The sequence below is a fragment of the Lepisma saccharinum genome, chromosome 14, assembly GCF_977018435.1.
Source record: "Lepisma saccharinum chromosome 14, izLepSacc3.1, whole genome shotgun sequence".
In the NCBI taxonomy this organism is placed as follows: domain Eukaryota; kingdom Metazoa; phylum Arthropoda; class Insecta; order Zygentoma; family Lepismatidae; genus Lepisma; species Lepisma saccharinum.
Genome location: NC_139242.1, coordinates 71,966,244 through 72,188,956, shown reverse-complemented (window position 1 = coordinate 72,188,956; position 222,713 = coordinate 71,966,244). Strand labels below are relative to the sequence as shown.

General features: G+C 38.8%; 3 protein-coding genes across 4 annotated transcripts; 1 reads left to right on the top strand and 2 right to left on the bottom strand.

The window, feature by feature from the left end:
* Nucleotides 1–19,671: 19,671 nt before the first annotated feature.
* Nucleotides 19,672–38,486, bottom strand: DCTN5-p25 (Dynactin 5, p25 subunit). The gene is made up of 4 exons (XM_083135066.1): nt 38,260–38,486; nt 28,296–28,483; nt 21,369–21,480; nt 19,672–20,021 (listed from the first exon to the last, which is right to left on the bottom strand). The coding sequence occupies exons 1-4, from the start codon at nt 38,305–38,307 to the stop codon at nt 19,815–19,817; spliced, it is 555 nt and encodes a 184-aa protein (XP_082991192.1). The 5' UTR covers nt 38,308–38,486; the 3' UTR covers nt 19,672–19,814.
* Nucleotides 38,487–57,819: 19,333 nt separating this feature from the next.
* On the top strand, nt 57,820–125,543 carry LOC145998612 (putative inorganic phosphate cotransporter). Its single transcript, XM_083135065.1, has 10 exons — nt 57,820–58,248; nt 100,625–100,731; nt 105,598–105,843; nt 107,584–107,671; nt 110,746–110,966; nt 112,433–112,582; nt 113,155–113,287; nt 119,923–120,164; nt 122,475–122,618; nt 124,917–125,543. Exons 1-10 carry the CDS (start codon nt 58,137–58,139, stop codon nt 124,929–124,931), a joined length of 1,458 nt encoding a protein of 485 aa, XP_082991191.1. The 5' UTR covers nt 57,820–58,136; the 3' UTR covers nt 124,932–125,543.
* Nucleotides 125,544–127,475: 1,932 nt separating this feature from the next.
* LOC145998611 (putative inorganic phosphate cotransporter) lies at nt 127,476–209,973 on the bottom strand. Of its 2 annotated transcripts, none has more exons than XM_083135064.1 (10): nt 209,943–209,973; nt 158,924–159,057; nt 153,154–153,393; nt 149,275–149,362; nt 144,042–144,262; nt 142,614–142,763; nt 140,938–141,070; nt 138,988–139,232; nt 132,591–132,732; nt 127,476–127,597 (listed from the first exon to the last, which is right to left on the bottom strand). In XM_083135064.1, exons 2-10 carry the CDS (start codon nt 159,005–159,007, stop codon nt 127,554–127,556), a joined length of 1,347 nt encoding a protein of 448 aa, XP_082991190.1. In that variant the 5' UTR covers nt 159,008–159,057; nt 209,943–209,973; the 3' UTR covers nt 127,476–127,553. The 2 variants fall into 2 exon arrangements, with proteins under 2 accessions (XP_082991190.1, XP_082991188.1); XM_083135062.1 differs by lacking the exon at nt 209,943–209,973 and adding an exon at nt 170,219–170,373.
* Nucleotides 209,974–222,713: the final 12,740 nt, after the last annotated feature.

The following is a 222,713-nucleotide window of genomic DNA, read 5'->3' as shown; positions in this document are numbered from 1 at the left end:
TGTAAACTTCATGACTTAATATCCCATAAAGTTCAAGGATTTTTATTGAACGAGGTGTGTAAATGTTAATAACGAAATGGAATAACTATACACTTCAATGTATTACCTATGCAGCGTGTCTCAAAAAGTAATTGCGCAAACTGACACAGGTGAAAGTACACGATAATAGAAGCAAAAAAGTCTCGGTGAAGATGGGTCTGCAAACGAGCCGTTTTCGAGATAATAGCGAATGTGTGATTACAAGCCGCCACTGACTTCCTTGCTTGTAAACGTCGTCCTAGTTGGTAAAATGCTAATAATGTATGCGAATGTGTGGGTACAAGCCGTACCACCTCTCGGAAACGTTCTGTTTGATTACAACGCCACCTCTCGGAAATGTTTCGTAAAGAAAGAGCAAACCTCTGATCGCGCAAGGAGTAAAGCACTCGGTGTTCACAAAATGAAATCAATGATGGCTTGTAACCACACATTCGCGCACATTATTAGCATTTTATCAACTAGGATGACGTTTACAAACAATGAAGTCAGTGGCGGCTTGTAATCACACATTCGCGATTATCTCGAAAACGGCTCGTTTGCAGACCCATGTTTACTGAGACTTTTTTGCTTCTATTATCGTGCACTTTCACCTGTGTCAGTTTGCGCTGTTACTTATGAGACACCCTGTATAGAGTTCGTAAAAAAATAAGAAAAGCAGTATTGCTTGATAATTGTTCATCTGGTGGATGACTTTCCCCAAGCATATGATAACATTAATAATAATAATAATGATGATGAAATTGAGTTTGGGTTTTAAGTCCACTTTGTGCACAGGAAGGTTAATTGGGACTGGGCCTACAGTTAAAAGTGGGATGTGAACCACGTCATCGGGGAGGCGCAATAATAATATTGTTGAAGTGTAAGGGATGACCTGTCAAGGAACTCAAGTGTCAACTTCTATTTATACGATCTTGGTTATTTTGCGTCGCTTTTCTACCTCTTGGTTCAATCGCAACGATGAGGATGAAATAGGTGATGCAACAAACACAATGATACATCCATGCCTTGACCAGGGATCAAACCTGAGACCTCTGGCTTTGTAGCACCATTCCGCGAACGAGACCGACGATACACTTTCGTTTATTCACACATCAAACGTTTGACTGACTCTCTAGACTTCTTAAACCCGAAGGTTCATGGCTGCTGCAACACAGGCCTTCCATCTGTCCCTATCCTGAACAAGATCTATCTACTCTTTTTCATCCCTACCGATTTCCTTTAGGTCCATCTCAACGTTGTCCCTCCATCTTCGTCTTGGCCTTCCTACGGGTCTCTTATCACCAGGTTTCCCAACAAGAATCCTGTAAACTCTTCTTTCCTCTTCCATTCGTGCAACATGGCCGGCCCACCTAAGTCATTTTGATTTAATCATTCTAATAATATGTGGACATGAATACAAATTATGTACTTCTAAATTATGTAACCTTTTCCACTCACCTGTCTCCTCATCCCTTTTTAGGTCCAAAAAACAAAACACATCAAACGCTTACAGAATAAATTATTTTGAAGTTCATATACAGGGCTCGAATCAATATTCTAAGGACTTTAAATATTACTTCCATAAAAAAGGGCTAATGTTATCGTGTAACGAGACTTCCTGAGTAAAAAAGATTTTTTTTCTTCAAAATTCTACAAAAATGAATGAAAAATAACAATTCAATAGAAGCAGTGAATGCAGATGATACAGTGAATGCTGCGAAGAAAGAAAGCCATGGCAAAGGGGTTAACACAGCATGCTACGACACCAGGGATTCCGGGTTCGAATCCCGGCCTGGGCATGGCTGTTCTTTGTGAGTGTCCCCTCATCAATTTCCATGATAACATCCATCATCCTCGTCGTCGCGATTAGGCAACAGTGGCAGAAAAGCGACGCTAAACAACATTTTTGAAAAAAAAAAAAAAAAAAAAAAAAGAATTAGTGTGAAATAGGAATGTGTGGGACAGAAATTTTTGGATCGGGACGGGAAATGTTTTAAATCCAGACATTCGGGACGTGAAAAATTCGCAATTTCCCGACGGGAAATGTTCAAAATTTCTCGAAGCTCTGAAAATTTCGAATTCTACACGTTATTTTGAATTTAAGTTACTCTTTTTGCATTTCTCGAATAATAACTAACAATTTCCGATAAGTTTCAGAAACTTACAATGCAAAAAACTTCGAGAATTGACGACTCTTTAAAATGACCATTCGGTATTTCCCGACTTTTCGGGATCCCGCACACCCCTAGTGTAAAATATAAATGGCCTATGTAGTTAATAATTATTTTTGTTTCCCTCTAATCATCGCAATCATAATAATAATGTTAATTTATCTGCTCCAAAATGAGAGCTGATTTTGCTAGCTAATTCGCGCATTTATTTCATGTACTCCCCCACCTCCTACTTCGTCACTTCTGAAAACACTAAGTGTCGACGTTAGCCATTGCATATTTATAAACTCTTTTCATTATATTTTCGTGTTTACATTATAAATTTAACTAACTAACTCTCTAGCCTTCTTAAACCCAAAGGTTCATGGCTGCAGCAACACAGGCCTTCCATCTGTCCCTATCCTGAGCAAGATCTATATACTCTTTTCCATCCCTACCGATTTCCCTTAGGTCCATCTCAACGTTGTCCCTCCATCTTCGTGTTGGCCTTCCTACAGGTCTCTTACCATCAGGTTTCCCAACAAGAATCCTGTAAACTCCTCTTTCCTCTCCCATTCGTGCCACATGGCCTGCCCACCTAAGTCTTCTTGATTTAATTATTCTAATAATATCTGGACATGAATACAAATTATGTAGTTCTAAATTATGTAACCTTCTCCACTCACCTGTCTTCTCATCCCTTTTAGATCCAAATATTTTCCTAAGGATCTTATTTTCAAATACTCTCAATTTATGTTCCTCTTTCAATGTAAGGGGCCAAGTTTCACATCCATATAATACTACAGGCAAAATTACTGTTTTGTATATTTTAACTTTTAGTTTCTTAGATATTAAACGAGAAGATAAAAGTTTGTGAAGAGAGAAGTACATTATAAATATACGTTGCTCTTTACTTTATATTAATGACGTAGATGAGAATTAAAGATAATTGTACGAAATAGTTGAAAGTTGATTTGTTTTTGTTTTAAACACAGACAGAATAATCGAACATGCGGGTTAAAGTGGAATCGGAACCACTCTGTGTCTCCACCAGGCGTCAAACCCAGGAGGTGGAGACATATGATGGTTTGGATCCCAATTTAAATTCAGATTGAGTCCCGATTAGTCTTTCTGGGCATAAAGTTGACTTAAAATTAAACTCAAAGAAGTAATACCGGCTTTAATAGCATCCCTGTAGACAGACCTCTTCAAAGCTGTTGTGATTACGTATTTTCATTTTGTAACATATAGATTGGGATTTTGGTCTAATTCGCTACAGTGTACAAGAATTCTGACGTAACTCAACAGATCCACAACTTTACGATTTGCTGCACACGGGAATTTAGGCGAAAAAGTCGTTGGGATATACCCTTAGGGTTACCAGACGTCCGGTTTTTCCCGGACATGTCCTACATTTCAGTCTTATGTCCGGCGTCCGGGAGGAATTTGAAAAATATCATAAATGTCCTACATATTGAGCATTACATAATATTTATTAGGACAATACGTGTTTCAGTTTTAAAAAAAGATAGAAATCATGCAAGTTACAAGTCTATAGACTGCACTCCCAAACTCAATAGTGAAATTTATTTTGATTCTGTATTGCCCAAAAATAAAATAAAAGTTTATCTTTTCGGGACCACATACTGATGATGTAACTATTCAGTGCCTGAGCGGAATATCTTGCCTTGGGGTTTATACCGATGGAACAAGGTGTTTACCATTCTTATTCAATATTTTGATTGTAAAGCAGGGGTGTATAGAGAACAAAGTAATTGAACTAAAAACTACCCTAGCAGTAACTTCTAGAACCATTTCAAGTTATGGTAATTGCTGGATATTTGTTTGCCATTCTAGGTCATAATGAGAGAGTACTTTCATTACCATCAGCAAATGGAGTCATGAGAGAAATGAAGTATTCCACACTGTATGGCACATTTCAGTGAATGCGAGAACAACGGATAAAACCTGTTGTATGTTACTGGACAGGCACAGAAGTGCGATAATTTTCATGAGTTACTTAAATATGTAAAAAGAAAGGGAGAGGACTATGTCATGGAGAGTGCTTCAATGTCTCTCCAGCCCGCTTCTTTACTTGCTAGTGGCGTGACGTTTTCAAAAGTGTTGTTACCGGCCATCAGTACGATAATTATGTCTTAGACGTTCTCCTCCCGCCCACCAGATGTCATCGATCTAGATTTTTGCTCATTTCGTTTTTTTAAAATTTGTTTGTATTTATTCAACCCTTGATTTATGCACACACCTCCAGAAAGAACTACCAATCATGGGACATCGCGAAAATCCAACGAATAGTGCTCGAGCCCTGTTGTTAATTCTTCGTCACTTTTTTTCTAAATTTACTTATTTATTTTGCAATTGAGATGAAAGGGCTAGAACAACCCCATAATTTTCGGGTGTCTGTTTGTGCCGTGAGCAGTGAGCACTTTCAGCGACTGTCAGTTTGGTGCGTTCTACTGCTGCAAGCTTAGTTTTTTTAGCAAGACTTCCTCGCACCGAGGAAAACACCATTGTTATCTGTTGTCTAACTAAAGGAATGGTTGTAGTTAATTCCAGTCTTGGCTTTCTAGATGAATGAATTTCTGACACCTGTATGTGCAAGTAAACATAATTTAAATTTTGAATATTTTCGTCTCATTTGTTCTGCTGTATGCTAATCGTGACGATGATCAGGAAACATTGACATGACCACAATTAGGTCACCTGGCTTCGTAACGTGTTAGGATGACCACTACGGGGCTTTCAAGAAAAAACATAAGTAAAGGTGACCCCTTGTGTTATTATAGTAGACACCTTTACGTGATAATAGAACATAGGATCCTTGTTTGGGACCCGGCAACACGACAGGTTACTATGTAACATATAAACAGGTTATAATAAATGTAGTTGCTTGAGAGAATAGAATCCCATTTTTTAGGCGCAATTCAGCTCTTTTCTGTCAATCCAATGTGACAACACTGGCCTGTTCCACCAGACCTGAAACAGACATGGCCCGCGCAATAACCGCATAATACTCTTTGTCCTAAACCCAAAAAAGTCTTCCCTTGCATTGTACTCTCATTGACCGCCCTCTTCTTTTGTTATCCCTTCAGGGTAAACGAAACTGCATACCTCTTCGCTTGTGTCGGCTGAAAAAATGTCTGCTTGTAATATCTATTCGACGACAGTGTTAACGCATTAAATAGCGTTTCAACAACTTCTGATTTTTTTTTAAATATTTTGCTGTCACTTGCAAAGGAAAATATAGTTGAAATCATTTTAGAAATGATTGTTATAAGAAGGAAACATGAAATACCAAAAGTGGGTCCTACCTGACCGATGATTGCATCTTCACTCAATTAAGAACTCGATTGTTCTTGCACTTCAGTCCAGCACTTATTGCATAAATCTGATCGTTGCACACGACACGAATCACAAACAAAGCTCTACCGTCAGGAACATTGGGCTCCGAGCCACGATCCCTTGTAGCGTCCTGAACAGGAGGCAAGTTTTCACAGACAGGGAACAAACGAGGGAATCCCCATTCACGATAAAAATAAATTATTCTATTTCCAGTAAAAGTAAAACTACTTTGTAAATATAAGGCGTAGCTAGCATTTTAATTTACATAATTTGGTATGAAGACTTACTTTACAAATATAAGTTTTTTAGAATTTCTGTTTACGCTACGGTGTTGGGTGAATCGACAAGACCATCAGCACTCTGACCAGAAAACTACTCCGTAATTTTCAATTTCACTTACACTTGTCGATGAAAGGAAGGAAAACCTAAGTTTCGTACAAAATATGGAGAATGTACAATGAAATAGAAATATCTCTGCACGAACACAGGCTAATGTTTACAAAAAATGCCGGTACACCACAAATTTCCAACCCTGGTGGAAATGCAGTGTTGCTGATATTCTGCTCGTCCTAGTGGCTAACACCGCGAAGCCGGCCTCACGAGCACGTTATAAGCATGCGTACAGTACTCGTAAGATTAGGCTTCCCGCATATACGACCTAAGACAGAATGTGAAGAGAAGAGGCCCCAGCAAATGTGCCTCACTCCGTGGAAAGTTCGTATACTGGACAGGGTTAGAATTTTCTTGTATTTATCATAAATGAAAATTCCAAACTTTTCCATTGCATTACATGTGTTTTGACGAAATAAGTAAATACACCTTTAAAAGAGTAATGGCGTGGGTAGGCCCGGCCTCCTGGCCTCATAGGACGCTTCGCCACTGAGTACAGCTGGCAGCCGACGAGAAGAGCGCTGGCAGAAGAGGTGTGACGTACTGCCAGGCGACTCCACTCTTTCGCGTGGGGGAGGTGCTCTTCCACCAGAACTCTTGTCGTCAGCTTGACAATGACCCGCCAAGAAGAAAACAAGACTTCCTTCTCCCCGACCACCCCCAACCACCCCCAAATTCTGCAAATGAACCTGACCCTCCCTTTCCCTCTGTGCCCCGTCTCCCTTCATTCAGCGATCTTCTCGTCGGCTGCCGGCTGTACACACAACATCAAACCTTATGAAACACAGAAGCAATCTTTGGGCAACATCCGACCTTATGACTGGTCAGCTTCTAGCCTGAGAAGCAGGGCCACAGGATGATTTCACTGGTAACTCAGCACATTCCCAAAAGTGACATACAGCGTTATTCGGTGGAATGTTTCAAATATATTTTTTTTCAGAAAGTCTGTAAAAAGAGTTTGGCACTGGGGTTCAGTATAGCTAATTTCATAGAGTTTGACTGTTCAGTATCTCATAAATATATTTTGACTAAACCTGAAATTTTGTTAAAAATTGGCTCCTCCGAGAAGTGTGGGTTAAAACGTGTGTAGTGAGAAGTGTATCGTTTAGAATTGATTACAAGTTTGGAAATTTTGCATATAAGAATTCATTAAAAAATCACATTTTTTTTTTTAATATTCGTGCTTCTCGATTATTTTAACATGTCACCCCTTCCCACCCTGCCCCTAAGGGTGCCAGGGGTGTCTTACCCCCACAGTATTTCTTTCCCAATTGCATGTGATACGTGTACCAAGTTTGGTTGAAATTGCTCCAGGCGTTCGAGAGTTATGACGGAACAAACAAATATACACACACACACACACACATACATCTATTTTTATATATATAAAATATAAAGGAGACGAAACGACCTTACTAAACTGAGACGAGAATGAGACTGGCTGTCCGAGAGACAGTCTCTTTTGAGACATTGTTACTATTTGATATAAACCAACATCAGTGGCGGCAATTAGGGGGGGGTGAGGGAGAGGCAGTTGCTCCCCTGACTTTTTGCTACTTTTGCCCCCGCACTATGCTAAACCGTATCAATCAAGGTAAAGTAACTGTCTTGGCACCTTGCCCCTCCCAGTTTTGGAATCCAATCGTCGCCACTGACCAACATTGCTTTATTATGCTGTTACTTACACATGCAATACTATGCTTGCATAGGGTTGTATATTTGGTCTATCATAGTTCCCAAGTGAATCTATTAGCAGCAGCTTCAAACTTGTTCAGGGTTCATATATTCAGTATAAAATTATATTTTTCGAGGATTCATATCGTCGGAAGGGAGTGCAAACAGGATTACGTGTTGCGAGCGCACACGGAAGAGAAGCCGTTCATCAAGCGCACGTGAAGGTCACATAACTGAGTCACAACATATCCAAGGTGCAGGCGCAACTTTTTGAAGCGTTAAAACGTCGGGGTTGGTCTCCGAAAACCGTTAAATTGGACTTTGAGGTAGAGGTGATATTGGCGATCAGAGATGTGTTCCCACTGATTTTCGTGTCTGGTTGTAATTATCATTTTAACCAGTGTCTGTGGAGTCAGATACAGCAAATAGACTTAGCAAAGGAGTACAAAGAAAACGAGGAGATTAGGAAATCATGTGGGATGTGTGCTGCTTTGGTGTCGATACCGACAGAAAAGTCGACGAAGCCTGGCTCGGGATTAAGGAGAGAGCGCCACAGGATCTAAATTTTTTTAAAAATATTCTTGGACTGTTTTGTGGAGCAGTGGTTTAACAACGAGAATATACCAATCAATGTATGGAATGTTTCCGGCCAAAGACATTGGACAAATAATCCGGTTGAAGGATGGAACAACAAGTTCAACAGGATCGTTGGAGCACCGAATCTGAACGCTTACCTACTTCTCCAGAAAATGAAAGAAGAAGCGGAAGAGATAAGCGACAGGATAATGGCTCAAGACTTTGGAATCCAAAGCTGGAAGAGGAAACACAATTACATTGAAACGGGCAAACGCATACAAGCCATTCTAGAAAAATATGCTGAAACTGAAGACTTGCTTCACTGCCCGAGAGTATCGTATGTGTCCAAGTTTGGTTGAAAGCCATTAACCGTATGTGACGAGGCTATTGCCAACTGAAAACATTATTGTGAACGGTTTTGGCGAAGCTGAGTGCTGAATTAAAAAATATTAATCCTAAAAAATCTGACGAAGCCGTTGCCAATAGACAACCACCTTTAAACCATCATTGTGTATTAGATTACACATTGTCCAGTCCCAAGTCTGGAAAAAAAGTGTGAGGGAATGTTGACATTTAATCATAAAGTTAGAAAAATATGTGTGCGCTCATTGTACGGTCGTTTAAAGGTCATTCAGGAAGTGTGCGCTCTATGTACGAAATTTCCTTTTGCGCTCGATGTATGTGCGCTAGTGGCACGACACCATAAAACAGAAAGAACGTTATTAAAACTGGTTGTTTGCATTAATGACTTCTATACGCCATGAAACTTTGTGTAGCACGTTTATACTTTATATTTCGAATCTCGAGAAAAGGCTGGCACATGCCCTTCCAGATTGAGACAAGAAAAGACCGAGAATGGAACGGACCTCCTCGCACACAAATTCTGCATTTCATGATGTAGAACCTCTGTTAGGACACGTCAGGTCTTGTGCTTACTATATCTGCGATGAAAAGTGAAAAGATTAGACAAGTCTGATTTCTCGTAATATTCTAAACTAATACCAGGCTATTTATAAATTACCAGAGGAGGTCCTAGGGAGGGACAACTCGGACACTCGCACGAAGGCCCACACCAGGTAAAAATTATTGTTGTGTATAATTTGTTATTGTTACGAGTTTATAGGATACTGGTGCTTCCAATTAAGTAACTAATCTGATTTTTCCTGACTTTATGGATGGTTTTGACATAGCCTACTTAAAATTAACTAAAATTACTTAAATCTTATTCTGAACAAAGTTTTACCTACATAAAAATTTTGTTCAAATATTTCAACTAAAGATAGTTAATATGCACTATTCGTTTAATTATAGAATGAAATCAAAAGTGAAGATTTTATATGAAACAATGAAAATTTACTACAGGCTCAAAATTAATGAAAAGTAAACAAAAGACAATTATGATAATGTTATTGCATATGATTAAAAATTGCTGTGTGGTGCTGATCACATCACCTCCAAAATGGCCGAGATCGAGAATGTGGGTGGCCCTACTCACACATTTTTTATAAATGTCCGTTCATGACACGCACAGCAAACTTGACCTTTTTTACGTCGCACCAGTGGCACTTCGGAAATGAAAAGAAACACTACTTCAGAAACTTTTTACTTAGATGATAATGCAAAATATATAAATTAATTGTCAACAAGTTTATATTCTGATTATACAGGGTGATTCAGAATTTCTATTACACACTTCAGTCACCTGATATCATGTGTGCTGCTTCCAACGTCCTCTGTTTACAATCTGTTTACACAGTACATGTGGTTCCAGCATGATGGCGCACCAGCACACTTTTCCCATGACGTCTGACATCATCTCAATCAAACATACAGGGATAGGTCGCGATGGACTAACTCCTTGACCACCACGATCGCCGGATCTAACTCCTCTTGACTTTTTCGTATGGGGCCACATGAAGATTCTTGTTTAAGAGAGTCCTGTAGTGTCGGAGGAAGACCTGGTTGCATGAGTTCTGGCTGCAGCAGACACGATTCAGCACACACCAGGTATTTTTGAGTGTGTGTATGTAACCATCCTTCGGAGGTACAGGTGCGCTATTTGCAACGAACTTCAGGGTCACCACATATAGCAGCTCTTGTAGTGACGCAGGTAAAGCAGGAGATGTGAAATTGTGATCTTGTCATCTGTGTAGTACCAAAACGATACGTTTCCAGACATGGGTTCCTTATCAAAACTTCATCTACTAAGTCCCCTGTACAACCCCTAGAAGTGTGTAATAGGAATTCTGAATCACCCTGTATAGAACAGCTGTACTTCAGGCTAAGGAACAAAAATCTGATTTTTTCATATGTCTGAAAAATTTTATTACATGCCCCGCAAATACATATTGCATACTCTAGGCTCCGCCCTGTAAATAACACAGGATATTACTGTGAACAATACACAAAATCTGACATGGTGTAGAGAACATTATGATAACTTCTCATGTCAACGATTTTGCTGGTTGAGAACTTCTTTCCATCGTACGGGCTCTCTATAAACTTATTTTATCCTGCTTGTATGCAGCTATGCACAACAGACTCATTATTGCCACTGATACATTTTTTTCTGAGATAACATGGCGTCATTAGTACTCTACGGAAGCAGAATCATTTTGATGGTTGGGAATCCAACAGGATGAAACCCCTTTTGCTCAGTATATTGGCCCACATCACACCCACAACAGCGGAGCTAGCAGGAGGTCATTAGATGCTTTAGGAGTGCTACATTTTTTTTTCTATTCTGTGAATGTACTCTCTGATGGTCTACGTAAGCTATGTAAATATTCCATTGCTTATTTTGTGCCTGCTTGAGAATTACAGAGTCTGTGACAAGCTGTTCTTTACATCCTTGTGAATTTTCATGTAGTTTTTTTGCGCTCCTGCTAATATTAAATGCACTGCTAGATAGACAATGGCTTCCAAGGCAAGATATGAAGTTTCTTTTGCACTGTAAGCAGTGGTGGGCATGCCCAAGTGGGGGCGGAGGGGTTGGTGGGGTCAGAACACTCCCCTTTTGGCCAAGCTGGTATCCCTACAAAAGAACGTTGAAGGTACGAAAAGATGGCAAAATGGGGACTGACTACCAAAAGAAAGTGAACATAACCCCTCCATTTCGAAAACCCTGGCCATGTTATTGGTCTATATTTGGGTGTGCCATTTCTCTATTTACACGAGAAGTGGAAATCCTTAGCTTGGCCGACTTTTGAGATGGGAATGGAGGAGGGGGGAGGTGACTATGCAGTAGATGGGTGATGATTTACGAAAATTTTCTTACATGGGGAAATAGTATCCTAGCCCCCTTCCCCCCCACACACACTCACTCACTCACTCTCACTATCTCTCTCTCAGGTGAGAAAAGACAGAAGATTGCTGTAATATACATGAATGAGTGTAAATAAGTGCCAAAGTAAACTAGGAACATGAACAATAATAGAATATGATAAAAAATAATAAAGAAAAGATATAAAGATAATAAATTAATAAAAATACTTGTGAAATGAAATGTACTCATATGTAAATAGATAAGAAATTTAAAGAAGTGAAAGTACCGATATAAATTTGGGTCTCCCGATATCTTGGATTTGTTGGGTTACTATGATCCCCTTTGTGGAAATTTTGATTACATTAGTGGCGGTGCGTTCCAGTCGTGACCCACAGCACCTTTTAGCTGCATGTCACAATCATTTGGCACCAAGTCTACACTTTGTCATATTAATTAGTGGTGGCACGTTCCAATCGAAGCCCCAAGGTGGGTTACTAGTTTGGACTTGATATTAGTATTGGGAAAATAAAAAGCAAAACTTTCTGGGATTTAGTGAAAGTCGACACGAATAGGACAATTAATAAAGCGAAAGATTCATGACATATGAAGATTAGTCCGAGAAGGAAGTCCAAGCCCAGATCCAGAGGGAATTCCAGATCCAGAGGGAAGTCCGAGTCCAGAGGTAAGTCCGAGTCCAGAAGAAAGTCCAAGCCCAGATTCAGAAGGAAGTCCAATCCAGATCTAGAAGGTAGTCCAGAAGGAAGTCTGCACAAGTGAATAAAGGAAGAATAAACAATCAATTGTGAATGTGAACGTGACAGCAAACAAATAAGATCTGGAATTAAGAAGAGAGCAATTGAAATTTATGTAAAAATTCGATTACTTCTATGTGAATATATTCTCATGTAGTCTCAACTATAAGTTTCATGTAAAGAGAAAAGATATAATATAATCTTATTAACTGTCTGCATTGGAAGGCTCCCGGTCTGGTTTCCTTTCTAAAAAGAACCCTACCTGCTGAAGATAATTAGCCGTCGTATAATATAAAGATTTGAACCGAAAATACAGGTGGCATAAAATTAAGTGGTGCCCAAGCTCACAGATAGAAAATTATGAATCAGACAGCGGAGCGAAAGAAAATAGAAAAATGGAGGAAAAGGATAAAGTTGAGAATGAGAATGCAGAAGCTGCAATGAAGGAAATCGGAAAGGAAAAGGAAATATATTCAGTTGTTGTTGAGAGGAAGGAAACAAGGAAGAAAGTATTCTGTGTAGCAAATGTAAGAAAATGAAACATTGGATGTGTGAAGGAATGCAAAAAGAAAAATACATAGGGTTAAGTGAAGAGGTGAAGGTTATACATGTAAGAGTTGTAAGAAAGATAGATTAAAGGAAAAGGAAGAGAAAATGAAGGAAAAACAAAAGAGGACAGAAGAAATGAACTTGACGGAAATGTTCCAAAAGCTGTCAATGCAGATAAATGAAAATAACAAGAGAATTAAAGAAGTTTGATGAGAGTAATAAAAAAATCAAGGAGAATAATAGGAGATTAGAAGGAAAATTCGAAGAAAGTAATAGAAACTAAAATATATAATAGAAGAAGGAAGAAGAGAAAGTAAAGAAATGTACATAAGAATGGCTAATGCCTGTGAAGAAATCAAAAAAGTTTTGGGGGAGAGAATTAATGAAACAAACCTGATGATCGAAGACAAAGTGGCAAAACTCAGAAAGGAAAGTAAACAACATCTCGAAGAAGTCCATATAAATTGGATGTGACCAATAAGAAAAGAATCAGTTTGGAAAGGAAAACTATGGAAAATAAATGTTTATTTATAAATCAATAATTCTGTTATTTGCGCCATACTATGTTGCTTGATTTTTAAGCTGGTGAGACAGCATTGCCAAATTTCAGGATTCCATCCTTAATAAAGCTGGCCATGGGTACACCAATGTTAATAGTCTTTGCTCTGAAGACCTATAAGAACCAAGCTTACATATTGCACTTAACAAATATAAGGTATTTATATTCCTGATTTTCTAAATCTAAATCTAAAATTATTAAGTGTGAGAACTCAAATCAGTGTTTGAAAAGTGGAAACATACCAATTCCTCAACTAGAATAATTTGCATAAGCATCTCCTCAACTGCTTCATTACACTATACTGAATTATACAGTGCCTTTTATGGTCGAGGTGTCCATGGAGCGGAGGCTAGCGTGGCGGGAAGTGGGATCTCATCTGCCAGCAAACTGGACGCAACATCCGCGTAACTGGAACCGCTAGCTATGTAATGAAATAATCTTGTACAATTACATTGACAGTTACAATTAAAATGAGCATGTACCTCGCTACAAGAGGTGTTGGAAATTATGTCCTCCTGCATCCACACGATTACAGCATATTTATAGGAAATTTTCACTAATACGTATCAGTTCCTCTCCCAAAATTACTTCAATTTCCCTACTCATATTTTCTTTAAATTCTTCTAATGTATGGCTTCAGGTTTAAAAGCTTGGTAGTTCACCCTGTAGCTCCCTACACTCACAGTCCTACCTTGAAGGACCAAATCTGCTCAACCAGTAGCAATCACTAATTTTGAAGGAGGGGTTGCGGACGAGCTTAAAAACACTCACGCACCACTTCCGATTTCAACCATATATGTATGCATGACACTTTACGTTTCATTTCACACTCACAATTTTGACAAAAATGTTCAATACCAGGTAGGCTTGCCATACGTCCGGGATTAGCCCAGACAGTCCTGGTTTTTTAGTGCTGTCCGGGATTGCAAAATGTTCGGGTTTTGAGAATCTGAACATGAAAATAGCTACCGGTATTGAATATTCACGGCCAGAATTTATGATCGGCAAGGATCAATCGAATTTATACCATCTTCTGCCAAAGAATTGCTATGCACTCTAAAAGAAAATAATGATGTTCAGGAACAAAAAAAATATTTTCAAGCATAGACAATTTTCATAATTCTAGTATCCAATACTTAGAGTTGAGGAGAAACAGTTTTGATAAAGTTAGTAAGTTTCAGTGGATAAATTACAAACTGAAATTGCCTGGTCTGATTTACAAGAGTATGCACAAGTTATTAATACAATTGTAAAAGATGCCATAAATATTGATGACCTATTTGATGAACGTACATTGTTGATTCAAAACCAAAAGGTAGGTTGTGGTTCAAGTTCTGAAAAAGTACCAGATACTATTAAAGAGAAGTGGCAAGCAATGTTTAAGGTGTTTCAAAAGACTGATATTTCATGTACCAACATTACTAAAATGGTTGAGTTTGCTATGTCTTTGCCTGAAACATCGGCTCCAGTTGAGAGAGTATTTTCAATTATGGGGAATATTTGGTCTGCAGAAAGAGGTAGACTTCCTGTATCCACTGCTAAACATCTGCTGAATACTAAAATTAATTCAGAACTTTCATGTTGTGAATTTTATGATGTTATTAAAACAAACAAGCAATTTCTGAAAAAAGTCATGTCTAGTGAAAAGTGCAACTGAGTCAACTACCTAGAACAGAGAGGTTTCCTAAACATCAGAAAATGTATTATTCAATTAAACATTTGAAAATTAATTAATTGAAAATAATGTTAATATTTTTCTTGTACAATTTATAGTTTAATGTTCCAATAAAATGTTAAGGCTTTAAGTCATTTCAATTTATTTTTGTAAAAAAAAACAACTGAAATTTGGCAGTAAAGAATTGATTGCCATTGTGTCCTGGGTTGGACCCAAGAAAATATGGTAATCCTAATACCAGACAACCACACACCCCATCAACGCAGATAAACTGCGCTCAACTGAGGAATTCAAGCACTTTTCAAAATTGAGTTATTTTGTCAGAAGTGTGTCATGGTGGTATCATTCATTCATAATTGATTTTATTTATTTTTGCTTTTCTGCCACATTGGACTAACCACGAAGATCAGGATGAATGGCGATAAGATGAATTGATGAAAGGAACAATCACCAACACAATTTACGCAGAGGATTATACTAGTCGAGAGTCAAGATGTTAGAGTCTTGTTGGCCTGCAACATTGCAGTACTATGTGAAAGTGTCGTTGATTTTTGAGTGCCTTCTCACGTTACCCCTTACACCCCAAAATCAATATTGCGTAGGCTATATTTTTTTCGTCTTGGGAAAGAAACTTGTATTATCGCTTGCATTACAATCTGGCAATAAAACATTTGAAATATAGTTCAGGTTTAGGAGGGTTGAATCACCAATGCAAAATCTACCAACACATTTCAACATGGTGGACAGAAAACCTATATTACTGGCTCTATAATAGATGCCCCACCCTCAAAATAACTAACAACAGTTAATTTTCAGAGCAAATGTAACTTCAATTTCAATAAGTTTAGAACATTACATGGCCTAAATTCTGAAATAAATCTAAAATATAGTGCATAGTTTAAGAGAGGAGTGGGCCCATGTGGACTTATGTGCCTACGATAAGTGTAAATTTGGCGATTTTGACCTGAAATACGCTAGAAGCATGTTGGCACCTTAGAGAATCAGTCTGGAATTGAGTCAGTCAACAAGCTATAACATGGTGGTCAGGAAGAACAAATTTTCTTACATTGTGAGAACTTCAAATTCTGGGAATATTTTCAAATCTCATATTTTCGGAAATTAAATGCAAATGCAGTAATTTGACGACATCATTTGAGTTACAATATTTTAAGTAAAACTTTGTAATACTAGTGCACTGTTTAGGAGGGGTAGAAAGCAAATTGGCAGGTATTAATGTAAAAAACTTGACTTGGATAAAAGTTGTATTTAAAACATTTGCAATAATTATTTACATCACACTTCAATAGAAATGTTGATGGTCAATGTATCGTCCTAAAATTGCTAATTTATAAGTTGTGTTCTTTTTTATTGAGGGAATATGTTTAAGTTATATGCATATAGAGAGCAAAATAAAATCAATGATCATTCACATTCCATGCCTTATTTGTTGTAATCATATAAATATATGAAGACATATTACATCCCAGAAACAAAAACCCTCTCCATTTACAATTTCAGTTAAACTTTCTAAGCCAAGTTATGTTAAATGGTTAGTTATATTTTCATATTTTTTACTGATTTATTGAGTTGGTTTATTAAGTCCACTTTATGCACAGTAAGGCTAATCGGGACTGGACCTACAGTTTAAAGTAGAATCCAAACTACTATATGCCTCCACCAGGTTTCGAACCCAGGACCCTTTGATTACAAGGCCATAATGCTACCACTGCACCATCGGAGAAGCCCTTTTCATATTTTTTTTTTTTTTTTTTCCCAACATTTCAATATACGAGGGGGTGCTGAAAAGTTCGTAGCCCAACCCAGAAGGAGTGCACGTGGAATGATGAAACTTTACAGTTTTAAAGAATATATCTTGGTATGTGCACATGTACATTTTCATATTAATGACGGAATTGTTATTGTGCTTTTCAAGCCCCTGAAGTGATCATGTGTGTCCAGCCAGCTAATTTTACAAACATCGAGATCAGAGCTGTCATCAAATTTTTGTTCCACCAAGGAAAGTCGCCGAAGCAAATTCATGAGGAAATCCGTGGAACACTACGGGACTCTCCTCCATCATATGCAGTGGTGAAGAAGTGGGTGGCACAGTTTAAACGTGGCGATTTTTCAACAGATGATGCTCCACATGCAGGATTAAAGTGCAACGCCGCAGAAAAATGAAAAAAAGGAATTCTGATCCTGCAGGACAATGCCCCTGTCCATCGAGCACTGCAAACACAACTGACGTTGCATGATCTAGGGTTCCAATGTCTAGATCATCCCCCTTATTCCCCAGATCTAGCTACGTCAGACTATTCCTATTCCCCAAACGCAAACAACACTTGAAAGGACGCCATTTTGGATCTGATAAGGAGGTGATTAGTGCTACGGAACAGTGGTGTGTGGAACAGCCTTCAGAATTATTTTTCACTGGTCTGCAAAAATTGGAGCACCGTGCAAGGAAGTGTATTGAACTTTGGTGGGAGTATGTAGAATAACTGTAGAATTTCATCATTCCCCGTGCACTCCTTCTGGGTTGGGCTATGAACTTTTCAGCACCCCCTCGTATCTTATTTTTTCAAGCACATTTTCCTCAGTAGAGACCCCTTCGAAGCTCAAGATGCAGAGCTGCAACCCCCCCCCCCCACTCTTCAAATTCAAGCTTCATGTGTAAATGATGCTGCTCATATAAACACTAAACATCCACCAGCTCAATGTAAACTTGCAATGCAATACCACTTGAATTCAAAACATTCAACTGCAGACATGGACACAGTGGACCCCTGAAATTCAAAACTTTTTAAAAACAAATGAGGCAAGAAGCCCTCTTCCATCAGGTAACATCTCCTTACAGAATGATACAACAAATTAGAAAAAACTAAGCTGATCGGTCAAAAAATTAGTCACCCCATGAGAAATCATATTAATACTGTGTACCTCCGCCTCTGGCCTTGAAAACCACCTGGATTCGGTTAGGAAGGGAGTCCACAAGGTTCTGCAGATATGTTGCATCCAGTTTAAGCCACTCGCTGAGGATTAGATCACGCAAATCCACGAAATTTCGAGGATGCTGATTTCTCCGTTTAACCCACTGTTCCAAAAGGTCCCACAGATTTTCAATGGGGTTGAGGTCAGGTGATTTTGCAGGCCAGTCGAGATGTGATAAGAGTGTGGGAGTGTTCATCAAACCAGTCACATATACTTCCAGCCCTGTGAACTTTGCTGTTGTCATCTTGAAAAAATGGGGCGGTCAAGAGCATACTCATTATGAATATGTTGGCTAAAGGGCAACACCTGATCATCGAGAATGTTCAAATAAACATGTTGGTTCATGTTAGTGGACACCTCAATGAGGGGGCCCAATCCATGGTATGAAAAACACCCCCAAAACATCACAGACCCACCTCCGGCTTGAACCTGACCTTCCACACATTGAGGTTGAAATGCTTCATGTGGCCTTCGGTGCACTTGATGCTGTGCGTCATTTGAATAAAGGCAAACACGTGATTCGTCGGACCAGATCACACGCTGCCAGTCAGCTACTGTCCACGTTCGGTGATTTCTGGCCCATTGAAGATGTGCAACTTTATGTGCCTGTGAGGGCAATGGCCTCTTGCGGGGTACCCGACTCCAAATTTGCATTGCATGCAGTTCCCTTCTCAATGTTCTCTCGCAAACAGATTGAGATGGACATTAACGGACTGCAGCAATTCCTGTTGGGTTTGGAAGCAATTTTGATTTGCAAGCCTTGAAACTCTTCCCCGGCCCCTCTCAGTTAGGATCTTTTTCCGATCACAATTCTGGTGTCGTGATTCATGGCCACACGTGTTACACCACTGCTTGTAGACACGTTGAACAGTCCACTGCGAAACATCAACAAATCGGGCAACTTCTCTCACCATATGGCCATGGGCATGGCCAAACACGATTGCCCCTTTTTGCAACTCTGTCACATCCTTGCATTTCCCCATCTTGACGCACAAATACTGCTTGTAGCACTAATGTCTCACTCAACGTTACTGCTTTATGATTCCATAGAGGCAGTGCATGCACAGTTGTCCACGTAACTCGACCGCTGCGCATTCTGTATCTGTTTAATGACTCCTACATGGTTCCGCGCTAGGGTGACTAATGTTTTGTCCGGTGAGCTTATATTTAATAAACAAATCCATGTTACCACGCCACTAACCCTTACAGTATCACGTACTAAAAACTAGAAAAACATTCACTCTTAATAAATTTATGGTTTATTTTTGCATGCAGTTTTTGTTTGCGATCAACTTTGCCAACTGTCTAGTAGTGTCGCCAGGCATATACTGATTTGGTGTGAGTAGCCCGGTTCTTCTTTCTTCTGCTTGTATGCATGGTGGCATGAATCAACTAAGTCCACCACACATACAAACGGGAGAAATGCCATCTGCAACAAGCCAGTACATGCCTGACGAAGATACCACACGTTTGATGAAAAAAAACTGAAAGCAGGGCCTATCGATCTTTCCCGCACAGAGGATCTCCGGCAGGAGGTGACAGAAAAGTTACTAAAGGGATAACTGACTCATGGCCATCAAGTGTTCATAGCGACGCGGCTTTTTGATCGTTTGCACGGAAAAATGAACCATAAGTTTGTTAAGAGTAAATTACCTCTCTCTCTGCGTAACCACCAAACGGGTATCTTTAGATGCAACACAGAAAAATGGCACTAACTGAGAAAGAAATATAAATATTTTAATAGCATGAAAATAACAATACATCACATAAGAAGCTTTGGTTAGTCCACACGGTGCAAATTGTGTGGCTACATGATTTCCACATCGTGTGCGAACGTACCACCAAGAAAACTTGTTGTTCACATTGCATGTTCTCTTGCAGGGATGAAATGCTGGTAGTAGCTCTTTGTAAAATCTATCATCAAGTCCTGGGTACACTCGGGCAGTTCACCCGTACAAAGTCCAGGAGAATCTTTGTATTCCGTGAATGTTGGAACCACTGTTTCCGGAGGCAGCACCGTGTTGTCTGCTATCATGCAGCAGTCCTTCAGGACACATCTCCGGCCCTGAAATGAAAGATAACATGAATTCATTATCTTAAAATGATACCTATTGGTACCTGGCACGAACTAACTAAAGAGGAACCTGCTGATTTATTAGGCTTCACTAGGAAAAGTGCACTAACATGCATGATAAAATACCTTAGTAGACCCATAATCTCTACTGTACGATTAATTTAACAATGTAACATTAATTATTTGTTAATTAGAAACAATGTCCATAGAAAAATTACTAATGAAACTTATTGATCTGTAGAAAATCTAATGAAAAATATAACATTTAAAAAAAAATAATCATAATTTGGGAAAAATGGGTTTAATCATCTGATACATGCCACCAACAATGCAACATTAATAATTAAAAAAAGTTTGCATGTGTTGGAGGAACAATAGCATCTCACATTCACTACCTATCTATTAGAGGTTTGCAACTGGCGAGTTTGATCCCCTCCAACTATGCAGACCTGTTTAACCTGTGATTCGTTCCCCAGGAACCAGCACACACTTACACAGGAGGGCAGCGTCATCCGTAGGGCTCAGGACTTTATGTCATAAAATATATTTTATTTTGCATCGGATTGAATAATGGGATGAGATCTTTATGTATGTGATGAAAATCAGCCAAAATAGATGAACTTGATAAGGCATGCTTTGACATATTTTATCAATTTCACATTTTTACAACATATTTCTACAATTTTCTCATAATAAGATTTCGTAATTGTCTTGCATATAATTGGTTATTTTATAACTTATTCTTCTTAACTTTAGCACAATGGATAGTTTATATTATCGATGGCAGGATAAGGAAATTACGGACGAAGAAATTAAAAGCAGATGCCATCTAGAACAATAACAAACCCCTCCCCCACATTTTCTTATCCCACCAACAATTAATAGCCATGTGAACATTATTGAGGAAAAACTTTCTTCGTCATTGTTGTGGGGGCACGAGTTTGGTTTGAGTGGGTGTTTTAAGTTCACTTCATGCACAGTAAGGCTAATCGAGACTGGACCTACAGTTTAAAGTGGAATCTGAACCACTAGGTGTCTCCACCAGGTACTGAACCCGTCTTTTTAGATTGATAGCATTCTACTTTGGTATTGTGTTATACCAGTTATACCTAAAAGATTTTTCCATGCTTAACCTTTAGTGAATGGTAGCTTCTTGGAATAGGATGTTGTCCTATGAAACTGTAAAATATGTGCGTAATTATATCGTAAAAAAATTGAAAAATATGTCATAAGAAATTGAAAATATGTAGGAAAAATGCAAAGAAACTTAATATGCTAGCTTTTATCACCCTGTAATACAATCGGGTCAAGTTGACCCCAGTTTAAAAAAGTACTTACTATTACACAGTTTTTACCAATATATACGTAGGAACCCACGACAGCTGCATTTATGACTGAACCTTCTCCAATGAACACATGGTCACCAATGTGCAGTGGGAAGAATGCCACTCTGGAAAACAAAAGTTACTTGTTTAACACTCACAACATTATGATTATCTTTATTTTATAAGACAATAAGAGATACACTTTAATATCACACAAACACTCACAAAATTGTTCTCAGTTATATGTAAACAGAGACAGGTTTACTTACGCGAAATTTAGAAATTTCGTATTTCCGTGTTGCACAATTTAATGGTACGCTCCAGATGCCATATGCTTAGTGAATGAAGACAGAGGATCTTCAAAATTAATAGGATTTAACCATTAAATTGTGCAAGGCGGAAATAGAAAATTTCTAAATTTCACGTAAGTAATCGTTGACCGCATTCATCATGAAGAGAGACAGGTATACTGTAAAAATCTCAATTATAAGAATTTGAAGGGATCGTGGCAGAATATAAAGGGTGAATCTGTAGAATGGGCATTTTAAAATGCAACAAAATGCATTATGACAAACATTACAAATGGCAACATTACACATTGCCACTTTGGAATCAACCACAGTCATGTTCATGTCTTCAGTATTATGTCTGGCAGGTGACCAAACATCTTCATGACCTTCACACTTAACCCAGGAGAACGTGCAGGCTGGGGACTTGACCACAAATTTCTATCTTTCCTTGCCTTCTTGCGCATGCATGTTGATTTGGCTCCTTCCACCCACCTTATCCATGCTGGGTATGTGGCAGATGAGCTGGCCAGCCAACAATTTTGCCCTTCTACCATTTTGATTGATTGAGTTGGTGTTTTAAGTCCACTTTATGCACAGTAAGGCTAATCGGGGACTGGACCTACAGTTTAAAGTGAGATCCGAACCACTATGTGCCTCCAGCAGGTATCGAATCTGGGATCCCTTGAATACAAGGCAACGACGCTACCACTGTACCATCGGGGAGGCCCACCTTCTACCATTTAAAAGGCACAATTCATTTCTTCTGTGGTGTTTCTCACCGCATGTGCTTTCTCGTGTTATAGATTTAACAATAGATGTTTATTGGATTTTTCTGTATCATTATGAACCCTGAAAGTGTCTAGAAGGAGGAGCAACATGATAAAGAGCTTGGAAGGCAATTCGAAAGAGTAAGACGATACATTTTCGGTGATGAATCAAGAGTAAGAAAGGATCTGCATACACTGTTCAATCTAGATCTGCCGTAAACACATAGTTTTTTTAATGTATGGGATGTGCAAATGAAAATCTTGATGGCAATGAAGAGGATGTGGAACAAAGAGGTGAGATAAATAACAAAACTGGAGAAGTAAACACAGAAAACTTACTACAAATGTAAATACCTTTTATTATCATAATTTTGTTCTCTCTAACACATTGAATCAATCTGATGTAAAATTATGTTTGTTTTATAATTATAATTATAAAAGAAAAAACAATTGTTTTTGTAAAATCATGTTTCTTTTGGCTATTATATTCTTACAAAAATAAAGAAAAATCATTTTTTTAAAAAAAAAAGTATATTAAACTTTTGAAAAGTCATACCAACTTTATACTGTATATTGTATTAAGAAATAAAAATACATAAAAGAAAGAAGAAAACAAAACATTCTGAAAAACTAATTAAAAATATAATGCAACGAGCCCAATAGACCTAAATATTTGAGCATGCTCATTTTGACCGCTCTTGCTTCCTCACGTAAGACGTCGCCATGCACGTTCTCCCAGGTTAAAGAGGCTGAGAAGGAGCCCACACATGACATCCAACATCTCAGTTGCAATGATGTTGATTTCCACATAGATATTATTTTCGAGCTTCTCGATGGCCCGTGGCTGACTTGCAAACACTTTGCTATTCAAGAACCCCGACACGAAGTAATCATCAGAAATTATAAAATTGTGTAATTGCACAATCAGTATTCTTATAAAATACCATAACAGCAACTCATAGTTGCAATCCAAGTTTCGAATATGGCATAGTTTTGTTAAATAAATGAAGTCATGAGGAAAAATTTCTCCAAGCAAACAAAAATGTCTGTTTTATTCAAACACACTTTATATATAAGAGAATGAATGGGGAAGTGTAACTCAAATCAAGAAAACGTAAAATGTATATACGTGGCCTGTCCATAAGAAGTTACACTTTTAATATATGATGCGAAACACCCTACTAAGATAACACACGGTGGCTGAGCAAGTCTCTTGGGCATTTAACAATTTTTAGAGTCAAAATCTGAACAACCTTAAAGTTTAGAGAAAATCTGTTTCAAATTGTGGAAAAGCTCAGTTGAAACTAGTCTCCGAGGAGGATTGTTTAAGCCTTACATAGTGTCATGAGTAGTATCAATGTTTCTGATATTAGGTAGAATGTAAGTTCAAGAGAATTTCAAATTTGGAAGACACTAGAATATATGATGATCAGTTGTGGAAGTACATGATCAAATTTCTGGAAACGGTCAACTAAGTATTTCATACTGCACAATTTTAACAAAAATACTGAAGAAAGAAGGTTTCTATTTGTGAAATTTTATCACCTGTGAGATAACTATTGTCTGACATTGTACTCTTCATATTTAGCTTCAGGTGCATAGCGAGAATACCACTACTTTTGAACTTAATATTAATACAGTCAGATGATCTTATTAATTGTAGTTTTTAGTTTTTCAAAATTATGTTTCTTACAGTTTTATATGCTTTCTTGAAAATGCATTTCATCTGTAAGTACTAGCCCATTTAAAAAAAAAAGTGTTCTTAATCACAGGTACTTCTTAAATGTGTCCTTTATTGATGAAGGATGGAAACCATATCTCTATTGTAGCAGTGGTGGCAGGAAGGGTTGAAAGAAGTTCCAGACATCAAGTTAAAGATTGTCTTCTGCATTGAACAAGTGGTACACTGACTGGTCCCTACCAATGTTATTTTTGTACTGCTCCAAACTGAGATGCTATCATTTTCAAAAGCAGCACTGTATATTACCTTATAAGTTAGCACAAGCAGTACATATACTACAGTGCGTCCATTTCGATCTTCAGCCGAGAGATTAGGAGAAGCGTGGCGGGTGGCGCTGACGGAGATGCCGACATTTGCGGCCTGTAATGCTCGCTTATTTTTATGGACATATGCAGACACTTATATAAATATTGCAAAACGAGCACTAACCTGTGTTATAATTTATCATCTGTAATTCATCCAAGTTCTGCCCTTATATACACAAAAAAAATACGCTTTAGAAACGATGTTAAGAGCCACAGATAATAAAACATTTTAATCATAGTTTTGACCAGTAACGTCCTGCTTAAGTTTATATCCTTGAAAGAGTTTTGTGCCGATGGGGATCGTATGGAGGTTTCGAATGTGCAACACTGTATCAAGATTACGCTGCAGACGAAACCGTTAAAAGTCAATGGTGTTCGTGAGCTTCCTTGCAATCCGAAATCTCCGAGCTCGAGTTTTTTGTTCCTTCGCGACAGAGCTGTGAATATAGTGGCGAGAAGTTGTAAACCAAGAGCGTGTTAATTTCGTACTGTGCGCAAGAGTGTTATTATTGGTTACTTGCCGTTACTTGTTTGTGTTATTGCAGTGTGTATGTGTGTTGTGTCAGTGAGAGGATTGGAATGCCCGCCGCAAGGTTCACGTTACAAGGGGGCTGATAAGTTCTCGGCCTGACCCAGAAGGACTTTAGCTACAGGCACGAAAGTTTCAGGCTATTCAACGTATTCTCCCTGAAAGTCTACACACTTGGCACTTGGTGGATATCAGTTTGAACAACTCTTATAACACAGGTTAGTGCTCGTTTTGCAATATTTATATAAATGTCTGCATATGTCCATAAAAATAAGTGGGCATTACAGGCCGCAAATGTCGGCATCTCTGTCAGCGTCGCCCGCCACGCTTCTCCCAATCTCTCGGCTGAAGATCGAAATGGACGCACGGTATATAGAAATTTTTGGTTCTGCCAGGATACTTACCTGAGTGTCTGGTTTAACACACCACTGCTCTATGAACTGAGCTACCGAGCCAGAAGAGAAAAATCAGGTGAAGCTAGGGCTGGATCAGTTGATACAACAATGGCTTGGTGTGCCAGAGACTCAGGTTCGAGTCCTTGTCAAGCTTGCATTTTTTTTTTTTTGTTTAAATTTCTGCATAGAGACTTTTGCAAATACCTTAATTGCATTGATCAAAATTTCTGGATAATTTGACAAAAATTCAGAAGCGATCCAGGTTTACATTCTGTGTACACTCTTACTGCTGCCTCTGCACCCAATTTGATTTGATTTATTTTATGAAAAACTAAATATGCTGACCAAGGCAGTAATTTATTTTATTAAAAACATAAACTAACGTAACGTTTCAACCTTCTAGCAAGGTCTTCTTCAGACTCTGTATCAAGTACAAAAGTTGATACAGAGTCTGAAGAAGACCTTGCTAGAAGGTTGAAACGTTACGTTAGTTTATGTTTTTAATAAAATAAATTACTGCCTTGGTCAGCATATTTAGTTTTTCATAATCATGGAAACAAGGCTTAATGGTGTTATGATTTATTTTACTTCGCTTCTTGTGCCACTTTTGGCTAATTTGCGAAGATGGGAATGATATGATGAAATTGATGAATGGACATTCACATCCATGCCCAGGCCAGGATTCGTACCCGGGACCCCTAGCGTCTAAGCGCGATATGCTAACCACTCCGCCACAGGGACCGGTGCCTCTGTACCAGAGTTTGTTGAGTTGTTTACCCATGTTCTAGCCACCAAAGGTTCCAGGTTCAAGTTCGAGCAAAGGGATGGGTGTTCCTTTATCAATTTAACCTGATCATCTTTATTTTTATCTCCATCCTCAGAATTAGCCTACAAAGTCAGAAAAAATATGTGAATTAAGGAAACTAGAACACTTACAGTGCTTTATTTGCATCTGTGATACACGTAAATTCATTTGAATTTGAATTTCAAGTTAAAATTTTGGGTACGTCAGCACTTAGGCTATTTTGCACCCATCACACTATATGGGGTCCACCCGCCTTACCATAACTAAAATAACATAACTGTAATGTCGTGTAACTAAAATATTAAAACATTCTGACTTCGGTTAAAAGCTGAGGCTGTAAATGGGTACTCAGCACACAAAGGACAAAAAACAGGACAACACAGAATTATACTGGCCATAGGGCCAGTCGCCAGAGCCTCGTTAGTCTGCAAAATGCAGTCCAGGGTGTACTGCATGGAAGGTCACCCCTTACCCCCCTTGTAAATTCTGTTCAAAACAATATTTTGACAGATACCAAACAGTCATTTTTAGAAAATTAAAACAAACATGAGCAATTCTTTTGCTCCAAGAGTTGAAATTCACCCTAAAAGGTCATACACCACACAATACTGGGTTAAATCTGCCCATGTGTCTCTGTAGGGAGGGAAGTATATTACACAGGTCACACTATGGCTGAACAACACACAAATGTCCTTCACTAAACACAACATAAATTTAATTTTATCACCAATTTTGCATATTTTTCAGATTTTTAAGAAAAGATGATTTAAAACCTTAATACAATTTTGGGACAAAAAAAGGTGGAGACTTCATTCTGGGTTCAACTGTAAATTGGTTGAAGAAATTAGAAAAGTGTGATATTAAATTGACAAGCATATATAATTACACACAGATATTGATTTTAATATCTAAAAACATCCTGCTCATGATTAAATATGTCCAAACATCTTTTGACAACATTTTGAAAAAAAAATTTGGGGAAAACAAAGAAAAACTGGATTTTTACAAATGCAATATATTGTTGAGTTGGTTCTCTCTGTCAGCTCATTATCTTCTGTATCAAGAAAACTGAACAGGTTTGTTTGAATGATTTTATAGATGCACTTCCCGTATGCTGGCAACCTAACACAACATAAGATCGCAACTGTGACTTTTCTTCTTGTCATGAAATAGCATGTGCCAGCATTGCAAGAAACACACACTCATTCTACGGAATAATGGTAAACTACCAACATCATCATATGTTGCATATCATAGCAAGGAATGTGTTCAGTGACCAAACAGGATGTAATTCAGCGTGTGTAAAGAGGATGCCAGAAGACAGGTTGCCAAAGAAAGTACATATTTATGGATGGAGACTTGAGTACAATTTTTATTGAATGGAGTATTGTTAATTTGAACAGTTTTAATATTAGTATAACAATATTTTTTCATTGAATATCTTTAATTTTTATAAGGTCAGTTATATATATATATCTTCAATAGTTATTAATTATAGTGGCTCTTATATGGAGGGAGATTATAACATAAATCTGTTTATTATTTTTTTGTACGACTAGCAGCAAACATAATAGTTTGTTTAATATTATCAATAATTGGAAATACAGGAACAATATTAGAAATTATTAGACTTTTAATATTAATTTCAGCACAAATTCTATTAATTATTATAGAAACCACCGTGGGTTTAATGTTGAATATAGTGCTGAGGGATTTGCTTTAATTTTTATGTCCAAGTGACAGACAAGCAAGTAGAATGACAACTGTTGTGTAAATAGGTGTAAGTAAGATGCAGTAAGCATTGTACAACTGCTAAATAAATAAATATGCCTGGAAGGCAGTGATGGCGATTGGGTTCCAAAATTGAAGTTGCCAAAACTAGGTGTGCAAAGACAGTATGTATATTTCCCTTTGTTGATAAGGTTTAGCATAGTGTGTGTGCTAAAGTGGTAAAAAGGGTGGAGGCAACTGCATTCCTTGCCCCCCCCCCCCCCATTCGCCACCACTGCTGGAAGGGAATATAAAACACATTAAACTAGTTAAAGTCTCCAAATACAAATAAAAATATTATATTATACTTTAATATAAATTTATCAATCTAAACTTACCCTTTGCTAAATTTTTTGAACGGTGGTCGAATCACAGCTTGCCTACTGATGATGCAGTATCTGCCTACTCGGACATTTGCCAAATCTCCTCGAATAATAGCATCAGATTGGACAATTGTCTTCCCATTTAAGACAATGTTTTGAGACCCACAGAGAACCGTCTGACGACTAACTTTATTTCCTGATGCCTGAAAGAAAGTATATTCTAAATAAGCCTACACTCATGTCTCATACAAGCTTTTAGTTCTAAACATGTTCCAATACCATTACACACATACTTTTACTAATGATTCCAATGCAATATAAATGTTGTCTGTATGGTTGTAAAATTACTGTACATAACAAGTGACATGTTCTTAATCTCTGTAATGCATGGATCCATGTGTTAAAATGCTTCTTGCCACTCCAGAGCTTTTTTTTGAAGAATGAGTAAGGTGTGTGTACCAGTAAATGACCAGTTCAGAACATTTTACAACTTTTATTTCTAGGTCAAACAAAAAACAAAGTCAATCCAAGCAAATTGCATGAATGAATTCGTCATAATGTTGGGTTTCATTTAATATGACTTTAAAGTATGAAAGAAACAGTTAAAGATTGGTGCATTCTAACCAAAACACTAGTGAATGACCAGCAAATTCAGTGAATGACTACCTCAGTACCAGTGAATGACCAAAACCATTTTTAATAATAATAATAGATAATGTTTGTAATGACCTGGACATTACACTGTGGTTCTTTGTGGTTTAGTTGAAATGTTGTGTTCGTTCACTTTTTAATTTGGCAAATATTAATGACATCATAGACAACTAGTGTCAGATGGCCAGATAAACTACTCTTGATGTACCAGGACCTGGCAACATTTGACAAACGGGGAGATTTATCAACAAGAAAAAATGATGATAGCAACGGTTTAACAGTGGCAGAAAAATGTCGAAATAATTGTAATATGTGTTTTGAAGTTTGATTGCTGTAAGTGTGTTTTAAAAAATATACCTTACATAGATGAATAATAGTTTTTCTTGTATGTACGCATTGCTTGCATTATAGAATTATTTTCCTGTAGTTTACGGTTATTACAAGCATAAGAAAACAGTTTTTCTTTGTGACGTTTCAGGAGAACACACGCTCCTTTCATCAGACATTTATTTTCATTTTGACTAAAGATACAGTTATAACAATGGTTAGTAATTTTTTAAACAAAAAGAATCCCTTATATAATGGATGTTGTCAATGTTACATTGTTGTAATATAGCAACTTAACTGTGAAAAAAGCAGTATGTTTTATTTTTATATCAGATTTTTTTAAAATTATGAATAACAAATATCATCAGGTAATTCAAATTCATCATTGTTTTCACAAAGTCTCTTGATGTTTTCTGTTACATTAAATTTTAAAGATGGTGGCTTACCCCATTTGTGAAAAAGAAAACTCCATACTGGATCTATGTTACCATTTTCATTATTTAATTTATTCCAGTGTTCTTCTGCAATGAAGGAAGCTTCCCAGACATTCAACTCTGTGTTTCCCGTTAATCTTTTTAAAACCCTTCTCTTTTTAATCAAATGTTTCTCTTCGATGATATGAGTTGACAAACCTGTTCTTGGGTTTAGATTTATAATGTCCAAATCGTGTTCGTGCCATCTTATTGCCATTTTCCTTGCTGTTTGTCCCACATAATCCTTTGAACATGAACAACTTATATTATATATTCCTGTGGTTTCCACATCTGGTAGAGAATTTCTCATTTTGAATTCATTAAATGTACATTCCAAACTTCTTGGTGATTTAAAAACAATTTTGAAATTAAAACTTCTAAAAATTTTTGCAATTTTATGTGAGAATCCCTTGTGGAATGGAATGCACACAAATTTCTTTTCAACAGATTTTTCATCTTTGTCTGTATTTCTCTTTTCCTTTAGTTTTCTTGCGACTTGTATCTTGATTTGGTTTATTCTGTTAGTATGAAAACCATTTTCTTTTGCTATATTAAAAAGCCTTTCTTCTTCATTTTTGATATCCTCATTATTAGAACATAGTCTTTGTGCTCTCAGGAAAAAAATTAAAAATATGTTATCCATTGTTATACGCGAATGTTCTGAATTGGCATGGATGTATTTTTCCCCCGCTAATTGTTTCCTATGGACTGATGTTTGAATTGTTGAGTCAGTTGTCTTAATTTGCAGATCAAGGAAAGAAATTACATTGTTATTCATGGGTTTGCAAGTGAATTTTATGCGATGATGTGATTCATTGAACAATTTAAATACGTCCATGATGGTGTTCTCATTTTTAGCAATAATTAGCACATCATCTACATATCTGAGGTAGAGTTTGATATCCGCACCTATCGCATTAACAATTGAAGATTCTATGTAATGAAGGAAAATTCTGGAGATGATTCCGGATACTGGGTTTCCCATTGATAGACCATTACTTTGCTGATAGATTTTCATTTTCACACCTTGTGATCGCAGGAGTCTTTTGTCACGACATGAGGAGCAAAGGAAAAGATTCCACATTAGACTGAAAGGTTCATAACATGTTTCTTGAACAAACAAATTTGATAAAAAACGTTTCAGACAGAATATCTGTGGAGCTTGCATATGCTTCTTGATGTCACAATGACTGATCAGCTTTGTTAGGCCATTTCCACTTGTCAGTTTCACAGTTATGCATAACTTTTATTTCAGATTCATCCTCAAGTTTACAAATGACTATTCCTGGAAAATATTTACCATCATAACACACTATAACGTAATCACAAACATTCTGCATAATGCAATTTTCACTGCTTTCACTCTTGTTTTGCACAACAGCTAACGACAACTTATGTAAATCTCCTTCAGATTCCGAATGCCAAGGACATCTAATCTGAATCTGTATTGGTCTCACTATCTTCTTCTTCCTCTCACGGATAGATTTTCATTTCTTCTTAACATCCACTTTCACTTGTTGCTGCTTTCTCCCTCATTGTTTTAGTTCATGATATTCTTTCCATTTCTTTGATGTTATTGCAAAATGCTAATCTTAGTTCATCATATGTCAGTGTTGCAAATGACTGGAAGACCTTAATAATTTCAGGTGAAACTTCATTTTTTTTCTGCCTGCAGTGGTCTTTTACTAGAGATCATGTCAAACTGGTATCTAGTGTGTGACCTCCCCCCCCCCCCCTTGCTCTCTTTGCAATGTCATGCACAACAGAGAATGTGTGGTGATTTCTGAAAAGCCTATTATTCTGATTTGATGATGTAACCATTACATAAGCACAAATTTTACATAACTTGAATGTTTCTTGGGTAAATATGCGATATCGTCCGGACGGATTTCTTCAAATTTCCAGGAGAAAGTACTTACTGAAATGAGTTTCTTTAGCATTCTGGACGTTCTTGGAGGTATTTTCTTTCACGGAAAGTAAAAACTTCGTAGTTTAATGCTGCCGAACAAGAATTAATCACTTTTTACGTAAGAAATTGGCATTGCCTGCCACATTATGCCGTTGTTTCCATTGTGTGCATGCAGATGGCGAGAGCATTGAAAGTCACGCGATCTCTGCAGTGTTTCCAAACGTGCCTTGTTTTTACAAAAATTTCTATTTTTAACTATGTTCACCGCGCTTTCATTTTTCGATGAATTTAGGGGTGAAATGAGTGCTAATGGAACTTAACCTAACAGGCCTAACCTAACCTTGTGTGAATGGTTTGTGGGGCTACCCATGGATGGATTTTGGGGCTAACGTCAATGGTTTGTGGGGCTACCCGTGGATGGTTTTTGGGTCTAACGTGCATGGTTTGTGGAGGTAAACATGAAAAAAAAATCGAAATAGTACGTAATTTTCCGTCATGAAGGTTTGAAACACTGCTTGCGCACTGAAAATCGACAAAACACAAGCTGGCGCGTCATGATGTGCGATGATCCATTACGAGTGCATGCCATATTGTCTATTACAGGAGCGGAACAAGTAAGACAAATAATCAATCGTAATATGAAAGGTTGACAGTATTTTATGGAAAAAGGCATAACTTCACCTTAAAGAATGTTCCGCAAGGCAAAATAGGTAAGTACCAGTGGTGAAATTAAGGAAATAAATGAGTGAAAGGTGTCCGGGCGTTATCGCATATTTACCGTTTCTTGTACACATGATTACGATGTATTAATCCTTAGCTTATTAGCAATAGCAGGTTCTTGTCTCGTCTGCTGAACTCACACAAGTATGCTCATATCCAATATCTTGAACTCCCTACCTTCTGGCCTAGACAAAACAATAACAACCTACATAAGAGAATATGGATTGTAGATGAATGCAGGCTCAGTTTGTTCCAAGCCTTATTTTGCTTTGTAGTATTTGGGAATGGTCCTTCATTGGAGATGGTCATTTACTGGTGCACTCACCCTATCTTGAAGTAGTTTACAGAACTTTTGGAAGAAAACAATTATCGGAGTGACTAGCTTCACCAGGTTGTTAACCTAGCTTTTGAGCTATTTTCACTAGGTTTTAAACTGTATCATGATCTACAACCTGGCCTCCTACACAGACGAGCACATTCTTCTCTTGTTGGCAGATATCAAGCTTATGTCAGTGGTCATTTATTTTCGTGTGGGTGACAAGTACATTTTTTTCTGCACAGCATGGAGTTGTAAAAAAAAACCCTGCAAGGTGCTCTGATACGGACGGCCTGCTTCTTCTAATATGTAACAAGACGTTGATATGTTGTGTTAGTCCTAAATGTTTTCATTGTTAGGTTAGGCAGGCTTCATAAATACTTCCAACACATACATGTTACTTCTGGTCTTCAATACTTTGTGCTATTCTCAGCACTTGGTGAAAGTAGTCACAGGCAAACATTATTTACTGAGTTGTGTCAGAGTGGGAAATGTCTAAGCGTGCAATGCATGAAAAATCTTAGTCTTCTTCCACTTTACACACGTGTCTCTACATGTGTGTGTGTACAAATTTCGTTATGAATAATCAGTCTTCAAAACTACAATTTTCCTTGTGCCACATTACAAGGAAAAATATTTTTTGTCACGTACTTACTATTATCGCTGTAGCGTAGTCCATAGCCGTAATGAAACAAATACACAGGTTATTATATTATGTGCTGTTATTGCAGCTGTGTAAAAAGCAGCTGATAACATAGTTTTCATAGTGAAGAACTATAGCTCAAATCACAAACCCTGACACCTTCTGTAAACAAAACCACCTGCATGCAGAAAGCATTGCAAACTCATAGAAGTAAAATAATCCACACGAAAATCCAGCGTTGTTACAGGATTCATTACGTAAGGTAAAACAATGGCAAATTTGTAGTATGGGATACGCTGCCGCAAATGACATCTCACTTTAAACCCAATGCTCTTTCTTTTGTACTTATTGCTTCACCTTTATGATTAACTCTTTGCACCAGTAATCAGTTCCCATAAATTTGGCTTCTTTCTTTGCATGCGAATTGAATATATTTTACTTGCATTTCTTTAGACAAAATGATATAACATGGTAATGTACACTATGTGGTCAGAAGTATCCGGACACCCACCTGAAAATAAAGTACAAGTTTGGGCAACCCTCCATCGGGAACACTGGCAAACAATACGGTGTTGGCCCACCCTCAGCCTTGATGACAGCGTTCACTCTCACAGGCATACTTTCAATCAGGTGCCGGAAGGTTTCCTGAGGAATGGCAGCCCATTCCTCGCAGAGTGTCAAAATGAGAAGAGGTATTGATGTGGATCGGTGTAGTCTAGCACGAAGTCGGCATTCCAAAACATCAGAGAGATGTTCTATGGGATTCAAATCAGGACTCTGCGCAGGCTAGTCCATTAGTGGGATGTTGTTGTCGTCAAACCACTCCCCCACAAGCCCTGCAGTATGGACGGGTGCTCGGTGGTGTTGAAAGACACAATGGTCACCCCCGAACTGGTCTTCGACGGTAGGCAGCATGAAAGCTGTTAAAATGTCAACGTAAGCTTGTGCCGTGACATTGCCATGTAAAGCAACAAGGGGGCCAAGCCCCCTCCAGGAGAAACATGACCACACTGTAACCCTACCACCTTCGAATTTCACTGTCGGCACTATAAAGGCTGATAGATGTCGTTCACTAGGCATTCGCCACACCCACACCCTACCATCGGATCGCCACATTGTGTACTGCGATTCATCACTCCACATAACGGTTTTCCACTGTTCTATGGTCCAGTTTCGATGCTCCTTGCACCACACGAGGCGGCGTTTGGCATTTGTCTGTGTGATGTTTGACTTATGGGCAGCTGCTCGGCCATGGAAACCAAGTTGCCGCACCTTGCGCCAAACAGTAATGGTGCTTGGAGTAGATCCTGATGCAGTTCGGAATTCTTGTGTGATGGTGGCGATGGATGATTGACGATAATGCTGTACGACCCTCTTCAACACTCGATGGTCTCTGGAGGTGAACATGGGAGGTTGGCCTGCACGCTTTTGGGTTGTACATATCCCTTCACTATAACATTGGAAACAGTGGACAGAGGGATGTTTAGAAGGGTGGAAATCTCACACACAGACTTCCTACACAAGTGGCACATCTCCAACTGACCACGTTGAAAGTCTGTGAGTTCCTCAGACCACCCCATACTGCTGTCTCACACTGTCTGCAGACTACTGAGTTCGCTGACTATGTGTTCCATGCGGTAGATGGCAGTACTGTGTCGCCCTCTATGATCAACACACGTTTCGAGGTGTGTCCGGATACTTTTGATCACATAGTGTATATTTCTAAGGATGATATAGATAGGAGTGTATTTGAAATTTGTTTGTAGATTTTATGTAAATTGTATCTTATGTAAATAAAATATATAATGGGCATAAACAGCCATATGCATTGCTGTAAGTCCAATAAATATATTTATGATGATGATCAAAACAAGACAAAGAAATTTCGTAAATTTATTGCGGTTGGAAACTTTGACAAGCATCCTAATAACGATTTTTGTTCTGCTAAATATAGTGCACTTCGTAAAATAACTTGGTGACATGGCAAGGCAAGATAAGTGTGAACATTTTGTAGTAATATGCATTGTAACTTTCAATGAGCTTAGAGATTTGTGTACATAATGATATTTTATAACATTGGTTATTTTCTAAAAATAATCATGTGAACAGCAAGGAAGTAGTGCAACTTAGTAATATTGCCTGACTTAGCCTTAGAAAAATAACATGCCGAGTTCTGTGCGTGCGGGAAGGTCTCAGTGTTCTCCGAGCTTGTTTTCAAAACACCAGCAAGGACAGCCTTTGAAAAGGGGTGAGAAACAGATTCTACTCAATATTTATGTAACGTTCTGTCAGTGGTATCCTGAGAAAACAGTAAATGAAGTGGTTAAGTTCGTGTCCCAGTGCAGTGGTGTGTCAGTGTCTGCAGTTTTAAGGGTTATGAAGAGAGAATGACCGGGAGAGTAACAATATATGCAGCTGCATATTCGTCTGATGTTTTGAGAGCGGGTTCTCACATTCAGAGGTTCTTATATAAAATGAATAGGTCCGGCGAACTATGAGTGTAACAGCAGATGATTGCGGTCATGGATCAGCTGACGTGGAGTGATACATCGAATAGGTGAGACCGTTTGTTTACAGAAGGTCTCAGGGTTGGTGATTTAGACCTTAGATCAATCTTTGATCCTCGTTTTATGATTGATGACCCAGTTACTTCATAAGCAAGATTTATTAATCTCTTTTGACTTGGGAATCAAATATCTCCATTATTTGTGTTTTTCGCTAAAACATTGAAATCTGTAAATTAAAAAAAATGATTCTTGAGGGGATACAGTGGGTGAATGGCCCCTACGTTGCTTTTCTTCCACTTTTGGCTAATCACAACAACATTGATAAGTGAGAAGGGTGAATGAACAATCACACATACAAGGACAAAACAATTTCTATAGAGGATTATCCTGGCAGCAGGTCCAGGCACCAGAGCATCATTAGACTGCAAGGGCAGTCCACGGTGTACTATGTGGAAGTGAAGCTGACCTTTGGGTGCCCTCCAAATGGGTCACACAGTCCCTTACTAGTTCTAGCTATTAAGTAATGTAAAATTACTTCCTTTCTTGCACAATATATCAGCTTGTCTTTACCATAAAGGGGCCAAACTGGGACAAAATTACCTGCAATTACTTCACCATAAAATCTTGCTAGTTTTTGTGGTAACTGTTTCATACATCGGAGAAACATTTCTTCAATTTTACACAAGAAACTACGGTAACAGTTAGATAGCTATAGTGAAAACACATTTCTTCAAATTTACAGGAGAAATGACGGGAAAGTACATACGGAATTGAGTTCCTGTGGACTTTTGGAAGCTGGGAATAGTGTTTTTTCCATTCGTGCAACTTATTCAGCCGGTAAATAATGTCATTTTCGACATTAATGTATCTCCGTTGCATGATAGCTCGTGCCACCATTATCGTCGACTACGTGAATCAAATGTTACGTGCGTTCAAATATGTAACCCCCTGTGAGTGTAGCAACCATGCGGTAGTTTTACCAGATGACATGTGAGCGAGTTTTTTTTTTTCAATTTAATTTTCTATGTTTGCCTAACCTAACTGAACCTCACATAACCTTCCGTGAATGGTTTGTGGATCAATTTTCGCTTAAAAACCTTTTGTGAATAGTTTGTGTGACAGTTTTCACTTCATAAGTTTGGAAACACTGCATATCAGCTGACGATAGACAACGTGAGTCAAGATTTGCCCGCCATATTGTGTGTAACGAAAGCAAATTAGCAACGACCAATAAATACTTGTAATGTGAAAAATTACGCTTTTTTAAGTGAAAAAAACATAATCCCAAGTTGAAAAATGTTCCGATATGCATATAAGGTAAGTACAAATGTAAATAATTGGTAAAAAAAACGAGTTAAATGTGTTTTCACTATATCTAACTGGTACCGAAACTACTTACTGAAATGAGTTTTTCCAAGGTTTACAACGTTCGTCAAGGTATTTTCTTTTATCGTGGAATATATTTGACCGGGAAATCATGTATTTTTCAAGAGTAAAAAAAAAAAAATCACAGACGCACAAATGCCATTGCTTTCATTTGCTTGCCCTACGACAACGGGATGCTGTGTACGATTGATGACGTAAGCTCCTGTCAGGGTAAATGTTTACTATCCTTCGGACACCTGTGGGGCTATGCGTCAATGGTTCGTGGGGCTATGCATACTTTTTTCGAAACCAATTTTTAACTATTGTAACCTATACGTGACCCTACCTAACCTAACCTTACCGGAAATGGTTAGTGGGGCTATGTACGAAATCTGTCCGAAGGATAGTAAACAAGTACCAAAGTAATATTTGATCAATTCCAGTCTTATGACTAGGTACATACATGGGCGTCCGCAGGATTTTTTCCAGGGAGGGGCAAGGAAGGTATTTTTTTCCAGGGGGGGCCAACATGGCACATTTTCCCCAATAGTAGTGTTCATCCTTCAAAAAACATTGCTTAAATTTGAATTTATCATGTTCGTGCAATAAGTAACACACAAAATTGTGGCTGAAATTAAATTATATGTGTGAAATATGTAATTTTTGTTTGACTTTCGTTTTCCAGGGGTGGGCCACGGCCCCCCTTGCCCCCCCTTCCGGACGCCCATGGGTACATAACAATCTTGTCTTTTGCACACAATTCAGAGGATTTTTGTCAGCGCTAAAGTTATGTATTCACCGCGTGCGTGCGTGCGAGCGAGAGAGAGAGAGATATTGAGTGTGAGTGTGTGTGTGTGTGTGTGTGTGTGTGTGTGTGTGTGTGTGAGAGAGAGAGAGAGAGAGAGAGAGAGAGAGAGAGAGAGAGAGAGAGAAAATCATAAATCAAACAATTACAAACTCATCGTCAAACATTATTTGTGACAAAGACGCACATTCTTATAAATCAAAGCAGGAAATAAATGAACATAAATTATCAATAACGATCAAGATGAAATATTAAATCATTACCGTTTCGACATATTCAGCTTTGTTGTAAAACACATCTTGTAACTCCATTGGTAGTTTTTTAAAATGATGGTAACTCACATTCACAATCTAGGCTTCTTGAGCTTTATAAAATGATTTTTTATATACAAATTATTGCATTTCGTATTGAAAAACCTCAAAATCCGAAGACGTTATACTCCAAAATGTTGTCAATCTAAAAAAACAGGCGTGGGTTGCTACTATTGATCCCGCACCGTAATGAAATACAAATATCAATGAAAGCAATATTAGTATTAGCAGTTTGGGCTTTCTCTGTAATATTATGGTGCTTACGTTATTTATGAAGTTTCGTTGCGTCACACGAAACTAATATTTTCATTTTTCTATCACCCATTTTCCTGCACGATGTGGGACAATTGGTAATACACACCAGGTGGCTGTTTTGTAGTAATAGAGACAATGTTTCATCCTCCTTCTTCACTGATTATATGGTACAGTGGGATCCATGAGTATTACCGGGCAAATTGTCCATCGCCATGTTCGTTCACTTTCTTTGACCCAATTAGAGCTTCAAGAATTAAAAGAAAAGTCAAAACAAGCTGTTGACAACTTCTGCACCAGCATATATAAAAATTCATCGATTAAAAACACACAGAATGTAAGATAAAAAATAATAAAAATAGTCATGGAAAATTTGGACGGTAAGACTAGTGGATCCCACTGTACCACAACATCCCTCAATGTTTTCATTTTCATCATATCTTGCAGTGGAAATCAATGTTTTTGTATTTTCACGTCGTACTAATTTACTATTCCACAAACAGATTTCTTCATTTTTACACAAGAAACTACTTACGGTAAAAAGTTCCTGTAGCATTGTCTAACATCTGGAAGGTGTTTTCTGTCATGTGGGAATGCATCATAGCGGAAATTCATTATTTTTGTTAAAAATTAATTCTCCGACGCACAATAGCCTTTGGCGCGTACTACACCTCCGTACATTATCGCCCGTCGTGCTTGCGTTTTGTCGATTGCAGGGTTTCCAACCACGCCATTGTTTTCCGAAAAGATGACGTGTCGTGGGTGCGTGGTGAAATTCATACCGGGTGTGGAAGATCCACTGGATTTTGTAATTGGGTACTTGAAAAACGGGGAGCCCCACAAACCATTTACTTGACGGCAGTGATGTGCGTCTACACGTAAACAACGATAGTCTTCATTCTACACGTAGACTATGTGATACACGTAGATTACGTAATCTATGTAAACAACATGGCGAAAGGTGGTAACCAGTGATGTGCCGTAGACTATAAGTTTACGTCTACATGCGTTGTCTACACGTAATCTACGCGTAGATTACATTGGGTTGTAGTTTACATAGACTACGTAGACAATCTAAAGTGCATTAAAATTAATTTTCTAGGCTTTCATGAAAGAATAGTGACATTTTCAACTATATTGGTTCCTAACGAACTGAAAAGAATAATTGTTACAACAAAATTCCTCTTCTCTTCCATTATCAACTATGCAAGAAAATAAATAGTATGCAAAGAAAACAACAGATGGCAGTCGTGAGGCAAAATTAGTCTTTTTTTCCATAAAACACTAGAATATTTCCTATCTTAGGTTTTTTCCTAGGTGAGAAATTGTTCGAATTTGGAAGAAAGAGTATGAAAAGTTCTCCTCACACATCAGCAACTGATACGCAGCATAACTTTCTTTTAATTCCACGGCGCCCTTTGCTAAGTTATAACCTTTCGCCATGTTGTTTACATAGATTACGGCTTCTACGTGTATGAAATTGTCTACGTGTAGAATGTAGAGTATCGTTGTTTACGCGTAGACGCACATCACTGGTGGTAACTTAGCAAAGAGCGCAGTGGAATTAAAAGAAAATTATACTGCGTATCAATTGCTGATGTGTGTGGAGAACTTTCCATACTCTTTCTTTCAAATTCGAACAATTTCTCACCTAGGAAGAAACCTAATATAGGAAATATTCTAGTACTTTATGGGGAATAGACCACTCTTGCCTCACGACTGCCATCTGTTGTTGCTTTCTGCATACTATTTATCTTCTTCCATAGTTCATAATAGAAGAGAAGAGAAATTTTGTTGTAAATAGGGTTCTTTACATTTCGTTACGAACCAATATAGTTGAAAATGTCACTTTAATTTCATGAAACGCTTGAAAATTAATTTTAATACACTTTAAATTGTCTACATAGTTTATGTAAACTACAACCCAATGTAAGCTACGCGTAGATTACGTGTAGACAACGCATGTACTATATGTACTATATGTATATAGTCTACGGCACATCACTGCTTGACGGATAGCCCCAAAAACCAGTCACGCATAGTCCCACGAACCATTTCCAGCAAGGTTAGGTTAGGTTAGGGAAACATAGTTAAAATTTTGTTCGTAAAATAATGGGAAGAAGCTTAAAAAAATCCACTTGAGTATTTTTTTGGTTACGAAGGTTGGAAACACTGCATCGACAAAACACAAGCACGACGCGCGATAATCTCGGAAGGTGTACGCGCCATACTGTTTCTTACGCAAACGAAACAACGCAAATAAAGAAGAACTCGTAATGTGAAAAACTGAATTTATTTTCATCGAAAAAACGTGAATACACCATCAAGAATGTTCCGCGAAGCAGATAGGTAAGCACGAATGTTAAAAGTGACGAAACGAAGAAGTTACATGTGTTTGTGGAATAGTATTTTTTTACCTTTCACGTTTATAACTTGTAAAAAATATTGGCCGAGTCTGCTGCCACGCACTTGTCAGCAGTAAGAATAAGCGTCAAATTTCCTCCTGCCACGTAATTCGCCTGCTAAAAGGATGTTAGAAATCTTAAGAACAGATGAAGACGAGAAAAATGCAAGTTAATGATTAGTGGGAATGAATGTACAGGTAATTTAGAACCTTTTTCCTTTAGAAAGCATTTAGCGATATTATTATAATGCTAACGGAACCTAACCTAACTACGAGAGCATTTAGATTTATTATTAGAAGAATGCTAAGGGACCTAATCTTAAAATATTTATATGAAAGTAATCGCTACACCTTCATAGTATGTGTTACAGACGTAATTGCATACATAGCATGATGAAATCACGATAAAACAAAGACCGAGTTTGCTGCCACGCGCATCTCTTTTGAGGTTCCAGCAGAAAAAGAACGTGGCAGCAGACACTACCAAAAATTTTCAATGGATATAACTAAGTGACAGAGTCGAGTGCCAAGATATCAAGCAAACTGTCAATCACTATATTCACTTTATTTTACTCCGACGTCAGGTAACGGGGAACTTGGGAGAAAAGTCATGGGCGCCCACAAACTCAAAACACAAAAAAGCTCAAAACTTTATTATTGTTGATTATGTAAGCGTGTATATTTGTTTGAGCTTATTTTAAGCTCACTTTATGCACAGAGAGGCTAATCGGAACTGGACTTACAGTTTAAAGTGGAACCTCCGCTGGGTGCGTGGCTATTTGTTTCAAAAATAGCTGGATTTATTGTTAACAAGAATTAATTGAAGTTATTGCTACATAACATAATAAGTATATTACAAAATCAAGGAGCAATTTAAGCTAGAAGATTGCTGTTATTTTGCTATCATTATACAGGTATTTAATAAACACATTCATACAATAAACGTGCTCTTTAACAGTAACACTAAAGTTATTATTTTCGTTATTATAACAGACCCGTAGCCAGGCAGGGCCCAGGAGGGGCTCAGCCCCCCCTAACAGGGTCGCCAACCCCCTACGTAAAACTATTTTGTATTGTAATTTGAGGTGAAGAGCGAAAATGTAGACAGAATATATTAATTTGTTCCCAACTTTGTTCGTTCATCTTGTTTATGAGCAGAAGTCTAAGCAGCGGAAAGTGTTTAGAAGACTCTCTAGACTTTAGAAAGTTCTTTCATAGAGAGCCTTCTTTATCTGTACCTTCCCTGCCCCTATTACAGCCTCTCGTATGACAGAAATCTGTGACTTTGATCATCATCCACATTCCTTCCACATCTGCGTCAAATGTCAACAGATCCCAAGTTTTATTGCTTTGGCCGGGGGTGGAATGTACGGTAGGCACTATGATTGAAGTGAGTATTGTACAGTCTCGGACACTTCTGCGTTGTAGCGATTCCATTGAAAGTAAATTAGGTCATTAGAACCCAGAAGTGTCCGTGACTGTACATTTTAACATGTATGATATAAATATCTGTATCATCAAAAATAGTATGGACGGTGTCACTTCAAGAGATGTTTTAGAAGATGTAGAAAAAAACTGTAGTATTTGTATATTTCTAAATTTTATATTTTAATTTAACTTAATGACCCCCGACACACATAATTGAAGACAACAATTGTTAAACGCTGTAAGTAACACAAGAATTCAAACACCGTTTTCCACGTTAAACTGTGTTGTTGTTGTTGTTGTTGATTTGGCGTTTTAAGTCCACTTTATGCACAGTAAGGCTAATCGGGACTCGACCTACAGTTTAAAGTGGGATCCGAACCACTATGTACCTCCACCGGGTATCGAACCCGGGACCCCTTGATTACAAGGCGACGACGCTACCACTGCGCCATCGAGGAGGCCCGTTAAACTGTGAAATGTGCCATGCCTTATAATGTGGTAAACGTGAAAAGTGACTGGTAACCCTCTAAGTAGTTCAAAGGGCGTGTAAAGAGGTCGCTAGTGTGCACGTTCTTACGGGCTGATGTGCGGAACGATGCGATTTCCCAATACTTTCGCTTTTGGCACTTACAACGTTTACCACTTTTAGTCCTCAATTTACCATCATTTAATATGATTAAACTTTTGAAAAATGAACTTGGTTCACAACCCCCCCCCCCCCCTGATAACCCGTGAGCTCCCCTGGAGGTCAGTTCTAGCTACGGGTCATGTTTTTATAGAGGAAGGTGGAAAGTACGGGAACAGGTTTTCCACCTCACCCGGTTGAAAATTTCATATTGAGCCGCCTCTGACGGCAGAGGGTTCTTCGTGAACGTCCTCTCATCAATTTCATCATATCATCACTCATTGTCATCTTCGCGATTAGCCAAAAGAGGCAGAATAAAAGTTAATAAAATAAGGCACATCAATCAATCAATCATTTATTTTACATTATACGAAATTTCAAATTGATAGAAAAACGCAACTGAGAAGCATAATCTCTGAAGTCAAGGGCGGACTTTGGAGCAGGCTCGTGGACTGCAACCTATCTCAAATAAGGTAAAGTTCCCCGTGCATATAGCACCGTGCCATGAGGCCACATTTAGGGCTCGGCCACTTTGGAGGTGATGTGATCAGCACCACGCTCCGACAGCTTTTACCCCCACAGGTGCCCATTGATTTGAGGGTGGGTGAGCCCCAGGGCCGCTTTATGCGGGCACAAAGTCACCCACCCGGGAATCGAACCTGGAACGAAAAATATATTATGTGGGGTACATTACAGGTAGATTCTTGATATTTGTTCTGGGATGGGGTGAATTAAATTTGTTTTCTTTTCTAGAGGAGCAATATTTAGGTCTAGATCCTGAACCCCTAAGAACAGTGGTAGTTACCAATAATTTTTGGGAAGAGAGGTAATTTGGAAAGCAAATTAAGACGGAAAGATACTGCAATACTCATGTTCTTCATCTAATGGAAGAGATAAGTTTTCAGTAGCCTATGTTTCGGTAGAGATTAAGAAACTCGGAGGAGAGTGACAAGTCCACATGTATATCTAATAAAATGTTCTTGAGGGGAGGTAAATTTGCTCTTTGTCGTTTCAAGTAGAAGAATCACACTCTATAATGGGACCACAAGCAAAAGAGCCTTCGCAGAACCACGTGCATTGTCACAGATAACTAAGTGACATCGTACTCGCACGTGGAGAGGAGCGGTACTGATAATGAATCTAATGTCCTCAAATTTCTCTGAAATCTTGGTATTTTGCATCGAATCTCCCTTTTCCCTCAAAATTTGGTCCCTGCAGAAAGGAATTTCTCTTCATGTGCCAACGAAGGATCTATACTGGATGCAGACTATCGTTATTTACTTGCAGATATGAATCACAGCATAACCCATATTCGGAATATATCTTGTATCTTCGCGTCATATGTGAAGAGGAGGCTACGAGCAATGTAAACAATGCATCACTTCACATTTTCAAAAGCCAATAGTCATGCATTCGACAAGGAAGCGCCGTCCTGTACGTACAAGGAATTTCCATTCCAGGTTCTCTATCTCCATGGAAACGTTATCTTACGATGGCATAACGAGTAAGTTGTTTTGAAAACAAACCTTTCCAGCGGTTTTGGAGTTGCGAGCTTTCCCTTTACTTTCACGCATGTCATGGTTTCACGGTTTTCTTGCAACATAAAAGGTAAAAATAAATTAAACAAAATCTTCCAGTGTTTGTCTGGTTATTTGGACCCTTTATTTATTTATTTGCTGAACAGAATACAACAGGCAGGAACTCATTTGCAGCATCCCGTTAGAAAAAGAATATATAAAATAACCATGAAATCGACATGCAACATATACTCATCTTGAATAGTTAAAGTACAAACATTTTAAAGAATGGATTATATTCAACTTAACTTCATCACGCAGTGCACTTTGGGAAGAAACAGTAAACAGATTACCACGTGTTAAGAAAAGCGGGTGAGAGGCCTTCTTACAGCGATAAACTTGCAATATTTTGTATGTACACAAATAACCGGAATGTTTTTAACGCAGCTGTTAACCAGTAACGTGCTGTGACGTCGACACTTGGGGTAGCAATCAGTGGCGTGCCCAACGGAGGTTGATGGAGGGCAACACCCCCCCCCCCCTTTTAGGGCCCAGTATTCCTATAAAAAAAGATCATCAAAGGCGGAAGAAGATAGCAAATTGAGGAATGACTACTAAAAAGGTACATGTAACTCCTGCTCTTCCGAAAATCAAGATAGATTTGATTTGACAACTAAGCCAGAAATCCCGCGATCCAATCCCGGCCTGTCCACAGGTGTTCTACAATCAATCAATGATTTGATTTGATTTTTGTTGCTTAGCGTCGGTTTTTGCCACATTTGATTAATCGCGATGATGATACGATAAAATTGATGAAGGGACACACACAAAGAATACATACGCCCAGGTCGGGGTTCGAACACAGGACCCGTACTGTCATAGCGCGCTGTGATAACCTCACGGAAGTCTGCCGACAAAAAAAAAAACAAGAGAAAAGCGCTAACCTTTCGGATACGCGAGTATCGGTACAGCAACCTGCATTTTTCCTCTGGTATTTTTCAATTGAATTTTTGAAACAGCATTTTTGTACATTATTAATGTTCTTTGAAAAAAAATCCATTGCTTCATTTCCCTAATTCCTCCATCTCACGTTGTCGTTGCTGAAGGATCCGGGTTCGAGCCCTGGCCTGAGTGTTTCTCTTCTATCCACCCTTCACCCGTTTAATTTAATCAATGTTCAACGTCAGGGCAGAAATTAGATAAAGTGATGGAAGAGCAACGTTAAAAACATACAAATAATTTCTTCCCAGTGCATCTGCTGAGCACTGCAAAATCAGGAGTCCAGAGTTCTCTGTTCACGGTTGTCTCTCATGACTTCCGTAAGCTCATAAGCTACTTATCGCGATTTAATCTATATAGATTATATAGATTATATAGCTAGAAAAATGTGATGGTGGGTCCCAAAAATTCAATATATTTAAGGGGGATAAACTGGTAACAAAATACAACGTATTGTAGATTCTTTAATATGATTAATTTAGTTTCTTAAGTTCTGGGACACATTTCTCATTCCAAATTATTGCATTATTCACTGCAGAGTACAAGACATATGAACAAGAATTCGCGCTCGTCATGAGTTCGAATCCCAACTTGGACATGGATGTTCTTTGTGAGGTCCTTTCATCCATTTCATCATATCATCAATCATACTCATTTCCGTGATAACCAAATGTGGCAGAAAAGCGAAGTAAAATAAATCAAACCAACAACAACAATAAGAACGCGTGTTCTCTTGCACAAATAAATACGTACATCCCTGTATTACTGTTTAGCCAACCTGCTTTCTTTGTTTTTTTTATTGGAGGCCAAGAGATTAGTATATTTAAATGAAAATCCACTAAGACGAGAGCGAGAGAGAGCGTGAGCAAATATTTGTAATATCTTCCGTATTAAAAATAAAAAAAGCATAACATTTCCAAGTGTTTTTGTTTTCACGTAATACGTTCCCATTTCATAAACAATACAACTATATTTTTACATTCCACATTATACATACATGTTATACAACGTATATTATAGTTGTGGAGTAAATACAGAGAACACAAGTAATGCAGAAATTTTCCCCCTAAGTTCTTTAGAGGATTTACAAAGGAATCGAAGGGAAACCAATCCCATATCTGTTCCTATAGGAGATAGACCGGGGTACCATAAACCACGACCTTTTAACCATTGCAGCGGGGGGCGAGGGGGCAAGGGAGGTAGAGGCAGAAATCTTCCCTTTCCCTTCTGGCGGCCGTTTCCACCTGAAACTGGTGAGGCGGAGGAAAACTCAGCTGTCTTCCCGCTGATCTCACCGAGGGACGAGAAGCGCGTGAAAAAAGAAGTGTTGTATGTGAACTGTGGCTTCAACAAGACAATAAATATTATGATTTGAAAATAATTAGACTTGTGAGATTGATTTATCTATCTCTGCTAGACTAGCTACTCTTCAGTGCACGTCACTGCTGTTTGCCCGAAATATGGCGGCGGAGTGTGGTTTTCCGCAATGAATTCTTGGGGAAGTTGTTCGAATACCATCCATTCCAGTTTACATTCACGATTTCACGGTTATTCCTACACGTATTCCTACACATATGCTGTACCTTAATACCAAGAGTTGTAGCAATATGTGTTAGAAGACACACCAATAAACTGAAAAGCTTTCCTGTCCTGGAAACTAGAACATAAAAGGTATTCTAACAAGAAATGTATATCCCGAAATATAAAGGGCAACAAAAAAGCGCGATGGAGGCGGGATCTTTCAAGGGGTTTCACCCATTTTTTTCTTTTTTATTCCTACACGCATTGTAAGCTTTTTAAGGGCTTCTATCCACAATGAATATGATTAACACTGATTTACAAATAACGATCAACTGCCCTGAAAAAATAAACCCTGACAAATTGGCTTTCAGAAGGAAGCAACAACAAAAAGTATTTCTTCCATCCTATTAATGATGTTAATTGTTTGCTTATGATAGAAAATGAAGTGTACCACATTGAAAGACTTCTAGTTGCCTCAATTGTAAGCCTGAATTGTTCCCCAATATGTACCAGCTCAATATTTCTCTACGTGCAACATATGAAGAGTGAAATCCAAGCAATTTCTCCAATATACGTATATCTGTTACAAAAATGTTAAAAGATCTAAATTGGCAGCAGCAGTTATCGGGGTCATAAAATTGGCAACTTGCTATTACTTCGCCCCCCCCCCTTCACTTGCCTCTCCTAAACTATGCACTATCAGTTAAAGGGTTTGCTCCCTAATATAGATCTCGCGTACCCTAAAGCTCCTGTATGCTTCGTTTCCTAGGCTCGAAAAATGCAGCCAAATTTCTGAACATGTCAAAAATGGTCAGATATTGGAATATCCTACATTTCGAATATTCGTGTTATAGTTTAACTTTAAAGGTAAGGAACAGCGAATGCATATGCTAGATCTGCAAATTATGTTTAGCAAAATTGTATGCTCCCCCCTCCCCCGCATGGGTTATAGTGAAGTGGAAGTGGGCGAAATTCTTTCATCCAATTGGCGTGGGGTTGCGGGTGAAAGCGGCGGAATGTTTTAACCTCTGCACTCTTCGTCACTTTCCGTGTGTCTTCGGGAGGTCTCGCCAGTAAGATCATGTGTATTGTCGAAGTGAGTTGCAGTGTTGCCACATGAAGGGAAATTCGGACCGAAATATTAGCCAAAAGGGAAAAGGGAATTTTGATGAAAAATATCACAGTTTCAGGGAAATTTTAAGACTTCTGACTCTACATTATTGCAGTTTATGTTAAGTATCAGTTTCATATTCACATTTTTATTTTTTTCTGTTCCTTTTTATTTCTGCTCTCTTGAATATAAGCCTGTATCTATTTATATTTATTTTAAGTTTATTGTACGTCGCTTTTCTGTATCTTCGAATAATTGTAACGATGATAATTAACGATTTAATGGATTCATTATCATGATTCAAACCTGGGACATCTGACCAGAAAGCAATGAAGATGACATGTATGTGAAAAATTTGTGTAACACTTTTTATTCATACGAACATGGACCAAGGGAAATTTTACTACTACTACTGCTGCTGCTACTACTACTACCTCTGCTAATAATAATAATAATTATTATTATTGTTATATTTGTTTAGGTGAAGGGAAAAAATGGTCCAAAAAGGGAAATTTTGCTCCTTGGAAAGGGAAATTGTGTCCTCAGATTGTGGCAACACTGGTGAGTTGCAACCAGGATTTCAAAGAAACAAACCCCAACAACGAGCTGAAAAGATAAGTTGATCTATCTGGTACAGGTAGATGTTGGTGGAAAGCCTCACAACTGCGTCAACGTCTCTACCATCTGTGAGGGCCTCTTTTTTTCAGTTGGAAGAGGGACGCAAGGACATTTGTACCTTACAGCCTTGCGCCGGAGAACCAACTGCAACCCACACAACATGTCGATTGCAACTGTGTATAACAAGATATCGCTTTCATGTGCACAGCAACCTCTTGTAATACAATTTGAAATAATTATTCCTTTTGAGTCTGCAAATACTGACATACTTATATACAGCTAAAGTAATATAACTGCGAAAAGCATCTGCAATACCTATCACAAATCTAACCTATATTCCTTTCCCGGATTCTCTGGAGTAAGAGAACGCGAACGCGTTCTGTGAGCATGTTGAAGGGTGTGCGCCTCGTCCAATGAACGCGCGAAGGGGAGGGGCATCCACAGGAGGGAGCGACTCGACTGCTCATTCGCGGTCCAGTAGTTCTGTAGTAAACATGTCAGCTCGCAAGCCTAGGGAAACTGCATTCAGGAGAGTGCCCCATAGTGTTGAATGTGTTTAGTGTTGTCCACGGGACGAGACGGGACAGGCTTTTAAAAATTCGAGACGAGACGAGATTGACCATGTGTCATGAGACAAACGAATATTTTCGAGACGAGAGATAATTTCCACGAGACTTCCACGAGACGAGACAGGCCAAAGTCTCGTCTCGTAGGCAACACTAAATGTGTTCGAGAACAACTTATTTGAAACACATGGCTTTGTTTTTTTTTACAAATGTTTAAAACGTTTAAAACAAAGTGTTTTAAACATGTTCTTCAGACTTGTTTAAAACACATTTTGATACATGATGTTTCATAGTTTGTGGTTATTTGCATGTTTTTTGAAAATGTATGTTTAAATTCGTTTTATTTTTTTTCTGTTCTTCGTAGCATCAAAAGACAAATAAACGTGCAATATTATTTGTTATTTGTGTAAAACAATACACTGGCCATTGTTAAGAATAAAAGAAGAAATTGGCAGCAGGAAGCGTTTTGCTTGACGGCCGTTACACCGCGCAGCACTTCGTTGCTTTCATCCTTCACCCTTCCCCACCTACTCTGGTCCCCCCACAAGCTTTCCCCTCTGCGCGTCGCTACTCCAGAGAATCCGGAAAAGCAGTTATACAACCTTAAGGTCAGTCGGTAACGCGTCTGACTACCATGCTCAAGGTCCCGGGTTCGATCCCCGGCCGGTTCAAATCCGGGAACTTTTCTAACGGTGGAAGCTGCCCCGGCGCCCACCCAGCGTCGAATAACATGGGTACCTGGGGGAAACCCTGGGGGGTAAAGGCGGTCAGGGGCGTGATGCTGATCACATCACCCCCACTCACGACTGGATCAAGAAAGTGTGGGGCGTTACCCCCACACCCCCTATACGCCTTCATGGCGTGGTACTATGCACAAGGGAGGACTTTACCTTTACCTTTACCTTTAAGGAATTACTTGGCAGACCCAGAAGGAAGAATTGTGATTTATCTTACATTATATAGCAGCAACATTTGTCTCAAGTGACATGGGAAAATCTCAGGGTGGTCAATTGTGGAGATTGGTCTCAACATCAATAGTTCAATACGTGTCAGCAACTGACCATTATCAGATGAGTATTGTTACTAACACACAATTTCAGTTTTACCCTAGCATAACAACAGTAGATGACAAGTAAATGTAGGACCTTCCCCATGGGACAGTATTCCAGAGCTGACGAACTCGTACTAGCTCGGACAACCGTCGCGTACTATCACACCTAGTATAGAGCCAACGCAAAGGCCCATTGTCCTAGGTGGAACTTCCAACGAGGTGTCTCTGCCAAAACAGGAAGGGTAGAATGCTCGAGTCCCTCACCTCGCCTGAATGAGGAACAGCAGCTCCCCCGTCCCTTCGCGCTGGGAAGAGTTCCATGGCTCTGGATACTGACAGATGGCGGTCAAAGCCACGGGAAGTGGCAGCTGTACGCGGTGAAAGTTTCTGGTCAAGTTTAGCGAGCCACTTTCACGCACGTCGCTTTTCGGGAAAGATCCTACAGGTTTTCTTGCCATCCGAATAACGGGATTCTCCCCTTTGATGCTATAAATGTTACGGAATTATAGTTAGATTGATTCGTAAATATTAGTGGTCGATAAATGCCAAAATATGTTAAGTACGAAACGTCCGGTTTTCTCAAGTTACTTCAGGCAAACCATGCGTGCTATCTTTTGTATACTATGCTATACCTATACTCCGAGCACACGCTACTGTCAACAATGCAGATGATGGATCCTTCATCCCGTAATGCAATTTACTATAATATACAAAGTTCATCCTGTCTGTAAAGTCGAACAACAGTGGCAAAGGTACTCGATGACTAGGCGTCATCCAACTGAAATCTGATTGGAAGGCATTCGCGCTCAGTCAAAAAGCTGTTGATCATAGGGTTTATCTATTTCACGGACATCTTACACTTTCGCCTTATATAATTAATAATGTAAGCGCGATTGAATCTAATATATATGTATGTTGTTAAAATTCGCATCAATGAATTTCATCACTAGCTTATGACGAAACACAAAGGATTAAACAATACACAATCACTCGAATCGACTCGGACTCAGTGGGCATTCCTGATGGCGTAGTGGTAACGTCGTCGCCTTGAAATCAAGGGGTTCCTGGAGGCACAAGTGGTTCGGATCCCACTTTAAACTGTAGGTCCAGTCCCAATTAGCCTTACTGTGCATATAGTGGACTTAAACACCAACTCAATCAAAAAACCGGACTTAGACAATGGTTGATAATTGTATCTTAACACGAATGGAAGAAAAATAGTCACAATTTTTCCAAAAATATTTTCACGGCATTAGTGAACTTTTGAGTTAATTCAGGCGTAAAAACAACCTTTTGTGCAAGAGAAAAATTAGTTATAAAAAGAATCGAGACAAATATGAACTCTTATGATAAACATGAAATACTTAAGTACTATCCCGCACCTAGCAGAGTCTCTCCACTTTGGAATACAAATCAGTTGTTGTACTGGAACTAGAATTAAAACTTAATATTTGCCTTAATTACAACTAAAAGTTAATCCTTTAAGTCACAACATGTCGAGCAGTCAGTTTTGCATGTCGTTCCATAGCTACTGTAACAAGTTTCAACAATGCAGAATTATTGTTGAATGCATGAACATTGTCGTGTTCCAAATATAAAAATCTTAGGTCACGTCCACGCTGATAAACACTGCATACCCACAATGTTTCTACACAATTGCCCGCATTTAATTGTACGACGCGTATTGCACAACGTGCACGCTGTTGTAAATAAATATATAAACAAGTAAAGAAAATAAAATCAGAAAAAAAGAAAAGTCGTTGACAGATTTTGGAATAGGAGATTGTTTCTCGAATGTTTTTTTTTTCAGTGACTATCTCCTCTAGTGTTGCCCACGAGACGAGACTTTGGCCTGTCTCGTCTCGTGGAGTCTCGTGGAAATGCTGTCTCGTCTCGAAAATATTAGTTTGTCTTATGACACATGGTCAATCTCGTCTCGTCTCGAATTTTTAAAAGCCTGTCCCGTCTCGTCCCGTGGACAACACTAATCTCCTCTGGTGGGATGCAGATGAACATTTCCTAGCTGCAGTGTTGCCAGGATCTAAGAGCAAAACTTCTCTTTTCTGGGTCCAAAATTTCCCTTTTTCGTCCATAAAAGACTAAGACTAAATTTGCAAGATAGGATATTTTCGAAATACTGCAGTAGGTGGACCAACAGTGGTTAGTGTTTCAAATGCTGTCCAATATTTGTAAATATATGTACATTTAGTTAGCAATAGGTAAGTTTTAAAAAGAGCTGTATATTTTGTTTTGATTCGGCTTTCTTTTACTTGGAGTAAACATGACTTTCATTGCCGCATCAGAGGTGTAGTGGTAACGTCGTCGCCTGGTAATCAAGGGGTCCCGGCTTCGATACCCGGAGTTACAATATGGGACAGTGGTTCGGATTAGTGTTGCCCACGGGACGAGACGGGACAGGCTTTTAAAAATTCGAGACGGGACGAGATTGATCATGTGTCCCTTTGACAAACGAATATTTTCGAGACGAGACAGCATTTCACAGCATTTCCACGAGACGAGACAGGCCAAAGTCTCGTCTCGTGGGCAACACTAGTTCGGATCACACCTTAAACTGTAGGTCCAGTCAGTGGTGTGCCCAGGATTTTCTAAAGGGAAGGGTTATGTACACTTTTCCTGGTAGTCAGCCCTCATTTCGTCATCTTTTCCTACCTTTGATGTTCTTCTTTAGGAATACTGGGCAAAATGGGAGGAAACCCCCAACCCTCCCCCCTTGGGCACGCCACTGGGTCAAGTCTCGATTAACCTTTCTGTGCATAAGGTGGACTTAAAACAACAAATTAATCAATCAAAGACTATAAAATTACACGACATGTACACAGGAAGGGATTTTCGGGGGCCCAGATACGAATAAACACAGTTTCTAAAACAGTTATTTTCCCAATTGAACCAACCGAACTTGCATCAATGCCTTTTCATCACCCCTCTCCTCCCAATAAGAGGGTGTGCGCAAAGCCGCAAACCTATGTAAATGGGGTTACATCTTCATCAGGAAAGAGGAGTGTGGAGATCCATTATGATTAAGTACACACATATATAATACGTGGTCGTTCAATATATAAGTTTCCGTATGCTGTAAAAAAATAGTTTTAAGATACATTAGAAAACTATACATACATGTGTAGGAGGATCCTTCCTCACTTTTCCACACAATCCCCATAGAGATTCAGGCATTTGTCCCACCGTTGTACCAATTTGTCCATACCCTTTGCAAGAAAATCAGGGCTCTGGCTATTGAGCACTATTCTCACATTCCACTTCACTTCTTCATCTGTTTCGAAACGGTAACCTTGCAATTCAGACTTTAACACCGGAAAAAGATGGAAATCACTCGGCGCTAAATTGGAGCTGTATGGAGGGTGGGGCAGCCGTTCCCACCCCAATTCTTCAATTTTGTGTTGTGTTTGCACTGCTGAGTGGGGGTGAGCGTTATCGTCAAGAATGACACCAGCTGACAGGAGACCTGGTCGCTTATGTCGAATTGCGTTTTTCAGTTAATACAATGTTTGACAATAACGGTCAGCATTAATTGTTCTTCCTCGTTCCAAAAAGTCCATAAGCAGAACGCCCTTAGCATCCATGCTTCTGAACTCCTTATGACGCGAGCCCGCGTTTTCCGAACAAGCCTTTACTTTTCGCCCTTGAGCGCATGCGCCTTCACGTCTGATAACGAATCGATTGTTGTTCCTTGTAGACGAAGGATGGCGATTGTCAACCATGTGCTTCTTTTTAAAGGCATTGCTTTATACAATATTTTATAGCACAGGGAAACTTATATATTGAACGTCCCTAGTATACATGAATTTCGGTGCAGCTTTTGATGAGAGTCATGAAAACATTATCATTTGTACGTAACCAACCGATATGAACAACTATTTTTATCTATCTTCATAGGTATGACAATGATAAGATATGTTCTGGAACATGAGTCTTCTCTTGTTAAAGAAAGCAGAGAAAAAAACAACTAAAAAATTAGAGCCAGGTCAAGTAAAAACCTGTACTCATTATTCAGCTGATGATCTCACTCATACACACGTAATACAAGTAACTTTACCAATATTCAGACAGTAACATTATTAATGACCGACTTAAAATTAATATTAATGTTATTGCTCTTATCATCCAATGCAACAATAAATGTACCCATATGCTACTAAATATAACAATATAGCCTATAACATGTTGTAACATATACAGGACAGCTTGACCAAAATCACATTTTGTCACACTATAAAAAGTGAACAACATTCTATTTTGGCAATGGAAAAAACACATGCAGAATAGAAACGAATTAAATAATATCGTACCTTAAGAAATTGCGTAAAATTGCTCTAAACCTGATCACCACTGCGTCTAAAGTTACATTTTATGATAATTTGTAGTCCCACTCATTGACTACAACTATATGTTAATTTAGTACTGTTCTTATTTTGACAACTAAATACGTCCAGGAAGAATATATTCAGTTTACTACGATATATCGGTGAATGAAAACTATTATCTTTATTTTTCACGTTCGTTTTCATTATGGGGTATAAATGAAGTGTTAAATATAACATAACATAATAACATAAATATATTTGTTTATTTTCTTTCTACGGTATTGATGGCAAAACTTATTATTCAAATATTATTTATTGTACTCGGCTTATTTTACGTCGTTTGGGTTATGGCAGCGATGTAGATGAGATTAGGAGTAACCACAGATAAACGTGCTTTATCTGTGGAGAAACTTTTGAAGGGACATTGTCAAAAAAATCTATGCTTAAGCCAGGACTCGAACCTTTAAACTTCGGCACGGAGATTGTGAGTCGATTTCTCAACACACTACTTTAAGACTTTTTTCATGATATTTTCAATTTTATAGCTTTTTTATTACTCGTTTTTTACTCTCCAATTTTCAACAGGAAAGACAAACACAAATATCCATTTCTCACCTAGGATTCCAATCAGAAACCCCTGGCTGCCTAGTGTGCTGTTATAACCAGGGTTGTTAAAAGTCCAGGAATTTTAAATAAATTCAATTCCGGTCCAGGAGAGAAAATCGGCAAGCGTAAATGGGTTCTAGACAGTGTATAACCTCTTCATATTTAAAGCATTTCAATTAGGTCCAGGAACCTTTTTCCGGATCAATTTAAATACGGTCCGGGAACCTTTTTTCAGGATGAATTTCAATTCGGTCCAGGAACCTATTTTCCAGAATAAATTTCAATTCGGTCCAAGAACCTCTTTTCCGGAAGAATTTCAATTCGGTCCAGGAACCGTTATTCCCACATCAATTTAAATACGGTCCAGGAACCTTTTTTAGGAACAATTATAATACGGTCCAGGAACATTTTTTTCAATGTAACAATACGCAACTTGGACCGAATTTAAATTGTGCGAGAAAAAAGCTTCCGGTCCTGCAGCGGAAGGTCCCTGGACCTTTAACAACCCTGGTTATAACCACTCAACCACGGATATCTACTCACACTCGGTGAGGTGACTACAAAAACCTTATATACTCATAGCATAACTACAAAATCCCCTAGCTACTGCTGGACTGTCACAATCTACATGTGTTGGTGTATTATTATTTGGAGGATATAGGAATGTGACTCTGATCTAGAGTAAAGTATTAGATCTATGTTTTTTTCTTATTTCCTACCACTTCGACTATTCGCGACGACGAGGGTGAATGATAAATGGATGATGAGATGAACACAATGACACATCCATGTCTGGGTTCAAACATAGGGCCTCTGATTTCCCAGAGTATCGCTCTGACCAGTCTGTACGGTGCCTATCGTTTATATTGTGTTTTGATATGTCCATATTTGATACCCTCAGCTCAGAAGCAAAATTTGTACCTCAGGTCCGTGTGGTTTAGTCGGCAAGTACGACGTGGTATTACCAGGGATCGTAGGTAAGAATTTTCCCGTCAGCATAGCTGCGAAAGTGGCTTTGGGGTTCACTCCCGTCAAAGAGTTCCTGGGGACAATGTAGGTGGCAGGAGGGTGGTGCTGATCACATCACCTCCAGTGTATCTTGTGCGGTTTCGTGCCTTTTGGGCCTGATCAGGGGCGGTGCCAAGGAGGGAGCACCGTGGGCCATGACCCACTCAAAATCAGTGTGGCTTACCGTGTCAAAATGTAACAGTCAAAGTTCGCGACAAAAATAAAAAATAAGGTTGTATAAGTAATGTATGGAAGTATGAATGTAAATGTAAAATTTAACAATTATAATTATCAGTTCAACATTGAATTTGTAAATTTGTAAATTTGCTTATACTCCAATATGTAAACTTTTAATTATTTGATAATTGTTTAAATCACGTGATGACAACGTGAATAGCAAAATACATTTTTCTTTAATGTGGCCGCGGCGGCTCAGTCGATGTCAACCTCCGAGGCGAAGTGCTTTCCAGCAGAGCGCGCTACAACGCCAGGGGTTCCGGTTTCGAGTCCCGGGTAACGCATGGGTATTTGTGATTGTCTGTCCTGAAAAGTCCTGAAATAGAAATGTGAATGAAATGATGTGAGTGAATGAAGTGTGATGGAGGCAGCTTCCGCTCAGTGGCTTTCCTTTTAATAATAATAAAAAAAAAGTAGGTAACACGTCTGACTACCATGCTAAAGGTCCCGGGTTCGATCCCCGGCCGGTTCAAATTCGGGAACTTTTCTAACGTTGGAAGCGGCCCCGGCGCCCACCCAGCGTCGAATGACATGGGTACCTGGGGGAAACCCTGGGGGGTAAAGGCGGTCAGGGGCGTGGTGCTGATCACATCACCCTCACTCACGACCGGATCAAGAAAGTGCGGGGCGTTACTCCCACACACCCTATACGCCTTCATGGCGTGGTGCTAAGCACAGGGGAGCACTTTACCTTTTTACCTTTATAAGTAATGAATAACCATGGAATATTCGAACCTAAGATATCTGGTTCTGCTAAAACTTGGATCATGTAAAATTTAGCAATTATCAGTTCAACATTGAATTTGTAAATTTGCTTATACTCAAATATGTCAAGTTTCAATTATTTGATAATTGTTTGGATCACCTGATGACAACGTGAATAGCAAAATTCATTTTTCTTTAAGATGTGACGCACCCATATCTTTGACAATGATCCACTACCACACACCACACATCCACGGGGTCTGATTGTTTCAATTCGGTTCTTTGCCTTCTCAATCTAATTGGTGGACAATGAGGATACATATTCACTCCAGGCTAAAAACTACATAACAATAACTTTCCCGATAAGAGTGGGGGAGGATATGAAACGATACGCCCATCTTATCAATACCAGTTCAGCAGGTTGTAAAACAATTACCTCCCCCCCCCCTCTACCCTACCTTCGAGCGTAATCTCTCACGTGCAAGACTCAGCAAGGCCTCCTTCACTTGTCTTCCAATCGGATTTAAAAGCGTTGGAAAAAGAGTGGCTCTGCGCTTTTGCTTTCGAGGTCGCTGCAAGGGTTCACCTTCTGCAATTCCTTTCGTCGTAATGAAGAGCGATTTCTAAGTTCTGCACTGTTCTTCACGTTCGCACGATAAGCGAAGAACAAAGCGATATTCGTTGCTTTTGGATAGATGGACAAAGTTAGGTACGGGTCTTCCCAGCAAACGGCTCTGGAATCTCATTTCTGCACATGTGCAAAACTCCTGTGACAAGTGAAAGACTTTATTTTGATACCTGACAGTTCATTCTTTCTTCGGTATTTTGTGCAAGGGAAAAAATGGCGGTTGGAAGTGGAGATCAAACAGAAGCAGACCACAAGCAGCCACCGTCGTTATCGCCGACGAAAGTGATGGAAGTTGCAGCTGATGAACCGAAAATACCTCCTCCAGGTAGAGTTACATTTTACAGTTTTCTTGCACTTTTGTTGACAAGATCTCACTGTCTTTTCACGTTGTATAATCTACTCAATTTTTTGGAACAATCTTCCTCTTCGAACCTTTTCTCTCTTCCTTCTTTCTCCCTCTCTCTCTCTCCTATTTCCTCGCTCTCTTTCTCTCTTCCTACTTCTTTTGTCTTCGACTTCACTTGTTTTCTCTCTCTCTCTATTTGTCTCTTATTTCTCGTTTTCTCTCTGCTTCTTCACCCAATATCGTCTCCTTTTCCCACGTAACAGTGAAATCTAAGTTCCCATTTGTCTATTTCTCTCTCTCTCTCTTTTTTTTCGTAAGCAACAACACATTTTTCTCTCTTTCCTTCTCGTACTGCACATTGCTACATTTATTTTCCTTGACACTATATTTTTCTTTGTGTGCCGTAGAATTTAATCTAATTTTTTACATAATATATATTTTCCACTGTCTCCCTCTTATGTAACTTGGTTATTTCTTTTAATTGTACAATCCGCAACATCTTATTTGACCGCCTCGAAAGAATTCCAAGTCCCGAAATCGTAAAGTTAGCAACATTGCACTTCAGCTCCAGGTGAGAGTAGCCAACTTTGAGTAGGTCCTTCCACTAGACGATAAACGCTGCGGTGATAGGTTTTCAATTTAACACTTTCCATGAACTTAGAAACCATAAACCGCTATTATAATACACAATCAAACAGATATAATAAATTGGAAAAAGAACCTTGAAGGATGTTTACGATTCTGCTTTCTCGACTTGAAATTTGGGGGGTTGAAACACTGAATAGAGTTTTTCTCCACCTGAAGGAAATTGCCATCAAGTTTGTGCAGAAAGAAACAAATTTGTGAGGATTTTATGCGACATTTTATTTACAATACATTGCATAATTTCGAACAGTTCTCAAAAACATATATTTTACACGACTTGTCGAGAAAATGTGCTTGAAACACAGGAAGGTGGAAGTCTTCATAAACGTCAACCTGTTTTTAAGAGTATAACGTCATTAAGTTAACGTAGAGCAGTTGGTTAGGCTCTGCTATCCTTATTTTTCATCAAGCGTGAAAGGTCGCAGGTTCAAATCCCACCCTCTCCTCTATCTTTTTTTTCTTTTTTTTTGTTTGCTTAACAGATACCGTTGATATTAGAATATTTAAAAAATGAATCCGATGCACACTTGAGGGACGTCCCTTCTGCGCATATTTCGCCTTAGAAGTTGGAGATTTAAAGTTAAAACTTTTCTTTTTAGTTATTGTTCATATGTTGTGTTAACACACAAATCATGATTAATTCACAAATCACATATATGTATTCAGGATGCAAAATGTAATGTTATTTAAGTTATGTATTTTTGTTCTTCACTGACACCTAAAATATTGATTATTTGATTTCGATATAATAAAAAAAGATATACAGTTATGTTAAGTAGTGATGTAGTGCAGTACTGTAACGAAGGAGAGCGTTTAATGAGTTCAAATTGCTAAGATTGGTAATTTTATGTCCGTTCCTTCGTAATGACTGTTGTCAATCCCCTCACCACCATCTTACCAAGAGTCTAAAACTAATAGTAAATCGCTTATTAACATAAATAAATTGTTATTGCGACGAAGGCCGATTCGATAAGAAACTACTAATAAGTATTTATATAGTGAGTGACAAACAAAACATTCAAAACCTCATAATGATCGTTAATTCCTCACTGCTTTATATCTAAAATGTTTGTCTTCTTTGAACAGAAAGTACGAGTATCAGATATAACAAACTTTCCGCACTAACTTTGCAATATTCGAAACCACCATTACAGACTTAACTCTATGTAACTTCATTCTGCGCATTCCACGTGGCATGTGACTTCCTCCTATCCTCGAAATAACTTTCTCTTACAGAGACCAATGTTAACTTCTTAGCACGGTGGATAAACTTTACACCCAACGATATACTCCTGAAAAAAATTCTGCCTAGATGGAGAATCGAACCTACGACCTCCTTCGTAAGAATCAAGCACGCTACCTCTTCTCCAGGTAGCTCATGTTAATATTTGCTACCAGTTTGAAGAAACCAATTCACACATAGTGTCATATCTATAATTTCATCATGGCAATTTTCATGAGTAAACGAATTCAGATAAAATCGAGAAACGCTGAAAGGGAAAAATGATGAACATGTCTATTGGCGTTTTGTCATATTTTGTAAATTGTGTAAAAATTCCGTGTTTTGAACAAGCAATCGTTTAGTTACGAAGTATTTTGTTGTTTGTTTAAAGTAGGAACAGGAGAGCGAAAAGGAGTCATTTGAACCAGACCCCGTTTGACAAGAAACTTCAGCTTTTTTCCAAAGACTGCATGAAAAGATAGAGGAACGTATGAAATATAAAATATGTGTGAAATTAAAACAATGGAAACCTTGAAAGATATTACTAACAAACTTCAAACTATGAAAAACATATTTTCGTGGTGGAAAACTCCAAGTCATTTTCGAAATATGAACTTGATGTTTTTCTTTATTATGAAGTAGAGATATGGGACGATACGATCCCTCAGCAAGAAAATTTTAAGTAAGCTACCTCCAACTTTTCCAATGGTCATAATTACTAATTAGGGTCCGGAAGTTGATGAAAAATCAACTTTTTTTCTGACCCTTAAAAACAATGCTAAACCTGATATCATGTCCGTTTCCCTTCAGTTAGAGCCGGAAAACACTTTCTCTTTTACATTTTCTTTTTGTTGAATTTTTACTTATTTTTGAGGTTTATTTTTTTCTCCTTCCCTGTTGTTTCGTGCATTTTAAATGAATTTACTAGTAAAACTTACATATTTAGATTTCTTGACATGATCCATTTAGCAAATTCACCATGAATCGAAAATACGGTCAATGGAAAAGCATAATATTATTCTTAACTGAAATGTTTGGCAATGGATTAAAATACTTTGTGTGAAGCTCTACTTTGAGGTTCTTTTTCTGGACACTATTATCGCTTTAATCTGTAGTAATTAGTCACAATATTAAATGCAATTTCACTCTGGTATACGCGAAGCAGAACTGTATTTTCGGATGCTGGCCGACTACAGTATCATAGAAGGCCCACTCTGAAAGGAGATGAATTGGTTGATTTGGTGTTTTAAGTCAACTTTATGCATAGTAAGGCTAATCGGGACTGGACCTACAGTTTAAAGTGGAATCCGAACCGAGTGCATAAAATAACGTTAACCGTGTGGTGTAAAGGGATCGTTTACTTATGGAATGGAAGGTCATGGGTTCAAACCTACTTCTTTGCGAAACCTTTTTCGGGAAGTAAACGGCTTTGGACGAGAATGCTTATCTACGTTTCTTGGATATTTCCATTGATATTTATGCGATTTATGTCCAGCATTTCCGGATGCAGAAAGTTGACATGTAAGCTCTTAATATGTGTTAACTTATTACAGCTGAATGAAAGGAAAAGTATTTCCCAAAATCCTGCCAATCACTGAAAGATTAAAAACATTAGTAGAAGCATTACTTGAGGCATGCACAGTGGCGACGATTATGGAGTGTGGAGGGGCAGATGACCCAGCACTATGCTAAACATTATCTACCAAGGGACAGAAACTGTCCTTGCCCTCCCCCCTCCCCCCAGCTTGCCCCATTAGTTTTGAAACCCAATCGCCGCCACTGAGTATGCATCGCATAAATATTTACAGTAATATCATATAATATTATTTTACGTTATTAGAACACTTCGTACTCGGTAAATAAAAAGGAAAAAATAATAAGGAAAGGGTGGGATTTGAACCTACGATGTTTCGATCTTGACGAAAACAGTAAAAAAACGAAGGTGCTGTCATCTAACCAACTACTCCAGGAGATTGCTAACAGTTAGCTCAGTAAAACACGTTAATCTCAGTTGAAGCGACATTGTGCCGGAGTTTCGAACCATTTTTCGCCAAGAACCAAGGAAAAGACACATTTTGCAGAATCGTTTGGTGTTGTGCAAGGTATCTTTACTAAACATTTCGCATAAAATCATCATAAATTTGCCTTCTTGCATTCAAATATGACCGCAATTGTTTCCAGGTGGATAAGAACCTGTTCAGTGTTTCACAATGCACATACATTTTCCTATTTTCAAATTCAGAACGAAGAATCTTGAAATATTTTCAACATTCGTATTTCTACTTAACATTTTTTTGTCTACTCATATATTTTATTACTGCTTAATGTATCTTTACTTTATGGAATGTGAAGGAATGAAAAAAAAAATCGCGAGCGTTTTCATTCAGGAAGAAGAAATGTTGCAAAGTTGGCTACTCTTAGTTGGCTCTGAAGCGCTATGCTGCCAGATTTACGAATTCCGGACTTTCTCAGGGCGGTCAAATTAGATGTTGCGAAGTGTACGGATTTTTAACCCCAAAACAATCTACATTTACTCATATATTGGCAAACTAAGTTTTCCTTTTTAATATTTGGTAGCGTAGTTTTTCCTCTAGTTTCCTTAACCAATAAAAGTGAAATAAAGGAACATAAAACTATATCTGTACAAATCTGAGATGATACCAGGTTTAAAGAAAGGAAAAAAGAGACAACACAATCATGAAGCTCTGGCAATATTTAGTAAAATATTATGTGTTATGGAGTTGTTACTCCTGTGTTTGTAAGAGTGTACAGGAACACTGAAACTCATAGGTGTGAAGCAGTTACGTCATTCATTTCAACTGAAGTTTACAAGGGAACAGACTGGCAAAGTTGACAAAGAACTATTGTTGCATGTACAAGGACACACGATAACAATAAATCAATCATGTATGACGTAACTCAAGAACCGGACGAGAACGACATAATCGATGTTAATTGTTTCGATGCAACAAACTAGATGACACTTCAAGGGTGTTGCAGAGTCAAGACAGTTGTCAGCAGCGCTGTTGAAGGGGAGGGAGACGAACTTCCTAGAGTAGTTTTCACGTTCAGAAGACACAATGGGCTCTTATGGGCAATGCTTTTCTTATGGGAAATACGAGCGCGCTCTTGTGAAATTTCTGGATTTACAAATTTAAGTAAAATCGGTACCTGCAGTTTTGCAGGAAATTTTGTAGAGAATACGATGGTGAACACAAAAAACTGGTAACTTGCTTACATAATTTTAGATAAATTAAAAACGCATATTTTCTGTGAATACACAATTTTTACATTGTTTTCATTCCTAACGTTGGAACATGCCGTAAAATTGAAGCATTCATTATTAAAAAAAAATGACACTGTTTTTTAATTGTCATAGGTGATGGTGGTACTCAGAATTTATCAATACTTTAAAGCATATTTGCATTAAAAAATATTCAAATAAAGTATGTGGAGATTTTTTATATTCGTGCAGTAGAAAATGTCGTCGCTGGCCATTTCTTGTTCTGTAATTCCAAGTAAAAACTTCCAGCGACAAAGTTGTGGAGAAAATAATGAAATTATTTTTTATAACCACTCAAAGGTTCCCAGAAATATGACTTCCATGCATTTGGAGTTTCTTTTTAACCCGAACCGCGCGAGAAGTAAGGAGACGTTGTCTGGCCATCTTGAGCTGGCTCACCGCAGCATTCCGGCTAATCACCACCAAGTTTTCGAGTTGTTATTTTATTTCCATTCAGTAAAAATATGAACTTCATGCAGTTTGTTGTAATAGAATTGAAATTACTTAAATTTAATAATAGACAATTTTTTTCCAATGCTGCTGTTGTGAGCAACATTAGTGCTGTCGCAAATACACGTTGTTTTCGTTTACATTACTGTCGACATTAATACTGAAATGAAGATCACCTTTCAGTTTCCAACGTACACATAAATTCATAGACACCATATTAACTTCTGAAAGGCTTTCCAACACGTGACAAAATATAGGGCTTCAAGATGACATGCCTTGCTTGAGTCATTCACGTCTTATCAGTTCACGTGGGCCATAACTCATTTGTTTGTTTGGGTTGCAACGTGAATCTAACCCATGTGCCAGGTTCCCCTTACTTGAGTGATAGATCTGCTTTGGTCTGTTTAGACTTTTTCCCTCTCTCGAAAAAGTGTTTTCAGTTGTGTGAGCGCTCAGTTTATTTTTACTTTTTTAAGTTATTTCTGAAGTGTCATATTCGTGCATTACACTCGCGTGTGTAGTGATCGCAATGGATCATAGTAAAAAGGATAACTGTAACGTTCACAGTATAATATTAATATTAATAATTACATATAATTATCATTATATATACAAAATATGTAACACCTTCATTGTGATGGAAGGTCATCATTTCCCGGCGACATGAGCTAGCGCTGTATTGGCAACACTGTGCGGTTTCTCCATAAGCGCCGTTGTGTCTTCTGAACGTGAAAACGACTTTAGAAAACACACAAATGGACACTGGATAAGTGAAAATACCGTAGAACTGTGTAATGAAAAATTTTCTTAAATGTTAAACAAACTCAAGTAATTCGAACATAGGTCAAACAGTATCTAACTCTCATGCAAAATAAATGAAAGTTGATTGGGCTGTGCAAGTTAGGGGAAAATGTCAACAGACATTTCAAGTTTTTGCAAATCACTAAGCCCCGCGACAGGTTAAGTTTGCAGCAACTTTTCACATATACAGGGTGCTCGGAAATTCCCCTTACAAACTCCTAGGGCAAGTAGAGGGGACTCAGTAGACAATATTTGGAATAGGAACCCATGTCCGGAAACGTACCGTTTCCGTGCTACAACCATGACAATGTTTGGAATGTGCCTGTGTTGATATGCATCCGGGTAGGCAGTACATGACGTCAGAAGATCAACTGATGGCACGTGACGTCTACAAATTGTTGCGTAACACTGTCGACACAGGTGTTGATCAATGAATAGTACGTTTCTTTTTTGTTCCCTTGGCATTGTTACCAAATAAATTTGTTTGTATTATGGACTGAGTTACACGTCATTCACTTCTGTACCTTACGTAACACCTAATTTGACATGGTTGTAATAAATGATTACACTTTAGGTCAGCAGGTGATCTTCTGACGTCATGTTCTTCCTACCCGGATGCATACCAACACAGGCACATCCGACACATTGTCATGGTTGTAGCACGGAAACGGTGCGTATCTGGACATGAGTTCCTATTCCAAATATTGTCTACTCAGTCCCCACTACTTGCCCTAGGAGTTTGTAAGGGGAATTTCCGAGCATCCGTATAGACCCAAACGTACGAGCAGAATATAGTTCCGCTGCAATACTGTCGATTTTCTCACTGTCTGTGATGTGAATAGCTCGGTGGTTGAGGAAAGACTGGCACGGGAGATGCTGAGCGCCTTTTTCGCGCGTATTAATACATAAAACCTGCTGCAAACTTAACCTGTCGTAGGGCTTAGGAATATGCGAAATTCCGAATTTTTGGTACTGGGATAGGGAAGAAAATCTTCCATCACGATTTCGATTTCGAGAAATCTATTTTTCTGATTTTCAGGATTCTAAATATTCGGATTTTTTTAATAATATTTGAATTTAAAATTTTCGGTGCGTCAGCACTTATAGACTATTTTGCACCCGTCACGTTCTAAGGGGGTCCAGCCCCTTACCATAACTAAAATAACTGTAATGTCGTTATCTAAAATATTAAAACATTCTGACTTCGGTTAAAAGCTGAGGCTAGAAAGGGGCACTTAGCACGCATAAGGACAAAACACAGGACAACACAAACAGTCCTACGAAGATTATACTGCCTGTAGGTCCAGTCGCCAGAGCCTCGTTAGTCTGCAAAATGCAGTCCAGGGTGCATTACGTGGAAGTGAGGTTGACAATTGGGTGTACTGCGTGGAAGTATCACCCCTTACACCCCGGAATTTTTTGATAATAATAGGCACGCACATACACTTTGCGAAAATTATGACTTTATAAAAATTTCTCCCGATTTTTTTCTTCACGGCACGCCCCTGTGTAAAACTAATTCTAATTTCATGTGAACAGGAAATGTCTCTAAACGTGATTGTCACGCGAGTCAACAATAGATGTCACTGCAAGTAACGGCATGCTGAAGCTAATCGCTACTCAATTGTTTCTTTGCTACCATGTGTTATCTAATCTCAACAAGTGCTACTGAAATTAAGCCTCTATTTTTTTACAGTTTAGTTTTATAACCACGTGACTACTTGATCAGCAAAACGTGAGGAAGGTGGAGCTATCAATTAGCAATTAATTACTCACTCTTATCACATTGGCAAAAAATATGGTGTAGATCTTAATCGCGTAATAACATCAATATATAACTGATATCGTATGGAATGCGATAAGAGAAATCGCCACTCATTCCCTCAACATGAAACAGTAGCGTGTTAATTAATGACAGATTTCAAAATTGGGAAAAACCTTAGATAAATGATCATTAACCTTTTGAATGTTTTGTAAGAAAGGGCCACTTTATCAAAAGGTACATAAGTATATAAGTTTCTATACTCAAATATTCATTTACATATTTTTAGGATCTAATAAAGTAAATAACTCAATAACGCCGACTAATGTTTACCTTTGCTAAACTAGAGTGTGACGACAATATTTACAATATTTGTTTTTCATCAAAGAAAGCCTGTTTCTTTGTCGATCTCGTTTCGTCTCTCCAAACAAGAAGCATAAAATGTTTTTAAAATATTTATAACTATTAGAAGAAACGAAAAGTATAAGTTCTTGCACATTAAACAACACATATAACTGGAGCCTGGAGTTAATGATTTTAAAAATATATACATGAAATGTAAAAATATATGGTGGAATATGTAGTCTAACATGGTGCTAAAGTGCAACATATACAAAAAAAAGTACATATTTATTGCAGAATCCCATTCACGTTCTAAATTTTTGATAAAACTAAATGTATTTAGCACAAACGTCAAGGAAAACAAGTAAGTATCGATTAAAATCTCTTACATTTTACAAAAATTTACATATTTTTAACGTAACGCTCATTTCTATTAAAACCATAACAACGGAATGTTGGACAATCTTTGAGACATAGTGGTTGCCAAGTTGCTATTGGTCCTAGGTTCGAAACATGAACGTTTGGTTCTGTTTCTTCCCCAAATTATGCATTTTTATTTCCATTACAGACCCTGCTGGCAGTGCACTAGTTTCTACGTCATATTCCACATACGTCACACTCGTGAATCTTAACGCATGTCTGACACGTTATGGTAGAAATACACAATTTTTCACACTCTGTTACACTAAGGCTTAGATCAGGGATCGTCAAACTGTCGCTATGAATGACTGTTCAAGTTGACGTCAACTCAACTCAACAAAGTTTTATACTCAAGCTCACGTATAATTGATCTCACCGCCAAGATATGAAAATTACGGGTGCGATGTGTGTAAAAACTGATTCTTGTCATAACATTTATTATGTTGCATTTACCAGCCAGTAAAAGGATAACCACGGATTGTTTCTTTACTGTTTCTGAGAACATTACAATCTCCCTGGAATACTTCCTATGTTTAAAAAAACCAGACAGTTGGTAGGAAAACAATAAACAACACTTAGTGCCAGTGAGTCGAAAGAAAAGAGAAGGTAACACATTACTGTTAATGATACACCTTTGTTGCATCAAAATACACACGAAAATGCATAAAAGGCTACATTTATCAGTTGCTGTTCCAATGTTGCACTAAAATGCCTGCATTGACAAGATCATTTCAAAGAAAACAATTGATAGTGAATGTACAGGGTCCGTTCTGAAAGTATCCAAACTCTCCGCAGCGCGGCGCGAGAATCGGTCGAAGGTTCGGGTAAGCTGCGCCAGGTGGCAGTGGGGACCTTAACCTTCAAAACAAGGCCTCGCTCAGTTGCCTGCGAGCAGTGGTTGAGGTGCAATCGCTCGTGTTGTGTACACGGAAAAAACGTCGCGTCGAGAATTTGCAGTTGGTGGATTTGGTGAAAATGGAGCGCACTTTGGAACAGCGCTACGCTGTGAAATTTTGTGTTAAATTGAAAAAAAAAAAACTTTACGGAGACTTTAACCATGCTATGGGAGGCTTACGACCCAGAAAGCAAGAGAGCCCGGATCTCAAAATCAAAGGTGAAGACAATACTTCTTGTCTTTTTCGACGCGAAGGGGGTCGTTCACAAAGAGTTTGTACCTGCTGGGACCACCGTGAATGCAGCTTACTTATAAACCAGTGCTTCAGCGTCTCCGACAGAGGGTCCAGCACGTCCGGTCTGACATCGCCGACAAGTGTGTGCTTCACCACGACAACGCGCCGTCTCACACAGCGCTGTTGGTAGGTGAGTTTTTGGCCAACGTACGCGTGGCAACGCTGCCTCATCCCCCTTACAGCCCGGACTTGGCACCGGCCGACTTCTTTTTGTTTCCCAAGGTCAAAAGGGAGCTCAAGGGGAAGCGTTTTGCGTCAATTGAAGAGGTTCAAGCTGCCACGACCGCAGGATTAAAGATGGTGTCAGTCAAGGACTTCCAGAACTGCTGTGAACAGTGGAAAAGTCGCTATACTCGCTGTATTGAGGCTGAAGGTGCCTACATTGAAGAATATTGACAGCAGTTGCAATTGTCATCAATAAATTGTTTGCAAATAAATCAGTTCGGATACTTTCAGAACGGACCTTGTATTTATTAAGAACCCGTACGTCTTGCATGCTTTGAATTTCTGGTATGGAGAATTTGGTAGCACGTAAGACAATAACAAATTATTGCAAATTATCAAGTCGGTTATTGAACGTTGTGGCCTAATTTCATAACTAACCAACTCCTTACGTCGGACTCTATAATAAAAGGAGCACAGTTAAGATATTGTTGTAGCTAATGTTGGTTGAAACAAATCGAAATTGTGGGATTGCGTTTGAGTTTTTTGGTTTTAAGTCTACTTTATGCACAGTAAGGCTATTCGGGATTTAAGCTACAGTTTAAAATGCGATTCGAACCACTATGTGCCTCCATCTGGTATCGAACACGGGACCACTTGATTACAAGGCGACGACGTTGGTGGGATTGCTAAATTGTTTTCTTACGATTTTGTAAAGAAAGAAGAAAACAAATGACGCAGTAGCGTCAACTTTATGTAAATTTTGGAAACATTTGGCAACATTGACACATAATATTTTACACGGCGGCGATTGGGTTCCAAAACCGGGGGGGGGGGGGGGGACAAAGACAGTATATTTCCCTTTGTATATAAGGTTCAGCATAGTGCGGGGGCAATAGTGGCGAAAAGTTGCCGCCACTCACATATATCTGCTCCTCTTGGGTAATTTGGGGGAAGTGGCAAGAGGGCCTTGTCCTTCAAAGGCGGCGACTCTCTGCGTGAAGGGTTTCCATATTAATCCGCAATAATCTCTGAATGACCTGAATGCATTTTTATGTTTCATATCGCATATCTTATCTCGAACAACTCGTGCTTTGGCACCAAGCATTTATGACGCCTGAAATTTGAAATGTCCAGATATCATATCTTCCGAATCGACGTGACCAAATCAAAGAATAAAAAAACAAACAATACATTATATCATGCGATTGTAATGTGACTAAAAATGTAATCTTATAACATAAAGGGGGAGGATGATGTAGTATTTTCCTTGAAAAACAATATCACTTGCAGCATGATAGTTCCAGTGAATTGTAGGGGAAAGTGCGAAAATATGTCAGTTTTTGTTATGAGTGTTTCGCTGGTCACGTGATTTTCCTTGAAGGCTCGACGTCAAGATTAAGACGTGAAATTTTCCACAGATAAGTAGAGATATCTAAACCTGTTTTATGCAGGTAAACAAAAAAAGGTGAGGTGACAAGCATGTGCAGTATGCACACTATTGATATGGTGGATAACATGGAGTGTACATTGTCGAAAAGAGGAAAAAATTCTGGGCGGGGGTGCTTCTTTCACGATCATCATTTGGGAGTTTGAAGTGGTATGACATTGTGATAAAAAATACATACCTCACAAATAATTTTGACAATTAAAATAACATTAAGGTGGAGGATTTCAAGTATGTCATGCTTACTTTCACAAGATATTGGACAATTGTGAAATATTTATGTAGGCCTACATGCGATTTAAAAATATAATATATAGGGTGTTCCATATAGGACGCCGAATTAGAAAATTAAATACAAATATGGAAAATATCATCAAAATAGTTATATTTCACATACAGGGTGGGAAATAACCTTTTGCTAGGGGTCCACAGTAAAAAGTAACAACAATTAAGAAATTATGGTAATACCAAGTGTTAACTACGACAATTGTGGTTACAAAAACAAAATTAAAAGTTAGTATGTCCGCAGTTTGCTTCTCTCACAGCACGAAGACGATCAGGGTAGGAGCTCAGAAGATTCGCAAACAAGTCCGTACTCCATACCATGTCACGGAGGACTTGTTTCAGATGTGCAAGGAGTGTTGGCCGGGAATAGCGGTCCGGTCCGCGTTCCACTATCATCAAGGACTCAACTGCTTCCTTCAGAATAGCCCCAAAGTACTTCTCTGCATTCAGGTCCGATGATGCACCCGGCCATTCAGAACTGCTGAAGAAGTCAATGCCACTTCGCCGAAGAAGGTCCTGGTTTTAGCATTTGCCTTGAAACAAGGTGCTTTGTCGTGAACTAACTTTTAATTTTGTTTTTGTAACCACAATTGTCGTAGTAAACATTTGGTATTACCATGATTTCTTAATTGTTACTTTTTCCTGCAGACCCCTAGCAAAAGGTTATTTCCCACCCTGTATATGTAAGCGGTAACATCTCCCATTTACGTATGAAAGACAATGTCAGGTATATGTCCACCCCTACTGAGTCTGCATGCATTTATACGCTCCACAAAATTATTGATAACCCCCCTCGCAGATGTCTGTCCCGATGCCTCCAATCATATGATTTCCGCCTTCAGTTCCAAAAGGGTTCGTGGTTTGTTGGCGTACACCTGTGATTTCACAAACCCCCATAAGAAGAAATCACAGGGTGTAAGATCACACACTGTCTGTGTTGCACTTTCACCACTTTGGTAAAATGTCTTGACAATGAGAACACATTGCTCAATCGTAAACTGTTCCATATCGTAACCACAACAAACGAGTCAAAACAATTGAGGCTACATTAATCGGCATGACAACAGATACCAACACTGGTAAGAACAGGTCTGTCAACTTCGAAACAAAACAATAGCACTCGATTCAAATTCGGCGTCCTATACGGAACACCCTTTATAATAAACTTATCACCTTGAAAACTTCATTAGAACAGGAACTCCATTCTTCTCTCCTCGCGTATTAGACTGGGATAATTTTCGAAAATTCTGACTGTAGGAAGCATTTTTGAGGAAAAGCGGGCAAACAACATTTTCTGAATGTATTTGATGTGCTGATTACGAATATTTTGTTTGCCACTCTCGATTTTGGTGTTATATGCTTCAAATCGCTAAAAAACAAAATGGCGGCCATACGAAATGGGTTCCAATTAACTTTTAAAGGAGCAGAAAGAAAATAGTGATATTGGTGTCAAACATTATGTTTTTGGGTATGCTGAATCCTAATATTATGTTTTATAATCTGAAATTTTAAGCTGTTTGTTCCAAATCGCTAAAAAACAAAATGGCGGCTACGTGCATCCATGCAATGTTTCGTATCCATACCTTTGAACTAGGAATAAAACAGTGTAACAGTAGGTTTTTAATGCAGAAAAAAGTATAGAACATTTCTGAAGTAAAGATGCAAAATAATAATATTATTCAAAGCATAAGACCATATTGAAATATTAACAGTACCAGTGTATGATAAATCCGCACGTTATCCTTATTCAACCTTATTTTGCATTCAAAAATTGTGTAACATTTTTCTAGTCACGGATATTCATGCACTCCTTAGTGCCAGTATCTGCACATTTGCAAGCTGCAGTACATACAAGCTGGCCTTTCCTGCAGGAACATGTAGCGGATATTCAACCAACCAAACATCCATAGGTGACAATGTCATATCAGGGTTGTGGAATTGGTGGCAGCGATTGAAGTTTTGGAACGAGCTGTCCATCAACCATTTTTCATCCCAAGATAGTAGGTGGTGGTAACACAGGTTTTGGTATGACCGACTGCCTCCACACCATGGCTTGATAGTGGACCCGTTGTACACGTAACCGTAGAGCATCGTTAGTCGGGGGGGGGGGGGGCAGTGCTTGCTTGTGGTGTTTTTCCTTTGCTGAACAGCTTTACTCTGGCTTCATCACAGCTGCTTGCATCCGGTACACCATATAACTGGCATATGAACTTCTCTGCCTTGTGTGCTGTTTCTTGTTTCAATTCGTCAACACCAAGATTTAGTAGTGTTAAATATTTTCCATGCTGTCTTCTTACTGATCCCAGCCATGTAGGATACTCTGTCGCATCCTGTTATGGCGTGGAATGGGATGAGAGTTTCGAAGACAGGATCCGTAAATGAAAGCTTCTGCCTGACTTCATGTACTGGAATGTATGTTCCTGCTCGCAACCACAATTTCGTACATCTAATCTACCTATTGCACTAATACATCTGCATCACGTGCTGAGACAACAATGTTATCAGCACCAGAATTAAGACAGTGAACTACTACAATGCGCGTGTCCGCCTCTTCGTGGTTTGCCTGCAATCCTTCAATAGACAAATCACGATTGTTTGTTCGTACGTCATCCTCCTTGTGAAATCCACCGGAAACCACAAATATTTTGTCTTCAGGAGCATTGTTGATCAAATGATTAGAGAGAAAACAGGCCAAATCTTTTTTATTCTCCGAGTTAGCAAGAAAGTCACCGAATTTGTTGGAGATTGGCACGGATCCATTTTCTATTACTCTCCTTACTAAATAAGCATGTTTCAAGCGCCTATCCCTTGTTCCAGCCTTGGTTGAAGTTGCGTTATACCGATCAAAGGTGACATCAATCCTCTTAAAGCTTCTTCCCATAGAAACAACAAGGTTAAGAAATGCATATGCCAGTTGACCAAAGTTTAAAAACTCCTGCAGGCTTTCCAAGGGCAACAACTAATGCTTGACCATCTATTATAAGGCATGACGCAGACGGAATTGATATATCAGGTGGACAAATTACATCCTTGGTCATCACATCAGCTAGAATGGCTTTGTTTCCTGTTCTCAGACTTCCGTTTGTGTTGCCAAGGGAGATTGGAATTGGCATTAGTTCATGACACAAAATGCGATTTAGATCCACATTACGACCTGCCTCATAGGCTGTTACGAGGCGCTGTAGAGGATCACTTAACTTGACTTGTGTGACTTTTACCAGGGGCCATCATCCTTTCCTTCACGAAGGTGTCTAGCTTTACCTGGCCCAGTGTTTCAGCTTTGAGGAGAGTATCTTGAATATCTGAAGTAGCTAAATCCTTTGTTTGTGGCAATGTTCTCGAGGAACTGATTAGAAACATCTGAAGATGATGGCTCACAGGTGCAGGTCTTTTCAAATTTATAAGTGGATCCATGGTTCTATGTTTCTATCATTCTGAAATAAAGTAAAAAAAAAAATAAAAAAGATATTATAGGTTTAGTCATTTTTGTGGTTCTTTTGTTTAAAAAAGAGGAAAAAAAACAACAACAATTTTCAAAAATGTCAGATTAGAAAACAAGATATTCGGATTCAGCATACCCAAAAACATAATGTTTGACTCCAAGATCACTATTTTCTTTCTGCTCCTTCAAAAGTTATTTGGAGCTCATTTCGTATGGCCGCCATTTTGTATTTTAGCGATTTGGAGCACATAGCTTAAAATTTCAGATTATAAAACATAATATTTGGGTTCAGCATACCCAAAAACATAATGTTTGACACCAATATCACTATTTTCTTTCTGCTCTTTCAAAAGTTATTTGGAGCTCATTTCGTATGGCCGCCATTTTGTTTTTTTAGCGATTTGGAGCACGTAGATTAAAATTTGAGATTATAAAACATAATATTTGGATTCAGCATACCCAAAAACATAATGTTTGACACCAAGATCACTATTTTCTTTCTGCTCCTTCAAAAGTTATTTGGAGCTCATTTCGTATGGCCGCCATTTTGTTTTTTTAGCGATTTGGAGCACGTAGATTAAAATTTGAGATTATAAAACATAATATTTGGATTCAGCATACCAAAAAACATAATGTTTGACACCAAGATCACTATTTTCTTTCTGCTCCTTCAAAAGTTATTTGGAGCTCATTTCGTATGGCCGCCCTTTTTTGTAGCGATTTGGAGCACATAGCTTAAAATTTCAGATTGGAAAACATAATATTTGGATTCAGCATGCCCAAAAACATAATGTTTGACACCAATATCACTATTTTCTTTCTGCTCCTTCAAAAGTTATTTGGAGCTCATTTCGTATGGCCGCCATTTTGTTTTTTAGCGATTTGGAGCACGTAGATTAACATTTCAGATTATAAAACATAATATTTGGATTCAGCATACCCAAAAACATAATGTTTGACACCAAGATCACTATTTTCTTTCTGCTTCTTCGAAAGTTATTAGGACCTCATTTCGTATTGCCGCCATTTTGTTTTTTTAGCGATTTTGAGCAAATAGCTTAAAATTTCAGATTACAAAACATAATATTGGGATTCAGCATACCCAAAAACACAATGTTTGACACCAAGATCACTATTTTCTTTCTGCTCCTTCAAAAGTTATTTGGAGCTCGTTTAGCATTGCCGCCATCTTGTTTTTTTAGCGATTTGAAGCACATAACATCAAAATCGAGAGTGGCAAACAAAATATTCGTAATCAGCACATCAATTACATTCCGAAAATGTTGTTTGCCCACTGTTCCTCAAAAATGCTTCCTACACTTTTTACAGCCACATTTCTGAGAATTTGCACCAGGCTATATTCATAAAACGTTTCTTCTAAGTGATCACTCTTTCATTTTCAGAAGAATGCTTTTCTCAATAGATAGAACAGCCAAATTGCTCTTGTGAGGCTCTGAGATATGATGTAATCTTCTCACACCTTCTCTCAACACGACCTGCCTTCAAAAAATCTGCACACCAAGGAAACGAATTCTCTTAGAATTATTATAACCCGACGCGATTTCGGCCACAACTAGAGAGAGAGAGAGAGAGAGAGAGAGAGAGAGAGAGAGAGAGAAGACCTGGATTTTGTCACTTTTATTTTTAGCAGACGTCATAAACCATAGGCGGTCTGCCATCTCCCCCAATCCTCAAAACAATAATTTCTCCTCACCAAGGTTATTTGAAAAAGATCAACGGCTTCTTTCTCTACTCGCCATTGGATAATGTTCTTGGTTCAGAGGGGAATTTCCTGTCCCTTTACTATAATTACTAACACATTTGAAAACATGGCGAGCTACCAGGAGTCCATTGGAGTCTGTTCATGGTAATTTCTTGGTTCTTTTTAATAGTCACGACAATGAAGAATTATGCTGCAAGATCTTTAAATTTGGAACTATTGATTGTTGTCTCTCGCGGTCAGGTTGGTAAATCGTTATTTTATGATGTATGATCCGTATGTTCGGTGTTTCTTTCAGAACATTTGCTCCAGCGGGGCATTCCTGAGAACCGGGTGGGCCTTGTGAATCTCATCTGCGAAATACAACATATGTGCGTTTAACATTGAGAATTACCAGTGGTCGTTCGTGGTTCGAATGAACTTGAGGAATGCAATGCGGTGGCTAGATTGTAACAATCGCATAAAGATTTTTTTTTAACTCAACACTTTTCAGTCAGTGCACCTTTGACTCAACAATGGATTTTCTTATCGTTTACAAATATACTGTTGTGTATTAATCACAAAGAAAATACCGCGTCGGCTTTGATGACAACGAGTCGGCGCTTTTGGTGTGGAAAGCACTACTGCACATTCGAGATGAGATAGAGGAGATAAGAATAGTGCGGTTGCCAATTTTTTTTCCGGCTTCTTCTGTAAGATTGGACAAGTGTGGGCGTTGTTATTTACAGAGGAAAATATAACGGCAAGAATATTCGCCAAAGTAATGTCGTCCGATGCGAAGAAACAACGGTAGCAGAAAAGGTTTATACTTTGGTTTTGTCGTACAATTTTGTCCGAGGGGGCGGGGGGGGGGGCGATAGATTCCCTCCGGGGGCGTGCCTGAAAGAAACACTGCGTATGTTACCTTGAGCTATAGCTCTTTTCAGTTGCTACGGCGTGCGCTCTAGAAGCTGGCAGGGGAAGTGGAGAGCGGGAAAACAACCTATCCAGCGTAACGAGACAGGCCGGTTAGAGAGAGAGACTGCAGCGTTGCCAGAGTAGCTGGAAAGGCGAGTTGAAATCGAAAGAACCATGAAATAAAGACGTCCCATTGTTCGCGTATGGCCTGAGAATGCGTATTATCCCCATCTTGTGGTCAGTAGAATACCAATAAGTGTACGATATCAAGTGTATACGTTGTAGGAATTCTTTCCAACTGTACCGAATGGTATCTATAGCATTATCCATTACAATCACTGCGTCTTTGATGTTCCTTTCGTCAAGCGGATCTAAAAACTGCAAAAGCCACTGAAAACTAATTTACATTCCTGTAGAAAACCAGTGTGACTGGAACCTACGTGACAAACAATAATGCGCCCACCTTAACCCAAGGGCACTTTTAAACCCCATGTACCCTCTTTATTTTGCCAGTTTTTCGTTGGAGCGTAATTCTGATGTATGTACTGCTACGCCCCTTGTGGGTACGTACGTAAATGTTATTTACCACGGCTACAGATATCTTAATCTCAGGGGATAGGTTCTTTGTTTGAGAATTCCAAATAAGAAAGCGTTTTATAGCCAAGATTATATAGTTAAATGCGGATCTATATTCTGAGAACTATACAAAATACAGAGAAAAATATATATCGACATTGAAATATATCGAAAGTTTACATCGGTTACATTCTTCTTGAAAGTAAATCTTCTTCTTTCTCTTCGTAATAATGGAAAGGCTTCTTCTTCTTCTCTCTCTTGATTATAGAATAGGCTTCTTCTCCTTTGATTATGGAAAAGGCTTCTTCTTCTTTGATTATGGAAAAGGCTTCTTCTTCTTTTCTTCTTTTGATTATGGAAAAGGCTTCTTCTTCCTTTCTTCTTTGATTATGGAAAAAGCTTCTTCTTCTTTTCCTTTTGATTATCGAATAGGCTTCTTCTTTTGATTATGGAAAAGACTTCTTTTATTATTTCTTCTATATATAAGAAATCTAGTTGCGTCGTCTCGCTTCCTTTTCTTTATGCCCTATATATGTTTTCTTTCCCTTTCCCGGTTTCTTTGGCAAACGATACAAACTATACTTATATAAAGGAGTAGGGTCGACTAAACTAACACTAGCGCCACCTCCTATGTAACGATCAAAGGGGAATAACCAGGATCGCTAATAACAAGCGCTGCCAATGGCCCAGTGCGACTAAAAAAGAAGCGCAACCGTAAAGTGCTTCGGGGCGTCTAATTGACCACAGCGCCACCGCGGAACGGACAAATGCAAAAGCTGACGATGTTCTCCTCGTCAGAGAATCAAAAAGAAATTGAGATACATTTCTGAATTCATTTGCTCGCTTAATAAGTTTCCTAAACGTTTCGTATGCGGCTATATTCTTAATTCTTTTAAATTACTATATACATCATTCTATTTACTTCTATTATAGTATTTGAACTCTTCTTTTATATATTTCTCAATTTACTATAATATATATAATCCCTCTTCTTCGCTCCTAGTTTGTACAATGAGCTCTGCTCTTCTTTATATGGCGTGCTGCCATCTATCGTCGATTCCGAGAAACCATTCCTCCTTGCAACCTTCATTGTGTCATCGAAACTGGCACGTGACAGTACGTTTCATCTAAATGAAATACCTATATAGGGCAAAGGTTCCTTATTTTTTAGAAGATCCATTTTTCGCAAAAACGTTACTCTGGCTGTAACTATATCGTCTCTTTCCATCAGAAATCGTCTACCGTCGTTGTTCTTTTTGTACTTTAACCCCATATACTTCAGTATCCTCCACAACGACGAAACTCCCCACTGAAAGCTTATTTGTGTATGCAAATCAACGAAAACTTGTTCAGTGTTGGATATTCGCCCTTTACATAATACCCGAGGATAATTCTTCTTGTTATATCTTTATCGCAACCGTCGATTGTCTTTGTGATACTGTTCCTTTTGATTCGTTTGCGCGGTGATTCAAATGACGTGGAACCTGACGCCTCAAGACTGTCTTTGCCTTCCCTAACAATACGCTGCACAGTTCGCGTACTCACTCCAAAAGCTTCCAACACACTCTGTTGCACTTTTTGCACACTTACCAAGGGACCAGTGTTTTCTGCTTCCTTTTGATAATATCCATGAACCCTACTGATTATTTTCCTGCCTTGGCTATAAACTACCCTCTTTCCTGTTCGCCATCGTACGATACTTACTGCCAGGGGCGCCGACTTGTCAAAATTATTAGGGGGGGCTCTGATCACTGAAATAAATTAATCAATGACTCACTCTCTCCCTTTTTTAAGTTTTGGCCTCAGTGTTCGGAATCTCATAAAAGCCCATGAATTCCTCAAAAATATCAACATTTTTATTCACAGTTCGAATGCAGAATATTGATTGTCAACGGATGGATATGTCACAAGTTTCGTCAAACATAATAGCAAAATATTCTCGACTTTTAATATCTGCTACCAAGGAGCGCAAAACAGATCTTCATAATATATCAATGATCTCGTTCTGAATGTCATGTAGCCCGAACGTCCCATCCACTACCCTAGTTCATGCACATCGTCTTTTGAAACTCTTTTTTTTTAGTAAAAATTTTAACAATACTCATAATTATATACTTAGTATATAGTAATAAGTCATGTGTTTTGTTTTCTCTGGTCACAGGCCGCCCTAAGTTGATGGTTTAGGGGTCTCAGCCCCCTAAAGTTGATAGTCTAGAACATTTCAAATGTGTATGTAAAGTTAAGTTCATGTGGCACAATTCAGAGTAAACTTGACAAGAGAAGCAAAATAATACATTAGAACTCTTAAGCAAAATTATTAACATTGGGGGGATCTCGAGCCCCCCAAGCCCCATGGAGTCGGCGCCTATGCTTACTGCGTTAATAAGCACAAAGTTCCCTATGGAACAACGAGAGTACAAATAAACGTCACATCACATGCCACATACACGTTTATCGAAGAAACAATGCAGTTAGGTAATACACGACGCGACAACAATTACTCCCACGTATGTTATTCTTACATCCCGCTCATAACAAACAGGAATCAACACTGGGGCAAAATACCATCAGCAACGCGGTGAATTGGCAACACAGCAACGTGCAGAACGAAGTTAGCGCTGCAGCTTCCTCCCGCAACTGCGTAACTCTCGGCTCCACCGCTAGGTGGTCTGTTCTCTGGTTGGTCAGCGGCACGTTCCCCGCTCCCCACTTCGCCTGCCAGCTTCTACAGCGGACGACGTAAGAACTGAAAAGAGCTATAGTATCAGAAAATTCTTTGCGGGTACTTGACGATTGTTGGCACTGACGGACGGGCTGGGTTGGCACATACTGTCGTTCCTCTCTTCATCTTTCCTGCTAAATACAGTAAAATTCTTTAAATTCATCGATATGGGGGGGGGGGCGCATGGAATTTTATAGCGTCCATTAGAATTTAGTATTGCATATTCCAATGTACAGGGTGACTCACAAGTCCCGCACCATTAGGGTGACTAGATATTTGTTGACCAAAAAGTATAGGATGAAGGTGCGCATGCACAAAACATAAAAAGAAAACGAAAATAAGGGTGGCTATTTGTTATTGCTTATTTATTGCCCCTATAAAATAGGCCTACAGGCCCAAGTTCCTTTTGTTTTATTGTGATTTCATCATGCTACGAATGCAATTTTACATGGTTCGATATCGATTTATGTCTGTTAACACACACTGCAGAGTTTTAGCGATCACTTACAATTTTGTTAAATATATGCTATCGTGGTTAGGATAGGCAGGTTAGGGTTGGTTCCCTTAGCATTAAAATAAAGTCCCTAAATGCATTTTACTAAGGTTCCGATTTACTTCTGCATTCATTCCCACGTTTCTGCGATATTTACTGTCGCTTGTCGACGGAGAATATCTTGTCCATGAGAAGTGCATAAGGTAATTTTCAAGTTGTTTTTTTCAACATAAATAACTTTTTTTCGAGTTCAAACAGTGCTCATTACTTTAAGGAAGGTTCAAATTTTGTGTGACAATGATTTCCAAAATTCTACGACAATTAGTCTTTGTGCCTACACTCTACAGATTCAAATTACTTATGGGTATAATGTAATTAGCTAATTACAAATGGGCACCATCATTCATACTTCTGGGATGATTTTGCTTTCTTGAGTATGTTTAATTCCTCCTTTATTGCCAGTCTAAACTCTTCACAGGTCATGTCCACATTGAATTTCACTTTCATTACTTATTCGAGTGTTGACACCGAGTGTACTTTTTCCCTCTCGCCAATAAGTTTTAATAACACTGAAGAGTCTTTCACAATCAACATTTGTACCAAGCAGAGTAAACAAGAATTTTATAAGAGGCCCAATCACTTTTAAATTTGACCCAGCCTGTACTGACCTCCACTTACCCATCATTGTTTCTTTTCTTTCCCCCAATCTTCAAGATGTTTTTCAACGGCTTTCGAAATTGCACAGTAAGTGTCAAAAATATCATTATCATTAAATTCCAATGAATTTGAAATATGTTTTGCTTGTTGATGGAATATGAAAATGACTTGAAATTGTTCATAGGGAATTCTTGAGTCAAGGAGCAAATACCTGTTTGTTGACATCTTGACGTTTTCCGTTCTGTGGATTTTAACGCATTTTTACGCGTAAAATAATGAATTAAATTAAATAGGAAGGAAAAAGACTATATTTGGGAATTTCTGCAAATTGAAAAGAGAATAGAGTATATGAACCTCCAAAAGAGTTTAATACTCTTAAAAAGAGTATGTCTGGTCACCCTACGCACCGCGATAAATGTGAAATTTTGCTATTTCTTCTTGCATGTGAAGCATGTTGAGTACTGAAGAGCGGGTAGAAGTCATTCTGCTATGTGGATGCGAAGGCTACTCCCACAGGGACGTCACAGTGCCGCCGATTTTGTAGTGTGGGGCTAACTATAAGCGAAGGAGTACAGTGTAAAAATCAAGGACAAACCGTATCTACGTGAGCGAATTGCTCCTGAGTGCCGTGCTATTTCGCCGGACTTGGTGACCCATATCCTGGGGGCGACCAACCGCCTACAGTTGTGTTTTGACAATGGTCGCTATTGCTGCTACAACTATTTCTCGTCGTTTTCTTCTAAGAGAACCAAACCCAACCAGCCTAACCTAACAACGAACGCATTCCACAGACTCCACAAAGCTACCAGCTAACGACAATGCTTAAAACAGTTGTAGCAGCAATCACTACCACATAAGGTGGCCAACACATTGAACAAATATTGTAATCCAGCCTATGGTGCAGGACTTTTGGGCCTCCTGTATAATTTAAATTACTCATTTGATTGTGTACATATAATTAGGAAGAGCACGCACAGAAGGATCTGGCGAGAATCACTACTATGCTACTGCAGCCAGGCCTTTGTGTTTGGAGTAGAAGTAGAAATAAGGGAGAGAATTGATTCAGAGCTTGACCTTGAACCGTCCCTACATGGTATCCGTTTAAAAACTGTTCTCATTCACGAGGCGATACGAGAGTCACTATTTATATTTTGAGCCTAACAATGAAAAAACAGGAATTTGGCATTGAAAACTGCTTTATTGTTTTTCGAAGTATTCTCCTTTATGGTCAATACACTTTTGCATTCGTTCGAACCATTTGTCAAAGCAGTTTTTCCAATCTTCTTGAGTAGTGTTGCCCACGAGACGAGACGAGACGAGACTTTGGTCTGTCCCGTCCCGTCTCGTGAAAATGCTGTCTCGTCTCGTGTCTCGTCTCGAAAATATTCGTTTGTCCCGTCTCGTGTCCCGTCTCGAAGGGTTCTGTCTCGTCTCGTCTCGTCCCGTCTCGTTTTGTCTCGTCTCGTCTCGTAAAAGTGATCCGGGATATCATGCCAACAAAAGTCAAAAGTAGCAGAAACACATAATATTTTTCCAGAAAGTGGGATAAAGCTCCAAATATTTTACCCATTGCCTGGTGAGAATAAATAAGGTTCGTTAATAATGAGGACATTAATATTAAGAATGCAGTTTGTTGGTTACTGATTGCTAGGTATCTTATGAAATCTACCTTGTGGTTTTTCTGGCTTCCATACAAGAGTGTTCTTTTCATTACTGCTATACCTTTTGGAAGTTTTGAAATGTTTTCCACTAGACCTTCTTTCTTTCTAAATGTCGAACTTCCGTGCATTATGAAAATGTACCTTTCTTCTTTAAATTCTAAGCTTGGCGCTCGGGAGCAACAAAAAAGTTTTTAAATGTGTAGTACGAACACAAAAGACTATTTAAAATTTCAATACTTAGTAAATTACAAATAGAAAGCATTTATTGTTCTTAATATTGTTAAACATCTTCTATGACATAAGTTTCAACAAGTGTTTCTTTGTGATATTGTGCTGTTTCTTATGCTCAGTTTATGACGCACATACTTCTTTGTTTTCCATTTAGCCTCTAAGTCCGGTACCACCACCGCTTGATCTAATTTATCCTTCGGCAGGCACGCATCTAGAAATATATGTCGGGGGAGGGTGTCTGAGCCAAGTGTTTCAGAAAAAATGATAATTATAACATTAACGACAACAATTAAGCAAATGTTTAAATTAATGCATTAATATAATTCATAGGTCTATTCACTTGAATATGTAAATTAATCAATTCTATTATTGTTATTGCATGACATGTTACAAAGATGGTAGAAGAATAGTAATATAACAGCACAAATATTAGCTAATATCTAGCTTACGTGTAGTTAAGATCGTCAAAATCTGCATAAAAACAGCTGTCCTGGCAAGAAAATTAATGTCAAAAAAGGTGATGAATTGAATATTTGCTGAATAACAAAAAAAGATGTTACATCCAGTTGACGAAAAATAAAGTTTCTGATTAATATTTTATGCTCATTATTATAAGTAGTAGCGTACATAAAACTTCATTGATACTGTTATTCAAAGCAGTATGATCCCAATACGTATGGAAGGCAAACCTGCATTAATTTTATATCGCACGTTTACAGAGCCGTGCCTCCTGAAGTTATAAAAATCCCAACTTCAATGATGCTTTTAGACATGCTATAGTTGAAAAAAAATATGTTTAGATGCACCCAAAGTGCATCATTATCAGATTATGCATATAACGTGCTATTGAAATCAACATATTTGTGTAAATTGGGTGCTTCCCCGATGGCGTAGTAATAACGTCGAGGTCTTGTAATGAAGGGTCCTCGCGTCGATACTCAATGGAGGCACAAAGTGGATCGATCGCACTTTAAACTGTAGGTCGGTTCGCGATTTAGCCTATTTGCGAATCAAGTGGACAATATCAACCTTAAGAATATTAGAATAAACTAATTCACCCGCAGGTAAGTCAAATTTCACATATCCTTCTTCATCCTCGTTCATAGACTGCCTGCAATACTCTTGTGTTGCATCCCACCAGGTGCGAAAAATGTGAAGTTATTATTTCCCCGTAATGCGTTATTTCTTTTCATAACAGTAAGGCTAAATTCTCGTTTTATCTGAACTTTTAAAAAATGTGCAAAATACGTCTCTATCTTTAAACAACCACCCTTTCCCATGTATGTGTAAAATAATCCCACTCTGTCTCAGAAAACCTCTTCCTAAGATCAAATGAAGGAAACAACTCTCAAGTCTAAACAATTATAAATTTTTGCTTAAATTTCCTATAATTTATACAAACAGTAGCACATATCACGTCCTTTGGTGCAACACTGTCAACAGCTAATGTTACTTTCCTCGTCCTAATAAATTTACTTCCAACCAGTGACGGCGCCAGGGAAATTTGACTGGGGGGGAAGGCTGGCAACAAAATATTGTAAGGGGGCAGTCACATTAAAACGCCCAGAAACACTACACATATATATACTTATATAATAATAATTATAATAATTATAATAATAATAATTATTATTATTATAACTATTATTATATTCATGTATGGTGTTTTGTGTGTGTCTTTTATTTAGAGTGGACGTTTACTGCCTAAATTTACTTCTTGATTACGAGTTTATCTCCACATGATTCGTTTTAATAAAAACATTAATTCTTTTTTATTGGTAAGTTGCGTTGTCTCTAGTGACCTATTTCAGTATTGAAAGACATTCATAATTTTATTTCTTTCTTGAGATGAAACTACTGATATAAATATTTAAGTTATAAGATAATAATATAAATGATGAAAATTAATGCTTCTAAGAGTTTAATTTTCTTGCAAAATAAACGTTACGTTGGAAGAAATGAATCTTCTTAAGTATTAGAAACAATGTGAGGCACTTAGTGAAGTGCAATTCTCCTGTAGGAAAATTCTGCTCTATGTGCTTTGGAGAACACATTGCGCACCTTTGGTACGTCCAGGACTTGACATTTCTTCTCAATGGCAAGAACAGCCAAATGAGGCAGTTTGCATCCAGCATCCTGTTTCGAGCAATCCTTTTCAAAGATTTTAAGGACAATCATCTTCGTAACGCAGAAGAGTTTTGGGCAAAATTTGTGTTTCACCTTTCAGGGAAATGTTATCACAGGATAAAAAATCAGACAAAGGTTACAGTTATCTCATAATTCAAGAAATATTCGGACCCTGGCAATACTTACTCTTACTCTACCACTCCAACGTATGTCTGTGCTACCCAATTACAGGCACCTATGGAGTTCGTGGGAAGAAGTTCTTCGATTTTGATATGTACGAGAAAGAGCGAACCTGCATCTAATGATTGAAGAGTGGCAAATCCTAATAAGCTTTCTTTTACCTGCCCGCGATATGTTTTGAATCGAACTTTAAGTGTAATTTGCATTTTAAGGTTCACGTTCAATACATTTCCAAATAATATCCCCTCATTAGCTTCAAGAGTATCGAAAAAATCCCATTTGTTAAGGTTTTCTCAGACTCATCATCTCGAAATTCAAGTCCCTGAATAGTAAGAAACCGCGATGAATCCACAACAACTGACATGTAGTGACGGGTTTTCTCCGATCACCTTTGGTCCTGGGTTCGATACCCAGTGGATGCACTTTAAACTGTAGGTCCAGTCCCGATTAGCCTTACTGTGCATAAAGTGGACTTCAAACGCCAAATCAACCAACCAACCAAATCTTGAATCAACTTTGAATGTCTTTTAATAATTAGCATTGTCACTAACGACCACGATTAGAATAATTTGCCCGTACTACAGATTATGTCTTGTGGTCCTGAAAATATTCGTGATGTTTTAGAACCATCCACATTCAACACTTTTACCCAGTTCTTAAGACTGGTTAAAACTTAGGTTAATCTCGGCTATTACAGGACATAAATGAATGAGAAATCACCTATGCCCAGGTCGGTGCTCGAATCTCGGACGAAGCAAATTAACATTTGTTAATCAAGTTGGTATTATAAGTAGGAAAGTGATATAATGCAGAATACACCACTTTGAAAAGGTGAAAATCGTCATACTCTTATAAATGAACTCTCTTATTATTCTATATTTAATTAACTACAGTTGGGGGGCCCGGGTGGGGAACGAAGTGTCTGACATGGGGCGTCCCCCTGGCCCCTCTGGCGTCGTCACTGCTTCCAACCCTCTAATAACTTCACTGCTGATAGCCTCACCTTCGAAATGGAAGCTTAAGTGTCGGCGAATAATACGTACAAAGAACTTGTGTTCACTGTCCCTCTTTCATTCAAAGTCTGCCGTTTTCCTTTTCAGCTTTTCCTGCAAAACTTCCTGTCAGCCAGCAAACCAAATTACAGAATTTTTATTTCCCCTCCCTTGAATCAACTTTCATTCCTACTTTAGGCCTGGATTTATGGCACGTACCCACTACTGCAGGTCAACCTCGCCCTATGTTTGGTGTTTGCCCTCTGAAGCAACGGTGTCCATTGTTCAAAGCGAAACCTTTGTCAGTGGGGAACGGCGAAAAATAGTCTCGGAATACACCCTGATCGTAAACAAGCTCCCGCCACCCTGACATTGCTGTCAGCTTCCCTCTGAAGTTCGATAAAACTACTTTGTGAAATGTGTTTAATAACGAGTGAAAATGTAGACAGTAGATACTACATGTATTTTGCTCATAAACTTGAAGGCTAAATTTACGGAATAAAAAGAACAGCTACAACATTCCTTCATCTGATTTACAGAAAGGCTAATCGAGACTGGACCCACAGTTTAAAGTGGGGTTCAAATCACAATGTGCCTTCACCGGGTATCGAACCCGGGACCCCTTGATTACAAGGCGACGATGCTACCACTGTACCATCTGGGAATCCCCTCATAGAACAAAGTTTCCTTCTACGGCGATTATACAGAACTTAGTGCACTTCCTTCATTTGAAATCTATTCTATATCAGCCTCAGTATTTCGTTATTACAATCCAAGGAATAGTATTCTCCTTAAATAAGAAATAAAGAAATTTAAAAAAAAACATTGGAAATAATCTTCAAACGGACGTAAAAAAATCGAATCCAACAACCTGCAGAATGCCTGAGGGAAATAACAAGAATTTTCTCAACAAAGACATATCCGAAATTTCCATAACATTCTAATAATTTCGCAACCCGTGCAAATAATCATGTGGTAAAATCTTGTCGTGGTTCCCTGTAAACACTAAAATCACCAAATTACTTCTTTCCATATTTCCCGTATTTTCTCCTCCTCTTTAGCTCTCAGCTGTTCGGAGTGGGATAATGCAAGATTATTTGTCCCTAATTATCTCCTTCTCTTAGTCTTGCTTATATCTTGGACTCCTTAATAACTTTCCCAACAACTCCTTATCAATTTGTACTGCCATGTTTCCTACAATGCTTTTTCCTACTTCCTAATAACAATCACTTCTGTACACCCTTTCATGTAAAAATTAAATACTAAAAATAATCCATATCCGTCGGTCCGTTTATCTTTCCAACCTATAGAGCTGAGACTATTTTTACAAGATAAACCTCGGACGCAGACATTCCACGATCTTTTGGCCCCTCCTTCCACCTTCTCTACCTGCCCTTTTACTTGATGTTATTCAGAATTGTATTAGTATCTGGAGTAGTATCGTAACATAAAGTTATTAACCTGGAATATTTTTTTAAAAAAAATGGGGAGTAACGCTGTGTTTCGAAAGAGTATAGGAAATAAGTTTAGGTATTCATTCATGCCTCTCTCTAGAATAGTCTTCTTATTTTGACTTAATACACGCTTATCAACGTTTCTAATTGAAATACTTTATTCCAAGCAAACAAGTATTTGCAACTGATTAAAAATTTTGCTTTTATTTTTTCGAGACATTCGAGACGAGACGAGACTTTTCAAAAGCCGTCCCGTCCCGTCTCGAAAACGAGACGAGAAAAGCATTCCGTCTCGTCCCGTCTCGAATTTCAAAAGGCTTGTCCCGTCTCGTGTCTCGTCTCGTTTTCGACATGTCCCGTCCCGTGAGCAACACTATTCTTGAGACACCTCCATAATATGGTTTTTGAACGCATCAACGGCGTCTTCCGCCGACGAAAATCGTTGTCCACGCAATTTATTCTTGACATTCGAGAACAGGAAGAAGACATTGGGTGCCCAATCAGGACTGTACGGCGGATGATCCATCAATTCGATTTTTTGACTGTTCATAAAGTCGGTTGTTAGACGAGATGTGTGACAGCTGGCATTGTCTTGATGAAGAATGATCCGACGGCGTTTGTTTGTTTTCCGTATTTGACCGAAGACCTCTGGCAAACAAATTGTTGTGTACCATTCAGAGTTGACCGTTCTACGTTCCTCTAAAGGCACAGTTGCCACATCACCAGTTTTCCAGAAAAATCAGGCAACCATTTGTTTCGATGTGCTTAGAGCGCGAACAAGTTTTGTTGGATTGGGTTCATCTTGAAACACCCATACAGTCGACTGCTGTTTACGTTCCGGCTCATATGCATATATCCATGATTCGTCACCTGTTACAGTCTTATATACGTCTTTTGAAGCACCACGATTGTATTTATTGAGCATTTGTTTGCACCAATTGACGCGAGCGTCTTTTTGAGTTTTTGTCAAATTGTGTGGGATCCAACGAGAACATACCTTTCTCACAGCTAAATGATCATGTAATATTTTATATATGCTGGTGGAACTAATGCCTATGGTTGCCTCAATCTCACAGTATGTCACATGGCGATCTTGCAGTATAGGTTTTGCACAGCATCAATGTTTTCTTGAACAACAACTGATTTTGGACGACCTTCGCGAATCTCGTCGGTGAGCGAATGGCGGCCACGATTAAATTCGTTATACCAGCGTTTCACAGTGGCAAAGGATGGGGCTTCATCGCCAAATGTGGAAGTAAGTTGATCGATGCACTCTTTCTTGTCTTGATAATCCACGTCGAAAATCGTAAAAAATCATCGCACGAAAATGTTCAAGAGTTAATTCCATTTTTTTGTTGTCGCGCAATCTCCAAGGCAACATAAACAACACAAATGAAGCTATTGACAAAACATTTGAAGTACGTTATGGTCAATAATGCCAGACGATTCCGTGCAAACGTCAAATAGCGCCTAACTTCAATCAGTGTTGCCAAGGCTCAAAATATAAAAAGTGACCCTCGTACTGCGCCAGTTTCTTCTCGTCTCGGAAGCTGTGTAATTTTTGTTATGTCTACCCTAACGATTTTGGCACACTTGAAGCATGACCAAGGAAGCGAGAAAAAATAATAATGCAGTTTCAAACATCTCTTCCTGAAAGAAGAACGACCTTCGCACAATTGCACGAGTGAACTGTATGTATCTCAAGGAGAACGCTTGTGGGGAATGGAAGGTGCTTTTACGATGGGAATGTACTTCCACGTCTCATATTACTATTGCACGACGACTTTTCGGCCTAAATACAACGATCCATCATGTCAAAAGCATGTTTCATGAATATTATAGCTTCCATATCTGTACTCGTTGGTCTATACCAACCGTTCTCAACCGTCGTGAGACCGTGCCCTGGTAAATTCATTTTTGAAAAGTCTATTCTCCGATCTCAACAATTATACTCGTGTCTACCTTATACATTAACTAATATGTGTCAATGAAATTAGATATTAATAAATGAATTATAATCACAAAAAGCAGTAGCTCGATTATGTCCAATATTGTTGACATGACAATATATACGGGGAGAGTTCAACGGGACCGAAACCCTTCATATTCGTAATCAAATAAACAACATTTCAAAATTAGTCTAGACACTCCATTGATTGTAAAGATTTTGAAATATATGCTAAGTACATGTTTCAAAAAATTAAAGCTTAAGTGTAACATAAATGCACTAAAAATAATATTATTAAGGGTAATACAATTAACGTGCATTAAGGCAATACCTACATCCAAATTATTTAGATAATATGTTATTCTTTATAATTTGAATGTGACTATTAATAATTAAATTACAGTTATTAAAATGGAACCCCACCCGTTACTTCTGTGCGCATACGGTCATGCTTGTTGAAAAATATATACATTCCTTGCCTTTCTTCCTTCTACGCAAGGAAAATGTCATATATCAGGAGAACCTATCGTGGTTCGGTATAACAGCTTCTATAGAGCGTCTCAACCTTAAAAGTCAGTATGGGTTAAATGGATCGCGGCGTTGCCAGATCAACAAACGAATGAGCATCGAGTCGCTGTTAATCGCTAATGATTGCGACAAATTTACTTCCTTAATATGGTATAGGAAATCTTCAAAATCTATGTATTTGATGCATTTTGAAAAAAAAAGCGATAGTTACCTCAAGATTTGCATGTAAATCTTTATATTTCGAGTTAACTATTTACCATTTTACATTTGCATTATATGTGTAATACTCGCAACTATTGTTACTTCTTTCGTTGAATGTTGTATCTTTTACATAAACAGAATTAAATAAATACAAAAACAAACATTAAGATATATTTTTTTCCGGAAAATAAAACACACTGCACTTCCTACGAACCGGGGCAAATGCCAGCAACTGAATTGTAACCTCGGTGGCACGCAATGAATTTGATACGCGAGACAGCCCGCATAAACAAACTACGATTGCGGAATGAATAACGGTGCTGTGGAGTAACAATGCATTCTAAAAATAACTTCAAACAATGGTCAACACTTTTCTCGCTTGGTCTGCACGTGTATCGCGACAAACCGGAAAGTTTCTCGCCAACCAACTTTTTCGTGTTACGGTCTGATGATTTATACAAAATATCCAATGTAATATATATATATAACTCTCCTCGTAAGCAAATTAATTTACTCTGGCGAAGAATATCATATCTACTACAAACACCATAGATCCCATAGAAGAAAAGAACTGGCGAAGTTGTTGAAGCGGTTTGATATTTATGGTTTTTGAAGTATTTACTAGAAAAAATTAAGCGTTTTACAAAATTGCATAATTATGGAAATTTCAGATCACATGAATTTATGACAGGTTATATAATGCCGTCATTAAATAGAGCATATAAAACTCTACAGGATAATGATTTCACTGTTTGAAATTTATGACTTTTGCATTTTGTAAATTTTGTAACATCTGGCAACGCAGCGGTGGTAGAGAAGGACAGAGCTATTGGCAAAACTCATGTATTAGAGAGAGAGAGAGAGAGAGAGGGAAGACTCCATTTACTTCCAAACTGACTTTTAAGGTTGAGACACTCTATAGGGCCCAGTATACAGACACTGGTCTTGTGACCAACCCATTGTAAAAAATCTCTAACAGTGCTGTAAATAATTAGTGGATAGGTATCGGGGGAACGCTAATTATTTCTGGCGAAGGGGGACAGTCAAATTTAATATACCACCAAATAACATACAAAAATGCAAATTTTGGCCACAAGAGCATTTATATATCTAGTTGTCGCCGCTTGCTGCGAGTTGTCACTGGTAAAAAACAAATATCGAAAAGCAGAAATGCTGCTTTAGGTTTCAGATTTGAAACTGCGTTTATGCTTGTAACTGATTCATGAGAATGTACTTCAGCGAGTGCACAGCTATTTGACCCCCCCCCCCCCCGGCCCCGAAAACCAAAATAGTATCTAATATGTTTCATAGTATTTTCTAGCGTTCACATTGTTTGCTTACAGAAACGAGATTCAAATTTTACGACTTTAGTTCGCTTAGACGAACTTCGCGGTTGTCAGTCAACAATGAACTATCTAAACAATAGATAATTCCATCAGTACGGAACATGTTTTTTGATGCAGCGGACCTGTATTCTCAAGTTAAATCGGTTCTGAACCGGAAACAAAAAATGAAGTTCATTTCATTTCCGCTTTCGCAACCAGAAAGGCAGTGTTGTTATTTTAGCAGTATGGCTATGCGATATCATAAACTGCAATAACTTTGCGTACCGAGGAGAGTGTTGATAAGGGTTACAGCCCTTCTTTTAATAAAACGCTAGATAAGCGAAAAGATGGGAAAATATAGAAACGACTTCTCAATTTCCTTCTTTACGGTTATACATATGTGGGTGGGCCTGCAGGAAGGGTCAAGAGGAAACTCCACTCCCTTATGGGATAAGGAAAAATGGCCTACTTACCCTTCCCTGTAGCTATTTTCTGCTCATCTTTCCTTGTTTTCTTGCATTTATTTTCTTTCTGGTTTTCCGTCGTATTTTCTTAAGACTAGTTTAGACTGGTCGAGTAAGTGGAGTGAGAACAGTGAAAGAAAAATTCAAGCTGGGTATTTCTATAGCGTATTGCCCAATGCAAAGTTGAGGGAAGGAGGTTTACAACTTCATATGTATCGTTGGAAATCTAACTCGTATATAAAAATGGATGTATGTGTGTATACAGGGTGTCCTGTAATTAGATGTATTCCCTGAAAAGGGTTAAAGTGGAGGCAATTTGCAATAAATTTGACCATATGATACCCCGTCCAAAAATTAGTAGTTTTCGAGATAATCGAATTTCTATTTTATTTTTTTAAATGACAATTTTCCACATAAAAATACGAATTGAGAAAACACAGCTCATTGTATGGCACATATTTCAGCGTTTTCTGATAGCTAAGAAATAAGTGGTTCGTTGGAAAAAAAAGTTTGTCCCAAGTAACAATCACATGTAAGTAACGGGTGGGTCTAAACTTAAAAGTGATGATAAAAAAATCCAATCTTAGTTTACTTGGCAACGTATTAATAACAAAATGGTATGACACGAAGCACATAAATTACTTAAATTACTTTCTTGTGTCATCTGCTATCCAACAAGGCACAAATGTTGCTAACATTCACATTCTTGTACAAGCAATAATACTTCATTCATCTTCATGTGAATGGAATCAATGAACAATACAATGAAAGAACATTACACGTCTTGCTCAAAGTGGGCACCTCCGTTACGAATACAGGCACGCAGGTTTTTACGGACATTTGTTCTCGTAACTCGTGATGTGATGGTGTCCTTGTTAAGATCTTCTCCTTGAGCTCTTCTTGCGAGTTTACCGGTGTCTTGTAAACTAAGTCTTTCATGTGGTTCCAAATGTCGCAAGGCGTCAAATCGATCGGGGGATCGAGCTGGGCAGCCATCATGCTGGTAAATCATGTCACGTCTTGTAGCTAGAGGCACATCCTCCTACAACATTGTCATCCCGTTCCTCAAAAAATGTTCATAAGTGATGCCATTTAAGATTTGGGGCAGGAAAAATGGCTCAATCAAATGATTGTTGATGACGCCCATCCATACTTCTGCCTGGGCGTGCGACAGTGGCTGGATGAAAATTACCCAAAGATATGGATTGGCCGAGGCGGCCCGATTCCCTGGCCGGCTCGATCCCCCGATTTGAGGCTATGTGACTTCTACATTTGGAGCCACATGAATGACTTAGTTTACAAGACACCGGTAAACTCGCAAGAAGAGACACCGTCACATCACGAGTGAAGAGAAAAAATGTCCGCAAAAACCTGCGTGCCTGCATTCGTAACGGAGGTGCCCACTTTGAGCAAGACGTGCAATGTTCATTCATTGTATTGTTCATTGATTCCATTCACATGAAGATGAATGAAGTATTATTCCTTGTACACAAATGTGAATGTTAGCAACATTTGTACCTTGTTGTATAGCAGATGCCACAAAGAAGTAATTTTAGTAATTTGTACGTTTCGTGTCATACCATTTTGTTATTAATATGTTGCCAAGTAAACTAAGAGTGCATTTTTTTTATCACCACTTGTAAGTTTAGATCCACCCGTTACTTACATATGATTGTTATTTGGGACAAACTTTTTTTTTTCAACGAACCACTTATTTCTTAGCTATCAGAAAACGCTGAAATATGTGCCATACAATGAGCTGTGTTTTCTCAATTGGTATTTATTTGTAGAAAATTGTCATTTAAAAAAACAAAACAGTAATTCGATTATCTGGAAAGCTACTAATTTTCGGACGGGGTATCATATGGTCAAATTTATTGCAAATTGTCTCTACTTTAACCCCTTTCAGGGAATACATCTGATTACAGGTCATCCTGTATATGTATGTATGTTTGTTCCGGCATAACTCTCGAACGCCTGGAGCAATTTCAACCGAACTTGGTACACGTATGACTTGCAATCTGGAAATAAATACTGTGGGGGTAATACACCCCTGGCACGCCTAAGGGTGGGGGTGGGAAGGGGATGACATGTAAAAATAATCGAAAACGACCGATATTAGTGTGGAATCCATAGTTTTCGGGGTCGCTAAGATGAATAGTGACACTACGAATGCTGTTGAACTCCAGGTTCATCACCTGTCGGCATGGGCGGGCGGGGGGGGGGGGTGAGAGGGGATGAGAAATAAAATGTAAAAAATGACCTACATTAGTGTGGAATCCATAGTTTTCGGAATCGCTAAGCTAATTGTTGACATTCACGATGGGCAGTCTATTAAGTACTGCGGAGTTGATTTAAGATCGCCATGTTTCTCCCACGGGCACCTTTATGTTGCTTGCTCAAGGGTGGGTTCACCAAAGAATTTATTTATTCTTTCTCCTGGAGGTTAAACTAAAAATGTTGTTTATAATCAGGTTTTGAGTAAATGAAATTAGTTACATTTTACACTATAGTTAGAATTCATTATTTTCCTGTTTAATAGAAGATTGGGATAAATAAATACCCGGGCAACGCCAGGAAATCAGCTATAAATTAGACTATTCTGATGACAAAGCGACATAGTACATAGATATTTTTGGCGCCCCAACAAATGCAGGGGTCGAAGGGCGTACGGGATGTTGGTACTACTGAGTACCCGCATAAACAACAGAAGCGTTTTCTTGGAGAAATTTTGGACACGGATCAACATGAACCGATAACAAGACCGTGTGAAACCGGTCTCCCGTAACCGCCTTGCTACTGGAATGCTGTCTCCATAATCATTAAGTCACCACAGACTGAGAAAGTTGAATTCTTTTCATGTGTCAACTCCTTTAGCCTTGACCTCCTTATGCGCACCTGTTTTTTCAGTCTCGTAGACGCTTGTGCTGAAATTTGCGATAGTTTCATAGGAAGGCCATTTCCCTCAGTCCTGACCATATTATTAATTTATCTTGTATTGTTTTGGTTTGAGTTCGTGTTTTAAGTCCACTTTATGCACAGTAAGGCTAATCGGGACTGAACCTACGGTTTAAAGTGGGATCCGAACCACTGTGCCATGTGCACCTTGAGTTGTTGTCTTATCCAAAGCTTATCCGTGCTGTACGTGAAACCTACTAAGGCTCTGTCCGAAGGGTACAAAGTACATACTTGAAGTACGGTCTTCACGGAAGTGACTTCACTTAGTACAGTTGGAAAGCGTCAAGTTCACGAGGAATCGAGACCACAGTGCAGAGCACACGAGGTTGGAGGCTCGGTCACGTGACAAGTGGACTTGTTGTTCATTTGTTTAAAATCGCGGAGGTAGAAAGCCAGCAAGTTGTTGGTTGCAGTTCTTCGAATGTGTGGAAATGTATATATTAGAGCATGTACAAATGCTATGTGATTTATGCGGTGAGAAACAAGTGTTTAAAACGTGGAAAACCAACGTGTCCTCGGTTATATCTACTGATCGTGTTTGGCGCTGCAGTCGAAGTGCAGTTTGAAAGATCTTCACTTCCAGTCAGTGATGTGCGTCTACGCGTAAACAACGATAGTCTACATTCTACACGTAGACTATGTTATACACGTACATTACGTAATCTATGTAAACAACATGGCGAAAGGTGATAACTTAGGAAAGAGCGCCGTGGAATTAAAAGAAAATTATACTGCGTATCAATTGCTGATGAGAACTTTTCATACTCTTTCTTTCAAATTCGAACAATTTCTCACCTAGGAAGAAACCTAATATAGGAAATATTCTAGTGCTTTATGGGGAAAAGACCACTCTTGCCTCACGACTGCCATCTGTTGTTGTTTTTTGCATACTATTTATCTTCTTCCATAGTTGATAATAGAAGAGAAGAGAAATTTTGTTGTAAATAGGGTTCTTTTCATTTCGTTAGGAACCAATATAGTTGAAAATGTCACTTTCATTTCATGAAACCCTTGAAAATTAATTTTAATGCACTTTAGATTGTCTACGTAGTTTATGTACACTACAACCCAATGTAATCTACGCGTAGATTACGTGTAGACAATGCATGTAGACGTAAACTTATAGTCTACGGCACATCACTGCTTCCAGTCCACGACTTCAAGGCCGCACTGCGAGAACCATTCTCGAAGTATGCTCGCTTCAAGTACCGTCTTGCACCTTTCGGACACGGCCTTACCTGGGACGCGTCAAGTATCTGAGCGCTCAGCGAGCAACGTGGCGACCAATGAGGAAATATTTATGATGAACTGAACGGCTTGCGATATAGCGTTATTAGGAAGTTCAAGTAACAGAAAGTGATGTAATATTCCAGTTTTTGTAATTGTATTAAAATGTAAGTGTTGTTTATTCCAAATAATAAATATAAATATACACCGTAGTTTTGGAAAGTTGTGCAAGTGTGTGAAAATGAAAATTTCGATAGTTTTGTTCACATCAACTATCCTATTTCCATAATTAACAGCTTTTCAAACACCGAAATCTTGTCCACTGATATTTTGATCAATGAGCGAACTGCGTCAAGTAAATGATCTGTCTGCTCAACGAGCGAAAATCTTGCTCAGCGAGTGTCGCTCAGATACTTGACTGGCCCCTGAGAGGAGAGGGGGGGCTGACAGACCCACACTTTATCTTATTACTAAAAATCAAGAAACAATTTTGTTATTGATTCACTGCTTCCTTTGTTGATTATACATGCGCAGTTGTTTATTAAATTAAATTACCATAATTACCAGCTAGTTGTACACTATCATTGGCATGAGTGTCTCGAATAATACACGTTCAAAGATGGCGCCTGATAGGCCCACCAAGAGCATTTTGCCTCCATTTACATTATGTTTTTATGAACATAGGCAATACAGAAATATTGGAAAAACCGTAGGGAACAATGTAATTTATTTTGAATTTTTCATAAAAATTTTCGCAGTTGAAAAATCGAAAGAAAATAGAGGTGGTGTTCCTCACGTCCACCTCTCGCCCTTGGGTAAACTAGGGTTAAATACTGGCATCATACATCCACTGGATGTACGTAAATTCTCAGTTAGATTTCCAGAGCTTCTGGGATTCAATCTTGAACCTAGTCCGAGAATCTATAAAGCTTACAGGCAGTTTCTTGTAGACGTGAGGGTATCTCTATAGCTCTAGGCCATGTTGGTGATGTGATCAGCACCATGCTCCGGCCACCTTTATCCCCCCAGGGTTGTCCCTAGGTTTTAGTTAAGGCTGGGTGAGCCACAGAGCCACTTTATGCGGGGACAAGGCCGGAAATCGACCCCGGGTCACCCACATAGCAGTCAGACGCCCTACCCAATGGACCACCGCGGCTCCAAATAGCACATGAGTGCACCATAAATACCATACTATACCATTAAAATTACATTAACTACGATAACTCTGGAACGGGTGCTAATACTGTAAAAACGGTCAAGGTTATGTTTTATAACATTTGGTTATGTTAGATCGTCATTTTTCCACTAAATTTGTTACAGGATATTAGATCCTACAAATGTTAAAACATATAATAAATACTGGATCCTATAAAGCAGTGGTATTCAAACCGTGCGGCGCGCCTCCCTGGGGAGGTGCGAGAACTTCCGAATAAATATTTCTTTTTTCTGAAAGTTTAAAGTGTGTCAATACATAATAAATACATTTCTTCTTGTATATTATTGCAACTCGCGTTGATTGACCCTCTGCAATGTCATCTCCCGTATTTTTGAACTGAGCTACACTCGTACCTTGTAAAAAAGAACTATAATCATGCTGAAAATTTCATCGATAGTTTAGTGCAGTCAAAATAGGAAAAATAAAGGAACTAATTCGTTACAAGCTGAAATTTGGTATGTAGCGTCTTTATAGCATTAATAACAACATACGAAAAGTCCCCGACGATCACCCGTACGTTAAGTCCGCCATATTGAAAAATGGCGGATAAATTCAAGTTTTCAGTAAATAATGAACTAATTGACAATAGCTTGCTATTTGACACATATCTTTCTTGTAACACTAGTAACATCAATTACAACATGTTAAGTTTTCTGCAGATCATTGACACGGTAGGTAACGGCGCCATATTGGAAGCACGGCGGATAATTTCAATATTTCGCATGAGAATGGAATTGACTTGTAACAGAATGGGATTTGGCAAATGTGTTTGGCATGTAAGGTATGACAATATTCTGTAATATTTGCCGTCTCATCAGGCGGGCAATTGTTTTCACGTGTCTCGTTCTGTTCACAAACTAAATCAGATTGTCACTATCGTAATGCACACCTGTAGGCAAGACACCACAAAGACATATCTGATTCAGAGAGTTCGTCGCTTTCATCGTTGTCACGTTGGTCATCGACGTCTTCACCATTGTCTTCTCTGGAAACACTGAAAACAAGAATGAACTTCGTACAGGAAATACCTTGGCAAGGGACATCTGAAGCCTGCCACATGTAATTTCTGCCGAAGCAGCTGCTTGTGAACTTATAGCACCAATATTATAATTTCATTAGAAGTTCCCCATATAGTTTGTTACCATTCAAGATTTAACTATTCCTCAGGTTTTTTTTTTTTTTTTTTTTTTATAATTTGAAATTTCGCAACTGTTTGGTAATCCAGAAAGTCGATAAACCATTTTCCAAACTCTAGATCGGAATGGGAAACTTGTCCCTATTGGAGAATGTAACTGCATCTAGGTTAGCTTCAGCTATTAGTACTTCTACTCTCTCTGGGTTGAGTGGGTGTGGATTTAGAAGAAAAAAATAGTTGGTGAAGAATATGATGGTGCTGATGTAATGGGTGGTAGAATTAAAGGGGTGAGATAGATAATTTCAGAGAAGTGTCCAAAAGCAATTTTTGTACATTGTTCAGCACATATTTTAACCCTATATAGCAATTGCCCATTTCTGTGGAATTTCTGCGATATTGAGACTCAATCAGTTATATTTTTTTACCCTCGAGTCTTCTCAAAGGAGCAGCCCCCCGTGGGTCCCGGGTTCGAAACCCGGAACGGACATGGGCGTTTGTGGGTGTCCATTCATCAATTTCATCATGTCATCACTCATCCCGATCTTCGGAAATAAGCCAAATGTGGCACAAAAGGCGAAGTAAAATAATGCAAATAAATCTTCTCAAAGTAATTTGGTTGTAAAAACTGCAGTGCAAGATAGCTAGGGAAGTACTGTAACGTTCTCAAGTTGTTTGACACAAGATGGACAGGAAAGTATCAATACTCAGTAGGGTGACTTGTGGAATCGTATGCACTAATAGTAGAAACTTTACTGTTGTCCATTTTTGGACCATTTTGTAGTAGAAATGAACCCAAGTTTCTCTGAACACAGTCAACACATTAAAAAATTGCAACAACTTATTCCAATATGAAATGCCTATTCCCCATTCATTGGAACAGTGTGTCAAAATGTTGGATGGCCTGGTTAATATTTTGTACATCTTCAAATCTGAATGAAAAATGTGGCAAACAGTAATTGAAAATACATTTCCAGTGTCTGCATTGTAGGCTGTAGAAAATTGTGACAAACTCTTGTACTTAATTTGCACAAATTGTTGTTGATCTTGGCTACACTGCCAGTTTCATCTTCAACACCCGAGAGGATGTGTTTAATATTAAGGAGGTTGAAATAAAGTCCTCGCAATTTAACGGGAGATCCTCCACTAATGGACCCTGCACTGTTAAGTGTAGCCTACATACATACAAATATTAAAATAACACCGATGATGTTATTTTCAATTTTGTAGCAAGGAGGAGAAGACTAATTCTAACATTGTAATTCTTTTTTAAAGAGAAGCTGGGATTAGCTTTTTCAAAAGCATTTTTTGGTCATTTTATGTAGAAATGTTAGAAATTCGTAGATAGACTTAATTTAATAAATGTGTAACCTTTCATGTGGTGGCAGAGTGGATTTTGATAGCCAGAGCATACCTAGGGACGCTATACGTCCAGGATTTTCAGGACAATCCCGGAATGGTATCATTTGTCCCGGTGTTCCGAATAGTTTCTTCGGGATGAACAAATGTTCTGGAATCGGGTGGGAAAGAAGAAATGATTAAGACTGTATACTATCCTGAATTATTTTTATATATAAATGCGTGGACGTAATTTTAAAATGCTCATTTTACAAAACAATCTAACACTACATTGAACCACTCCCTCTCCATAATAGAAGAGTTAACGAGATACAGACTGTACTGCAAACATCTTTGACTTCACGATGGTGCCGCCGTCTGCTAATGGTGCTGAATTTTAGTTACGATTCTCTTCCATTGTATAGTAACCTGCTTACTATAAAGAGTCGGTGCTTGGGTGTTCAGTCCGCAGTTTTACAAATAAAGTTCACACAATGTGTGATGTAAATGACAATTATATTGTACGTACATACAACTTTATCGGGTCCAACCCCCCCCCCCACTCTCTAACAAGCTACCGGTCAGTAGTGTCCCGGATTTTCACTTATGAAACATAGGAACCCTAATTGAACCATGAGTTGAACCCCCCTCTTACGTGAGCTATATATACGCCCATGCTCCTCATTATAGTATTTTTTTTGTATCTCATCTCAATAATGTATATATGTGATTTGTGTAATTGTAATCGTACGTACACATTGAATGTAGCACCATCTGTCGTTATTTTAAATATGTAATCTTTTTTTTCTGGGTTTTGCCTTCCTTCTAAGTTTTTCTATATTTTGTTCTATTTTCAGTGGGCTATGTGAGGTACAGCATAATCTTCTTGTCATTTCTCAGCATGATCACAGCCTACTCCCTCAGAGTGGATATGTCGGTGGGAATTGTGGCCATGACTGATAAGGTAAGGCAACCTCCTTTTTATTTTTATCAGCGCGTTTCACGCACTTGTCACAGGCGTGCCTACGCTCTCTGAATATGAAGGGGGCAAAAACCTGAATGAAAGTTCAATAGGGGAAAGAAAAACTACATAACATCTCAATGATTTACAAACGTCATTGATGTGTACAAAACAGGGGTGTTTCTAAAGAGGGTCCTAACCAGTGGCGCCATCTGATATGGATCTGTGGGGCTCGAGCCCACCCAATAATTTGCCTGTTATTGTACTTTATTTCAGGAATAGCCCCCGGTGCTCAAGAAAACAAAATGTTTCATCATTATAGACCTAAAGAATATTCACAACTTAATCACTGGTCGAGTGTTATCAAAATATTTCATAAAAATTCGTAACATCTCCAAAAAAGTATCCTGTATTATTTATATTTACACTATCCGTGGTCACATTCTTAGAAGGAAAGTATGGAAGGATAAGGGCTTACAACCAGGACGAGGATCTATAGGCACTAAAAACTCTCGAAATAGGCACTGAAAAATACAATATAGGCACTAAAATTGATAAACATCGACAGATTTTTGTCATTTTCCCGGATTTGACACTCAAAAAGCAGCTATATTCGAAATAGGCACTTATGATTAAAACAGGCAAACCAACAGCCACTGTAAAACTCACGTATTCCTCTCAGAAATGTCCTGAAACGGGTTTTAAACTTAAACTCCTACATTTTCTGGCCAAGGAACAAAAGAAACATTTTAGGGCAAATGCTAAGCCTACGAATGACATATATTATTGCATAAAATTATGAAACAAATCTCAAGAGTTCAGCCCACCCAATATATTTTTTTAAAAAGTTTTTCATAGCACGGTCTTTCATACTCTTTTCCATGTTATCCTCAGTCATTCTTATTCATTCATTCCTCTTCCGCGGCCCCTGGCAGGGAAGCGAGTATCTTAGCATCTAGGTGTACCGGTGACTACACACCAGTGTTGCCACAATCTGAGAGCACAATTTCCCTTTCCAAGGAGAAAAATTCCCGTTTGGCACTGTTTTTCCCTTCACTAAAAATCGCATAATAATAATAATAATAATAATAATAAATAGTACATAATCTGTACTAATATTGAGTGTGGTGTATTAAACTTTCCATTGAATTTTGGTGTCTTCATTCCATTTCGCTTAAAATTTGGTTAAAAAATTTCCCTTTACAAAGGGAAATTTCCCTTCATGTGGCAACTCTGCTACACACGCCGACGACAGGGGGACTTGATCCGATTTCTCAGAGAAAGGACGCCTTATCTTTGTTACGCGAGGCTATTGAAATCTTCCCTGCGAATAACGTTGTGTAGTCAATAGTCATTAGAAATGCAGAGTAAACATTTGTTTTCCGTTATGCAAGAGGAAAGAGCAATTTTACCAACTGGTTCTTGTTATCTGAGCTCTGTTCTTGCTCTTTCTACTTAGGTCAAAATATGGTAATTAATTAGAGTGAGTTGCTCAACGTAACAATAAACAAACATGAAGTTCCATTTGCCATTGATTTGCAAGCATTTTTAGTTACGTCTGCCGATTAGGTCCTTATGTTATACGCTCGAAAGTAGTGGCACCGACTTCATACCTATCTACTCTGTACATACATACGCACAAATATAGTGGCAGAGATTAGCAGGGGGCGTGAGAGGGGCAGTTGCCCCCTTCTTGCCTCAGCACTATAGCTAAACCTTATCTACCAAGAGAAAATAACTACCCTCCTCCCAGTTTTGGCACACAATCGAATTGTATCCGAGTTCAGAATACATATGCAAGTTTCTGATAATTTCTGATGTTCTAAACGCCTTTGCAAATATATTTTGTCATCAGCAGTGGAGTAATTGGACCGGATTTGTAGTAAAATCACAGGTCTGTCGTAGCTTCGATTCCCACCACCAGCATAAGAAATTTCACCTGAAGAGGTGCTATGATATTCAATGTGACGTCAGCGACGCAGAGCATGATGGGAAATCTAGCCCAAACGCACGTGGTCCGGCACACAGTCCGGCAAACGACAGCAAGTGTGAATGCTGCGTGCATGAAAATGACCCAGTGGGTGTTTGTTTACCACATTTAATGGTATAATTGGAAATTTTAAAATGAAGTTTCCTTTTGGTAAATTAATGCATTGTATGTGTGTTGTGTGTATGCCATTGTTTTAATTGCGAAAGAACGTGATACCTTCATACAGTTGGCGTGATTTCTGCAATCCAGGGTGAAATATGAATCGTACTTGAAAGGCAAGTACTGTGTTTATAGTTAGCGTTATTTGAATTTTATGCTACTCTTTACATCCTGGTGCTTTGCAACGCGTGTGGTTGCTGTACGATCTCTAATAATGCTCATAAAAAAAATGTTGAAATGTTGTTTATCAATCAGCGGATGCGTAAGCAGTATTCATATATTTGTATACACTTTGTATAGGTGTAGTTTATGTTTTTAGAGCGATTCTCAGCAACATACACAATATACACAACCATACATTTTTGAATCCTTGTCCCTAGGTTCAAAACTTGCAGTACCTGAAGTTCTGTGGATGCTAGTTTAGGCCCATTTCCTTTTACATATACTAGGGACGTTCAATATATAAGTTTCCCTGTGCTATAAAATATTGTATAAAGCAATGCCATTAAAAAGAAGCACATGGTTGACAAGCGCCATCCTTCGTCTACAAGGAACAACAATCGATTCGTTATCAGACGAGAAGGCGCATGCTCTCAAGGGCGAAAAGTAAATGCTTGTTCGGAAAACACGGGCTCGCGTCATAAGGAGTTAAGAAGCATGGATGCTAAGGGTGTTCTGCTGATGGACTTTTTGGAGCGAGGAAGAACAATTAATGCTGACCGTTATTGTCAAACATTGGATAAACTGAAAAATGCAATTCGACATAAGCGACCAGGTCTCCTGTCAGCTGGTGTCATTCTTCTTGACGATAACGTTCGCCCCCACTCAGCAGTGCAAACACAACACAAAATGGAAGAATTGGGGTGGGAACGGCTGCCCCACCCTCGATACAGCCCCGATTTAGCGCAGAGTGATGTCCACCTTTTTCCGGTATTAAAGTCTGAATTGCAAGGTTACCGTTTCGAAACAGATGAAGAAGTGAAGCGTAATGTGAGAATAGTGCTCAATTGCAAGAGCCCTGATTTTCTTTTCAAAGGGTATGGACAAATTGGTGCAACGGTGGGACAAATGCCTGAATCTCTATGGGGATTATGTGGAGAAGTGAGGAAGGATCCTCCTACACATGTATGTATAGTTTTCTAATGTATCTTAAAAATATTTTTTTTACAGCATACGGAAAATTATATATTGAACGACCCACGTATATAGGTTTATTCATATTATATTTATATAAGTTAATTCTTGGCCGTTATTCGCAAAATCTACATTTCAGTGTGCCCTGTCCCCCCTTCGAGAAGAGAGTGTGTGTAGACTCGTATAGCCACTGACTTCACGAGTAAAATAATATAACCTTCAGTACCAAGAAAGGTGGCTGAAGGTGTAGGCCTACGCGGTTTCCCACATGAGATGTACTATTGAATTAATGGGAAATTGATCAAGTGTGTGTAATTGAATGAAGAAAAGAAGTTAGTGTTCCCGCCGATTCATATTATCAAGAAAATTCTCCGTTTCGCCCCATAGAGAAAAGACACCTCTTTACCTCGCCGTATTCCACCAAAACTTTCCGCTGGTCGGCTTTTCAGCAACACACCTACCTACCCAACGGCCAAGAATACGCACGCACATGAATACATAGACATCCACAACATTACCAAACACATGACACTAAAACCCAACCGACCCAATTAGATTAATTAATTAAACATATAAAATAAAAAAGGATCAAGTAATGATCGCATCATTACAACTTTTCACTCAGCATATCTGTCTCAATGTTACTGCCTTAAAAAAAAATAGAACACAATTTTGCACTTCGGGAACATATTTATAAATTATCATTTTCACGACACAAAGTTTGTTTTTAATTGAATTTATACTCAGGAAGACTAGCATCGTTAAAAATATGCCTCCACCAGGAACCGAATTTTTAATCCTTCGATTACAAGGGGACAACATAGACCCGATTACTTCCATGAGACAGGTTCCCTAGTCCTGCATTTCTTCCGGATGTTACATATTTCATACAGAGTTGTTTTGTGGCAAATAACATCATTTTAGACACTGGTCATTGTTACGCGATTAAGCAAAATGCTAAGAAATACATTTAGTATATATAATCGTAAAATTTGTAGCTTGAATCACTGCCACTAACACTGTAAACGCAAAGTTTACAACATGCTCTGAAACGCTTTCCGGAATCCTGGCAGTGGGCGTGATTCGCGAAAAGAGTTGTGGGGAAGCTGTTCGCTGAATATAATTCATTAACATTGCATGTTAACCAGTAAAAATACAAATGAATAAATATTCAATTAAGTGTACGAGATAACTTTCTCGTACACTTGAATATACTCCCTCTGTCCCATAATTATTGTCCGGTATGCCAAAATGGTAACTTTTTATGTATGTTCTTTTCGACACTTGATCGGCCAATTTGTACTGATCCTTGAGTAATAACGTTGTATGACTCATTCCCCTGTTTCATTTTCGTCTTCTGTATACACCAATGTCACAGTTTGAATATCGGACAATATGGGACAACAAACACAAGTGTACCGGACAATAATTATGGGACAGAGAGAGTACAAAATATGAGAAAAATAACACAATATAATTCAATTAAATAACTGTTGTCTGTCTTAATGAACTCTATGACATTGAAAATTTGTAGCAAACTACTCTAATGAATGATGATTTAAACACTTTTCTCCTTTGATTTCCAGAACAGCACCAACCCCAACATATTTGATTGGGACGAGTCTACGCAGTCTACAGTCCTGAGTTCGTTCTTCTGGGGTTACATGGTGACCCAGATCCCCGCGGGAGTTCTGTCGGAGATCGTCGGTCCGAAGAGACTCCTGCTGATCGCCCTGATCGTCCCGTCCATCATGACACTCCTCACTCCCATCATGGCCGAGGGAGGGGTCGAACTCATGTGTACCAGTAGAGTCATCCAAGGACTTGGCCAGGTTGGTACGCCACCTATATACGAGGGTATTTCAAAGAATGGAGGCGTTTTTTTTCTGTTTTTTGTAAAGAAAAGAAGATGTACTGAATTGCGTCATTCATGTCGGTAAAAGCTAACAGGAATTCACAAACATGAATTTTATTTGTGTTTCGGAGTTTAAAGAGGCAAAATTGATAACATCCATCCAAGAATAATATTTGTTTTAAGTCAACTTTATGCACAAATAGGCCTAGTCGGGACTGGACTTACAGTTCAAAGTAGGCTGCGAACCACTGTGCAATGGGCCTCCACTTGGTATCAAACTCGGGACCCCTTAATTACAAGGCAATGACGAAGATGCCCTTCCCCGAAAGTGTTACCAGTACTAAACACAAGTGTAATACGAACATTGCCCATTTCGGCCGCAATTTTATGGAGATAAGGATTGAGTTGGGAGAAAAACTGCATAATAATAATAATGATGATATGCATAAAATATTCTGGGACTTCTCTTTCATTAGCTGGGATAAAAACATTTTGTTATTTTACAAACTCCATTTTTGCATAAAGTTTGGCTTTTTCTTGATAGAATACACATTTTAGTGACTTTATCTATTCCTGTAATAACAATAGTAATTAGACTTATTCTTAATAATAATATTTATTGTATTAAGTTGGTGTTTTGAGTCCACTTTATGCACAGTAAAGCTAATCGGGACTGGACCAATAATATTTATTATTATTGCTGTTATTAGTTATTATTAGTGTTAAATGTGAGACACTTGGTTAGCGGCAGGGAACACCTTCCGAAATTTATTTCAATATGTGTACTTGAATGCACCATCTACAGACACAATTTCCAACTATTTATTTTATTAATGTTTCATCCGCGATACGAGTAGAAGCATACATCTGGTCGACTAGATCCTTGGAACTTCTATTTGCAAACGGTAATATTCTTCTTCCCGTAAATAAAGTTCCCTTTTTTTAGTTTCTCTCCCGATATATTTTGGAATTCAAAACGGGACGCCAAAATGTCCCCTTTTCTGTAGAATAGAATTACTGCAACATTACACCCATTCTACTACTATTACCGTGAACTATGGCATAGTAACCGATCATGGAAACCTACAACGGCTGGGGGTTCGGCGTGCTGAACACACACACACGGGTTATTGTGGCATAGTAACATTCAGTCATTTATATGGAACTATAACGCGTTTATAATTAAGTCTGTACCGCTGCAGTTATGTGGCACAATGTTCCACAAACCAATTTTCTTAAAATTTTGAAGATCTTTCTCTCATTACCTGGAACTAATGACCCCATTGAACGAGTGTTTTTCGCACATGAAGCGTTTGTGGACAACTAACAGAAACTCACGCTCTTTCAGTACAAATATTGAAAGGTGTGTTCAGTAATAATGAACTTTAATCACACGAGTGTAAACCTTTTTTTAAAATGACATTTGAAAAGATGGACGTACTAAAGAAAATCTATTGATCGGATCGGCAAAATATCAATGAATGACTTCTAATTCTAAATGACTGCTTGGTCGGAGTGCAGTGCATATCACCATATTATGCAAGCTATTCACAGCATTTAGTTAGTATTCACAGAAGTATATAACACTAAATGGTTTTCGTATTAAAATGTGTATATTTTGCAGCCCCGTTATTTCTTCAGAAAGTATGAAAATTGTCCCGCTTTGTTGTTTTAAAAATCTGGGCACTTTACTCCTAACATAACCTATTTCTTTCAGGGGTTCCTGTTTCCGTCCACTCACACTCTCCTGGCAAGATGGGTACCGCCTTCGGAGAGAGGGAAGCTTGTTTCATTCGCATATGCAGGTAGAGAATTCATACAGTCGATTGATGTTCTATTGTGCTATTTACTACTTAACTGTAGAATAAAATTGTCTTGTGTCCCTTGGCACTGAATACTGAGCAGAGGCGCCAACGTAAGATAAATTGGGGGCAAGGTTGATATAAACAATATTTTATGTATGTAAATATGTATAAAATGTGTCCCTCTACGTGAATTGGGGGGGGGGGGGGCAGAAAGTGCCTTGCCCCCCTAAGTCGACGCCTATGATCCTGGACGTTGCAAGGTCTGCTCTCGACTCTCGAGTTGCAAATACCCCAGTCTTTATAACAAAACTCGCCGGACCATGTGGCCGAGTGGTTAGCACATCGCGCAGCGACGCCAAGGGTCCCGGGTTCGAATCCCGCTCGGGCTTGTTTGTTTGTGAATGTCCATTCATCAATTTCATCACTCATCCCCATTCTCGTAAATTAGCCAAGAGGCACAAAACGCGAAGTAAAATAAACTAAATCAATCAATCAATCTATATCAAAACTCCAGTCACGAATCGCGAAATATAGATTTGTTAAATATATTTTAAAATAAATTTCAATTTCACAGGGGAATCATAGCTCCCCTAAATCCTTGAGTAGCATTGTATTGTATGGTGAAATATTACTCTGTTGCATCATGCTAATGCATTCATATCATTCACGATATCATTATCAAAAAATTAACGTATGTCACATACTATCAACAATTATTATCAAGAGCGAAGTTTTCCAATGTAGTACAATTATCCGTCAATCGCAAGGAATCATTAATCTCGGATGATTAAAAAAATGTACTTCAAAAACTAATATTACTTTTCTGTGAACTATTACAACTTGTTCCAAGAGGGGGGGGGGGTCGAGTGGCCAGAGCAAAGCAGTACACGCTGCTGGGAAGGCTGAGTCTGGTAACTGCGGTCGCTTTCCCTTCCTCCACGCAATCCCATTCTCTCTCACGTGTTCATTGGTGGAGCCATCTCGCATCACTACTTGCGCAGAGACTTGTTTTCGTTCGCCTGCTCCAGTGATAACTGAGACAGGGTATAGAAAGAAACTATCGGTCAAACACCCAATTAGGCCTACAGCTGCCTCCTCTTTGGGCAACAAGCGGCAACATTAGAATCCATCCTCCCCGAATCAGCCAGCAGGAGAACAAGATCTTGCCAAAATAACAGTTCTCCGCTGTGAATGCAGGCCGGTTCTTATGGCGGCACTACTATAGTTTATCTCACACAAATTGAGCCTAAAACAAAATCTTGTAATTGTCTTGATGTGAATAGTTGAGAGAGAGAGAGAGAGAGAGAGAGAGAGAGAGAGAGAGAGAGAGAGAGAGAGAGAGAGAGAGAGAGAGAGAGAGAGAGAGAGAAAGCGAGAGAGAGTCAGTCCTCTGTGCCCCTCGAAGAAAAAATAAACACCTGTCAATCAAATCTAATTTTGATTGCAAATTTGACTTTCAAGTTCAGTTTTTTTTTTGTTTTAGTTAGTTTTAAGGTATTATTATTTTCTACTATGGTTATGTTTTTATTATTGTCTTTGCTAATAAATATACCTTCTACAGGACTGGATTGGCATAACAGGCAATATACCTGCACTTTATCTTAAAACTTAGAACCAAAAATTCAAGGGATTTTTTTATCGCCCAGCCGGATACCGTAATGATACCTTATTTTCATGTTCGAGTTAAGCTTAGCTGGGTAACAGGCAGGAAACTCTAAGGAATGTGTTAACTTCAACACAGCTTCAAGACAAAGCATTTTGCAGTTATTGCAGAGGCAAAGTGGGGGAGAAAGAGAGAGAGAGAAAAAAGGAGGCGGAGCTTAGATGGACAGGATGCAAGTTGAATCTTGGACAGGGGAGTCAGAGTTTAGCTTGAAAAGGGGTTAATTGAGAAGTTGGTCAGGGGATAGTAAAGCGGGCAGTTGGAGTTTTAGGGAGAGAAGAGACGAGAGTTAAGTTTGGATTCAGGAGACGTCAGGCAGTTTCATTTTGAAAGACAGTCAATCTTTTTTATGGAAAGTGAACGTCAGTTTGAAAGTTATTTGGGAGTGAAGTGCTGAGAAGTTAAGAGACAATTTAAGAGACTAAAGCCCCTATCACACGGAACTGGATTTCTAGTAGGAATGTCCTAGTTGGCGCTGAACTAACTTTCTAGGTAGCAATCATGTCAGCCTGGCTGACTGCTTGACTGGTTTGGAGAAATAGGACATGTTCTAATTGCTACTTACGTTCCTCTACTGGATTCTGTGGAACAGCCAATCAGAGCAAAGTTTCGCCATGTGAAGATAATCTGTGAGTGTGCAAAGGAGCGCTTTTGTCTGTGGTTGCCGAGTGTTACTCCAGCAATGTATAACGTATACAGCATGAAAGGCGCGTCGAGTTACACCATCTATGCTGAGTGCACGGTGTTTACATTTAAAACAACTAAAATATTATTCCATAAAGTATGTATTTAAGCAGCGCCATTGTTTTGTACCTAATAACGTTTGATACGAAACGTTATTCCTCTCGGTTGAATAGTTATCGGCTTTTAAAGATGTGAAGTGATACATTGTTTGCATCTCACGCGGCCGCCATTACAACTTCCCTCATATGGGAACAAAAGTCTATCGACAAGTACGCTGATAAGTATCGTGTGAGGCGAAAGCTAGCCAATTGGTAGCCAGTCCAGCGCTAACTAGGGCATACCTACTGTAATTCCAGTTCCGTGTGATGTGGGCTTAACATCAGCGAGTGAGTGAGAGTTTAACTTGGAAACTCTTTTGATCTTCTCTTCGAGAACGAGACAGGTAATATGCATTTCTCTCAAGCCAACCTTGCCTTTGCAGTCTTTAGGTAATTTTTACCCAAAATATGAGAGTTGCCGTTCACTCGAAAGGTTGTGTAGGTTAAGTTGATTTAGGGAGCTCCGCAGATAGAAAAAGCAGACAAGCGAGAACTTCCGCTAACCCCAAATGGCAAGGGCTCCAGGTTCGATCCCAGAACCTTTTAAGGTTCGCAACCTACCGTGGTTGTTTTACGATATCTCGATCCGCGTGTGATGGGAAATACAATAGATGGCGTTATCTTCGCAGGTGCCCAAGTAGGAACCATCATCGCCATGCCAGTTTCCGGAGCGCTGGCGGACACGGATGCCGGCTGGGAGGCCATCTTCTATCTCTTCGGAGCTTTGGGCCTCGCCTGGGCGCTGCTTTGGTTCTTCGTGGGGGCAGACTCCCCCGCGACCCACTGGAGTATCTCCGACGCAGAGAGGAAGTACATCGAAACCTCCCTGGGGACTGTGCAGCGGAAGAAGGTAGAGTTGAAAGTTTGAAATAGTAATAGTTCCTCTCAAAATTGAAATTTATACATAAGCATGTATACGCAGATGTCACCGTATAATGTAGACATTTCACATCGTGTACACAAGATGAACAACTCCTCTTAATAACATTTTGCTTCGACGCTACCCTCCATCGAAAATGGAAATTTATTTTTATGCTGTATATCAGCAACCACGCTACACAGATTCAGGATTGCCAACGACAACTTTTTTTTTGTCAGTAATAGACAAAATCTTAAGCGTACTACGGACCGGCTGTGCAGCCAATGAAGGAAAGCAACGTACCCTGGAATTTGTATACCTCTGGACAAAACTTCTCTAAAAGAAATGCAATGTTTGGCTTTTCAAAGTTGTTTTCAACGAGGAATCTGTAAACTGTATCAGTATCCTGCAAACTTTTAAACGAGGATCTTGTAAACTTTTCAACGAGTATCCTGTAAACTTTCCAACGAGGATCCTGTAAACTTTTCAACGAGTATCCTGTAAACTATTTAACGAGTATCCTGTAAACTTTTCAACGAGTAAACAGTACACATTTCAACGAGTAAACTGTAAACTTTTCAACGAGGATCCTATAAACATTCCAACGAGGATCCTGTAAACTTGCCAACGAGGATCCTGTAAACTTGCCAACGGGTATCCTGTAAACTTTCCAACGGGTATCCTGTAAACTTTCGAACGGGTATCCTGTAAACTTTCGAACGGGTATCCTGTAAATTTTTCAACGAGTATCCTGTAAACTTTTCAACGAGTAAACTGTAAAATTTCCAACGGGGATCCTGTAAACTTTTCAACGAGTAAACATCCACTCTTTTGCCCAATTCATCATTTCTACTTGCACTTGAAGACTTCAGTGTTTTGTTTCAACTAATTTATGTTGCAATAATATTAATATATATGAAGACTTATGTACCAGAGTCATGAGTAAAATACATATAAGTCTTCATTTATTTATTTTATCTGTATAATCAGTGATCATTGATTGTGTGTAATTTTGCCGCAAAAAAATTTCAAGCAGAAAGTAACTGTAACATTAAGTTACAGTTATAACGAGTAACTGTAACTGGGTTACTTTTTTAATGAATACCTGTAACTGAGCTATTTCTAAAATGAGTAACTGTAAATAAGTAACTCCAACTGTAACTTACCGAAAACTGGTGGTTGTATAGCGAGAAAACTACTGTGACTGTGTTTTCAACTATGGTAATAATATACATTATTGCAATTGTGTTTTATTCCTAAGTAAATTAAGTATGCTATCTGGAAAAACTATTAATTAAAAATTTATATTGTTGTCGGAGCATATGTTTTACATTTTATGACATGTTTATGGAAACTTTAGGCCAGAAGTGATTTTTTTAAAAAAATTTGCGTATTTTGGTTATTATTGGGTCATAAGAATTCAAGTTTTAATTATAACCTTATCTCTCATTCTGCAGAAGCTGATTGTTCCCTGGAAGTCCATTTTCACATCGGTGCCTATGTGGACGTTGATCATAGCACACTCAGGGCAGAACTGGGGATTCTGGACCCTGCTAACAGAGATACCGACATACTTTAACAAAATTTTGGGATTCGACATCCAATCGGTAAGTCACCGCTCAAGAGATGATTCGCAGTCTGTTCTAGACAGGGGAAAGAACTTGGATCGATTGATTGACTTCGTGTTTTAAGTCCACTTTATGCACAGTAAGGCTAATTGGTACTGGACCTACAGTTTAAAGTGGGATCCAAACCACCATGTGCCTCCACCGGGTATCGAACGCGAGTCCCCTTGATTACAAGGCGACAACGCTACCACTGGGAGGCCCAAAAGGACTTGGAATCAAAGTGTATAAGAGTGGGTATATATGTACGAGTGTGTTTTTAGATGTATTAGAAGTTTATACGTGCACAGAATGCGTATATTATGCAAAATGATTACCATAATAACTCATTAACACATATTTGGATGTAAGTTGTACGATATAAGTGGAAAATATGTAATATACCTAAAAATGTGTAGAAATATGTACCATTTTCCAAACATAGTATAGTTCGCCGATAATTTTAATTTTTGCTTCACCACGTAGAAAGGTAAATATATGTAATTATATAAAAATCCAGATCCTAGATTGCCACTCTGCAGATTCTCTTCACCTAAAGTGTATTTACCTTTCAGAACGGTCTTCTCTCCGCCCTCCCATACCTTGTGATGTGGATATTCAGTATGTTTATCAGCTGGGCTGCGGACTACGCGAAGATGAAGCACTGGCTATCGACGGGCGCTTCAAGAAAGATAGGCAACACTATAGGCAAGTGTTCAATGCCTATTTATATTTTTGGTTATTCTACATAGCTTTTCAACACCTCGGATTAACCGTGATGATGAGGATGAATCATCATTTGATGAATTGGTGAAGAGATAAACGCAGTGATGCATCCATGCACTGACCAGGGTTCAAACCTGGGACCTCTGGCTTCATAGTGCGTTACGGTCAGCATAGAGGCCGGTGTCTCAATACCAGGGACGTCGTTAGGGGGGGGGGGCACGGGGGGGCACTGGCCCCCCGAAACGTTCACGTGGCCCCGGCAAACTGTTCTACATTTGCTGAAAATTTTACTTTCATGACAAATATTGCAAAATAGTTTTTCAGTAATTTTTCTTTCAGTTAGAAACACTGTTCTTAATTTGAGTGGCACGAACCCAAAACCACATTTCTTTCTAGTTTTCCTGGTTCTAGCTATAGTGGATGTCAGTGTAGGAACCTAGAACTTCGTTGTTTCTCGAAATTTTGAGGGAGCGGTCTTTCCACCCCATCAGTCGCAGGTCAACAACAGGCAGGGTTGGGTGTTGAGTGTTGCTGTTGCGTCCAAACAATGTTTTGAGCTTGAGTAGATTGAAGAACGACCGCTTGTGCAGCGGTAAACCACATATATGCAAACAGTTACAACTGGTCCCGAATCAGAGCGCAATACACGCTAAATTAGTATAATGGTGGCAGGATGCCTCATATCTCCGGGTAAGTAGAATTATTCGCACCAAATAACTATTCTACTATTGAAACAGTCTAAAACACGCAACGTGTTTAAATGTAATTATCTTCACAAACTATACGATTTCTCGAGTCGCATATTTTTCTCGATATCGTGAAGACAGATTTTGAGAATCCTCGTTAACAAACGATGCCTACCCGATTGCGCAGTGATAGCGTTGTTGCCTTGTAATCGAGGGGTCCCGGGTTCGATACATGGGCACAGTGGTCCGGATCTTACTTTAAACTGTAGGTCCAGCCCCGATTAGCCTTACTGTGCATAAAGTAGACTAAAAACACCAACTCAACTCAACTCCTTAACGAACTTTTCGAAGAATCGAAAATTTAAACAAAAACAAGTAAATACATTTTTGTAATTTTGAAGTAAATTATTATTATTATTGTTATTATTTTGGGTATTTTTGGTTCGTATGAATCTGCCTCACCCAGTAAGCTTATTTTGTTGAGTCAAGTACAATAAAAACCCTTGCAATAAGTCACTGGAAAGACATGTGAGGTTGCACATATATTTAAGCATCTATAAATATATAATAACCCGTGGTTCGACAGCCCTGGAAGGGCCTTGGTCTATTTCCCGACTGCCAGTCCCTCCCACAATCCTTCCTAGAGTCGTGGAGATCTTTAACCAGTAATGAGGTGACGTGGGCTCAGCACGTCGAACCCCCAACCGTTATAGGGGATATCCGTAAAGAATAATTATATTCTTGTGGTAAGGAGTCGTTGTCATTTAACAAACTTTATTGATTTATTCCATCAGCATTATTTAAAATGTAGTGCCATACTGAACTTACCAACTTAACAAAGGCATATTGATTGCTAAATGAGACAAAATTCTACTGTTTGTCCCTTTTCTGGCGGGAGATGAATGACAAAGATGTCGCGGTTCCTTCAGGTTCCCACACTCAACCCTCGTGCTCATAACCTGCAATGAAAGGAAAGGCCATAATAAGCCTTTGTAATGTATCGAGTTTATATCCTTCCTTGGTAACTTTCCACTCATTTTCAAGAAACATCTGCTTCTTTTTGCCCTACTGTGTTGATTGGTCGACAATTGATGACATTCAGCTAGTTCGAAGAACAGTTTGATCCAAGAAGTGGTTTCATAGTTAGCTTCTGTAAACGTAAGATTCCGGTAGGATCACGGAGTGCTTGAGATCTCATTTTCATGCATTGCGAGTGAAATTTCGATTGATTTGGTTCATTTTACTTTGCTCTTCTGCCACATTTGGCTAATTGCGAAGATGGGGATGAGTGATGATATGATTAAATTGATCAATGGACACAACAAACACCCATGCTCAGTCCGGAATTCGAACCCGGGACACCTGGCATCGTAGCACGATGTGCTAACCACTCCGCCACGGGGGTAGGCGAAGAAGTGAAATTTCGAGTGTGAAGCTGCCAGCTTGTTTTCTTCTCGAAAAAGTTGAAGTAGGATCGACTGATCAACCAAATGTCCAACACATTGACTTTCTAAATTGGTGTCCGACTACAACACAGGAGACCGGGCTTGACTCCCAGGACGGTTGATCTCACATGTGATGAAGAATAAGTCACATTTCAATAAGGGAAGGAAACTAGATATGTAATCAACATTTTGTAGTAATGTGCATGCTCTAGATATAATACGTTTCAAAATTCTGCATATTTTGTGATTTTTCTTCATTTAGCCTCCACCAGGGTTGTCAAAGGTCCATCTACCCATAAGTTCTATGGGTTTTATTGGGTTCCGTTGCAGGACCGGAACCTTTCTTCTCGCACAATTTAAATTCGGTCCTAGTAGTGTACTGTTTCATTAAAAAAAGGTTACTGGATCGTATTTAAATTGATCCGGAAAAAAATCCTGCACCGAATTTTAATTGATCCTGGAAAAAAGGTTCTTGGACAGTGTTTAAATTCAGCAGCAAAACAAGGTTCCTGGACCGTATTTAAATTTTACCTTAAAAAGAGTTCCTGCACCTATTTAAATTCATACGGAGAAAAGGTTCCTGGACCGAATTGAGGCCTAGAACACATTTACACTTGCTGATTTTCTCTCCCGGATGTGAAATGAATATATTTACAATACCTGGACCATTAACAACCCGGGGATTGTTAAAGATTAGGGAATGCATGCATTCTAATCCCATTATAGGACCGGAACCTTTTCTCTCGCACAATCTAAATTCGTACCAAGTTGCGAATTGTTTCATTTCAATACAGAACTTTGACCCTATTTAAACTGATCCGGAAAAAAATGTTCGTTGAGCGTAATTAAATTCATTAACAAATAAGTTTCCTGGACCGAATTGAAATTCATCTGGGAAGAATATTTCTGGACCGAATTGAAAACTTTACAAATGAAAAGGTTCATTACGGTCCAGAACCCATTTACGCTTGCCGATTTTCTCTCCTGGACTGGAATTGAATTTATTTAAAATTCCTGGACCTTTAACAAATTAGGCCTCCACCCGCAAATGAAGACGCTGTGGCTGCTGCTTAGGCGGAAAAGTTGACTAGACATACAAATAAAATTTATCCAAAGGTATATAGCTAATGATAGTTGCTTACATAATAATATTATGAAATACGGAGAGCCAAATTATTTATCAAGCATTTTCTGTTATTTGCCTATCCTAGTGGGAGCGAAAATCTTTTGCCCTTGCTGGTGAACTCGGTTCCTGCAAATTCAATACGGCGTTTTCTAATTTACATTTCTATTTGGGCCGACAACTCCGTGTTGGAGTGGTTAGCAGGTTACGCTACGAAGCAGAATGTCCCGTGTTCGAATCCCGACCTGAGAATGTGTCTTTTTTGTGATGGTCCTTTCATCAAGTTAATCTTAACTCATTCTCATCTTCACGATTAAACAAAAAGTGTCAGAAAAGTGAAGTAAAATGAACCAAGTCAATCAATAATTTCTATTTCGCTATTTTACGCTGCTTTCTCCCTGTTGTGTTAAATGCGACGATGAGACTGAATGATGATCCGAAGGAATAGCGATGCGAGACATGATGAAACCACACCTGTCCAAGGTCCGAACCTTGGACCTCTGGTTTCGTAGTGCGTCATGCTCATGCTTCGGGAGTGGAATCCTTGGAATTAAAAACTATAAAAGTAGGGTGAAAGAAAACAACATTGTACTGTGCAAAAAAGCCATGTTTAGGTCCTCTAAAGAAAAGTACAGTTATTCAGTAAAATTAATTTTGAAGGACAAAGCCTCCGAAGTGTTTTTCCATTCGGTGACGCGTGGTCATCACATCGAGTCCCATCTAGTTTTGAGAGTGGAATTCGCTTACATATTGATTTCAAGTAGCTTCTCAATTGTCCTCACGATGTTAGGCCATCACAGAAATTTTGGAGTTCCTACCAGGGATCGAACCTTGAAAGACTAGAGCGCAAAAAATTGAGCGCGTGGGAATCTTGTGGTTTCTATTGCCATCATATATTCAGTTTTGCACGCGCAAAGAGGATTACTTTTAAGAAATTAGATGTGTGCATAAAATTTCATATATATAGTCATCATTCTCCAATGTGTACAGTACGACGCCACAAGAGACTCGTGCACATCCCATAGAATAGTGGTTAACGGTGTCGCCTTGCACTAAAGGCCGCCGGATTCGATTCTGGTATAAACAATATAGATGGGATGCCTATCTTGAACTCATTACACGAACATTTCATTTTCGCACCGTTGTCATACTTGTACGTACACCTGATACCAGCACCCTTTTATATCTAAACCCACGGAAGAGAGTTTTCTCTACTTCTCAATTTTCTTCGAGCAAATTTACAAATCTAAGGAGTAAGGACTAATGACATTGTTCTTGGTGTCTCAAAAATCTAACATAAAAGAAAATACATGGAATTTTAAAGACTGTCTAGATGCCATTAAGTTAATAATTTCATTCTGCATTTAGATTCCCGAATAATGGCCGTGGATTTCGCGAGTCAATATCCGTAAATTTTTGGGGGCTACAGAAGAAAATAATGGGCCCCCCCGAACTGATCAACCTAGCTACGTCCCTGCTCAATACGGAGATAGTTGCGTATTGTATACATACACGAAGTGTCCATCACCAGGGTACGAAAGCTTCTGATCTCAAAATACCCACGTTTTCTTTACAAAGAAAGGTATAATAAGATGGCTAAACGTTTTAAGCAACGAGGCCAGATTTGAAGAAATAGGTTATTCTGTGACTTGGTTCTTTGTATGAAATAGAGATAAAATTGTGTACAAATTTTATACATGTAAAAAGTTTTTGTTACGTCAAATGGAACATTTGAAGTAATATCTTATGACGTTTGTTATGTCTGTACTTTACTCAGGGGCACGAGTTTTAATTTGAGAAATTTCATCCACCTCAAAACTATATCAATTGAGTTGTAGAGCAAATATTTCCTAAGATATGTTCACGAAGCATTTCTTGGCAGTTTTTTTTTTCAATTTGAACCCTCGAAGGAGGAGGAGGAGGAAAAAAAAGTTTATCCTTAATGTATGCAATCAACAGAACAGGCTCACATACAGAGAAACTATTTCTTTTGTATTAACATATCGTGTGTGGCTAGAACCAGTGAACAAAAAATGTGGTGGTATCCCTTAATAAACTTAGTAACTCTGATCATTTTTTTAAATATTTCTGAACAAATATACACTATTACTAAAATAATTCGGTCCTGGTGAACAATTATTTGTTTTGTTTAACAGAAACTAAACATATATTTTTTTGATTATTTGAAACAAGCCTTGTTCTCTGTACAATTGCCGTTAACAGATTGACTTTAAACAAAATACTTATATGTACAAACACACACACATACATACATGGGTCTTGGACGTATCTATATTGTTCGAGAGCATCATTGATCCGTTCAAAGTTTCATTATTAAGCATATTATTAAGTTGGGTATTATGTCGTTGTATTATATTTATTAATAATAACTCTGTAATACTCAGCGGTGAACGATGACACTCGGCGAAGTACACAGACTCCTCTCAGGTACAGGGATAGTGTTAGGCAAAGACAATACTTCACAGCACAGAGTAATAAAACCACATTATTGCAGTAGACAAAACGAAAGGATTTATTCATTATTTATTGCAATTATAATGCAAACAGGCTTAGTATGAAGATGAGGATTTCACTTTGACGATGACTTGACTCAACTAAAATGCATAAACTCAATGGCCATCGGCATAGCTATGATCACACAGGCTTAGCTTGCGCCCCGAACTACCATACCAAGATGTATGCACAACACCGAGGAGTCCTTTTTAAGTTTAAAAATCCTCGACGATCTGTGGCGAATGTGTATTTCTTATGCGAGCGATATCCTCGCTTTTATACTATTTCAAGAACACAGATTCAAGTACAGATGAATCACTTACTATCTACCAATAGATGCTACCAACAAAACTAACATCTACACAAGTTTAGAAATACAAATTCACATAGTGCACTCTCTCAAATATAAAGGTACATTGAACTACTCATAATAGAGCATAAAATACAATAAATATTAAACAAAAGATATACATTACAAACAAGGTGCAATATTACATATAATAACACGAAAATTACGCTTTCTTTCGCAAAAGAATATATTAGTGACATATTTTGAAATTATGACATCACCAAAATATGGATCATATCATCATCATCGTTCGAGAATTTAGTAAATCGGAATGTATGTTACATGACAATTTCGTCCAAATCAATATTGCTTTACTGCGTGACTTATTCACACGTACGAAAAAGTGTGTGAAGGTTGGCTTTCCTTTCTGATCATATGAGTTATTTACAGCTTTTAGCTTGTTTCGATAAGTACTTGATTACCGATAATAATAAATGAGACGAATATACCAATTTTGTCTCTGCACCATAATTCTAACATTTTTTAACACTCTTTTTTAGCTCACTGGGGTCCTGCCATTGCTCTGATCGGTGTGGGATACGTAGGCAATGACGAGACAGCGGCTGTCGCCCTGCTTTCTGTGGCTGTGGGGCTCAACGGAGCCTCATACATCGGATTCCAGGTTAACCACATAGATCTGTCGCCCAACTTTGCTGGCACAATGATGGGCATCACCAACTGCTGTGCCAACATCATGAGCATCATAGGCCCTCTAGTGGTGGGATTCCTAACTTCAGGGAATGTGAGTACAGCGATAAGAAATTCATGTTAGGCATTATTCTATAGCACATTACGGATTTTTATGTGTACTAAAAAGTGTTAGATATGTAAATATATATTATAATCAAAATAAGGAGGACTTACAATCAGTGGCGGCGATTGGGTCCCAAAATCGAGGGGGCACGGTGCCAAAACTGGGGGGAGGGGCAAAGACAGTACATTTCCCTTTGTAGATAAGATGTAGCATAGTGCAGGGCAAAAGTGACGAAAAATGGGTGGCAACTGCTCCCCCTCGCCCCCCCCCCCCTAATTGCCGCAACTGCTTACAATAGTTCCCATCAAGCATTCCAGACGGCAGCACAAATGCAAAGTGTGTAATATATGACAGAAGTGTGCAAGACCAGCTCATTATGAAAATTCAACCTATATACTGGAACTCATTAGCCCGACGCCAAGGGTCCCGGGTTCGAATCCCGGTCGGGCTTGGTTGTTTGTGAATGTCCATTCATCAATTTCATCATTTCATCACTCATCCCCATCTTCGCAAATTAGCCAAGAGGCACAAAACGCGAAGTAAAATAAACTAAATCAATCAATCAAATCAATCAACTCATAGATGGCAAGATTTCTACGTACATCTCAAACAAAGAGAGTCCCTGAAAAAACCTGCCCTGTCAGGTTTCCCGACTTTAAAATCTCTCACACCAAGAGGTGATGAGGTGTCTGTCTGTATGTGAGTGTGTTATATAATGACTAAAAACAATAATTTAATGAAAACATTTTTATGGATTCAGAAGTATTCTCATGAAGTTTTCTTAAGTAATTGAAGTGCATATTCTTTATCTTTGACTAGTGTTGCCTGCTACTGGGTTCCTTTCTAATTCATTATATATATATACATACAGGGTGCTCGGAAATTCCCCTTACAAACTCCTAGGGCAAGTAGAGGGGACTGAGTAGACAATATTTGGAATAGGAACCCATGTCCGGAAACGTACCGTTTTCGTGCTACAACCATGACAATGTGTCGGATGTGCTTGTGTTGGTATGCAACCGGGTAGGCAGTACATGACGTCAGAAGATCACCTGATGACCTAAAGTGTAATCATTTATTACAACCATGTCAAATGAGGTGTTACGTAAGGTACAGAAGTGAATGACGTGTGACTCAGTCCATAATACAAACAAAATTATTTGGTGACAATTCCAAGGGAACAAAAAAGATACGTACTATTCATTGATCAACACCACACCTGTGTCGACAGTGGAACACGACAATTTGTAGACGTCACGTGCCATCAGGTGATCTTCTGACATCAAGTACTGCCTACCCGGTTGCATACCAACACAGGCACATCCGACACATTATCATGGTTGTAGCACGGAAACGGTACGTTTCCGGACATGGGTTCCTATTCCAAATATTGTCTACTCAGTCCCCTCTACTTACCCTAGGAGTTTGTAAGGGGAATTTCCGAGCACCCTGTATAAATGGATGCGTGTGTATGGCTGTGTATATGTGGGTGTGTATATATGTTTGTTCCGGGATAACTCTCGAACGCCTGGAGCAATTTCAACCAAACTTGGTACACGTATCACTTGCAATCTGGAAAGAATACTTTTGGGGTAAGACTTCCCTGGCACCCCTAGGGGTGGGGTGTGAAGGGGTGACATGTAAAAATAATCGAGAACCCACCCATGTTAAATTCCGCACAGACATCCGTGACTCTATGCAATCCGCACAACGATAGTGTTTCTCGGGTTGTCTAACATTCAGGCTGTGCTGCGAATGGAATCCATAGTTTTCGTGACACTCCCAGTGCAGTTCAACTTCAAGATCATCACCTATCGGCATAGGGGTGAGAGAAGATGAAAAATGATATGCCACAAATGACCTAGATTAGTGGCGAATCAATAGTTTTCGGAGTCTCTAAGCTAATTGGTGACATTCACGATCACATTTAAAATTAGTTACATTTTACACTATAGTTAGAATTCATTATTTTCCTGTCTGATACAAGATTGGGGTAAATAAATACCCGGGCAATGTCGGGTGATCAGCTAGTATTTTATAAATATGAACGTGTAACCTAACTGAGATTATTGCCTTCTAACAAATAGATGCATTAGAGATAGGAAACGTGCCAATGTTGTAATACATATATACAAGATGAATTATTATTTTTTTTTTTTAAAAAAAAAGTAAATGTTCATACCTATGTATATGACTGTAATGTCAGTGTTATATTGTAGAATCTTTTCGAACATGACCTACATTCTTTTAACTTCAAGAGAGGCTTTAAATACAATCTTATCATTCGTTTACTTGCAGCAAACTCCGGAGCAGTGGCGAATTGTGTTCTTCATCGCTGCAGCCATCTACTTCGTGGGGAATCTGATCTTCATCATTTTCGGATCAGGAGAAATCCAGCCCTGGAACAACATATCGAGTGACGACGTCGAGGAAGGAGACGAAGTAAGTTCATAGGCTGGTAACTAAAAGTAGCAGTTACTTTACACATCGTCTGCGGTCGGGCCTCCTCAGATTCCGCAGTGGTGACGTCATCGCCTTGCAATCAAGGGGTCCCTAGTGCATTCTATGAGACACAGTTTCCTACGATACCGAGCCAGCTGTGTTGGTGGGGAATACATTGACAAATATGATGGAAAAATAGGCCGTGCATCTACGAGTTACTTGAAGAAAGTAGATATGTTTATATTGGGAAAAAGATAGGAACATGTCAGGAACGTGACGTACATGTAACCGCTGTTACCGCACCGACAATAGTAAAAAATAAATGTAGACGTTTTTCAATTCTGGGTCATTCCACGCCATTTCAACGAGGTCATGACACCCACCAACTCCGATTTCGATGAAATTTGGTATACACCTTTCCTTTATGGTTTAATGAAACCTCCTAAATGTTTTTCACTCTATCTCAAACGGTTTTTCATTTTACAGCACTTTGAAATGTCATCAAATCAGTGTTGTCTGTCACTCTTGAGACCCTCGACACAAGATACCCTTGCTTATATTTTATTTCTTTTCTCCTTAACCAATCATCAGATATCTTTGAAATTTTACACAAAGTTCAATGAAATAATGAGGATTTCAGAAAAATATACATCAGCACTCAAAACATTTTACAAATGCCTATAAAAAGACTAATAATGGATTTGTAGCCCAATTTTTGTGGTGTGAAAACTAGGTTACGAAAATCTGAATTTTCATCATGTGGATGGAACCAAAAACTTTTGATGTTGGAAATCATTACAAAGACATGCTCTTTGTCTACAAAAAAAATTTTTTTTTTAGTTTTTTTATTCCTTCTAACGAAAATTTTACGTTTCTTGGAAATTGCCTAAAATTTCAGAGTCAATCCGTACCAAATGGTCCAGAGCTGGTCGCTCGACCATTTTTATTTTTTTATTTGTCTGTCGTTGTAACCCCTGTACAAGAGTAGTTCAAAACAGGCATTATTTTTCTAACTAGACCGTTTGAAAATGGCGGCCATTTTTGTTTCGTGACTTGCAACATTTTTGGCCAATGCAGACAGTTGCGAAAATCATGATAACTCAGCTAAGAAATATTATAGAAATCTGGGGTAAAAAACATTGTTTTCGGTATATTTCAGGCTACATTTTATGTTCTGCATCTTTTTTAACCACATCTAATGCAAATGGCTGAAATTTAGGGTCAAAACTGACTGATATTCAATTTTGAAGGGAAATCAATGTATAAAGTGCTGTAAAATGGAAACCGTTTGAGATAGAGTGAAAAAAAAATGTAAGGGGTTTCTTTCAACCATAAAGGAAAGGTGTATACCAAGTTTCATCGAAATCGGAGTTGGTGGGTGTCAAAATCTTAGTTTTTTGCGTTGATTTGATGTGGAATGACCCTTCTACTAAAATGTTTTTAAAATGACGTGTCTCTTGACTTGTATAGTAGTCTTCCACAGTCGGCGATAAACAGCACAGATCCAGGTGTTTCCACTAAAGGTATCGGGTTACATGGCACGCGAGATGGAGGGCACTGACCCCAACACGAGAGGATAAGAAATAACTAGGGCAGGTTGCCTATATTAAGGGGCCTATTTTGCTGGGGACGAAGAACGAACAGCCAATGGGAGCAGCTCATGGAAATCCATTCCCAGACGTTGGAGGTGTTATTGCGGTTATCTTCTGCTACATGAAGTCACACATACACGTAAAATCATATATAGGAGTTTACGCACAACAGAGGCAATTATAACCTCTCAGAATTAATACAGTGCGTCCAGTTTGGCTCGGGGCCGAGATAGCGTGTGATTGCAGAACGGCGAGGCATGGTGCAGATGGCGGCATTTTCGTCCCATACGTCCCGCTTATTTTTGCGACATATCTTTAGCATGCAGACAAGTATAAGTACAACGAGTACTAACCTGTGTAACAAGAGTTGTTCAAAGTGATGACCAACTGCATAATAATAATAATCAAATCAGCAAGGTGGTGTTATTAACCGGTAACTTTTCCACGAAAACCACGCCATGCCATGTCACTGGAACATGGCAATTACACAAACTAATGGCGATTGTCTACACAAAGTGTTGCTGTTTATTGGTATTGCTAAGTTTTGCAAAGGAAAACGCACGTTATGAATGAATTCGTTACTACTGGTTCAATTATTTACAAAAGAATAGTATTGTTTTTATATTGTTATATATATATATATATATATATATATATTTCTCTTGCAATACCTGAAGCCGTATCATGTTTTACTTCTTCTTTACAGGAATGTCGTAAATAAGGATGCTTTCTTATGTATCAAATATAATTTATGATGCATAACAAGACGTCCTGTCACACCTACCTGCAGAAGACTATTACAGTTATTTGCAGTGGCGTGCCCAACTTTTTCGTACAGGGGATGTGACTGTAATGTTGAGGCCAGTGCATTTTTTTTTTTGGAGTCAGTGCTTTTTTTTTACCATATTTTCCTGCATTCGACTTGGCCAAAGGGGTAATGACCCCCACCAATCCCCAGCGGACATGCAACTGGGCATTAGTGGACATTTCTGCAGCTGGAATGGAAATGTGAAAGGAAAAGTTCGCATGCGTAAATGAAATAATTTCCAGTGTTGTATTAATAGTGTACTTCGAGTCGAGACAGTGTTTGTGTGAAGCAGGTGCTACAAGAAAATATGACAAGCTCCACTGTGACATTACATGGAAAAATCGTTGAACAAGTGCTGTGTTAAATTCACACAATGACATATTAAAATGACTTCATACACGAGTGCTGATAGCCGTGAGGAACAACATAACTCCAAAACGATAGAAGTGAAAGGAATTATTCAAATTCCTTTCACATGTAAATTTATGTAAAGACGAACCAACGTTCTTTAATAATAAAACGTATTTTAAAAAAAAACATATGAGCAAGAACCAAGTTTGAACTGCTGGTACTGCTTCAGGTTCATAATTATCATTCACTCCGTGAGTATCATACCAAGCTTAACCTATTTCGCATGTGTAGTCAGAACGCCACATACATCAATATGTATCATGCACCAACATGAGGACGAAGTGACAAGCGACACATGCGACTTAGAAACGAAACTTAAGTTGGTCGCGCATGGAAGTGAACAACTAGAGGATCTCGTGTTGCTTGTCGCTTGTCACATTGATCTGAAAGCTGCCTTAGATCCTTATCATTCGTATCATGTCTTGACAAAGACTATAATGTTACCACATCATTACACATTCTTGTTACCGAATTTCAAAGGTTACATTAAGTAGATTGTGAAACAATTTGTATCACAATACGGTTCTGTGCAAAAGGTTCTCACTAAAAGTTCAACATAATACGTTCTTACACTTACACTTACACTTACCACCAGTGCTTTAGTAGCTGAAGTCTTGGTTTTGATTTGATTTGATTTAGTTTATTTTACTTCGCGTTTTGTGCCTCTTGGCTAATTTGCGAAGATGGGGATGAGTGATGAAATGATGAAATTGATGAATGGACATTTACAAACAACCAAGCCCGACCGGGATTCGAACCCGGGACCCTTGGCGTCGCAGCGCGATGTGCTAACCACTCGGCCACAGGGTCGGGCCTGAAGTCTTGGGCTGATTCGTTTGTTTCACTTCATAATTCTAACAAATTATTACAAAACCTTGACAATTTATTCTAGAAATACAATTTTGCATGAAGTGTAAATAAGAATTGCATCGGAACTAGTCCCCAAGATGCCTGGGAAAAGATTTTCAATTTTGGCACCTTCATATCGAAAATACTGTAACGTATACAAGCAGTGACGTCAGTAGATGGTGTTATATGCCATCTATAGGAAGTCAGCTAGTTCGCCCCGCGACAGGTAAGAAAAACTTAGCAATTAAATGAACTGTTATCCTAAAAAGGCACTTTTTTTGCGGGCCCAGAGAACATTCGACTCATCCCTGTCAGGCCCCTGGCCAGAATTTTTTTTTCGGCTCATCTCTTATCAACAGCCGTCAGCTAAAGGCAAAGAAATGTTGGGAAGTAGAAGGCCTGAAGAGGAATTTCTCAGTATATTGCAATTTATTATACAATATGTTTAATCTCGCTAAGGAAGTAAAATTAATTACCACTATACACTATATAAATTACATATTTGTAGCATTTCGTGGGGGGGAGGAGGTTAGGTGTCTGTACTCTACCCTATCTTAGCATACTTTTTCCTAGTGGAATTATTGTACAGTGGGATCCACGAATATTATCGTGCAAATTGTCCATCACCATGTTCATGCACTTTTTTTTTGACCCAATAAGAGCTTCAAGAATTAAAAGAAAACTCAAAACAAGCTGTTGACAACTTCTACACCAGCATACATAAAAATCCATCGCTGAAAATCACATAGGATGCAAGACAAAAATTAATGAAAATAGTCGTGGACAATTTGCACGGTAATACTCATGGATCCCACTGTACATTAAGGTAAGTAAATTTTCCAAATTGTTCATAAAAAACTGTAAAATTAAATTGGAAAATTAACTTTCACTACAACAGAAAGTCAATCCATTTTTGTCTTAACTAATACCAACGCGTAAGTTCAAACAAACGACAGTATCTGCTGAGTTGCTTAAGAATTCAAAATTTTCAAGACCAAATGGGCAATATTAGGGGGTAGGTCGTCGGACCTCATCTGCCACGCCTCTGGATGTTCCCGTCACGATCACGCTATTGTCGTTCATATGTTTTCGTCAGATTCACCAAAATTGCAACACTTCGTTTCATACGTCAGCATAAGGCACTCAAGGGTTTTGTTAACGGTTTAAACTTCCTTTTCATATCATAAAGTCCTTGTGTTTTTTAAAACATGTATTTACAAAAAATAAGTTACAAAAAACTAATACTAACATTTTAAACATTTCGCTCTGCAAAAGTTAAAATCGTTCCCACTCCTCGTCAACCTTCTTGGTGGCAGAGTCTGAAAGAAATAACAACAGCGTGAACGGATGAAGTCGCATGTCTATTCTCGTAGAACTGTCGAGAAAATATTATATCATCCTGATTTAATGAGTGTGGCCCGATTTGCGTTACCCATCCCCAAACAAGGACTCGAAACCAAAACCTTGATCAATGAAGCAGCATGGTACCATTTAAAGTCAAATTCTGCTTGAGTGATGTGAAATAGTTGCAAACAAATTCTAATATTCCAATATATACCGGGTGGTCCAAAAGTCCCGGAACGGTCACATATCGTGAGAAATACACATCGAATCGGAAAACGAAAAATACGTGTTTAATAAGTGAAAGAAAGCTATTCAATGATATCACACTTGATTCCCCAACCCCGTCCGCAACTGTGACATTTTAAATGGAAACCCCATTTTCTATTGTAGAATCGGAAAGAGGACTTCATTCCGAGCCCATCGAGCTATCAACCATCCTCCTAGCTCAATTAGGAACGGAGATATGGCGATTTTTTTTTTAAAAAAGTGAAAATTTCATAAAACCCCAAAAAAATTCAAAGGGACGCTCTGCCCCTAATTGAGCTAGAGTGAACGCGATTGTAGATTCGGAATCTGCACGTCAAGACCTCTCAATAGAGTACAGAGGTTGTTCGCTTTATATCCGACCATTGTCGATTCGGTGCTGCCACCTGGCGTGAACTATGGGTCTGCTGGCGGGTGCAGTGTTGTGTCTGACCTTGTAGGTGCGTGAGTGTTGGTAGTGAATGTTATCAAATGGCGCCGAAAATCAACCTGTATTGGGAGGGTTACGTAATGGCCCTTTTCCATGCTAAGTTTTCATACGTACGCATTGTGAACCTGTATGAAAGGTACCTGTCGGGTTCCAAATGGAAGAAACTTGTCACAATGGATGAATCATATGTCCATCTCACTGCTAGTGGTCACATTCGAGCGATCACATACCGTGACATTGACGGCAAGGGTCGCAGCAACTTCGTTCGTCAGTGCAGGGAAAGTTTCCCTCGTGGCTTTATGGTTGTGACGGGATTTGGATATGAGGGTCAGTTGATTATACGCAAGGTGGACAAAAACGTGAAGGTGAATGCCAAATACTTCCAAGACTCCATTCTGACACCTATCTATCGGAGAGACATCCCAAAATAGTATGGAATGGACGCGAACCAGGTGATGATCCATATGGACAAGGCTTCGAGTCATACCCCCAGAACATAACTACGTTTTTATCAGGAAATGGCAGAGGAATTAGGAATTCGTGTTATTCCGTTTGAAGACATTCCTGTGAAAAGCCCAGATGCCAGTCCAATGGATTTTTGCGCATTTGGACTGTTGAAACGAAGTCTTCAACATCGCCGCCCACCCTGGATGGTCTATGGAAAGCTTGCAGGGAGGAGTGGGACAGACTTCCCACGCCTGTCCTGCGCCGGAGCTTGGTGCAATGGAAACTGCGATGCCGGGCGATAGTTCACAATGCTGAGGGTCCAACAGAACATGATCGGTGGTGGCGGCGCGGTATCTCTTAAGGTGGGTACCCGTCAAATATGGTCGGATATAAAGCGAAGGACCTTCTGTATATGGAAAGGGGGGGGGGGTCTAAAATCGCCATATCTCCGTTCCTAATTGAGCTAGGAGGATGGTTGATAGCTCGTTGGACTCGGAATGAAGTCCTCTTTCCGATTCTACAATACAAAGTGGAGGTTTCTATTTAAAATTTCAAAGTGGAGAATCAAGTGTGATATCATTGAATAGCTTTCTTTCACTTATTAAACACGTATTTTTTCGTTTTCCGATTCGATGTGTATTTCGCACGATATGTGGCCTTTCCGGGACTTTTGGAGCACCCGGTATACAGGTACCTGTTCTGAAAATATTTAAAATAAAATTTGTTTTAAGTCAAGTTTATGCTGAAATAAGTTAATAAGAACTGGACCTATAAAGTGGAAATCCAACCAATAATGTTCCTCTGCCGGGAACTATTGATTATGATATGACGGGGGGGGGGGGTTCATTATTGTGTTTGAGTAACAAACGTTTATCGCATTTTACAGGTATTTTGTATTTCTCACATTTTACATTCTGCCTCTTTAGGATGAGAATGACTGTGAGGATGTACAGTAATCAAATGATATTCATCAAAGCCGAACCTCGTACTTAGAACCTTCAGTTACGAGATCCTTAGTCGGCCAATCAACGCAGCCAGAAGTGTTATAGGCCATGCGCGCCGACTACGTGGGTGCTCCGGGGCTCGAGCACCCACATAAATAATCTTGTGGGTGCGCCGCACCCACAAGATTTTTAGTTTGATAAAAACAAAATACAATAAATATTTCTCACTTGGCATTATCAAAAAATAATAAGCAATTAAAACATTGAGATGGAAGTTAAAATTTCTAACCTCTAAAACATAATTGTTTCAAATGTGTTTGTGCAAAGGCAACCAAGCAACACATTCCCCCCTTCCTTGCCTGTCTCTGGCCAAATCAAAGGCAGTCCCCACAATAACAATGGAAGTATATTGTATAGTGAATAGAATCCCGTCTTTTCGGCTTGCTTTGATGTTTCCTTACAAGTGACACACTACAATACGCCCACTCCATTCGTCAACTATTGTTTTAAAATAACTACTTGCCGATATTGAGCACTAATTAAGAATAAACCGAAACACAGGGAAGCCCCATGCGTGAAATGCTCACAGAATTTGTGAAGTTTGTACGGGTGATTTTAACTATACCTGTTACTTCTTGTACCTCTGAGCGGTCATTTTCAGCACTTAGACGATTGAAAACGTTTTTGCGGTCAACAATGACCCAAAAAAGCTTGAATGATTTGGCAATTTTGCATGTTCATAAAGAAATGACTAAAAATATTGACATTACCAAAATTGCAAACAAATTCATAAGTGCAAATGTCGTAAGAAGGAATGTGTTTTATATTGAAAGTTAACATGTCATGATTATTATTATTTGGTACATAAAGTTAGTCATCTTGTAGTTTCTGTTCACAACAAAATCCTTGCATAGTTCTTTCTGCAATACAATTACAATTATTTGCATTTATGAAGATTTTTCATTTTAATTTGTATGAATGTGGTATTTTCTTTTAGTAACGTGTTGATAATAGCATTGCCTCTTGCAATCATTGTGCATGTAAGTTGTTTAAAGTATACAGGGTCCGGCGGAATGAATAGCCTGATTTGAGTCACGTAGTACGGCGTCGCTGTTGCGCCTGCGCAACGACGTGTGTGCGCGCTGCATTGAGGAAGGACTGCCGTTTGTAAGTATGGCCTTGTGGAGTTCGGAACATCGAGCATTCGCCGTTGAGGCGTATTTAAACAATAACGAGTCTCCAATCAGCGTGCAGCGGCTCTTTCGTCGCCATTTCCAGGTGGGCCGACATCAGAACGTCCTGGATCACAGGACGTTTGTACGGTGGGCGCAACAATTCAGGACTAATGCATCATGTGCAAAAAAGAAAAGCCCGGAGCGACCAAAGACACAACGGACCCAGGAGCGAGTGGAGGAGGTCCGTCAACTACTGATCCGAAGTCCTCGGCGTTCTGCTGCCAGACATGCCTTGGCGCTAGGAATGTCAGATCGTTCCCTGCGGCGCATCATCCATGAAGACCTCCACTTCCACAAAATGCAGGTCGCACAGAAACTAACCGAACAAGATAAACATGCCCGACGAACCTTTGCGTTGCGTTGCTTGGAACTTTTAGCAGCCGAGCCGCAGATGTGAAACAACATACTGATGTCGGATGAGGCTCATTTTGATCTGCACGGTGATGTTAATAAACAGAATTACAGATACTGGGCGCCATTTAATCCTCGTTGGCTGCACGAGCAACCCCTGCACAGTGAACGTGTGACGGTGTGGTGCGGTGTGGCATCGTTTGGCAACATCGGTCCATATTTTTTTGAGGATCTTCATGGACGTGCGGTAACGGTTAATAGCGATCGCTATGTCCAAATGTTACATGACTTTCTCCTTCCAAGGGTGAACAGAGACATATGGTTCCAAGAGGACGGGGCAACAGCCCACACTGCCCGCCGGTCCATGACTGTCTTGCGGCGTCATTTTCCTCGTCGATTGATTTCCCGATTTGGTGACATTCATTGGCCATCACGGTCGCCCGATTTGTCTACCCCTCACTTCTTCTTGTGGGGCTACCTGAAAAGTCAAGTGTACGCTACAAGTCCTCATACCGTGGCTGAACTGAAGGCAAGGATACGTACAGCTGTGGAGGCGATCCCATTGGACATGCTGGAGCGGGTGATGCGAGCTTTCGTTCGCCGCCTGAAAGAATGCGCTGAACGTGATGGCGACCATCTGTCGGGCGTTATCTTCAAAACCAAGTAAAATGGCATATATGGTATGTAATGGCATCTATTATTCTTTGTTTTCAATGTGTGTTTCAATAAATTATTCGATTTGTTTCGACGTTCTGTCCTTTTTATATCCTACTATTCATTCTGCCGGACCCTGTACAATACTTGATAATTACAGATCTAACCGCCATTGATATGCACCCACAGCAATTTTGGAAAGTCGGCGCCCTTGTTATAGGCTCGCCCTAAACAGTAATCAGCGAAACTTCAATTTCCAAAGGATATTTTCTAACATTTTTTACATATACCTACACAATATTTATTCTCCCATAAGTATTCTATTCTTACAACATTGTGTTTCACAATTTATTCTGCTTTGAAGTCAGTGCTGGTACACCAATTCGATCTTTACCATCACACCATTTAGGATAAGGAAGACAATAAACTGCACTTACTTTGAAAAGTGCAATTCTTTAGAGCCACTGTAAAGTTCCAGTTAAGAATTACTAACACGTTCACTAAAATTCTAACGCAATCCTCGTATTTCCTCAACATACAAGTTGCTTAAAGTGTATGATCATTTATAAAATATTACAGTAACTTGAATATTCTGCTGGTGTTTACAAGACAATGTATAAATATATTTTTAAAAACTACTTACCGGTTCTTTGGGAATCTTCAGTTTCTGCGACGTTATTCCAGGGCTGTACTTCTCCTGACCCAAAGAATATAAAAAATATGTCATCCAGTATCCAGATTCCGGCTGAAATGAACCACACGATCGTCCATCCTGAGGCTGGATCCTGGAAAATAACATTAAGATATGTTACATAAAGCTACAAAAAATGGAATAAACATTTTTTTTTCTTTTCACTAGCTGTTCCAGATATTCACCAACTTTTGAGTCAAAATAATTTTCCTTTTACAATTATGTTATTACGGCGCGCTTAGCCAAAAGTGGCAGGGAAGGGACGTTATCAACTTTATCAATAAATCAAAAACAATTATTATTACCAGCATATAAATCAAATAAAAATACTTCTCTAACAATTATTTTAACAAAGTTATCATTTGAAAAACAGTTGAACACACATTTTTTTAAATTTCAAGCTGTTAATCTTCGAAATATCTTTGGATTATCTCGTTACAATGTTATTTCTAGAGACCGGATGTTAGGCAAAATGCCTATTCTTTCCTGTTAGAGATACGATGAAAACAAATGTTGTCAGGGTGGAGGGATTAGCTTCATTTAAAGGCAATTTAATTTTGCCTATTTTATACGATATTGCATATATTATTTCATAAATGCCAGATATTGCCTCTTTTAGGCATTTTCTTTAAAATTGGGACACTGACTTAACTCTGTGCATACAATTTCCTGTTCCCAGGATTAGTTTCCGATGCTTCCAAGAAATTTAAAAATAACAGTTTACAGTAGAAAGCTGAATGGCCTGCTCCAGGTCAAACTCCACCCCGATTCATTGGAAGAATGTCGCCAAGGGGGCGATTGGCCTCTCCCCCTCGCACTTTCCTGGGCTGGCTATCTGAGTTGCATTCCACAGATGCACATAGTATGGAGAAAGCTCTTCAAAAGATCATTGTAGTTTTCTCTCTCGTGGTTTGTGGTGCAAATTTTGTGTGTATTTGTGCTTTTTACTCTCAGAATGCCCAAGGAAGCATCTTCTCCGAGAACCAAATTGAGCAACTATGTGAAAGAATTCGGGTCCAGTGTGTTTACAACTGATGGATTGGTGTTAAATTGTAAGTTATGTGAAAAGTCTGTGAATTGCACGAAAAATATTACGTTGCGCAACACTTAGAAACTGCTAAACACAAATCGGTTTCTATTGAGAAACGAAAGTCATGGAAGGTAAAATCCTCACTAATTACATCATACGCTATTTCTCCTAGGCAGTCTCAGTTTTCTGCAGATTTGTGTAAGGCATTCATAGAGGCAGACATTCCTTTGTGGAAATTGCAGAATGCCTCTTTAAGGGGATTCCTATCGAAGTACACAGGTGAACATGTACCGAATGAGTCAACACTGCGTAAAAATTACGTCGAAGAGTGTTACACGGGTGTCATTGAAAGAATTAGGGAGGAAGTTAGGGGGAAAAAATTTGGGTGTCTATTGATGAAGCAACCGATGCTATGGGAAGGTTTCTTGCTAATGTTGTAATTGATACAATGGAACACAATGTAGAGCCCAAAATATTTCTTCTTGCATGTGAGCAACTGGAAAAAAAACTAATAGTACAGCAATTGCTCAGTTGTTCACTTCCGCACTAAATTTGCTTTGGCCGGATGGTGTTAAGCATGAAGATGTGCTTTTGTTTGTAACAGATGCATCGCCATATATGAAAAAAGCAGCAACGGCCCTTAAAGTTATTTTCCCTGCTATGCTGCACATAACATGTCTCGCGCATGCTCTCCATCGAGTTGCAGAGGAAATTCGTGTTTCATTTCTCAAAGTTGACTCTTTAATTTCCAATGCTAAGAAAATATTCCTCAAAGCACCATCCCGGGTTCTTTTGTTTAAAGAAACAGCCCCTGAACTTGCTTTGCCTCCACAGCCAATAGTAGCTAGATGGGGTACTTGTATATCTGCTGCAGTGTATTACGCGACCAACTATCAGAAGGTGGCTGAAGTACGCGTATCTGAAGATGATGCAACATCAATTCGCGTAACACAGAGTCTTTTGAAAAATTCTGTTGTGCGAAACGACTTAGGATCCATTACCACCCATTATTCAAATTTGCCAGACACAATAACATTACTGGAAGAGAGAAGTGAAACACTGATAAATTCTATGGACCGTTTTCATTCTGCAGTTGACCAAATTAGTGCTGTACCAGGTGCTAAAGGTCGTGAGAAATGTCAGCGAGTTATTGCAGCTAATAAAGACTTGGACAAATTAAGGGCAATTCATCAAGTTCTGAAAGGTGAAAATATACAAACTGAGTTAGATCCACATGTTCTCGCGTGCTTTAAGCATGCTCCAGTAACATCTGTGGAGGTTGAAAGATCTTATTCAGTTCTAAAAAAATGTTGTCCGATCGCAGACATAACTTGTCAGTTGATGACCTGAAGAAATACCTTGTTGTGATATGCAACCGCAATTAGTGCTTCTTATTCAGAGACTGCCAAACCGTACAGTACAAACTTGAAATGCATTTAAACAGTTTCTTAGTTTGAACTGGTGTGTGGAATATATAGTGTAAATTTTTATAACTGGAATAACCCTGTGTGCAGTGATAAAGTGTATATTTAAATAATTTGCGTACTGGTTGGAAGTAGCCAACAATTTATTTTGCCAGACTATTGTGTGTAGCCATTATACAATGGAAAATCTTGGGCTGACGTGACTCCTGTTTGCAGTGATTTATTAAGTACAATATTGGACTCCTGTCTCTCTCTAATGATGAGCTCCTGGTTTATTTTAAGCAACTATAAAGAATGTACAGGTATGTTTCTATATTCTTTAAACACCTATTTCTTTTTGTATGTCTATCTTCATTATTTTGAGTTAAATTTCATTGCCTTTTTTATTGCCTATTTGTATTTTAATGCCTATTTTGAAAATTATAAGTGCTTATTTGCCTGCCTATTTTATATGTTTATAGTGCCTAAACATCCGGTCTCTAGTTATTTCATACCCTCTAATGCTTGATTTCATCATGATTAGTTACAAATTAGAATAGTTAACAGAATTTTAAAAATTCCAGAAATGTAGCTAGAAATTTCTACGTCGCCGGAGAAAATTGAATTTTACTGATTGCAATGAATTCACCCTCGCTCTTTTCTTTCCTTGGGATAAATGTTTTTTTGTCTGGTTTACGCTTCCTTTTTGTATATTCGCGTGGAAATATCTTCCTCACTAAAGCCCTAAGGAAGCCACAGAAAAAAAAAATATATCAATTTTGTCTCACCTCCTCTACAAAAAAACTATTAACTGTAGCAAAATGCACTTGCAAGACAAAAATTGTCCTGCGACAGTAAATTCGAAATTGGCATTATTTATTTGTTTGTTCCTTGTGTAATTTACATTGTGTTTCTATGTTGTGTCTTGAATGCAATTATTATATCAGTAACATAGTATTTCTAATAGTACTGTAAAAATTACCCATTTGTTTTAAATATTGAATACCAAGAAGAAAGAATGTTCTATAGCTGATATCATTAATCAATACCGATAATGTTCGTTTTGTCTCGTAATGGAGCAGCAGTGTATATATGCCTTCATAACCACTTCCTAAACACGAATATAATTATTGTGTTGATGTACAGGAAGAATTAAATTACATCTCATCTGCCATACTTGTAAGAAGGATGAGGAAATTTGAGGGTTGGAGGTCCTCTTTATGATCTGCATTCATTGTGACTAATTGTTAAGTTTAAATGTATCCAGTGACGTACACTGAGGAGTAGCTAGTCTAGCAGAGATAGATCAATCAATCTCACATCTCGAATTATATTCAAATCACAATATTTATTGTCTTGTTAAAGCCACCACAGCTCATATGCAACACCTTTTTTTCCACGCTCTTCTCGTCCATCGGTGTTCTCTTCTTCCGCCAGACCAGTTTTCAGGTAGAAACGGCCGGCCCAAGGAAAAGGAAGATTTCTCTCTACCTCCCTTGTCCCCTCGCCCCCCGCTGCAATGGGTGAAAGCCCAGGCTTTCAGGTCCCCCAGTCTATCTCCTATAGGACAGATAGGGGATTGGTTTCTCATAGGTTTTTTGTAAATCCTGTAAAGAACTCAGGGTAAAATTTTCTGCAGTACTTATGTTCTCTGTATTTACACAACCTTTTACACGTTGTACAATATGTGCGTATGTATAATATGGGATGTAGTTTTATTATTTATGAAATGGGAACGTGTTATGTGCAGACAATGATGTTATGCTTTCTTTCTTTTTTTCTTTTACAAATATGGAATATATAATGATTAAATTACAAATATATGCTCAGGCTCTATCTGACTCTCGTTTTAGTAGTGTTTTATTTAAATATACTACTCTTGGTCTCTAACAGTCATAAATACGGATGTATTTATTTGGGCAAGAGAACGCGTGTTCATATTGTTGTTGGTTTGGTTTATTTTACTTCGCTTTTCTGCCACATTTGGTTATCGCGAAAATGAGGATTGAGTGATAATATGATGAAATTGGTTAAGGGACCTCATATGAACAATCCAGGCCAGGATTCGAACCCGTGATGAGTGCGCATTCTTGTCCTATGTGTTGCAGTGAATAATGAAATAATTTGGAATAAAAAATGTATCTCAGAACTCAAAAAGTCAAATGAATATCATTGAAGAAACTACAAAAAAGTGTGTTGTGTTTTGTTACCTGTCACCAAATCAACCAAGCGTGGGGGACTGGTTATCATAGCGCGCTACGACACCAGGATTTCCGGGTTCGAACCCCGATCCAGGCATGGGCGTTCCCTGTGCTCGTCCCTTCATCAATTTCATCGTATCTTCGCAATTAACCAAATGTGACAAAAAAGCGACGCTAAGTAACAAAAATGAAATCAAATCATTGATTGATTGCTCAATTTGGTTCATTTTACTTCACTTTTCCGCCACCTTTGGTACAACAAAATAGATGAAGGAACACACACAAAGAACACAAATGGCCAATCCGAGATTCGAACCCAGGATCTCTGGCTTAGAGTCTAATCAAATAGTTTTTTACTTCCGAATGTGGGTGGGGGTTACGTGTACTTTTTTCTGGTACTCATTCATAATTTTGCAATCTTTTCCTGTTATTGACATTCTTCTTTTTTTGTAGGAATACTGGCCCTAAAGGGAGGAGGGGTGTGACCCACAGCAACCCCCCTTTGAGCACGCCACTGACGTCACCGCACGTCACTGAATGTATCCATCAAACATAACTGCCCATATTCCCCAACAGTGTGCTCATATTACCCCCACCAGTGGGGTTAATGTGGTTTTGCAGACTTTTGTTTGTGTAATTTTTGTTCCTTTATAGTAAGAGATTTTCCCTTGTATCTTTACCAGATACAGTGCAAAGACCAATCTTCATTTTGCAACATGAAACTTATTTTTATTTAAATCATTAGCAATTTTGTCTTAAGGTGGTCATATTCCCCCACGTCCCCTAATAATAATAAGTTATTATTGTTGTTATTCTTACTATTCAAGCTCTATAAATGGCTTGAAACCCCTACAATTTTATTTGGCGACACCCAAGATAACTACTCATTCTGTAGTTATGTTTGTTGGAAAACCAAAATTAATAATTAGATCTCGTTTTCCAACTTTTGAAAAACCTCTTACATATGAGCCATGCATGTTCTACTGGAAGGTTACACATGTCTTTGAATAATCTTCGGCTCTTAATACAAATGTATAATTTGTCATTAACAAATGTATCGCCCTCTCTCTTTGTGTTTATTTTCATGTGTCTTCAATTCTCCTATATTTTTTGTTTCCTATATCTTTATCCTGTCTTTCTTCCCCTCTTGTTCCCTTTCTCTCTCTATCTCTCTCTCCTGTCAATTCTCCTTTGCTCCCTCTCTTCCATCATTTCTTCTACTTACCTTCACTATTTTTCTCGTTAATAAGTTTAATTAAAAATATAATTAACTGCCCTTTGTTCAATAAGCAAAAATAGTTCAAAACACAACTGAAACGCGTTCATCTGTTGTTTAGTCTAGACAATAATCGTTGTTTTATGCTCAGATAGGTTAATCGTGACTGGAACTACAGTTTAAAGCAGGATCCTGACTGTGCAGCGAGTCTCCAGGACCCCTTCATTACAAGGTGACAGTATTACCACTACGGCGTCGGGATACCGCCAATAATGATTGTGCAAGATCTGTGCGTGTGCTTGTGCTTTTATAATTTGGGAAGAAAATTTGAACACGTAATTGTACCAAGGAAGTAAGCGGCCGACTCACTATCTTGCCACCGAACATTCCAGGTTCGAATCCCTGCCTGCCGTATGTGTTATGTGAGGTTATTGGGAGAAATGATACAAAATAGGAATATGCAAATTGTTCAAAGAAATTTTATAAATATTAACCATACCTCGGCCCCCTTTGTGATGGCGCCCGCCACTGCCGGGCCTGCGATGCTCATGAGGTTCCCTGCGCAATTCGTGATTCCCATCATGGTACCAGCGAAGTTCGGCGACAAGTCGATGTGGTTCACTTGAAAGCCGACGTAACTAGCGCCATTTAGTCCCACGGCAACGGTAAGCAGCGCCACTGCGGCGAATTTGTCTTTCTCTACGAAGCCCAGTGCTATGAGAGCGGCCGCGGGTCCTAAATGAGCTGCAGAACATTTCTTAAATATATTTGGTTTACAAATTTCACATGCGTTTTCTTGCACATAATGAAATTTAACAACTTATAACATTTCGTCCATCGAGAATACAAATGTTCTATCTCCAAAATGTAAAGAAATCGAGATATTTTGGCTGTCATGTAATCGATTTAGGATATCATTGTTTCATTTCTGCCATTGTCTGAAGCCTACATACAACCAATATTGATATATTGAGAGTCTTTTTTGTCCATGTGCAGAATTTGGAAGCAACTACAATAATGCAAACTCCAGCAGCCAATGAACCTTACAACAATTTCCTCAAACAACCACAAACGCCAATCGAGCATGCGATAAACCACTTGCATTCTAACCTCTCAGTCACTTGAGGAAGTTGCTTAGCAATAGTAGTGGCCTTGGCTTCAGTTCTTACTTTTGTTGTTAACAGGCAAAACATGTGAATAACTGTGGAATGAAAGTAGTTGACTGATTTCCCAAAATATGAATTATTTATTTTACATTTGTACCGAATGACAAATTCATAATTAAATTATTTCAACTCCATGTCTTTTCCAGAATGCAGTATTATATCTGGTAGATAGAACACTGGAACTCTCAAATCAAAGCTAGGGTTGAGTGCAATTGTTATATCTGAAATTTCAATTATTAATTACAGCATAAGTACCTACATAACAACTACTTCCTTTTAGAGAGGCTTCAATACGTGTATATCAGCCTTTGCAATGATACAAACTTTCAGAGCAATGGTAACAAAGGTTCAATAAATATATCATGTCAAACTTTAAGGGCTCTCCTGAAAAATGAAAAATTGGACACAGAACATTTACATTCTCGGTGGACGATTTATCAATCTGTAGCACACACATCTTAAAGTGTACATTTTACAGATATCGAACAAAAAAACAGTACAGTGTGATCCATGAGTATTACCGTTCATTGTCCATCACCATGTCCGTGTACTTTATTTGATCCAATAAGAGCTTCAAGAATTAAAATAAAACTCAAAACAAGCTTTTGACAACTTCTGCACCAGGATACATAAAAAAATCCATCGCTTAAAAACACATAGAATGTAAGAGAAAATTAATGAAAATAGTCATGGACAATTGACACGGTAATACTCATGGATCCCACTGTACAACCGAATACCATAAAAACAACCTAAAGTAAACTTTTCATGGCGCAATTTTTCAATACTCACAAAAATCTTAAATATTATCTACTATTCAATATTTTACACTTCACCCTATTAAACTGTATTTATATATATATATGTATATCGGCTATTCATGTCGGTGCCACACACTGGGGTACGCAGAGTTTTTTTTTCGAAGGGTGCTGCAAAGATGAATATTACATATCTGCGTTTTTTTGGGGGGGTACACTATAAAATATTCGTCATTAAGGTTGTTCAAAGACAAAAAGCTCAAAACAAGAGGTCACTTTAAGGTTTCAGTTACCACTTTGGTTTCTCGCGAGTTCCTTACCGCTTTAATTTGAAAATATTGATTTTTCTCAGAATTTCGAGAGGGATTGTAGCCCCATGAGCCCCCTCTGCATTTGCTAGGGGTGCCAAAAACGTTCCTCTGCTTATGGGATAACAGTTTTCGTTAAGTCTTCTTCTGAATTTGAATGCTATTTACCTTCCTGGTGGTTTACACACACACACACACAAAATACCAAAGTCCTTACCTATGGTGTTGCCAATCTTTCTGGAGACGCCTGTCGAGATAATTTTGTGCTTCTTCGCGAAGTCCGCTGAGATGCTGGAGATAAAGCTGAAGAGCCACATCGCGAAGTAAGGAAGCGCCGAAACCAATCCACTCTGGAAATAAAGGTATTCCATGGATCAATTCACTATCTAACGGCTGGAATTTGTGCGTATGCGATTGTCGCAAAGTCATATTTACCTGAACGTTCCGAACGACTTCCTTGTATTACATAGGATTCTTATGGGAACCAGTGAGCCAATCATGTTTAAATTCATCGATAAAAAATAATATTTTAGCTTATCTACAATGTATTGCTAATTCCACGTAGAGTTGGTAAGATTTGTCAGGATTTATGTGATTCCTACCTAAGGTTTTGACCCATGTATACATACAGTGCAGCTATTAGTAGATATTATTAATAATGCATAGCTGACGCTTGTCCTATCACACCTAGGTTTCCATGACTTTTTTTTAAATATTTTATTTATTTATTTATTTAAATTTTTCTTTATGACTAGGTTACGCTACTCATTCATAACTCTCCAATTTCCTCACGATGGTTCTGGTCATGTCCTGGAGTCGGGAACCCAAAGCATGAAGCCTTAGACCGCAAGGCCTCGATGCGGGACATACATACTAGTATATATAGGCCTATATATTACGTTTATTTTATTTATATTTCTGATACGTATTTCCATCTGAAACTGGACGAAATCTACGTTGTGCAGAAAATGAATAAATATCTATATGGCTCTGGTAACATTCAATGATAATATTTGTAATGCAATCTATCCAAGTTTCTTTTATGCGAGATAAACCCACGAATTAATCAAATTTATAACCTGTGAAGATACACCTTAGTTTAATCATCTGATGAAGAATGATTCTAACCACCTTGGTTTGATCAAGTTGAAATTTTGTTTACAAAAATATATGCCAAAATGTAAATAAAACACATCAATAACTATCATATATCAGGTGCTAATATCGTAGCCTCGCACCAACTGGTACAGTGGGATCCATGAGTATTACCGTACAAATTGTCCATGACTATTTTCATTAATTTTTCTCTTACATCCTGTGTGTCTTTAAGCGATGGATTTTCATGTATGCTGGTGCAGAAGTTGTCAACAGCTTGTTTTGAGTTTTCTTTTAATTCGTGAAGCTCTTATTGGGTAAAACAAAGTGCACGAACATGGTGATGGACAATTTGCACGGTAATGCATTCATTGTGTTAATTTGGGGGGAATTTATTTTCAAATAAGGACATAAGAAAATTGAACTTACGTGTTAAATGCTTTTATATGTATTCTAAAAACCTCTCAATCTATGAAAGTGTTTAAAAAAATTTAAAATTCCCTGGAACCAACACGTACAGTTACCGGCAATATAAATGGACGCGAAGATCCTGAAAGGCGATGTGTGTGTTGCCTAACTCTACGGCGTTGGTAGAAGTTGCCATTGAAAATTAGCTATTAAAATCCACTGTAGAGTTAGGCACACATAAAACCTTGCAGGGAAGCTAATATTTCAGGATCCAGGTGTCCCATTCTTATTGCAGGTGACTGTACTTATTAAATTGTATTGGATGTACGAGTAAATACATACTTTCTACATGCTTATTCCTTCGTATGAAGGTTGGAGCCATATACTTACATTGCTCAGATCGTAATTCAGAACGCTCTGCATGTAGGTGGGCATCTCAGTAAGGAGCGTCATGACTCCCCAGTTCTGTCCCATGTGCCCAACAATGATGGCCCACATGGGCAGAGAGGTGAATAGTGACTTCCAAGGAATTGGCAAGCGCTGAAACAGACAACAATTGTAGCAGTTAGGAAGATTCGTTTAAATGGAGATTACACGTAACTACCACACGTAACGTGGGCTTCTTCATCAGAAAACAGCGTGTGTAAGAGGGATGAAGCCACGTGGGAAAGATTTATATCAACTTCTCTGCCCACCAGACAACAATAATGAATATATTTTTTGACTTATTTTGCTTTTAGTTGTTGAAGTTGATTTTCGATTATGTAGCTAAGTATAAGTTCCTTATTTCTATCAAATTGACGGAGAAAATATTTCCAATTAAATGAAATTCGGTAACATGGCCAAATGCTTAAAAATATATTTAATTGTTTAAAATGAATCCACGTCGATTACAAGGATAGGATGTAATTTTGCTAACTGGATTTAAACAAAAGAACATATTTTTAAACTTCCTTAGGATGATTTATAATATTTATGTGTGAAACAGAACAATTTAATGGTGTAATGTTCAGACAGCCTCACTATTGCCAAGGTTTACAATTTTAATGCATCATAGTCTTAAGTTAGCATGAATGTTTTTTTTTAAAAAAAGCGATTTGTATATCATGTACTATGTCTAGTTATTTTATTATCATAAAAAGCTACTGTAAGTAGGCTTTGTAAGGTGTTTATCGGCAGTCTAAACCCTTATAAATAGATAATAATACTGTTATTCTGTTTAGTACCTACGTAGGTGCTACGTGGAAATGTTGCTGTTCTTATACACCAAAGACACGTATGTGCAAAATTGATGTTGTTTGAGAAAACTATATTTGCTCCAATGGCTTTCAATGGAAACAATTAAGTTTAGATCAAAAGTTAAGCTGTCTCGATTTCGAAAAATAATTCGTGCTACCAGAAAATATCGACTAAAATCTTGAAAACTACAGTTAGATAAAACCAGCCTAAAATGCATATATGTTTCATGTTTTTGGTATAACACCAACAACAATGCTCCGTGACGAATTTCTCTCCTGAAAAGTGCTCTAAAAAATGTTTTGGGACCGCTGGTCTAGGAATTTTTTTCAAACATCATACCAAAATCTCGAGCGTGACGGAGTGTCTCGGACATTTAGTTTTGTCTCGTGTAAGATCTTTACAAGTTTCGAAGGGCCTGGCCTCATTCTCGTATCGATATTTATAAAGCTGTCTCGAATTTCCAAGAAAACAAGAAAACTGTACGCAACGGTTACAGATTTATCCCAGTCTACAACACCAATCCCTTACAAACATTCCTGACCACGGCCAATAAACGACCTTGCTATAGAAGTTTCTTACCTGTTTGTTCGTCGAGCTGCCTAAAGATGTCTCTATGTACCGCCTCTCCGCTTCAGATATAAACTTGTGTGATGCAGGCGTGTCGGATCCAAGGAAGCACCATGTTATCACCCAAACGATGCCGAAACATCCAAAGAAGTAGAAAATGGGTTCCCACCCCAAGTAACTGTTTGCAATCTCCCCTGATATTATCAGAGCAGTGAAGGTCCCGAACTGTGAACCTGCAATAGATACATACTTTTTCAAAGGGTTCTGTTAAAACAGGATGAATTTACAAATCTAAGATTTAAAAATCCAAGTATGGTCGAGTGCGTCGTTACCTGTGAATTAAGGGGTTCAAAGTGCAAGTGACGTTAACACCATTCAATACAGTTTTGAGAGAAAGGCACATTTAGGCAAATGTTTAGCTATCGGAGAACAAACATAGTGGTGCCTCTATGAGCAAGAATTTGAAACTTAGGAGATACTTACTTCTAGCACTAAAATGTTGATATTTCACACTTCTAAGTTGTACATGTAACTCAATTTCAGGAAAATTAAAATTAAGCCACTTGTACAGTGGAATCCATGAGTATTACCGTGCAAATTGTCCACGACTATTTTCATTAATATTTCTTACATCCTGTGTGTTTTTAAGCGATGAATTTTTATGTATGCTGGTGCAGAAGTTGTCAACAGCTTGGTTTGAGTTTTATTTTAATTCTTGAAGCTCTTATTGGGTCAAATAGAATGCACGAACACGATGGTAGACAATTTTCACGGTAATATGGATGGATCCCACTGTACTCTGAACCCCTAAATTATTAGCAAGGAGCCTATTCTATAAACTTCCACTATCAGATATACACTTAATACATTTATTTGGAATAATCTGGGTAAGCTTCCCGTCCCCCATCACGTTCCCTATTTCCGAGGCTTCTGAAGAGGATTAACTACTGATATCAATGATGGTGGAAAATACGTGGGGTCTACGAAAAGTAATGCTAAAGTGGGACATAACGTTTTTCTATTATTGAGAAACATAGGTCGTTCAAACTCGTGAGTCCTTCGGAACGCAATTGACAAGAGCATTGTTAGCAGTTGGATGAAGAAAGAAGAGAAAACGAACATTGAAGAACAACCACGCAGAGTATGTATCACTGTGCAACATAGTTCGGGCACACCAATTCAGAAGCATAGACTTTAGGTACAGCGCCTTGAATAACGTAGTGTGGAAAACGACTCAAGAAACTGGTTCCCCGAGACGATGACAAGTAGATGGCAGTGCGATCGACCCAGGTGCTAATTTTGTTATGAAAGTAATGCGGCTTAGTTAGTTTTTGGAATATATTGTGTAGATTTGTTTCTCTAGAAAGGCGGTAAGTGAATTGATGGAAACAGTTATATTTGTGGAGTGATTTGCAGTCACGAAATGGCATTAATTTTGAAAGAAAAGTAAAATAAAATGAATAAATAAATAGCATGCGTAACACAAGAAGAAACATCGCAATTTGATTCCGGACGTCAAGTCTTGGACTGTGTATTAGAGTTCATTTTTCTATGTTATTAGAATATACATAGTATCCTGAGAGATATTTCATACCGAGGCGACAAACTACAAATGTCGCTTGAAAGCGAGCAGTCGGAAATCAATGCAGCCTTTCGAACCGTAGGGACAAAAGCTCTGACTGCACCGTTTCCTCAAGGAGATTTTACACCAAAGCGACACGCGACAAACGATACGAGGATTTCACACCAAAGCGACACGGGTCATTCGGTCCAAGGCAACTTTCATACCGAAGTGACACATGTTGCTTGGAAAGGAGCCAATCAAGAGCAACATTTCACATCGTAGCGGCATGACGGGAAGCACAGGCCAGCGTTTGGTTGGTGAAATCCTCAAGCGATAAGTGTCGCGTGCCGCTTGTCGCTTTGGTGCGCAATCTCACTAAAGCAAGACAGTCATTGCATCGCGTATGCCCGAACAACAAACCACGGCAACATGTTGCAAGCTATTGAGGAAATGGCCCAGTTTGAGCGACGCAGAAGCGACAAAGCGACACGTGTGGCTTATCGTGTCGCCTATATCTGTTGTTGTAATGTGCGGTTTATCGTGTCGCCTATCTGTTGTTCGCAAGCAACGCTTGCTAATAGACTGAAGGCACCATGTCGCTTGTCACTTAGTTGGGAACTCCCCCGTAGCGCGTCGCTTCGGTCTCGGCACCCTTCCTTTAAGGAGCTTTCCGACCGAAGTAACAAGTAGCACGCGAATACGCCATATGAACGTGTCGTTTGCTGTTTGGACCCTCATGTGCAATGAATGATATTTTACAGTCTGGAAGTGTGTGTCACTAGTGTGACAGTGTGAACATCCCGTGTCGCTTGTCCCATTGGTTTGAAAGTTGCCTTACACTCACGTCGATGACACTAAGAAAGTTTTGTGGGTTCCCCTTGTCGTTTCATGCAATCATCATTATCATCATCGCCGTGATTAGTTTAAAGCGGAAGAAATGAGACAGTAAATATCAAAAATACAAATGCTTCAGTGTGTATATCTTTAAAAGAAATGATGATGATGATAATAATAATGAACCTAATTTATACACAAAAATTTAGTTGCCAAGAACATTCCACGCGTATTTTTTCTCCCGTATTATTAACGAAACTATGACGATAACAGGACGTGATCGACTGTCTAGAATGTTCGTTAATATCTTCGCGACCACTGTACCAAATATCATAGCAATTATCACATTCATAGAAATGCTTCATGTTAAAGAATCAGACGTTGCAGCGAAAACTCCATTTACTTCCATTATAAGCAGTCGAACACCAAGCACCGGGGTCAACACCAGCGCCTCTAGCGGATCATTTTCGAGTGGAACCAGCGAGAGAGCACAGAAGCATGCCGATTTCCACACTACGTTATTCTAGGCGCTGTACTTTAGATCTTCAATCTATAAATCAGATAACGAGATGTATATCCGCTACTGGACGACGATCTTTCAATTTACTAAAATGTTGCTTTTTCACTCTCATTTGTTCTTTAGAAAAAAATTAGGTACTGATTCATTATTATTAATAAAACTTATTTTGAAATAACAGAATCTTGTTTTCAACTCAACTTAGTATCTGCAAGATTTTTCTCTAATACTAATTGCAATTTTACAAATAACTTGGGACATGTTCAAAAATTACGAATGGATAGGAAGCGAAAGAAAAAACCAAACATAAAAGTTATCAGAAACCAACTTTTAAGAAAAAATGTCAAAATTATAACAGGAGAAGTTTAAATAGTTTGCTGAGATGTCAATTTGCTTCTCTTCTATTGTTCCCGCAGAAGCAACTATTTCAGTTTAATTTTGAAATCACTGTTGCTTGACTTACAGCACACTTAATATTGCTTTGGGGTAAGATGACAAACACGAGCTACATAATGTGGTTGAACGGTGCAATAAATTATTACAAGAATACGTTTACTTTTTCAGAAATGTATCTTTGTATACAAAGCAGATTTCTCCTGAACTGTCATTTTGTATATATTTCTGAGGGTCATAAAACTACGCCTGACGAAAATTTCCGATCATAAAAACTGTCCCAAAGGGTTACCTTATATGTACACCTTGGCTTTTATGTTTCTTTACAGATTTTTCCCAGCAAAGCCATTTCATTGATTTCATTGGTCAGTTCCATATAGCTTCTAAATAGTAATTTTAAAAATACATTCTAAAAAGCTTAACTCGCAGCTTTTCTTGAAACAGGGGGGACAGGGGGGTTGAGGAAATATATAATATAATAATAAATAAACCCTGTGCGTAACAGCGCATGAAGGCCTTGGCTTAGCTACCGACTGCCGGTCTCCCTCCCACGATTTCCTTCATCACCTGTAAGCGTGGAGATCTTCAACCAGGATTGGAATAGTCGGTGGGTCAGCCCGACGTATCCCCAGGCTTTACAGTAGGTCTACGCGACCGGATTACGCTTACTCATTCGGTGCTCCCCAATTTCCTCACGATGGTGGGTTGCCACAGGAGTTTACTCATTCGGAGCTCCTCAATTTCCTCACGATGGTGGGTTGCCACAGGAGTTTACTCATTTGGAGCTCCCCAATTTCCTCACGATGGTGGGTTGCCACCGGAGCTTACTCATTCGGAGCTCCCCAATTTCCTCACGATGGTGGGTTGCCACCGGAGCTTACTCATTCGGAGCTCCTCAATTTCCTCACGATGGTGGATTGCCACCGGAGTTCCCCAATTTCCTCATGATGGTGGGTTGCCACCGGAGCTTACTCATTCGGAGCTCCCCAATTTCCTCACGATGGTGGGTTGCCACCGGAGCTTACTCATTCGGAGCTCCTCAATTTCCTCAAGATGGTGGGTTGCCACCGGAGCTTACTCATTCGGAGCTTCCCAACTTCCTCACGATGGTGGGTTGCCACCGGAGCTCCCAAATTTCCTCATGATGGTGGGTTGCCACCAGAGCTTACTCATTTGGAGCTCCCCAATTTCCTCACGATGGTGGGTTGCCACCGGAGCTTACTCATTCGGTAAAGGTAAAAAAGGTAAAGTGCTCCCCTGTGCATAGCACCACGCCATGAAGGCGTATAGGGTGTGTGGGGGTAACGCCCCACACTTTCTTGATCCGGTCGTGAGTGGGGGTGATGTGATCAGCATCACGCCCCTAACCGCCTTTACCCCCTAGGGTTTCCCCCAGGTACCCATGTTATTCGACGCTGGGTGGGCGCCGGGGCCGCTTCCATCGTTAGAAAAGTTCCCGGATTTGAACCGGCCGGGGATCGAACCCGGGACCTTTAGCATGGTAGTCAGACGCGTTACCGACTGAGCCACCGCGGCCCTCAATTTCCTCACGATGGTGGGTTGCCACCGGAGCTTACTCATTCGGAGCTCTCCAATTTCCTCACGATGGTGGGTTGCCACCGGAGCTTACTCATTCGGAGCTCCCCAATTTCCTCACGATGGTGGGTTGCCACCGGAGCTTACTCATTCGGAGCTCCCCAATTTCCTCACGATGGTGTGTTGCCACCGGCCCTATACATAGACCGATAATTCCAGGAGATCGAACCCATGCCGTTCCGCAACCGCCGTCCAAAGCAATTTGCCTTAGACCGCATTTCATACAATGAAGATTGAGTTACCAACAAATTTATGACAAAATATAATTAAATTATCTGCCATGTTGGCTTCATCTTCATAAAGTGTTTGATATATAAAAAAAAACCTTTCACTGCGCATACCTGCGTAGGCGTAAGTGACCAGTCTGCTTCTCTCTTGTGGAGGAGCCCATTTGGCAAGGAGAGCATGCGTAGCAGGAAACAGAAATCCCTGAAAACAAAAAACATTACATACACACTGTCAGTACTCAATAAAAAAAAATGCAGGAAAATGTACCACCTTGGACCAGCCTTGAAAATATCAGAGAATGAACTGCAATAGCATATTCAAAAGAGATCAGATTCAAGGCAAAATAAAAATATACTGCTGGACAAAAAAAACCGGACACTTGCATTTTTTGTGATAACGCAATGGGTCGATAAAAGCTCTGGTACAAGGGCTAACTAAATGTTGCAGAAACTGAATTAAGTACGAATGCATAAACAAAGTCCGAGCCTATGAATGGTGCATATGGTACTACATGATCTGCCGAACATTCTGTAATATACCTGCGAGCTGTTATTGCAATTCAGATGTCAAATATTAAAGTGTCCGGTTTTCATTGTCCAGCAGTATACAATATCATTTATATTTTTAACAAATGAAAATTATATTAAAGAGGAAATAAAAAGTAGGCTTAATTCAGGAAATGCATGTTACTTCTCTCTTCATATACTTTTGTCTTCTCGTTTAATATCTAAGAAACTAAAAATTAAAATATAGAAAATAGTAATTTTGCCTGTAGTATTATATGGATGTGAAACTTGGTCCCTTACATTGAAAGAGGAACATAAATTGAGAGTATTTGAAAATAAGATCCTTAGGAAAATATTTGGACCTAAAAGGGATGAGGAGACAGGTGAGTGGAGAAGGTTACATAATTTAGAACTACATAATTTGTATTCATGTCCAGATAGTATTAGAATAATTAAATCAAGAAGACTTAGGTGGGCAGGCCATGTGGCACGAATGGGAGAGGAAAGAGGAGTTTACAGGATTCTTGTTGGGAAACCTGATGGTAAGAGACCTGTAGGAAGGCCAAGACGAAGATGGAGGGACAACGTTGAGATGGACCTAAGGGAAATCGGTAGGGATGGAAAAGAGTATATAGAACTTGCTCAAGATAGGGAAAGATGAAAGGCCTGTGTTGCTGCAGCCATGAACCTTCGGGTTTAAGAAGGCTAGAGAGTTAGTTAGTTAGTTATATCATTTATATTTAGAGAAACTTCTGTTTCTTAATCAATTACCATATGTTAATACACATATTGACGATCTTAATTTTTTTTAAAAATATATTTTTTCAAGAAAATGAAAATTCGTTGATCAAAATCTGGAAATCAAGTACACTGTCAGAAGTTACCGTAGGTTTTACGACATTCGACCGTTAAGATTAAAGTCTGCCAAAAACTGACGCTACGGTCTTTTTAAATTTAAATAAAGGTATACAAGATTATACCGGGTGGCCCAAGAAAGATAACCGAAATTCAGACCGTTGTATTATGTTTCGGTTACCATTTTTGGGCCACTCTGTAGATTATGGTTGCGTACACCATATATATTTTTGTAAAAACTGAATCATTAAAATGACATTAATTTGAGTAGCAATGTAATTGGTGCTAATACTTTATAAACGGTCACCGACTTTTCGTGCGATTGTTGGATGGCAGCGGAAATTGACGGGTTTGGACTTTTTACACTGTAGGTCGAAGAACAACTGTTCATTTACTGATTTATACTAACAATGGGGCTCATTTATTCACACACACAAGTTAAATATGCGATATATCTGCTGACAAAATTTCGACCTACTAGTGTTGCCAGCTAAGGTGATATGCCCCTAAAGTGACACTTTAGGGGCATATCATTAACCCATACAATCGCCAGTCAAAAATCCATCAAATGCTGCACATGGCCAATATTTGTCGCAAATCACAGATTTGTATGGCATGAGTGATCAGACCTTATGAGTCTTCGATAATTTCTTACATATTTATGTGTTGTTGTTACCGAAAAGTGAGATTCTTTAAAATGTTTAACGCTGCCTTCCGTCAATTATTAATTTATATGCTTTTCTATGTGTATTAAAAAGATAATGTTAGACATTGAAATATATCTCGATGGATGAGGCTTTATAATGGAGAAACACGGGGTAAATATTTCTTACGGTTTTCATTATATAAATGTTCAGTTTGGGTTGCGCGAGTTTTGAAACACCCTGCATAATGCATATACATAGTCGTACAGGTGTTGCTGAACGATACGAGTAGAAAACTACAATAAGAATCATTCCTGCACACGTTTGGCCATATTTTTACAGGATAACGTGTTCGAATTATACTTGAAATATCTTTATTTTTTCCAAACTGTTCCATACAACAAGCAGGATAAAGACCTTTTTATCGAGGAATGCTGGGAAACGTCTTATGACTAAACCCCGAATTTCTATGTAAAATCAAAGTAAAAAATATGTACATAAATATGTAACACTAATTGATGTAGTATCAGAGAATATGTAATATTAATAATTATCGAATATCCAAGCAATTTCAAGAATTCTCCTAGATGTTTATTTTATTTGAACATGTTCAACATAATTTTAAGGACATCAGTCGTTGAAATTAAAATTTGTGTCAAATTTATAAACTCAAAAAAGCACAGCAACGTGTATATATTTAAGAAACCAATTTTATTAATTATTAATTACTTTTCACATCGCAAATTATTGTAGAATATGTAAATGTAGAGGCAGATTCAAGAAGAATTAACGTTTCTAGGTGCCTTGCCTAAAGCTAAAAGCGAAAGGAAAATTCGTTTCCAGAAAGGAGGGGGGGGGGGGAGAGAGAAACTCCAGCAACTTTCGATAAATAACAGTTCCCGTTTTTTTATCTTCTTGAGCCTGTCTTTCGACTTGGCAGTTAATTTTTAAGTGACCATAGCACTATGCATCTAACTGATTAGAAAATATGACCACATGAGCTACAAATTTTCTTCATCATTCAGAGATCGAAAGTATAGGAAAAAGGATCAAGATATGAAAAAAATACCGAAATGTTGTTTTATGTAAAGTAAATTAGCAAATATGTAATATATATAATATCCTGGCCAATATGTAAAAATATGTAACATAAAACGTATGCAAAATCATGTCAGTTACATAATTCGTTGACATTTTCTTGTTCAAGATAGAATATGTAATTGCTAGGGATCGGAAGTTGAGGGAAAATCATTTTTTTGCCTAGTGTCCGAAGACGAGGCCCAACATAATATATGTTCATTTTGGGTCATTGTAGGCCAGAAAAAGGTGGGTTTTATTTGTCCTTTTTTGCCTTTTTCGGCGTTTTTGGCTTATTGGTCCTTCTTTAGCCTGTTTTTAGGTCTTAATGGCTTTTTTTGCAACTTCACCTTCTTTCGACTACGTTTTTACTGCCCATTCTCAATTCGAATCATCATCAGTTCATCACCTCTTCAACATCCTTTGTGTAGTAAAGAAATAATAAAAAAAGAAATATATTTGAACCATCCCTGAAACGAGAGAAAAACATTTTTGGACGACTGAAGCAGGTACGGTACAAGGTCTTTTAACCGTAACTTGTCTGGAAGTTCGCGCTGTTGGCAACTTTCTCTTGTTTTGAAGCTTTCAGCACGGTGTATACGACCAGACAGCACGCGCCTGCAAAGATCTCAAGTCAGATAAGGAGGTGCCGCGCATATTCATTAAATATGTAATTAGAACTGAAGTTATTAATTAATTTGAATCACATTTATACGTTCTTTTTTCCCTTTTTATGTCTTTTTATAAGTCTTTTTTTTGGCAATTTATAGGTCTTCAACTTCAAATCCGGGCTCTACTTATGTCTTTTGCCCGCGATTTCCACTTCAAGTACTTGAGCCGATAGACTAGAATGTCAGGTTTTAGGTAATAGATTTCAGAATAACATGAAAGCATAAAATAGGAAACTTACCTCTCCGAAACCCTGTAGAAAACGACAAGCAAGCAAGACCCCAAACCCACCATAAGCTGAAATTGGAATGAGGAGGGTGAATGTTGAAGAGGCCATCACGGAAATAGCTATCATCTTCTTCGCTCCGAACTTCTCAGTCAGCCAACCGCCGGGGATCTGGGTGATGACGTAGCCCCAGAAGAAGGCGCTAAGGATCGTGCCCTGTTGCTCTTCTTCCCATAAGAATGGACCGTCCTTTCCCTGGAGAAAAAAGAAAGCTACATCAACAAAAGCTCGAATTTTCAGTCGAAATTCAAATGTTCATGACCATGGCGTAATTTACTACCGATGACGTAAAGGGTGAAAGATTTTGAGAACACCATGTACCTAAACAGAAACCTGTCCTTGCCTATACTTAATAAAAAGTACATATTCATCAAGTTTCACATTTCTAGATATTTTAGCGCTACCCAACATGGTCGAGGCTCATCAACATTGTACGCAGAAGGTAGATATAGGATCTTAAGCAAAGGCCTGCTATCCACATCTTTCTTGTTCCTACAGTTCCTGAAATTGCAAAGCTGGTTTTTGATTGATTGATTTGCTATTTTAAGTTCACTTTATGCACAGTAAGGCTAATCGGGACTGGATCTACAGTTTAAAGTGGGATCCGAACCACTATGTGCCGGGTATCGAACCCACAACCCCTTGATTACAAGGCGACGACGATACCACTGCGTCATGGGGGAGGCCCCACGATAATCCGATCAATTAGAATATCCGGATAATAGAATATCCGATATCCAGATAGAAAACTATCCGATATTCGGATAAAATTTTATCCGGATTTGTTCATCCCCACTTTAAACTGTAGGTCCCGTCCAGATTAGCCTTTCTCTGCATAAAGTGGATATAAGAAACAGGAAAAACAAAACTGACACAAGCATAATAATGATATCATTCCCATTTAAGTGTTTCCTTAGCTCTCGATACTGCTGATCTGACACAAAATATCAGTCTAGCACAAATAGAAAAGTTTCGCTAATCTGAAAAAAGGAGATAAAAAGAAAAACAAGAAGTTTTGCTTAAATTTCTGCGAAGTACATTCTGATCTGCGCTAGGTCATAAGGCACTGTGCGAATTAAGCTTTTTGCTTTGGAGGGGATGCCACTTAGTGGCGTATTTGTAATTTCACTTCGGAGTTTAGATTTTTGGGAAGGTTTGCCAACCAGTAAAATAAACTGAGGGATAAAAAAAACATGCCTGACAGGGATAAAGGTAAGTTTATTTTGACGGGGATAAAATTCTTTGTGAGCGGAAAAACCATGGAATCCCCCTTACCCCTCCCCGTTAATTTGCACACACAAGCTCTTACAGAACTACTTGAGTGGTGTCGCCAGTGGAAACTTGAATTGAATCCTCAGAAATGCTCCTGCCTCACCATTTCCTTGAAAAGGAACAAACTGATCTCTCTTTATACTCTCGAAAACAGTCCCATCAAAAATGTTTCCTCTCAAAAAGATCTTGGTGTTATCATCGATGAAAAGTTAAACTTCAATGATCACATTACATATACTACTAAACGAGCCATGCGTCTCCTTGGTTCCCTGAAATCCAAAACCAATCAGCCATTAGCATATTTTTCAAATCCTTTATCTCTCCCATTCTTGAATACTGCTCCCCCATCTGGACTATGGCTTCTACTAATCTTTCCAGGATTGATTCTGTCCTTAGCTTTTTCCTCGCAATTGCTCGCCATAGAATTCCTTCTCTCAGACACCTCCATAAAACAGATATTATGTCTATTTTGAAGATCCAGTCACCACACACTCGTCACGAACTAGCAGACATGAAATTTTTGCATAAAATCATTAATGGCAAAATTAAAACCGAATTCCTTGTCAACCAATTTCATCTACGAGTACCCGCACGGCCAACCCGCAACGTAAAGCTCTTTAACATTCCCTCCACAAGGCTCTCCCTTCTACAGCGGTCTCTTTACTATAGGCTCCCCCACTTATATAATAACCTGCCTGTAAATACCGATATTTTCTTGTCAGAACACAGATTCCGACAATCGCTAAGAATGTACGTGTAACAATTTCTTTTTTTTTCGTAAGCCATCTTGTATTGTCTTATTTTGTTGTTGTTATTTTTATTTTTATTATTGTTTTTTCTTCTTGTTGCTACAGTTTCAGTATAAAATGGTATTTCAGTACTGTATCTGAAACTTTAATTAAATAAATAAATAAAATAAATAATATACAGTTCTATGCTGAAAGATTCCAGGCTGAAGTTACAATAGCATTGTCGCAAACAATTTCAATCAGGCGAAAACAGGACGGACTCTGTCATCTCAGTTGGTAGAGCAATAGCACGGTATGCTAGAGACCTGAGTTCAAGTCACGTGTGAGCCTCTATTGATTGATTGATTGATTTGATTTATTTTACTTCGCTTCTTGGGCCACTTTTGGCTAATTTGCGAAGATGGTGATGAGTGATGATATGATGACATTGATGAGTGGACACTCACAAACATCCATGCCCAGGCCAGGATTCGAACCCAGGACCCCCGGATGAGCCTGTATTGTTCACTTACATTTATATAAAGGAAAATCCATCTGAAAATATATAATAATAGTGGAAGTTTGTAGCATTAAAATGAAAGAAATAGCAACAGGTTAAAAGGTAATGTTAGAAGCAGAATTGAAGATATGTACTCTCTAAAAGACTCTCCAAGGCTTAATAAACAAAATAAAAGAAACGCTCAAATAAATAAGTTCAGTCAAGTTCAAATTGTCCATTGCGATATTCACCCAGTTTGTCTTGCGACATGTGATCCACGGGGTCTCCCCGATGACGTAGTGATAACACTGGACCACAAAAACTTTTTTCATGCTTCTGAAATGAAAATTACATTTCCTTATGGAATTGAAGGTGCTGAATTGGTTCGAGTTTAAATGTAATCGAAAGAAATATGTGTTATGTGGTGTTAATAGGAAATTAAAATGTGTACGAAATGGAAGTTATAAAAATATTATTTACATGTATATTACAAACGGCGCCTCTTTGCCTGTCGCTTGTATTGTGGTTCTGGAATATCTCTGGCGATTGTCCAACAATAATCAGCAAGCATAGGCTTGCTCCAGTGGCCCTGATATCGTTTCTCCATTGTAGATATAACTTGGTGGAAATGTTCCCCATGTTCATCGCTGAGTGCTCCGCAATTTCCTGGAAAGAAGTTTGTGTGGGAGTGTAACATATGTATTTTTAGTGACCCACTGCTTGGTAGGAAGATATTAGGTGCTTCATTAGTTCCTTATAATTCTGAGTCCTCACGCTTTCCAAAACATTTGTCACCACGTTTCGGAAACAGTCCCATGCAATCTTCTCCTTATCTTCTAGCAGTGCGTGAAATTCAGGATCAATGATGAGTTCTCGAGTCTGAGAATTAGTTTTATTAATTCGTGGACATTCACGCAGATTATACTTGAATGCATCACTGGCTTAACGAAGTTCTTGATTAAACCTAGTTTAATAAAGGAGGAAGTAAAACCCTGCTGGGAGCTATCAAAGGAACATGTTGAACGTTCTTTGTTCCTGGCTCCAAAGATTTACGGAGTGGGCAGTCTTTCCTTAAGTAGTGGGAAGCCTTATCACGGCTATCCCACTCGCTTAAAAAGCAGCAGTATTTTGTGTAGCCGAGCTGCAGGACAAGAAGTATGGCTAGAACTTTGAAATCGACAAAAATATTCCAATTGTATTTGTCATAATTTATGGTTTTCAGCAGTTTTTCCATGTTGGCATATGTCTCCTTCAAGTGCACTGCATAACCGATTGTGATTGATGGCAACACATTTCCATTGTTCCCTAACACAGCTTTCAGACTTAGTTTTGATGCATCTATGAACAGCCGCCATTCGTCGGGATTATGTTCTATATGATAAGTTTACTCATAAGACCAGTCACATTTTTACAACACACTACGTCACCTTCCACTGAAAAATACTCTTCCAGGGGTTTCTGACGTGTCCGAAACACGGATACTTTAACATCTTAAGCAAGAGCTCCCCACTGCTTGAGTCTGGATGCCAGTAGTTCTGCGCCAATTTTTGACAACTCCAGGTCCCTCACAAGGTCATTTAATTCATGTTTAGTGATCAGATGGCGATTGGATGATGATATTTTGGCTGTGAAGTCAGGATCGATGGATGACGAGGAATCTTCAACAGGATTTGGCATTCCTGCGACGAGTTTGGCCGCCTCTTGCTCTTCGTCGGATGAACCACTGGAGTACAATGCGGGAGGTTGCGGAACTGGTAATTCTTCAGAATGTGGCACAGGACGAATAGCTGAAGGAATATTGGGATAAGTGATAGTCCACTTTTTATTTTTGGATATGCCTTTAATTGTAGGAACCATGCAAAAATAGCAGTGGAAGTATGATCTGTCAGTTCTCTCCATATCATTGGAACTGCAAACGGGATGCATGGTCTTTTCCCATGTAGCCAGTCCCGCAAGTTTGTCGAACACGTATCACAACAAATGTGTGGTGTCCACTTCTTGTCCATATCTCCCACTTTACAACCAAAGTACAAGTGGTAGGCTTTCTTTACGATTGGCGTGAAATTTCTTTTTTGATCGACAAATGTTATTTCGCTGCAAACATAACAAAAATTGTCTGCACTGTTAACACATTTACGCGACATGTTTCTGGTCAGTACAGTCATATAACGATAAAAAGAAATAACACCACACACTCATCCAATATCTCACCACAACAACACACTTACGCGACAAGTTTCTGGCCAGTACAGTCATAAAACGATAAAAAAAAAGTACACCACAAACATACACAAAATTTCGCCACGACCATGTCCGGTAGTTCAAATTGGAACTATGCAGGAACACGTAATAACACATTTCCCCAGACAAAATCTTCAATACAAACTGAAGCGTGATGTGGTTGATGATTCTCGGTCAGCGATCACATGCTAGTGATAAGGATAGTGATATAGCTAACCGTCAAATAATGGATGTTTATTAAAATACGTAGACAGCCGCTGTTGTCACGAATCCTTATTTTGCACGCCGGAGCACATCCGGCGATAATGTATTTCTTCGAAACTCGAACCAATCTTCAAAAACTAATATCATATTCGTTATCAGCACCTCAAATTAGTAAGAATTGGTTACTTTTATCTCCGAAGCATTTTCATTGTTGACCAGAATGAAAGTATCCCGGGCTCGATACCCCTCTTCGAATCCAACTTTAAACTGTAGGTCCAATCCTGATTAACCTTTCTGTGCATGAACTGTACTTGAAAAATACTCATAATCGCAAACGAGCCTACCCTTTTTATCACTAAAAGTATAAATTCACCTCGTATGAGCACTGCTTCAGTCTGAAATTATCATGTTCCTTCAACACCCTTATAATAGTTATTATTGTTACTCGAATGAAATTATGTGTGAAATATATACCTTTTATGTGGACAATCATTTTCCAGGGGGGCGTGGCCTTACCTTGCCCCGCCCCCTTCCGGACGTCCATGTTGAGCACATAATGTATACAATTAAAGTGTTTGAAAATAGTGGTGGACAACTTGTGTATTAGGAGAAATTGGGAAACATGAAATAACATGTATGAAGACTAAAGTGGATACAAGGAGAATAGAAGTGCTAAAACATTGAATTAAACTGGTGAACTATGTAATATAAAGAGAACATAAAACATAAGACTGTGATTAATAAGAGAAATATCTCAAAATGAGGAGAACGTGGAACTTACTGATGGCTTTCCTATCCCAGTGTGGTTCACCATAGCAACGATTCCAACAGACAAATCTACACGGAGTGCGTAAACGACAGCCATACTGAAGAACGACAGGAGGATAATCAGGTGCCTGACTCCGATGCAGCATCCTTCAAAACAAAGAGAAAATGGTTTTTTACATACGATTGTGAAGTCTAGATTCACTGGAACACAGTTAATGTACAAAAATTATGATATAACTTAACCTTCGTGCATATGTATGAAACATTACTTGCTGACTTACTTCATTTAGGTCTTTGTAGAATCATTGTGTGTTTACATAAAATCTTCGTTGAATCCTCTTCGTTTCAATTTTTCTCATGTCAGTCTTCCTGTGTATATTAATATGTAAGAAAAAATCATAATATGGACTTTAATCTTTATTAGCCAAATACAAAAGTGTGACACGTCCTTTCCTCTTGTACAAATATTTATTGTTTATAATTACCTATCTCGTTGAACAAATGTTTATTGTTATTAATCTCTGTTATTTATTTTGTGATTCTTGTGGTATTTAATATTTAAACCTATCCATATCCATAAAGAAGCCATATAGTGGGAGGAAGGGGATCCGTGAGCAGGGCAATTAGAGATGTAAGGAATAATAGGATAACACTGATAATGTCAGGATAGTGACTAACCTGCATATACATATCTTGTAAAGCTGTTGCCATGGGAATTACGATTGTGTTCTGGTCTTTACTTTTAGCTTGGGCTTTGAGTTTTAAAGAGCGGTTAAGTGGGATTGTAAGAAGCTATTATTTCTTTGAAAATGGATTTTATGCACATAAGTATTTCCTTTGCTAAGAAGTAAAATATACTTCTTTTCTCTTAGTGAAAACTTGACTTTGATTTTTATTTGACCAACGAACGAACAGAGATATTATTACCCAATACCCTGAGAGGCATCACGTGAATGCTACGAGCCTTCATGTTCTCATTTTTATTGTGCTTTAGTTAAATAATCATGTTCTTTTGACTGAAAGAACGTGTCAAGTGTAATTCAATCGGGTAATATGAACACAAAAATTCTTACTCACTTCACTTCGTATGCTTTCAAACATGATCTTCTCTCCAAAACATATATCAATTTTACATATGTTTGTGTGTGTTTTCAAATCAGAAACGTTCCTGCGTCACTAGTGGCGGCGATTAGGGAGTGGGGAAGCAGTTGCCCCCCCCCAAATTTTGGTACTTTTGCCCCCGCACTATGCTAAACCTAATGTAACAAGGAAAAATAAACTGTCCTTACCCTAGGGACGTAGCTAGGTTAATAAGTTTGGGGGCGGGGGGCAAATGTCTGAAAAATCTAGATCAAATTATTAAGAAAATTAACAACAAGCAATATTATGTATGTATGTGGGTATGTATGTATATGTATGTGTGTGTATATATATATATATATGAGAGTGAGATAGAATGAGGGAAAGACAGACGTTGTTAATTTAAAATCAACTCTCATACACACGCACGCCACTCACCATCCTACGCAGGATGGTTTTCTGGCGGGGGGCAGGGGGTGGTAGAATTGTAAGAGTGGATAATGCACTCTAGGGGGTTAAAATTGTACAAAAAAAGATAATGATCGTGGCTTGCTTGATTCATTTGGCGTTTTAAGCCCACTTTATGCACAGGAAGGTGATTGGACATACAGTTTAAAGTGGGATCCGAACTACTGTGTACCTCCACTGGGATCTGAAACCGGGAACCCTTGATTATAAGCGGCGACGATACCACTGCGCCATCGGCGAGGCCAGTATAATGGGGTTTTGCTTGATTGATTGATTTTACTTCGCTTTTCTGTTAGAGGAAAAGGTCTAAATATGGGCGAAGGTTTAAATATGGGTTTTGGAGTTATCAGCGCTCCCGGGTGCTGCAATCTGGCAGATGCTATGGGAACTGGTTATCTGTCAAGGACAAAGGTTGCGGCGCCTATTCGCAAGAGAAAGTGGTAGATAGTTTCGGCCTTGGACGCTGTTATAGAATTGCGACGTCCGAAAACTTTTTGCAGGTATGTTTTAACTCAACGTTTTCTGAATTCTCATCTCCTTTGTACAGGTTATGATATTAGCGGTACATAAAACAAATGTGGGCTTTTATAATGCCATGATTTGTTTGTGAAATATGTACCACAGAGAGCTAAAATAAATTGAAGAAGAAAAATAGCGTGATGGTCTAAATATGGGTTATGACATGAGGTCTAATGTTGAGATCATATTTTCAACGAATATTCGGATGTTTTTCTAAATTACGATTTTCTCCATTCCGCGTGATTTTCAAAACAACAGATTATTCATAAATATGAATTTTATAATGTTTTAGCGATAAACGGCTGCTTTTTAAATTTTAATTGCTTCTTGTGATATTGCCACTAGTAGCCAATATTTAGACCATAATTTTGAAATACATTATTTTACGGGAGCGGCTAATGGGGGTTTGCATTTGCCACTTTTTTTTTCTCTTTTAAGTTACTAGTTCAAATTCTCTGACAGGCCGACACCGAACAGCGGCATATTTTTTTTATTATTATTTATTTTATTTGTGAAACAAAGTTTCTACCGATTTCCCGTCATAAACTATTTCTGGAAAGAGTACATTCGTGATTCTATTGTATTCAAGTTGACAGAGACAAATTTGAGGGTGTACCGCCCCACACACTTGTATTTAGGGTGTAACCAAATTGAGGAAGGATGAAATGAAACGGACAGACCGTCGGCCAAAGAGAATGGGTGCCTTCGGAGTATCTCATACTTCAGTACTATAAAGCACGTAGTGTTAATGTTTCTTAGAGTAATGAGCAGGGGTGTAGATTTATAGGCGCTAAAAACTTTTAAAACGGCAGGCAAATAGGCACACAATATGATGAAAATACATGTATGCACTTGATGGCACAAGTGTTGGTATTTTATTGTATTTTTCTTATATTTGCATCACTTTATTTACATTCGGTTAATCGCAACGAATATGATGAATAGTAGCTAGATGAAATTGGTGATATAGAAAATGCTTTATTAAAAGAAAGAAAATTATAATATAAAGAAGAAGAAATGTGAATTTGAGCATATCGCAGGGAATAATTTGGAAATTGGATACATTTTCTGCTTTTGCTTCATTGTTATCCTCCCCTTTTATTCCTACGATAATATCTAGTTCTCAAAAACTGGCTTTAATCGCGGCGTTGAGGACGAATGATGATTAGATGAAAGGACAATCACGAAGGAACATTGACAAGACAAGACAGAACCCGTCATAGGATTACACTGGCTGTGGTTCCACATGCTAGGGTTTCAAATGCGGTGATGGATCTGTAATATGGGAATTTAACTCCAATAAATCCTCGGCTGGGCATCTCATGTATATAGTTTAAACCACAATCGAACTTAGCACCTTTTATTTCGAGGCGACCGTGTTACCCACTACCCTTCGAGGAGGTCCCTGTCTGGTTGTGAACTTCAAGAATAATGACGTTGGATAACAAATTATACATTTATGTTATAATTTCTTTAAAAAAATAATCTTGTTTGTGAGTGTAGAACTAAATATTTGATGGCACTGGATATAACAGATTTCGCACAATATTGGGTAATTTTATTTTTATGTGCGAGTCGAACGTGACTTTTTATGCACCCAGCGATGATACTTTCCTTCAGCCTACTTTTACAGTTTTTTACAAAATTCCGCTTCCGACGTGTAAGCGTAATACGCTATGAAACCAGATGCCCCAAGCTCTAACTCTAGTCAGGCATGGGTGTACCATGCTTGTCCCATCACCATTTCTTCAGTTCATCATTCATCCTCACCGCCGCGTTTAACGAAAAGCAACGAAAAATAACCAACCTAGAAATTGAGTTAGAGAACGTTCTCTCGAAATTGCACAAGTTGAGTACACTACCCCATGGGAAGAAGATTTCCGCTTCTGTGAATAATGATTGATTGACTTGCTTTATTTTACTTCACTTTTTGTGCCACTTTTAGCTAATTTGCGAAGATGAGGATGAGTGATGATATGATGATATTGATGAATGGACACTCACAAACATCCATGCTCAGGCCAGGATTCGAACGCAGGACCCCTGGCGTCGTAGCGCGATGTGCTAACCACTCCGCCATCTTCCTTGAGTAATTATACAAATGATAACAGAAAGCGCTTTAGAATTTGAAAAGCTAATGTATCTAAAGCGTGTAGATCATTGTTAATAATTTAGTACATATCTCGTCATCTTCCATAAATGAAGGGTGGCTTATTCTTCATTATAGCCATGTGTTAGCGGAAATTTCCCCCCCCCCCCCTGAAGTTTTATCCTGCAATTTCTATAACATGCACCACACTATGACTGTCTCCGTGATGAGACAGGAATGAAAATTGTTTCCAAAGAGCTCCGGAAGGAGTAACGTCGATCCCGAGGGACATCTGTCACCGCTTACCAGTCAATCGGCCCGAATTTTGACCTGGCAGGGAGGAAAAGTACATTTTCAAAAGACCTCCGAATTCCCTTAACGGGACGGGCTATAAAATCATGACACGTTCTTTGGTCAAAAGAACATGATTTAACTATACCGCGTTTGGTAGAACCTGTCCCTCTTCCCGCGCTAGGGAGCGCTCAACAGTTTCGGTGCCGATGAGAAACGAGGAAAAAATCGTCTGCTGGGCAGCGAGGAGCGAATGAAAGCCAGAAGAGAGGCGCTTACGTAGACGCTGTTGCGACGTTGCGTATTTTAATTGGCTGCCTGGCTTTGACTTTCCCCAGCACGGAAACTGTTGAGCGCTCCCTAGCGCGGGAAGAGGGACAGGTTCTACCAAACGCGGTATAAAAGAGCAAATAATCAGTTCACATGAAAGACTCGAAAGCATTCGCGTGATGCCTCTCAGGGTATGGGGTAATATCTCTCTGTCGGTTCGTCAAATAAAAATCAAAGTTAAGTTTGCACTCAGAAAAAGAAAGTCTATTTTCCTTCTTTGCATACTAAATACTTATATCCTAACATATAATCCATGTCACTCAAAGAAATTAAACTTCTTATAATTCAACATGATCACTCTATTCAAAAACCGAGCCCGAACTTCCAAGTCAAGACAAAAGACACTCGTAATTCCCATGGCAACAGCTCTTACCAAGATAAGTATATACAGGTTAGTCACTATCCTGACATTATCAGTGATAGGTAAATTACAGAAATTAAGATTAAAGAACAATAAACATTTGCACAAGAAAAAAGATAATCAAACAATAAATATTAGTGCAATGGGAAAGGACGTGTCAATCATTAGCGGCAGCTCCTCCGTTGCATCTGTTTTCGACAGGCACGCAGTAGAAGAATGAGTAAAAGTCTTCATGGCGCGGGAAATTTGGGATCAGTGTTCCAAACTGTAAGCAAAATTTACTGAAGAACAATTTTGCAATATTTGCCATCAAATTAAAATTTCCAGTAAAATACAGAAACATTTGCCGGGACCACGAGGACATTTGCAGGGGCCAGTGCCCCCGCGCCCCCCACCCCCCAACGACGTCCCTGCCTTGCCCTCCCATCTTTGGAACTCAATCGCCGCCAAAGCGCGTCACTTATGACTGACAAGTTTGTCCAGTAGCCGCTGTGACAGTTTCCTCACGACAATGTAATTTCAATAACTTGACAGTGTGCTGTTGCTGGAGTAGAAGCAAAATGTCCCTCACCTTGTAGCACATGTTTTGCCTGTGTAACTTTCCACCTGCACTTGTTATCTCCAACACGGAAACAAAACATTGAACTGCTAGTATTGTTATCAGTTTTGCACTCTAATTAGTAAATCTGCTAAAAAAATTATAAGTTACGTCATTTGGTGCGTAATAGCGAACCGCTTCATGTTTACTAACCAGTAACTATCTTGTTGGGAATGGACGTATTACGTCATTGGATTTTTTTCAGGCACGATTTTGGTTTCGAAAATAATACCGTTTCGACCGTCCATGTTCGACGGCAATCTATACATGGTGAAGGTGTTGGGGGAGGGAACATCCCTCCCTCTTTGTCGATGAGCACTGCGAGTAAATACACATAACAGAACAGTGACGCCAACTTTTATGGGTCTGTTGAGCTCGAGGACACCCAATAATATTGCTGTTGTTATGTTTTTGTTAGTTAAGTTGGTGTTTCAAGTACACTTTATGCACAGTAAGGCTAATCGGGACTGGACCTACATTTTAAAGTGGGATCCGAACCACTATGTGCTTCCACCGGGTATCGAACCCGCCCTTGATAAGGCGACGACCTACCTCTGCGCCATCGGGGAGGACTGTTGTTATATTTTAGAAATTGAGTCTCTGCACTTAATGCTTCATTATACACCTAAAGAATTCTCACAACTTAATTACTGTCACATTACTGACTTAATTATCAACAAACTATTCCACAAAACAGTGGCGGCGATTGGGTTCCAAATCTGGGCGGGGAGGGGGCAAAGGCAGTATATTTCCCTTTGCAGATCAGGTTTAGCATAGTGCGGGGAAAAGTAGAGGGGCAACTGCCCCCCTCGCCCCCTCTAATCTCCGCCACTGCCATAAAAAGCTGTTTTTAATATGTAGGGTGTTCTAGAAAAGGCACATGAGTCATAAACTGCGACTTACTGGTGTATGTAGCTAAGTCTCGCTGAATCAATTAATGAAAATGTTACAAGCACAATTTTATATTGGGCATGTGTAAAGATTCTAATCCATGTAATGTCTGTAATGTTTACTGCTAAAATAATAAACATAAATAATTATGTGACGTAAAATTGCATTTTTAACATAAGTGCTTTTTTCCAGCAGCCTAGATATGATACTTTTCAATGCCCTATATTATTCACACTATCCGCGGTCACATCGTAATTAGGAGAGTAAATGAGGACCAAGGACCTCTAACTAGGATGAAGATCAATAAGCACTATTCTCCATCCACTGTAAGAACGAAGTTAAGGTAAACAAAACCACGTGACTTCTGAAAATAGTTCCTTCCCTGTGTGTTAGATCTGTTGTTATTTTACCCATGAATATACTAGCTAAGGTCCCACAACTTCAATATAGCAGCTATGTTTTATCACACGCGACGCGAGCATTCATTCGAAACAACCAATAGGATTTCTCACAGACCACGTGTATTTGTTTACATTGACTCCGTTCTTAGCGGACAGACAATAAACATAAAAGAAAACCCTTGGCTCTATAGTCCTGAAAGGGCCTTGTCCTGTCTCCCAACTGCCAGTCTCCCTCCCACAATCCTACCTATACTCTGTCCCAGCTAATTGTGGAGCAGGGCCACGCATAGCGGCAGAGGAGGAGGAGGAGGGAAATCAAGTGGTGAAAGTGCAGGGTTGCCAACCGTACGGTCCAGACCTTAGTCCATACGCTAAATGCACGGCTTGTCAAAATTTGCTCTTGCAGTTTTATCCCTAATATTTCCTTAAGAAATTACTAAGCCAAGCGTACGGTATTGTCGCTTTCAAAAGTTTGCAACGCTTCCAGAGCGAATCGGGTAACTCCAGTCGCCCATTACGCAATAACGTTCCTCTGTTCATTGGTGGAGCCGTCTCGCGTCACTACTTGCGCAGAGACTTGTTCACGTTCGCCTGCTCTACAGATAGCTGGTACAGGGTATAGAGGTGTGGAGATCTTCAACCGGTAATGGGGTGACGTGGGGTCAACACGTCGAACCCCCAGCCGATATAGGAGATTTTTATGACCGTGTTACACTACCCACTCGTAGCTCCCCAATTTCCTCACGAGGGTGGGTTGCCACCGGTCCTACACACACAGGCCGAGAACCCAGAGACTGAACCCAAGCGGACTCGAACACATGCCGTCCCGCAGTCGCAGCCCAAAGCACAGCGCCTTAGATTTGATTTTGTTTGATTTTGTGTTTTAAGTCCACTTTATGCACAGTAATGATAATCGGGACTGGACCTACAGTTTAAAGTGGGATCCGAACCACTTGTGCCTCCACTGGGTATCGAACCCGGGACCCCTTGATTACAAGGCGACGATGCTACCACTGCGCCATAGGGGAGGCTACAGCGCCTTAGATACCACAGCCACAAAAGAGGACAAATAAGCACTAAAAACTCTCAAAATAGGCAGGCAAAAACACCGAATACAAAATAGGAACTAAACATAAATATCGACTGATTTTCCCGAACTTGGTACTCAAAAAGCAGTTACCTTCAAAAATAGACACTTTTTTTTACTAAAATAGGCAAAAGAAGCTACTATAAAATTAATGTATACCTCTCAGAAGTTGCCTGAAACGATTTTTAAACGTAAAAGCCTACATATTCTGGTCAAACGAACAAAAAAGTCATTTCAGGTAAATATTATTGCATAAAAGTAAAAATCAAATCTCAGAATTCAGCTCATCCAATGTTTCTCAGAAGTTGGCGACACTGTAACAGACAGACACGACATGGTGACTGCCATTTTATGACAGATAAATACCATCGATATTAAAAAAAAAAAAATACACAGGGTTTCAAAGTTTCCGCATAATGGTGTGTGGCGCCTCCTTTACGCAGGGGGCTACATAGTACAAAGTGTTAAAATGGCGGATCACTTATTCGATAAAAGTGATCTGACGTAACTTCTGCAACAATCATTTTGCTACGGGTACTAAATTCAAATGGGTGCCAAAAAACAGTTCTCTTTATCGACAGCAACAGCTGCAGGAAATTTTGAAACAGGCGAAGAATGTGAATCGTGTAATTATAAAACAATGAGTCAATAATAATACGAGAGTTATTTCAAAAGTTTTAAACACAGTGTTTTATATTTAAAATATATATATTTTACGAAATACATTCTCACGTCTTGAAAATTATCATTATTTTTCTTTATCATAGCGACCCCAAGTTTTCTCATGGAGAGTTTTGGGAAGAAATGCGCTCATATCAGGATTATATGACGTGTTATCATCCAGAATATCTCTTACTGCACAATCAGCATTATTTTCCAAAATGAGGATATCCCGACCTTACTACTCTCCTTCTTCCACACAGAAGCAGTTATATTTTCAAACCAGGGGCAAATTCGCTAGCAATTGCACACGCAGCGTTCTATCATGAAGTCTGGCTCACAGATAACACCATAATAGGACCGACTGCATCATCTCGTGGACCGCGCATGCGCAGTGCAAAATATTTTAAACGACCCTCGTTGAAACGGATATTAAATGTTTGAGAATGATAACTGCATGACAGGTCTCTGCCTCTTATGTGTGTGTGTGTGTGTGTGATTGTCGCTTGATCCATCTCATCACAATTCATAAACATCATTGCGATTAGCCAAAAGTAGAATAAAGGCGAGTAAAATAAATTAATAGATCAAAATCAATAAATTCCAGGGAATACGATAATATAGTTTTCTTCTTTTCCTCCTCTCTTATCTGTTATCTATACATTGTTAATATAGTGGACCCTCTTTAATTCGAACTAGGTAATTTTAACAGTCGTTTATTCCCCTTGAAACCATCTTTAATGACGTCATGTTTCTATTAATTCGAATTTTGGATAATTCGAACGTTTCTCATGTACCCTTGGAGTTCGAAAGTCCACTGTATAAACGAAACTGCATGACTTCTGAAAAATAGTTCCTATCCCAGGTGTTTGTTCCGATGTTAGGCTTACAGCCCGCATATATGTATATATCCTCGTGAAAGGTCGTAAAGAAAAGCGAATAGGTTAAGTTATATCACGTAAGATCGTAAAAGGTCGTAAAAAAGGATGTAACCAGGAAAAACAACCCTTGTACGATAAATTAGCCCGTAAAAGGTCGTAAAAAAGTGAATAGGTATATCACGTAAGATCGTAGCATACCTACAAAGTATGAGGTGGAAAAAAAAACCGAGTTGCGGTGAAAATTGTACTGAACGTCGTCGAACGCCATAAAATCCACAAAAAAAATCCTCATAATGTGATACAACTGAGGCTAAGTTCATAGAAAAAAAGGGGATACATACAAGTATTACTTTGAACCGGCTAAATAACACTACTAATAAAGCTAATAATAATAAGAACTTAATAATTTTCCCAGAAGCGTGTGCCTCTGGGAAAATTATTACCTCACAGTAAATGAAGAGTTTGAGAGCAGCCATAATTTGAACATATTTTACCAGTTTGAAGAACATCTCGATCCTTCCATTCAACACGCAGCATGGATTGGAATCAAAGTCACCAAAACAAGAAGAAGAAACAGGTTTTAAGATATATTTACCGTAGGTCAATGTTCTGGGCTAATAAAACTCACACTTCTCAAAATTGAAATGAATAGGGAAAGGGAGGAATCGAATTGAGAAATTATATCACCATTATTAGTATGTAGGCGTATATAGAATGAGATGGGCGAAAATATTAAAAAAAGCCACAAACTTCACTATTCCCTCCCATGATTTTTCCCACCCCTTGCCAGGTTCTCTGTTCTTGTTATCACTTCAGCAGTCAATACATTTTAATTTAAAAAAAAAGGCGTCTAGAGTTTCGAACTCGGCATTACTCTAGAATTCTTGCCTCTATTTCGATAATTCTAATCTAGTCTCAATCGGAAACTAACCCTTAAACGCCCTAAGTGCTGCAGTATGTATCGGCGCGGTCTTTAATATGATAGTTACCATGCACATATCCCCTTGCCGAAATGTGCACACATAATGTGCAATGCATCTGAAACATCCTTTCATTTCTTTCCCGCTACCTTCGCAGTTGGGGCTTGCGAGCTCCGCGTAGCGCGATGTCCGTTGTGACATAGCAGGCAGGTAGAAACCATCTGACTTGGCTCGTCCCCAGCGACAGCTGCCCTCCCCGTCGTCCGGGAATTAGAATGGTTCCCACTGTACCTGAGAGGAGTCTGTGTACTTCGCCGAGTCTCATCGTTCATTGCTGAGTATTACTGAGTTATTAATATTAAGAATAATACAATGACATAGTACCAAATCTAATAATAATACCTTTAATAATAAAACTCAGAACGTATCAAGATAAACGCAATGAAACATTCGTGATTCACCCAAACTTCGAACGTAAGACCCCTAGCTCCGTAACGCTCCACGCTACCCACTTCGCCACGAAGGCCACGCCACGAACACTTGTCCAGGAATGGGCACGAAAGCGTTTGATCGTGATACAGCAATATACTCCGTAACTGAACCACTGGGACAAGACTAAAATTCACACTGATTCGAAGCTTACGTTTCCTTCTTCAGCCCTATCTATCACGATATCCATAAATCTTCACTTTCTGCAAGAACGTTACAAAACAACACGATCGAAATGTTTACCTGGATCCACATGTTCCGGGGTACCGAGTGCTCTAGCAGTGTCGCTTGGTGTAAAGGTAGGCGACATTGCGCCACCTATCGTTTTCACATTCGACCCAGCACCCATTGCGAGGGACTGGATTGCTGGCTGCTCAGTGAATGCGAAGCTACTGGCTTTCTACCACGGCATTGAGGGAATGCAAACCGGTAACTTTTCCTCAACTACCAACGACCAGATAAGAATACGCCCCCCCCCCCTTAAATGAGGTAAAACCTTTGTTTCTTACTGTCCCCTTATCTTGTTATATATTATTGTGACAGTATACAAGGAAATTAACACTGAGAGTTCCCCTTTCTTTATAGACGGTAAATTGTGCTTGAGTTTCGTAATCCACTTCACGGTTTTTAAGATTTGCACACACGCGTGGACTTTTGTTTATTTCCGGTTGGAACCAATTCTGATTAACTGTTCACATCGATTTGATTAATTTTATTTTCCTTCGTTTTTCTGCCACATTTGGGTAATCGCGAAGATGAGGATAATTGGTAATACAATGACAAACACAAATGGACAATACACAAAACAAGCTGAGGATTATACTTGAGGTGAATCCAGACGCATGAGCCTCGTTAGTCTGGTTTCAGTTGCGTATGTACAGTCAGAAGAAATTGTCGTTGTTATGCAATCAATAAATTAAACATAACAATCCTACAATTTATATTACTTTTGGCCACACAAGCAAGTTAGTTAATGACAAATATCAAGGAGCAATGCACAATGAAAGGTTTTTCAGGATAGGTTAGAACTTTCAGCGTATTTTCGATAATCACTTAAGTTCCCGGTTCGATTCCAGACCTGGGGATGTGTGACCCTTGTGAGTGTCCTTTCATCCATTTCATCAAATCCGCACTCATCATCATCATCGCGATCAGACAAGCAGATAAGCCACTATATTCAATTCTTCACAAATGGTTGGAATGAAAATTGATGAAAATGAAAGTGATAACATTACGAATGAGTTCCAGGGAATTTATTCTTGAAAAAGTTCGAAACGTCGTCTACAAAATTAGACATCTGTCTAGAAGACGGTATCTTCGATAGCAAGCACGTTATCACCTTGCATTCAGTGTGTCCCGGGTACGATGGCGAGGTATTTTCTAATTGCTTCTATCAAACTCTAAATTGTAGGTCTCGGGTAGGAAATACAATGCAGCCGGTCTCCGTACCGGAGTGGTTCGAAACGTCGTCTACAAAATTAGACATCTGTCTAGAAGACGGTATCTTCGATAGCAAGCACGTTATCACCTTGCATTCAGTGTGTCCCGGGTACGATGGCGAGGTATTTTCTAATTGCTTCTATCAAACTCTAAATTGTAGGTCTCGGGTAGGAAATACAATGCAGCCGGTCTCCGTACCGGAGTGGTTCGAAACGTCGTCTACAAAATTAGACATCTGTCTAGAAGACGGTATCTTCGATAGCAAGCACGTTATCACCTTGCATTCAGTGTGTCCCGGGTACGATGGCGAGGTATTTTCTAATTGCTTCGATCAAAGTTTAAATTGTAGGTCTCGGGTAGGAAATACAATGCAGCCGGTCTCCGTACCGGAGTGGTTCGAAACGTCGTCTACAAAATTAGACATCTGTCTAGAAGACGGTATCTTCGATAGCAAGCACGTTATCACCTTGCATTCAGTGTGTCCCGGGTACGATGGCGAGGTATTTTCTAATTGCTTCGATCAAAGTTTAAATTGTAGGTCTCGGGTAGGAAATACAATGCAGCCGGTCTCCGTACCGGAGTGGTCAGCGCGACGATGCCAGGGTTCACGAGTTCGAATCCTCGATAAGTAGTGTTACCCACGAGACGAGACTTTGGCCTGTCTCGTCTCGTGGAAATGCTGTGAAATGCTGTCTCATCTCGAAAATATTCGTTTGTCTCGGGACACATGATCAATCTCGTCTCGTCTCGAATTTTTAAAAGCCTGTCCCGTCTCGTCCCGTGGGCAACACTATCGATAAGACATGGATGTTTGTGTTTGTCTGTTCTGGTGAAAATTGAAGAATGCAAATGAGTAAGAGAATACAAGACAAATTAAAATAAAATATGAAAAGAGTATCCTTAACGCGCTACGAAGCCAGAGGTTCCAATTTCGAATCCCGGACAGACATGAAAGTATCATTTTGCTTGTCCTATCATCCAGCCAGCCTTAAGGTTGGTGGCGCCAGGCGCTAAGCTATTGTCTTCCTCACACTTATCTTCCAGGAAATACAATCACGAAAATCTCATCTAATCAATGCTGAAACAATTACTGATCCGGAATAATTTTGTGCGCAACGTCACTAATAGATGTTTTTTTTTTTATTCATTCATTTGTTTCACTAGTCCTTGTGACGTCCTGTATGATTTTGCACCCCTCTCAGAAATCTTGCTACCTTAGTTATATCGCAGTGGCGGAGATTGGGTTAAAAAACTAGGGAGCAAGGTGCCAAAACTTGGGGGGGGGGGGGGGGGCAAGGACAGTTTACTTTCCATTGGTAGATAACGTTTAGCATAGTTCGGGGGCAAAAGTGTCAAAATGTTGGGGGGCAATTGGCCTCGTAATCGCCGCCACTGGTTGTAGGTTATCAGTTGCTGTGTGGTTTCAACGCACACAGCTGGAAAATGGAAATATACGTATATGTAAATGTTTCGATATTTGTAAATGCTCTGGCGTAGGTTGCTTTTTGCTCGGTAGCCAACGGTTGTTTTCCCTCAACGGTTTTCCTGTTTGAAAAGTTACGATAGGGCCTTGCACCGGTGGTTGGGGGCGGTCCAGTTTGTTGGAGGTATGTATATATACCGACTTGTTACGGTCTCTCAGGCTCTCCCAGATACTCAGACAGTTGCCGACTCTCCTCAGATACTCCGATACAAGGCCCGATGTATTGAGGCAGTTTTTTTACTGAGCCAGATGGATGCATAGAGATGCACAGGGTGAGCGCCGTATGTATAGGGACCTCTGCGTGATAAACTGCGGGGGCATAAATACGAAATTTAATGTATCTCTTTTTATATGTGAATGGTATATATTGTGTTTTCATTTAAAATAGTATTTTTAGTGGAATGTAAAAAAACTATAGTCATTTTTTCAACCTTTTTTGTTAATAATTTCACCCCTTTTTTGTTCTTTATAGAGGAAAATTTTCCCCTTTAAAATCCGTTCTAGTTATCAGCTCATTGGTTAACATGGCCCTGTCTGGAAACCAATGAAATTCTAATAATTCCTGTAAAGGTTTACTTCTTCTTACTTGGAACATCTCAGCAATGCTCAATAAAAAATGCAGTAGCTATACATGAAAATGTACAATATTTTCTTTCGTCCAAAAAATATAAACAAAGCAAGAAATTTTAGTATTGAGGAGCATTCTCTGTTTGTAGACCTCAAAACCAGGAAGGGTCCCGTTGGGTGGCACAGCTCGCACCACTCATTCTCACGATTAACCCGATACGCATGTAAAATAACCAAAAATAGAAAGAAAAAGCATAATTGTAAAATAAGAATTAGAAACCGATTAGAAGTAATCCGTTGGTTTTAAAAGGCCTATAAAACCTACAACCAACACGTAGTAACCTAAATTGCATCAAGTATGGAAAAACCAACGTAAGGAAACCAAATCAGAAACAGACAAGAAATAATAGACTGCCAAACGAAGACCTCAATCAGGGAACAGCTAAGAATAACAGAATGGGGGAAATCGAAATATATCAATGTGGTGGGAAAAAAAGAAAGAGGCGCACTGGCATGGTTCAGATTAGGTGGATGGAAACAATTAAGGAAGAGAAACGAAGCAGGGGAAACGATATGTTCTTTGTGCGATGGAGAGGAGACGGACGAGCATATTCTACTAAACTGCCCTTCTACACGTGACCTAAGGGGCAAATCGATGAAAAACTTAACAGGGAGGGAGGTGATAGAAGTGGTAGACGACAGAATAAAGATAAAGGAAGCGGGGCAGCGAGTGGGGAAATACCTGGGAGAAGTAAGAGAACGGAGGGGGAAAGCTATTAGAGAAGGCAGCGAAATGAGTGATCATGCTCCAACCGAACCATCTTCATACTGTAACAAAGTGTAAACATCCCTTATCACATAACGATGAGGGGAGACTGAAAGTGTGAAAGACAGCCCGATAGTGCAAAGGGGGAGTTTGCGTGGGGAGCGAGATATTGAAACAGAGTACAGGTATATAGAGACTGGAGGCCAAATGAGACTGACACATAACTTGATTTGCATGTGCAATGTTTGGATTGGTAAACTATACTTATTATGTTTAATTTGTTTGTATTTGATCAACTACTAACAGTTATTTTGTATAATAATGTAAAGAGGGGACAATATTAATAAATGACTTTGAGGGAAGAGAAAGTGTGTGTAAAGTAAAATTTATGTAATGCATACATGGTACAGCTCGCACAAGGAAAATGTAAATAAATAAATGTAATGCTTGCAAAATACTTGGAATCTGCGAACGCTCCAACACCACGATGCACGTGTAAGACAATTCCGTTATCAGAAAGGTAAACAACCAGATAAGAAAAGAGGTGAGAGCACTCTGGAATGTAGTATATTGGACAACAGGGAATTTTAAAATCGTTACTCCACTTCTAAAGTGGAGGTACACATCAACCATCGCAACCTATCAAGCGCCAATTTTTGGATAGGATATCTGCGATTCTGTGTAATTCTGAAATGCACGACTACGCAGTTTTTCGCGTATATGTGCAATAGTATGCCCGATGACGAGTGACTTTCCATTATTCATTGGTTGATTGATTTGCTTTGTTTTACTTCGCTTATGTGTCACTTTTGGCTAATTTGCGAAGATGGGGATGAATGATGATATGTTGAAATTGAGGAAGGGGAACTCACAAACATCCATGTCCAGGCCGGGATTCGTAGCGCGATGTGCTAACCACTCCGCCACGGGGGACGGCTTTCCAATATTAATTTAGTTATAAGCATTATATAGTGTAACCAAGAATTGAGAAGTTTCGTTCTAGTCACCTTAGTTTCCGGACATGGGTGTTCCTTGTGAGTGTCAATTCATCAATTTCATCATGTCATCACACACCCTCACAGTCGCGATTAGACGAACTAATTGCACTTTAACGCGAAAAACGCCGCGAAATATGCCATATAAATTGGGATAAAACTTTTTTGTTCAAAAACAACTAACTACCTGATGCTCAATGAGCTCTGTCATTTCTAGTCTAGCTGTGAAAGTTCGAGTCAAAAGAGATTGTCACGTTTCATTTATTGCAATTTGGTTGGCAGTTTAGTGTTTATTGTACATATTTAATTGCCGATGAGATGAAATAGTTTTCTAAATACAAGAAGTTTGGTCATATCTGACAAAGGTAAGCTTTATATTTATTTATTACCCTCGTTAAAACTAAACTTTGTCCCAATTTTCCAGAACTAATGCAATGTGTAAATCTTGAGCATAGAAGGAACAATAAACATGTAAATATAAGTGAGGAAGTGAGGAACTTCCTACAGTTTCATTTATACTTATTTCCAGTTTTCTACTTTTTAAGAGTTTAAATGAGCGTTAGAAAATTTTGAGCGCAATCAAGGTTCTCTACTCGAATGTCAAGAGTCAATGATCGCAACTCCAACTGGCGGTTGACCTTGATGGCTATTTCTGGCACGTCCTGTCCCCCAATCATTCTCGGGGGTGTGTGGTCCGATGGGTGTCAACAACCTCAGTTGCGAAGTAAAAGGTGAAGGGATCACATCGCTCTCCCGAAGCAACGTTGCCAAGCGTACTTCTGTTTTTGCAGTTTCTTTATATGGCTGTGTGTCCGCCTGCATTCCGACCTGTGGGTGGTCCTTCCGGAAATTTCAACGTGCAGAACCACGTGTGCAGTTGAACCCGCTGATTTCTGGTGTTGACCGAGAAAACTCTTTCTCCCTTTACAGTACGTTTGGCAACATGTGGTGGACCCAACGCTCATTTGTTTCGTCCCGCGAACAACGTTCGGTACCTTGTGACTCGAAAATGCCCGATCTCAGCCGAAGAAAATTCAACTGATCGCTGATTCGCTGTTTTCCAGCCGCCAGTTGGAGTTGCGTTCAGTATAGCTATCACCCGCTCGTTCCAGATCTGTTGCCCAAAGACGACCGTCCTTGCCTGCCGGCCGCTGAGGAACCTTCCTCGTCACCCTACAGGCAGATGGGTGGGGGCAGTGCAAAGGAGGGCGGAGGTACGCGCGGGGTTGCCCAGTTATACGGTCCGCGAGGAAGGTCCCGTGGGTTCCTCAACAGTGATGTCAACTCTAGCATAATGGTTCTAAACCTAGCAAAATTTGAACTTCGTTGGCATCTAGCACTCTGGGTTTGGCATAATGGAAAATCCAGCATCATCTCAAAAACCGGCGTCCCTGGGAAACAGAGAAATTGAATTCTAATGAAGATATTTTCAGGAAATGTTTATTTTTAAGAAAATCTCCAGATCTTGTTTGTACTTCTCTAGTGGACTTGTATGCCGACCAAGGGACAAGCTTTTACAGGCCCTGATCCATCTTCTTGTTTTCATCTTTTCTTTATCCTCCCCGTTTTAACAAGAGAGGAACATTTGATAAAGGAAATCGGTAGAAAGTTGGAGGTCACAAATAAAACAAACGGACGCCGTTACCAGTCATGGCATTTTCTTCAACTTTTTTCAAGCACTATGCTAAACCCATTTTATTGAATGGTCGAAATTCCTAACGTTACGTAACTAGAATAAATTATCAATGACGCGGTTCACAACTCCAAAATAGCAAAATAAAATTGAACTTAAAACTACTACAGTCATCAGAAAATGATAATAAATTAATAATAATTGTATACTAATAATAATAAACCATAGCATAATTGTATCACATTTAGCGTAATTTATGAGTTGAAACAGCACCTTTTCTTATCAGGAAGTTGGTATTGGCAATCCACACTTGACAGGCAGGGAGGGCCTGCAGCTAACATTACAAATCCAATGGCTAATCCAAGGTACAGGCGATACATGTCACTGTGTAATTGAACGCATTTTCGAAAACTTTCCTCGGTCTGTTTACCATACCTTCCTACATTCCAAAAATTCCACGAGTCGCTACTGATTAATACCATGCCTGTATTAAGTGGACGAACGAGAAACATAAACACACTGCATCTGCTTTTGTAGCGTACTGCTTTGACAGCTACATCACGGAGGTCGACGTTTGTTTGTTTTCATTCTATCTTTCAAGTACAGGGCAGGTCAGTCAACTACACAGACCGGTCTCAACAGAAGTATGGAAGCTTAACCAGACACGCGTCTTTTACGATTTTGGTCCGGAATGTTTGTTTGCCTGTTGGGAAGATTACGTAAAATGTTGTGGTCACAGTTCAACCAGTGTAGTGGAAACATCGACTAGGCACCGTGGGCGTCTCGAATTGAGAAAGTGTGGGAAACAATCAAGGGCGCCCGCAAGGGGGAGGGGGCAGAGGGGCACTTGCCCCCATGAGATTTCTGGAAAAACTTGGTTTTATTATTAAAAAAATATTGTTTTCTGTGACTTACAGGTCGTAAATTACAGCAAGGTACTATTATTAATAATATTATCATCATGAGGATTATTTGAAAGTTTACAGTCTATTTTACACAATCTAACTATATAAAACAGCTTACAGCTTGTTGTCCTACATGAATTAATATGTTACATATACAGTTACGCAAATTTTGTGTGTGTGTGTGTGTGTACAAAGACAATAAAAATATTTTCAGGTCAAAACGGGCCGTATGGTCACCCTAGTTTTAAGAAACAATTGCAGAGGAATGATCGAAAAAGGCAGAGAATCATGGGGAGTAACAAAATTGTGATCAATGTAAAGATAATATTTTGGAGAATGCGTAGATATATTGCACAAGGACGTGTTTCTTGTTTACAAACCTCGATTTAGCTTGGTCATATATATATATAATATGCACAAAATATGAAAATTACAAATGTATGTAATTTAAAAAAACATAAAGGAGTAATTACATGCCAAATCAACACAGATATCTGCAATTTCCAACCTCACCATCTCCGATTTTCATGAAATTTGGGGAGTTGAAACTATGCATGGAACTTAGTAACTATGAAAATTTTTAGTTTCGTTTGTTTTGTAATTGTTACATTATTCAAGGTCAAAATTAGCAGAAAATGCCCTTTTTGAGCCCGCTTAGTTATACTAAATGTGCTGTAACTCCGCCCCTATTTCACCTAGGAAGCTCAAATAAAGTTTATTGTACAGGAAATTGAACAAGCTTTCCAGTGATATATAACAAGCCTACCTTTGGATAAAAATATAATTTTGTCACGTGACCTTGACCTTTGACCTTGAATATCTCAAAACATGTCATCACCAAAAATCGTGAAAAAAATATATGTGGTCCCTCATGTCATACTCTAAAATATATCAATCATTCTGGGACTGCAATGGGATCAGAAGATACAAAATAATATGTGTAACTATGTGACTGATAAAAGCCTCATTACATGAACTATGACGAGTCAAAAGTCCTTTAACACCACCTACAAAATGTAAATGAGTTATCCTGGTCATGAAAGAAATAGGTTGTTATATATCACTGGAAAGCTTGTTTAATTCTCTGTACAATAAGCTTTATTTGAGCTTCCTAGGTGAAATAGGGGCGGAGTTACAGCACATGTAGTATAACTAAGCGAGCTCAAAAAGGGCATTTTCTGCTAACTTTGACCTTGGAATGATGTAACAATTAGAAGACAAATGAAACTAAAAATGTTCATAGTTACCAAGTTCCATGCATAGTTTCAACTCCCCAAATTTCATGAAAATCGGAGATGGTCAGGTTGGGAGCTGTGTTGATTTCGCATGGAATGACTCAAAGAAAATAAATAAAGTTTAAGCAATTTTTCATAGTAGTAGTAGTAGTAGCAGTAATAGCAATAATAACTACACTACTAGTACTACTACTAATAATAATAGTTTCATTGACTTTGCCCCTCCCCCCTCCCTGAGATAAAATCCTACGGGCGTTGTTGGAAACAATACTGTCCGATGGTTCACGAGAAGATTGTCAACCTAGATGGCAGCAAAATATTAGGTGCATCCAGAAAGTAAGTTTCCCTGGGGTCGTGCACAAAAAGGAAACATTATCCCATTCAATGATTTATTGCCACAGATACAGCACTTGTCCAGTTACTTGTCAATATAATTCCCGCCGGAATTCAGGCACTTGTCATAGCGTGGGACCAACTTCTGTATACCTGGGTCGTAGAAGTCTGCCGCCTGAACGCCGAATTACTGTATGACAGCAGTCTGAACCTCTTCGTCGCTGTGAAAATGTTGACCGGTGCAAGAACAGGTGGTCATCATTGGGAGCGAGATCCGGGCTGTTCGATGGATGATCGAACACCTCCCAACCGAACCTGTCCAGAAGGGCTGCAGTGCGCCTAGCCATATGCGGCTTCGCATTGTCGTGCAGCAAGATCACCCCGGCACTCAGCTTACCGCGTCGCTTATTCTGAATGGCTAGTCGCAATGTCCCCAGTGTTTCACAGTAACGGTTAGCGTTCACAGTCTCACCTCTGGGCAGAAACTCGAAGAGCAGAATGCCTTTTCTGTCCCAGAACACCGTGCACATCACTTTTCGCGCCGACACAGTCTGTTTGAACTTGGTCCTGCATGGAGATCTACTGTAACGCCAATGCATGGACTGCTGCTTGCTTTCTGGGGTGTTGTATGCAACCCACGTTTCATCCCCTGTGAGGATCCTTTTGAGAAAATCGTCATCATGGTAACGTTGCAGAAATGTCAGCGCCGTACCACGTGTTTTCCTTTGTTTTCGGACTTCAGTTGTTTCGGCACCCACCGGGCACACAATTTCCGAAACAAGAGGCGTTTGGTAACAATGTCGTGTAACAACGACCGAGAAATCTGCGGGAAATGGCTACTGAGTTCCGTGATCGTGACGCGACGATCCTCCAATATGCGCTGCTGCACCTGCTCCTCAAGCTCGTCCATAACGGCCGATGGCCGCCCACTGCGCTAGTCGTCATGCACATTTTGCCGGCCTTCAGTAAATATCCTGCACCAACGACGCACCATCTGCTTGCTCATGACGTCTGGCCCATACACCTGGCACAGCTGACGATGAATTTCGATCGGCTGTATGTTTTGTGCGTTCAAGAACTTGATCACCGAACGAACCTCGCACGCGGCGGGAGATGGAATAAGAGCCGCCATGTTTCATGGCGACGGCTACTGAGGACTTTCGGGAGGCGTCTTCTAGGATATTCACTACAGTGCAAAAGGCTTAACCTGACACGGCTCCCGCCAAAATCTTCTCTATCGTCTGCAGGACGTTGTTGCTGCTGATTTCGGAGCAAGCGAGCAAACGCGGCGACAGGCCGGGCTGCGAGCGGTAATTTGGGGGTGCAAGCACAGATGTCTCCACCACCAGAACATTCACGTCCTTGATAACGTGGCATCAAAGGACACGCGAAGGAAGCAGCGACCCCTGGTAGGCAGAGGACAAAGCACGTGCTGTCTCCAACGCTTCTGCCAATCGTTGAAAACACTCACGTAACGCCCGGGAAAGTCTGGCGTGGTTTGGCGCGAACTGTGCCAGGTTAAACCTCATGCACAGCAACCAGGGCATGTGCTCTCACGCATGCGCAAAACCGGTTTCAATACGCATGGCCTGCCACCTGTGGGCGAGAGGGAAACTTACTTTGTGGATGCGCCTAATATATACCGATGGTACTTTTGTTACAGGAGTAATGCGAATTAGTTACCTACTTCATGGAAAAATTACTTGAAATTTTCTATCTTGAAATCTGGTAAGTGAACTGCTGGACACATATTTATGATTTGTAGTCATGAAACGATACCAATTCGAGAATAAAAATAAGTTTTTTCTAAGTAAAGAATTTACCCAACGCAAGCAGCAAAATCTGCGTGAAGCTAAATGAAGTTAATTTTTCTATGTTAATGAAACAAAGTATTTTCAAAGAGAAATTACAACAGTTTCGTTCTCAATAATTTTTTTTTGCCACAGCTTTAGTACATGATACGCTAATCGGGACTGGACTTATAGTTTAAAGCTATGTTTTTTCGTCGACGTCCACAGGGAGGGAGAAAATACGTAATTCTCCTGCCTCCCTCCCTTTTATTTGCAATTCTCTTTTTTCTTCAATTCCTTGAATATTTTTTCTAGCATTTAACATTGTCTCAGTTTAGTACCTTTTCATTAGTTCTTGACCATTTCTCTTTCTATGTTCGTCCCTTTTGCTGTCAGATTCTTCTTTTCTATCGATCTTCTGCTACTCGGCTTCGTTCCTTCTCACTCTCTCTCTTGCTCCATGTTTTCTTCTAATTTCTCTTTTCTTTTGTTTAAATTTCTATTTTCTTTCATTCTCTGTCTCGTCCCTTTATTTCTCTCTCTCTCTCGCCTCTCTTTTGCTTTCTCTGTCGTCTCTCAGTGGCTTCTGTATTTACGCCCCCCCCCTCTCTCTCTCTCTTGCACTCATCTGTTTCTTTATCTTTCGTTTCTCCATTTCTCTCTCTCTCTCTCCTTAACTATGTTGTCTCGCTTCCTTATTTCGTCTTCTTTAACTGTATTTTCCTTCTTTCTTTTCTCTCTATGCAGCTTTGTTGATTCTCTTCCGTTATCTCATTCTCTACCGCTACTTCAGTTCTCTTCTTCCTAACTCCCTTAAAACACTTCTATCTATTGTTACTGATTAAAGTGAAACAAGTTTTAACGGAAAGGAAATGTAAAAATAATTCCAGTTACCATGGGCGTCCAGAAAGGGAGGAGGGGCAAGGGGGCCCGTGGCCCCCCGTGGAAAATGAAAGTCAAATGAAAATTATGTATTTCACACATATACTTTCATTTTACCCACAATAATATGTGTTAATTATTGCGTGAACATCATAAATGAAATAATAGCAGCAAAGATGTGTTCCCACTTCTGCTCAATTCTATTCACAGAAATGACTATTTGAACAAGCAAAAAATATGACGTGTGTTGTTTGGATATGCGAGTATGGTAATCAAGTTTTGTTACTATAGCTCCAAACAGACGAACGGACGGACACGACCAACGTTAAGGAACGTGCTAATTAGTACCTTAAGACAAGAAAAATGCAAAATCTAAAAGTTACAAAGTTAGCCATTAACTAATATCTTCACTGAAACAATGTAGATTACAAGCTAATATTTACATTTCTGTGAATGAATTATGAGATGATTGGTATCATTTCCCAGTGCTTTAAGGTACGTACAAATACATAAGATATTAGATACAAAAATATATATAAGATGTTGCAGTGTGGACTAATAATAATCACAAATATAATCCTTGATCTCAATCGACATCTATTTTCGCAAGCCTGTTGTTGTTCAAGAGCCTTGGAATCCCACGTACTTCATACAATTTTGAACTTTGTAATGTTAGTTACATCAATTTGCGAAATGATCACAATATAATTGAACTCAAGTGTAATCCTCATCTTGATAAAAATATATATAAGAATGCAGCTAAACGGATATCTCTTGCAACACTCTCTTTCTGCCAGAGTACTATCACATACAGAAAGAAAAAGAAGACAATTGGTTTGAGGCCACGTTTCATCATTCACCAGTGCAAAGTTTGCAGTCAGCTAGCTAACTGCACATGTGATCGAAAATACCATTAAACATGTCGAAAAAGGCTGCTCAGGTTTACCCATATGTCGCATGATTTGTGTATGATGACATTTTTGTAACATGAACAGACAATGTGTGATACGGAATATTTCATAAAACCACTTTAGAAGCGTATTGGCATGACGAAAGGTATATATTTTTCAATAACGTAACTGAATATTGTATTCCATGTTAGTGATCAATGCGGAAAAAGAAGGGTTCCCATTCTTCCCGGTTTTTTCGAGATAGTACCGCTGTTTTGGTAAAATGTTCCGAATTTATCCCAATTGTCCTCCTTAAATATACAAATATTATGTATGAAATAAATATATAATATTTGTAATGGCATGTTTCTTATTCTGATTTAATGATACTAGTGATACAGAAAACACAGAAACATCAAAATCCGAAAGGGAACCAAAATTAGATATATTTCACATCCCTATATTGGGACATTCAAAAAAGCTATTCAAGAAATGAAAGAATAAATGTCAACAATGTAAACATGAACGCAATTTTTGTAAATATATATTTCTTTCGTAGCTTGTAGGTACTTTCTAGAGTGTCAATTATTTACACGTCCTTTAATACATACATAATTAATGTATTCCTTCAAGGTAAATAACTTCTATCCTTGATTTATACTGTGTTTATTTTATTTCCATATTTTATGTAATTTACAATGTATTATGTTAGTATCTCCTTATATATATATTTTTGTACTACATGGTGGTAAAGATCTGAAATACTGAGTGTAAGGATAAATACGTTGTGCATTGTAATAATTGAAATATTGTATTCATGTAGGCTATTTTTGTACATAATAGTCAGATATTTTATTCCACTCTCTTCAATTAACATGTTATTATAACTCGCTTTGCTAACTGTTGTATACAAATTTAACTTAGCGTTGACATGTTTTATGTTTATTTACATTTCTGCACAATAATATTTCTTATCAAACTGTAAATTTCTTATACTGTACTCGTTACTTAAAAAAATAATGGAAATTTCCATAAGGGAACTCGAAATATTATAAAATGCATACTTTTTGGAACTGAATTTGGAAATTCAGGTGTTATGGCGATCGGTCTACCCTGGACTCAATTCTGTATTTTCCAACAGAACCTTAACTACCGAAGGGGAGCGGCATAGGACGTCAAAAGGAGGGATAAGGCAGAACTAGAGTAGACGTCGTGACGCCCTGTGAGAATATTGACGCCCTATGAAGTAAAGATTATTGTCAGATTGAAGAAAGGTAGTTTTAAAATTATTGTGCTCGCCTCTGGCAATCCTGCCGTTTCGGTCAAGGTCACATAAAGTTTACGTTTATTGCTTACAAACTGTATACGATTAGTTAGCAATTGTTCACTAAAAGCATGACTATGACTAATCTAAAACGGCGGTCAAAATCGAAAAATATATTTCCGCCGCTTGAAGCGATTAAGAAAGAATTTACTACAGCTGTACCGACATATGAAATTATTCTCTGTAAAGAATTACAGTCATAAAATTATAGGTTGAAGTGGAAATGGAATGATTTTTACAATGTTGTTCTATTACAAATACTATTGTATTAAGTCCTCGTCCGTAGTCGAGCGGGTTAAGGCGTTCACTCGTCTTGAGATCGTTCGCTGCGGGACGGCGTAGGTTCGAATCCGGCTCTGGTCGGAATCTATTCGGCCTACGTATAGGGCCGGTGGCAACCCACCATCGTGAGGAAATTGGGAAGCTCCGAGTGAGTGAGCGTAACCCGGTCAAGAAGACCTACATTAACGGCTGGGGGTTCGTCGGGCTGATCACCCGTCACCCCAACACTGGTCTGAGACCTCCACGCTATAACAGGTGACGGCGGAACAGTGTGGGAGGGAGACCAGCAGTCGGTAGGTAAGCCAACCCGCCATGGGCTGTAGAGCTGTGGGGTTATGGTTATATACTGCATAGTAGCGCATTGCAAATTACCCAATAGGACAGAGAAGTAAATAATAGTAAATGCACATTTCGAACTTTTGTCTTAATGAGCTTTACACTGTTAGGAAACGGGTTTTTTGTTGTATAGGAGTGGGCGAACTTGTGACAAAAATAATACTTTTGGTGTGGAGACCCTATGCTTTTGGAGAGTACTTGTTTGAACGAAAGTATTTTATTTTTTAGCGGTGGCTCAGTCGGTAACGCGTTTGACTACCATGCTCAAGGTCCCGGGTTCGATCCCCGGCCGGTTCAAGTCCGGGAACTTTACTAACGTTGGAGCGGCTCCGGCGCCCACCCAGCGTCGAATGACATGGGGGGTAAAAGCGGTCAGGGGCGTGATGCTGAGCACATCACCCCCACTCTCGACCGCATCAAGAAAGTGTAGGGCGTTACCCCTATACGCCTTCATGGCGTGGTGCTAATCACAGAGGAGCACTTTACTTATTTTTTTTACTTCATGTACACATTTCTTTGTTTACAGTAAAATATGATAATTTCCATCGATTTTTCTTTCATATTTCCCATGCAAATATCTGAAGAGTTTGGTTTCAAGTTCATTTTATGCACACACAGGCTACTCGAGACTGAGAAGTTTTAAAAAAAAGGAATCCGGTATGGATCCCAGGATCCCTTGATTACAAGGTGATGACGTTACCACTACGCTATCGTGGAAGCTTTCAAATATTTCGTATAGTCCACGAGTTTACTTCATTAACTTCGAAGACTAAAGAAAGCCGCCGCCACAAACGTGGGTGGGGATAAATAGGGGGCGAGTTGTTTTCGTCCAATCACACTCAACCTTCAGCCAATGGACGCAGCTGTCATCCTGCTTGTCTACTCCACGTGGAGTCTCAGTCACATGGCTGCGGATACGCTGTTGCCGTACTTTGCAACTTCAATATGGAGACCGTGGGAAGGTTCTTGTGCGCGGCGGAGGGACAAGGTGGCGTAGATTAGATGTGTGGCAACACTGTGCGTTGAATGTGATTGTTGCAGCTATTGGGCGCGCTCCGTGGACTTCAAAGCCAGCCGGTCGTTAACGTAGCTAGCGCGTCGACTATACACACTGTGACGGGCGCCATGATGCTAATCTACGGGGCTTCCGCAGTTAACGCAGGGATTTTGCGTCACGCGCTACGGGGTTTCCACGGTTAAAAAAAATCGCCCATTCGAATGCCAAAGGTCCATCCGAGCCTACTTCCTAGAACAAGCGTATGAAGTTTCGTGATTGTGGACCTATTACAGGAGATTTTATTGCAAATATCTGGGTATATATTGAATGCCCTTTGTAGTTTGAAGAAAGAAACAAATCCTTGATTGTTTTGACTGCCACTGGCAGACTACTCTATCTAGCAAAGCTGTAAACATTGAACATTTTACATTTCAGTTTGGAACGTGTGGCACAAATTCTTCTAACTACCTATTCAAATTCAAATTAAAATAATGCTCACTTTAAAGTGTTCATTTCAAGTTAATAGACACTAGACTTGTCCTTGTCCTAGAACATGTGGAGAAGTTTCAAACATAATCGTTGCTTTCATGTGTCTTATTAATATAACTAAGTCTTACTACAGATATTGGATCCCACTTTAAACTGTAGGTCCAATCCCGATTAGTCTTTCTGTGCACAAAGTGGACATTAAACAACAAATCAATTAATCAATCAATTATTACAGATATTGCAGATGAGACGTGAAAATTCATTATGTTATATTTAAAAACAACAAAAACCAACATATCAGTGTACAAACATTGTACTGCGCGCTACCTACGGTTAGAAAAAGGCACGAGTTCCTCGAATACTCCCAAGATAAGCTTATCTTGATGATAACCTGTATCTCAAGAGTTTCAACTATCGATAAATTCTGCATACAATGCAAAATGTTGCAACAATACCGTTGTCAAAATTGAAGAATTAGTTATTGGCAATCAAATGCATCAGAAGCTGATAAAATAATCCAAAAATATAGAATGTGGATTGCTAATTCTAATTCCTGGAGATCATTGCCTCATGAAACTTCAACCCTTCAGATAGTTGAATGGATTCCAATTCCAACCAACTGAAATTGCCAAGTAAAAGAAGATAATTCTCCGACAACTTAGCTCGTGTGTGTCCGATTCTGATCTCTTTCTAAAATGTTCCTGCCTGCTCAGAGTAGGGCATTCTCTTCTTCCACCATTGAAATCGACAGAGGAGGAACATGCAAACAAGAAAAACTAGTTTACAAATGCTCTTTTAGCCCAAATATATATTGTTGGCATGATACTTACGGTCTATTGACTACAACGTCCACAGAAAATAAAATTTTCTCTTCAGTGGCGTATTGGAAGAAGACTAGGCTTGTGTAAAAGTTAAACACACTCAATTTGCTTGTTCTCGGCGTCTTGAAAGAAGCTACGTTGCCATGCCAACGGCAACCAGGTTGCAAACTCTTAATAAATCGGGTTGCCAACTCAAGTATCACCATCCCTTATTGAACTGAATAATTTTATTCATAATTTATATTTTACTCTCAGGCTTCAGGCTTCGCAGATAGCCTAATTAGCCTAGAACATACGCTGCTTCTCTCAAACCGAAACATTAATTCACATATTGCCGTAGTACACAATGGTAACTACAGTCTTGCACGCCAACGAGGCTCTGTCGCCTTGATCCGGTACAATCCTCTGTGAGGCTTCTGTTGTACGTTTGTGAAGATCCATTCATCCACTTCATTTTATCACCATTCGCCCCATCGTAGCCAAAATGAAATGTGGCCGAAATACGGCGTTGAATAAGCTGGTACTGCCGTAAGTATCAAAAGAACATAAGGAATGCAGGAATTCTGTATTATTTCTATTCTATTGCATATTTTGTGTTCTAAATTCGTGCCTTACCCGAAATAATAGGTAACATACTTCCTTAACAGCTGGAAACTAGGAAAATTCTATTTCACTTCGACCGCGGCTGGTGCTATGACAGACAACACTGGTGATGGGGGGAGCTCGGAGTGAAATTCTGCTATTCACATTACCTCACACGTGACCATTACGCAAACAAATGGAAACTTCCAAACTGAATTCTATGAACTCTTTCGCCAAACGTGACAAAGTCAACATTTAAGGGTGCTATCTTCTGTTTAGATATTTCCTACCAAACAATTAGAAGCCTAAATATTTTAACTGTCTCATTTTTGTTTCAAGTTCTCGTATTATTCAAGGCTATCGTAACAAACAAAGAAAGAAAATTACATTTAAGGACCTTTGAGACTCCGATAATATTTATCTGTGACAACAGTTGGGTTCATACTCATTATCATTAGCGTATTGAGCCACCAAAAGCGATAACTAGGAATTATTAAAAGTAATTGCATTGTTATATACCAAGAAACAAAACAAAACAAGTTCGAGCAGTGATAAAAAAAATCAATAGTGACTCCCAGACTGCCAGAGATTACAATGAAATAATTTAGTATAAATATGTTAATTAATAGGTAATGCATCCCTTTGAAATGGTAATCTGCAGTCACTGAGGATCGAATCCGAGACATACTGATTACAAGTCGATAGGTGCACACGCCCTGTAAGAACTGTGCTTCCATCTCACACGGTTCGGGGTCGATTCTGTTATGCCTCACGCCAGGAAACCAAAAGTTTCACTTGATTGATTGATTGATTTGGTGTTTTAAGTCCACTTTATGCACAGTAAGGCTAATCGGGACTGGACCTACAGTTTAAAGTGGGATCCGAACCACTGTGTTTCTCCACCGGGTATCTATCCCGCGACTCCTTGATTACAAGGCGACGACGCTACCACTGCGCCAACGGGGAAGCCCTCCCAAAAGTTTGACGTTTGAGATATTGTCAGGAAAATAAAGTCTGAGACCGTGTTTCAGAGACATCCAGGGCCGGATTAACCTATGGGCAACTGGGGCAATTGCCCCGGGGTCCCCACGAAATAAATCTCTTAACCAGCTGGTTATGCTTGTGAAAAAATACATAAGAACTTGTATTTTAAAAACAAACAAAAAATCAATATTGTCATATGTCTACACTCTTCTGGATCCAATTGTAGCACAACTCTGAGTCGATCTGTTTGTAGATATCTGATGCTCAGTATACTTTATACCATGGATTGATTTGTCTGTGGTGTGGAAATAAGGCACACTTATTCAAACAATCAATTCTCAGATACGATTAATATAATAAATAATCCTACGAAGTACATACCTTTCTTTCGTTAATAACATCGTATTAGAACTGTGACGTCTTGTAACTTTATTTTACTGCGCTATTCTCCCTGCAAACCTATCTGCGATATGTTCGACTGTGAATGACTACGGATTCTAAAATCAGGTCTACCATTTCAACTTCTGAAAATTGGTGGTTAATATATTGAGCTAATAAAGCTCCTAGTACAAAATAATAGAAAAAAATGTGGGGCCCCAACAAAACATCTTGCCCACGGGCCTCCACAAACATTGAAACGGCCCTGGAGACATCTATCAGAACCGAGAAAAGAAATATAAATATCACACGTCTTTGTGGGCTGTTTCTTCCAGCGTTTCTTGAGCTGGTATTGAAACAGAGCGTTCCAGACATATGTTGTAACGTCTGCAATTAGCACACACTGATAGAAAAATTGACAGCAATTCCACTGGTGGCAGTGCGACCCGTATACGAATTAACAGGAAGGGAGAAATTTTATTTTTGTCCCTGTCAGGGATATTTTTTTCTCCCTCAAAGAAAATAGAATTGAAAGCATATAGAGCATCGTCTCTCAACCTATGGGGCGCGACCCCTGCTGGGTCTCGAGGGGGTGTTTGGTAGGTCGCGAAGTTGGCCTCGAAAATTTATTTAGGCTACTGTGTCTTAAAACCCTATTATATTTAAATTACTAAGATATATTGCTTTGACAATTTAAATTCAACCCGTGTTCTACGTAGTCTGAACAGTACATTTATGTTATTCGCACTCTACCATTGCTTTTTACCGGCATCGCTCTGACGTTGAACTCAAGGGAATCGAATATCTGTCGTTTTTGTTTCGGTCGCAGCAATGGGTTCTTAAATATGTGTGTGTCACATGCATGTCGACTTAAGGTGTTGCTTGATATTTCCAACCATCATTCGGATGAGGCATTAAAGTTAACAATGCCGTCCTCCACCTCATATTTGTGTCAAAAGGGATTTTCATATCTAATTCAAGTAAAAAGCAAGTACAGAAACAGTCTTGACGCACACTCAGATTTACGACTTAAGTTAACCACCATTGAACCGAACATACTCCCAGGTTATGCGGAAAGGCAACCACAACCGTCACATTATACCTGCCGCAAAATTAGTTTGGTATTGACGCTTGAGAAGCACGTGGAAAAATCGGATCTACGTCACTGCTGGAGGGTGGGTTGCTGGCATGCGAGCCAATCAAAATCTTCCAAGTGCTTCACCCAGGCCCTGGTTACCTAGCAACAGTAAACGTTTATCTCGGTGTTGCCGCTTATCGGCGATTCTTCCTGCGATCAGTTTTCATGTTGTTGGAAGAGGACGTGTTGTTTGTTTTTTGCTTTGCGTTGCTGTGATATTTTAACCGGTCCGTTTGTTTAGTGTTTATTGAATTTAGAGTGTTCTTTGTTGTATATAGCGTGTTGTTTTAGTGTGTTATTTTTTGTACCTAATTTTCTGTGTTCTGCTTGAGTGTGTCTTGTGCTTGTGGGAATAATGCCAAGCACAGGAGGCAATACTCGAGATGAGAATGTACCAAAGAGGCCATGCACTACAAGAAAAAGGAATTCTTCTCAAAGGCCAAACGCGGGAGATAGTTTGTTCTGAACGCAAATAATTTGAGCAAGAGAAAAACAATGGGGGTCCAATAATTTCTGTAAATAAAGTTCTGGACAGGACTGCTGCTGCTGTCGGCGTGTCTAAGAACATCATACGGAAATAAAAATATAATGTGGTAGAAATAAATATATAAATAAATCAATGCGAGGCTTCAAAACTGCAAACCCCAGGAAAGAAGAAGAATATCAGTAAACGCGTGACAAATTTAGATACCTTTCAGCAAGACGCTATTCGTCGCCATATTTACTCTTATATATTGGGAAACTGCGCGTTTCGTTGAAAGATTCGGGACTTTTTCAAGGTGGGGAAACATCTTTAAGAAGAGTCATACAAAAAAAATTAATGGACGCAAAATAAAGTAAAGTATGGAGGCATATGGGGATGTAGAGGTAGGGCTCAACACATTCTCGACCTCGGCCATATTATGGAGGTGATGTAGTTCACTAACCGCCTTTACCCCAGGTACTCACTTGGGCTGAGTCGACCCCGGAGCCGCTCGGGATATTTGAAAAAGTTCCACAAACCACCGCGGGTCTCCCGCGTGAAAGTCAGACGTCCCACCAACTGGACTTTGTGCAATTCAGTTGCGGTATAATTGAAAGATTGGCAGACTTTAACGGCGACTTCGGAAGGAAATGATTAATGAAAGTGTATATATTCAATATTTTCAGAATGGATTGAAAGTCCAAGACTAAGAGAAGGAGATAATTAGGGACAAATAATCTTGCATTATCTCACTCCGAGCAGCTGAGAGCTAAAGAGGAGGGGAAAATAATACGGGAAATATGAAAAGAACTAATTTGGTGATTTTAGTGTTTACAGGGAACCACGACAAGATTTTACCACATGATTATTTGCACGGGTTGCTAAATTATTAGAATGTTATAGAAAGTTCGGAAATATCTTTATTGAAAAATTCTTGTTGTTTTCCACAGGTGGTTGGATTCGATTTTTTTACGTCCGTTTGAAGATTATTTCCAATCCATATTTTTTATTTAAGGAGAATAATATTCCTTGGATTGTAATAACGAAATACTGAGGCTGATATAGAATAGATTTCAAATGAAGGAAGGGCACTAAGTTCTGTATAATCGTCGTAGGAGGAAACCTTATTCTATGAGGAGACTCCCTGATGGTACAATGGTAGCGTCGTCACCTTGTAATCAAGGGGTCCCAGGTTCGATACCCGGTGAAGGCACATAGTGATTTGGATCCCACTTTAAACTGTGGGTCCAGTCCCGATTAGCTTTTCTGTAAATCAGGTGAACGAATGTTGTAGCTGTTCTTTTTATTCTGTGAATTTAGCCTTCAAGTTTCTGAGCAAAATACATGTAGTATTTACTGTCTGCATTTTGACTCGTTACTAAACAAATTTCACAAAGTAGTTTTATCAAACTTCAGAGGGAAGCTGACAGCAATGCCAGGGGGGTGGGAGCTCAGCCCATCCCCTGCCTGGTTACGGCCAGCGTGTATTCCGAGACTATTTCTCGCCGCTCCCCACTGACAAGAGGTTTCGCTTTGAACAATGGACACCGTTGCTTCAGGGGGCAAACATCTGGGCGAGGTTGACATGCAGTAGCGGGTAAGTGCCATAAATCAAGGCCTAAGAATGAAGGTTGATGCAAGGGAGGGGCAATAAAAATTCTGTAATTTGCTTTGCTTGCCGGAAGGAAGTTTTGCAGGAACAATAATAGGAGGGATACTTAGGATTCTCTTCAGCTGCGAGGAAAAGCTGTCAAGGAAAAAGGCAGATTTTGAATGAAACAAGGACAGTGAACTCCTTGTAAGATAAACGAGTCCTTTGTATTATTCGCCGACACACAAGCTTCCATTTCGAAGCTGAGGCTATCAGCAGCGAAGTTATTAGAGGGTTGGAAGCAGTGACGACGCCAGAGGGGGAGCAGGGGGGCCCAAGTCAGACACTTCGCCCCACTGTCCCCGTTCCCCAAATGAGTTAATTAATTATCGAATAATAAGAGAGTTCATTTATATATATAACAGTATGACGATTTTCACCTTTGAAATTGGTGTATTCTGCATTATATCACTTTCCTGCTTATAATACCAACTTGACTAAAAAAAAAAAAAATCTTTTAGTATATATAGCTATGTGTGTGCGACTTTCGTTCAAGATTCCAACGCCGACCTGGGCATAGGTGATTTCTCATTCATTTATGTCATGTAATCGTTTTTTAACCAGTTTTAAGAATTGGGAAAAAGTGTTGAATGTGGATGGTTTTAAAACATCACGAATATTTTGCGGACCACAAAACATCATCTGTAGTACGGGCAAATTGTTCTAATCGTGGTCGTTAGTGACAATACTAATTAGTAAAAGACATTCAAAGTTGATTCAAGATTTGGCTGGTTGTTGATTTGGTGTTTTAAGTCCACTTTATGCACAGTATGGCTAATCGGGACTGGACCTACAGTTTAAAATGCCTCCACTGGGTATCGAACCCGGGACCAAAGGTGATCGACGAAAAACCGATACTATGACAGTTGTTGTGGATTCATCGCGGTTTCTTACTATTCAGGGACTTGAATTTCGAGATGATGAGTCTGAGGCAAACATTAACAAAGGGAATTTCTTCGATACTCTTCAAGTTAATTTCAAAATGAGGGGATATTAGTTGGAAATGTATTGAACTTGAACCTTAAAATGCAAATTACACGTAAAATTCAATTCAAAACATGTTGCGGGCAGGTAAAAGAACGCTTATTAGGATTTGACACTCTTCAATCATTAGATGTAGGTTCGCCCTTTTTCGTACATATCAAAATCGAAGAACTTCTTCCCACAAACTCCATAGTTGCCTGTAATTGTGTAGCACTGACGTACGTTGGAGTGGTATAGTTAGAGTAAGTAATGCCAGGGTCAGAATATTTATTGAATTATGAGATAACTGTAACCTTTTTCAGATTTTTAATCCTGTGATAACATTTCCCTGGAAGGTGAAACACAAATTTTGCCGAAAACTCTTCAGCGTTACGAAGATGGCACGGAAGTACTCCACTTGATGGATTTCTTTGAAATCCTAAGAAAATATAAATTGGCATTTCGCAAGGTCCTTAAAATCTTTGAAAACGCTTGCTCGAAACAGGATGCTGGATGCAAACTGCCTCATTTGGCTGTCCATGCCATTGAGAAGAAATGTCAAGTCCTGGACGTACCGAAGGAGGGCAATGTGCTTGCTCTAGCTAAAGATAAAAAATATTTCTTTAGCATAATCGAGGGTTACATATTCCTGTCGAACTTACTAGAAAACAAGGATTCTATTGGAATCATACGGCTTTGAATGACAGTATCAATGAAGATATGTAGATGTACACTACTACTTATAATAATGAGCATAAAATATTAATCAGGAACTTTATTTTTCGTCAACTGGATTTAACATCCTTTTTTGTTATTCAGCAAGTATTCAATTCATCACCTTTTTTATATTAATTTCCTTGCCAGGACAGCTGTTTTTATGCAAATTTTGGCGATCTTAACTACACGTAAGCTAGATATTAGCAAATATTCGTGCTGTTATATTATTATTCTTGTACCGTCTTTGTAACATTTCATGTAATAATAATAATAGAATTAATTAATTTACATATTCAAGTGAATAGATCTATGAATTATATCAATGTATTAATTTAAACATTTGCTTATTTGTTGTCGTTAATGTTATTATTATCATTTTCTCTGAAACACTTGCTCGGACACCCTCCCCGACATATATTTTTAGATGCGTGCCTGCCGAAGGATAAATTTTATCAAGCGGTGGTGGTATCGGGCTTAGAGTCTAAAGGGAAAACAAACAAGTGTGTGCGTCATAAGCTGAACATAAGAAACAGCACAATATCACAAAGAAACACTTTATGAAACTCATGTCATAGAAGTAGAGGTTTAACAATATTAAGAACAATAAATGCTTTCTATTTGTAATATACTAAGTATTGCAATTTTAAATAGTATTTTGTGTTCGTACTACACATTCAAAAGTGGTGACACATAATGGTTCGGATCTAACTTTAAACTGTAGGTCCAGTCCCGATTCGCCTTACTGTGCAAAAAGTGGACTTAAAACACTAACTCAAACCAAATCAAACCAAACACATTCAAAAATTATTTTGTTGCTCCCCAGCGCCAAGCTTAGACTTTTAAAGAAAAAATGTACATTTTCACAGTGCACGGAATTCCGACATTCACAAAGAAAGAAGGTCAAAGGGAAAACATTTCAAAACTTCCAAAAGGTATAGCAGTATTGAAAAAGAGCACTCACTTATATGTACGATGGATAGACAGTTGTATGGAAGCGAGAAAAACCACAAGGTAGATTTCATAAGATACCTAGCAATCAATAACCAACAAACTGCATTTTTAATATTAATGTCCTCATGATTAACGAACCTTATTTATTCTCACCACGCAATGGGAAAATATTTGGAGCTTTATCCCACTTTCCGGAAAAAAAATATTTTGCGTTTCAGCTACTTTTGTTGGCATAATATCCCAGATCACTTTTACGAGACGAGACGAGACAGAACCCTTCGAGACGGGACAAACGAATATTTTCGAGACGAGACGAGACAGCATTATCACGAGACGGGACGAGACAGACCAAAGTCTCGTCTCGTCTCGTTACGTGGGCAACACTACACGCAAGTGTTTGATTGGTTTCAAAAGTTTAAAGAGGGACGAGAAGTGATCCCGGACGAGTCGCGTCCTGGACGGCCTTGCACGTCACAAACGGAATCAAACATTGCAAATGTCGGTGAACTGATTCGAAAAGATCGTCGCTTGAGTATTCGAGCTATTGCTGAATTCACAGGAATTGATAAAGAATGTGTTCGTCAGATTTTACACGAAAGTTTCAACATGAACAAAATGTGTTCCAAATTGGTGCCACGAAACCTGACAGTGGAACAAAAGGACACTCGAGTGAACATTTGTGGTGATATTTTAACAAACATTGAAACAGACCCTACATTCTTAGAGAGAGTGGTGATAACCTGTGACGAATCGTGGTTTTTCACCTACGATCCTGAAACCAAGCGCCAATCAATGCATTGAAAGAGCCAGAGTTCGCCACGACAAAAGAAAGTTCGAACGAGCAAATCAAAATTCAAAGCCATGATGATTGTTTTTTTTCGACATCTGTGGGATTGTGTACGTTAATTGGGTACCCGAAGGTCAAACTGTCAACCAACATTATAACATTAAAAGTTGTATTTAGCTTAAGAATGAGCATACTGCTTTCGTTCAAGCTAAATAGGATTTTCAGCTTTTTACAAAACCCGATTTGCTGTATAAAGCAGAAAAGAAAATAACCTTTTACAAGCTTTTATTTCTGAAGTTCTAATTAACATTAAACAATTATGTTTACGAATTATTTTGTGTACTGTTCCATCTATTCCGGCTGTGGCCCATATTTCGGAATATGGTCATTGGAAAAATTGTTGTATTTTAATAGAGTAATAAAAAATCAAGAGTGTGATCATGTGAAGGTTGTGGATAGATTTAAGAAAATATGAACGCTATACAGGGCAAGTCTAAATGATGGACCCGATTACAGAAATTTATTCTGTGAAATCTAATAAACATATGTTATTGTGAGACATGCGCTTTGAAAGGTTAACTTTCAAAGTTTAGTTTCCACGCCACTTTCTACCGCTAGGAGTCAGCAGCGAGCAGCGAGCAGGAAAATGGCGTTGACTGGAGAACAGATATCTTTCTGTGTGCTTGATTTTCATGTGAACAAGTCTGTGATTAGTGTGCAACGGCATTTCCGTACCAAATATCGGAGAGAACCACCTACGGGGAAGGCCATTCGTAAGTGGTATGAACATTTCAGAGATTCGGGCTGCATCTGTAAACGAAAATCGACTGGTCGTCCGTCGACTGGGGAAGAGACAGTGGAACGAGTGCGCACATGTTTCGTGCGGAGTTCACAGAAGTCCACCTACCGGGCAGCGAGAGAACTTCAACTTCCACAGAAAACTGTCTGGCGGGTTCTGCGGAAACGTTTACAAATGAAGCCCTACGTCTTGCAACTAGTTCAAGCCTTAAAAGACACTGATTATGCTTTGCGCGCGTCCTTCTGTGCTGATTTCCTCGCATTAATGGAAACGGATGGGTTCTCTGAGAGGTTAATTTACAGTGATGAAGCAACTTTTCACCTTTCAACGAAAGTGAATAGACACAACGTAAGGATTTGAGGAACTGCTAACCCCCATGAATTTGTGGAACACGAACGCGATTCTCCCAAAGTAAATGCCTTTTGTGCGATTTCCCATGAAAAGATTTATGGGCCCTTTATCTTCATGAACGTACTGTGACAGGACTTGTTTCCCTTGATATGCTGCAAACTATGGCTCCTTCCACAGCTTGCAGAGGATAGCGCAGATTTCATTCTCCAATTGCATGGTGCCCCTGCGCATTACCATGGCAGCGTTCGGGACCATCTCAATGGGGCATTGGAACAACGTTGGATAGGCCGTGCATCTCCGGAGGATCAATCTCTCCTTCATTGGCCACCTTGTTCCCCGGACTTGAAGCCCATGTGATTTCTTCATGTGTGGTTTTGTCAAGGATCATGTTTACGTACCATCAATTCCAACAACATTGGATGACCTGCGTGCGCGCATCACAGCAGCCATTGCTGATATTTACCGCAACAAGCTACACAAGGTTTGGCAGGAGATAGATTATCGGCTTGATGTGTGCCGCGTTACGCGAGGTGCTCACATAGAACACTTGTGATTTGTTTGAAAAAAACTTTGACAGTTTACCTTTCTTAGCACATGTCTCACAATAGCATTTGTTTATTATATTTCACAGAATAAATGTCTGAAATCGGGTTCATCATTTTGACTTACCCTGTATACTAAAGATAAAGGGCAGACGTAGTTCACTGGAATGAAATTGCTATGAAGGAATTTTTGACTCTTTTAGAATTGCAACCTGTATATATTTGTGAAGCAGATGTAAGGGAGTATGAAAATCTGGAAGTTGAAAACTTGAAATGTAATAATGAAATTTTGAACAGCATGGAAAAGAGAAAATTAATTAAACATTCTATTTGTATAGAAGTGAAAATGAAAGGTAAAACTGTAAACTGCTTACTGGATTCCGGCTCTCAGCTATCGCTAATTTCTGCTATTACATGGAAAAAGATTACTTCTAGCGTGACTAGGCCTTCTCTAGAAAAGGTAGAGAACATTATGTTAATAGATTATAGTGGAAAGAACAAAACCAAAGTGATGGGGAAAACTGTAATACCGACTGTTCTGGCAAATGCTTGTTTGCTCATGGAATTTATTGTTGTTAGAGATTTGAATGTCTGCCATTCTGGGTAGCATTTTTTTATTCACTGTTGAAGTTACTCTTAATTTTCAAGAGAAAGAAATGTTATTTCAAACTAATAGTGGAAAAGTAGTTGTCGGATTTTTGCCAAGATGTGATTATGAAGAGAAGGGGAAAACTATGTCCGATTTGGTGACCGTAGCAGGTTTAGAAACTGGCGACGTTACAGACGCGAGTAATAGATTCACTTGATAACGAACCAACTGTGGGAAAGTATTATCCTGTTCCGTTTGCTCTGAGAAGAAGAAGTTAGAAAATAAATAGCCCAGTAGCAAGAAGATGACATTGTTGAGTTGGGACATTCTGCTTACCTCAACCCCTTGTTAGTGGTACCCAAGCCGCGTTCTGACGAGAAAAGGATAGTTGTGGATTTTCGTACTACTAACGCTAAAATCACACTGGAGCATAATAGAGTGAAAAGTTTAAAATATTGGCGAGCTTTCATAGCAAGAGGTATTTTACATCGCTTGATCTACGTGCAGGGTATTTTCAAATACCGTTAACAGAAGAAAGTAGAGACTGTACAGCCTTCATTTTTGATGGTGAAATGTATAAATTTAAGAGCTGCCTTTTGGAATTTCGACTGGAGTATCGGCGTTTACTAGTGCAATGAATCATGCTTTAGGCAATGTATCTGATTTTTGTATTGTGTATGTTGATGATATTTTAATTTTTGATTCAGACTTTGATGATCATGTAAATCACGTGTGTTTGATTTTAAAACGCATAAGGGACGCTGGAATGATAGCGAAATTGAAGAAAACAGAGTTTGGAAAATCTGAAGTTATGTTTTTGGGACATATTATCTCTGCAGAAGGAATAAAAGTTAACCCCGATAAAGTCAGGAGTATAGTGAAGTTACCGATCCCCCGTAGCAGAAAGGAAGTACAGAGGATATTAGGAAGCTTCGTGTGAGCCAAAAGGTCCCTGGTTCGATCCCGGGTTTCGGCACCATATAACATTAAAAGTTGTATTTAGCTTAAGAATGAGATTACTGCTTTCGTTCAAGCTAAATAGGATTTTCAGCTTTCTACAAAACCTGATTTGCTGTATAAAGCAGAAAAGAAAATAACCTTTTACAAACTTTTATTTCTGAAGTTCTAATTAACATTAAACAATTATGAAGGAGGTCCTTGGTAAGTCTCCTTCACCTGATTTACGTATACTGAAAGGTTCAGATACAGGAATTTACGGAGAGTGCCCAGATTGTATCGGTGAAGATTCAAAAATGTAACCATACTTAAAAACTAACACAAGATAGAAGCTAATATAACACATTGAAAAATATTACTCACGGTTGTATAGTTCAGCTCTCAACACTTAAAGAAGACTCACTATCAAAATCACTGAGCACTTAAATTCTTCAACTTCTGGTTAGCACTTCCACTTCATTCCTCCTGTCTGTATCCTTAAAAGGTTGCGGTAGAAGCTACCTCTCGCCGATTCATCACACCACAAATCTTTTCGTCTTTCAAACTACGAGTTCACCATTCGTGTTCTCTTTTGGGCTCGAACTATCTATGCACTTTTGTGTTTAGCAGTGACGAAATCTAAAAAAATGTCAACAGCTCGAACGACTGCAAACTTTTCGCGTTTTTTCAGCAACGCGCGCGCGCTCATCAACCACAAAGATCAGACGCTGTAACTCTCCTTCGCCGACAGATGCAACAAAACCCGCGCCCGAAATTCACGAGCGCTTATTTTCCATTGTCTTTTGGGAGTCAGTCTATTATTTAGGAGGGGAGTGAAGCAAGCATCTTTCATCCTTATTCGTTCCGAAGCATCAGTCCTACAACAATCGGTTATAGATGTCCCTTCCCCAAAAAAAGACATTCGATGGACTGCTCAAGGAGAGCTAATGTCTTTAGAAGTCTCTTTATCTCCTTAAATTTTCGACCAGACCTTGTATATACATTTTTATCAAACTCAGATTACAGTTTTCACATTTTTCTTTTTTGTATATATTTATAACATAATTGATACCAGTCAAATTTTCATCAGTTTAAAAATAATAATCATTTAGATTACTCCTTGAATAAAAAGTTCAAATAAAGATATAATAATTTCAAAAAATTTTTAAACTCTCTCTACATAATATGAAGAGCACCTTTAACAATACTGTTCAATCTTCCTTTACAACTTGTTAGTAATGATATATATTTTATTTAATTAATTACAATGATTTCACGACAATAAAAGTTCAAATTTTTACCGTTGAATCGCTTTTACAGTTGTTTTCTTTTGCATAAAACTAATTTTGAACACATAGTATCATTTTCATGTACCCAGCTTTTATCTTCAAAAATCATCAAACTCTCCAACTTGTTTTCAGAAATAGACATATTTTGTAAATTTTACAGCCTTTTCTTTATCATCAACCTGACTTTTTATGACTATTAAAAACAACATTTTTTTTAACAATCCTACTGTGAAATATGCCCTTCAGCTAGTTTTGGTAGAATAGTATCAAAAATTATTATTACTTTTACTACTATCTCAAATAGGATGCCAAATATGTATAAATTCCTTCAAAATAATCCTAAGTAGTAAACCTCATTATCATGCCATTAATAATTAGTGCTTCCCTTTTCTTCTTCTTTCTTCTACAAAGTATCAGCTAGCTCAATTTTCTAATTTAAGGAAATTCTCTCATCTTTAACATGTTGACTTTCTAATAGCATTGTATTATTCAGACTAGCAACAGAATTCTGCACATCAACATTTATTACATATCAGCATCTACATTAATATCATCAATAATTTTCGGTCCGCCTTCGACCTACTGTTTTTTCAACAACAACATTTCCGGTCAGCCTTCAACCTTGTATTCGTGTGCCTCTCTCACACTTTATCTTAATACACACTGACTTTTATCTCATATGTCCAAGAATTCTTTAACTCTTTCGCTGCGGTTGTCGCTTTTATGCACAGCACGCCAGGTGCCTTGCTCCGCGGAAGTCGCATTATTGCGAGTTCATACTTCCACTCGCTGCGGGTGTCGCATTTCTGAAGTACGTCGCTTTTAGTAGCCTTCTGACATCTGTTGATAGTATTTTGAACTATTTGAACTTGTAGTTTTGATTTTATCCGTATGGTGTCGCTAATTACGCCTCCGTTTAGAATTCTTTGACATACGAGCATTGAGTGCTCTGACATGTCAGTTTCAAATGCATGTTCGAATGTAAACAACATGGCTTCCTCAAGTCGTCAACACTTGTCTGATAATGATGTTACTCAACTGCTATTTACCGACTCAGAATCAGAAGGCGAATTAAGTTGTGACGATAATAGCGACAGTTTTTATGAGACTTCAAGTGGTGACAGTGATTGTGTAGTGTCTGCTGAAGAATTTATACCGCCGCCCGTAACATCCTGGAGCAAAGTGCAAAACAGCATTGATCTAGGTGCGGGAATTTCAAAATATCATACGACCAGGGACTACAGAATGGTTTGCCAGTGCAAGGAATGACTTTTGCAAGTTCTTTATAACATATTTTGCAATGTAATTTTGTAAAATTATTCTTTCTAAAAAAATGTGTTTTTTTCAAAATATCATACCACCAGACACTACAGAATGGTTTTCCAGTGCAAGAAATGACTTTTGTTAGTTATCTATAACATATTTTGCAATTTAATTATGTAAAATTATTGTTTCTAAAAAAAATGTTTGTAAAATTATTGTTTCTAAAAAAATGTTGTTGTTTTTTTCAAAATTTCAAAATTTTTCAAAATATCATACCACCAGGGACTACAGAATGGTTTTCCAGTGCAAGGAATGACTTTTGTAAGTTTTCTCTCATATATAATGCAATGTAATTGTGAAAACTATTTTTTTATAAAAAAAATATATTTTCAAATTTAATTACGCAGCCAAGGGATATTGTGTGCCAGAGAATTCCGCAGCGAAAGAGTTAACTTCATATTTTTATTAATGCTATTTAACCTTTGTTAATGCTATCTTCTCTTGCTTTCCGAAGAATTTTTCCAATTGACTTCCTCTGAGCACATCTGTACAACCTTCTTTCTCGTTCGTTCTTCATTCTTTATTTTGCAGCATCATAAACAGTTTAGAGGTTTACTTTCATATTTCTATCTTCCTTTTCTTTTTCTTATTACAAAGCTATTTTTCAATTTTACAATTTCTACCCGCTCATTGACGCAAATAGTTAGCAGCGCTTTTACCAAAACCATCATTCAACTTTCTAAATTGAACCATAACAAGTTTCACATAACCTGTACATAAAACAACTGACATAAAAGAACACTTTTTTTTTTAAATACTCAGCATTTCGTATACACAACTCTAAAAATACTTATCAACATTTAACAATTTCCACTCTTTTATCAAAAATATCTACATAAATTAGTGATTATCAACATTTCTACAAGTGAAATGGAAACTTTGTGATATTTTACTGAAATATACCAACTTTTGGAACACATCATTATCACTCGATAACTCAGAATATCCCTTCTTCATGAATTATCCGACTTGGTTGTTACATTTCTAAAGATCCCTGTTCGTCATAACTATATCATGCCTTTTCTTCCATTTCTTCTTCTTTTTTCTCTGCTTTTCATTTTTCTTCCTCTTCTTTCAACTTTCGACAAATAGAGAAACTGTTAGTCTGCCAAAACTATTGGTATTTTCTCTTATCTCTAAAGTCTTTTCTTTTCGTTTCCGGTTGTCCATTAGTATATTTTCCTCACTATGAGAATCATCACTAGTAACTTTCTTCCATTCTTTCCTGTCTGGTTTCTTTTGGGACTTTCTTTCACGCTCATCAGATGAACGTATTGCTCTCTTTTCTTGTTTCATTCTTTTCATACTTGGGTCTTTCTGCGCTGACATTCTTAGATCCTTTACGAACTTTCTTCTTCACTTTCACTGACGCTTTCTCAACTTTCTTTGCAGCTTTCAATTAATTTCTCTTCATTTTCTTCTCTTTCTTTACTGAACTATATCTAGGTCTCATTCTAATTTTCTTCCTTTTACTGATCAGAGTCATTTCCGGTATCGTCATACATTGTTTAACTTTACGGCACAGATCATTTTTCTGGGATTTTCCATAAAAATTTTCTTCTTTACTTATCACTTCATGAGACTGCTGTATTCCGAGCGACTCATCTTCAACTTGTTGCCTTTTCATTCCCAACACGCACACTCGTTCCTCTAGAGCCTGTACTTTCCAATCTGTCTCTTTTTGTTCATTTTCTATATCCACTTGTATTTGATCAGAATTATCTTCTATCTTTTCGCTGTTCTCACGGACCTCATTACAATCATCTTTTACTTAATCGATTCTGGCCTGAAATCGAACCTTACTTTCCTGGATAGCGTTCACCTTAACGATCTTCATCTCCAATACAGCTGATTTTCTCTGTTCTGGAACTGACATTAGATCACTCAATTTTTGTAAACCAACACTTACTTCTTTCATTTCCTGCCTACGTTCTTCCATCTTTTCGCATAATCTCTCCCATTTCAATCTATCCTGTTCCTTATTTTCTTCCCATTTCAGCCTATCTTGTTCCTCTTTCTGTCTCCGTTCTAACCTATCCTGTTTCATCATCGATACAATTGTACTTAAAACATTATTTCAGTGTCCTGATAAATGTCAACTTGACAACCAAATTCGTCACTTTCTTTCGAAACACCCTGTTCTTTTTCGTCTATATTTTCATTATCATGAACTTCATTTCCAGCTCCGTTCTTGCACTGCTTGCAGGAAAAATCTTTCTTAACGCAATATTTATGCACCCATTGTTTACAGTCTGAACAATCAACAATCTGCCGCAACAAGAAGCTTTCCGTATCGTTCGAGCCATGCTGCTGCCACACGAAAGCAAGTTACAACACAACAATAAATGTTTACATAAACATTGCCGACAACTACGCAATAAAATGCCTGTTTTTTTTCTTCTCTTTTCTTCTTTCTTTCACCAAGACAATCTAAGGCAACTCCCTGGAGTTTCGGGCACCATATAACATTAAAGTTGTATTTAGCTTAAGAATGAACTTACTGCTTTCGTTCAAGCTAAATAGGATTTTCAGCTTTTTACGAAACCTGATTTGCTGTATAAAGCAGAAAAGAAATTAATCTTTTATAAACTTTTATTTCTGATGTTCTAATTAACATTAAACAATCATGAAGGAGGTCCTTGGTAAGTCTCCTTCACTTGATTTATATTGAAAGGTTCAGATACAGGAATTTACGGAGAGTGCCCAGATTGTATCGGTGAAGATTCAAAAATGTAACCATACTTAAAAACTAACACAAGATAGAAGCTAATATAACACATTGAGAAATATTACTCACGGTTGTATAGTTCAGCGCTGTACTTTTAACTTTGTAATGATCGACGCTAAAAAGGCCATATATTTGAGAGCTCTCAACACTTAAAGAAGACTCACTATCAAAATCACTAAGCACTTAAATTCTTCAATTCTGGTTAGCACTTCCACTTCATTCCTCGTGTCTGTATCCTTAAAATGTTGCGGTAGAAGCCACCTCTCGCCGATTCATCACACCACAAATCTTTTCGTCTTTCAAACTACGAGTTCACCATTCGTGTTCTCTTTTGGGCTCGAACTATCTATGCACTTTTGTGTCGAAATCTAAAAAAAATGTCAACAGCTCGAACGACTGTAAACTTTTCGCGTTTTCCTAGCAACGCGCGCGCGGACATCCATCACAAAGACAAGACGCTGTAACTCTCTTTCGCCGACTGATGCAACAAAACCCGCGCCCGAAATTCACGAGCGCTTATTTTCCATTGTCTTTTGGGACTCAGTCTATTATTTAGGAGGGGAGTGAAGCAAGCATCTTTCATCCTCATTCGTTCCGAAGCATAAATCCTTCAACAATCGGTTATAACATTATTACATTACGGTGCTGACGACCCTTCGTGAGAGAGTAAGAAGACAGCGAACTGATTTGTGGAAAAACAAGTAATAGATTCTTCATCAAGACAATGCTCCTGCCCACACGGCATTGTCAGTCAAGGTTTTTTTTTGGCAAGCATGGGATCCCAGTGTTAGAACATCCACCCTATTCGCCGGAACTCGCTCCGTGCGACCACTTTTTATTCCCAAAGGTCAAATCAGCACTGAAAGGAAGCAGATTTACGACCGTAGAATCTGTGAAAACAGAAGTGACGGAGGTCATGAACATGGTTTCAGAAAATGATTTCCAGCACTGCTTCCAGCAATGGAAGATTCGTATGGAGCGGCGTATCGATAGTGCAGGGGAGTACTTTGAAGGGGATAATGTTCGTATTGTACAAAATAACCAGTAAAAGATTGTGTAGCAACAGTCCTGTTTTTTTCTAGCCACACCTCGTATACTGTCTTTGCCTCCCCAGTTTTGGCACCTTGCCCCCCGGTTTTGAAACCCAATCGCCGCCACTGGTTAGAACCAATGTTATAAGGTACTTAGAGGCGAAAGGGAATAGTCTAGTTTACTGACTGGTAACATAATACAAATTTGCATACAAAGAAGAACTTACTTACCAAAATGAAATAGGAAATACGCCACTTAGTGCCCCCCCCCCCCAAAGCAAAAAGCTAAATTCGCACAGTGGTGCCACAGCAAGACAGTGAAAAATCTCAATAGGTATGCCGTCATAAAATGTATAATTTACTCTACAAAGGAAGACGTATCAAAAACTCGAAAGGTATTAGATGTACTTTCTCGGTATACAGGGCGATTCAGAATTCCTATTACACACTTCTAAGGGTTGTAGATGGGACTTAGTAGATCAAGTAAGTACAACTATGCTTCAAAGCAATATTTTAATAACATTCCAATAAAAATCATGCTGGTAGTAAAACTTTAAGTATTAAACATTAATACTTCAAATTTATGAATATTTTTTTTTTAAAATTTCAGACTATATTAAGCTTCTTATATAATGTTATATTCTCCCATCTAGTGCTAAAAATTGAATTAATGTTGTTCAATAGCTCTAATCAAAGGGAAAAAATTATGCGCAGTAGGTAAACCACGTGATAGAGCACGTTTTAACGTTTTTTCAATAATAAGGTTTTGTAACATTACCTCAGCATATTTCAAACTTGCAAAGAAAATGCTGACACCTTGGGTTCAGTGCGATGCCTCTTTCCCTTCATTAGAATTGCAGAAAATAAGTTTTGTTTATATAAAAAATATATATAAGTAAATACCCTTGAGAATTGTTTTCTAGAAATAGAACATGGTTGAGGAATGATATTCTAATGAATGAACTAAAGAGGTCTTGCTACGTACAGTGTCCTCTGTTATCAAACTATTACATCAGAAGACTGTTTGTTCTAGCAGTGTAAAAGTACAAAGTAGGTGAAAATGACATTTTAATTTCAAACAATCGAATAGAAACTGCAGTGAGATATTTTGCCTAGTTTGTACAGTAATAAAAATAATGATACTAAACAATGTTCATTGTTCTCGTCGTGTTATCGTGAGATTATTAGTTTTATTTTTCTTGAATTATCTGCCAGTGCCGATGTCCGCTTCTGTTGAGTCCCTAGCTACGTGGGCATACAGGGGAACGAAACAGCTGATGCAGACGGCCAAGTTCTCGTCCACCTGCTGCCACCTTGCGACCTGCAACGTTTTTCGTTGTTGCTTTCTTGACACGTTGATACGCCTTGTTTATTTTGACTATATGTAATATTTTATTTGTTTTCTGTTAATTTCACAGAAATCTGTTTGATTTATTTGTTAGTTTCAATACTGCTGTTTGTGTTGATTTAAATTTGTAATTTTTGCTGTATATTTGTTACACGCAATTTCCGGTTTATAAACATTTGTAGAACTGTCCAATCTTTTATTCATCCCGTTGCCGGGACAACAGTAAAACTAAGTTGAGTTGCATGAGATGATGTTAAATTTGTGAAAAACACTGTTATAAAGGAAAAGTCGCATCTTAATTGAAATGTGATTGTGTTTGTGAATATTGTTGTTATTTTGCAGTGATTGTTTAAAGGTGAAATGTGTTATTAAATTTGTAAAATGGCAAGAAGCTATTTCTTTTTCAAATCGTTACGTCCTGAGAATGCTCAGTGTAGCATAACATTAAGGAGAGTCTCATAACTCCGCCGCACCGGGAGATTGGGTAGCTACCGTGACGTAGTGATCCAGTGGCGAACACCAGAAAGGAACGTCACAGGTATCTCCTTTCTTCTGCTTTACTTCCGTACAGGGGAACGAAACAGCTGATGCAGACGCCCACGTTCTCGTCCACCTGCTGCGACCATTTTCGTTGTTGCTTTCTTGACACGTGAAAGGACGAGTGGGATGCGGAAACGGGGAACACGCTTCACGCTATTAACCCCACCACAGGTGCATGGCGTTCCTCGTCCCGTCCCTCTCGTCCAGAAGAAGTTCATCTCACTCGACTGCGTATTGGACACAGCCGTCTAACGCATGGTCACTTGCTGCAAGCGCTGAACCCTCTGATGTGTCGTGTTTGTAACGTGGTTTTAAGTGTTCGGCACATTCTTATTGAATGTGCCGACTTAGCTATCCTCAAACGCTGTTTGTCATCCCTGTTGGGCGATGACAACTTAGCTATCCTCAAACGCTGTTTGTCATCCCTGTTGGGCGATGACAACAGTGTTTTATCCAACGTTTTTAGATTTTTGCGAGGAGCTGTCTCTTCCACCGTCTGTGAGGAAGCTTTTAATAGATTCTGACTTTTTAATGTGTTGTGCTTGTTTTGTCCAGGTCTATTTACAACCTTGCAGTTTTTAATTTTTCCCAAGGGGCGTTTTACACCACTTACTTCAGATAAAGGGATACACAGAAGGGTGCAAAATGGCCTTAAGTGCCAAAACGTTTAATTAATTTATTCATTCATTCTTGAATTACTAATTTCTGTTTTCTCCATTTATTTCCGAGACATGCCACTCGTCTAAGAGAGAGGGGGAAGATATCTAGGACCGATCTACAGCCACAACCTGAGAGAACTAGGAAAGAATAGAATAAAGGGAAGAGACAGAGAGAGAAAGCCAACATGGCTTCAATTTATGATCACAGCAACAGTAGGATTGTATACTACACCAATAACACCAACCAGCGTGTACAGCACATAAATCTGGAAAAAGAATAGCCATTCTTGCATCAACAAATAGATGATCTAATCTGAGATCTGGACATTAAAAAAAACGCTGTCCATCGTAGCTGAAAGTGAACAGCACCATTGGATATTCCTGTAAGCACAACCTGGACAAGCAACTATATTTCTCGAGTTTCTGAAATTCTATTCTTTTCAAGTGTTTTCAGTAGATGTCTTAAAATGTGGTAATGCGAATTAAATGCTTTTGATTCCTACCATAGACTTTTGAAGCCTTTAGCCCAACATGTTTGCTATAAACGTTACTTTTAGAAATAAAAACTATTTTAGAATTTAAAAATATTCGTCTACAGCGCCACAAGATAAACTAAATTCCTGAAATGAGTGTTACAATTAAAGGGATCAGGTGCAAAACTGGTAAGTTACATTTTGGTCATTTCTGAGTTCATTAAGAAAAAATGTTGTTAGAAGCTACACTGTTGTGCTTACCAATTTCACAAGGCTTCACTGAGTACAAGGCAAATTGTATGACATGGCATTTTCACTCGAAAATTGAAGGATGGCACATTTCACCTTGTAACTCAAAAATGACCAAAGTGTCACTTACCATGTTTTCCACCCGAGCTCTTCAATTATAGTCAGAGACGACCCCAAATAAATCGTACATGTGTAGGCAAATATAAATAGTGAGAGAGGCATTCATAAAATATTAATGATACGATTTATGGTATGAGTAGGGGCAGTGGCTGCGATTGAGTTCCGAAACTAAGGGGGCAAGGTGCAAAAACGTGGGAGGGCAAGGACAGTTTACTATTCCTTGGTACATAAGGTTTAGCATTGTGCTGGGGCAAAAATGGCAAAAAAGTGGGGATGGCAACTGACCCAGCGCACACCCTAATCGGCCGCCACTGAGTAGGAGATAAGCTGAGAAACACTGAGTGAGAGAGGAAGCCAAAGACAGAGAGGGAAGAAAAGGAAGGTAGGAGGATAAAGAGAGGAAGGGGAAGAGAGGCAATGAGGATAGAGAGAAGGGAGGGTAAGAGTGATATATATGTACACATGTCAACAATGAAACCACCGATATATCTTCATTACATAGAAACTGCTACTGACACAAATATATATCAAGGTGTCTACCAAAATAACAAATCGAAAATTCATGACTTTTTCTTCACTTTCTTTTAACCTCTTTCTTAATATTTATTTAATAGGTCCCTACTTAGATACGGTTATAAATTAAGAAAATATGTATTTTTATTCAATAAAAAAACACTACCACAAGTCCGGTTAAGATATAAAAACTGAAGCTGTACTTTAAAAAGAGATTTATTAGACTTGCTTTAATTATTAATGCATGTAAAAATAAATGCTTCAGACTTCATCCTGGATGGGAATGGCCACATTACTTTATTTATATTTTTACAAAACTTCACGCACGTAAGAATGTAATTCTTAAGAAACAAAATGAACAAATCTTTAACACAACTCAATACAATTTTAGTTTTCCAAATATTCAATTATATCAAATCCCAGTACAGGTATATAACAATGTAAATTCTCTACACTGTACAAAATAGCAAAAATTCATGACAAGCATAATTTCTTGACCTATCTGTTAATTTCTTGGCTGCTAGACACAACAGTAAACTATTCTCTTAAAATTCTTTTACCCTGAGCTATGCTTTCCTACAACGGTTGCTTGGGATGTAAGTAATCTATCCACCCATTACAACACATACGTAAATATAAACATGTTCATGTAACTGAAAGTATATTTCAAATTTGAATAATATATTTGAACTCACCTGCTTTCTCGGATAGAGTTTTGTAAGGTATAGTGCTCTGGAAATTGAATGGAGAAAATATATTTAAATTGTATATTATACGTAACGTATATTATTCTTGCAAATATAACACATAAGAATACGCAATATGTTGTACCTTATGGGAAAAATAGGAAAATAGATCTTTGTTTCCCGAAAGTTTACTGTAAACTTATAGACACCTGGGATTTTGTGCTGTCTTTAAACAGTTCAAAGCTGATTTTTTTAAAAAAGATATTAGGATTCTGTTCCTTCGTACTTATTTCGTGTATTTGCTCTTACTTAATTCTCCCCAAATCGCAGAACTAATTGAAGGGCTAGGGTGTAAAACATGGTAAGTGTCATTTTGGAGTGCAAAGTGCATCATGTAGTCCATCGTAAATGGAGTCGAATCGTACTCTAAGTGTTTCGTTTCGTCAACAGATGACAAGAGCTAGACGTGTTAGAAGTTATGGTATCTACCAGTTGTTTCACGTAAAGTATGGCAAGTAGCAAAGATGGCGGCGAAATGGCGGTTAGTGAATTGCAACGTGTCTCAGAAAGTTCGCGAGTATTGAGGCAACAGCAAAGATGAGAACGAGTTAGAAAGTGTATATGATTCACATAGAGACCCGGAATATGTACCACCGACAAAGAAGAGGAGAATGAAGACGTTGCCAGTCAAAAATGCGACTAAAACTGTGCATGGCCACGTACATTCTATTTCATGTAAAACGTGGTATCTACTGTAGATACCATTGTTTAGTACATGCTGCAGTGCTCATAATGGCAGTTTCGAATTAAATTTTACTCTCGTACCTGGATGTGAACTGCGATCTAGTAGAGAAGCGCATACTTTTCTTCCACTAGATATAAATAACTGTAGTCACAGAAATTCGTTTGATTTTTAATTGGGTATGCGCATTTAAGGATCCTTTAAGATACCATGCCTTACAAGCAACGTCAAAAATGTATTATACTTAAGGAATATGTAATGTGATCTGAATCGTATCAATTATTTGGAACAGTTTAGTTTTTTTTTAATAAAATATTTCTTTCTTAAATCTGTAATACACATTTTTGTTGTGGACCTAATAACGTATTTGTAATTTAATTAACTTTCGTATTTATGATATGTGTGACTTTGATGAAAGAGAATTATTTTATTGTTGATATTGCAATATGCGTTCTTCTTGGTTCGAAATTATAACTATTTTAATCCATAAGAGCTAAATATCAATGAAAACTATTAAAAACTTAAGCCCTGTGTACATTTGAAATCGTTCTTTACAAACATGTCAAGTTAAGGAAAAATATAACAGAAACTTACAAAGTCATAATTGTCTCTTCATTGATTTGCTTTATTTTACTTCGCTTTTTGTGTCACTTTTGGCTTATTTGCGAAGATAGAGATGAGTGATGAATGATGATATGATGAAATTGATGAATAAGCACTCAAAAACATCCATGCCCAGGTTGGGATTCGAACCCGGGTCCCCTAGTGTCGTAGCGCGATGTGCTAACCATCCCGCTACGGGGGCTGGCAATTGTTATCTTGAAGATAGAGATTTAAACTAGAGATGGCCATTTTCGAAAAAAATGGTTTTTCAATTTCCGAAAATGAAATTTTTCCATTTTCCGCTTTTCGAAAAAAAATCGATTATTGAAATATTTTTCCTTTTTCGCTTTTTGTTTCTCGAAAAAAAATTATTTTCGAAAGAAAAATATTTTTCGTTTTTTGAAAAAAAAAATCGCACTTCCATTTTTCGTTTTCGAAAAAAATATTTTTTGATTTTCAATGTTTCAAAACAAAAAGAGGCCATCTCTATTTTAAACCTTATGTATAAATAGCTTATTAAATCACAAAAATCTAATATTACCATTGTACGCAATTTGGATAGTCTACGTAACACAGCTTTGTATCAAGAGAGTCTTGTGAATCGCATCCTGCTTGACACGCTGAGGTAATAAATGGAGCCTCTGTGTGTGTGAAATAGATATGTGAAGCTGAAAAACCACTCATATATAAACATTTTCTTTACGAATATTGCCTCCATATAGATAACAGGTGCGGCAGTGAAACGGGCGATTTGGCAACCCTGGAAATAGCAAGTTACGTAAGGAATCAGAAAACGGGAGTGGTGTCATCTGGACAACAACCCTTTGCAATCGACACTGATATCGGTGTTCAGTCGAGATGGCGTTGTGGACCGGTGAACAAAATGAGCTTTTGCCGTGAAGGCGTTTTACAAAAACAACGACAGCTACGTGGCCGCGCAGCGTCTATTTCGTGCCCATTTCCATCTCGCACGTCATGCCCCAGTCCCGTCGTCGCATGCTATCAAATTGTGGGTACAGAACTTTGAGGTAACGGGTGATATGGTGAGAAAGAGGGGTGGAAGTGCAAAACGCGTTTGCACACCAGAGAATGTTGCAAGAGTGGAAGAAGCTTTCAGCCGAAGTCCCAGGCGTTCTGCACGCAAGCATGCCCTGCACCTTGACATATCGGATCGCAGTGTACGGCGAATATTGCACAAGGAACTGCAATACCACCCATACAAAATGCAGATAATGCAAAAACTGAATGCTGACGACCACCCAAAGAGATTACGCTTTTGCCGGGAATTGTTGGAACTCATGAACAACCCTGACCTGTGCAACAATCTGATCATGAACGATGAGGCCAATCTTTATGCGTCAGGCTTTGTTAACTAGCAAAACTTTAGATACTGGTCACATAAAAATCCTCAAATGCTTCATGAAAAGCCACTTCACAGTCAGAAAGTGGTAGTGTGGTGCGGCTTATCATTTGGAATCATCGGGCCTTATTTTTTGAAGACGTTCGCGGCAATGCCGTTACTGTGAATACAGAACGTTATGCTCACATGTTGAACCCTTTCCTAGTGCCACAGCTCGCTGATCTTCCTGTAACTGAAAACACATTCTTCCAACAAGACGGGGCCACATGCCATACCTCGCGGATTTCCATTAACGTGCTACAGAACATCTTTCCTGGTCATTTCATCTCCAAGAACGGGGACATTTCCTGGCCTCCAAGATCGCATGACCTTTCGGCTTGTGCTTCCTTTGGGGTTATTTGAAATCTGAGATCTTCCGTTGTGACCCACCACACCCCATCCAGGACCTGAAGGATCGCATTCGGGAGGAAGTAATCGAATTCCAGTGCCAATCCTGCAAGATGTGATGTCGAGCTTCCGTAAAAGACTTCGCAAGACGGAAAATGGGGGCCACCTGCGTGATGTCATTTTTAAGTGACATGTCTGTGCAAGATTTTGTGCCGTGACATGTCTGTGCAAGGTGTGCATGTTGTTCAGAAACATTCATCGCAAATTGCAAGCATTGTAAATTCATGTTGTATTTGTTTGATATCGCTGTGAATAAATTTGTATCTCTGGTGGAGGTTTCAAAATCGCCCGTTTCACTGCCGCAAATGACTATAAAAAGACTAATAATGGAATTGTAGCCTAATGTTTGTCGTAGGAAAACTAGGTTACGAAAATCTGAATTTTCATCATGTGATTATGATGGAACCAAAAACTTTTGATGTTGGAAATCATTGCAAAGACATGCTCTTTCTCTACAAAAAATAAAATTTTTGTTTTTTTCATTCCTTCTAACGAAAATTTTACGTTTTTTGGAAATTGCCTAAAATTTCAGGGTCAATCCGTACAAAAGTTTCAGCAGAAAATATTTGAGCTCTGTTATTGGTTTCCGCATTGAGTTAAACCTCTTTGAAAAACGCTCCTTTTTCTCAAAATTTGGGCCCCAAATATATGTCTGGTTGGAAAGGTCTTCCCGATGGCATAGTGGTTATGTCGACGTTTTGTAATCAAGGGGTCCCGGGTTCAATACCCAGTGGAGGCACATACGGATCCCACTTTAATAAACTGTAGGTCCAGTCTCAAATAGCCTTCAGTGCATAAAGTAGACTTAAAACTGAAATCAAACCAATATCTGGTTGTGAACCTAATAAAATTTGATATTTACTGCATAAAGAGGTACATGTAAAAAATTTCGTGATTGATATTACATGATAACAAAGTTACAACAAGGAGAAGTTTGGCAAAACTGACAAATTTACGTTATTAGTTACAATTATAATTATTTACTTTTAATGAACTATTCTGCAATTACAATTATTGTACGTATTAATTAATTGCAACATATGAATGGCATAGTAAGCCCGCTAGTAGCTATTATCAAAGAAAAGGTGTGTACGGCTGTGTGTCAAATATTTTCTGCTGAAACCTTGGATGTACATGTTTCCTCTAAAAAAAAATATAGCTCTGATATTTCATTGCTTACCTACTAAAAAAAAGTATATCCTATACATTGATTTCCCTTCAAAATTGAATATCAGTCAGTTTTGATCCTAAATTTCAGCCATTTGCATTAGATGTGGTGAAAAAAAGATACGGAACATAAAATGTAGCCTGAAATGTACTGGAAACAATGTTTTTTGCCCCAGATTTCTATAATTTTTCTTAGCTGAGTTATCATAATTATCCCAACTGTCTGCATAGGCCAAAAATGTTGCAAGTCATGAAACAAAGATGGCGCCATTTTAAAACGAAGTCTAGTTTTAGAAAAATAATGGCTGCTTTGAACTACCCTTGTACAGGGGTTACAACGACATACAAATGAAAAATTTTAAAAATGGTCGAGCTACCAGTGCTGGTCCATTTGGTACGAATTGACCCTGAAATTTTAGGCAATTTCCAAAAAACGTAAAATTTTCAATAGAAGGAATAAAAAAACAAAAATTTTATTTTTTGTAGAGAAAGAGCATGTCTTTGCAATGATTTCCAACATCAAAAGTTTTGGTTCCATCATAATCACATGATGAAAATTCAGATTTTCGTAACCTAGTTTTCCTACGACAAAAATTAGGCTACAATTCCATTATTAGTCTATTTATAGTCATTTGCAAGATTTTTTGAGTGCTGATGTATTTTTTTCTGCAATCCTCATTATTTCATTGAACTTTGTGTAGATTTTCAAAGAGATCTGGTGGTTGGTTAATGAGAAAAGAAATAAAATGTAAGCAAGGGTATCTTGTGTCGAGGGTCTCAAGAGTGACGACAACACTGATTTGATGACATTTCAAAGTGCTGTAAAATGAAAAACCGTTTGAGATAGAGTGAAAAACATTTAGGAGGTTTCATTAAACCATAAAGGAAGGGTGTATACCAAATTTCATCGAAATCGGAGTTGGTGGGTGTCATGACCACGTTGAAATGGTGTGGAATGACCCTTAAATTTGTAAATCAGATTTTTTTGAAACATCAACTTTCAATATCTCTAAACCTGCATTTTGTCACTTACCATGTTCTACACCAGAGCCCTTCAATTAATGTCTTGAAAGGATCGAAGCCTCTTCCTTGCACTTAGCTACGAATGGAATGTGCAATATTTTCTCGCTTAGTTTCCATATGTAGAACTTGCACATCCAGTTCTTTCCGAACTTAACATGTATTTGGTGACCGTAGTTCACAGAACACGAATTTATCACAATTAGTTTACAACATATGCGCATGTTGTTCGACTGTATCTCGCTACATGGCTACGTTTGTCATGGCTTTGACAACTGACAATCACTACATCGAAACACCGTTGCCACGTTTGCAAACATAACCAGTAAGCTCCTACTGCAAAACCCTATACTTTGACAAGTACCAAAAAGCTTTTGGAATCAAGATGCATTTTAATATGTAAAGTAACTTTATAGGTTCCCTTCATATAATGAAAGGTATTTCTTTTACATAATTCTTAGGTTTATTAACCACCGAATTCTAGTTTTAACAGGGACGTAAGGGGTAATTCTTTCAGAAGACATCCAAATATCAACCCCTCTTCCACGTAGTACACACTGGACTGCATCTTGCAGACTAAAGAGAGTCTGGCGCCTGAGCCTGCAGCCAGGATATTCCTCTGTTGGGCTTGTGTTGTCTCGTCCATAAATGTTGATGACTGTTCCTTCCGTATCTTCCCGTTTCGCCCAGTACCGAAAAACGTGTTTCATTGACCCGAGTAATAACACGAACCAGAACGGAATTACCGTTTCGCCCAGAGGGAATTTTTAAAAGATGGTTTGAATGCGAAGGCAAATGTGAAAGTAAAAAGCCAAATAATCAGGTGTGGGGAGCCAAAGGGGAGCCTTGTCGCATTGTTTAATAACAGAAATACAGATACATGTACAGTCTTAGAAAAAAAATACCTGGGCCACGGGACGTAGAATTTTGTAACGTCTTAAAGCCTGTTGTTTATGCAACCCAAATAACAAAATATTCGCTTAAGTTTGCCTGGTGATTCTGAGTTCTCGGGAAGGATTGAGCTTTGATAGCATGAGTCACATGACTCGTGCCCCAGCCGTGCTACGATGCCTCCAGAAGAAAATTTCAGGAACTGGTTTCTTGACAAGAGCTACTCGTAAGGAAATACTATTCTTTCAAGTGATATTAGAGTCATTGTCAAGAAGGTTCGCTGAAATGATGGTTCTCATCACAGACCACATGCCACACGTTAATTGTTTAAGTCCAGTTCATGCACTGGACCTACAGATTAAAATGGGATCCGAACCAAATGCCTCTCTATTTGGTATTGAATTCGGAAGCCTTTCATTACATGGCGAAGACGTTACCACTACGACATCAGAGAGGCAATGGAACCCCTTGAGAAAGAGATAAGCGAAAATTGCTACGTGACAAACCATATTTGCCCGTAAATTTTAAAAATAAGACAATATTTTGTACTGACAGTTTCGAACCGTGGGAGAGGCATATATTTTTTTGTACCATCGTCCATTTCACGAGTTTATAATTCTTCCTCACCGACACGAGTAACGCGAGTGGTAGAAGAAAAACGAAGTAAAATAACTGAAACAGAAATAAAAGGAAAAAGCGAAATAAATGTTATTCATAATATTCTGCAGTCACTTGAGTTGTATTCACGGGATGCTATCTTTAAAGAAAGCCGTGGTCTCTTCCTTGTCTTTTTCGCTTCCTTTGTGCTCTTGCTTCCCCCGTCACGATTGGTCTAAAACTAATTAATGCGACGTTAATTAAACAATCCAAACGACGAAACAATGCACAATCAACTGCACAAAACAACATTCCAAATGTTTTCGAATCGGAAAACAATTGAGATGCTGTAAAATGACTTAAGATGCAGTAATAAAGTGGGAATTCGGTACCGTATAGAATTAAATCGGTAGAGATGTTCGATTTGATTGGATGTTTGTTATTTAGATTTGCTATTCTTTCACTTTTGGCAAATAGCGACGATGAAGATGAGTGATGCTATGATGAAATTGATGAAGGGACACTTACCAAGGACACCCACGCCCAAGTCGAGATTCTAACCAGGGACCCATGGAATCGTAGCGCGCTGTGCTAACCACTCCTCCATGGAGTGGACATTATAGCATAGTTTGTGTGCTCAATTGGGATCAATCAATGGAATGAATAGGCATATTATATGATTAATAAATTCATATCATAATATCACGTCATATTATTCGGCACGAAGTAACATCAGAGACATCCAATTATGCATTTTTGCCTTTCAACTAATTCTTTGAATTCAGGTTAATCACAACAATAAGATAAATTATGAAGCAAATGATAGTGAATGTGGGATATTGACAGTTATTACGAATTACCTGACAGAAACAACATTAAGCAGGCTCGGTGGTCAAGCTCATTAAGTGATTGACATTCGATATCGTCGCCAAAGTTCCCGGGTTTGAGTACCGTCCTTGTCGGGGGTGTTTGACTATTTCGTCATAAATTTCATGTAATGGTCACTCGTCCTTATTGTCGCGATCATCGAACAGGGAATAAAAATTATAAAAATAAATACGATGGAAGAGTACTTATTTCATCTCTCACGAAATCTCCTACAAAACCGGAATATATGAAATACATGTATATTCATTCACATACATTTTCGATTTCTATATTTAACTAATCGAGACCGAGAACGGGAGAGCAATTTTCAATTCGACAAACCGCGAGACGAAGAAACTGTCAAGTCTCGTTTCTTCTTGGCACCTCCGTAATCGAGTTGTTCTGTTTGTCATTGGCTTTGTATTGGCAATTATTGGCAATTATTGTCATTATTCTTCCCCTGCAGGTAAACCATTACGATGAATTATGATGAAATGAAGCAGATAAAAGGGCAAGAACAAGAAAGTCATGCCTGTTCGGGACTCCAACCCAGAACCTTTTGTAACGAGATTTGAAATTCTGGAGAAGGCGTCCGTGTTTCGCTTGGTTTTCTCTTTCCTCTACTTCTCTTATATTATCATACATGTATAATAAAAATGGATCTGATACGATATGTTGCGATTCATAATTGTGCTGGTTAGATGCTACAGATGTGAACTCCAACCTGCAATATATTATTCCCTTTTGTTTCGTATCTGGTTGAACATGAAATTTTCTTACACTGTGACAATTTTCTTAGTTTTGGTTTGGTGCACAGATATGCTAATCTGGACTCGACCTTCAGTTTAAAGTGGGATACTAACCACTATGTGCATCCACCGTGTATCAAACCCGGGATTCACTGATTACAAGGCGACGACGTTATCACTACGCCATCGAGGAGGCCCCATGACAAAATTTTATTCACTTGATCTCTACCATAATTTATTTCAGCATTTACATTTTCGTTTTCTTCTTCTTTTTTCCTTTTGTTAACTACTCTTATACAACTCATTTTGCGTCTTCGAATTTCTTCTTGTTTCAGGAAAAAATAATACATGCAGGCTGTATAAAAATCTCCCGTTCAAATAGATAAAACGTTCACTCTCGAGAACTAATTTACATGTTTATCACTAACGTAACCATTAGGAAGGAAACTATTGAAATGTTAACTGATATAACTGCAGATGAAACAATACTTTCAGCCACTAACGAAATATCTATTCTTGTGTAGCCTCACAGACAACAAGTATCTGGTGAGTCATTCACTCTTGCTGACTACGGGCGAAGGTCACTGAACTAAAGGGTGGTGGCAAGCAAGCAGGCTTCTGCTCTACCAAAGACGAGGTCACGTGTTCCAGTTATCAATGGCGTACGAAATAAGGAGGAACACAGCTATCTGACGTATATTTTGGTCCCGTCATTGCACGTAGAACACTTTATCGTCGTGGCCTTGAAGTTCCCTCAGGGCACTCCTACGTAAAGGCTTCTCAGCTAGAAGGATATCTTCCCCATTGAGTGGAGGAAAAGTGGGTGCGTATAGAGGTCATTCAACTTTCGTATTCTTTTTCATTTCAGAACCCGTGCTGTATCGTCGACTTAATCCAATCTATCCGATGTAGGTTTTAGGTTCTGTTTCTGTTCGGTTATTTCACGTTGTCTTCCTGCTTATGTTATTCGCGACGAAGGTTCTGGATTCGATAATCTGGACAATAACGGGATTGTGTTGGTTGCTTGATTTGGTGTCTTAAGTCCCCTTTATGTCCTGTTAGGCTAATCGTGAATGGACTAACAGTTTAAAGGGGGATCCGAACCACTATGTTCCTCCACCGAGTATCGAACCCGGGATTCCTTAATTACAAGGCGCCCACGATCACACTGCGCCATCGGGGATTGTGTTCGAAACGAATGAATCAAATTTGAGTGATATGATATGCAACCATTGGAAGACTATTGAAAGAAAAGCTATGGGAACCTGCCAGTTTTTCAACTGCAGACAGGAAACCATAAACATGGAAGAGAAGCTTTTACTATTCTATGAAACCTGACGCTATGTGCTCGAATACGTTAAACAACCTCTTATATGATACATATAGGTTTAAAAAGGTCGAAATACAAAGATTGTGTGCGCCTCACTGATGGCGTAGTGGTAAGGCCTTGTAATCAAGGGGTCTGGGGTACGATACCAGGTGATCGCACATAATGGTTCGGATCCCACTTTAAACTGTATGCAGTTCAGATTAGTCTATCTGTGCCGGTGACTCAGTCGGTAACGCGTCTGACTACCATGCTATAGGCCCCGGGTTCGATCCCCGGCCGGTTCAAGCCCGGGAACTTTTCTAACGTTGGAAGCGGCCTCGGCGCCCACCCAGCGTCGAATAACATGGGTACCTGGGGGAAACCCTGGGGGTAAAGGCGGTCAGGGGCGTGATGCTGATCACATTAAACCCACTCACGAACGAATCAAGAAAGTGTGGGGCGTTACCCCCACACCCCCTATACGCCTTCATGGCGTAGCGCTAAGTACAGGTGAGAACTTTACCTTTTTTTTTTTTTTTTGCATAAAGTGGACTTACAACAAAATTTAAACTTGCGATAAAGATTATGATAAGGTATTAAAGAATTGGGTCTAACACATTTTTTTTATTGTTTACCAATGACATTGTTAACTAATATTCTTAATTTCAGTTTCAAGATGAAATCGGCTACGAAATAAAAGGAGTGGGTTCATATTTCTGTTACGAAATTCCACTTTTGTAGTAGACCTGTGCCACACTAAGATGTGACATAATAAACAAATCTGAGACACTTTCAAAGTATTAAATTGCTATCTACGTATTTGGGAACAATCTTTCAATATAATACTTTTTTTGGACGCGTCAAATCATAGTATTTAATTCCTGTTTTAGCAGCTTTAAGAAACCTGATTTTTGGGGGGGGGTTACAAATGTCCTTTCTGCTCCCGTCAAGTTACGCCTATGACAAACAGGAATTCAAAGTAAAAGACTGTCCCGACTAAATCGGGAGACACGTCTGATAGATTTACAATTGGGAAAATCATAATTAAGCGTGTAGTTGAAAACAACCTATTTTCATATATTGCATGCAGCTCTACTTTTTCTGCAATGTGGATCAAGAACTGGGGACGTGAAGAAGCACAACACTCCACGTAACCAATAGTCACGTGACCCTCTTTGCTTTCCTGTCATGTTGACCTTCGCGTGGAACACATTTCTCGGTGTTAAGACAGGCAAAATCACCCGATCATCGAAGGGTGCAATATGTGTTGCCTATCCTCCTGCATTACTTGCTCCTATTAAAGACTTATGGGGAAGAACTTTTTTCCATGACTGTACATAAGAATACACAGTACAAACACAATATCAACAATAGTATTAGCCAGTGAGGTTAGGTTAGGCAAATCTTCTACTGTTTTAGGTATTGCAGGTCGATGTCTTCCTCGCACATTATAAAGGCTGTGTTTAACGCCATTGAAATTAGGCATTCTCGCATACTCCTCGTTGGTTAATTTAGCTTTAGCCAATTCTTTCCTGAAAAAATAAAAATTAACATGTGGCTCTACAGGATTGGGAATTTTAACTTTCACATTTCCCTCTGGGCGAAACGGTACTTTCGTTCTGGCGCGTGTTATCACTTGGGCCAATAAAACAAGTTCTTCGGTGCTGGGCGAAAGGGGAATAGGCGAAACGGGCATGAATCGTTCCTTCATCCATCTCATTTTATCACCATTCGAGTTCAGCCAAAACTGACAGAAAAGCAAAGTAAAATTAATCTAGACAATCAATCGATCAACCTATATGTCAAATCACGAACCCTGACACCTTCTGTAAACAAAACCACCTGCATGCAGAAAGCATTGCAAACTCATAGATGTAAAATAATCCACACGAAAATCCAGCGTTGTTACAGGATTCATTACGTAAGGTAAAACAATGGCAAATTTGTAGTATGGGATACGCTGCCGCAAATGACGTCTCACTTTAAACCCAATGCTCTTTCTTTTTTTACTTATTGCTTCACCTTTATGGTTAACTCTTTGCACCAGCAATCATTTCCCATAAATTTGGCTTCTTTCTTTGAATATATTTTACTTGCATTTTTTAGACAAAATGATATAACATGGTAATGTATATTTCTAAGGATGATATAGATAGGAGTGTATTTGAAATTTGTTTGTACATTTTATGTAAATTGTATCTTATATAAATAAAATATATAATGGGCATAAACAGCCATATGCATTGCTGTAAGTCTAATAAATATATTGATGATGATCAAAACAAGACAAAAAGTTCGTAAATTTATTGCGGTTGGAAACTTTCACAAGCATCCCAATAACGATTTTTGTTCCGCCAAATATAGTGCACTTCGTAAAATAACTTGGTGACATGGCAAGGCAAGATAAGTGTGAACATTTTGTAGTAATATGCATTGTAACTTTCAATGAGCTTAGAGATTTGTGTACATAATGCTATTTTATAACATTGGTTATTTTCTAAAAATAATCATGTGATTAGCAAGGAAGTAGTGCAACTTAGTAATATTGCCTGACTTAGCCTTAGAAAAATAACATGCCGAGTTCTATGCGTGAGGGAAAGTCTCCGTGTTCTCCGAGCTTGTTTTCAAAACACCAGCAAGGACAGCCTTTGAAAAGGGGTGAGAAACAGATTCTACTCAATATTTATGTAACGTTCTGTCAGTAGTATCCTGAGAAACCAGTAAATGAAGTGGTTAAGTTGGTATCCCAGTGCAGTGGTGTGTCAGTGTCTGCAGTTTTAAGGGTTATGAAAGAGAGAATGACCGGGAGAGTAACAATGTATGCGGCTGCATATTCGTCTGATGTTTTGAGAGCGGGTTCTCACATTTAGAGCCTCTTATATAAAATGAATAGGTGCGGCGAACTATGAGTGTAACAGCAGATGATTTCGGTCATGAATCACCTGACGCGGAGTGATACATCGAATCGGTGAGACCGTTTGTTTACAGAAGGTCTCAGGGATGGTGATTTAGACCTTAGTCATAACAA

Coding starts and splice junctions, on each gene's coding strand:
- DCTN5-p25 (XM_083135066.1), bottom strand. CDS start 38,307: ATGGAGTTACAAGATGTGTTTTACAACAAAGCTGAATATGTCGAAACG. Junction 28,484..38,259: donor AAGCTGAATATGTCGAAACG/GTAATGATTTAA, acceptor ACTTTCTTTCAG/GCATCAGGAAATAAAGTTAG. Junction 21,481..28,295: donor TTCAAAAAATTTAGCAAAGG/GTAAGTTTAGAT, acceptor TTTGTTTTCCAG/AGTGGCATTCTTCCCACTGC.
- LOC145998612 (XM_083135065.1), top strand. CDS start 58,137: ATGGCGGTTGGAAGTGGAGATCAAACAGAAGCAGACCACAAGCAGCCA. Junction 100,732..105,597: donor TTGTGGCCATGACTGATAAG/GTAAGGCAACCT, acceptor TTTGATTTCCAG/AACAGCACCAACCCCAACAT. Junction 113,288..119,922: donor AAAGATAGGCAACACTATAG/GCAAGTGTTCAA, acceptor ACTCTTTTTTAG/CTCACTGGGGTCCTGCCATT.
- LOC145998611 (XM_083135062.1), bottom strand. CDS start 170,324: ATGGGTGCTGGGTCGAATGTGAAAACGATAGGTGGCGCAATGTCGCCT. Junction 142,764..144,041: donor GCAGCTCGACGAACAAACAG/GTAAGAAACTTC, acceptor TGTCTGTTTCAG/CGCTTGCCAATTCCTTGGAA. Junction 132,733..138,987: donor CCATCACAAAGGGGGCCGAG/GTATGGTTAATA, acceptor GTTATTTTCCAG/GATCCAGCCTCAGGATGGAC.